Below are 288358 nucleotides of genomic sequence, written 5' to 3' on the forward strand. Positions count from 1 at the left end.
TTCTTACCAGGCTGAGGCAGGGAAGCTATTTCAGCTGAACCTAAAGGATGGGTGAGGAGGTGCAGGGGTGGGGGGAAGAGAGCTCCAGGTAGAGGGGAACCACGGAAAAGGTCTGAGGCTGCAAAGAGGAACACGACACCCTTGGACATTTTTTACAAGTTGAATATGGCTTGAGCTGAGAGAGGAGAGGAGTCCTGGTAGATGAGGCTGGAGAGGCTGGGGGCGGAGGGGGAGGTATTGAAGCCAGGGGCCTGTGGGGAGCCCACCTGTCAGGTTAAAGACCACTCTCGCTACAGGGGAATGGGTGGGGGCAGGGGGCAGGAGGGGTGCAGGGCAGCCATTTAGGACGTCATTGTGATGCCAGCAGAAAGATGACAGAGCCCTGACAGAGGCTGTAGTGGGGAATGGAGGGGAGCGGGTGGATGCCAGGGCCGTGGAGACAGAATCTGCAGGACTCAGCGGGGAGGGAGAGGGAGCCAGAGAAGCTGGGGAGGATTACGGTGTTCCTGGCTTGGAGATGACCACAGCAGAACTCTTTCCCCTGAATTCAGTCCCTCCTGAACACCAAATCGCGTGTTCCATGCTTTGCCCTTTAACTGGATCATAAGCTCCTTGAAGCCAAATACCAGGTCTTGCTCTGCCCCGGACAACACCTGCCTGGGACATTCCAGGTAAGAGATATTCAGTAAATAGCTGGTAAATGAGTAATAACCATTGAGGAAACACTTGACTTAATCCTGTCCGTGACCCGCTATGGCTAGACCTGGCCTTCCCTCCCCTCTCAGCCCTTGCTCCCCGCCCCCGCCCCCGCCTTATCCATTCCCCACTAGTGGCAGGCACAACCCAGGGGCAAGGGGCAGAAGTGGCTTGTGAGCCCGGTGCCACCTAGAATACGTAAAACATGAATCGTGTGTCAAGTGGCCCCTCTCACAGCTAATCGATGGCAGCACATCCTGATCGTTTTCATTATTATTATTTTCTTATGCATGTGTGATCGGGAGATTTATTGTTGAGGCTACAGAGGCAAAATCAATTATTCATGTTATAAATTAGAAAATGATTTATGCCTACAGGAGACGGGGCCTCAGCGAGCTGAGCCCATTACAGATAAGCTTTGCTGAAAGAACCAAGATTTATCTGTAAACTTCACAAATTGCAGCTCCAGTCCTGTTCCCAACCCCTCCCCCAGGGCACCCATCCCTCTTCCTGAGTCATCCTGTCTTTCTCTGTTGTCCACCATCCCCTTGACTCCTATTTCCTCTCCCTGCTTCTCACTGACTTTTTGTTCTCTCCTGGCTTTTTTGGGGGGGTTTTTTTGTTTTGTTTTGTTTTTTTGCGGTACGTGGGCCTCTCACTGTTGTGGCCTCTCCCGTTGTGGAGCACAGGCTCCAGATGCACAGGCTCAGCGGCCATGGCTCACGGGCCCAGCCGCTCTGCAGCATGTGGGATCTCCCTGGACCGGGGCACGAACCCGTGCCCCCTGCATCGGCAAGCAGACTCTCAACCACCGCGCCACCAGGGAAACCCTTCTCTCCTGTTTTTTACCTTTGACAAATGCCCCATTGCTTGCTCATATCTCTTTTGGGGGCAGACGCTCTTGAAGCTTCTAAATAAACTTTCTGGTCTCTGGGTACAGCCTGACCTGTACAGGAAGAGATAGGTAACAGCTGGGGGAAAATCCTCCTCGTTCAGTTTATCTGTAAACCTGTAGAGAGGATGAAGGACCGAATCACATCTCTTGGAGTAGCTGACTCCTGCCTCCAGTTAAAGACAACTGGTACCCAACATCTGCATTCCGTCTTCTCAAGGGTTCTTCCCAGAGAACATGGTAATGAGAAGCAAAGTGAGGATGTGGAAAGCCCATGGGCTTTGGAGTCCAATGCACAGGGAGTTGAATCCCCACTGTGCAAGTCACTTACCCTCTCTGGTCCTCAATTTTCTTCTCTGCAAAATGATTTTGCAGCATTGGCCCTACTTCACGGGATTGTTGAAGGAGTAACAAAGACGGAAGGCAGGAAGGAGTACAAGCACGGCAGCCCCAGCACTGTGCCTGGCACACCGGGAGTGCCAAGATGTTAGTCTCATTTGGGTGGACAAAAAAAGTTTCATTTGGGTGGACAGTCTCTCTTCTGTCAAACAACAACTGCCCTGGATTCAAAGATGAGTTGAACTGGGAGCCGGAGGACAGGGAAAGGTGTGTCCCGATGACGACCACCTCCAGTGAAGGCATCGTGGACATAGGGAAGAGGGGTCTAGCCCCAGGAGTAAGAAAACCAAGGTTCCAGACTTGCTCTCTCTTACGAACCTATGACCAGGACAAGTCACATCACTCTCTGAGTCTCGTTTTTCCCTGCTGTCAAGTGGGGATGAAACACTTGCCCTTCTGACCTCACAGGTCTTTGTATCAAATGAAAGGAAGGCTCTAGAGTTGCTTGGAAAACTCTGAACTTCTCAACAATCTTGATAATAATCACAGCAGCACCTTGGAGCATTCTTATTGGATGATGTTATAGGAGAAAATTGGCAAAAAAGAGATTTTGGTCAGCTGGAGGGCAACCGTGAAAGAAACGTGCTTAGGAAGAATAGTCTCTTGAGTGACTGAGTGACTGCACCTAGAACGCTCTGAAATGGCCCCAAAGCCCCCTGAGGGATCGGCACACTTCACGAGGGGCTGTGCTGGTCCTGCTGGCCCACTGATGCCTGAGCCCCTGGACCCACCAGGCCCCCAGGTCCAAGGCTAATATGATGGCACAGCACAGTCTCATGGCTGACTTGGTGCAACGTCAGGAATCGCTGACCACAGAGAGTTAACCCTTCTGAGTGCCCACGTGTGCCAGGCACCAGGGATAGTAGTGAGCACACCAGGCACAGCGGCTGCCCCCAGGAAGCATGCAGTCTAGCGGAGGAGACAGACATGAGACAAAACCACACACACACACGTAAACCTGTAAATCGCACGCTGCAAAAAGGTGCTATGATAAGGACATACAGGGAGCTATGAGATCCAGGCAGGGGGCCTAGCCCCAGTCTGGGGAGTCAGGCAAGTCCCCCATGAAGAAGTGGGTCTAGGCCAAGACCCAAAGGATCAAAGGACAAGTAGGAGTAGTGAGGGGAAAGGGATAGGCTGGGGAGACTGCGTGAATCCCCTGGAGGGAGGGGCACAGGGAGTTAGAGGAAGGAAAGCAGCCAGTGTGGCTGGAGCATAGGACCCAGCAGGCAGTGACCGGAGGTGGGGTGGGGAGGCCAGCATGGGAAACTTTGAGAAAGAATCCCAAACTGTCTCCAGCTCCCCAGCCAAGAACCTGCCTGCATTTGGGGGATGGTCTGACTGAAGCCCAGGAGCCGAATCCCAGGCACATAGTCCTGACCTGGGAAACTCAGCCACATCCTCTCCCAAGGGCCTAGAACCCTGGGATCTGTTGGGTCTCCTCCTTCAAGGGATCCCATGTCGAAAGACAGCCCTTCCCCCTGTTCCTTGGAAGATCATGGGAGACCAGGCCCCGGGTTGCCAGGGGAAGTTTCACAGAGTCCACTCAGTACTGCCCCCAGAGTCCCGGACCCTTTCCCCAGATCCATGGGCACCTGCTCCCATGGAACCTGATGCCTGAAAGTAATTTTTCTCACCCCTATGGCTCTTTCTTGAAGTCCTGACACCTGGTCTTTCAGCTGACGGGAACCCAGTGAACCCATCCTCTCCCAGTGCCCCATGAGACAGCCCCTCAGACCCCTGCCCTGGCCCAGGGAAGGACCACATCCCTGTTGACCAAGAAGCCTCAGACTGACCCCAGCTCCAATGATATTCTCACTGGATAAAACCACTAGATCCAACTTTAATTCTTTCATCTGATTCTCCAAGGACTAGTGCCAGCGTTTTCCTTGGAGTGTCAGATAATTCCCTCAGAGATTCCACCTACCTTAAAGCCCAGATTAGATGATCCTACGTCCTACCTCCAAAATCCAGTGGCTCCCCATTGGCCCTATCTGTAATGAGGGTCAAAATCATTAACATGGTAGGAAAGACCCTCGAAGTGGGCCCCCATGTCCCTACCACATCCCTAGCCCTGTCTGTCCTCCAGCTGTGTTTGCCATGCACTGTCCCACATTCATGGCTTTCACACACACAACCTCACCATCAAAATCCTGCTTGTGTACCATGGCCCAGTTCAAACATTGTCCCCCCACTACGGCCGCCACCCCCGGGGCAGGGGGACAGCCTACAGGCATGGAGAGAGCACAGTGTAGTAGAGAGTGCCCTGGGCTTGAATCCTGGCTTCTCTACTTAATAGCTGTGTACCCTCACTCAAGACACAGTCTCTTTGGGCGTCAGTCTCTCCATATCTTAAGTACAGGTAGTACCATTTCCCTCCCAGGTAACAGGGTCTTTTTGGGGGCAGGAGCTAGGGTTTGGGGTTCAAACCTGTCTAAGGAGACAGATGAAGACTTGAACCCAGGAAAAGAGCTGGGGAGAAGCATTTCAGATAGTCTAGGCCTTTCAGGGCCACAAAGCACTCCAGAAATAGGGCCTTATTACTAAGGTGGAAATGAGATGACGCCTATGAAAATGCACCGTAAGTGTTAGATTGCTGTACATATCCTAGTTATCATCATCTCTGGATTATCAAAGAAGGAAACCGAGGGCTTTGGAGGGAGAAGAGGTAGCAGACTCATGACAGGACCCAGCAGCTGCCCCTGGGACGCCAACCAGCTTATATCAGGATGGAAGCTTCAGCTCTCGCCGGAGAGGAAAGTGCAGGAGGTTGATGAACTAGCTTTGGCAACGCTTGGTTACCTTGTCCTGCCAATAAAGTCACCAGGATTGAAAAATGGAACCAACTCCCTCCCTTGCCCTTGTGCTCGGGTGTTCTATGTGTCTGAGCTCTGTCCTTTTTGCTGCCAAATTACCTTTGCTCCCCTCGCTCTGAAAAGCCGGCGGTGAAATGACCTCCCCATGTAGGTAATAAAGCTAAACTGGATGCATTAGGGTGTGGATGGTGCTGGAACTAAAGGTGTCTCGACTCACGGGGGAGCGGACATGGGTCTGAAGGAAAGGCGCCATCTGCTCTCTCATCACAGGTGAGACACAAAGCCTCTGAGGCTTTGTTTAAAGACTAGAGAGATCAGTCTAAAGTGGGATTTATCAGCACAGGTTCAGAATCAGGTAAACCTGGAATGGAATATGAGCTCTGCCACGTGGTAGCTATGTGATCTTGGACAAGTTAACTTAACCTCTCTGAGCCTCAGTGTGCTCATCTGGAAATGGGGGGAATAATATCTACCTTACCAACTTGTAAGGATTAAATACACTTACTTAACGTAATGCTTGCCGTTATTGTAACCGTTCAATAAGTGATAGCCGTTATTATTATTAATAACCTCCCCAGCTGAACCCCTCCAGCTTTCTCTCAGAACTATGTGAGAAGGCCAGGAAGTAAAGCACCTGGGAGAAAGAAGGTAAGATTGACATTAGGAAGATAATTATGGCTGAGAAGAAAATAAACTTGTGTAGGGAGAAGACTTTGCCCAAGAACTTGAGACCCCTACCTCAAATCCCCTTTGGCATGCCATCAGTTGGGGGAGTGGGCATAAGAATAAAGCAGCCGACAAGGTTTACCCTGCCCGGATACAGGGTGCAGGCAGGGTCTTGCAAAAACTCTGGACTGGGAGCCAGGCTAGTGTAACTATAACTGAGCCTGGGTGTTTCCTCTTTAAAAGGATCTCTCAGGCTCTATGCAGGAAAAAAAAAAAAAAGCCTAGTGCAAATGTAATAAATGCTTAATAAATTTTTGTTGAAAGGAAGGGAGGTGATAGGGAGGATGAGAAGGAGGAAGAAGGGAGGAGAGGAGGAAAGAGAAGGCAGGCTCTAAGGGAGGAAGCCAGGGGAGCTGTATGGGGGTTGGGCTCACACCTGTTCCCTGTCCACCATGTCTGCCAGGTAAGCAGCTTGCATCTGGTCAGCAGCACTGCCTCAGAAGCTCAGCTCTGTGCGGTATAGTCTGATCACTCCGCACGCTGCTCAGAGGCTTGGAGCTGGCCCACAGACCCTCTGTGTAGGTCCTGGTAAGCCTGCGTCCCCCTCACCTCCAGCCCCAGGCTCAGGCGAGGCAGCGTAGGTAGGAACTAAGATCTCCCAGGCTGCTTACTGCCGCCCTCCTCCTCTGACCCCACGGATCTTTTCAGCCGCCATCCCAGCTCCTTTCCTTGCTTCACTGACCAAGCAGCTCATCAGCGCCCTGTCCTTCTGGCTCTGGAGCCTTCCACGACTTTGCGGCATTGGCCTGCTGCTCCCTTCCGAAAGGGCAGCATTGTCTGAAACCTCCCACATCCTCCCGCAGGCTGCAACTGCCTCTTCCCTCACCTCCCCGCTCACTGACTCTTCCCACACCTCTCACCAAAGTAGCCTCTCCCATCCTCTGCATGGTGGCCCCACTTAGTTCTGAATTAAATCAGTATATCTGGTTATGGCCTGTATGGGCGCTTAGACATCCAAGGTCATGTTAGGAGATCCCCGCCCTCCCAAGCCACCGCCAAATTCAATCACATCCTTAGTCCAGAACATTCTCCACTCCCCAATCCACCCTCCACCCTTCTCCTCCTGCCAAAATCTGCAGATGATGCCTCCATAAGTCCCTACATTTAGCTTGCCTCTTCCGACGTGGATGGCACATAAGGCCCAGCTCAAATGCCACCTCCTCCATGAGGCCTTCCCAGAGCTGAGCCATCAGAATTCATCACCAGCACTTTGCTAACAACAGTGTTTTAAGCACAAATCACAGGCTGCCTGCATTAGGCTCAGTCATGTGGCTGCCTCCCCACTCGGCCTCTAAGTTCTTAAACAGGAAGCTTCACTCATTCATTTCTGCCTCCTCCGCACCTAGCTTGTTGCCTGGAACATGGAAGGCACTACAATAACGTTTATTGAGTTGACGAAATGGTAGACACTACGGTTTGGCTGGTTTACGGAGCACTCAGCTCCCTCAGACGATGAAAAAGTGTGCTGTTTAGAAGGATGTCGCTTCAGGCTCACAATCCCCCAAGGATGGAGCAATGACCTGGCAGTTTTGCTCTCCAGGCCTGTGGCCACCAGTGCCCATAGGGAAAGATCCCTTGATATCCGATTCCCATCTGTCATTGCACCACCACATTGCGATTGTTTTCTATAGCAGTTCTGATTTCTGGTTCGGAGTCAGCTTATTCTCTACTAGGATGTCTGGGTCTTTTTCATCCCTACGAATAGATAGACACTGGGTACTTCCCTCACCTCCCCCACACTCCTTTTCATTCATATAGTTTATTCCTCTCTCCTTGGAGAAAAACATAGTTTTGATCCGTTTGCCTGTATAAATAAAAATACAGAAAATAGTCTAATTTGGGCGAGCAATCATCTTCGTCCCTTTCCTAATTTCCATTTTCCTTGTGGATAACACCTTCAGGTTAAAAACCTCAGACATCTTTGCCTCTTCAGATTTACTCCTTCCCCATAGCTAAGGAGCTAATTCATTCTTAGGAATGTTTCTGGGTTCATCCCTCCCTTCCCATTTTTAGAGGTTTTAGTCCTCAACGCCTCATACCTGAGAGACAGCCCTTACGGAATGTTCAAGCAGGAAAGGACATTAAAAATCATGGTCCAGACCTCTCGTTTTAGAGATGGGGAAACTGAGGCTCTGGCGTGAACCAACGGTCCAGTGTCATGTTGAAAAAGAGTGGTTGCCCCATGAGGGCAGGGCCAGGTCTGCCATATTCACCTCTGTATTCTCAGCGCCTGGCAAAGTGGCACACAGCCTCATACTCGATACGAACAAGGCTTGACTGATGGAAGCAGATTCAGAACTGGGTCTTCTGACTCTTAGCCCAGGGCTCTGTTCACCCCGCCAATGCAGTGGCCACCTGACTCTCTCCCAGCTGCCAGCTCATCCCTTGCCATCTAAACTGTGCCTCAACATCCAATCATAGCTTCCTTTGACAGGCTATTTTCCTGCCTCAGGACTGAACACAGGTCCTTATTCATTGCCTTGTAATGAAACACACTTTCCCTCCTTTCTCAAACTATAGGGGCACTAATATTTTTCTTTCCAAAAAAAAAAAAAGATGGAAGTATATATTGTTGAGGGTGATAGAAAGGAGAGAATGGGCTTTAACATTCTAAATTAATGAAAGTCCAGACCTGATCTCGCAGCAATAGGATCCCAGGCCAGGAAATGAAGAACCTCTTGAACTGGCCTGATGGGGAAGGGGAGGGGGGGGACAGAAGTGGGTGCAGGGCCAGGCAGGAGAAGCCAGAGGGGCCGGAACTGAGGGAAACTTAGCCTTGTCTGAGGGAATCAGAGGTCAGCTCTGACCAGGGGCTCATCAAGTAGCATGGTCAGGACATGCGCAGTCTTCAGAAAGGAAACTAGGAGGTGGTCTCACACAGAATGGTATCTCCACTGAGTGCTTCCCTGTCTTGGGGTCTGGAGCTACCATATTGAAGGGAGGACTCTCTCCAAGCATCCTGATATCTTTAGTCAAACATCCAAGACTGGGTTTCTCCCTCTTTATTAGTTTCCCAGAGCTGCCCAAACAAAGTACCACAGACTGGGTGGCTTAAACAATGGAAATCTATTTTCTCACAGTCCTGAAGCCAGAAGTTTGAGATCAAGGTGTCAGCAGGGTTGGTTTTTTTCTGAGGCTTCTCTCCTTGGCTTATAGATGACTATCTTCTCCCTATGTCCTCACATGGCCTTTCCTCTATGCTAGTAAGTGTCTGTGTCCTAATCTCTTCTTACAAGGACCCAAGTCATATTGGATTAAGGCCCCCACTAATGACCTCCTTTTAATTTATCTACTTCTTTAAGCGTTCTCTCTCCAAATACAGTCAGATTGTGAGGTGCCAGGGGACTTCAACACATGAATTTGAGGGGACCAAAATTCAGCCCATAACATCCTCTCAGGGGACAGAGTCCAGGGTGGAATGGACATAGGATAAAGGCTGCAGAGGACCTACTTGGCTTCTTCTTGACGCATGTCCATGGGCAGGGAAGGCTTGGAAGTAATAGCAACTGATGAATGCCCACGGGTTTAGGGGTTTCCAGTTAAAGAGCTTTTACAGCTTTTAGAGACTGGCAGCAGCAGACAGGTTTTGGCATGCATTGTCTTCTTAACTGTCCTAGAAGAGACAAACTCAGCCTAGATTGGGCCATCCAAAATTCTACCTGCACAGAACAAACGTATAAGACTCAGTTTGTTGTCCCAAGCTGTCCCAAGCTCACTCAGCAGGACCAAAATGGTGAGAAGTAGAATAAGGCAACAGAACAAAGACCCTGAGAATGGAGCTAATAGCTCTAGTTAATGGCCTTGCTGAATTACACCCCCTAACCTGTAATTTTGTAGTCCTGCCCACTCTGACTCTGGACTTGGCCATGTAATTTGCTTTAGCCAACAAAATGCTAGCAAATATTTGCAAGCAGAAACTTGAAAATTGGCTGTGTGTTTCCATTCCTTGTGTGATCAGGCTTGCGGACATGTACCTCTGCCATGCCATGATACTATGTCTGGGCTTGACATATTCTGTGCGGACACTTGACAGAGAGCTGAGTCACTTCGTTCATTGCAGTCATCCAAGCAATCCAGTCATAGCCATCCTAGATCAGCCAACAGCAAGCCAACCACCCCACAAATGCGGAAGAATCCAGAATAAGAAAACCTTCCAGGGGCTTCCCTGGTAGCGCAGTGGTTTAGAGTCCGCCTGCCGATGCAGGGGACACGGGTTCATGTCCCGGTCCAGGAAGATCCCACATGCCGCGGAGCGGCTGGGCCCGTGAGCCATGGCCGCTAAGCCTGTGCATCTGGAGCCTGTGCTCCACAACGGGAGAGGCCACAACAGTGAGAGGCCCGCGTACCACAAAAAAAAAAAAAAGAAAACCTTCCGGCTAAGCCCAGTCACTGACCATAACAAGCTAAACAAGTGCTTATTGTTTTTAACACACTGAATATTGGAGTAGTTTGTTAGCATTACTGTGGCCACATAAAACTGATGCGAGAGACGAAGCAAGACGGCGAGCATCCAAGTAACAGACAACAGTCAGTGATCCAGAGACCCTCCAGAGGACCAGAGACCAGAGCAACAGCCAGACGTGAACCCTGATGTCAAGGCAGCTTCCTCCTTACCTTGTATCCCTGACCCTCCCCAAGTCCTGCTTTTCACCTTCCTTCAATCAAGGTTACACGTGCATTTGCCTAATTCTCATACTAGGTTTTATACGTCTTGGTTTATCCATCACTCTCCTTCCCCTTCTCTCCATCTCCCAAGGGTACGAGAAAATCCCACTGAACCAAGAGACAGAGTCTGACTCTTCTAATACCAACTGGGTAACCTTGGGCAGCTCACTCCCCGTCACTGGTCCTCAGTTTTATTGTTTGTAAAGTGAGAGATGGGGCGGGATGACATCTAGGACCCCTCCAGCTTTGATAGTCTAGGTTCCTTGTCATCCTGATCCCAGACCTTTAGTTCCATGCAGCCTCTATCCCTTCACCTTTTACTCTCCAATTGTGTTTTCTTGCTTTCTGGTCTGTATGCAGTTTGTTCCAGCTACCCAAGGAATAAAGCATTAAAAACCTATGCATTTCTGGTGTCATCTATTATCAGCTTTCCCTCATCATCTATTAGGAAGAAACATACCCCCTTATCTTCCTCTTGTTCCTGGTGTGTTTTAAAGAATGTTTTTCTATTTCCTTTTATGTGTTTTTAGGTTGCATCTCATTCCTTTCTTTGATTTTCCTCTTCTCACACCTATAAATTCTGGCTATTTCTTTGTTCTTTTCTTGGGGGATCGGGCCAAGCTTCCTGTTTTTGCCTTTCCAACTGGCAGATCTGTTCCCTCTGCAGCTTTTTGTCTGGCTGATGAGATTTCTCCTCATCACTTATCAATCTTGTTCATGCTGGAGGTTTTTGGGGTTGTTTTGTTTCTGGTTTTTTCCCAAAGGACTGTAATTAATCCTGTATGCTGGAAAGCTGGTTGACAGTCACGACTCTGCAACTTAACTAACTTGAGAGACCTTGGACAGATCATTTAGCATCTCAGAGCCTCAGTTTCCTCACCTGTAAAACAGGGAAGTGACACCTGCCAGAGTTGTTATGAGGCTCTGAGGAGATGGGAAGAGAGACTTTTGGAAACTGCAGAGAATTGGATAAAGATAGGGGTCATTGTTTTTGCGGATAGGCTTTATCTTCTGCCTCATAAAGGTGAGCTCTGCAGAATAAAAGCAGAAGCCAGAACTACATTTTATCCCAAAGAGCCCACTGAACAGGGCTGCTCGGCTTTCCTGAGCCCTGTTTCTCACAGCCTCCCCACTTCCCTCTCCAAAGATAAGACCCCTGGAGACTCCCTGACCTAACTGCCTGGGGCTGTGTGTTTCTATTTAACATTTTTACTGTCCAGTCTGATTCCCCATCATCTTTCTTCTGGTTCTTTGGGAAGGTCCTCCCTCGCTTCACCATCTGAGCCGTTATTCTCATGCCCTGTTTGCCCTTCTACTCCCCACAGGTGAAGCCAGGAGACTCAGGCTGATCAATAAGATGACCTAAGCAGGGCCAATCAGAATCTTACCTGCGATTGATACATGGATATTGGGAAAGAGAAAGTATTTTTCTGCTGGTGTTGCAAATCAGAGATGGTGTGATTCTGGGACTCCTGAGAGCCATCTTGTCATCAAATGAGAGCCTGTCTTCAGAATAAAGCAAAGCGGAGAATGAGGGCTAGAGGAAGGGACAGAGTCATGATGACATCATGCGATAAACATCCTCTCCTCCTTCCCTCCCCCCCTCCATTGAGTCAGCATCTCTGAACCTGGATCTATACCTATACCTAAACTTCCTAGTCCTGTGAGCTAATTACCTACCTTCCTGATTAGGCTTATTTGAGTTGAGAAACTATTATGCTACTGAAAGATCTAATACACCTCACGCATCTCAAATAATTCTGGGGACCCTCTGCTCCCTCTCACCACCAGTTGGTAATGTTCCAGGGCCAAGATGGCAAGGAGACACATAGAGGAGGAAAGGGAGCAGAGGAGCTGGTCTTTCCATCATAAGCTTGAGTAAGCTGTGTGCAGACTGGAATGTTCCTTCCTCTGTAGTGGCCTCATAGGGGGAGTCATGAGAATTTAGAAAGACCCCAGGCTTTAGAGGGAAACAGGTATGGGTCTTGATCCTGCTCCTACTTTTAAGCCATGTGATTTGAGACCCATACCCTCTCTGGGCTCCCATCTTACAGAACTATTTAGAAAGAATGAACATACAGACCCTGGTTTATAGTAGGCACTCAATAAATGGTATCTGTTATGGGAAGTTTCCTAATCATTCTGAATGCAACTTTCTAAACTGAAATTGTCTTTCTTTTGTGTTTTCTCTCCTGTTTTTCTTGGAAACCTATGTTGTAACAGTTTTTGGTGGTTTCCCCTAAGGTTATCTCCAACTTTAAAATACTCAAAGTCTTCTTCTTCCCTACTGTACCTAGATTCTGCCTGCACGTAATAGACCTTTAATGAATGTTTATGGGGTAAATGAGTCAGTGAACACTGAATTAGAAAGTGCATTCACTTCATTATAGCTCTACCTTCAGCACCATGGAGCTGTCCGCAGTACTCTGGAAGTGGGGAGTAGAGTCAGAATTTAGAAGTTGAATGTGAGTTGTCTAGCAGAGTTCTTTAACTATTTCAGGTGTATTACCTGGTCTCTCCAACCTGGAAGTAGGTTCCTTGGCAAGAGGGAACTTTTCATATGTTTTATTTTTCACCTCATTCATTCATTCCTTCATTCATCCAATAAAACTTTATGCAAATTCCTAGAAAGATACCTATATTTCTCAAAGAGCCTATAGACTCCCCAAAGTAAACCTAAAAAAGACCTTTCCTCTACACATTTCTAGGCACATGGCATAGGCTCCATGGGGATGAAAACAGAATCTCATGATATTAAAAGTGGAAAAACCATTAGAAATCATTATATTCCACTCTCAGCACCACAACCCACCTTCCCCACCACAACTTATTTATTTATAAATGTAGACTGATGCCCCATGACTTTCCCAAGGCCACACTTCTGGTTTGCTGTTTGTTTTTCAACAAATTCCATGGGCCTCTATTCAAGTATTAAAAGATTTCCGTCTTTGGGCTTCTGGAGGGCAGCCCAAAGTTCTTCATAATTTTCCCTCTGAACGACAGCCTTCTGGCACTCCTCATCATAGGTCTACATTGCTCTTTCCCCCTCCTTCTTCCCCATGAGATTGCCTGTGCTTTGTGTTCAAAGCCGCCTCACTGCTCTATCCCTTGCTCTCAGATTAATCTGGCTGCAGAGCTGGCCCAGAATTTCAATCATCTACATCACATCATGGTCACCAACACCAGGAACACCTCTGGGGAGGATGTGTTTTGCAGATTGCCTCTGGTAAGCCAGGATGCCTCTGTCAGAGTATTTTGTCCTCCTTCCCATCACCTTTGGGTATAGAATGTATTCACCATTCTCCCCTCCCTTGTATAGAGCAGAAAAACTCTTCCATCTTCCTATAGTTCATGTCATTCAGAGAGGGATGTTATTCAGACATGAGACATTTATCTGATCCCTCAAAAATGGAGATAGGAAGCACCCGGTAGGGTCAGAAATATGGGAACCCAGGTAAGATTTTTAAGACCCTTTCAGACTGCCCCCTTAGACTCTACCACCATGAGGCTGGTATGCTTAGAGTCCTTTTATGCAGATATATTACCCCCGCCCCTTTCTGGAAAGAGGTTTCCTGGGGGAGAGCTGTGCATGGAGGAGAGGAAGGCAGAGGAGAAAAGAAGTATGCATATGGTTGTTAGTTGCTGGCTATCGCCCCCACCAAACTATAAGCTCCATGAGAACAGAAACCAAGTCCATTTTGTTCACATTGTTTACCTAGGACCTGGCAGCAAGTATTCAATAAATACCTGTTAGATGAAGAAATTAAAAAAAAAAACAAAGAAGAGAAACTGAAGAGTCAAGCAGAGGAGAGGCACTTCCCTGTGCACATGTCTCCGTCTTATAGCTAATGGAATGGGATGGATGAGAGGGCAGCCCGCCCTCAGAGGCTTGTCTGAAGGGCCCTTGTACTCCCTCCCCTCACCCAAGGGCCAGGGTTGCTTCCCATGATTTCTGACCCAGGACTGACATTAGTCTTCAGGGGAAGACACAACGGGCAGCTGACTCTCTCTCCTTATCCTTGTCCAATCATCTGTAACTGTGACAGATGGCAGCCAGGGAGGGCTGCGTGTGAAAAAGGGAAGAGGCAGTGAAAAGACCAGGACTGAGAGAAAGGAGCTACCTCAGGGTTTCAGATTCAGGTCACTTCTGAGTTCTGAATAAGCAAGATGGACAAGCCTTTCTTTGGCCTTCTAACACAGACTGAGCTCTCTCTCCAGCCCACCATGCAGGCTCTGGGGACATGGGTGTTCTGGCCAGTCTGTGGCAGTCTCTGTGCAAGGCTTGGCAGACAAGTCTGTTAAGGTGGGGGTGGGGGGTGGCAGGACACCAGAAGTTAGCTCAGCTTCTTTAGAAATGCCCAGAAGTGCTGTGGGCTCTGCATGTCTTGGCTTGACAATCTAAGCCTCCATTATTTGGCCTTCAAGCTATTTTACCAACCTCATGGTCCATTACACTCCCTCTATGTCTCATGGCATTCCATTCATGCCCCCTATGATTTCTCAGGGAATTTGATTAGCAAGTTCTAGAATTCATACAGAGAAGTCATTGTGCAAGAATAGCCATAACTGTTTTGAAAAAGAAAAAAGAGAGTTTGTCCTACCAGATGTCAAGACATATTACAAAGGTATATGAATTTAAATAATGTGCTACTGGCTCAAGTACAGAGAAAGAGGACAATGAAATGGAACAGAATCCAGAATGAGACCCAATAATTTAAGGGAATTTGTTATAAAAATAAGATGTTATTTTTAATTATTGGGGAAAGAATTGGAGATTAATTAAATTGTGTTAGGGCAATTAACCATCCATATAGAGAAAAATAAAGTCAGATCCCTACCTCACACCACATAAATATATTCCAGGTAGGTTACAACTTTTAAACGCCCTTAATTCTACTGCTTACATTTCTTTAAACATAGATTTTTTTAAAATGCACTTCTACATCTCTCTGCCTTTGCTTACACTGTTCCCTTTGTATAGAATATTACAAGTCCAAACTCTGCTCCTTCTTTTCTCCAAACTCCCAGGCTATATGCACCTCCACATAGACGCTTTCCCTGATTGCCCCTTTGGATTGGAAGCTCCTCAAGGACAGCACCTATATCATACCTCTATATATCTATCCCCAGGATCTAGAAAAGTTTCTTGCAAGAAAAATGAGCTCTGTAAGTATATACCAATGATAATGTTTATGGTGATATTAATGGTAGCGATGATGATGATGAAACTTAGCTGAATGCCCAGGGAAATAGGACTGATACTCATGGTTTGCAAACAAAATAATCTTCATCAAGCTCTCTAATTACATCAAGAGTCAGGACTCCAATTCAGTTCATTTTCTGACATCTGTCTATTAATTCCTGATTTGGAATCCAAAACTTACAATGATACTTGTCAATCAAGGCCATGCAAGATCTTCAATGGCTTATACTCAAAGAAGTTAAAATGCAACTATTTGGAAATAAGTAGTTAAATCATAGGAATCAAAAAGACTTTTTAAAATCCTCACCCCTAATCAATTAATTAAAAAGCACTTATTGGGCTTCCCTGGTGGCACAGTGGTTGAGAGTCCGCCTGCCGATGCAGGGGACACGGGTTCGTGTCCCGGTCCAGGAGGATCCCGCATGCCCTGGAGCGGCTGGGCCTGTGAGCCATGGCTGCTGAGCCTGTGCGTCCAGAGCCTGTGCTCCGCAATGGGAGAGGCCGCAGTGGTGAGAGGCCCACGTACCGCAAAAAAACAAACAAACAAACAAAAAAAAGGAAAAGCACTTATTGAGGCAGAGTCAAGATGGCGGTGTAGGAAGATGTGGAGTTAGTGACTTCCCACAACTAGGGCGCCTGCTAGCCACTGGTGGGGGACTCTGATGCACAAGGAGACAGGAGGAACCCCAAAGTGAACCACTTGTGGGATCTTTGTTCTCAAGCCTGGGTCGGGCTGAAGCTCCTGCAGTGGGAGCTCCGAGTCCGAACCACTGGACTAACAAAGAACCTCAGGCCCCAGGGAATATTCACTGGAGTCAGGTCTCATGGAGTTCCTCATCTCAGCAACAAGACCCAGCTCTACCCAATAGCTTACAAACTCTAGTGTTGAAAGCCTCAGGCCAAACAACCAGTAAGACAGGAACACAATCCTACTAATAAAAAAAAAAAAAAAAAATGAGATGGCAAAAAAATATGTCACAGATGAAGGAGCAAGGTAAAAACCTACAAGACCAAATAAATGAAGAGGAAATGGGCAATTTACCTGAAAAAGAATTCAGAGTAATGATAGTAAAGATGCTTCAGAATCTCAGAAATAGAATGGAAGCACAGATTGAGAAAATACAAGAAATGTTTAACAAAGATCTAGAAGAACTAAAGAACAAACAGAGATGAACAACACAATAACTGAAATGAAAAATACACTAGAAGGAAACAATAACAGAATAACTGAGGCAGAAGGATGAATAAGTGAGCTGGAAGACAAAATGGTGGAAATAACAACCAAGGAGCAGAATAAAGATAAAAGAATGAAATGAATTGAAGGCAATCTCAGAGACCTCTGGGACAACACTAAACGCACCAACATTCGAATTTTAGGGGTCCCAGAAGAAGAAGAGAAACACAAAGGGTCTGAGAAAATATTTGAAGAGATTACAGTTGAAAACTTCCCTAACATGGGAAAGGAAATAGTCACCCAAATCCAGGAAGCACAGAGAGTCCCATACAGGATAAACCCTAGGAAAAACACACCAAGACACATATTAATCAAATTAACAAAATTTAACTTCAAAGAAAAAATATTAAAAGCAGCAAGGGAAAAACAAAAAATAACATACAAAGGAATCCCCATAAAGTTATCAGCTGATTTTTCAGCAGAGACTCTGCAGGCCGGAAGAGAGTGGCAAGACATTTAAAGTGATGGAAGAGAAAAACCTACAACCAAAATTACTCTACCCAGCAAGGATCACATTCAGATTTGATGGAGAAGTCAAAAGCTTTTCAGACAAACAAAAGCTAAGAGAATTCAGCACCAAACAAACCAGCTTTACAACAAATGCTAAAGAAACTTCTCTAAGCGGGAAACACAAGAGAAGAAAAAGACACACAAAAACACACCCAAAACAATTAAGAAAATGGTAATAGGAACATACATATCGATAATAACCTTGAAAGTAAATGGATTAAATGCCCCAACCAAAAGACACAGACTGGCTGAATGGATACAAAAACAAGACCCATACATATGCTGTCTACAAGAGACCCACTTCAGACCTAGGGACACATACAAACTGAAAGTGAAGGGATGGAAAAAGATATTCCATGCAAATGAAAATCAAAAGAAAGCTGGAGTAGCAATACTCATATCAAATAAAATAGACTTTAAAATAAAGAGATACAGGAGGGACACTCCATAATGATCAAAGGATCAATCCAAGAAGAAGATATCACAATTATAAATATATATGCACCCAACATAGGAGCACCTCAATACATAAGGCAAATGCTAACAACCATGAAAGGAGAAAACAACAGTAACACATTCATAGTAGGGGACTTTAACACCCCACTTTCACCAATGGACAGATCATCCAAACAGAAAATAGATAAGGAAACACAAGCTGTAAATGACATAATAGAACAGATAGATCTAAATGATATTTATAGAACATCCCACCTAAATGTGGCAGAATACACTTTCTTCTCAAATGCACAAGGAACATTCTCCAGGATAGACCACATCTTGGGTCACAAATCAAGCCTCAGAAAATTTAAGAAAATTGAAATCGTATAAAGCATCTTTTCTGACCACAACGCTATGAGATTGGAAATCAATTACAGGAAAAAAAAAAAACTGTAAAAAACACAAATACGTGGAGGCTAAACAGCATGCTACTAAATAAAAAGAGGATCACTGAAGAAATCAAAGAAGAAATTTTAAAAATACATAGAAACAAATGACAAGGAAAACACAATGACCCAAAACCTATGGGATGCAGCAAAAGCAGTTCTAAGAGGGAAGTTTATAGCAATTCAATCTCACCTCAAGAAACAAGAAAAATCTCAAATAAACAATCTAACCCTACACTTAAAACAACTAGAGAAAGAAGAACAAACAAAACCCAAAGTCAGTAGAAGGAAAGAAATCATAATGATCAGAGCAGAAATAAATGAAATAGAAACAAAGAAAACAATAGCAAAGATCAATAAAACTAAAAGCTGGTTCTTTGAGAAGATAAACAAAATTGATAAACCCTTAGCCAGACTCATCAAGAAAAAAAAGGAGTGGACACAAATCAATAAAATTAGAAATGAAAAAGGAGAAATCACAACTGTCACTGCAGAAATACAAAGGATTATAAGAGACTACTACAAACAACTATATGCCAATATAATGGACAACCACGAAGAAATGGACAAATTCTTCAAAAGGTACAATTTTCCAAGACTGAACCAGGAAGAATTAGAAAATATAAACAGACCTATCACAAGTAATGAAACTGTGATTAAAAATCTTCCAACAACAAAACTCCAGGACTAGATGGCTTCACAGGCGAATTATATCAAACATTTAGAGAAGAGCTAACACCGAAACTTCTCAAACTCTTCCAAAAAATTGCAGAGGGAGAAACACTCCCAAATTCATTCTACAAAGCCACCATCACCCTGATACCAAAACCAAAAAAAGATATCACAAAAAAAAGAAAATTATAGACCAATATCACTGATGAACATAGAAGCAAAAATCCTGAACAAAATACGAGCAAACAGAATCCAACAGCACATTAAAAGGATCATATATCACGATCAAGTGGGATTTATCCCAGGGATGCAAGGATTCTTCAATATATGCAAATCAATCAATGTGATACACCACATTAACAAATTAAGGAATAAAAACCATATGATCATCTCAATAGATGCAGAAAAAGCTTTTGACAAAATTCAGTACCGATTTATGATTAAAAACTCTCCAGAAAATGGGCATAGGGAGAACTTACCTCAACATAATCTAGGCCATATATGACAAACTCAGAGCAAGCATCATACTCAATGGTGAAAAACTGAAAGCATTTCCACTAAGATCAGGAACAAGACAAGGATGTCCACTCTCAGCACTCTTATTCAACATAGTTTTGGAAGTCCTAGCCATGGCAATCAGAGAAGAAAAAGAAATAAAAGGAATCAAACTGGAAAAGAAGAAGTAAAACTCACTGTTTGCCAATGACATAATACTATATATAGAAAATCCTAAAGATGCCACCGGAAAACTGCTAGAACTAATCAATGAATTTGGTAAGGTTGCAGGATACAAAATTGATGCACAGAAATCTCTGGCATTCCTATACAGCAACAATGAAAAATCAGAAAGAGAAATTAAGGAAACACTGCCATTTACCATTACAACAAAAAGAATAAAATACCTAGGAATAAACCTGCCTAAGGAGGTGAAAAACTTGTACTCAGAAAACTATAAAACACTGATGAAAGAAATCAAAGATGACACAAACAGATGGAGAGATATACCATGTTCCTGGACTGGAAGAATCCATATTGTGAAAATAACTATGCTACCCAAAGCAATCTACAGATTCAATGCAATCCATATCAAACTACCAATGGCATTTTTCACAGAACTAGAACAAAAAATTTCACAATTTGTATGGAAACACAAAAGACCCCAAATAGCCAAAGCAATCTTGAGAAAGAAAAGTGGAGTTGGAAGAGTCAGGCTCCCCAACTTCAAACTATACTACAAAGCTACAGTAATCAAGACAGTATGGTACTGGCACAAAAACAGAAATATAGATCAATGGTACAGGATAGAATGCCCAGAGATAAACCCACACACATATGGGCACCTAATTTATGACAAAGGAGGCAAGAACCTACAATTGAGAAAAGACAGCCTCTTCAACAAGTGGTGCTGGGGAAACTGGACAGCTACATGTAAAAGAATGAAATTAGAACACTCCCTAACACCATACGCAAAAATAAACTCCAAATGGATCAAAGACTTAAATGTAAGACCAGACACTATAAAACTCTTAGAGGAAAACATAGGAAAAACACACTTTGACATAAACCACAGCAAGATCTTTTTCTGACCTACCTCCTAGAGTAACAGAAATAAAAACAAAAATAAACAAATGGCACTTAATTAAACTTAAAAGCTTGTGCACAGCAAAGGAAACCATAAACAAGACAAATAGACAACCCCCAGAATGGCAGAAAATATTTGCAAATGAAACAACAAAGAATTTATCTCCAAATTATACAAACAGCTCATGGAACTCAATATCAAAAAAACAAACAATCGGGCTTTCCTGGTGGCGCAGTGGTTGAGAGTCCGCCTGCCGATGCAGGGGACACGGGTTCGTGCCCCAGTCTGGGAAGATCCCACATGCTGCAGAGCGGCTGGGCCCGTGAGCCATGGCCGCTGAGCCTGCGCATCCGGAGCCTGTGCTCCGCGACGGGAGAGGCCGCAGTAGTGAGAGGCCCGCATACCGCAAAAAAAAAACAAACAAACCAAACAATCCAGTTAAAAAATAGGTGGAAGACCTAAATAGACATTTCACCAAGGAAGACATATAGATGGCCAAGAGGCACATGAAAGGATGCTCAATATCACTAATTATTAGATAAATGCAAATCAAAACTACAATGAGGTATCACCTCATGCCAGTCAGAATGGCCATTATAAAAAAAATCTAGAAAAAATAAATGCTGGAAAGGGTGTGGTGAAAAGGGAACCCTCCTGCACTGTTGGTAGGAATGTAAATTGATACAACCACTATGGAAAACAGTATGGAGGTTCCTTAAAAAAGTAAAAATAGAACTACCATATGACCCAGCAATCCCACTACTGAGCATTTACCCTGAGAAAACCGTAATTCAAAAAGAGATGTATACCACAATGTTCACTGCACTATTTACAATAGCCAGGACATGAAACCAACCTAAGTGTCCATCAACAGATGAATGGATAAAGAAGATGTGACACATATATACAACGGAATATTACTCATCCATAAAAATAAACAAAATTGAATTATTTGTAGTGAGGTGGATGGACATAGAGTCCCTCATACAGAGTGAAGTAAGTCAGAAAGAGAAAAACAAATACCGTATGCTAACGCATATACATGGAATCTAAAAAAAAAAAAAAATGGCATTGATTAACCTAGTTGCAGGGCAGGAATAGAAAGGTAAACATAGAGAATGGACTTGAGGACATGGGGTGGGAGGGCGAAGCTGGGGCAAAGTGAGAGTAGCATCGACATATATACACTACCGAATGTAAAATAGTTGGCTGGTGGGAAGCAGCAGCATAGCACAGGGAGATCAGCTCGGTGCTTTGCGATGATCTAGAGGGGTGGGATAGGGAGGGTGGGAGCGAGGCTCAAGAGGGAGGGGATATGGGGACATGTGTACGCATATGGCTGATTCGCTTCTTGTGCAACAGAAACTAACACAGTATTGTGAAGCAATTATACTCCAATAAAGATCTATTAAAAAAATAAATAAATAAATAAAATAAAAAGCATTTATTGAGCTTTTTCTATGTGCCAGGATTTACAGAAAACACAACGAGCGAAATTCAAAGCAGCCAGTTATAAAGGATATACACAGCGTATGCCACATTCTAGTTCTGTGATTGAGCACATGCATTTGAAATTAGAAATACGTGGGTCTAAGTCCTAACTCTGCCACTCACTATCTGTGGGCCTGAGTGAATTATTTTACCCCTCTAAGCTTATGTTTCCTCATCTATAAAACGGAGACTATAAGTATCTATTTTATAAGGTTGTCATGAGAATGAAATAGAATGTACATAAAGCACTCAGCACTTAGCATAGTGACAGACATGTAGGAGATGCTCAGTATACGATATCAACACATTTTTTGTTGTTGTTCTAGAATAGCCATGTCCAATCTGCAGGCAATAGACCTTAGTAGGGCCCCAGAATTATTATAAGGGAACCCCAAGTCCTGCATGACAACTAAGTAAAAGCCATAGAATGAATAAATACTATGCTTCTCACATATGTCTTACTATTTTTTAAATGCTGCTGTAGTGGGGAAATAAATTGATCTAAGATAAGAAGGGAATATCATTGTTCACTTTATCACTTGGTATTTTGCCAACTTCTAAGCTACCCTCCCCCCAACATTAATCCAAAGACAGTAAGAAGGTTTTGCTTCTTTTCCTTGGGAAAAAGGAAACTCAGAAGCATGTGCATGAGTGGTAAGCAAAGGATTCTAAAAGCCCACTCTCTGTATAAGAATTTTGAGAGAAAATCCCAAAGTTTGGATTTGAGCTGGAGGTTCTACATTCCTCTCACTACCTTTCCTCCCATCTGTAACTGCTCACAGATGGGAAATGAATGACCAGGATCCTTCCTGATGTCAATGCTTCCTGCAGGGTTGTTGTACCATCGCTAATCCTCCAGTTTTCCCATAATTGTCATTACAGAAAAGAAGACAAACCCCAAGCAGAAGTGGATTGGGTCCACTTGGGGAGCCTCTGCTCCACGACGGGAGAGGCCGCAGTAGTGAGAGGCCCGTGCTGGTGAAGAGAGACCCAAGGAAAGGTGAAAGGGCCACTTCTTAATAGAGTGTGAGGGACTTGGAATTGTGAAAGGCAACATTAAGATTGATTTCCCAGCAAAGTGCCTTTTTCGTAAATGCTATCATTGGGTGTTTAACTGGATAATCTTTATTTTCAGGAACTTTTCTGAGGGAATTAGACTTGAATCTTTTAAATGCTGAAGTTTCATTTATTGAAACTCCTGTTGGTCTCTAGTGGCCCAATATTTAGGTCTCCTCTAAAGTTATTGCCAACTTTGGATTTCCCAACTAAAAACTCCAAGAATCTGCAGGAAGGTGTGGCTGAGAGGGCACGTATACGGGGCAGGGGTCGGGCCAAAGAGATGTAAGCAGCTCACAAGGCAAGACCCAGACCCAGAGACCAAGTACTCAACTTCCTCAGCAGAAAGAGAGAGACACACAGAGAGACAGAGATTCATTTTATCAGTTTCCAGAATTACAGAATCAACAAGCCACTGAAGCTCAGAGAAAGAAGACTCTTTCCCAAGGCCAAGGACCGAAGGTCTGAAAATTCTGTAATTAGACTTCTGGTCTCCTGGTTCACCAATGACTCCCTCTGAATCTGCCACATAGCCCATTCCCATGGTGGCATCATGGAGAGGGGGACAAAGAAGCCAGGAACCCCAAGAGCTGAAGGTAGGAAAAGAAGACTATGTTGACGTACCTTGTGCCACACAGCTTCTGATTGGTGCCAGAGTACAGATTTGGGAGAATCACAGGACAGAGAAGAAAGGAGACTGAAAAACCTTTCCTGTGGAATGCAGTTAGGAATTCTAAACAGGACAACCATGGAGTGCTGGTCTCTGTTCCGTCACCACCAGCAACACTGAAGGCTCAGGCTTACTCAGTGTTCAGCTTACCTCAGCCATGGAGACATTTTCCCGGTCTCTGTGCAGGAGCACTGCATCCAAAGATGGAGACCTGAGAACAGATTCAAGGAGTCTGATGGGGCTTCCCTGGTGGCGCAGTGGTTGAGAGTCCGCCTGCCGATGCAGGGGACGCGGGTTTGTGCCCCGGTCCGGGAAGATCCCACATGCCGCGGAGCGGCTGGGCCCGTGAGCCATGGCCGCTGAGCCTGCGCGTCCGGAGCCTGTGCTCCGCAAGGGGAGAGGCCGCAACAGTGAGAGGCCCGCGTATGGCAAAAAACTAAAAAAAAATTAAAAAAAAAAAAAAGGAGTCTGATGATGAAAGAGAAAGTTGGCTCCTGGCTCAGCAGTGTTTCGGTATCAGGTGTCCTGAGCTCGTTTGGAAGGTAACATGATCTCTCCTGGTTGGTGGATGAGAAAGACAGCCAGTTGGACTTACTTTGGAAGAGGGGGCACCTGAGCAAGGGCTGCTCTCTGGGGCCTTGTGTAATTATGGAATAATCAAGGATATGCTGAAGTGCTTCTAAAGCCCATAAATTGCCTCTCCCACCCTAACTAATTCACCTCCATAAAAGGCAGAGTTGGAAGAGAGGCACCAACAACTCTGCCACCAAATATTTCAGAAGAAAGGTGGAAATAGGAAATGTTGTCTCTGTTACCTCTTCTGGGTCCAGCCTCCCAGGAAGGCACCCAGTGTTCTCGTAATAGGGGTGAGGCAGGCACGCAACCATTAGCGCCCGAGGTTAAGAGTCCCTCTCTGCCAACAGTCAGCCTGGCAGTGGTCTTCGGGGCAGAGAGAGTGGTGAGAGGTGGATCATGGCCTTCTCCCCAGAGCCCTCCAGGCCCTGTGGCCTCAGGCCAGCGGGTGAGCCGGCGGGGGGGGGGGCGCTGGGGGACAGGCTGAGGGCTGTGTCCCGCAGAGCTCCAGAGCCCTCGCCACAGCTGCCCACTGGCCGGACCCAGGCCTTGAAACAGCAGCGAACCTCTCCCCCATCCCCACCTACGCGACCTGATGGCGGTGGCAGTCTCCATGGGTCGCAGTTCCCGGGACCTGGCCCCCATTTGGGCGGCCTGAGGAGCCTGAGGGCTGGCTGGGTCCTGGACGCCTGGTTCCCTCAGTGATGACAGCTGGGCAGAGTCTGGGGACCCGGCCCTGAGGGCACCGCCAGCTGATATCTACCTCCTCAGAGCAACCTAGGCACTGGTGGGGGGACCCAGACTGGGCGCTGGACAAACGCTCCCAGGCAAGGTAACCAGCCCGTGCAGGGACCCCTTCCTTCAGGGCCTGGACTCAGAGGGTGAAAGTTGAATCTCGGGACCTTGCCCTTGTCAGAACAGAGAATTACATTTATTTTGGTAGAGATTTACAGGAACATCGTGACCTTACCGTGACCTGACCTCAAGAACGAAGAATCTGACATCAAGAAGTTTGCAACAACTAACCATGCCCCTCCCTCACCTTTCCTACAAAAGGACTTCGCTGAAAGCTTTCGGGGAGTTCAGGGTTTTTTTAAGGCATGAGCCACCCGTCTCCTTGCATGGCCCTGCAATAAACCTTTCTCTGCTCCAAACTCCCATGTTTTGGTATTGTTTGGCCTCACTGTCCGTTGGGCACACAGACATGAGTTTGGTAACATTTTCATCCCTACCCATCCCCCCTTGCCCCCTTTGAATGGAGCTGACCCCTATACCAAGTGCCAAACTGTGGGTATTGACTCCTGTCTCCAAAATCCATCTAGTCACTCCCCCGTCATTCACCAGTTTTGACTTCTCTATATGAATTCTTGCTTCTTCTGACTTTCCAACCCCCATTCGGTTCCTCGCTCCTCTCTGCGTGGTAGCATCGGCACCCACCCACTCCTTGCTGATGATCATCGCAGATCTTTCTTGGATCAACTTCCATTCTCTTCTTCATATGTCATTCTTATGTTTTCCGCCAAGCCCCTTGCACGATGACACGTGTCTTTGCAGAAAAGAGACACGTGTGTTCAGCCTGCCTTGCAGAATAGACCATCTTCTTGTTCAGGACCAGCTCAGCACCTTCTCCTTTTGGCTGCTGCTTTACAGTTCAGCACTGAAGTTCTACTCTGCTAGATACTGAGGATGCAAAGATGAATAAGACAACAGTCCCTGCCTTGGGGAAGCTCAGAGTCTGGTGAGACAGAAAGAGCAGCTAACAAGCAAAATGAATCAGTCAAGGTTCAGTTTGGGGGTGACCAGCTTAGGCAAAAAAGCGAGGGCGGGGGGGGCGGGTAAGGAGAGATGAATTTAATAGTTTGTTGGATCATATAACTTAAAAGTTGGAGGGTAAACTGGATCCAGGCACAGTGTCAACCAGGACCTCAAATGATGTCCTGAGGAATGTGTCACTCTCTTTCTCTCCATTCTGCTTTCCTCCGCCTTTATTCTCAGACAGCCTCTCTCTCTATTATGTCCTCCATCCCCCACCCAGATGCTCCAGCCCTACACCCTTGGGGGTAGTTTAGCAACCCCCAAGAATATAACTCTGTCTCAATAGCAAGTCTAGGACACGCCTCCTATTGGCTTGATTCAAGTCACATGCTTATTCTTGAAACAATTACAGTGGCCAAGAGAATGCAGTGCTCTGATTGGCTAAGCCTAGGTCACGTGCCCAGTGAAATTCCATGGATGAAGATGAAAGGTGAGATGGTTCCCCAAATAAAAATCGGGATCCCATGTCCAGAAAAAAAGGCATTGGGCAGGCACACCCAAATCATACCTTCTTCTCACCTGTATTCTCCCAGCTTTTCCAGGTCATCACCTGGCTGGCTTGACACCTAAAACGACTGAAGTGTTATTGCACACCAGTGCACTAATGTCACCACTTTCTCATCACATATTTATACACTTGGTCTTTAATGGAAGGCCCAATGCCACACCCTCTACAGTGACCAATGGTGAGAAATCACCAACCCAAAGTAGGAGAGGGTACAGGAACTCTGAGAAAGAATGGCCTTTGAGGTGCCTCTCAGACACCATACCCCATCAGCAGCTCCTCCCCGATTCTCAAAGAGCTGACCCTAGCTTATGCCACACGCTACTTATATGTAACACCATTTTAATTGCATCATTTACCGGCAAACACAGCTGTTTGTACAATAAAGTTTTTCATCACAGGGTATTTGTGTATTTGTGTGCGTGCCTGAGTCTCATTTCAAGCACACACAGCCCAGCTTGAATCGTTAAAAGACTTCATCATTTGCAAATATGTAAACATACCCCCCTCTGTCTTCCAACTACCTCCACCCACCCTTGAGACTTTGAAAGCATTCTGCCGGATTAAAGAGCTGCCGCCACCCTTTCTAGACTGTCTAGAACAGGGTTAAACGCTGCACCGTGTTGAAAGAAAACCTATAGGTTAGCTAACTAAGCTATTTGGCCCCCATCAGCAGTCCCAGCTGCCACAACACTGGCAATGTCCTGCCAAGGAATGACTCAACATTGTCAAGAATTCAGAAGGAGCTAAAAACACTGAAGAGAGGTCTACTATCTGCCAGCCAAGGATGATTCATTCAACCTGGAAAAAAACGTGCTGGCAATAAAAGTCAGTGGGCTAAAGGCACGATATTTGCGAGGCCATACTGTCCCCCAACACTGAACTGGAATTCCCTGAGACTTCCTATAACCGGGGGGCTGGATGAGTCTGGAGACCACCATGAGTCTGTGCCTGCATCCTGGGCTCTTCCTCTGGGGATTATATAAAAGAACCATCTTCTTCAGGCAACACCATAGAGTTGAAAACTCAGGTTTGGAGATCAGACAGATCTGGATTTAAGTCTTGGCTCTACCATCTACTTGTTCCACGGCTGTAGGCAAGCCTCAGTCTCCATATTTGTAAAATAGGGATGATAATACCAACCTTCCAGTTGGCTATCATTTAACAAATATTTACTGAGGACCTACTCAGTGCCAGACCCTGGGGGGTATAGCAGGGAACAGATATGTGGTCCCTGTCATCAAAGAGCTCTAATTATTTAAGTCATGGAACAGTGTATGCAAAGTAATTGCCCCATAGGAAATGGTAGTTATTAGTATAATGGAGACCCAGGGATTCCAAAACTTCACCTCTATTTTGGGGGTGGGGGGGTGTGACAGAGGGAGAGAGCATGGGAAACAGCCCCAAAGGACTTGGAGAAGTGGGCTGAGCTGAAGTCCTCCCTTAACTAAAGAAACAGTTTGTTAACAAACTATTAGTGAGTGCTGACTTTTAAGTAGAAAAATCATTTTCAAGCCTTACTTCGATGTTATCAGAACATTCGCAACCTTAAAACCATCCTAACAGTGGTAGGTCACTGTCCTCATTTCACCCGTGAGGGAGCTATGGCTCAGAGAGGTTAAGTGCCTTGCTCAAGGTCACACAGCTAGTGGTGATGGAGCTGGGACCAGTACCTGAATCTGTCCAATGCTAACCCCCATGCTAGTAATCCCTTAACCGTATCGCCTATCTTTCCAGCCTGGAAAGGGATGTGAAGACCTCAGGCTCCAAAGAAGGCAACCCTTTTCCCATGGTCCACACAGCTACTAGAGATACTGAGCCCAAAGTTTACTCTGAACAATAGTCATTCTTGTATTCATTCAACAAATATTTATTAAGTGCCAGGCATTGTTTTGGCTTTAGGGATACAACACAGAAGAAGATAGGCAAAAATCCCTGCCCTCATGAAACCTAACCTCATAGAGGTGAGAGACAATAAACACAACCAATGAGAAAAATGTATGGTAGGTTCAATAGTGATAAGAGCTAGGGAGAAAAATGAAGCAGGGAAAGAGGCAAGGGGGTGCTGGACAGAAAGTTGCAGTTCTAGCTGGAATAGCCAGGGAAGGCCTTGTAGAGAAAACCTGTAGATGAAGTAAGCCATGTGGATATCCAGAGGAAGCCTAGAGAAAGAGTGTCCGTTGAAGTGTAGAATCAGGCTGTGACTTGGCTTCAGGCATGCCAAACTAGACAGGGTCACGGTGCCCATGAAAATGTGCCCGACAGACCTCTAGCTGCAGGACTGACCAAGTCTCCCGGTATCTGGCTCTGAAACCCACTGCCCAGTTCACACCGAGGCCCTGCTTCCCACAAGCTGCTCCCAGCCAATGACAGAGCACAGCAGGGATGCCATGGCAGGCCCATTCTGGAGACATCAGACTCCTCCAACGGCCAGCCCAGGCTTGAGGATGCCCCGACAGCCTTGCTGAACCTTCCCTAGGTTGCAGGGCAGTCGAACACACTTCTGCCCAACCTTCTCCCCCTGCACTCGAGGTCAGACTTGCATTGCTTCTTCCAGCCTTTTTTCAGCTCCCTCCCTATTTTCTCTCCCACAGGTGCTTCTCCCAGTAGAACTGATGCCCCTTTAATCCCATCTTGACATCTGCTTCTTGGAAGACCCAGACTAACGCAGGGTGGAGACAAAAAAGAAAGGAAGGAAGGAAGGAGGGAGGGAGGGAAGAAAAAGAAGAAATGGGAAGGGAAGGGAAAAGAGGAGAGGAGAGGACAGGAGAAGAGAGGAGACAAATGGAAAGAAAGGAAAGGGAAAAAAGGAAAAGAAAAGGAAAGAAGAAAAAGAGGCCCACATTTTAAGTAGGCTGTGCTCACTGAGCTGGTCTTGAGTGATCTTGAGTTGAAGAGTCCCTGCTCTGCAAACTCATCCATTTCTAGGCCTTTGTACTTTCCTTCCCTGATTTGTTTTAGTAATTTACTAGTGGAGTTCCTTTTAAGTAAACGACAAGGACAACAATAAAAGCTCCCGTGCTATCTCAGCTAACCTAAGGCGAGAAGGCACTCGTCCACATCCCGACACACATGCAGCAGAAGCCTTGATGACAGTGGCAAGAGGGGATCAGAGGCCAGATGTGGTGGCAGCAGCCAGCCCGGTGGGAGGCTGAGGAAGACATTAACACTGGAGGCCCTCTGAGGATACGAGTGGGGAGGACCGAGCAGGGGCAACAGCGGGTACTGAACCCATCTCCCAGGCCCCGGGCTTCTGTGTTGTTCAGGTGCTTGGGTTGATGTGTGGGTATTTCTGGGAGGGAGGGGAGAAGGGCAGGGTTCAGCAAAGTCTGTCCTAGACTCACTGACTTCAGTTTCCCAATTGTTTTTGAAGGCAAGTAAGTCATTTCCGGCTGTTCTGCAAACATCAGCTCCAATCGATAGCATCAGAATTGTTGCTTTGCCCCACTTGTTTTCAACAGCCTGCCACTGGCGGTCCCCCACGCTGACTTTCTCCAGCGGCAGCTGTGCTCTCTGTGCTCTCAAGGCTCCCTGTTGGTGAATGGCAGAGGTTCCCCGCCAAGCAGCAATCACAAGTTCAGGCCTTTAATCTCCTGCTCAGAGGGATAAGGCCCAGTTCTCCTCGCTGAGCAGATTATAGGCACTTACTGTGCAAGCAACAGACAGCCTTCCTTTCCCTTGTTCTGTCTTTGCTCTTGCGAAGAGCATCTCTAGGTAGGCAGGACCTTCCCTCACTCACAGACACTCCCCAGGACTTTGTAAAGCTCAACAGTTTCAGGGAAGGCTAACAACTAGGTTTCTAGGAGGAAGAGATTCAGCAAGAAGAAGAGGGCTCATGCTCCATCCCCCCACGTGAAGGATTAGGTCTGGTCCAGCCCTGCCACTGCCAGACACCCCGCACCAAAGCAGATACCTAGAGTACCTGGTCCCACCCTCACCCATTTACCCATCTATCCACATTTCTTCAGCAAATCTTTCTGAGCCCCTACTGTATGCCCAGCACTGTGTTACCCTGGAGCACACCAAGCCTGCTCCCACAACAGAAGACAGGGCTGTGTGGACAGCTCATTTAGCTGAACCGAAATGGTCTTCAAGTCCTGGAAGTCCACATGGTGGGCCTTGGGACCTGGGGAGGAGGTGTTATTTGCTTTGCCACTTATTCTGTTTTCCTTTATATGTTGATTTATAACCAAGTCTGACTATACCAGGTAAGAGATTTCAGTCACGGAGGGGACTGTTCTATATGGCAGACCACTGATTCACAAAAACATATCAGCCAAGGAAGAAAAGTGGTAAAAATAGAAACTAAATATATTAAGTGAGCCCGGTGGGTGGAGGTGGGCAATCAACCCCTCTATAAATAAGTTCTATATGAGCAGGAAATTTAAACTACTTTTTTCACTGCTGGCACAGTGACTGGCACATAATAGATGCTCAATAAATGCTTATTGAATGAATGAGTATTGAATAAACTGACAAAGAGAGAGCTGTGATTTTAAAATCAAGAATAATGTATTATTCATTAAAAACAAAATAATGATGAGTATATTTCTTTTAATGGCTAAGTAAGAGTGGTCATAGGAGGAGACGCAGGAAGGAACATCATCAAGGTGGTAGCCAGAGAGAAGCAGCAAAAGGGGAAGAGGAAAGTGCCACCAGTGAATGGGAAGGCCCACGTTTCCCTGTTACTCCTCTGACCCGTCTGCGTTCTTTGTTGCATCTGCTACCCAAATACTCACCAAAATTCAACCTCAAAATGACTCAGATTATTAATATTTCAAGCCTCTGGATCCCTCAAATGGAAAGGCTGCCCAGCCCGGAAGATCAGTGTGTGCAGTGGAAGGGACAAGGGTGGTGTGCCAACTGGATTATCTCATTTAGGCCTCAGAACAACCCTGCAAGGTCAACATTACCATCCCCACTTTACTGATAGGAAAACTGAGGCTCAGAGGGTAAAGTGAGGTGCCCAAGGTCACACAATTAATAAGCATCAGAACTGGGAGTTACTTCCAGGTCTGACTTGAAACCCAGCTGTAGTTTTAGCTCTGCCACTACTCAGGCAACCCTGTCAGGCCATTTCATCTATTTGGGCCTCACTTTCCCCAACTGTAAAACAAGGAGCTCATGGGACACCCACCCAATACAGTCCCATTTCCCACCCCCACCAGTCTTCCTTTGTACCGCCTGGACACCCCACGTCTCTCTGCAGCTTGGACCCCATCCAGCAAACAGTGGGCCAGGCAATCCCACCACTCACCTTCCCTCCCCTGACTCCTAGAGCTACTGCCGGCCATCAGCTTCCTCCCTCTTCCACACCAGCTCCTTTGCTAAAACTACTTCCTCTCTCCATCCTTTAAACCTCAACCAACCAAGAACCGCTTCTCCCTCTAGAAGCCTACCAGCTCAGAGTGAAAGAAAGGGGATAGGGTGGGCCTTCTTCCTTCATTTGCCATTAGAATTGTTGGCCAAGCAGGCAGATGCTCAACTGAATCGATTGCTGTAAATAGTGGGAAATGGGCAAGAAGGGACAATAGAAACATGACATGACATAGACCACCCATTCTTCTTTCTTCTCCACACCTTTTCCCTGTACCCCATGTCCTGGGACCTGGAGTTTGGTCTTCTCAGAAGTGGAACACAACACCTATTTATGACCCACAATGTTATGTGGCAGGATGGGGTAGAGGGCAAATGAGAACAAAGAGGGTAAAGCTGCAGCAAGTGGGCTGGTAGAGGTTGGCGATGGTTCATTGCCAGCGTTGGGAGCTGGCCAGGGCACCTGGGCAAAAGCACTGGCAAAACAAGTCAGTGTCTTGGCAATCTTCTCCTGGGATTTGGGTCGAGTTCTGAGCTAGAAGACAAAATGCCTTCTCTGATTTCCTCTGAGGGAAAACGGGGTTGTGGGGGGAGGAGGCGGGGCCTTAGAGGAGCAGGTGGAGAAGTCTCTAGTCACCAGCTCCAGCAGAATCATAGGCTGCACATCACCCCAGGCAGCCGGGATGCTTAGAGCCACTCAACCAATAATGCTAATGGCGATGCCTTTAATTGGGCAATGCTCGGTGTTTGTAAAGCCTCTGGACCCGGGATCATTTGACGCACACTATAATTCTGTAAAAGAGTAGGGCATGGACAGTCCCCACTTTACAAGTGAGGAAACGGAGGCCAGATACGACACTCAAACCAGGGATTCATAAATTCCGCCTTGGCCCAGGCACGCCTGCTCCCAGCAATGACCCCAGCATGGATAGATGCACAAGTGAGACAGGGCCAGGGGAATGGTGCTCTCCTCTTGAAGAATATGCTCACGTAGTTAAGTGCATGGATTATGGAGCCAGACTTACTAGATTTGAATCCTGGCACCAAGACTTACTAGCTGTGTGACCTCAGGCAGATCATTTGCTTTCCCTCCTCATGTCTCAATTTCCTTGTCTCTGAGAAAGGGATTATAATAGGGTTTATTTGCTAGGTTGCTGGGAGAATTAATTGCATTTAATAATTGGCACCACACTACATACGTGTTAGCTGTTATTGCCATGATTCGGTGGGGCTTGGAACTCATATCACAGTAGGTTGGACTGTGCAGGGACACTCTTTCCTTGTACCAAAGGAGACCATTTATTCCCTTCAACATTCAAACTCAGGACTGAGAACATGAAGCCCCTATTGGATACAAGCCAAACGATGGGTGAGAGGGGGGCTTGTCCCAATGCCCAGAATGAAGCTGGCCTAAGCGTCCTCCCCAGGGCTCCTCAGGTCTGGGGAGCAACCCCAAGTGTGATGGCCTCCAGGAGAAATGAAAAGGAGAAGAGATAATGGCACCTTCTCACAAGACTTGTTGATATTGGACCATAACCCAACTTCAGCATCCTCAGGGGTGGGCCAGGACCAGCTATATCATCTGACAAGGGGTTTAACCTCCACGGCCCTGTGTTTCTTCACCAAGCCTCTGTAGCAGCCAAACAGGGCCCTTGAATTGGCCTGTTCCATCAGCTACATAGAGGCAGAACCTGGGGTATAACTCAAATCCTCTGACTCTTGTCCTGACTGCCCACAGTGCTAATTTCACTCTGCACATCAACTCTGCTGGCCACTGTCCTGAGCATCTATGAACCGTTTTCACCAGTGAAAAGATGGGGGTCATGCTTCTAAATGAGCTCACAGGCTTGTCTGGAATTACTCTGGGAACGGCATGAGAGGCCTTTGCAAATGGGCAGGACTATTTAGATGGAATGAATAGCTAGCTCAGACTCATGTGCAGTGCTTATCAAAACAAGCAGGGTCTGGCAGGGTAGGACCTTGGATTCCTGGGTGCTGGAGAAAGGTACAAGGGAAATGGACCCATATCTAGAATTGTCCCAGATGTCCACAGCGTTGACTCTATCCTCTCTCCACACTGTAAGGAACTCCACACCTCCAGAGTTAACAGCAATATTGGGAAACTATAGTTTTCCTAGAGTTTCATGACCCCAGGGCAGCATTTCTTAACCTTCGGGGGACTATGGACCTCTTTGGAAATATAACTAAAGCTATGGGCTCTCTCTCCAGAAGAATATGTTGTCTGATTTGTTCACATTTTGCAAACAGTTTTGAAGGCATCACAGTCCCCTCTGAAGACTGTCCCTGTATCCCTGACTCATGGCGCATCCTTGGGTTTGGTGGGTTTAAAGAAGAAAGAGATTTTCCTAAGCTATCTAAGCAACCTGTAAGAAATAAGAATTTTTGCATTTATCGAGTACGTCCCACTTTTTAAAATATTTTCTATTCCACACCCTCACACTTCTTACAACTATTATGTTCATGATGAAAATGAGGCTCAGAGGAGTTAAGTGACTTTTGCCCAATGTCACACAGTTAGTACTGATAGCTAGAGTTTACTACAAGTACCTGCTAGGCATTTTAGATATGTTAAATCTAATTTCCCAACAGTGCCATAAGGTAGACATTATTATTATTCCCAGTTTGCAGATGTGGAAACTGAGGCTTAGAAAAGCTGAATGGCTTACTCCAGATCACAGGTGGCAGAGCTGGGATGTGAACCCAGGACTGCCTGATTGCAAAGCCCATTCTGGCCATATAAGGGATCCTTAGAATATGAAGCAAGCATTTTTGTAATAACAGGTTTTTTGGTTAACAAAGGAAGCTTAAAATGAGCATTTGGATAGTGTATATATACTCGTGTTTCTCCAATATGGAACAGGAAAAAATGTGTATGTCGATACACTTAACTGTCATAATAGCCTACCCAGATCTGGGTCTTTCAGCCAGGCCAAACCACCCCAGCTGGCCCCAGTCACAGCAAGCTCTGGGCTTACCAGGCCCATTTGCCAAAAGCCCCGGACCCTCTCAGAGCATGCCCACTTTTGCTCCTTGATTTTTCTAGCTCTTACTTGGTACCTGCCCTCTTGGCTTATCTCACATGCCAAGCCCTATGCCTGCCCCTTAAACCTGATGACCAACTGAGCTTTACTTCTCATGGAGCCTTGGCCTCTCTCACAGATGCTGTTTGAGCTCATCCTCTGTCCTTGCCCCTGCCCTCTCTGGGGTCCCCTGTCCCACCCACTATTTGGTCAACATTCTCCAGCCATGCATGTACCTCTTCCCTCCAGGTGGGGTCAGACAGTAGTTCTCAGAGTAAATATATATGCTGCTTTCTGTTTAACAATCAGTCTCTTGTCAAGTTGGTTTGGTGGATATGAATCAGACATGCACTGGTTAGTCTGTCACTATGTCAGTCTGAATGCCAGGGAGATATGAGACAGCCATTCAGGCAGGTATGCATCCATTCACACATCTATTGAGCACTTACTGAGCGTAAGGCCCTGAGCTATGTGCTGTGGGCACACAAAGGGAACTCATATGTTTTGGGCACCTACATTGGGCGGAGCTCTGGACTGGGTGCTTTTCATACATTCTTATTCAATGATTAAGGCACAGAACCTGACTTAAAGTATGTACTTTTAAAAAAATATTTATTTGTTTAATTTATTTATTTGGTTGCACTGAGTCTTAGTTGCAGCAGGCGGGATCCTTAGTTGTGGCTCGTGGGATCCTGAGTTGCAGTTCACGGGCTCCTTAGTTGCAGCTCACCGCCTCCTTAGCTGTGACATGGGAACTCAGTTGCAGCGTGCATGTGGGATCTAGTTGCCTGACCAGGGATCGAACCTGGTCCCCCTGCATTGGGAGCATGGGGACTTAACCACTGAGCCCCCAGGGAAGTTCTAAGGTATGTACTTTTTTTTTTAAACTATTTTATTTATTTATTTATTTATTTATTTTTTTGGCTGCATTGGGTCTTCGTTGCTGCGCACGGACTTTCTCTAGTTGCGGCTACTCTTCTTTGCAGTGCATGGGCTTCTCACTGCGGTAGCTTCCCTTGTTGTGGAGCATGGGCTCTAGTTGTGGCATATGGGCTCAGTAGTTGTGGCTCGCAGGCTCCAGAGGGCAGTCTCAGTAGTAGTGGCACACAGGCTTAGTTGCTCCAAGGCATGTGGGATCTTCCTGGACCAGGGCTCGAACCCGTGTCCCCTACATTGGCAGGCAGATTCTTAACCACTGTGCCACCAGGGAAGCCCCCAAAATATGTACTTTTGAACACATTTGCTAACAAGAAATATAAAAATGACTTGAGCAAAAGAAAAAAAGCAGAAAAAATTCAGAGGTTCATGGGGGAGATAAAAATCCATGCGATAATGACCATATAGGATAGACCATTATAACAAAACAATATGAACACTTGCAGGAGCAAGGTGATACTTGCTAGTGGGAGAGGTTAATGTACTAATCCACATTCTCCACAATGAATCCTTATATTCTCAGTCATTTATACACTTGTTTTTCTTTTCCACCCCCCAGACAGGTAAATATCTCGTCCATCACATGTCAGCAGTAATTCGACTTGTTCTCAGAGCAGATCAAGGAAGTGATATGAACCCAATGCATCTTGATTTCAGCGTGGCATTTGACAAATGCTTTACCTGGTGCCCTTGAGGATGTGATGGGGAAATGAGAATTGGGTCAGAGGACAGGAAGTGGAGTCATAGCTGGATGAGCAACCTCAGTCAAGAATGTTGATTAGTTTTTCTGTGTCATCCCCACAGAGGTCTCTAGTGGCATGCCACAGAGCTCTGTCCTTGGCGCTGACCTCATTGGCACTGTTACCAGTGACTCAAAAGACAGTGTACAAGGTGTTCTAATCAAGTTTGCAGCAGACGCAAAGCTGGGAAGCATAGTTACCACTACAGATGGCAGAATGGAAATAAGAAATGACCTCAACTAGTTACCACTACAGATGTCAGAGTGGAAGTAAGAAATGACCTCAACAGGAAGGAACACAGGGCTGAAACCAACATGATGGAATGAGAAGAGAGAAATGCAAAGTCCTGCATTTAGGTTAAAAATTAATTGCACGAGTACCGGATGGGGTAGACCTGGTTTGGCAGCAATCCATGAGAAAATGCCCTAATTGTTTGTTATTCTGTAAATTGGCCACTAGCTCAGCCTGGTCCAACTGTGTTATGCGGTTGATACATGATCCACAAAGTGAACACAATCTTGGGTGCATCAAGGGAAGCAGAGTGTCTCTGGTCTGAGTCATAACATGACCTTAATGTGCTGAGAACTGGTCAGTCCTGTCTGGAGCACAACGCTCAGCCCTGGGCATTATAGGGTAAGAGGGACACTGAGAAATTGGGGCACTTCCTGAGAACGGCAGCCAGATGCTGCAGGAGCTGAAAGTCATGTCCACCAAGAAGGCTTGAGGGAACTGGGAAACGCTGGTCCAGGAGAAGGGGCAAGCCAAGGGGCATGTGAGTGCTGCTTCCAACATGGACAGGTTGTCACGTGGAAGCTACGGACTTCCTCAGTGGGCACCTCTAGACCAGCCATTCCCAACAGTGTCTATCTGCTGGGACCCACGGGACAGATAAGGTTCACATACCCAACACATTCCCATGGCAGATCCTCATTTTTAGACACCGCACTCTCCCCCAATTCTTGCAGGAAAGTAAAGAACTGACAATAACTTGTCATTGTCACAACAATCGAAATCCGTTAGTTGTGGTGACTTGTCGGCCTCCAGCAGGAGTCTAGTGGTCAAGAAAATGTCTCAGCTTCTATTCCTGCTTCCTCAATTCCCAGGAAAGAGTGTGTTCAGCAGACCATCAGGTCTGAGGGTGTGCTGACTGGGGCATCCTGCTAGGGGTAGAGCCTGAGCAGGGTGGGGAATAAATAAATTCACGGTGCGCAAAGATGCTCGTGGTCTCTCGGGCTCTTGTCTACTTCTAGCCAGCAAGTATAGCCTTTCTTTGAGCTGAAATGTTAAAAGCCAAGAATTGGGTAGCATTTTGGCATGCAAGTCAGCAGAGTGGGCCTTTCGGCTGGCTTTGGTTCTAGAGTGTCCTCATTGAGGGAAACGAGTTCTCTCCAAGCTCCAGCATGGTTCACTGGCACCTGCAATGGGGATCCGGGACAGAGTCCCAACAGGAATAACCTGTTCCTTCGCTTTGCCTTTTTCCCTGTCTTCTACGATTCTGGAAGTGGCAGGATCCCCCTATTTGGGCTCCTGGACAAGGATTCTACAGGTCTTTCCAGCTGCCTCCAATAATCATGGGACAGTTAGAGATTACCGAGATAGACAGACCTACCTACCTGTTCAAGATCTTGTTCTGGTTTGTTTGTTTGTCAGCTAGGTGACCTCAAGCACATGACCTAACCTCTCCTCTCAGTTTCCTCACTTGTAAAATGAAGCTAATAATGGTTCCTCACTCTCCTAGGATTCGTGTGAGCGGCCATTAACACCACATCCTTCTCCTCTAATCAAGAAAACATCCAGAAAGCAAGTAAAGGCGACACTATTATAGGAGTAATCTTGAATCTGCACAATTCAATTTAAGAAGTCAATAATTTGCAAATTTTGCCACTTTATTTTTAGGAAAAATTACTAGCAGCATATGTCACAACAGATCACACTGTTGGACACTGTGACACCAAGCTGAGACCCTGCTTGTGGGCCTGGTTCTTACAGCACTGTGTGTGTGTGTGTGTGTGTGTGTGTGTGTGTGTGTGTGTATAAGAGGGAGAGGGAGAGAAACATAGAGGGAGAAGAGAGAGGGAGCAGAAGATGGGGTAGAAAGAGAGGGAGAGAGAGAAAAAGGGGAATGGGGAAAGAAACAGAGAGAGATGCAAATTCCTAAGTCCTACCCCTTGGAGATTTTGATTCTGTGTATCTTGGGGGACACTGAGCTCCATGCCACGTTTTCTGGAATATTGAGAAGCGCAGTTCCAGAAAATAGAACCAGGATTTATTTATGGAATTTAAGCATCATGTAAAGGGAGGATCAATAAAAAGAATTTTCTATAAAACAAGAGTTTCCACTGGTGGGCAGACAGGGGCCCTGGGCTCCCTGTCATCGGAGGTATGCACACAAGGACCCACCAGAGCACCCACAGGCAGAGCAGGTCAGCAGTGACCCCAGGCAGAGCAGCACTGACCGAGCCTGCGTCCCTCCCTCTCCCCACGCTGGGGTCTCTAAGCAGCTGGTTGGGATGTCATGGAACTAGATGTGAGTCCCCACCACACCCTGGGAGAACTGAGAAGAAAACCTGGTCCTGGACAAGCTCTCTTTCCTTTCACTGCTCCCTCCGGTTTGGGTGGCAGGGAGGTGGGTAAAAACTCAAGGTCAAAGACTCGGTCTCTGCTCGGCCACCCCTGGACGGCCCTGGGGAAGGCTTGGAACATCCCTTCTCTCCGAGGTGACCACACCTTACTAAGGGGACTCCTGATATTGGCAAAACCCTATGAACCTTCACTGAGGAGTGAGTGGTGACTTTTCTATCATGTCAGAACCTAGCATTTCAGTATTTCACATACTCACTGGAGACACATAGTGGGTGGTTATGAGCAGGGTTCCTAGGCCACACAGTTCAGGAGAAAAATAATGTGAGCCGCTGTGGCATTTAAAATTTTCTAGAAGAGATATTCAAGATGGTGGAAGAGTAAGACGTGGAGATCACCTTCCTCCCCACAAATACATCAGAAATACATCTACATGTGGAACAGCTCCTACAGAACACCTACTGAATGCTGGCAAAAGACCTCAGACTTCCCAAAAGGCAAGAAACTCCCCAGGTACCTGGGTAGGGAAAAAGAAAAAGAAAAACAGAGACAAAAGAATAGGGACGGGACCTGCACTTCTGGGAGGGAGCTGTGAAGGAGGAAAGGTTTCCACACACTAGGAAGCCCCTTCACTGGTCAGGGGCTGGGTGGGGAGAAGGGGGGAGGGAAGCTTCAGAGCCACGGAGGAGAGCGCAGCAACAGGGGTGCAGAGGGCAAGTGGAGAGATTCCCGCACGGAGGATCGGTGCCGACCAACACTAACCAGCCCGAGAGGCTTGACCGCTCAGCCGCCGGGACGGGCAGGGGCTGGGAGCTGAGGCTCGGGCTTCGGAGATCAGACCCCAGGGAGAGGACTGGGGTTGGCTGCGTGAACACAGCGTGAAGGGGGCTAGTGCGCCACAGCTATCCAGGAGGGAGTCTAGGGAAAAGTCTGGAGCCGCCAAAGAGGCAAGAGACCATTGTTTCAGGGTGCGTGAGGAGAGGGGATTCAGAGCACCGCCTAAATGAGTTCCAGAGATGGGCGCGAGCCGCGGCTATCAGCACAGACCCGAGACAGGCATGAAACGCTAAGGCTGCTGCTGGAGCCACCAAGAAGCCTGTGTGCAAGCACAGGTCACTATCCACACCTCCCTTCCGGGGAGCCTGTGCAGCCCGCCACTGCCAGGGTCCCGTGATCCAGGGACAACTTCCCCGGGAGAACACACGGCGCCTCAGGCTGTTGCAACGTCACGCTGGCCTCTATCGTTGCAGGTTTGCCCCGCATTCTGTACCCCACCCTCCCACCGGCCTGAGTGAGCCAGAGTCCCCTAATCAGCTGCTCCTTTAACCCCAACCTGTCTGGGTGGGAAGAGATGCCCTCAGGTGACCTATATGCAGAGGCGGGGCCAAAGCCAAAGCTGAACCCCAGGAACTGCAAACAAAGAAGAGAAAGGGAAATCTCTCCCAGCAGCCTCAGGAGCAGCAGATTAAACCTCCACAATCAACTTGATGTACCCTGAATCTCTGGAATACCTGAATAGACAACGAATCATCCCAAAATTGAGGCGGTGGACTTTGGGAGCAAATGTAGACTTAGGGTTTGCTTTCTGCATCTAATTTGTTTCTGGTTTTATGTTTATCTTAGTTTAGTATTTAGAGTTTATTATCATTGGTAGATTTGTCTATTGATTTGGTTGCTCTCTTCCTCCTTTTATATATATAGATAGATAGATAAACATTTTTTTCCTTCTCTTTTTGTGAGTGTCTATGTGTATGTTTCTTTGTGTGATTTTGTCTGTATAGCTTTGCTTTTACCATTTGTCCTAGGGTTCTGTCTGTCCGTTTTTTGTTTGTTTTTAGTATAGCTTTTAGAGCTTGTTATCATCGGTGGATTCGTTTTTTGGTTTGGTTGCTCTCTTCTGTCTTTCTTTTTTTAATTACTTTTAATTCTTTTATTTTTAATAATTATTTTTTACTTTAATTACTTTTTTATTTTATTTTATCATTTTTTTTCTTTCTTTCCTTTTTTCTCCCTTTTCTCCTGAGCAGTGTGGCTGACAGGGTCTTGGTGCTCCAGCCGGTGTCAGGCCTGTGCCTCTGAGGTGGGAGAGCCAAGTTCAGGATATTGGTCCATCAGAGACCTTCCAGCTCCATGTAATATCAAATGGCAAAAGCTCTTCCAGAGATCTCCATCTCAATGTTAAGACCCAGCTCCACCCAACGACCAGTAAGCTACAGTGCTAGACACCCTATGCCAAACAACTGGCAAGACAGGAACACAACCCCACCCATTAGCAGAGAAGCTGCCTAAAATCATAATAAGGTCACAGACACCACAAAACACACCACCAGACACGGTCCTGCCCACCACAAAGACAAGATCCAGCCTCATCCACCAGAACACAGGCACCACTCCCCTCCACCAGGAAGCCTACACAACCCACTGAACCAAACTTAGCCACTGGGGGCAGACACCAAAAACAGCTGGAACTACGAACCTGCAGCCTGCGAAGAGGAGACCCCAAACACAATAAGTTAAGCAAAATGAGAAGACAGAGAAACACACAGCAGATGAAGGAGCAAGGTAAAAACCCACCAGACCAAACAAATGAAGAGGAAATAGGCAGTCTACCTGAAAAAGAATTCAGAGTAATGAGAGTAAAGATGATCAAAAATCTTGGAAATAGAAGAGAAAATACAAGAAACATTTAACAAGGACCTAGAAGAACTAAAGAGCAAACAATGATGAGCAGAACAATAAATGAAATTAAAAATTGTCTAGAAGGAATCAATAGCAGAATAACTAAGGCAGAAGAACAGATAAGTGACCTGGAAGATAAAATAGTGGAAATAACTACTGCAGAGCAGAATAAAGAAAAAAGAATGAAAAGAAATGAGGACGGTCTCAGAGACCTCTGGGACAACATTAAATGCACCAACATTCAAAATATAGGGGTCCCAGAAGAAGAACAGAAAAAGAAAGGGACTGAGAAAATATTTGAAGAGATTATAATTGAAAACTTCCCTAATATGGGGAAGAAAATAGTCAATCAAGTCCAGGAAGCACAGAGAGTCTCATACAGGATAAATCCAAGGAGAAAAACGCCAAGACACATATGGGAAATTCCATCTAAAAACAACAGACTACACATTTTTCTCAAGTGCTCATGGAACATTCTCCAGGATAGATCATATCTTGGGTCACAAATCAAGCCTTGGTAAATTTAAGAAAATTGAAATTGTATCAAGGATCTTTTCCCACCACAACACTATGAGACTAGATATCAGTTGCAGTAAAAAAATCTGTAAAAAATACAAACACATGGAAGCTAAACAATACACTACTTAATAACCAAAAGATCACTGAAGAAATCAAAGAGGAAATCAAAAAATACCTAGAAACAAATGACAATGAAAACACGATACACCAAAACCTATGTGATGCAGCAAAAGCAGTTCTAAGAGGGAAGTTTATAGCAAAACAATCCTACCTCTAGAAACAAGAAACGTCTCAAATAAACAACCTAACCTTACACCTAAAGCAATTAGAGAAAGAAGAACAAAAATCCCCGATGTTACCAGAAGGAAAAAAATCATAAAGATCAGATCAGAAAGAAATGACAGAAACAATAGCAAAGATCAATAAAACTAAAAGCTGGTTCTCTGAGAAGATAAATAAAATTGATAAACCATTAGCCTGACTCATCAAGAAAAAAAGGGAGAAAACTCAAATCAAGAGAATTAGACATGAAAAAGGAGAAGTAACAACTGACACTGCAGAAATACAAAGGATCATGAGAGATTACTACAAGCAACTATATGCCAATAAAATGAACAACCTGGAAGAAATGGACAAATGCTTAGAAAAGCACAACCTTCTGAGACTGAAGCAGGAAGTAGAAAATATAAACAGACCATTCACTAGCACTGAAATTGAGACTCTGATTACAAACCTTCCAAAAAACAAAAGCCCAGGACCAGATGGCTTCACAGGTGAATTCTATCAAACATTTAGAGAAGAGCTAACACCTATCCTTCTCAAACACTTCCAAAATGTAGCAGAGGGAGGAACACTCCCAAACTCATTCTATGAGGCCACAATCACCCTGAAACCAAAACCCAACAAAGATGTCACATAGAAAGAAAACTACAGGCCAATATCACTGATGAACATAGATGCAAAAATCCTCAACAAAATACTAGCAAACAGAATCCAACAATACATTAAAAGGATCATACACAGTGATCAAGTGAGGTTTATCCCAGGAATGCAAGGATTCTTCAATATCACAAATCAATCAATGTGATAAACCATATTAACAAATTGAAGCAGAAAAAACATATGATCATCTCAATAGATGCAGAAAAAGCTTTTGACAAAATTCAACACCCATTTATGATAAAAATCCTCCAGAAAGTAGGCATCGAAGGAACTTACCTCAACTTAATAAAGGCCATATATGACAAACCCACGGCCAACATCATTCTCAGTGGTGAAAAACTGAAACCATTTCCTCTAAGATCAGGAACAAGACAAGGAAGTCCACTCTCACCACTATTAATCAATATAGTTTTGGAAATTTAGCCACAGCAATCAGAGAAGAAAAAGAAATAAAAGGAATCCAAATCAGAAAAGAAGTAAAGCTGTCACTGTTTGCACATGACATGATACTATACAGAAAATCCTAAAGATGCTACTGGAAAACTACTAGAGCTAATCAATGAATTTGGTAAAGTAGCAGGATACAAAATTAATGCACAGAAATCTCTTGCATTCCTATATACTAATGATGAAAAATCTGAAAGAGAAATTAAGGAAACACTTCCATTTACCATTGCAACAAAAAGAATAAAATACCTAGGAATAAACCTACCTAAGGAGATAAAAGACCTGTATGCAGAAAACTATAAGACACTGATGAAAGAAATTAAAGATGATACAAACAGATGGAGAGATATACCATGTTCTTGGATTGGAAGAATCAACATTGTGAAAATGACTATACTACCCTAAGCAATCTACAGATTCAATGCAATCCCTATCAAACCACCAATGGCATTTTTCACAGAACTAGAATTAAAAAATTCACAATTTGTATGGAAACAAAAAAGACCCCAAATAGCCAAAGCAATCTTGAGAAGGAAAAACAGAGCTGGAGGAATCAGGCTCCCAGACTTCAGACTACACTACAAAGCTACAGTAATCTAAACAGTATGGTATTGGCACAAAAACAGAACAATAGATCAATGGAACAGGATAGAAAGCCCAGAGGTAAACCCACGCACATATGGTCACCTTATTTTTGATAAAGGAGGCAAGAATATACAATGGAGAAAAGACAGCCTCTTCAATAAGTGGTGCTGGGAAAACTGGACAGCTACGTGTAAAAAAATGAAATTGGAACACCCACTAACACCTTACACTAAATAAACTCAAAATGGATTAAAGACCTAAATGTAAGGCCAGACACTATAAAACTCTTAGAGGAAAACATAGGCAGAACACTCTTTGACATAAATCACAGCAAGATCCTTTTTGACCCACCTCCTAGAGAAATAGAAATAAAACAAAAATAAATAAATGAGACTTAATTAAACCTAAAAGCTTTCGCATAGCAAAGGAAACCATAAACAAGACAAAAAGACAACCTTCAGAATGGGAGAAAATATTTGCAAATGAAGCAACTGACAAAGGAATAATCTCCAAAATTTACAAGAAGTTCATGCAGCTCAATATCAAAAAAACAAACAACCCAATCTAAAAATGGGTAGAAGACCTAAATGACATTTCTCCAAAGATATACAGATTGCCAACAACACATGAAAGGATGCTCAACCTCACTAATCATTAGAGAAATACAAATCAAAACTACAATGAGGTATCACCTCACACCAGTTAGAATGGCCATCATCAAAAAATCTACAAACAATAAATGCTGGAGAGGGTGTGGAGAAAAGGGAACCCTCTTGCACTGTTGGTGGGAATGTAAATTGATACAGCCACTATGGAGAACAGTATGGTGGTTCCTTAAAAAAACTGAAAATAGAGCTACCATATGACCCAGCAATCCCACTACTGGTCATATACCCAGAGAAAACCATAATTCAAAAAGAGTCATGTACCACAATGTTCTTTGCAGCTCTATTTACAATAGCCAGGACATGGAAGCAACCTAAGTGTCCATCAACAGATGAATGGATAAAGAAGATATGTCACAAATATTCAATGGAATATTACTCAGCCATAAAAAGAAACGAAATTGAGTAATTTTTAGTGAGGTGGATGGACCTAGAATCTGTCAAACAGAATGAAGTAAGTCAGAAAGAGAAAAACAAATACTGCATGCTAACACATATATTTGGTATCTAAAAAAAAAAAAAAAATATATATATATATATATATATATATATATATATATATATATATATGGTTCTGGAGAACCTAGGGGCAGGACAGGAATAAAGACGCAGACGCAGAGAATGGATTTGAGGACATGCGGAGGGGGAAGGGTAAGCTGGGACGAAATAATAGAGTGGCATGACTTATATATACTACCAAATGTAAAATAGATTGTTAGTGGGAAGCAGCCGTATAGCACAGCAAGATCCGCTTGGTGCTTTGTGACCACCTAGAGGGGTGGAATAGGGAGGGTGAGAGGGAGATGCAAGAGGGAGGAGATATGGGGATATATATATATGTATAGCTGATTCACTTTGTTATAAAGCAGAAACTAACACACCATTGTAAAGCAATTATACTCCAATAAAGACGTTAAAAAAATAATTTTCTAGTAGCCACATTAAAAATAGGAGGGCTTCCCTGGTGGCGCAGTGGTTGAGAGTCCGCCTGCCGATGCAGGGGACACAGGTTCGTGCCCCGGTCCGGGAAGATCTCACATGCCGCGGAGCGGCTGGGCCCGTGAGCCGTGACCACTGAGCCTGCGCGTCCGGAGCCTGTGCTCCGCAACGGGAGTGGCCACAACGGTGAGAGGCCCGCGTACCGCAAAAAAATAAATAAATAAAATAGGAAAAAGAATTGTGCAAAATTCATTTTAATAACACATTTTATTTAACTCAATATATATCCAAAATTCTACCATTTTAACATATAATCAATATAAAAAATTAGTAATGAACTCTTTTACATTGTCTCTCTTTCTTACTGTCTTTGAAATTGGGGTTATAATTTACAATTAAAGTACATCTCATTTCAGACTGGCCATATAGCAAGAGCTCAATAACCGTATCTGGCAAATGGCAACATTATTGGACAACAGAATTCTAGACCCTAAATGATCCTAAAAACTTCTTAGCTTTTCTAATTACTAGCACATGATCTCAGGTAAGTTATTTAGCTTTTCTTTATCTGAATTACCTCCTTCATAACTAAGGAGAATAATAATAGTGTCTCCATCACGGAGCTGTTGTGAGGAATAAATGAGTTAATATGTATAAAGCATACAGAATAGTGGCTGGCACAGAGCAAGTGCTCATAAATTCAGTCCTCCCAGCTCTGTCACATAGGAAGGGCAGGAGTTTTCATCTCTTTTTTATACATAAGACATGAACATTTATTAAGCCCCTCAGTCTGTCAGGCTCAGAGCTAGAGGTCATGATCTCATTAAGTTCCCCAATAACCCAGTGAGGGAGAGACCATTGCCATGTTTTAATGATGAGGTCAGAGAGGTCATCTAACTTGTCCAAGGCCACACAGCAAGTACACGGCAGAGCAGGGATTCTAACCCAAGTCTGCTGACTCCAAAACTCTATTCTTTTCACTGAATTTTGTGGCTTGAGATGAAAAGAGGTGACCCAAGCTTTCAGAGCAGGTGGTGACGACTCTGGGCCTTGAGCCGCCACCTGAGTCCCCCAGGGCTCTCCCCTCCACCCAGCTGCCTGCCCAAGGGTAGACGTGTGGCCCCATAACAGGGTGCAGGGGACATTTCTGGTGGAGTGATCCTTCCAGGGATTCCTTCAAATTATATCTCTTCAGGTGGCTCTCCCAGTGTGCCAAGAAAACTGGGCCTTAGCGCCTGAGCCGAAGGTATAGAGGGTGTGGAGGGAATGAAAGTTTCTTAGCTTCACTAAACATACGTCACAACATCAGAACCCAATTCTTTCCCGGGTTCTGTCTAGTTTCTATGTCCTTGAATCCTCAATGCTTTGAAAGAAGGAAGTGGGTGCTCTGGCCAGAATAATACAGCAAAAGGATGTATCCAGGGGGCTCTCCCGGGGTGCCCCCTGCCCCAGACACTCTAATTCCACAGCCTGCAGGTGAGAGGCTCTCAGAGGAAAAGGATTTAAAAAAACAACAGGAACCTGGGTTACAGAGAGAAAGGGGAGGAAAGAGAGCTAGTGAGAGTGTTGGAGAACAGCAATGCAGCAAAAAGAGCTTTTAGCGATAATTAATAATTAACATTTCTAATGATGTCCTGGCGACAGGAAGAGGCCAGCACAGGGCTCTGGGGCAAGACTGGGGGCGATGGTGACCTCCAGGAGAGGACCGGCAGCCTGAGCCTCATTAACTTTCATGAGGGCCCCATGCAGCCCTTCATGCAGCCGGTGGGCTGCCTGCTGCTCAGATGGTCATTGTCATGACAATCTCGAGAAGGGGGAGCCTGGGGAGTGATTTAAGGGGAATAGGCTGCCAGTAGGAGAGGGTTCTAGGGAATTCCTTTTCTGGACTTACAGATCCAGCTCCTATGAAAGCCAGGTTTCCTTTGGCCAAGGCAAGCAGTGGAGGAAAATCATGTTCAAAGACAGAACATTCCTCGGGAGCAGCAAAGGAAGTGGGTAAAGACAGGGGAATGCCTGGAGTGGGGAGCTGTCGCAAGAGGGGGCAGGTACAGACAAAGCCAAGAATGGAAGGGACTGGTCACATGGTTATGGCTGTGACGGTAATGGTCAGACTGGATGGTGGATGGTCTCCCCCAAAACACCTGTGTTGAAGCCCTAACCCCATTGTGACTGCTTTTAGGGCCTTTACAGAAGAAATTAAGGTTAAATGAGGTCATAAGAGTGGGACCCCCCAGCCTGATAGGATTGGCGTCCTTATAAGAGGACACACCTGAGAGTCCCCTCCACCCCATGCACACACAGAAGGAAGGCCAGGTGAGGACACAGCTACAAGGTGGCCATCTGCAAGCCAGGAAGAGAGCTCTCACGAGAAACCGAGTCAGTCAGAGCCTTGATCTTGGACTTCCCAGCCTCCAGAACTATAGAAAATAAATGTCTGTTGTTTAAGCCACCCAGTCTATGGAATTTCCTTAGTGTGGCTTGAGCAGACTAATACAGCGATGGTTAAAGGGATTGTGGCAATCAGAAAACTAGTAATAGGCTCTCAGGTGACCAGCCATCTCAGTTTGCCCAAAACTGAGGGGTTTCCTGGGATACACGGCTTTCAGTGCTAACACTGGGACAGTCTCAGGCAAACCAGGATGGTTGGTCATCCTAGCTAGTAGCAGTAGCGGCAGTGATAGTAGTAGTAATGGTAATATTTGTAGTAGTAGTAATAGTAGTAGCATCACAGGTAGTCTAATAATTAGCTGATGCTTTATATTATATATATATCATATTTATGTTTATTCACTTTTCAGCTGCCTCATTCCTAAAGGATGGAGATGCTTTGAGCCCTCATACATATACAGTGCCTTATAGATACAAGCATTTTCACAAACACATCAGCTCTGCCAACTTGAGCCAACTCTTTGCCCCCCCAGATTCAAACTTGGCCCATTTTATCCCAAAGACCAATGTGACCTCAGCCAGCTGGAGGGGCTCTCTCCTGCCAAAGGCCCCATGGCTCTGAGGAGCCCTGGCTCCCTCACTAGGTGCCAGGCAGATGCCCAAGGTCTCCCCTTGGAGCTTCTGACCCCTTCCACCCATGTGAGGCCTGGGACTTTGCAGGCTTAGTGAACCCTCCAGGGGGTTCTGAGAAAGGGCAGCGCTCTAAGGACCCAACAGTAGCTCTGTCTACTGCTACGTATGTTTAATTTATTTGTTGTCACTTTTAAATTTGATATAATGTTGAATTTACAGAACAATCTCAAGAACTGTATAAACAAACTGTCATATCCCCTTTACTCAGATTCACCAATTATTCATATTTTGTCCGTTTCCGTAATAATTTCTCTCATTTTTAAAATCTAAAAGTAAAACAGAAAATAAGCTTTTCTAGTGTGGATGATACAGATTGACAGCAGGACATATATAATATGTAAGTAAATGCACCCATATATTGGGAGACATAAATACATTTTGGCAGCTCAGCACCAGCTTACTGTTAGAAATGTGCCATCATAACTTTGGTGGCAAAGATCATAGTGATCTGGGGCTAGGAGAAAAGGGAGTTGACTAGGATGAGAGTTAAGGAAGCTTTGGGGGTGATTGAAACGTTCTATATCCTGATCATGGTGGTAGATGCACAACATAGAAATCCATCTAAATGTACACTTACAACAGGTATATATTATTGTAGACAGTTTGTACTTCAACAAGGTTGATTTTTAAAATGTAACTTTTTTTTAAGTTTAGTGGCCTCTGAAGGACCCAGCAGAGGAAAACTGATGCCTGAAGAAGTATGGATTTTATGCCATTAATTATCACACATTTATATGGCCCTTCTTACATGTGAGGCTCTGTTCTAAGCACTTTACAAAAACTAACTCGTCTGATTGTCACAACAATCCTGCGGTGTAAGAGCAATCGTGGTCCCCATTTTACAGATCAGGAAGAGAAGTTACTGGTGGACAAGACGGCACAGCTAAAAGCAGCCACACATGACTCTGCACCAGGCAGGCTGGCACCGGAGCCCTGCTCTTCGACACTATGCTTAGCTGCTTCTTTACGTGATAGTGAGAAACCAGGTCCCTTCTAAACATGGACTGTCTGCCCCAAAGAGCCCCCCGCCCTTCCCCGAGCAGCTGGGACCAGCGGGCAGGCAGAGCAAAGCTGACTGTCCCAGGGGCTTCCACTGCTGCCTACCTACAACACCAGATTTTCCTCCACTCTCCTCCATCCTCGACACTCCCCAGGGCTGTCAGTCTCATCTCTAGGGCTTTCTATTTGCCAAATTTTAGGAAGCATCCACTGATGCATTTTAGCCTATTGCTGGAGACAGAGTTGGCCATTTAAGCCACTCTGTCTGTCCCCAACAGATACTAACAGAAAATAAATATATGCATGTGTGTGATTTCCTGAGGTTCTGTGTTTCAGAGGCTGGAATTTCCTTGTTACCTGTGTGCTTCCTGTAAGTCAGGGCTCTGTGGTGAGAGACAGCGGGACAAGGTTTCAGGAGACCTGGTTCAAGCATGAACTTTGCTACTGAATTGCCGTGTGACGTAGGACAAGTTACTTTCCTTCTCTGGGTCTCAGTTTTCATACCTAAAATAGCAGGAGATTAGATCAGATCAGAGGTTCTTGGCCTACGGATCCCTAGGAAGTCCATGGATGGGCTTCAAATGTTCTAGGAATTCCCCAAAATTTATATGCAGAGTGTTTTGTGCATGTGGTTAAAGAAACCCATAAAGTCTTCTGATTTTCAAAGGGATCTGCTATCACTTGAAAATTTCAGCATCACTCAGCTGCCAAAATCCTTTCTAGTTCTAAAATTCTAAGATTCTGTGTGTTAATCTAAGACGTTGTATTCCACTCCAGCCCGGAAACTTAATTTACAGAGAATGATAAAGAAGACCCAAGACATTCGTGGCAAAGTGAGGACTACCACATGGGTCTCCTGATTGAATCCAGTCTTTCTCACTCATTCATTCATTCAACATGTATCTATTACAATAATTATGTGTTACTCAAATGATACCTTTTGACATATGCCCAGAGTCTCTATAATGTTCCAGGGCATTAACTTTAACATTAACACAGACCAAGCACATAGCAAATATTTGGTGAATGAAACAGTGACCAGGAAAGATGACTAGGTGCCAGGAATGGGAATATGGAATGAAAAGGAGGAACCTCAAATCAGGAGACCTGAGTTTTAGCCCCAGCTTGGCTCCACACAAAGCCTCTTCCCCTCTGGCCTCCCTTTTTGCATCTGTAAAAGGAGGGAACTAGACAGCTAAGCTTTGAGGTCCCTTCTGGATTTAAGATTCCAGGATGTCAAAACTACCTCTGGCTATCCAGAAGGGTTCTGGGAAAGAGCAGTGCCTTAGAGCTCCCATCCCAGGGAAGTCTCTATCTATTGTTGAGTAACAAATTAGCCTAAACTTTAGCAACAAATATTTATTATCTCACACAGTTTCTAAGGGTCAGGAATCTGGGCAGTTGGTTCAGGCTCTCGCGTAAGGTTGCAATCAAGCTGTGGGCCAGAGTGGCAGTCCTCTGAAGGCTTGACTGCAGGTGGAGGTTCTGCTCCCAGGCTCACTCACATGGCTGTTGGCTGGAGGCCTCAGTTCCTTGCCCTATGGACTTCTACCTAGTGATGCTCATGCCATGGCAGTTGGCTTCCCCCAGAGCAAGCAATTTGAGAGAGAAAGAGGGTCACCAAGATGAAAGCTGCAATGCCTTTTTGTAACCTAACCAGGAAGTGACATGCTATGAATTGTGTTGTATTCTAGTGGTTATGCAGATCAATCCTGGCGTGATATAGGAGGGAGGTACACAGGTTGGAATATCGGGAGGTGGGGATCATTGAGGGCCATCTGGGAGGCTGGCTAACACACCCAGGCCAGAGCCAAATTCCACAAGGCCCCATTTAGACAAGGCCACCACTCATATTTTCTAGGAGTGCCCAGGCGGGAGAGTTCGGGCATGAGCCAGCCAGTATCATCAATGGAATGTCCTGCCTGCTCCTTTCCAAAGCAAGCTCAGGAATTCTGCAGGGCTCCTCGCTGAAACCCTGCTGCCCAGCATAGCCCTGCAAGGGTGAGAGCAGAGCTGTGTAGGGGGATCAGCAGGGACCACCCTAAATAACCTAGCAAAACCTCAACTAACCAGAGCAAAGTGAGCCAGGACACTCACCTAATTGGATTTTTTCTGTGTTCAACTACCCCACTCTGATAAATATGTCTAAATACTATGATTGATGATAAAGAGACAAACGACAGGAAAGTATATTGCTACTAAACATCTTTTAAAAACCTCCAAGCATCCATACCTATAAGCTTGTATACTCTCTACTTCTAAAGTATTGTCAAATCCTGCAAGTTCCAGAATTATCAGTGAATGATCTGCTACCTTTACTTTACTTTCAAAGGCAGAAAAGTGAAACAAAAATTTTAGGAAATTTTTAAAGATCAACATTTCTAACAATGGAGCCTTTCTACTGAACTTCCATCTGATTAGGAAATTAACCAGACCATTTCACTTCCTCAGTAAATGGGATTGAATTTCTTGTGGCTGGAACCCAGACTCGGTTCTCCCTTTCCCTGACATGGTCGGCACTTCCCACCCCGCCTTTCATTTCTCCCTCAGCCTGGAATTCTTGGTGAGCCTGGAGTGGGAGTGAGAAGATGTGGGTTCCAGTCTCTGTTCTGCCTCTTACATCTGGGGCATGTGGCCTCTCCAAGCTCCTTTTTCCTTGCTTATAGAAGGAGGAGATGAAAGTACATGATCCTTTGGGTGTCTTTCATGCCTAACTTCTAGGACTCCATACACTGACCTTCTCTCTCTGTCACTTTCTGAAATCCCACTGCTTTTTCAGAATGCAAGCAAAATGCTATCACCACCGTGAAGCCTCCTTTATCTCTGTGGACATAGTAATTTCTCCCTTCTCCATGACCCTGCAATTAACAGATGTTAACACATTGTTTTATGTATTAGGTATAATATATATGCACGCTTTGTCTCTCTGACCGGACTCTAAGCTCTTTGAGAACAGGGGCCTGGTCCTTCTCATCTTCATACCCCTTAGCGCTGCATCTAGCACACAGTAGGTGCACATACTGTAGTTTGAAGGAAGTCTGAAGAATGTTGTGACTTTGCAGCACACCCGTGTACTGGCTGCCCTCAGCCAGCAGGGGGAGCACGTTTGCTCCTTAAAAGAAGTGGCCAATTCTGAACCTTTTCTCTGTGGAGAGCTGATGGGTGGATTTACCTCTGAGGATGAGAGAGGCCCACTGCCTTGGATGAAGGCAGTGATGAGGGAGAGCCTGTTATTTCTGACTAAGAAGACACCATTTATTTTGCAACTTGGTAAACAGAATAACATCTCAAGAACAGAGAGCAACCTTCGTGATAAATTCAGAGCACGTCCAATCTCTAAGGCCTACATGGAGTTATAATGGGGATACATTCTTGATTAAACACTGTGTAACCTGGGGCATTAAGTCTATGATAAATTAGAGATAGGTACCTGCAACCTCATTTCTTTTAAGGATACTTAATTATAAAATTCTGTAACGAAATTACAGCCATATTAAAATGGTTTCTCACTGAAGAAAGGGTCTCAAAAGGTGAGACAATGTCGATAAGATAGGTACTGTGCTTTTAGGGTTTTCACTGCACGCTGCCGGAGATCAGAGAGAGGAGATAAAGCATCTGTCTCCCTTCAGGAAATAGCCACTTGGGGAAGGTGATCTCTCTCTTCACAAGCCTGCCGCCACAGAGCCTGGAGTGTCACGCAGCTAGGACCCTGTCCTGGAGAAGCTGTCTAGCTTCTCTTTAAGAGGAGGTCACCTGCCAGTAATGGGCAGCTCGGTAGTCACTCATAACTAAGTATAAATTACACCAGTCTTCTTATTCCAGTTCCCCTCCTGCAAAAATGGGGAAATATTCAGCCTGAGAATGTTGGTTGTATGTCAGAAGACGTCATAATTTTGGAGCACAAGATACTATGGGACAGGGAGGCCAGGGTGAGGAGCCGGTGAGGGAAGGCGTTGGGCAGCCGGAGGGTGGTATGGGGGACATGGAACAGAGGGGACACTGAGAGGTAGATGACTGTGTTGATAGCAACTGCCCCCGGATTTTTCAAAGAGCCTGCTCCGTCACCAGTCATTACATCGGACCATGTGCCCTGATTTGTCACTCAGAAAATACAGCTTCTCAGCTTTCCTGGTGCGTTAACACCTTCCCCACTATCTAGAAGCCAAAACATAGCAATCCTGATAGCCCGAGCTTGGGGTACTTGTTTCATTGCTCAGGCATTGAGAGCCCATCTCCTCGACCAGTAAAAAAGGAGTCGTCTTACTCCGCTCCTAGCAAACGTCCTGCTGAGTACATTGCCCTGCCTGGTGCACCGTGAGCCCTCAGCTGCTGCTGCCGCTGTAGCTATTGTTATTGCCATTGCTGCTGTTTTTATCGTTTTTGTTGCTGTTGTCGTCGGACCTGACACATAAGAGACCCTCAGTCAACACTGGCCGGTATAATTACGGAATCATTCTGTGTCCTGTATCCAGGGTCAGCCTGTGACACAAGGTCTCCTGCTCATTACTTACATCCACGTTAGCTTTTCACCCCTGAGCTGCCTAATTAGGAGCCCGAGAATGGTGTTGAAATAAACCAAGAAATCTGACACCAGCTGTGCTCCGCCTTCCCCCCCACCCCGCAACGCAGTCGCTGTGCAGACCAGAGCAGAGCTCCTTAGCAGGTGAGCGCTACTTCTAGGAATTAGATATTCTGGAGCATTGGGTGGAGACGGTTTGTAAGTGCCAGATGCCTTGTGGCAAAGCCCTGTCACATTCCAGCTATGTGACTTGGGGTAAGTCACTTAACCTCCTTTTTCTTTCTTCTCACCTGCAAAATAATTACCTTGCTCTTGAGGCTGCTATGAGGACCTGGTGTCACCGTGCCAAGATCAGTGCCGGATGCAGAGTGGGAATTCAATCAACATTAGCCTCCTTTCCTCCAGTCCCTTCTTCTGCCCCCCACACCCACCCTGAACCCCGGTAAAGTCCTAGAACATCAGAGCTGCATGGAATCTGAAAGCCCAGCCAGCTCAGTCTTATTTTTCCAGATTATGAAAAGATATACAGCGAGACAGAGGCAAGGCCAGAGGAGGGTCAGGTTGCCCTCTCCCAGTTCGTGCCCACCTTCGGTATCACCCTGTCACCAACTCACCGCAGCAGAACTGTCAACTCAGAGCTAAATCCTCCTGCTTTCATTTAATTGGGATTGTGGCTTTCCTCGTTCTCTGAAATTACATCAAGGAAGCTCTAATGACCATTAGCCACCATGGTTTTTCCTTTCTGAGGTCGCTCATGCCTTTGGCTATAAGCTCATCTGTACAAGCATTTGTACTCCCCTCATGTTTTCTGCAGACCTTAAGAATTGTGCCTGGGTCTGGGGCTCCCCTTACAAGTGCAGGACTCTAAATTCAAATTCACAAACCGGAGTCTGTTTTCTGGAGCACATCCAGTGTGGGTGAGTGAGAACCCTGAGATGCTCATCCACATTTCCAGGTTGTGAACGTGGTGGAAGCGGTAATAAAGTTGGAGAACAGAAGAGGTTCCAGGCCTGAATGACCAGTAAAGCCTCTTTTCAAATGACCAAGAGCAATATCTATAAGGTACAAGCTAATTACAAGAATTAACAACAACCACTACCAAGAAACACAGACCTTTCAACTATATCAAATGCTGAGGACCAGAAATGCAAGCCAGCTTATTTTTACTGCATCTAATATTTTACTATCTGTCAAATTAAACCAAGTCCTAGTACTGGCCTCAGTTCACTTCTGGTCCTGGACGTATAAGGGAGGCGTTTAAAAAAGAAGGGGGCAAGGAGGACAGGAAACCACAGGAGGGATAAGAGAACCTCTGACTGAAATGCATAAAATAGGAGTCAAAGGGCCTTTTCCCCCCTGCCTCCTTCTAATCATTCATCCAGTAAATATTTATGGAGCAATTACTTCCCAAGCACCGTACTAGGCACTGGGGATGCAGTGGTTCCTGCCACTGCAGAGCTGACATTCTTGGTGGCAAATATAGAGGACAAACAAGCCCTTAAACAGAGAAATAAGATAATCTCAGAGAGCGCGAAGCCGTGAGAAGGCAACGCGGTAAGTTAATGAGACAGCGAGGAACTGGGCTTGAGTAGGGGCCCCTCAGGTGGATGGTTGGAATAGCATCTTTGAGGATGTAACCTCTATAAGCCTAGACTTGTATGATGAGTAGCCCGTGATGAGTAAAGCTGAGAGAGCATTTCAGGCAGAAGGCAAAGCAAACGCAAAGGCCCTGAGTGAGGATGAGCTCGAAAAACAGAGAAGGTCAGAGTAGCTGCAGCCCGGGGAGCCAGGGCTGTGGGTTGAGATAGGACAGGTGGCAGTGGCCCGATGGCATAAGGCGTGGGGAGGAAGTAGATGTGGCCCGTGGGGTCAGACAAACCTGGCTTCGAATCCCAGCATTAAGATTTACCAGCAGCGTGACCTCGAGCAGATTGCTTAAGCTCTGAGCCCCAGCTTCCTCGTCTTTGAAATGGCGATGATGATAATAGGACCCACCTCAGGTGGTTAATGTGAGGAATAAATGAGAGGCACCATTGAAAGGGCTTAGCAGGGCACCTGGTATCCAGTTAGTGGTCAATAAGTTCCAACTTCTTCTTTCACGGACTTCTTATCACAGACTTCCAAGGTCATGGCTCACAGGCCCTAGGCCCAGTTTCAGCCGCCACCACTGAGAAAGCCACTAGGTGGCGGTCTTTCAAGCTTTTCTAGTTTCACCAGTTTCCGGTCATGACTTTTGTCCTTGTTTTCACCCAATAGGAAAGTGCAAAGGCCCAATCCTCCGAAGACTGATTGGGTACACGGTTATCGGAAATGTATAGAGAATATTTTCTGATTTCAGCAACAAAATGTAATGAAAAGAACACCAGGCTAAGAGCCAGGCTGAGTCAGATCTGGATTCTAGTCTCTACTTTACCTACAGGCCAATCAAGCTTAGCAATGCATTGATCCTTCTGGGCCTCAGTTTCCCCATCTACTTATATCACAGTATCACCGTGAGGCCCAAAGGAGGTACTGGGTGTGAATGGCTAGAGGCTGTACAAAGTGTGCTTGAATGGCAGTCCCAGGTGGTCACTTACTGGCTGTTTACTTAACCCCAGGTTTTTCATCTACAAAATGGGCATAATAATAGAATCGTAGGTTTGTTGGGACGATTAAAGCAGTCATAGCACACAAACAGCACCCAGCATGTGTCAGCGCAGCCTCGGTGTGAGCTGGCATCCTTTGTAAAGCACCGTTTAGGCAGATCAGCTTGTGAACACGGGCTGTGGTGGCTTTGGTTGCGCTGACTGCTGGGGACTGCAGAGAGAGAAGAACATTTGACAGAGGATGAGCTCTCAGAGGACCACGAAGAAGCAGAGAGACGGGAGAACTCCACATGGAGATGGGGAGGGAAGGTGCCCAGTCACCCAATCAGGGAACCATCTCCTGCCCCATAGTTCCCAAGCAGACCTTGCAGGATGCAGGAGGGGCATGTCTCCCCGGACCATTCCTGTTCCCTGTCTCTTTTGGCACCAGCTGGGCAGCAGTTCCCTGTGTATTGTAAGCTCCTTGAAGGCAGAGAAGGTCTTATTCATCGTTGTTCCTCCCCTGGCCTAACCCAGAGCCCACACCTAACAAGCTCTGGATAAATGCTTGCTGGTGACCCATCCATCCTGGGCCATGTGGGGAACCAATCACATCCCAGACAGCCCTGGGCTATGCACTGAGCCTGAACTCCTCCAGCCCGCCCTGGAAATTGGGTGCTCTGCCTATGAGATGGGGACGTTGATGACTCTGTGCTAATGTCCTCATCTGTAAATGTATGCGGAACATGTCAGAATCCCCAGCAGAAAGAGAAAAGGCACAGGCACCAGCTGGATTTCCTGGGCTCCCCACGTGCCCTGCACCTGCCCCTCCTGCCTGAAAGGCTCTTACGAGGGGGCACATGGCAGTGAGTGCCGTGCAATTGCTTAATGGCAGGGCATAGGTGTGAGGAGGAATCAGAGAATCACGGGGAAGGCGCGGGCACGTGGGACAGGCACGGCTGCCCCAAAGGAGCACCCACATTGCCAGCTCTGCTTTGCCACAGGAGAATTGTTGTTGGATGAGAAGGAGCGATCATTCCATCTTTCTGGTCTGTTTCCTCAAGTCCACTACAAAGAAAATATAAATACCCACTTCTTTGTCATAAAGGGCATAGTGCCGGGCCCACGGAAAGGGCTTAAATGCTTGTGGAATATCTTGATGAGACAGTGCCTCAGACACTGTAAATACTAAAGCAGCCCTGCTCAAACTTTTCTACCAAAGAATTCTAAAAGCAGAAGAAAGGATTATCACACACCCCACCCCAGGGCTCTGGGGGTCTCACCCAGCAGGAAGCCTGAAAGGTCTTTTGTCTAAAATATGCATGCCGTTTTGCATTGGAGTCCGTGATATATCCAAATGGATCGAAATGAAAAGTGTATTTTAAAAGTCTTACCAGCGAAATTACCTACCTCTCTTCCTCTCTCCCCCACCCCAGCACATCTTCTAGCAAAAAGGATAGTCCAGGAAGATGAGGCACTTTTATCTGGAGTAATTTGTGGTTCTGGAACACTCCCCAAACACCCCTGTTTCAGAAGCACAGTAAAAGAGCACAGGTTTAATTATTTGTATTTAATATTTTGGTGGGCCATCCTGTGCACCCTGCTTTACTTACTGATAGATAGAACACATGGTCTTTGTTTGTTTGGGTCCAATGGCCCCCTCAGGGTCCACAAGGAGCCCCTTCCCTGCAGGCTGCCCCACTCTCGGCCCCAGGCAGCAGGCAGTAATTGGACAGATCAGAAAACAAACAGCCTGCGGGCTCTCGCTCAGAACTCTACCCCAGTCTTCACGTCACCGTCACCGTCACCGCGGTTCCTGCTGCCTGACCTTCTGACCCCACCTCTGCAGGGCCTGCGCTCCCCTCCCTGGCCCAGCCCCTGGGCCTGCCTTTGAGCTCTTGCCTGCCTCCTGAGAGATGTCCTGGAAAGAAAATTGTGTTCCAGCTCTTAAAGACCTCCAGAGGAACAGTTCTGCAGGAATCTCGTTCTAACACACAACTCTCACGGAGAAGAAGCCTTCTTTTCATGAAATCGCAATTCCTTCGTCTTGCAATGAGCCTGGAGTTGCTTTTATTCTCTACTGGTCTGAGCTACACTTAACCCTAATTCGTCCTGATTTTCTCCTTGCTAGCCAGAGTGTGGAACGTCGGCTTTGCTCTGGTCATCCCTCATCCTCCGCGTGCACAGCCCTGGGTCAGACCTGGGCTCCCAGCTCCAAGGTGTGAGCAGAGCAGCACGGGAGCAGAGTGTGCCCTCCTACCACCAAGGCAGGGCTGGGTCAAGGATGGCCGTGTGCTGCTTTGGGGGCCTGGACGAGGGGAATCAGCTGACTCTGGTTGAGAACCTCTTGTAGGCCAGAACATAGAGATGTTTGTGAGAAATATAAAGCTGGGTCTTTATTCTCAAGAATAGCACCATTAAAGAAGCAATGACTTACTCAACTCTGTGGACAGTGGGCCGTGCCCAAGAGACTTAAATTCACATCCCAGCTCTGCCTTTCATTAGCTGTGCCACGTTGGGCAACCACTTCACCTCTCTGAGCCTTTGCTTATGTGCTTACGTCAGAGGTAAGTGTTAGTGAGGATGTTTTAATTCTGTAAAGTGCTACACAAATGAAAGGTTTACTATAGCTTGGGTGAGGAGAATACAAAGGCGGGGAGACCTACAGATCTACTTTGTAGGAATACAGTTGCGAGGTGCTAAAGGCCTGGGAGTGAAGAGAGAGAAATGAAAGTGAGTGGCATTTCAAAGGAAGGACAGGCAGGTGGAAGTGACAGGTTGGGCACAGAGATTGGAGGAGAGAAGAGAAGAATGACAGTAGTCATTGTTTATGGAACACTCATTACATACCAGGCGCTCTGCTAAGTGCTTTGCATACATTATCTCATGTGTTCCTTAGAAAAGCCCTATAATGAGTTTTATTATCCTTATTTTACCCTTGCATCTGGCAGGTCGTAACAGTAGTTCTGGACTCTGCAGCTGAACCTGTGAGAAATCCATTCTATCTCTAATGAAATTTGGTGTCAAGATGAGGGTGGAGTTTTAGGACAAACTGCGGAAGAACCAAGAGGTGCTGAGATAGGTGGTGGGGAGGGGAGCTCTCAGCAAACCCTGGTTAATGAAATCAGGGTGAAGTAATCAGAAATAATGTCCCTTGCAAATTCCAAACATGGATTCTTTTTCCCAGATGCCATCAACTCTTGTCCACCTGTTCTTATCGGTCTTCCACTTCTGTCCTACCTACTTCCTGGGATAGCCCATCACCTCAGCTCTAACACACACACTCTCTCTCTCTCACCTTCTCTCTCTCTTCCCCATACACACATACACACACACACACACACACACACACACACACACACACACACACGCCCTGGCTCAACTACCCTTTCCATCATCTTTTATGTCAATGCTGACTGTTGATGACAAGATCTTCATGCTCAGTTTAGACATTCAATACTGACTAGAAACATCCCCCCCGCCACCCTTCGCTTCCTCTCCTAACCTCCCTTCCCTTTCTCTCTCCTCTTGTTTCTTTCCCTCCTTTTATTTCCTCCTTCCTGCTCACCTTTCTCTCATGTTCACTTTCCAACCAGCCCTCTCTCCTCTTAGAATGAAACTGGCCAGGGCACCACTAGCCCGGGAGCTCCCTGGTGTTTGCTGCCATCACTTCCCAACTGCTAAAGGCTTTTCTCTTCTTCTTTAAGCGATGACCATGAGCTCATGTCTATCAGAGATCCTGCTGGGTTGGCAGCTGGATATGACAGACCAGGATGGGCTGGAAGGTGAATCAAGACCTACCCACCAAGGCAGGGCCAGGACCTAGGGAGGTCCTGGCAGCTGGTGGGGGGAAGACGTGAGGCCAGGCTGGGGGCATGTCAACGGAAGCTGGCACGAGGCAGTTGGCAGAGCCTTGAGAAGGCAGTTGATGTCAGGAATGTGAGGCAGCAGGTGGTAAAAACTCAACCACAGGGAGGGAAGTAGAGTATCTGGACCCTGGAATCCTAGTCCCTGAGCATCTGGGTCATAGGATAGGGTACCAGGTTGGGAGAATGAAGGAGACACCCATTATTCTATCTGGGGGTACCAGACAGAGTTCTGTCAGAAGAAAAAAGAGCAGATACTAGGACCTGGGGACAAAGGCAAAGCAGGACGAAGGTCAGCAACGTGGCTAGCCTTAAGATTCAAGATGAAGCTTCCCTGCTGTTGACCTTGGGCTCCGGCAAGCCCCTGACCTTGAAGGGTATGACTGGCTGAGCATCTCAAGCCGGCATAGAGAGCTGTGCAGTCCCGGGTCCACCATGGCCTTCCCTTTTACTGTCCTCCTCTCTGCATTATGCTCTCAGCCAACCACTCAGACTGCAAAGCCACTGCACTACAGTGGAGCAAAACCTCAAAGCACCCAGGCCGCCTGGGTACATATTAACACGATGATGAGTCATCTACCTTCATCATCACCCCCAGGCCCCCCCCCCAGCCCTAAGGGGCTCTGACTTTTCTCACCAGACTTCTCTAGGATTTCATAATGTCCCCCTTTATCTAGTCTCCCTTTCCCAGGTCTACCCTCTGCACCTGGAGAAGCTTGCCTGTACCCTGTGCTCCCGTTTTAAGCTGTTCGGAACTAACTCTCTGGCCACCTGGAAGTCCACCATGGTTTGTGGCTTCTCTTCAAGAGCTTCCGTCATCTTCACCCCTACTTGCCTCCCCTCAAAAGTGCATTCTGTACTTCTGCCACTTATATGCCACTGTTAACACAAGTCCATCTGAAAATTCACCAGCCGCTGATAAATATGTACTCCTTAGAAAAAAGGAACTACAACCCAGTACAGCTTGGTTTGAGAAGGGGTTATTTCCTCACACTCTCTTAAACCCCTCACTTCTTTCCCAGTTCCTCTTTTGTGACGAGTGCTGCTTTTCCACACCCTCACAAAACATTCATTTCTTTGGGGACAACCGAGCCTAAAATATCAGTCCATAATCCCCTACCTGCAATTCCAAATTTCCAAATCTCTGAAAATCAAGGCATGGATTTTGGGGGTTTTTTGGTTTTTTACAAGTTTGATGCCAGAACTCATCTGGTGACAAAACCAGACAAACTGAAGTGAAGCCATTTTATCCTCACACCCATTTAGTGTGAACATTCACACTAAATGTTTTATGTTTTACTGCAGAAATAATGTGGCTGATTAAGAGATGCTGCCCACGATCTCACAGGGCATGTTCAGTGCGTTTGGTACCTTTCTGAATTCTAAAGCACCTCTGGCTTCAAGGGCCTCAGGTAAGATTTGTTGAAACAGAAGCATCTCTGAGAGCTGAGATTCCCTAGCCTTTCCTCTCTATCTGGAGAGTGCGAAGACAGCCAGGTGGATCAGTGAGGGTCACAAGGAAACCAAGGATAGCAAATCTTCTGATTTGGAGAAAGAAGGGTTGAGTTTGTGTGACTCTGAGTAGCTTGTGTAACCCTCTGATCCTGAACCAGAGGAGAGAGTTGGTTCCCAACAGCCTCTGCTCCAATGGGCTTTCGAGATGACTGAAATGACACACCCAAAGGTCTTGAGCTTTTAGAAAATGAAGTGCTATGAAACTTTTCTAGTAATTTTTTTGGAAACATAAATACGTTTAATTGGAATAAATTAATCAGCAAACCCTGTGTTCATTCTGTGCCCAGTTTCACGCTGGGTTCTATGAGGTAGTCAAGTACAAGGTACAAACTCTGGATTTAAAGGGGCTTCTATTCTGAGAGGAAGGCCAAGTTTTTCTGCATAAGAAACAATTAGAGAGAACGCAGGACAATATGTATAATAGAGTGCTAAGATGTTGCAGACCTGCAGGAGGGCTGAAAAGGCAAAGCTCCAATGCAGGCCAGAGCAGTTTTGGAAGATGCTGTGAGAAGTGAGACTTAGTTGGGTGCCAAAAGATGAGAAAACATTTTAGGCAAGTGTCCCAGGTAAGAATGGACAAGGTTTGTGGGGGGACAGTACGGAGAGAGTCAGCGTGTTGGGAGGAGACTGAACAAGCTGGATGGGGGTAAGGAGCGTGTTGAAAACATATGTGTGTTAGTCTGCTCGGGCTGCCATAAAAAAATACCATAGATCAGGTGGCTTAAACAAATGAATTTTATTTTCTCACAGTAGGAGGCTGGAAGTCCCAGATCGAGGTGCCGGCAGGTTTTTGTTTCTTTGGAGGCCTCTCTCCTTAGCTTGCAAACGGCCACCTTTGTCTGTGTCCTAAAATGACCTTTCTTCTGTGTGTGCCCAGAGAGAGAGGAAGATCTCCAGTGTCCCTTTCTTTTCTTATAATGTCACCAATTCTAAGGATTAGGGTCCCACACTTTTGACCTCATTTAACCGTAACTATCTCTTTAGAGGCCCTATCTCCAAACATAGTCACATTGGAAGTTAAGTCTTCAACATATGCATTTGGAGGGGACACAATTCAGTCCATAAATGTGCATGTGCCCCGAGAAAGCAAGATATGTCTGGGAAATTTGTGAGGGCAAGATGTCTACAATGATACAGGCAGGGCACAGACATGAACTGAGTGAATGGACATGGAGGACATTAGAGGAATTAGAAATTACAGGACCAGAAAGGCCTGGCCCACCGACTGAACCCTTACAAGTTCAAGTGCAGAAACCAAATTGCATTCCCTAAAGAACTTCCTGGAGAGACTGTCTCCATCATTTCCTGCATTTCTCTGTCCTTCCCCAGCACCTCTGGTCTGATGCACCCTTACTTGGCTAGCTGCCGGAAAGTGTAAGATCATTATAGAGCTGTTTTGTACAGAAGGCCTATTCACATCTGGATGGCTAATGCTGATAATTACCGCGCTGGTTACTAAATCTGTCGGGCTTAGGTGAGGTGAGGCTCCACAGCTGGGGCTCCTGCTAACAGCTTCACCGGCAAAGAGAGAGGTGAGAACAAAAACCAAGAAAGGTGTGCTCAGAAGCTTGGGATTGAGTGAACCTGGTTAATTACCAGTCACTTGCTGTCTCCCAGAGTTGGAGTTTCTGGCTAAGGAATGCTCATAGATCAGACAGAACATGACAACCTGCAACTTATTTCTACACTAAGAGGGTGGCGGGGACCGAGATGCAGAGACAAGTGTGGAGATGGTCTCTCAGGTGCCAGGGCCATCACCACATGACTCAGATGCCCTCAGAATACGGTAGTGGTATGAGGCAGCGTGGTGCAGAACTCACCGGACTCCTTGTGGAGAGAGCTGGGGATCAGGTGTACCCATGGGGCAAAGTCTATTTGCTCTTTGCTGAAGCTTCTGAATCTGGTTTTGAGGATCCACGAACTCCCTAAAATTGCATGTCAACACGTATGTATGTGATTGAGCAGTTTCCTGAGACACAGACTCATACCATTAATCAGATTCTTGAAAGGCTCAAAAGAGTTCTGTGATTCCCCAAAAGGAGGATAATTATAAACCACTGTCCTAGACCCCTAGAGAAACAGGAGCTTGACATTGGGCAGAGCCCCAAGAGAGACTCAGGGTCCCTAATGATCCTGAAATTATACTCAAGGTGTGTGTGTATGCCTGTAAATGTGTATGTGTATATTTTTCTAGAGAAAGGATTCAATGGTTTTCATCAGATTGAAAACAGTCAAAAGGTTTCATCACCCTCAAAAGGTTAAGAACCTGAGCTAGATCCAGGACCCCCAAAGCGAGAAAGATTGCCTGTCCTTAGCTATGTCTTTCCAGAGGACGATCACAGCCACCTGAAATCAGGGCCCTGAGTAGGCTCTGGTAGTTCTGCTCAAAATCTGGGGATAACCGGGTCTGGGGTCAGGGGCTGGCTGTCGGCGTCTTCCACGAAAGAGCACATTTGGAGTCAAGTGCCCAGATGGCAAGGTGGTGGTCATAAAGGCATCAATAGATGAGAAAACGGTCCCAGCTCCCTCCCTCTCTGATGGCTTATTCCCAGGTCTTTCTCTTCCCAAGCCCAGTACCCCAGCTCTCAGAAAGCCCAAGTCCTTATTCAGTTCAAGGTTCATTCAGTAAATCCTTACTGAGCGCCTACTACGTGCCAGGCCCTATTCTAGGCGCAAAATAAGGGACCTGACTTGAGAGTGTTATCGACCTAGGCCAGTTTCCTGCCCCGCACACGGACACTTTGGGCACTGCTGACCAAGGGCTTTCTTCCCAAGCTTAGCCCCCCCGCTGCACCCTGCCCTGAGAGGCTGAGACCGTCCCGCCCACGGCAGGGGGCTGGGGTTCGAGGAGGTGGGTAAGCAGTACCTGTGAGCAAAGCGGTGAGGGAGGCTGGATGGACGCACCGGACCAGAGTGGGTGGGCTGGGCTCAGCCTCGGCCCTGTCTGGGCAGGGGCTAGGAGGGGTAGGGTGGGGTGGGGGCACCGCCCGCAAGGCCGGCGGGCGGGCGGGGGACCGGGCGGGAGGGAGAGACGCTGCCCGCGACCGCCGTCGCCGCGCCTCATCTCCGAGCTGTGCTCGCCCGCTCCCCGCCCTCTGGGGCCGTAGCGAAGCTCCGCTCTCCATACTGAGCAGTCCCCGGAAGGCACTCGGACACGTCCCCTGACCGGATAAAGATCGGCTCAGCGCTCGCTCCGCAGCGCGAAATCTCGCCATCACCGCGGCTCGCGCGGCCGCTCCGGCCCGGCCCAGCCCGGCGACGCCAGATCGCTATCTGGGGAAACGGGAAGGCACGCCGCTGTCCCAGCCGCCACTCTCGGCCCTGCGCGCAGGGGTGACCGCGGGGCCCTGGGGCTCGCCGCCCCTCCTCCCCCCCACCCCGCCTTCCTTCCCGGCGCTTCCTCCCGGGGGACCCCTGCTTCCCGCCAGCCCCCGGCCCCCAGCGCCCAGCCAGACGCCCTCGCCCCCCTCGCCAGGTCCCGCTGCCTCCTGAAGGTTACGCGACGCAGCGGTGGGGCGCAGGGGGGCACCCGCCCTCGCCGCCGCCCACCCCAGCGCCCGACGCGTCGCGCCCGGCCGGCCGGGCTGCCGGCGGCGGCCACCGCAATCCCGGCTCTAAATCAGCGAGGGGAGGCGCCCCTCCCCCCACCCGGCTCCCCGGGCTCCCCGGGCCGCGATTGGCCACGCGGGCGCCCCCCATCCCCGGGCCCTCAGCTCCAGCTGCGGCGCCATTGGCTGCGGGTCTCCGCCAGCCTTTACATAAGCCCGGGCGCGCTCGAGTGGAGTTGTATAAAGCGAGCGAGCGAGCGGCGTCGGGGCGGGAGGCTCCAGGCCAGCCCGGGACCGGGGCTGGGAGCTGGAAGGCAGCGGCGGCGGCGGCAGAGGCGGCAGCGAGCTCCCGCTCTCCGACGCCCCCAGGCGGTGGGGCTGAGAGAGCCCGAGGATGGCTCCGAGCGCACACGCCGGCGTGAGTACCCGCTCCGGTGCCCCTCACCCACTCAGGCAGAGAAAGTTTCTCCCGCCCTTTACGCCCCACCCTGATCCGCCCGCCGGGCTGGCGGGGGTGCCGCCCGGGAATCGGGGAAGACGGAGACCGCTAAGGCGGCGGCGGCTTGGCTTCCAACTTGCCAAGAGGCGCAGGACTCGACTGGCGCGCAGAGCCTCCCGCGGACTGGGGTAGAGGCGGGTGCGGGGCCGGAGGTGGAGGAGAGGTGGGAGCGGAGGTGCGGGGGCGATAGCCCTCATAGCTGCAGAGAAGGTGTCGGGGGCGTCCTGGAGGTCAGCTGTTTGGGGAGAGGGCACCGGGGCTGGGAGGGGGCGGAGCAGGTGAGGAGGGATGTGCCTGGGGTAGTGGGGAGTCACCCAGCGAACCAGGCTCAGCTCCGGGCCTGGGAAGCTACTGGCCTCGGCCGGGTGCCTAGGCTTCCAAGATGGGGAGGAGCCCTAGGGGAAGCTAGCTCTTCTTGCCCGGGAAAGCCGAGCTCCCGGGCACAGCGCTGGGTGGCAGAGAGCTCGGGGAGCCAGCCCAGCGCGCGGCGTAGCTGCCGGCTGCCTTTGCTGGACCGAGGTGTGGTCCGCTTGCTTTCAGCCTATCTCAGGCAAGCCAGCTTCAGGCATTCCAGGGGGACCAGGGATCCTCCTCAGCCCAGTGGGGACACATGGCGGCTTTGATGGGGCAGCAGGCCGAGCTCGGGGGCATACCCAGCAATGCAGCGCGCTTCTTCGCACTACAGTAGTTGGGAGTCCTGGTTAGTCCTGTTTCTGCAGAAACCAACTCAAGAAACCAGAGTCATCCCAGCCTGGATAGGAGCCTCCCAGAGTGGCCGGGAAGTGTTTCTGGGGTTGGGGAGGGGGGTCACTTTCCTTCCTCGGGGAATGACTAATGAATATTACCGCTGCTGGTGGTAAGGTGTGCACCTAGTGTGGCTTCTGTGTGTCCCAGGAGGTGCTTCAGCTCTCCAGGCAAGACATATTCTTGAGTCACACTTGAGGTGTCTTCTGGGATGGGTGCAGGACTTCCCAAGTGAAGCCAGGTGGAAAAGAAGGCAAGAAGGTTCCAGGGATAGGGTTCAACTCTGTAGTGCTGCTTGAATCAGGGGAGAACTCTTGTGGGAAGAGAAACGCTGTTGGTGGGAGATTTTTTGACCCTGATGACTTGGGGCTGCAGCTACCCAAGACTGAATTAGAGCGAATTCAGAGTCACCCTGTACCTCATTCTCAGCCATGAGGAAGGGGAGATGGAGAATGGAAAGTGGGAATATGGCGGTTCTTCCAATATGGCCCTTGAGAAAGCTTTTTCTCTCAGTCTGACTTGATTAAGAACATGTTTCTGGCAGCAGGTCCTAAAGTCCATTTAAGGGGCAATGAAGGGAGTTTAAGGTCTTGATGCTGGCTCAGTGGACCACAGTTAGAATATCCTGGTTTACAGTTGGTACTAATGGTCTCTGGAGAAGGTCAAAATGGGCTGCTTAGTTGGGGCTGTATCCTGTACCTCATCCCTGAACATGAATGAGTGTTTTGAACTCCTAGGGCAGCTGCATCAGCCTGTAGATCTTTTAGTGGGGCTCTCAATTCATACCCCCAAACCCAGCTCCATCCTCTACCTGCAGTCAACATTTTTCTGCTGCATTTCCCAAGACCTTCTCTCCACTGGGGATTTGTACAGCGAAATACCTGCTTGTTGCTTTCTTCTCTCCTCTCCATCTGGGTTGCACCTGGTGTTCTGAACCCCGAGGTTTATTACTCTGCACCTTGATGTTTGGTTAAGACATCCTATAGCAGCACCGTAGTGCCCTCTGAATGTGTGGACCAATGGTCTGTGTAATTCTGGAGAGTGAAACATACTCTCATAGAGAGCGGACTACAGACCGGGAAGGTAGTCCTATTAAACAGCTGTGACAGTCCTGTTCTCAGTCTTGCTTGCTGCCTGCTGAGGCAATGGAAGCTGCCCAGCAGGCTCTTTGGTGCCCAGTAGGGGGCGCCAAAGGCACCCAGCTCAGGACCACTGACTTTTCACTTCTTGCCCTTCATTGGTCATAGTAACTTCATGCTTTAAGCAGGTTCAGGCTATAGCCTTTAACCATCACCTTCATGATTGGAACCCTTCTACCACGTACTTCCTGGACTTCAGGTGGTCTGTGGTCTCAGGTGCAATGAGACAGATACAAGTACAGCATTCCAAGGAAATAGAGCTGGTACCTAGCCCCACCTGCTCTCTGAGATCATCCTTTGTGTTTGGTGCTGGTGTGTTCTTTGAACTTGTTTATGACTCATAGAGCCCAAGAATATTAGAGCTAGAAGAAAGGAACCTTGAAGAGCACCTACTCCAACGCCGTCCCACATGCACACTTAATTTACAGATGAGAAAACTGAAACCCAGTTAAGGCAAGTATCTTGCCCAAGGTCACATGGCTATTTGGTGGAAGCATAGGACTGGGTCCTAGGATTTCCAGTCCTCTACTTAGAGCTCTTTCTGCTCCCATGACCTGCTTCCTCTCTACTATGGAGATGGACGTGTGTTCTCTGCACAGTAAGTGTTCATAATTGCTGACTGATCAGACATCTGTAAATTAATAAATCTACTAAACTGGGGGAAATTTCCTTTGAATCTGTTATTCAGACTGAGGAGGTAAGGAGCAGATAAAGTTCTCATAATGTACATATACAGGTAACAGAAATTCCTAATTATTCTTTCCCCTTCCTCCATTATCTTGTCTTGTTATTTCAAGAGGTCTTGTAGGCAAAAGCAATGCGACTCCTGGTTTCTGTCCACGCACGTAGGAATCAGAAATGCCCAGCCCCTTGTGGTGGTCTTGGAACCCAAGCCTGGAGCTCTTCCTTCCTTCTGTTCAGGCATGCTAGAGTGAGGTCTCTCTGACCTGTAGTCACACCACTGCCTACGGGGCCTCCAGTACTCAGATCCTGGGTGAAGTGGAGAGTTTCCAATCAGTATTTGCCCATTTCCCCATCCTTCCTGCTCCCAGCTCAAGGTCAGAGTTCTAGGATGTTCTATTTTTGCAAAATCCTCATATTAGGGCTTCTTGGGTGACCTGGAAGATACTACCATTTCCATTGCCCGTTTTCTTTTCTGTGAGGCTGGCTGTTGACATCTGAGCCAGGCCCTGGGAAGGAGGTTTGCTGAGTGGCCTGTGGGCTGCCCCCTCTGTGTCCTCTCCCCACCCTGCTCCTTTGCACTCTGCATAGAGCATCCCCCCCCCCCCCCCCCCCGCCAACCGAGCCTCTGCAGACTTGCCAGCAACCCTCAGGAGGGACCAGTGCTGCAGAGCCAAAATTCCAAGAGGCGGATCCTCTTCTGTCCCTGAGGCTCACCTGAGGGATGCTTGTTGCCAGGGAAGGTGCTTGAGTTTCCTCATCTCCTTCAGGCTCACAGACAAGTTGGGTCTTTTTCTTCAGGTAGAGGAGGGAGGTGGTAGGGTAATGTGGAACACCGGAGAGCCACAGCCCCCTCCTTGAAAGCAGGGTTTCTGAGAGGCTGTGCTTGGGATCTGCGCCTGATTCCAGCTCTAGCCGAAGAGTTGTGCCAGCATTCCCAAGGCATGGTTTGGTTCTGGATAAGCCCAGAGGAATATACTTACATAAAATACAGCTAGAGCACAGTACCTCTGTATTTTTGTTTGAATGGGGGAGTGACATTAGACACTGAGGAAACAAGAAGTCGCCTCTTTCATGAACCCCACCAGATGGTTGACCCTTAATCTTACTCTCGCTGGGAAGGCAGCTCAGTAGTGCAAATGATTCAGGCTTAGAATCCGGCTCCTCACTTCCTGCTCAGGCGCCTTGGACAAACCGCTTAACCTCTGCATGCCTCAGTTTCCTCCTCTGCAAAATGATGAGGCTGGCAACCTGTGATGAGTGTAGGATAGTGAAAATCAAGGAAGATAGTCTTTAACATGCCTCTCCCCTTGGTGAGATGTAAAGAGGTATTCAGCTGGGAGAGGATATTATTGCAGGCCCCCTGGGAACCACACTTTTCCCGGCGAATGAGACCGAGTGTCCAGGTTCGCACATCAGCCTCTGCTCACAGCAACATCTGGGCTGCGGACAAGGCCTCCCTGGCAGGACTCCCTCCTTGCCCTCTCCCTCCCCCGTGTTGGGGTTTTCATTTCGGGGTTCTGCCATGCTTGGGGAAAAGAAATTTTACAGGTCCCAGGACAATTCCGAGTGTGATAGAAGGCCTTGAGCTATTGATTCCTAAGGAAGGATCTTTGTGCTGGGAGAAGGCTTCCTCAGAGCCCAGTGATTTAAGAGTGCTGACAAATCCATGCTCACCGAGCCTCCTGCGGGCTGCACATACAGGCTTCCAGGCCATCCAGGGTTCTGCGAGGGATTTCTGGGGAGCCTGGCTGGTTGCTTAGGGGACATAAACCTGTGAACTCTCTTTAAGAGAAAGTATGAAATCAATTGGTTCATCATCACACCAAACACATGCTGGACCACGGAGGGCATTTAAGAAATGAGAAGTAGCAAAGAACTGGGAGGTTGTGTTTGAAAAGTGTGTGGAAAAGTGCGCAGGGGTTGGGGAAGAGGCGGGGGCAGGAAGACCTTTCTCCACTGAACCACATGGTCTTGACCTTATTGAAGTCCTTGGGCAGTGAACGGAGGGATTACTTTGCCCGCTTGACAATGTGTGTAGACATTTTTGATTGTGACAACTGGGACAGGGAGTGCTTTTGGCATCTAGTTGGTAGAGGCCAGGGATGACATTAACCATCCTACAATGCACAGGACAGCCCCCCAACAAAGAACTGTCTGGCCCAAGAAGTCACTAGTGCCAAGGTGGAGAAACCCTGGACCAGAGCATCACATCATGGAATCACAGCATGTTAGAGGTGGGAGGGATCTTAGAAGTATTTTCATCCAATGCTCCCACTTCATAGCTGAGAACCCTGAGATCCAGAGAGGTGAAGAGACCAGCCAGGGTCACACAGCAAACAAGTGGCAAAGCTGGTCTGGACCTCAGATCTGCTGTCTCCTGAGAATGACTTACCCAGACTCTCCACAAAGTTGTTGTAAAGATTCAATGTGAGCTGTGAAAACACTCAGAAAATTATAAAGAGACTATTATTAATATTGCTATGATTAGGAATTTGGGAGTTTGGAAAGTTCTATTTCTGGCTATGCCACTGACTCATGGTACAAGTTTGGGCACGTCATTCCCCTACCCCCAGGCCTCTCTGTGAGTGCGTGTGGGGTCAGGGGTGGTCTTAGCGAATGATAATTATATCATAATCATTGTCTTTAGAGAAAAGTCCAAAGATTTGCCCTTCAAAAACCCTAGACACTTACAAAAAAGAAAGGATAAAAATTTTCCTTGAAAGAAATCATGTTGACTTCGTAAGAAGCAAAGCGTTTGCTTCTTGGAAAAATTCCAGTACCCGGGCCCCGTGAGTTGGTTCCAGCCCAGGAAATCTGATCAACATCCGGCGGAGAAACCGATAGCTCCCCAACTGACAAGCGGCTGGATTTGTCCCCGCTCCCTCCACGACTTCACCACCCTTTCCTGCTCAGCCCTCTCGGCCCAGGGAAGTTCTGCAAGGAACTTGAAGGAGGGGTGGGCAGGCGTGTCATTAATTAGGAAAACCTTGTTTACTTCAAAGACATATTCTTAAAGATCTCTTCCAAGGGACATTTTGACATATTACTTGAATTAGCCACAAAGGAATCGTGTTGCCGAGAGTGTAAAATGACCCTTCCTGTGGTTTCCAGTTACTCTTATCTTTGTTTGCACCCAACAAGTACAGTGACAAGGTCATGGGAATCACTGTGGAGCTAAGGGGTCCTGTTGACTGAGGAAGGGACCGTGGGGACTTCTTCCCTCCCTAACAGCCGCTCCACCTACCTTGAGAGCCACCCCCTCCTCCGGATTTCCTTTGTCCCTGCCCTCCTTCGGGACCTGCAGGTTGCTGGGGAACCCCTGTCCCCCACCTGGACAGGGAGAGGAGCCTTGCGGGGGTCATGGGAGCAGCGTCTTGGCTGGAGTTTCTCACAGGAGGCCCCGCCCTGCCCTTGCCCTCAGGATTGGAGGTGGGAAGTTCCTAGAGGCTGTCCTTAGAGGACCAAGGCTCCACCCCTCCCCGCCCAAATTGGGAGGGCAAGCTCACTCATAAATCTCACCCAGTTCCTGTCATGAAGGTAGTGAGCATCTTGCGTGTCCAGGGCAGCCCAGCCTCTGGAGGTCAGTCCCTGTAGTCAGAGTTGGTGAGCACACGGGCCCTTTCTGTCGCCTTGCCTTAGTGATGTCACGTTCCCTTTCGCCCTAGTCTAAGAACAGACTCTTTCTTGGAATCGCAATCATGCACCAGTCATCCGAGAAGCTATGTATATCCAAAGAGCCTTTTGCAGGTGGGGAAAGAAGAGTTCCCAAGAAGGAGAAATGCTGCCTTGCAAGCAGCGGGGGTGGAGACATGTGTCTTTTGTTCTCAGCTGTAAACCCAGTGCCTTGCACAGTGCTTGGCATATGGAGGGGCTCCACAGGTGCTCGGTGGGTGAACAAATGAATGTGTGAATGTAGGCAGCCAGTCTGGGGCAGATGTGGCCCTTGGTATTAAAGTGGATCTCCAGACAGGCCTGGGTCCATAAGGCCAGCTTTCCTTCGGGCTCCTTCTTCCCAGAGCTGGCGCTTGGCCCCAGGGCTCTGTAAACCTCCAAAGGTCCCACAGATCAAGCAGGGTCTGAGGAGCCCACACAGGGCCCACTTGTGAGATGGTACCAGCTCTAAGCCTGGCGCAGGGCTGAGTTTCTCCTCCCCTTCACTTCTTGTGGGTGCCCACTGCCCCCATCCTCCACCAGGCTGCTACAAGGAAGCTCCGTGCAGGTCTATCTTGGTAGCTGTAAGCTGATAGAAGAGATGATCATTTGGATTTCCACCAAAGACAGACTGGAGAGTGAATCATTGCTTCACGGAAAGATTCCCAGGAGAACGCTTTTAAATAGCAAGGTCCGCTAATGCATTTTAAATGATTTAGGAAAAAAACCTGACCCATAGACACTTAGGCTCGGAAGAGAACTTTGGAGGTCATCCAGTACCACACCGTCAACTACCCCCAGCTCCAGGACGTCCAAGTCCCCTTGGTGATACTCTCACTCACTTTTTGGAAACCAGCCAGTCTAGCCGGTCTGCACACTGTTGCCCCAAATCTAATCGGATCTCTACCCGACTTCAAACCTCCCTCACCGGGTGACTCCAGGCTCCTTCCCAGATGCGCCAGGCGGGCTCTACAGGCCCCAGCTGCTGCCTCCATGCAAGACTGTCTCCGCCTTCTCCTGCACCCTCCACTCCGCACCCCAGACACTGCATTCCAAAGGCATTGCCACCTGCACCGAGCTGAGTCAAATCCACCTGGAATGTAGCTCCCATTGGAATCCAGATTCCCTGTCTCCAGGGGGCCTTTCCTGCCTGCCCTTCCCACCCCCTACACACCTCGATACTTAATCCCTCCCTCCTACGGGCTACGTCTGCACTTTGTACCTGTTGCTACTCTGAATGCCTACCCCTGTATCATGTCTCCCACCCACCCCCCCCCCCCCGCCCCCCAGAGGACTGTCAGCTCCTTGAGGTCAGAAGCCATGCCTCAGACATCATTTCTAACCTGGCCCTTAGCATCTGCAAAATGCTTGAAAATGGATGTGTATATGACTATAAACTGAGGGGTTTTGCATTTGGAAAGCAGTGTTTAAAATGTCAAAGAACTCCACCAGGGTCCCTAGACGAATTAGTCACAGAGCCAGCCTATGCCTCAGTGTCTGACAGTCCCGCGAGTTCCATTCGACATTTGGCAGCTACTCCCCGACAGGGAGCACCTGGTGGGCCTGGACTCCATCTCCTGAGATGTATTCGTTCATTCGAAAAACATTTATGCGGTAGTAATAGCATCACTGTCGTCGCCATTACCTACCACGTATGGACTTTGCCAGGCACTGGGCATGCGTTATCTCATTTCATTTCCCATTTTACAGACCCGGAAGTCCGAGCAGTTGATAATACTCATTAAGGACCTGCGCTGCCTTGTGCGTGAGGCTGGGAGACTCCATTTGTCCTCTCACTTTCAGAAACACCATTTCACTAGCCTGCGGGTCTCTGTGGCATCTCCCAGCCTGGGTCCCCTGCGTTTTCGTTTGCCTTGTTCTGGAGCAGGACCAAGCCTCTTTTCTATAAGTGCAGCCGCAGGCAGCATCTGGAGTTCTCTCCAGGTAGCGGGAAGGAAGAGGGAGGCTTATACTTTCACGGTGCTGGGGAAGATGCATAGGACATGGTGGCCCCGGGGGTCTGGGGAGGTACAGAAGGTCTGGTGTTTGTCTTCCAGGCTGGCAATGCAGAAGACGGGGACGGGGGACGGGGTGGAGAAACGCCGATGACTGAGGCATTAGAATATACGCTCCACGGGAGCAAAGACTTCATTTTGTTCTCAGCTGTTTTCCCGATGCCCAGACAGTGCCTGACAGAGGTGCATAAGACTAGCGAATGAATGACCGAGTGAATGACTGAATGGTAGCTTTCTCTCTATTTGGGCCGCAGTATTTGCTTCCTAGCTGGCCTCTCTGTTTCCAGGCCCGCGCTCCCACGGCCTCCTCCACACCCCGCTGCTGCAGTGTTCTCTCCAACACGTCCCTCCAGCCAAGTCATCCCTCACCCTCCTGGCTTGTGTTGTGCACCAGGCCTCCGCAGCCTCTTCTAACCTCCTAGCCACGCCCCGTCCCACCATCCATCCTGTCCCAGCCACTCCGAGCCTCCTGGGGCTGCATGACCCTGCTCAGCCACCATGCAAGTGCTGGCTCCTCAGCCTGGAATGCTTTCTCCACCTTGTCCCTCTGGCCAGTTCATCACTGCCTCTTAGGCCTTCCCCAGCACCCCCAGGCAGAGATGCTTGCTCCTTCCCTTGTGCTCCCATCTTACTTCCTTTAAGACAAGTCTGGTGTAGTGAAAGACACTGTTTAGTGTAGTGTCCAAGGGCACCATTTCTGGAGCCAAATGGCTTAGACACGAACCCTGGCTCTACCACGTACTAGTTGTGTGACCTTGAGCAAGTTACTTAACCTCTCTGTGCCTTCATTTCCTCATCTGTAAAATGGGGACAAAAGTGGTACCTACCTCACAAGGTTACTATGAGGATTAAATGAGATCATCCATGTAAAGGGTTAGAGTAGTACCTGGCACATAGTCGGTGATAGGTAAGTGTTGTTATTAATACCCATTCCTCATATAGTACTTGTTATATGAAATTGCAATTAAAAACAAATCTCGGGCTTCCCTGGTGGCGCAGTGGTTGGGAGTCCGCCTGCCGATGCAGGGGACACAGGTTCGTGCCCTAGTCCGGGAGGATCCCACATGCTGCGAAGCGGCTGGGCCCGTGAGCCATGGCCGCTGAGCCTGCGCGTCCGGAGCCTGTGCTCTGCAACGGGAGAGGCCACAGCAGTAAGAGGCCCATGTACCGCAAAAAAAAAAAAAAAAAAAAAAAAACAAATCTCCGTTTGCCTTGTGTACAGGGTCCCATGAATTAGGTTGAAGAGTCATGCGATCAGCTCTGAGACTTAGAAAGGGAGCTCTGATGTGGAAGTAGGGAGAGATGAGAAGAAAGGGGGAGCAGTGAACAAATATTACTGCTGTTCAGTTGAAGGATAGAGGGGGCAAATCTCCAGCAGTGGGGATAGAAAGAGTGGGCAGCTTCGAGAGAGATTCATGAAGTGGATTGACTCGGTGATCCAGCAGTTGTGAGGAATAAGGAAGAAGCAAGGACCAAATATGACTCCAGATCTCCAGTCTGAGTGTTGGGGTTTGAAAGGGTCCAATGAACAGCGTCCCACTTCCCTGTTCAGATTCAGGACCAATGAAGGGAAAGAAAGGTGGGGAGGGACAGGGGAGGGGAAGAGAGAGGCAGGGCTCAGACAGACGGAGATTAAAACGCTACCATCATTACCGATACAGCTGTTTGGAAGGCCAGGCTTCAAAGTGGGACTCACGGAGCTTGCTGATGTACCTGCATCCCCGCTGCAGCCCTCCCTGTGGGTGGGGGCAGGCCTGAGCCTGCCTGGCCAAGCTCAGCGCATGGCAGAGAGCGGCCTCTGCAGGGAGGCAGGTCCAGAAAAGGCTCTCCGTGCCCAGTTTTTCCAAACTGACCCATCTGGTGAGTCCCTGCTCCGGCCCTTGGGAGGAGGGAGTAGGAAAAGGAGGGGAGTCAGGAATGATACACTAGTCCAGGGGTTCTCAGTCTCAGCACTACTGACATTTTGGGCTGGATAATTCTTTGTTGTAGAGGGCTGTCCCCTGCATTGTAGAATGTCTTGGCAGCATCCCTGGCCTCTACCCACTAGATGCCAGTAGCACCCCCTTCCCTGGTGGGACAACCCAAAATGCCTCCAGACATTGCCAGCTGTCAAGGGCAAGGGATGCAAATCACCCCTGGTTGAGAACCAGCACTCTCATCCAATGGAAGGTCCTCCAGATGGAAACCTGGGGAGGGAGAAATAAGTGCTCCCTCTAACTCATGACCCAGTGTGGGACCTTTAAATAGGCAGTGCTAGGAGGGCAGGTTGGGATGGCATCTGGTTCGCCAGACCTCTGAGGAGTCTGCTGTCTTCCTTCTCCTCTCCTCCTCACTCTCCTTATCCAGCTAACTTCTTAGCATCCTTTACTGCTCAGCTACACCATCCTACCTCCACAGAACATTCTTCTTTTCCTTTTCCCCCTCCACCTGGCTAGTTTAGATACCTTTGTGCCCCTCCTCCACAGCGCCCCTCACCTTGTACTGCAAATGTTGACTAGCTTTCTCCCTGTAACCCCAGCACCGAGCACAGCCCCAGGCTCATTGGAGGTCCACAGGAAGTGTCACTGTGGGTCAGTAAGCTCCCCTAGCTCTCCTCCAACGATGCCTTAGTCCCAGGTGCTCCTCTGTGTAGATCCGGTGGCCCAGCCTATGCAGGGCGGAAAGCTTCTGTGGCTGCCTCTCTTCCTCAAGCCTCTGCCCTCCTACAGCTTCTGGAAAGGGTCTGTGCTCCCTGCTGGTTCCCAACATCTGAAGCATTCAGGGCTCTTGCTTTTGTGAGAGCTCAGGGCGGTGTCCTTGGCTCTTGCGATAATTGCTAAAGAACTGCTTGCCCTAAAAATTGCCCTGGAAGCCACAGCTGCCTGACCCTACATCAGAGATCTAGGTTGCTTGGTTACCAGTTTTCAGACCCAATTCAGGAAAGTCCCGAGGCCGCAGAAAACTGAGTTTGGCTGCATGTGACCCACAGCCAGTGTCTAAAGACTGTCTAGCCTTACAGCTATCTGTGTGAAAGGAACGGAAATAAGCACCGAGCCTGGCCCCCGAGAGCCGTTCACTAGCTCACTTAACCCTGGAAACCTCGGCATGTCATAGGATTCCCAGGTTACCGATGAGGACACTGGAGATCGGAAAGATTAAGAACCTGCTAGTTTCTGGTGGAGTTGAGGTCCAAATCCAGGTCCCCGACTCTGGGCTTTGGTTTGTTTATTTATTTATCTTTCTCTCCATCCCACTGAGGATTGTTAGCTTGTAGAATACTTTTAAGAAATTATTACAAAGCAATTCTTCCCACCGCCTGAAACACAAGCCCGACCACCTCTCGCCCTTGTTAAGAGCCCTCTTTGCCCCCTCCTCTCCCTTCCCCTGCAGGAGCAGCCCAGCTGTTCCAGTCCTGCACCCTCTGGCCAAGCTCTGCCACTGATATTTATCCTTACCTCCCCCGGGCTGCACTGCCCCAGATGTCTTCCCATTGCACTTAACACTACTTACTTACTACTTAACGCCACTGCTACCTGTAGATAGCTAGTAGGTGTTTGTTACACAGCATTCAAGAAAACAAAAAAGTTCAGTTCAACATACTTTTTAAAATTCGATTTTTAGCTTTTCTCCACATTCTCCCCAAAGATTGATATGTTCACAGTGGTGTGACACGTTTCCGAGCCAACGGTGTAAAACGTGAGGTCACTCCAGCACCTGCTGTCCTTCTGCTTCAGGCAGTACCATCCTGCTCTGCTTTCTCCCCCAAACTCCGTATCCTGCCTCTTCCTATGATACTCTCTGGCTAAACAGATTTTCTTGGTAGACCTCAACAAGCTGGTGATGAATTCTGGTAGCAGAAACATTTTTCACTTCAAATCAGATTGTAGCTTACTGGGGACTGTGAGTCTGGGACAGTGGTTCTCAGCCCAGGCTGCCCATTAACATCATCAGAGGAGCTTCTAAAAATACACCCGACCCCCACCCCAGACCAGTTAAATCAGAAACTGGGGTGAAGGATCTGGGCAGTAGCATAGCTCTAAAAACTCCCCAGGTGATTCGATTGGACAGCTAGGGTTTAGAATCACTGGTCTAGAGCCTTGCTACTACAAGTGAAGTCTGCGGACCAGCAGCCTCGGCATCCCCTGAAAGCTTGTTAGAATGCAGAATCTCAGGCCCTACCCCAGACCTACCAAATCAGAATCTGCATTTTACCGAGACCCTCAGGTGATTGGTAAGCACGTTACAGTTTAAGAAGCATTTCTTTCGGGAAAGAACAGTTTTTTGGTTTTGTTTTTGTTTTGCAGTACGCAGGCCTGTCACTGTTGTGGCCTCTCCCGCTGCAGAGCACAGGCAGGTTCAGCGGCCACGGGTCACGGGCCTAGCTGCTCCGTGGCATGTGGGATCTTCCCGGACCGGGGCACGAACCCGTGTCCCCTGCATCGGCAGGCAGACTCTCAACCACTGCGCCACCAGGGAAGCCCGAAAGAACAGTTTTAAGATAACTGTATGACAAGTTGCAAGCAATTTCTGCTGATTCACATTATCATTTGGACTTATTCCTTCATGCATTTAACAAATGTTAATTGAGTGCCTCCTAGTACTGGGCACACGATGGTTTGGGGGAACACATTGGCATGCATCTCTATCTTGGCTTGCAAATTCCTGCCCATACCCTATCTTCTCTAGGCTCTGGGCATTAATGGTAGCTATCTTTTGTCTACTAGACCTGACCCCCACTCCAGTTCCAGCCCTTTCCTTCTTCTCAATTCTTTGCAAAAATTAGAGTCAGAATCCCTCTTTGTCAGTCCCTATCAATTGTGGTAATTTGACTGAGCTGAAGATAGCTAGTACTTTGAGTATCTAATGATCAACCTAGCCTGCAGCCCTGAGGATTGTATGGCCCTAGGATTGGTTTCAGACCCTTAGATCTAGAGGCAGAGGAGAAGTTTCTTGAACGAATCACTGTAGCATATAGTATGGTTTCTTAACCCTGGCTATTCAACATGTAGTTTATGGACCAGGATGGTCAGAATCACATGGGAGCTTGTTCAAAATATATAATCTTGGGCTCTCCTGCAGATCAGCTGAATCAAAATCTGCATTTTTAACAAGACAACCCGGTGATTCATGTACATATTAAAGTTTGAGAAGCACTGGAGCACTGGCATAAATTGTCAGATTTTGCAACATATTAGAATCATGTAGGGAGCTTTTAAAATTCTGATGCCCCTGCTGCGTCCTATGCCAAGTGAGTGAGAATATCTTGGGATGAGACCAGGCATGAGTATTTTTTTATTCTGGTAAAATATACATAACATAAAACTTCCATTTTGACCATTTATAAGTGTATAGTTCAGTGATATTAAATGCACTCACATTGTCGTGCAAACATCACCGCCATCCATCTCCAGAACTTTTCATCTTCCCGAACTGAAACTCCATAACCATGAAACACTAACTCCCCATTCCCCTGTCCCCCCAGCCCCTGGTAACCACCACTCTTCTTTCTGCCTCTATGAATTTGACTCTTCCAGGTACCTCGTATAAGTGGGATCATACAGTGTTTGTCCTTTTATGACTGGCTTATTTCACTTAGCATAATGTCTTCTAGGTTCATCCATGTTGTAGCATGTGTCAGAATTTCCTTCCTTTTTAAGGCATATCATATTCCATTGTATGTACATGCCACACTTTGGACATATGGATTGATGGACACTTGGGTTGCTTGTGGCCACTGTGAATAACGCAATTACGAACTTGGGTATACAGCTATCTGTTCCAGTCCCCTCTTTCAATTCTTTTGGGTATATACCCAGAAATGGAATTGCTGCATCACATGGTAATTGTTTTTTGGATTTTTTGAGGAACTGCTGCACAGCAGTTTTCCACAGCAGCTGCACCATTTTATAGTCCCATCAGCAACGCGTAAGGGTCCCAATTTCTCCACATCCTCACTAACAATAGTTATTTCCTGTTTTTTTGATTATAGCCATTCTAATGGGTGTGAAGTATTATCTCACTGTGGGTTTGATTTGCATTTCCCTAACGATTAGTGATGTTGAGCCTCTTTTCATATACTTATTGACCAATTGTATATCTTCTTTGGAGAAATGTTTATTCAAGTCCTTTACCCATTTTGAATTGGATTGTTGTTGTTTTTGAGTTGTAGGACTTCTTTATATATTCTGGATATTAATCCCTTATCAGATATATGATTTGCAAATATTTTCTCCCATTACATGGGTTGCCTTTTCACTCTATTGATAGTGTCCTGTGATCCCCAAAAGTTTTAAATTTTGATGCAGTCCATGTAATCTATTTTTTCTTCTGTCGCCTTTTCTTTTGGTGTCATATCCAAGAAATCATTTTCAGACAACGGTATTTTTTAAAGTTCCCCAAGTGATTCCAACGTACAGCTAAGGTCGAGCAATGTTTCTCAAATTTTAACGTGCATTCAGATCACCTGAAATCGTGTTAAAATGCACATTCTGATTTATTAGGTCTGGGCTAGGGCCCAAGATTCTGCATTTCTAACAAACTCCTCACTAATGCTGATGCTGTTGGTCTGGGGACCACTGAGTAGCCAGAGTGTAGAGGGGCATTTCAGTGATTTCCTTCATCTGAGCCCTGAGCTAGAGGGTGGATATTTACCAGGCCTTTTCCTAAGTTTCCCACCACAACTGTTTCCCAGCAGGCCCTCGGCTGACCCTCTAACTTTCAGCTGGTGCTGAGCAGCCCCGGGAGCCTTTGGCATGTCAGAAGAATGAAATATAAAGGAATTGTTCTCCCTGCTCTACTCTCAGCACACCCCCCTGGGGGAGGCCGTCCACTGGTCTGCTCATGCCTGGTGCATTCGGTTCCACACTAATGATGGCACGTTCCTGTCTGGCCTTGGCCCCTGCAAGGGAACTGCTACAGAGCTCTGCTGAATAGCTGTTTTGCTCAAAATATGTTTAATATGCTCAGAAAGGAAAACCACACAGGTTGGTCTGAAGTTGATAGAAGAAGCTGGGAAGAAAAACTGCCGAAGGTCTGCTTCTAAAAGGAATCCTTTAATTCATCATAGAATTTTAGAGCCGGAAAGGACCTTTAGAGATCTACTCCCAGACCCTCATTTTGGAGAATAAAGCTGGGACCCAGCAAGGCTGTGACTTGTTCAAGGTCACCAAGCAAAACAGAGGTCATCCCACAGGTGTATTATTTCTGTTTAATCTTGCTTTAGGTTACTTATCTGGAAATGGATAACACAGAGTAGCATTTCTTTCAGATGTCTCCTTTAATTAAAAGTTCTACTTTTCAAACAAAGGTAAAAATCAAGAGGCTGGATCACGGTTCTTGCCCCTCGTGGCCTTCGTTAGAAAATTTCTACCAGATGCTTCTATTACCCTAATAGGACCTGCCTCCCTGGTGGCAGTGACCCAAACTGCAAGTGTAGTAGTGCCTGGGAGGAACTTCATAGCTTCTAGAATGCATGCCCAATACCAGTTTTTCCTTCATGCCCATTGATTGCAAATGTCGTAAGCTGATCACAGTACTCTTTCAAGCCACTGCCAGTCAGTTTTTTCTGTCACGTTGAAACTCATTTGCCATCCCTACAACAGAATTCATACCTTGAAAAGTCCTGTGACCTTCAGATCACGCTACATTTCGGCACTGCTAACCTGGTTGTTAAATACTCTTTAGCTTCTCATTCCCCCACCCCACCCCAGCTGCTCATTAATCCAATTATGAGTTTCCTTTATCCAACCAAACTTCTTGCCAAGTTGCAGAACTCTCGGAGTGATGTGTTTGCCTTTAGTGATTAGACAGCCCAGTAGATGTTGCTGTAATTAGGACTGGCCTCATTCTGATAGTGCAACACCCAGCCTGTGCCCTCTAACACGCTACATAGTGCAACACCCAGCCTGTGCCCTCTAAACACGCTACATAGTGCAACACCCAGCCTGTGCCCTCTAACACGCTACATAGTGCAACACCCAGCCTGTGCCCTCTAACACGCTACATAGTGCAACACCCAGCCTGTGCCCTCTAACACGCTACATAGTGAAACACCCAGCATGTGCCCTCTAACACGCTACATAGTGCAACACCCAGCCTGTGCCCTCTAAACACGCTACATAGTGCAACACCCAGCCTGTGCCCTCTAACACGCTACATAGTGCAACACCCAGCCTGTGCCCTCTAACACACTACATAGTGCAACACCCAGCCTGTGCCCTCTAACACACTACATAGTGCAACACCCAGCCTGTGCCCTCTAACACGCTACATAGTGCAACACCCAGCCTGTGCCCTCTAAACACGCTACATAGTGCAACACCCAGCATGTGCCCTCTAAACACGCTACATAGTGCAACACCCAGCCTGTGCCCTCTAACACGCTACATAGTGCAACACCCAGCCTGTGCCCTCTAAACACGCTACATAGTGCAACACCCAGCCTGTGCCCTCTAACACGCTACATAGTGCAACACCTAGCCTGTGCCCTCTAACACGCTACATAGTGCAACACCCAGCATGTGCCCTCTAACACGCTACATAGTGCAACACCCAGCCTGTGCCCTCTAAACACGCTACATAGTGCAACACCCAGCCTGTGCCCTCTAACACGCTACATAGTGCAACACCCAGCATGTGCCCTCTAACACGCTACATAGTGCAACACCCAGCCTGTGCCCTCTAACACGCTACATAGTGCAACACCCAGCCTGTGCCCTCTAACACGCTACATAGTGCAACACCCAGCCTGTGCCCTCTAAACACGCTACATAGTACAACACCCAGCCTGTGCCCTCTAACACGCTACATAGTGCAACACCCAGCATGTGCCCTCTAACACGCTACATAGTGCAACACCCAGCATGTGCCCTCTAACACGCTACATAGTGCAACACCCAGCCTGTGCCCTCTAAACACGCTACATAGTGCAACACCCAGCCTGTGCCCTCTAACACGCTACATAGTGCAACACCCAGCCTGTGCCCTCTAACACGCTACATAGTGCAACACCCAGCCTGTGCCCTCTAACACGCTACATAGTGCAACACCCAGCCTGTGCCCTCTAACACGCTACATAGTGCAACACCCAGCCTGTGCCCTCTAACACGCTACATAGTGCAACACCCAGCCTGTGCCCTCTAACACGCTACATAGTGCAACACCCAGCCTGTGCCCTCTAACACGCTACATAGTGCAACACCCAGCCTGTGCCCTCTAACACGCTACATAGTGCAACACCCAGCCTGTGCCCTCTAACACGCTACATAGTGCAACACCCAGCCTGTGCCCTCTAACACGCTACATAGTGCAACACCCAGCCTGTGCCCTCTAACACGCTACATAGTGCAACACCCAGCATGTGACCTCTAACACGCTGCATAGTGCAACCCCCAGTTGTGCCCTCTAAACACGCTACATAGTGCAACACCCAGCATGTGCCCTCTAACACGCTACATAGTGCAACACCCAGCCTGTGCCCTCTAACACGCTACATAGTGCAACACCCAGCCTGTGCCCTCTAAACACGCTGCATAGTGCAACACCCAGCCTGTGCCCTCTAACACACTACATAGTGCAACACCCAGCCTGTGCCCTCTAACAGGCTACATAGTGCAACACCCAGCATGTGCCCTCTAACATGCTACATAGTGCAACACCCAGCCTGTGCCCTCTAACACGCTACATAGTGCAACACCCAGCCTGTGCCCTCTAACACACTGCATAGTGCAACACCCAGCCTGTGCCCTCTAACACGCTACATAGTGCAACACCCAGCCTGTGCCCTCTAACACACTGCATAGTGCAACACCCAGCCTGTGCCCTCTAAACACACTACATAGTGCAACACCCAGCCTGTGCCCTCTAACACGCTACATAGTGCAACACCCAGCCTGTGCCCTCTAACACGCTACATAGTGCAACACCCAGCATGTGACCTCTAACACGCTGCATAGTGCAACACCCAGCATGTGCCCTCTAACACGCTACATAGTGCAACACCCAGCCTGTGCCCTCTAACACGCTACATAGTGCAACACCCAGCCTGTGCCCTCTAACACGCTACATAGTGCAACACCCAGCCTGTGCCCTCTAACACGCTACATAGTGCAACACCCAGCCTGTGCCCTCTAACACGCTACATAGTGCAACACCCAGCCTGTGCCCTCTAACACGCTGCATAGTGCAACACCCAGCCTGTGCCCTCTAACACGCTACATAGTGCAACACCCAGCCTGTGCCCTCTAACACGCTACATAGTGCAACACCCAGCCTGTGCCCTCTAACACGCTACAAGAAATTTCTTCCCAGGAAGGCTCGCTGAGGTTAGTTTCTGCCCTGCAGTTAGAGCCCTGCCCCGTGTCTCTCTGCAGCCTCCCCAGCGAGGCATTAGGAAGGCTTCTGAATTATGTTTGGCTCCGTAGACAGTGCCTGAGCCCTTCATTGTGGTCTCTGGGTCCTGAACTGGAGCAAGCTCCTTTGCTGGCAGGATTGTCTGTCTCCATCTGGGGAGTCAGTCTTCAGGTCTTCTCTTCATTAAGACATCAGCTTCACTCAGCCTTGGCTCTTGGCTGCCAGCCACACTGACAAGCCAGCAGGAAAAGTTCCATCAGGAAGAGGTGTGCCGCCCTCTGTAGGCAGGAAGGCACCGCCTTGCCTGCGGGACTGCCTGTGCAGGCCTTGTGGGACTCGTCCCAGGGGAGCCTTTGGAACACTCTCAGAGTTCTGATTCTAAGCCTGCAGGCAGCAACTCGGGGTGGTGCCATCTGTAGCATTCTCAGTGTCTCCCTGGCTCACGTCAAGAAAGGATGGAGTTCTTCCACCTCCTTGGCCACTCTCATCTGTCTCCTGCGTGCCTGCCACCAGCTCTCGCAGCTCCAGGCTGTTTGGCAACACCCTGAGTTATGTTAGAGATATAATAATGAATTATACAATGGATTATACATAATTAATTTATAATAAAACACACAGTGATTTAATTTCTCCAAGTGAATGATGTGCCGCTCGCCAGATCCTGCTGGAATACATTCCATAACTGACTGCTTCCTGGTCTGGAGGTGACGGCCAGCTGCCCTAGGGAGGGACCTTGGCAGGGGAACCTTGCAAGTCACAGATTCCCTCCAGGCTGCCTCTGGGGTAGGTCCCACAGAAGGATAATCCTTTACTGCCTCTACTATTGTTCTAGACATGGACCCTCATGGGGCTGTCACCCACCCCTGGACTGTCTGAGATCTGTTGTTTTCTTCATTCTCCCAGCCTTTCTCCCAGAGGATGGGAGACGCCCATGTGTTTATACTCTACCATTTCTTCCTTCCCTCCCTCCCTCCCTCCCTCCCTTTCCTTCCTTCCTTCCTTCCCTCCTTCCTTCCTTCCTTCCTTCCCTCCTTCCTTCCTTCCTTCCTTCCCTCCTTCCTTCCTTCCTTCCTTCCTTCCTCCCTCCCTCCCTCCCTTTCCTTCCTTCCTTCCTTCCTCCCTCCCTCCCTTCCTTCCTTCCTTTCCTTCCTTCCTTCCTTCCTTCCCTCCTTCCTTCCTTCCTTCCCTCCTTCCTTCCTTCCTTCCTTCCTTCCTTCCTCCCTCCCTCCCTTTCCTTCCTTCCTTCCTTCCTTCCCTCCTTGCTTCCTTCCTTCCTCCCTCCCTCCCTCCCTTTCCTTCCTTCCTTCCTTCCTTCCTCCCTCCCTCCCTTCCTTCCTTCCTTTCCTTCCTTCCTTCCTTCCTTCCTGAATATGTACTGAGTGCCTCTTTTGTGCCAGACACTGTCCTTGGCTTTGAATGCATACATGAACAAAACAGAGAGCCTTGCCCTTGTGGAGCTTATGTTCTGGCTGAGGGAGACAGACACTAAATAACAAAACATGATGAATGAGGAAGTCATCCAGCATATTATAAAGTGATAGGTGCTGTAGAAAAAGAAAAGGCAGAGCCGGATAAGGGTGACCTGACATGATGGGGACAGGTTGCAGTTTTAAAGAGCATAGTCGGGACAGGTCTCGTGGAAAAGTGGCAGCCTAGGAGTTGCCAAGCCCTCCAGGAACAGGGAAGAAAGGTACTGCTGCACCTAACATTTGTAACTTTTGGTTTCAGATGTTCCAGATGTTTCTGTTCCTGCTGCTGCTGTGGTTTCCGCCCCTGACTGAGGGGTCCCTGCGCGCTGAACCCATGTTCACGGCAGTCACCAACTCAGTCCTGCCCCCTGACTATGACAGCAACCCCACCCAGCTCAACTATGGAGTGGCGGTGACTGATGTGGACCACGACGGGGACTTTGAGATTGTCGTGGCAGGGTAAGTACCTCCCGCCCTGGGTTTGACAGATACATTAGTCAGCTTTTGCTGTAATAGGGCCAGATAACAAATAGCTCCAAAAGCCCAGGGGCTTGCAACAACACACATTCTCATGCACTTGGGTCTTGGCCGGACTCAGCTGGGTTCTGGTAGGCTGTGTCCTTGCCTTTTTGCTGTAGCGGTGAGTTGGGATGGAGGGTAGATTGGAAGAAAAGTGCTTGATCCACAGGCTTTCCAGGGAGAAGATTTGAATGCCCTGCTTCAAGGCACTCTGTTCATATTTTGGCCTCCTTAGTTATGCAGGTGTTACTTCCTTACCAGTGAGACACTAGAATCTCTATATACGAGGGATTTAAGGGTGACAATTATGGTAGAAGGGGATGCTCAAAGCTGCGTTTGCACAGCATTTTACACAAGACTAAGAAAACATTAATTGCCTGTTTCAGAGAAGGGGGGAAGTTGGCGATGAAGAAGGATAGTTAAACTTCCTCTAAACCATGCCTTGGCGCCCCTGGTCCCTTCTCTCCTGAGACGCAACAGTGTGTATCAAGAAAAGATTTGGAGTCCAAGTAGCTTGAGTTCATGCCTTAGAGCTACAGCTTTCCAGTTGCATGACCTTGAGTCAGCCCCTTATGCACTGAGATTCAGATGTATCATCTTCAAAAATGGAGATAGCAAGATGCCCCCCTATTGTGAAGCTTCAGTCGCTGTTGCACGTGAGGGCATTGTAAAGTCTGCCGATCACCGTTGATAATCCTTGTTTATGGCACTAATATGTACCAGGCACTGTGCTAAGCCCTTCCACGCACTGTCTTATTTAATCCTCCTGACAGCACTGTGCAGTAAATATACAAGAAAAGGAAATTAGGATTCAGAGATGGTGAGTGACTTGCCCTCTATCAAGTAAATAGTAAGTGGATGAGTCAGGATTTGAACCCCACGGCTCCCTAACTATGGAGCTGCTAAACTACATTGTACAAAGTTTAGTTATCACTTCAAAAACCAGCCAATCAATAAATACACTACAGGGGCCTGTCAACCTCATTCTAGAAGGCTGGAGCTTTTATGGCAGCACTGAACAAAGTAAATGGAGGTAACATTACTTGTAGCAGTTGCATGTAACAGTAGAAACCACTGACTTTGGCACTGGAAAACCTGGTTTTAATTCTGTGTCATCCAATAGTTGTGAGCCTTGTGCAAGTTACTTAACTACACAGCCCCCACTTTCCTCATCTGTAAAATGGGCATGTTGAAATCTACCCCTGCCTACCATACAGGGCAGTGGTAAGGATTAGTGCTGATGATGTATAGAAAAGATACTTTGTAAGTGCATTTCTTCTTTCATTTATTCTTTTCTTGTAGACCATGAAGAGTAGAAGTTCCTAGATTCTAGATCTCATGGAAGTCTAGATTCGTGTGCTGACAAATAGAACTTTCTACGATGATGTAGAAGTTCTGTCTTGGTTCTGTCCAATATGGCGTCCACTAGCCACGTGTGGCTGTTGAGCACTTGAGATGTGGCTACCGTGACCAAGGAACTGAATTTTAATTTTATTTCATTTTAATATTATACAGCCACATTTAAATTAGACAGCACTGTTCTGGGACTTCGGAAGGAAAACTGAAGAGCAGAGTGTGATAGAAAAGGGGGAAATAGGAATGGTTGTAATGACCCTTATTGCCGGGGGTGACCTGTGCAGGGCCGGAGCCAAGCAGCTTGTCTGTGTTCAGTTCTGTGACTGTCCAGTCACTCTCTGAGTCCAAGAGAAGCCTTCCTGGCCAAATCCTGCTTCCCGGAGCCTGCGCCACTCTGCCAGGGTCTCTGGGTAAGGGGCGGTGATGCACTTCTGAGATGTTCTAGTTGGCCCTGCCTCCTACCAGATGACACCAGCCTCCCTCCGGTAGGCACTGGGAGCTGACAGGGGACAGAGAAGAGTGAGGCAACTTCCCTCCTTCCTATCTTTCCCTCCTCCTGGGCCCCCACAATGATGACCAGGTTCTCCTTTCATCTTGGACGATGGGTGGCAAGCTCAGATTTCCATCCCACCCATCCTTTGAGGGGCAGGGGATTGTTACTGCATCTCCTGAGCATCCAGCTTCTTGGTTTCCCAGTGCTGGGCGTTCATTTCACCTTCCTTTTCAGTGAAGCCTTTTTCTCTTTCTCTTCCAAGGAACTCAAGAAATTTGCTTTTGCGTCTTCTACGGCAGAGAAGCTAGACCATAATTCGTAGGCAGCTTAGAGTAGATGTCTAAACCTTGTCTGGCTTCCTGCTTCCTGTGGGGCCTGCAGCACTTTGGAGTTATCCTCTAGAAGCAAGAACCAGACCATCCTGGGTCTTTATTCTGAATCAGCCAGAGACCGGGGAAAGGCCCTCGTCTCTTCTCCCAGCGAAGGGCTGAGCCAGGCAGCCCCTGTCTGAGAAAACTTGGGCTGCCAGGTGTTCTTCTAAAAGATGACATTGCTCACCACCAGCAAAGAGGAAGATTTACATAGAGGACAGGATGGCGAAATTGGGCAGCCTCCCAGCTCCAGGTCAGGCCTCCTTTGTGGCTGTTATGGACGCATTGTGAATTCTCAGAGCATCAGAAAGACACGTTCTAATTTAAGTACCAAAATACATTCCAAAGGCAAATATAACTCTTTATTATCTTCAGCTTAGGATGATTTGTCACTGTCTTCTTCTTTGGGCTGGATAACCAGGGGCTGACTATACAGACATATTTAAATCAGGACCTTGGCAGGTCATTCGGTCCACCCCTTGCCTTCCAATGAGGTCACACCTATTGTTTTTGGAGGCTCCCTTTATTTAGAGCCTTCCAAGGGAATGTGTGCAATCTTTTCATAATCCAGCTCAGTTACTTATGTCAAGAATCTACGTGACTAATCTGAATCCCTCATATTCGAGCTTAGTAAGCCATTTCTTTTAACTTTTGTTTTGCTATTACCTTTGAAGATTTAAACCAAGTGGTCACTACCCTTTCAAATAATGACAGCTAGGATCACTGCCCTGCCTTTCATGCCCTGTGGACTCCTTGGCAACATGTCTGACTTTGACTTTCATTCAGTTTTATCCACCCTACACCCATATTTAACTCTGTTTGATGGTAGACTCTCTTTAGGAATCACACAGCAGGAATTGAAATTCTTAAAAATTGAATGTGAATGCCTTTACCTGGGGCACCTGCAGTCCAGCTCCTGACAGGCCCACCCTCTATTATCTTATAGACCTTTCCATTAGCTGGCACCTGAAGGCATTTGCGTTTCTGACCCCTGGGATATTGGGCAGCTCTTCAGTTTATAAAATGCCCGCACTTGAACTTGTCTTGGATTTGTTGACCTTGTAGTGTGTCTGACTCCAGCCCTGTTGCTTTCAGTATTTACTCTTTGAATAGATTTGTTTTGTTTTACCTTTTTGGTATCCTCCTTCTGGGTATTGATGGCATTGATTTTGAGCATGTTGTGGGTGAGTTTGTGTTGTTTCAGAGTCTTAAGTTAATTGTGATGGAAGGTGTGTGCACACTTCTGACTCTGGGAGGAGCAGAAAATGACCGCCCTTTGCTCCGCAGGGGTGGGGGAGGGAGAGGGCCGGCTCTGATCCTCTGACACAGCTGGGCGAGTGCCTCTGCATGTGGAGGGCTGATCTGTTAACCGGCAGGTGCATGATCGCGGATCTGGGTACAGTCTCCTGTTTGCGGGGTGAGGGGGAGGATTTGATCACCCCCAGGAGACGTCGGCGCAGGCACAGACCATTGAATATCTTTGAGACGGGTTCCCTGGGTAAATAAAAAGCCTGGTGGCTTCTCCTTTTCTCAGTGGCACTAAACACCCAATCTACAGTCTCACGCAGTCTGGAAAGGAATCCCTGTTGGTGTCAATCTTGCACAATTCCTTTAGAGGAGATTTTGTTTCCTGGGATATCCCCAGAGGTCTGAAATAACCCCTCTACCCTGTCAGTTTCCAAGAAGTTTTGCCCAAATGGAAAGATTGTAGTGGTTCTAAAGTTTAAATCATGATTTAGATCAGTTTTTCGACACAAGGAGCATTCACTTGATAAAACCTTAACGCATTCTTCACACTTGGAAGGGTTTCATTTAAAGGGATGCTACGTATTGTAAACCAGAGTTTCATTTTTTCTTAATTTTGCAACTCAGGGTTTCATTTTTTCTTAATTTTGCAACTATGTCAGAAAACTTTCTTAATTTACTAAAATTAATTGAATTATTTTAAAGGCAAACTGTATTCAGTTACCAGATTAATCATAATCATATAGGAGATATTTTTGCCATTATAAGTAATAAGAACAATGATGAAGAATGAGATATTTATCTATGATTAAACCAAAGCAGCATTTATGCATTTTATTACCAGCATATATAGATATATGCAGTATATATAGATGTATATAGTGTGTATAGATAGATATAGTAGATAGATGTAGTATCCATGTACAAATATTTAGGTGTATGTAGTAAATATAAATATATACAGTACATATACATACACACACATACTTTCAACAAAATAGGAAAAGTACTTTTGAACTTTCAGTCTTAGCTGTTTTGTAAAATATCAATATGACGTTCTAATAGATTTGATCCATCAGTTTTGACAACTTAAAAAGTTAGATTATTTCAGTTTCTCTTTTTTTACTTTAAAATACCTTTTACATTTTGATAACACAAATGTTTTATTGCAAAAAAATCCACACACGGGGCTTCCCTGGTGGCGCAGTGGTTGAGAGTCCGCCTGCCGATGCAGGGGACACGGGTTCGCGCCCCGGTCCGGGACGATCCCACATGCCGCGGAGCGGCTGGGCCCGTGAGCCATGGCCGCTGAGCCTGCGCGTCTGGAGCCTGTGCTCCGCAACGGGAGAGGCCACAACAGTGAGAGGCCCGCATACCGCAAAAAAAAAAAAACAAATCCACACAATATAGATGAAAGTAAAAATCCATCTTTACCAACTTCCCATCCCTACTCTAAGCTCATCCCAGTCCCCTTCCAGAATAACAATTGTTTCCAGTTTAGTGCTTATACTTCTGAAAATTTCTATGTTACATATATATTTTTTAAAAATATGTAATTTCAAGAGGAATCAAACTGATACACATTGTTCCAGAGCTTGCTTTTCTCAGTGTAACATATTCATTGTTCGAACACATGGATCTAACCTAATTTTTTTAAGTTACTTAGTGCGGATGTGCCACATTTGTTTTGCCACTCCTCAAGTGACATTTAAGCTGTCGCTAATCTGTGACCATTGCAGACAATGCATACTGCACATCCTTACACACATATGCAGATGTTTATCTGGGATGATACCAAGCAGTGGAAATGCTGGGAATGATATGTACATTTTATACCTTAATAGATATTGCCAATGTTACCAATCTCAATCTTTTTCTATGTATTCATAGCCTAGAAATAAAGAGTAATTTGGGGGATTATTGATATCAACAGCTATTCAAACACCTACTGTGTGTACTGCCACATAGGCTCCAGGGTCTGAACTTTATCAATTTAGATGTAATAAAGAAGTGGGGGGGGGGGGCGGTGTCCTATTCTACATCTGTAAAAGAAGCTGCTGCTGTTAAAAACTGAATTGAGGAACTTCAATACTCTGATTCAAACTGCTAAAAAGACTTCCTCTAAAGCTTCCTCTGCAAAAATATATTTCTTAAATGGGTCACCCTTAACCCTAAGATTCATTGTCCTCGGTATCATGGAAGAATGATTGCAGGGTGCCAGCTCTTCTGCTATGGTTAAGCATGGACTGCCCCTGATTTTTTTTTTTTTTTTTTTGCGGTACGTGGGCCTCTCACTGTTGTGGCCTCTCCCGTTGTGGAGCACAGGCTCCGGACCTGCAGGCTCAGTGGCCATGGCTCACGGGCCCAGCCGCTCCGCGGCATGTGGGATCGTCCCAGACCGGGGCACGAACCCATGTTCCCTGCATCGGCAGGCGGACTCTCAACCACTGTGCCACCAGGGAAGCCCCCTAGAGCTTCTTGAAGGGAATGCAGCTCTGCCAACACCTTGATTTCAGCACAGACCAACGTTGGACTTGTGACATACAGAAGTGTCAGATAATCCGTTTGTATTGTTTTATGCCACTAGGTTTGAGGTGATTTGTTACAGCAGCAATATGAAACTAATACATTAGGTAAAGGTCAGGTTCTTGGTGACATTTCTCAGAGAGGTGATGGCCATTACCTCCGAAGATTTTAATAGTATTATTTTACTAATTTCACAGCAATAAAAGAAATACACCACCCACAAACATTATTTAGAAGAATAAAAGAATATATTTAAAAGAAATACATCACCAACAGAAGTATTATTTTTATTCAGTGACATTCCCCTAAGAACAGGTTCGGTTTTGGAAAGAAGCCCTTAAATCACACTTCATTCCTAGGTGGCCATCCACATTAATTCACCCTGCAGCTCGCTGTGTGACACCTGGTACCATGGGTGGTTGGAGGTGGGGAGAGGGGTTCAGAACTTTTAAAGATCTCACTGTCCTTGCTGAGGCAAACACACTTGGTTGAGGTCATAAGTGACTTGTGCCCCCGGGGGAGATGCAAACATTCCGTGAGGTTAGAACAGGTGGAGAGCACTTCTGGATGAGAATCACAAAGGCCTTGGAGGGGCATTTGGGTGGTCACAAGAAGGATAGGTTAGGTCTATTTAACAAGGGGGCAAAGGCCTCTCCATGTTGAAGAGAACTTTAGGCTTATTTGGATTTTGTTGTTTGTTTGTTTTTAAATTAATTTTTTTTAAAGCATTTTAACAAAAGACTGATTTTCACAGAGTATTGAAGAGTATTTAAAAAAAGCTGCTCCAAAATAGTAATATAATTAAGACACTAAAATTGCCTTTGCTGAAAACGGCAAAGCTACTTTTAGTCTGAATTTTTCATCCATGCAGAAAGTAGATGTATGCCCTGTCTCCAGTCACTTTGCTTTAAACTCTCTTCTCCCATTTTTTTAAGCGGTGGGCTGGATGGAAGGTCTTCCTTGTCCACTGCGTCCCACACCAGGCTCCCCAGGGTTCAGGCCCACAGCAGGCAGGAGCCCAGAACAGCCCTCCACCCCACCCTCACAGGCCTCAGGCCTTCTTCCTCTCCCCCCTCCCTCCCCCTCCCCTTCCTTCTCCCAAGCTTACCTCACACTTCCCTCTGGAACAGGTGCCATTTCCACTCCTGGAATCACTTCTGCTGGGGGGGGGGGGGGTCAAATCTGACCCCTGCCTCCCTCTCTTGTGTTTTTCCTCATACACCCCTTCTCCCCAGTGCTACTGACCTGGTGAGTCACTTTCTTTCAAGAATGCTATGGTTTTGACTTAATTTTCCCTCTGAGGAATCAGTTACTTTTGAGGCGCAGGTATCTAAGAAAGCATTCAAGGATATGAAGAAGCTAAAAGCAAACATTTCCCACTTCAGATTTTTACATGCTCTCCCCTCATTTACCTTCACCTGTTTGCAGACTAAATTTGTGAAGGGGTGGAGGGCAGAAGCAATGTCTTGTATTTTACTTATATCATCTCACTTTAAACCATCACAGCAGTCCATATGATGTGTAGTATTTAATTGAGTCTAAGTCACACATTTTTTCACACTTTTTTATTGACGTATAGTTGATTTACAATGTTATATTAGTTTTGGGTGTACAACACAGTGATTTAAAATTTTTATAGATTATACTCCATTTATAGTTATTATATATTGGCTACATTTCCTGTGCTGTACAACATATCCTTGTAGCTTATTTTATATATAGTAGTTTGTACCTCTTAATCCCCTACCCCTAGTGATTTTAACATCTCTAAAATTGGGATGTGACCTACAATTGGCAGCTTGCATTTAATTGGCAGGGTTTTTTTCTCTAAAGATACATTAAAAAATGGTGTCTGATCCCTATGATATTTTAGATTTGATGAAAGCACTGTAGATAGGGTTATCCCTATTTTGCAGATGAGGAAATCAAGGCCCAGAGATCTGCTGAGAGTCATAGAGATGGTGAGAGGCGGAATTGTTATTCTATATGTGCCCATTAAATTAGGTTTGTTAATTGTGTTGTTCAAATCGTAATGGTAGTCCATTTCTTTCTGTGGTTCTGTGTTGTTGTGTGTATGTTGAGACTGCTTTATTAGATGCAATTTTAGAATTCTTTTTTTTAAATGGAGATATAATTGACAAATAACATTATATTAGTTTCAGGTATACAACATAATGATTTGCTATTTGTATATATTGCAGTGTCTTAAGAATTCTTATATTTTCCTGGTGAATGAAAGCCATTATCATTATGAAGTGACCCCAGCCATCGCTAATTATGCTTTTGGTCTGATGTTATTATAGCCACTCCATCTTTCCTTTTGTTAATATTTGACAGGAATATCTTTTTTCCATACTTTTGCTTTGAACTCTCCAAAGCCCCTATGTTTTATGTATGTTTCTTGTATGCAGCATAAGTGTGGCTTATGTTTTTTTCAACTGTTTAACCATGTCCATCCTGCTGTCCTGTTACTAATGAGGTTAGTCCATTCCATTTAATGGGAACATTGATATGTTTAAACTTGTTTCTATTATCTTATTTTTTTTAATTTCCAAGCTTTCAATGCTTCTTTTGTTTTTCTTTCTTGCTTTTTAAAAATTGATTGATTTAGGGGCTTCTCTTTTTTTTTTTTTTTTGGTTGTGAGGTAAAGATTCTTGTTTTTGAAATTTCATTTTTGCCTCTACTGATTTGAGATTTATACCCTCTACTTCTGTACCTTTAGTGGTTCCCTTTGAAATTTTATGGTACATTTTTAACCTAACAAACTCTAAAATTATCAACCCCTTTCTATAACAATACAGGGATTTTAGTACACTTTAACTCTGAACACCGTTTCCTGGTATACATATAGTACTTCAGTCTTGCCCTTTGCAAACCCTATAACTTATAATTATTGTTATTGTTTTTATCTAAAAGCAGTGTTTTTATTACTATCCATTTTTACCATCTTATTTGCTCATTTTTCTTCTTACATCTCAGAAAGGCCTTCCTATCATTTTTCTTCTTCCCAGCATACCTCTTTTAGCTGTTCTTACTGAATGCCAGTTGCTGGTAAAATCTCTCAGTTGTTGTTTAATCTAAAAATATATTTATTGTATCTCCATTCTTGAAAGATAATTCTTCTGCATTCAAAAATTTTAGGCTGACAGTTTTTATTCCTCTGTCACTTGTTGCTAAGATGCCAGTCATTAGTAATGTCATTCCTTTGTAGGTGGTCTGTGTCTTGCCTCTCTTTTTTGTCTTTTGGATTTTGCAGTTTCACTACTATATGTATTGGTATGGGTCTTTTTTTTAACCCAGCATGTGCTTCCTGAGTCTGAGGATTCATGTCTCTCATCAGCTCTTAATGGTTCTCAGCCATCATCATTTTAAAACTCTGTCCCTTCTCTCTACTCACTCCTTTTAGGTCTTCACTCAGACATGTCAAGTTTTCTCATGCTAGCCTCCAAATCTCTTAACCTTTTTCATTTTATTCATCTCCTGTCTCTCTGTGATGCTGCATTCTGGGTAACTTTCCGGGTATATCTTCCAGTTCACTAATTCTTCCTTCAGTTGCATCCAAACTGTTGAGTTTTAATTTCAAAAACTGTTTCTCATTTCTAGGAGTTTCATATCCTTTTGCAAATCTCCCCAGTCATTTCTGATAGTGTCTTGTTGCTTACTCATTTATTTCATTCCTTGTTCCGTTAAACATTTCTTACATAGATATATTCTGTATTTGACAGTTCTGATATCTACAGTCCTTGGGGGTTTAATGTGTTCTTAGCTTTCTGGTTTTTTCTTATGCTTATTTGGAGTGGCTTCCCTTCTTAGTATATTTGCTTGATCTTAAAATGTGGGAGATCTGTGGCCCTAAAATGGAAATGCTTTTTACCAGAGAGGATTTGTAGTTATCTCTGCTGAGGGCCTGGGGGTCCTACTAACCTGGGAACACTATAGGTCTCTCCAAGGGTTAATTTAGGATTTAATGTAGGATTCTAGGGTTCAGCATCTCCACCATGCTCCCAGTTCAACCTGTTTGTTTACCACTCATTGCTGCCAGATCTAGTTTCGGCTCACTTTTCTGTGGGATGGGGTAATTTGTGGAGATTTCCCTTAAGTTTGTACCCAGTAATATATTAAAGATATGTTTTATCTGGGACCTACTTGTTTTGTAGTGATAAGGTCCTTCAGCAATCTATCATATGGATGGAAACATAAGTCTGGGGTTGTCAGGAGGTTTAGGATCTCCAAAACTTATTTTTCTATTACCAAGAAGACTTGGGAGGGTATGTGAAGTTGAAAGAAGTAGTATTTAAGAGATTCTCTTCCTTATCTCTTCAGAGATGCTTTAATTTACTTTTTGCAAAATAGAAACACTTCTATAGCATGGGACACTTGGGTGTGAAATGGAGAAGTATAGGGATGTGTGTTTATGGGGAGAGAAGCTTGTGCAATAAGCCACATGCATGCAAGGAGCCAGGCCAGACCCTTGGACTGTGCCTCAATGGAGGAACATGGGAAAGTCAAGATTGAAGTCCGTTTCCAGTGTAGATGATACCATATAAGGTCACTGGTGTTTGGTTATGTCAACCAAGGAAATGTGTGACTGTGCACATCAAAAAGGACCCCTTCCCCCTCAGCAGCCATCTTTCCCTGTTGTTCATAGGATTACAGCCATATGAAGTCATGGGCAACTACCCAGTATCCTTTGACATGCCCTAGTGTTTTGGTCACCTTGTTTGCTGGCCACGAGTGGGCAGTGGTAGGATGAGAGGCTAGTGAGTCTACCTGGTTGGGAGCTACTCTGGACGGCAGCATTGCATTGGTGGAATCATCAGAATAGGGTAGCAGAATCTTCTCTTTGAACCTCCACGCTGTCTTCATTCCTTCTTTTGGGAAGAACATTCCTTCTCCTTTGGCAAACTGTTCTAATCACAGGATCCTTTGGGGCTGCCAAAGTATCCTTTTGGCCACTAGGGATTAGTCTGGGGTTCTCTGTGACCTAAGACTGTCCAATCAGCTTCTTGATCTGAGATTTTTCATCCTGAATCTAAGGAAAGCTCTACCTTTGCTCTTGGATCATGAGTTGTAAGACTGTATTACAGTACTACCGCAGACATGTCCCCATCCCCCATCCCGTGGAGGAGCCTGAGAGAACAAAGGTTACACCCAGAAAGGAGAAGAGAGAATTCTAGGGGCATCAAGGCCATGGTTCCTGTACCTTTGAGGTCCCTAAACCTATGGGTCTCCTGCACCTCTCCTTCAGTTCTGGGAGCACCTTGCATACCTTCAATAAATCCTCCTCTCCCCGTTGTTTTCTAGACCTAGTTTTCTCATCTAATGCCAAAACTAATGATATGTAAATTTGGACAAGGCAGCCCCTTTACATGCTAGAGCAAGCACCCTATCTGGTGCTGTGTTGCAGACGAGAGCATAACCGTCCTAGCCCCAAAGGAGATCCTGTGGCTACCTAGTCAGAGGAAAGATTCTTAAGGATATATAAGAGCGGTTGACGATCTGTGATTAGTGTTAACCTATGTTTCTGAAGGAGTTTTTGCTAGCTGGATCAGATTGAAAAGGAAACTCAAACCAAAGAAATACCATAATGGTATTCAATTAAACAGTAAACATTCTGTATATATACTTTGATCAAGAATTCTTCTTAAAATTTGCCCTCTCACTTTAGATTGCGGACTCCTAAAGGCAGGAACTTTCTCTTTTTCATCTGTGCACCTACAGTGCCTAGCACACAGAGTTCAATAAATGAATGAAGTGAGATAGGCAGGGGTCTCAAGGATGGACAGAGGGTCTTAGGTAAGGGGGTTAATGAAAATAATAAGCATTAGCTATACTCAGAAGCAATTGATCCAAGGACTTTAGTCTTGAGAGCAACCTCAGTCAAATCAATAAACAAATCCTACATATGCCTACCTGCCACGTGCATAGCTGTGTGCTCTGTGCTTTGGCAGATACAAGAACACAGACCCTTCCTTCAAGCCATCTTAGTCGTAATGGAGATAAGGCACATGTGGAAATAACAGGGCAGTGTGTCATGTGAGCTGTAGAGGAGAAACTCAGTCCACGTCCAGCACACTTATCAGGCTCGTCTCCCCAGGGAATATTTCAGTTTTCTAGTTTCTTAAAACACTGAATTTGATCTGAGTTTGCAGTCATAAGGCTTTTTCCCCGTCTGGAACCTCTCTATGATGTCACACGTTAGATCTTCTCTTATTACAGCCAAGGTCCCTGCGTTCATTTCCCTTTCATTAAACCACAATAATTGTTTGTTGACTGAGTAGTCCCAAGGAACTGACAACATTATTGAGCCTCCAGTCCTGGTTTTTCCCGGTTCCTGTCTAACACCTCCGAGAGGCAGCAAAATGCACCACTAGCTCCAAGTGCCAGCAGCCTTGTTTTGTTTCTTTGTGTTTTTCTTAACATAAACTTTTCCATCAGTCATCTGTTGTCCATATTCTCCCCTCCAAGCCAAAGCAAATTATGGAAGAAGAAGGAGGGAGAAGTAAGCTAGCCATTTCCCCCAATTCCCTCCAAATAAGATGGGCCATAATTCTAGTTCCTTTAGTATCTTTTGAAGTTGTTTCCCTATTCTGGGAAGCTGTGGATGCACCAGGCTATAGCCAAGGCTGCATTCCTCCAGCCCCCCATCACTCATTGTTCCATCTGGCTGGCCTGGGAAGGCCTTGGTTAAGCCATTTCAGCCCCTGATTCCTGGACAGCACCAGAGCCTTGGAACAGACCCAGAGGCTGAACGCCGTCCTTCCCCCACTGCATCCCCACCCACACACAAACCATTTTGCCTCCACAAATTAGGAAAACTTTGAAACATATGGCAAGTCTCATTATAAAAGTTTCCTTTCCATACAATTCATGAATGTCAAAAGGCAAGAGCTAGTGAAATAACATATCTCAAAGTATCTAAAATCCAAGTCAATCTTTGGAACATATCTAACATTTCATGGGGAAATAAATCTTTAATTTAAAACTAGGAATTAAAAAGAGGACAACTTCATTCTTGGTTCAAAAAGCTAGAGAGCTAAAGAAAATTTCAAGGGACACTGGTAACTTTATGATGACTTTCAGACAATAATACTTCCGAGGCTGTGGTGAAGACAAATGAGATAAGACATATGAAGTGCTTATAACAGCATCTGGCACATTCTAAATGCTCAATTTTTAGTGTGTTGAGGGTGATTATGTTTATTTAATGCCTAATATAACAGAACCAACCCTCATCTTAGAAACCTAAGTGTTTCTCTCTATCCCTTTTTCCATCAATGGAAAAAGATAGCACTGTGGAACATTTTCTGTTTTTAAATTAGAACTATATATCTTCTGTTGTTAATTTTTAACACAGTCATTTACACATTTTTATACTGTGCCGTCTGAAGACATGCTGTCCTAAAATAAGTTGTCTTGTATTTTACTTAGTTTCCTATAAATCAATGTCCCACCTAGAAAAAAGTTTGTTTACCCCTGTTATATGACTCAGCTTTTATTCATTCATTCTGTGATTTTTTTTTTTATTAAGTTGCCATGTGGCAGGCATCTTGCTGAGCCCTGGGGATTAGCAGTGAACTAGAGCAACTCCCGCCTTCACAAAGCTCAAAGAGAATCCATGTGCCTGATGAATTACAGAAATTTGTACTTTGGGAAAGAATTTCAACTTCCCTTAACCAAATCCTGTATCAGAATTCATAATTTGTAACCAGAGAGGCTTCTCGCGTCCACTGTCCATTTTTGCTAAAATATGCTAATAAGAAATAGAATGATAAAACAAATAGTGTTAGGAAAGAGAAGGCATGACTTGGGCAGTCCGTGAATTAATCAGCTCCTGAATAATCAAGAGGTGATATATAAAATGTAAGTATCATAGTTCATGCCTTCTTAAATAATTAAACCTATTAAAGAAGGGACCAAAAGACCACATTTCAGAAGAAATTAGTAGCCTGAAGGCAGAGGGTTAGCAAAAAGGAGCTCTATAGTAGCATGTATAAGTCTTTTCTATATTGTAATAAACCAAGCAGGTAGCAGTAAGAGGGATGGTTATATGGATTCTCCCATATATTTTAAAGTAGCGGGTGCCAACGTAGGGGTTGCAGAATAATCACAAGGCATCTGAGAATCTACCTGTGCGTGGGCATTTTATCAATAGACACTAAAGCACAGCGACTCTTATACAGAGATTTTTTTTAACATTAAAAAGGTATCTTCATACTTGAAAAGAGTTGAAAGCCATGGTCTTAAAATATGTGCTCATGTACTGTCAAAGGAATGGGGCTAAAAGGAGCCAGAGAAGGGTCACTGAAAGGAGAAGAAAGAGTGAAGACATCAGACAAGAGATGGAGAGAGGATGAGAGACTGGAGCAGTAGGAGGAGAAAAAGAAGCAAAAGAGGAAATGTGCACGAGATATGGAAGGGAAATATGGAGTCCTGCAAACCTGCATTAAAAGTCCAGCTCTTATGGGGTTTCCCTGGTGGCGCAGTGGTTGAGAGTCCGCCTGCCGATGCAGGGGACACGGGTTCGTGCCCCGGTCCGGGAGGATCCCACATGCCATGGAGCGGCTGGGCCCGTGAGCCATGGCCACTGAGCCTGCGCATCCAGAGCCTGTGCTCCGCAGCGGGAGAGGCCACAACAGTGAGAGGCCCGCGTACCGCCAAAAAAAAAAAAAAAATCTTGTGGTTGCCAAGGTCGGGGGAGAGGTGGGGGAGGGATGGAGTGGGAGCTTGGGGTTAGCAAATGCAAACTATTATATATAGAATGGATAAACAAGGTCCTACTGTAGAGCATAGGGAACTATATTCAATGTCCTGTGATAAACCATAATGGAAAAGAATGTTTTAAAAAAGAATGTGTATATATATATATATATATATATATATATATATATATATATATGTATAAGTGGATCGCTTTGCTGTACAGCAGAAATTAACACAACATCCAGCTCTTTCTCTTTCAAGCTGTGGGACCTTGGAAGAAGTTACCTAGCCTCTCAGAGATTTGGTTTCCTCATCTATAAAGTAGAGACAGGAATAACTGATAGCCTACTTCATAGCACTTGTGGTTACAGTTAAACAAAATAGTGGACACAAAATGCTTGGTCTTGTGTCTGACGCGTGGAAAGTACTCAAAGGTTAGCTACCACCACCACCAGCATCAGCATTTCTTACTGTCCCACATTTCATCTGTCCATGAGATCTTTCAGAGTCTTACCTGTCAGCAAACACCTGACTGTACCTTCTGGTCAATTTTTACCTTTAATGAACTGGATTAGTCAGAACTCTTTTGATTGCAATAAAAAGTAACCCTTGCTAACTTATCCTCCCCCTCACCAAAACAAAAGAGGATATAGTGGAGGCATATGGGGGTAACTCAAAGAAAATCTGACCAACTGAGCCTCAAGAAAGTGGGCACAGGGGAAGCGGGGGGACGTCAGGATTGACAGGAGCCAGAATCCAGAGATGGCTGGGATCACTCTCCCTGACTTTCTGACTCTCATTCCTGCCTCTGCCTCCTGGCCTGTCAGCCTGATTACTTCAGAGCACCTTTCTCCCTCAGTCTGGAACCAAAACAGCCAGCAGCTCCTGGCTATATGTCTTCCCAGCCTGGGCACCAGAGAAAAAGTTCCAATTACAAGAAAGGGGTTCTGAGTAGCCGTGTGCCCATCCCTGTGGCTCAGGGAAACTATCTGGTTAGGAAAGGGGAAAGGGTTGATCCTCCAAATATAAGGGGTTCTGTTCCCAGATCTAAGAGGGCAGAGTGCTGAGCAGGCAGACAACCGTGATACAGCCACTTACTGAGCAAACGTTCATTAAACACCCACTATGTGCCCACACCTGTATTCAACACTACAGACACAGAGGTGGCCAAGACATCCATGGCCCTGCTCTCATGGAGCTAACATGCTAATGGCAGAGATAACAAGAAACAGGAAATCTGAATTTCTGTAGAGAGAGAAGATGCACAAATGTGCACACACGCACACACGCACACACACGCCTCTTGGGAAAATCCCACACAGCCAAGTGCTGACACACCTTCATGATCACCCCCAGAGGCCTTGGGCACAGACCCATTCCCCTTTCCAGGCTGCCCTAGAATCCCTCAGTTAAACCATCCACATCAGCACCCATTTATCTTCCCTTCTAACCCTCAATTTTAGTCCTTTTGAAACCTATTGAGATCCAATGATGCAAAAAAGACACCAGCTAAATTTCCAAGAAAATTTGCATGTTCAGAATTATGAACTAAAGGTAGGGATGTCTGGAGAAATGTTCCACATGAACTCCAGTCAGGAAAAAAAACAAAAGAGAAGAGAATAAAATCGGTGTCTTCTCAGAGTGTGTCATCCGTGAGAACCATGGCTTAGGAAGGAATTAAGCAGGGCCTGTCACAGGGGGCCAAGGGGCTGCAGCATTCCAACCTCATTCTCACGCATGTTAGATGCATGTATTTTTATTGGATGCGTTGGATGTATATTCGTGTGGATGTGTTCCAAATATTTTTTTCTAATTTGAATATTTTTAAAATTATGTGAATGATTTTGGCAACCCTGTCTTAGCGTTCCTTCATTTTTAAAATATATTAAGAGTCTCAAAAACTGGAAATGACCCAGTCCTCTTAAATTTTGGGAGGGTCTGGTATTAGCGTTTAATGAGCACCTACTGTGTACCAAACTCTCTGCTTTGCCCCTCACATGCATTCTCATTTAAGGAGGTGCTATTGTTTCCTATTTGTAAAGGAGGAAAGTGAGACCCAGAGGGTCCTGCTAAAGGTCATGCAGTTGTTAAGGAGTGGAGCTGGGAGAAGACTGTGTCCCATTTGGCTCCAAGGCCCAGACTCTTGCCTTCCTGCCACAGGTTCCTGAGCTGGGAGGGTCTGGGAGGAAGTTGTTTTCACTTTGTAGCAAAATTAACTAAATAAGGATGATGTAATTTTTTCATAAAGCCAAAAATATTTCATCTAAAGGACTGATTTTTTTAATTCTAAGATCCTGTCCTTTCTGATTTTTCTGGTATTAAAACTATTTTTATGGTTATCACATCATAGATGGTAGTTGTTGTTTTTGTCATTGCCCTTAGCTGGCAAAATAAAACATTGGCAATCCCGTGTGAGTGCTGCAAAGTCTGTGTTCTGAAATTTTACTGTGCCATGATATCTCCAAGTGTGGAAAGGACTGCTCTATATAATGCTGGCATCTCAGAAAAGCAGAGCTGCCCTTCATTGAGGGCCTGCCACGTGCGGGCACCGGGCTGGGTAGTTTTCATCCATTGTCTCAGATCAAAACACTAAAGGGAGGCCTTGCCCTGGTTGTACAGATTAGGAAACTGAGGCTTAGAGAGGTGAGGGTCCTTGCCGAAGCTCTCGGGCTCCAGCCCCACACGTTCACTCTCCCAGGGAAGGATGCAGGCTGCTTGTCTCCCCGCCCGCTGTGTGTTTCGCCCCCAAGCAGCCCCCTCCCACTTCCAGGGAGACACTAGTGTTCCCGGCTGAGGTTACAGCCTCTTCTTCACTTCACACTGCCTCTCACAGAGCCCACCCCTTCCCGCACGCTGGCGCTTTGATAGGTTGCACAGCCTCCATAAACAGCATGTTAAGAGTGCTGAGGCCAGCTTTGGCGACCCTCTTCTGGTTCTCTGGTTGAAATAACTTCCTGGAGAAACTCAGCAGTGAGGTGGTGAGCTCGGGGTGTCTGTCGCTCGTCAGCCAGGGCCACTGAGGTCAAATGAGTTCCCCGGAGCCCTTGGCAGTTCGCAAGGAGGTCTCTTCTTGCAGTGCAGGCCAGGTCGGGGCGGTGGGGGGCAGCGGCTGCCCGGAGGGCCTCGGGCCCGCCTTGCACGTTCACAGTGGTCCGGGTGCGTGCACACAGCCTTCCCTCTGTGAGCAGGGTGTGGAGTGTGGTTTCCCCTGTGCAGGCTGGGGCTGGCAGTCTTGGGAGCAGGCACATGTGGTCTACACCGGGGGACCTCGGCATTTTGCAGCGGCAAATGCACCTTTGGGTTGGGTCTCGCTCGTGCCCCAGCTGATCCACAGTCCCAGCCTCAAGGTGTGGCCTCACGTGACTGCCAGCTGCGATGGTGGCAGCCATTCATGCAGACAGGAAGAGGGCCTGCTTTCTTCATTGGGAGAGGAGAAAACTGAGCTTGTTCCCTGGACTCTTGAGTCTCTGGGGGAAAGAGACAGGGTCTGGCTCTGCCTGGAGAGGATGGACCAGACTGTAGACCTATGTATTTTTTAGGCGATAATAGATAAAGGGAAAAACTTCCATCAGCTTTTGGAACTGGAGATGGCCAACGGGGCCGATGTAATTTACAAAGTGAGAAATATGTTGACGACTAGAGCAGAGCTGAATATCACACATGACATTATGCAGGAGCAGTAATGATCATAGCAGGACTGAGCTGGGGTTCACGTTTGGGTGCTTAGTCTTTAGTCCCTCTTCCTAAAAACACCCTCCCTTCCTTCCTTGTGGGAAATTGCTTCTCCCCTTTTGAAGATTCTTCCGTCAGATGCCAGGGGTGGAGCCAAGAGGGGGGCACGAGCCCTAAGCACGTCTAATTGGATTCTCCCCGACACTGTCATTTTGCGGCAGAGAAATGTAAGGATGGAAGAAACATTTGGAATTTAGCCATGTTTGCTGTAGCATCTGAGCTGGGCTGTCAGAGGGTTCTGGCTCCTTCTGGAGCTGTCTGTCTGTCCTGAGCCTGGTCCTTCGGCCTTCCCTTTGAACCCACAAGCTCCCCAGTAGCCTGACAATCAGTTCCATTTCACAGAAGTTAGACAGAGTCAGTTTCTGTTATCTATAACCAAAGAGCCCCACCCAGCCTCCCCTGCCCAAACCAGTGCCATCCCCTTCTCGGTGGCCCACTGGAAGGTCATACACCTGGCTCAGCGGTGCGGCCCTTGCTCAGTCGGTGCTGGGCCTCCTCCTCTGAAATGGCTTTAGGGGGCTGTTTCCATGTCACACAAGAACAAGTGACCTTAAAACTATGCCTCAGTTTGGACCCCAAACAACATTACCAGCTCAATCGGCTGGTTATTCGCCAGACTTGGCTACAAATGCCAAAAAAGCCTTTTGACTGTTTCCAAAAATAAAATCCAGCCTCACAGGGTGAGGATCTGCCACTGGTGTGCTTATTCCAAATAACATGGCATCGATCTTGAAGACAATTCTCCAGGGAGTCCCCAAAGTATCTGGAACAATGGCAGCAGCCTTGGGATAAATAACTGGCATCTCTGGGTGACTGCTCAGCAGGGGGAGGGATACCAGTTTGGACGGATGTATTCCAATATATTTATTAAATAGCTCATCTCATTATCTCAAAGTCATACTCCATGGTGGAGACATGTTTCTAAGCCTAAAAATTAGACTCCGTTTTAAAAACCCTTTGGAAAATCCCCTACGTACAGCCTGAGAAAACTGCCCCACCCCCCCACCAAACCCACACTCCAGACCTGGCCAGGTAAGGATTTTCCCCTTCACACTGGAAGCAGTGGCTATAATCCGTTGTTCTTAAGCAGGATGTGTGTCCTCTGCTCAGGGATGGGCAGCAAACCTAAAAACAAGGGAATACATGACATCCATTAGCAGATCCTGCTTTTAGAGCCTCTTATGTAGGCATCATGCTTCCTTGTTTTTTACGTTTCTCTTAGATTGGGAAAAGTCTTGCCCTTAAGTCTCCCCAAATAAGAATGTGAGTGTGAGTGTGTGTGTGTGTGTGTGTGTGTGTATGTGTTGTGTGTACATATGTTTAGATGACACTGTGGGCACCAAATCCAAACAGTAGAGTGGACAGAACACACCCTCCCCACCCTCCCCCCCATCTTGATGTGATCGCCTGGCTGTGTACACATCCAGTCAAACAAGAAGAACAATAAATCTGCCCTCATCCACTCCCTTGTCATTGCCAGGCTCAGGGTCCTGGACCACCCTGACAACTGAAGAATCCCACTTTCAGGCAGCAGGCAAGAGAAATGTGGTCATTCTTGATATTTCTTTTGATAGGGAAAGAAAAAGAAAGGAAGAGTGAAGCTTCAGAATTGACTTCTGTCTTCTGGTGTCTTACAATTTCCATCTCTTTGTGATCAAAAGATCACAGCCCAACAAGGGGAGGGAAAGAAGGATCTCTACTTTTGGCAGGCTCCAAGACAGTCTTGGATTCTTTATTTGTTCGTAACTCATTTCTGTCAAACATTCTTTTTCTATCTCTTGTCATAAAAAGTTGAAATGCTAGTTTCTCAGTGGATGTCTTGTCTTTAACTATCTGTCTGACCTTGGACAAATTCTTTAACCTCTCCGAACCTGTTTTCTTGAGTGTTAGCACAGCATCTGACACGACACAGATGCTCAGTAAGTATGTGTGAGTGAATGAGATGATTTCTCAGGTCCTTTCAGCTGTAATGCCCTGTGGCTTTCCTGGTAATTGAAGGGAATATAACAGTGGGTTCCCTCCCTGTGGTGGACATCTCTGTTGCCCCTGGGCCTGTTTCATATTCACTTGGGGGCATTTATTCTCAAAAGCATGGTTATGCCATCCTCCTCGGCATGTTCAGTACCACGCTAGGCATATAAGGTTCATCCTGGGAGTCTAGAATTCAGGGTCCACATGGTTTACCCAGAATTGACATTGACCGCCATTGCTCAATGCACCTGACTTTTGCTTGTCAAAAGTTGTTTGCTCATTTACTCTGTGTTTTTTAAAAACTTTTTGTAGACAAGACCTCCCCTGTTTCCTTCAACTTTTATTAGTTGTTTATGTCATGTCACCCGTAACAGATAGGCGAGACCATAAACTTCGTTCAAATGTTGAGTCACTCTTTGCATTCCTATTTCTCAGTTGACTAATTCCTGGATTTGCACAGTTGAGGCGCTTCTGGGGTTAATATTGCTCTTTTGTGAAGTTGACTTACAAAGTGTGTCCCCTAGAGGCTCGCTCCTAATCTGAATTGTCAACTGGGGACCCGCCAGAGATTGATGACGGGGGATTATGATTGTCTACGTGTTGCGCTCTCATCCAGTTTTCTGATGTGTTTTGGTAACGATGTTGACAGTTGTGTGAAGATCTGTTAACTGAAATTAAAGCAGCAGCAGCAGCGTTTTTGAGCTTGATGGTTAGATTTGATTAGATCAGAGTGGGTTTTACTTCTCCCTCAGAGTCAGCAGAGATTTACTGTCCACCGACTGATTTAACTCTGTGATGGAAGATGGTTAGTGACATAACTTACCATCAGAAAAAGAAGTGTCAAGGAGCATTGAAATGAACACCTAACCTTGTTTGAATTCTGTGATGACCTTGAAGGGGCTGGAAATGTACACATTATCAAAGATTTCTACCCGTAGAGCATCATAGAGAAAATAAATGTTGACACGTTTTGGTGGACATTTGTATTGATGAGCATCTTCAAACAGTAGCTATCATTTGAGTGAGTCAGAGGCTTTCATGAAATCAGATATGGTAAAAAAAAAAAAAAAAGAATAGGATTATGGTTTCTGGATTTTTCTTGCCACTGGCGAGAAGTGAAAGTAACCATTTATGAGTCCGAGTCTATATGACTTAAAGCCACAGTGAGATGCTAGGAGAAAGCTCACGAGCCATCAAATGCAGGAATTTCCTATAAGGTAATGTGTGAAATTTCACTCTGTATACGAATTCTTAAAATAATCATAACCAATAATTTACAAAAGAAGAGATGCAAATGGATAATAGACAGGAAAATAATATACAACTTCACTAAGAGTTTTCAAGATGCAGTGTAAAATCCGACAATAGTTTTCAGTAACAAAACTGGCAGAAACACAGACAGATTATACTACTCTGTGTTGGCAAAGATGCAGCGAGGTGGGTATTTTCATGAACTACTGGTAGGAGCTCAAAAATCTGGAAAGAAATGTGTCGAAAGATACTAAGAGTCTTAAAAATATACAGACCCATTGACTGTAATTCTGCCTCTATAACTCTGTCCTAGGGAAATGATCAGAAATATACGGTCAAAAATTTACGTGCAAAGCTATTTATTGCACCGTTTTTATAACAGCAAAAAACAGAAGCAACTTTATTATCCATTAGTAACAAAATGGTTAAGTAAATTATGGAACACCAACATGGTGAAATTTTATGCGATCATCAAAAATTCTCTTCAAAGAATATTTAAAGGCGTGAGGGAAATATTCATGATGTCGTAACTAAGGGAAAGAAGCAGAATGTAAAACTTGAAACGGTACGGTCCTCACCTTGTAAAACATTTAAATATGCACAGAAAAAGACTAGAAGGAAATACACAATTATATTAAAAGTTATTCTAGGTGGCTGATTTAAAGGTGATTTAAGTTTCCTTCTTTATGACTTTATGTATTTTTCCAATTTTTGAAAAATCAGCACGAAGTATTTTTTTATAATCAGGAAAAACTTTTAATGATCATAATCACAGCATCCATAGGGTCACCCAAGAATTTTTTTTCAGCATTTCAGATCCTCAGGACAAGAACAGGGAGAGCAATTACGTGTTTCTCTTCACTAATTTGGAAAGTTTTAGCAGAAATTCCTTGGGCTCCAGATGCCTTGTTTTTTCAGCCACTTGACGATTTTCTGCACCTTGTCAAGAATCAGAGGGATTCTGCAGATTCTTTTGTCTGATATCGCAGGATAGAGCTAAAAACGTGTTCCTCAATAATTGTCTTAACCGGTAAAGCCTCTGAAATGCTCTTTCCAGAGCTCAGAGACAGCTTCATTCTTATTTAACAACTCTCCATCCAGGAATAACAAGAGGGCTGGGGGCTACTCTATGTTTGTGTGTGTGTGTGTGTGTGTGTGCGCGTGTGTGTGTCTGTGGCACTTAAATCTACACATGTTATAAAATGTTGGAGGAATGCTAGATGGTTTCATGGGGTCATTTTTCCATCTCTTGTTTGTGCCAAATTTCTTTGAGCGTCTGCCCTGTTTTATAGATGCCTGTTTCTCTCCCTCTGAGTGGGCGTCAGTACCTGGAAATTAAAAGCCTCTACCTCCCAGCCATGGTTTGAGGAGGTTGGACTACATGATCTAAGGTGTGGTTTAAAGTCGGTCACTCCCTCTATCCCCTCACTTTTCTTTTCTTTTTTATTTTATTTTTTTTGCCTCACCGCACGTCATGTGGGCCCTAAGTTCCCTGGCCAGGGATCGAACGCACGCCCCCTACATTGGAAGGGCAAAGTCTTAACCACTGGACTGCCAGGGAAGTCCCCCCTCACTTTTCTTAAGAACCCAATTGTGATGTTTTGTGGGAGTGACTCCCAGGACTTCCACAGACACTACTGATGGTGGATTAAAACCCACCCTTCAGTTGACAAGAATGGAACTCTTGGAGTGTAGAATATAGTATTGGCAGTTCAAGAGGCTTAGAAGCAGATGACAGACATGGTCTCTGATTCAAAGGGGAGGCAGGACCCAAACATTTTCCCATAACTTAAATGGATTGCATTGAAATGAAGTGCATTGCTAGATACAGCTTCCCAAAACCCACCTTATTGGGGGAGGGAGAACAAGTCACATTCATTGAGCACCTACTGTGTGCCTGGCGTTGTGCAGACACTTTACATGAATCTTCTCATGTACTCCTCAGCAGTCCTCTACGATATACTATTATCCCCACCCCAGCCCCATTTTAAAGATGAGGAAACAACAGAGGTTTAAGAAACTTTCCTGAGGTTGATTTAAGTTGCAAAGCTAGAATTCAGCCCCAGAGCTCACACAGGCCATGTGACCAGTGTGTCCCAAGCTTGCTCAGAAGAATCACCCAGAGTGTCTGTTAAAGAGACAGCTTCCAGGCCCTTGGAGCCTCTCTGACAGGGTGGTCTAGAGAGGGACCCAGGAAGTGGTAGTTTTAACAAGTTCCCCTGGTGATTCTTACCATCAGGAAGGCTTGGGAGAACCCACGTTGACAATACTGTGATGCTTTTCAGTCCTGGCTGCGAGTTAGAATCATCCGGGGAGCCTTTTTTAAAAATCTTGGTGCCCGGCTCCACTCCAAGACATTTTGATTTAATCGGACTCGGGTGGGACCCAGGCATCAATATCTTAAAGCACTCCAGGTGATTCTCAAGTGCAGTCAGGGCTGAGAACCACGGCTCTGCTGTCTCAGCTGATTAAAATGAAATCAGCCTGACTCACTCTAGAAAAACACTGGTAAAAGAAGAATTGCTCAGTGCCGACCGACTGTCTCTCACTTCCAGCCCCGCAAGCAGAGGCAGTCACGTAAAGGCTGAAGGAAGAAAAGCAAAATACCCAGCAGGGTGTGACATCGCTCCCTTTTGTCCATTTGCTCCCCAGCTCCTGATTGAACACCAAGGTCTGAAACCCTGGAGGTACTTCATAGGCCAGAGCTTGGACGAAGAGGGGGATCCTCTTGCTCTTTTACTGCAGTGGTCCTCAAACTTCGGCAGGCATCAGAATCACAGGTGGCAGGGAACTTGTTAAAACAGGTGGCAGGACCCTGGGTCCCTAGTTTCTGAGGCGGTTGGTTGGAGGTGGGGCTGACGCGGTCGGGAGACCACCCTTTTCGGACCACTGCTCTAGCACCTTGGCTGTCACTGAACTCACGTGCCACATTAGCGCAAGGGTGGCCCAGCCCCGTTTCCTGGCCAGTGAAAAACGGTGCTTTGGAGGGAGAATTTCTCTGAGGGAGCCTTCAGTTGGGTCTTAGACCCTTTGACCATGACTTTTGCAGGAATCACCACTGAGGCATCTAAACAGATAAGTCAAGGACCAGTCCCATTCCCTCCGCACCCCACCCCTGCCCTCAGTCACAGGTTATCGCACACATACCTCCAGACACAAACGTTCATTCATCAGACCATTCAACAAAATGTATGCAATGCCTCCTGAATGCCAGGCAGTGTTCTAAGAGCTGGAAAAAAGGTAGACTAGTCAGACCAGAGTCTTACCTTCATGGAGCTCTCGTAGGGAACCAGCAAACATATCAAAAACAAAAAAAACCCAAGATAATTTCAGCAAGTGGCAAGTGATAGGAAGCAAGCAAATCCAAAGGGAGGACGTTTGAGCTGAGCCTTGAGTGACAAGAAGAGCTAGTCTTTCAAGGACCTGATTGAAGGGTCCCTCTATCAAGAATATCACAACTGGCTTCTTAAGAATAATGAGGGCACAGAGGAAGCCACCACCTCCAAGGGTCACAGGCAGAGGGAACAGCTTGTGCAAAACTTCCTGAGGCGGGGGGGGGCGTTGGTGCAGGTGAGGAACAGAAAGCAAGAAAGCAAGCCAAGGTTGACAGGTGAGCACCTGCCACTGGAGTTTCCTAGCACTGTAAGGTTCTTCACATGCATTCTTATGGGAGCCTCATAACAGCCCTGTGATGTAAGAGGAAAGAGAGTATATGGCCCCAATTTTTTGTATGAAAACACTGGAGGGAGGTAAAGGGTCTCTCCCAGGGTGACAAGGTAATAAGAAATGGAGCTGAAGGCAGAGCTTCTCAACTTTCATGGGCACACAGGTCACTGGGGACCTTGTTAAACTGCAGGTTCTCACTCGGTAGGTCTGGGGTGGGGCCTGAGATTCTGCATTTCGGACAAGTCCCCAGGTGATGTCAGCCTGACGTCATTATTTCGTATTTTGGCTCTTGGATCAGGCAGGCCACGTCCTTGGAATTGACCTCCTCCCGACCTAGCCAGGGGTCCGGTATCAGATGTTGCAGTCCCTCCAGACACTGACGTTACACCCAGGAAGAGGCCTTGGGGCCCACTCCGCCCCCTCGGAGGCACCAAAAAGGCCGGCAGAGTTCGGCTGGTGTGAAATCCTTCCCTTGTCTGAGGCGCAGCCTCTGGGTCAGGCGGTCCATGTTGATCAGTGTATTGGCTCCCTGCCACTCTGATTTACACTCGTGAAGTGCTCGTCAATTCCTATAGGCAACCTCTTGACTTATTTTAGGTTTTCAGTTTTGATAGCAAAAACCAACTCTACAAAGCCAACATTTCTCTTCTCGGTTATGTTTCCAAGGATGGCATAGCTGTCTTCTAGCTCTCTGGTTGCCTTGCTAACCAGGTCTTGCTTCTCTTGGAGCCTCAGAGCTGGTGTCCATCCCCAAGCCTCTCCAGTCTCAAATTTGGATTGGGACCCTGGAGAGATGCCATTAAGGCTACCCCAGGAAAAAAACGAGCATAGACTGTAAATAGCTGGCTTTCCTTTTCACAGCAGGAACGTCATTGCAGCAGCCAGTGTTACAGAGAGGGAAAAAACTGACAAGACGTGATCTGGGGGACCTTTCACAGCACCCTGCTCCCAGAAACCGCGGAGGTGAAATTATAGCTCCCGAGCCTTGCTCCCATCTCGCTCATGTGCCAGACAGTGTTCCCGGAACTCTGCTTTCCTCCCTGACCATAGTATTCCAGACATCACAGTTCACTTGGCAGCTTGCCAAAGGACTCCTAGAACCTGCCACAAAAGATGCCCGTGTGGAAGCCCCTTTATCCATTACCTGGGCCTGCCTAGCTGTCAGAGGCCCACCTGGCCCAGCTGTTCAGAACTTACCCGTAGATTCTAGGCAAACCCAATACTAATTTGTCAGTAAACTGCCCAGGAATACCAACTGCATAGAAATGCTTGGCAAGGACTCCCACCTTGATGTGACATCCTGAAGGTCCAGCAAAGGTTCTCGACCTGCTGAGGGAATTATCTACTTCTCACCTTTCACCCAAATGATCCATAGACCTAAATTAGCAAAAATGACTGAGCTGACCTGTATTTGTCTACATTTTATTCAATTCAACAAATGCTTCTCGAGCTGTGTGAAGGAACCTTCACTGACTCAACCTTCACTTGAGAGGTGACTCTCAAGCCACCTTCAATGACTTGAGAAGGAACAAAGATGTAAAAGGTGCAGTCTTTATTGTCAAGAAGATTGTAATCTGTTAGCGTTGGGCCCGTGGATACATCCACAAATATCTGGCACGCAAAATAGGATGTGACAAATCTGGGTTTCAAGGCAGGAACAGAGTGTGACTGGGAGCTGGTAGGAGAGGGATTAATTCTAACTGGGGAAGTCTGTAAAGATGTCGTGGAAAGGGTGGCAATGGATCTGGTTTGCCCGTGGGATAGATAGAATTTCAACCCAGGGATGAGCATTTTTAGTGAAACGAACAATATTTACCGTGTATTAAGCTCTTACCATGTACCAGATGCTGTTCGAAGTGCTTTACATTTTAGCTCATTTGATCATCTCATTAACCCTGTGAGGTGGGTGCCTATATTATCATCCCCATATTACAGGTGAGACAGGTGACGCCCAGCCAGGTCAGGTAACTTCCCGGGCTAACTACTGGTCAAGGGGAACTGGGATTTGAACGCAGGCAGGCTGGAGCCAGTGGCTAAGCTGGTAACTCTGAAACTCTATCGCCTCCACGTACAAGACATTTGGTTTCCTTTTTTATTACTTTCATTTAAAAAAAACACTAATCAACTCTGTTGAGCTTTGTTAGAAGCAAAGTAAGCACTGAGGACCTACTGAAGATGTTTGTTTACTCCTTCACTGCGGGCTTTTGAGCTTCCTAATCAGCGAGGCCCCTGAGGACAGCGGGCTGCTGCAGCCTGCCTTTCTGAGCTCTAGAAAGCCAAGAATGCGCTCTCCAGGCTGGCCGATCCCCTACCCTGGAGACCCTTTCCAGTCCTCAGAGGCCGGCTCAGCCCGTCTCATGTCCACCGGGGCTTTGAGCTCAGTGTACATGGTCCCTTTAGGGTACTAAGATGTAAGATGTGGTTGGGGGATAAGGAGAACACCCCGAGGCAGGAGAAGATTCCTCTGCCTTCCATGGCTTCATGGCTTGGGGCTGTTCATGGCCCCCAAGAGACAGCAGCTGGTTCCTCACTGGACAAGCCCAGGAGCAAGCTCTGGCAGGGCCTCTGCCCGCGAGCTGAGGGCTCAGAAATCCCCCCCAGCCCTGCCCCCAGTGGAGGGCTGTACCAGCCTGGAGGAAGGGGCACCTTTCTGCCATCCAAGCAAAGGGTCCATTAGCACTGTGCGAAGATGCGGCTGACAGGTTGAACAGAATGATGCCACCTGACAACAACGCAGTGTCCTTAAGAAGGCTCCGTCTTGACCTGGGCCAAAGTACTGACAGGGTTAATCCTCTTTCTCCTCTTTGATGCCAAGTGATGCTGAATCTTTCAGCTACTTCTCCTCTGAAGAAAAGGAAGAAAAGAGAGGTTGGCAAGCCCCCCACCCGCATCCCTCCATCCTGCCCCCTCCCCCAGCAAAGCCCACATCTCCGTACTCAGGAGCTGGGAGGTCTGAAGTCTTCTGAACCTTCCAGCCAGGAGGGAGGTCAGGGACAGGAGCTGCCTGCCTCTCACACCCCACAGTCTCTGAGAGGAGAGTGAGAGCCAGCCACATCAGCGAGCCAGGCCCCAGGTCCCTCTCCGCCCTGGGATTGGTCTGGTAGCATTTTGTGTTAAAAGCCGACATATAAATTTGTAGACGTTCCTTGTGAGCAGATTGGATTCCTTCATAGGGCTCTTAAGTGCTGCCATTTAGCCAGATTTAAAGGAGGCTCAGGCCACCGCCACTCCCCACCGCCACCCCTCCCTGCGCTGACCCCTCCAGAGTCACCCAGGAATCGATTCCAGGCCAGTCCCACCGGAGACAGCCAGGGGCTTGTGCACACTCCAGCCCATCTCGGCGCTGCCCGTGCATCCTCTTGGCTTTCCTCCCTGCCGCTCTCAGCTCTCCCTCCGTCCTCTCCCCAGCGTCCCGCTCCCTTTCCCTGAACCGCTCCCTCCTTCCCGCCTTCCCCTCTTTCCTCCAGTCTCTCCCTCCTCCTGTCTGCGCTGCCTGCCGTGGCAGCTGCTTCCAGTGCAGTGAGATGCACCAATTCATTCAGCCTCACAGACTCTTTAAGGTCGTTACTAAATATATCAAGCAGAAGAAAAGGGTCTTTTTTTCCTATCTCTGAGCAGGGAGAATAAATGCTGGCCTTAGGATCCAAGCTGGTCCTCCCTGATCCTGAACGGCAGGTAGTCCAGAGCCAGCCTGGTTACCGGAGTTCACCCCTCCCAGGCACAAGCAGGGGGGTGACCCCAAGAGGAGGGGCAGAGGTGAAGTGGGGTGGGGTGCAGGGGATGCCAGGGAGACACCCGGCATTAGGGATGCAATCCATTTTATATCTTCAAGAGTTAAACAGCCCTGGAGACAGTTTCCACCAAAGCTATTTCTCCCCATCTAGATTAATTTTTTTTCCTTTATTTTTAAGGCAGTTGTGCAGTGTTGAAGGAGGCTGACTTGCCAGTCCTGGAGAAAGTTTTCTATTTGAATGCCCTAAGCAATGTTGTCTGATATTTTTCTAAGTTGGAAGCTGATGACCTTGCTGCTTGAGCAGTAACGGGTGGGTGAAGCGCCAGACTTCAGTGTTATGATTAGATGAAATGTACAACAAAGTTAGCCTGCATGTTACAGCCAGGGTGAATGCCTGGCCGCCTCCCTCGTCTGGGGTCATGGCTTCATGGCAGCTCCTCACTCTATCCAGTCCTCCTCCCTACTACACACAGACACAAGGCCTTCCTGGGAGTCTCTGAGACTCCATCCCCTCCTCCTCGTGTGTGTGGGCAGAGCAGGCTGAGCTGTGAGTTCAGAGAAACGCCTCTTCCCCATGCAAAAATATCTCCCGCACACAGCACGCAGCACCCATCGTTCAGAAGTTCTTGGAGGGGAGATAAAAATATAAGTGATATTTTATCTTCAAATCAAAAGTAGATAAGGTCAGTGGAGAACGTGTAGGGCAATCATTTGTAACCTTTTGTTCTTTTATGAGACAAAGAATGCTGTGGCTGTGTCCCCAGGTGAGGTATGCATGCTGTCACAATCACAGAATTCTGCATACCCTTGTTGACAATGCATGAACCTCTGGGCCTGTCCTTAGACTTGCTGAACCTCCAAGTAGGAGCCATGGGGTCCAGGGAAGGGAGGCTGGGGACACAGGCATTTCAGTGACCGTCCAAAAAGAAGGTGCAGTGACAATGGTCAGGGAAGAGAAGTTCAGTGCAGGAGATGTCACTGACGCCCCAGGCTGTAATGGGTTCAGGCTGGAGGAAGTGGTGCCCACGAAGTGTCTCAGGGAGCTCGGAGAACAGGACTGAGATGTTTTCATTCGAATTAGAACTCGGCAGGTTGTTGTTGGTTACCTGGGAGAAGAGTTCCAGTGGGAAAAGGGGAAGGAGTCAGATTTTCCAGGTGTGGCCCAGGGGCAGGATGGGGGGATGGTTAGTGTAGACTCCGTCCTCAAAATCTTGGACCAGAGCAGGGAGAGGCAGCAAGTGCTTGGGAAACGCAGAAGAGGGAGCTGTTTTTTTCTGGGTGGGGAGTCAACAGGAGGACTTCAGAGGACAGGAGTTTTGAGATGGATCATTGAAAAATAAGTAGGAATTCACCAGGCAGAAGAGGGAGGCCACGGAGGGCATTTCAGGCGGGGAGAAGAGCATTTTCATGGAGACGGAGGCATGAAAGACCACACGCTGTATTTGGAGATCCAGGAATAATGTGTTGGCGCTTGGAGTCTGTGAGGAGAAGAGTGGGAGGGAGGTGTCACTGAAAGGCAGGCAGAAGCCAGAGGGCACAGGGGCTGAGGAGTTTGTGCTTCATCCTGTCAGGCAACGAGCAGTCGTGGAAGAGAGATTTTTAAACATACTTTTTTTTTTCCCCCTTCTGATTCTAAAAGCCATACAAGCTCATTATAAAATTTCTTTAAAATGTGGAAAAATTATAAAGAAACATACACATAATTACTGTTAACATTTTGGCATATTACTTTTAGTCTTCTTCTCGTACACTGTGTTTCATTTAATCTAAGACACCATCACTGGGGAGCACATCATTACTTTATGTGAAGTTACACTTACACAATGCTTCTTTTCAGAGAGAGAGGCACCCCTTTTCAGATGGGTTAAAACGTTGGGGGTGGGGGTTGGAGATCTGTGCCTTGGAATCGATGAAATAAGGCGCTTTTTTTTTTTCAAACTTAAGTTCTTCTTGTGTTTCAAATTTGGCATCCTGCTTCTTGACTCAGAATTATAGCACAAGAATTCTTTCAGGTTATAAAAGTATTTGTAAAAATGATTTTTAACAACTGTGTAATATTCCATGGCATGGATATTCCACAATTTATACAACTGTCTTCCTATCAATAGGTATTATGTTGATTTCTACTACTGTACATAGTTTTTTTATTTTGTTTTCTGTTTTTAATATTTTTCTCAGGGACTTCCCTGGAGGTCCAGTGGTTAAGACTCCGTGCTCCCAATGCAAGGGGCGCAGGTTCAATCCCTGGTTGGGGAACTAAGATCCCATATGCCATGCAGTGCAGCCAAAAAATATATTTTTTTTCTCAAAGATAAATGTATACACCACAAGCTAAACATTGATATTGTATAATAAGACTTATCTTTGACAAACATATGTTACACTTTCTATCTCTCCAAGGGATATAAATAAACTGTTAGTGAACTTAGCTGCAGCTCTCTGTTCAGTCCCTTTTTTCTAATTCAGTAATTAGAAAACTTCAGTAGCTTTTGTTTCCTAACTGTGGTAAAATGCACATAACATAAAGCTTACCATCTTAATCATTTTTAAGTGTACCGTTCATTGACATTAGGACATTCACACTGTTGTACTACTGTCACCCCCAACCAACCACAGAACTTTTTTCATCTTGTCAAACTAAAACTCTGGACCTATTAGACAATAACTCCTCACTCCCCTCCCCCCACCTCCTAGAAAGCACCATTCCACTTTCTGTGTTTTTGAATTTGACTGCTCCGGGTACTTCATATAAGGGGAATCATGCAATATTTGTCCTTTTATGACTGGCTTATTTCACTCAGCTTAATGTCTTCAAGGTTCATCCTGTTGTAGCATGTGTCAGAATCTCCTTCCTTTTTAAGACAGAATAATATTCCTTAAAATACACCTTTTTAAGGTGTGTGTCTGTACCACACTTTGTTTATCCATTCATCCATCTGTGTGCATAAGCGTGTATCTGAATTTTGGACTCTCTCTCTAGAATAGATTCTTAGTCATCGATCAAGAGATATTAAAAAAATTTTTTAACTCTTGACATGTATACAAAATTGCTTTCCAAAAACTTTATACAAATCTGTACTCTATCAGTGTATAAGTATGCACGTCAGGACTTCCCCTGGTGGTCCAGTGGTTAAGAATCCGCCTGCCAATGCAAGGGACATGGGTTCGATCCCTGGTCCGGGAAATCCCCACATGCCGCGGGGCAACTAAGCCCGTGTGCCAGAACTACTGAGCCCACACTCTGGAGCCCACGTGCTGCAACTACTGAAGCCCGCACGCCCAGAGCCCGTGCTCTGCAACAAGAGAAGTTACTGCAATGAGAAGACCAAGCACTGCAACGAAGAGTAGCCCCTGCTCGCCACAACTAGAGAAAGCCTGCTCGCAGGAGCGAAGACCCAGTGCAGCCAAAAAAAAAAAAAAAAAAAAAGTATGCATGTCAGCATTAGATATTATTTTTTGGTTTTTTTTTATTACTTTGATACTAGAAAAATAACGTCATCTTTTTAACATGCATTTCTTTGAGCATTCTTAATGAAGGTGAACTTTTTCTTTTATCTTCATTAGCTGGATGTATTCCTTCTTTGTAAATTATTTTTGTGTCCTCTAATCATTTTTCTATTAAAGATGTAGTGTTTTACTTATTACTTTATATGTGCTGCCTACAGATTAACGATTCCTTCAAACAGTCACCAGTGTTCTCAGAGCCCCTCCCATCTGTGTCAGGCGCTGTCTAGGCATTGGAGATACTGCTGTGATCCATCAGACAAAATCCCTACCCTCATGGAATTTACGTCCTAGTGAGGGAGACATTAAACAAGATAATAAGCACACCATGTAATATGTTAGATGGTGTAAGTGCTAAGGAGAAAGGATCAGTTGGGAAAGAGAGGTAAAGTGTTGGGGCTGGGTGTCAGGGGAGCCTCATGGAGTCTGAGACCAGCCCTGTGGGAGGTAAGGGAGGGAGCCCCACGGTCATCAGTCAAAGGGTCCAGCCCATGCAAAGGCCCTGAGGCAGGAACACTGGTGCCGTGAAGGTAGGAAGGGGAGGGCGGTGAGAAATCACGTCTGGGTGTGGCCAGAGCAGCAGACCATGTCAGTCCTGAGGGCTGCTTGCTCAGCCTTTAGCTTCTTCCTCTGAGTGAGGAGGCCATTGGGAGATGGATTTTGAGCAGAGGGGTGATGTGCTGTGAATTCCACTTTAAAGGATAGCTCTATTTCCACACTGAGAATAGACTGAAGGAAGGAAAGGAGGGAAGCCGAGACAAGTGTTGGGGAGATCTTAGAGCAATTCAGCTGAAAGGTAGTGGGGCTTAGACCAGAGGTCAGCAGAAGTGTGAGAAATCAACCAGACACTGGTTATATTTAAGGCGGAGGCAACAGGATTTGCTAATGAATTGGGTGTAGGGAGTGAGAGGAGTCACATAAGACTTGGAGCTGTGAGCCCGAGCACGTGGAAATCAGCAGTTGAGAAAGGAAAGAGAGCAGGAGTGGCTCTAGGGGGCCGATGAGGAGCTCCGTTTTTGACAAGTTACATTTGAAACGTCTATTAAACATTCAAGAGCAATGTGGAGTAGGCAGCCGGATATATGAGTCTGGAGTTCAGGGAAGAGGTCCAGGGTGGAGATACAAATTTGGAAGTTGTCAGCATGTAGACGGTATTTAAAGCCCTGATACTGTATGAGGTCACCAAGGAGGAGGAAGTGGATGGGAGAGAGGGAGAAGCCCCAGAGCTGAGGCTGCTGCCTCCAACATTAGGAGAGATTTGCACCCTGCAGCATGGTGTTGGCACCCTGGGGGTTAGCAGGCTGGGAGCGGGGAGGGGTGGGGGCAAAGACGTGATCGGATCTGTGTTTCAGATCAGTGGCTCTGCGGGGTCACCCGTGGTTTATCCCATCTCCCCTGAGCATGGAGGGAATATGAGAGCTTCCCATTAGAGGTCCCCAGCAGGCAATGGTGAATGTCTCAGATTTCCATTTACTTTTGACCAAAGATCAGCTAACTCTTTAATCTCGAGAGCCGTCATCAACAGGGCGAAGCACACTGGCAGCCCTTCGATATTGACATGGGGAAATGCAGGCTTTGGAGAAAGGAAGGAGGAGAAAGTGAGGAAGAGCAAGGGGTCCAAAGGGAGGCTTAGGGCTTAGGGCAGCACTGTCTTCCCACCCACTCCTTTTTTAAAGCAGTGATTCTTAAGGGGCTGGGGAAAGGGAGGAGCATCAAAACACCTACGGAGCTTTATCAGCCTACTTTTTCCTGGCCCCCATACTCCTGACCCCAGGAGATTCTAGAACCCTTCCCTGCCCCAACATGAACCTCTCCCCATCCCCGATAGAGAGCCCTCACTTTCAAGGGCAAATATACTCTCAGATTGTAGCTGGGATGGAATAGCTTGGCCAAAAGGATGCCTTGCAGATTCATGAGTCTCTCCTATTTGGCTCAGGAACATGTCAGTGTTAAGAAGCATGACTATATCATTTGTCACTCAAACCAGGGCACTTTTGACATAATACCCAAATACCTAATAATTTCCCAGAACAAGAAACAAACTGGGATTGTCCTGGGGTTAAGACCACCAGCGTAGCTCCAAATGTGCTTGAGAAATTCCAGTATCAGTATCACCTAAAAGAGATTACTTTAAAGATAAATCTCTGAGGGCTTCCCTGGTGGCGCAGTGGTTGAGAGTCCGCCTGCCGATGCAGGGGACACGGGTTCATGCCCTGATCCGGGAAGATCCCACATGCCGCGGAGCGGCTGGTCCCGTGAGCCACGGCCACTGAGCCTGCGCATCCGGAGCCTGTGCTCCGCAATGGGAGAGGCCGCAACAGTGAGAGGCCCGCGTACCGCAAAAAAATAAAAATAAAAAATAAGACAAATCTCTGAGCCCATCTCCGGATGTACTGGCTCAAAGTATTTGGGGATGGGACTCACCCTTGGGGGAGGAAGTCTCTCTTTATCCCTTCATCTCTCTTTTCTTTCCTCCGGAGGTGTTTTACAGTCTTTTTGGACAGGACTTTAGCAAGAAGGAAGAACTGCTGGTTGAGGAGGGCTCCTTTTTCCTGCAGTGGGTTGCCGTTCTGTTTCTAACTCATCCTAAAACTGTGGTAGCATCGCCTTCCTGAGAAACGCAGCCCTCACCATGTGCTCAGGACGGTCAATTCCTTGCCTCCTTCTCTTGGACACTGTGCTGCTACATTTTCCCTGACTAGACCTTGGGCTGTGATGGTAAGACAAAGAATTATCCCTCTGACTATGCGCACTCAGGACTCTTAAAAGGACAGCAGGATTAACTCCTTAGATGTCAATCCCCTGGCATGTGTCCTGCCCACAAGCCAGCCACTCCCCTTTCATAACCCATTCTGACTCTGTCATCTGTGAATTTAAAACCTTTTGAGTTTCATTTATATTTTAAGCTTGTTTTCTTTTCTTTGGATTACAAATGCCATAAATTTTCTACCTGTTGAATAGCGCTTCCTTTATTTGTCCTAGATATCAGCTCTTTCTCCTTGTCCAGCTCTTAGACTCCTGTAAGGTAGAAGACGATGAATCCTTTTTTTTTTTTTTTTAATGAAGCACTAATAGCTACTTTTTAAAAAAATATTTATTTATTTGGTTGTGCCCAATCTCAGTTGCTGCAGGCGGGCTTCTTAGTTGCGGCATGTGGACTCTTAGTTGCGGCATGCATGTGGGATATAGTTCCCTGACCAGGGATCAGACCTGGGCCCCCTGCATTGGGAGCGCGGAGTCTTAACCACTATGCCACCAGGGAAGTCCCAAAAGGCGATGAATCTTTAGGGGAAGCCATATAGACCCTTTTCTTATATGGCACAACTATTTCAACAATCACAGGGCTGGGAGGGATCTTGAACATGGGCAAGTTGAACTAACTTTTCCAATTACACCCGCCAGATCTCCCCCTTCCTTGTAGTTGCCCCGTCTGCTGGAGTATACTCAGTGACAGAGCACTCGCTACTTCCATAAGCACCAGCTCCAACTTTGCAGAATGTCTTTTTAATGGTGTCCCCACCAGCTTCATTGAGATATAATTGACATACAGCATTGTATAATTTTTGTATACAGCTAGATGATGTGATACACACATATATATTGAAATGATTACCACAATAGGGTTAGTTAACACAGCCATCACCTCACAAAATGTTTTTTGTTGTTGCTGCTTAAAAATCAGCCTCCCCTAAGATAGAATGATTCATGTGGCAATGGATTAGAGTTGGAGACATCATTGTGACCTCATGTCTAGCTTAATATAGATACAGACGGTTACATATAAAAATATTTATAGATACGTATATATACATGGGTTAGTATACTTCCTTGCTGTGTCATCTGAGGGCCTAGAAGCAGTGGACAATTCAGTAGCAATGAGCACACCGAGTCCCTATATCTTTGTTTCTAAAAACATTCTTCAATAAAAGGAACCAGGGCTTCCTGGAGAAATGGCTGATTCTAGGACTAGGGCAGGAAATATACAAGACGAACCTGGAGCATCTGGTAGTGCTAGAATGTAAGGACGTGATCAAAAATCCACAATGATGGGTATGTTAAATAGGCCAGGAGCCAATGGGAAGAGCTCCCAGTGGCCAAAGCTGGAGCAGTTTGAACAACAACAGAAAGAAGTATTGAATTATAACCCAAAGTATAAAACAAATAAATGAGCAAATATATAAGTGAGGGAGAATAGACGAATCTCCCATGTAGAAGAATTCCAAATAACTTATATAGATACTCCATCCTCAAGGAGGTGAAGCATAGCTCCCTACTCCTTAAGTGTGGGACCTCCCTCCAAAGGGTGCAGTATGTCAAGGAAGGGGAAGACTAACTCTGTAGCGGGCAAATCTGACAAACACTCCCGCAGCCAGGTGATCAAGGTCAACATCAATAGGAATAAGTCCTGTTGATAGTATGTACCCTTGATATGAGGTGATGAAAATGGGTCTTTACCTCTGTGGTTTTTCTTCCCAAAACCCATAACCCGGGTCTAACCATGAGAAAAACATCAGGAAAATCCCAACTAAGTGACATTCAACAAAATACCTGATCAGTACCCCTGAAACTGTCCAGGCCATCAAAACTAAGGAAAGTGAAAAGGTGTCACAGCCAAGAAGAGCCTAAGGAGACATGACAACTAAATGTAATGTGGTGTCGTGGATGGGATCTGGGATAGAAAAGGGACCTTAAGTCAAAACTAAGGAAATCCGAAGAAAGTATGGACTTTAGTTGATGACTCGAGACAAATGTAACGTGCTAATGTAGGATGTTAATGATAGAAGAAATTGAGTATGGGATATACGGGAACTCTGTGCTATATATGCTGTTTCTCTGTAAATCTAAAACTATCCCAAACTTAAACGTTTCTTTTTTAGAAAGTCAGCCTTTCCTGCCTACCACTCACCTTGGCTCTGTCCTTGGCCTGAGTCCACTCTCCAGCACAGCCATCAGACCCACCTCTCCCCCTTCTCATCTCCAAGTCAGTTATCTCCATCTCCTTTATCAGATCCTCTGAGTCCTGGTTTCAGTTTCTCTCACTGACCAGATCACCATTCTCCAGGCAGCTCAGTTTGACAACTGCCCCCCAAGTTCATTGACTTGCCCAGAACTGAACACAGCACTCTGAGTGTGGCTGCTCAGCCCAGGGAAGAGCAGGGCTCTGTCACCTCCTTCAGTTGGTACACTATATCTCTATTAGTATAAGCCACAGTGACTTCAATGACTTGTACTTTGGGGGGCTGCCACCTCATATTAATATCTCAACTCAACACCCCATTTTTTTCAAACAGACTCACTACAATCAACATAAGGAATAACTCTCTGCAAAGTTGAAGCTTACCCAAAAAATGAGGAATTGCCTCTGGAGGTAGTGAGTGTTCCGTCAATGGGAGTATTCAAGTACACTTGGCAATACAAAGAAAGGGGAGATTTGGCAGTTGGAACTGAAGAAGGAAGTTCAATCCAATAACATTTAAAATCCCCTGGACAAGTTACCTAACTGCTCCTGCCTCACTTTCCTCATCTTTAAAACAAGAATAACAATAGAACCTACCTTGCATGGTGTTGAGGATTAACTACATTAATATGTATAAAGACACTTAGAACAGTTTTTAGCACACAGTACTCTATAAGCATTTGCTATTATTTTAAGTTACTATTTAATATTTGTTTCAAAGATGGAGATGGTCCAAGTATAAGACCTGCCAGCAGCCCCTATAAATCACTCCTGACCCAGGTCCCTTTTGGATCCTGGCTCCCTCCCAGCTTTATGTCATTTGCCCATTTGATCAGGAGGCCCATCAGTGTCCCGTTCCGGTTCATCTGTGTGCATGTTGAATGGAATGGGGGATGGAGGGAAGAGCCCAGTGGTAAGTGTGATGGGGTGATAAGGCTGGGTCTCCCACCAGCTGGGCTGGGGTGACGCTGGGAAAACGAAATACCCTTCATCTCTCGGCACCAGATTGGTCTCCGCACAAATTATGACAAGCGCCTTACACATGCTAATGACCAGCTTCCTTTGGTTTTAAAGACCAGTCATTTCAGGAACATCAGGGTAAATAAATGATGGGCTCAGTAGCTACTGAGAAAGAAATTAGAGGTGCTGGCATCTGAACTTAATTAGACTCCTGTGCTCTTTATAAGACCTGATAAGGTCAGGCAAATACATTCAGCATTAATAACATTATCAGCACCGTGTGATTGCCAAGCCTTGCCAGAGTCAATGTGTCAAGTTTTTGTGACTTGAAACATGTGGCTTCTATTCACACTCGGGCTTGTTTCTTATGTGCCAGCAGCTGGTGCCACATCTGGAAAGCCTGTCTCTGCTGAGACTTCTTTTCTCCTATGAGTGTTTTATGGGACACCCCACCCCAATCCTTTTAAGAGAAAAGAGCTCATTCGTTCATTCTCTGACGGCCTGTCAAGGGTCAAGAGGCAGCCCTGTGCATTTGCTGCAGGGGGACCCAAGTGGACAAGATGAGCTCATGGTCCAGGGCAGTGAGCCTTGAACATCAATGAGCAGAATAACTCTGGGGGAGGGGGTGCTTAGGAAAGAGGCATCTCCAGACCCTACTCCAAGCCCACTGGGTTAGAATTGCAGGGCGGGGAGGGGGCGGGGTCATGGCCTGGGGCTCTGCATTTCTCACATGCTCCCCAGCTGACTCTGATGACCACACTTTAGGAAATACTCATCGAAGGGTTGTCAGTCGCCCATAAGCCACCCACCATAATGCCTCGGATCATCGGTGTCATTAGCAAGCATTTCATTCTGTCTTGAAACAGGATCAAGTGAGACTTCACAGAGGCTTACAGCACAAGCTGAAGCCTGAGAGCTCACGTAGGTGGAAAGATAGTAAAATGGTCACTGAGATCTGATTTTGAACGGAAATACGGTTAAGGCATGAGCCCTGGAGACAGACAAACTGGAATGAACTCCAGCTCATCACCTGGTGTCTGTATGTTCTTAGGCAAGTTATATCAGCTCTCTGAGCCTCAATTTCTTCATCCATAAAGGGCACCTACCTGCCTCTAGACAGGTTTAAAAAGGGAATAAAGAATAAATACCATAGTGCAGGGTATTTACCAAGTTGTCAGTAGATTGCTCCACAAGTGATAGCTACTAATAAAAATAGTACTAACAAGAAGTAACAGTCAAATACGAGTCTACCTTACTGAGGGGTTTCTAGGTTATCTTGTACAGGCCATGAGTTGCCATCAAGGTTTTAAAAGCAGAGTTTGTATTTCATTTAGTCAGCCAATAAAGATTTATTGTGCACCTACTATGTGCCAGGCTGCAACGAGCACCGGAGCTGATTAGTCTGTGTTTAAGAAGACGGCTCTGGTGGCCGGATTGAGGGATGGATTGGAAGCAAGAGATCATTACAGACCGTTGCGACGGTCCAGGCCAGTGGTCCTCAAACTTGAATGGGCATCAGAATCACCTGGAGGCCTACTTAAAAACACATTTTTCTGGGTTTCATCCTCAGAGTTTCTGATGTGAGGAGTCTGGGTTTGGGGTCTGAGAAATTTGCATTTTTAACTAGCTCCAGGGATGCTGATACTGCTGGTCAAGAGACCACTCTTTGAGAACCGCTGGTCCAGGCAAAAGAGGAGAACGTGAAAACATAAAGAAGATGTAGGCACTAACTAGGGATGGTGCGGAGCTGGTTCTAAAACGGACAGGAAATGGTGATGACATGGCCCCAGGGACACTGTGGCTGGGCAGCCTCTGCGTCCGGCTTCCAGGTTTGCTTGTCCTTGGATTTTCTGTGCACCTTGGGGTCCTGCCAGCCCACCAGCTTCAGGGGTAAGGAGGAGGTGCTGGCCATTGTGGGCTGGCCGTACCTTTGGAATCTTTAGTCCTGTTGTCCCAGCAGGGTTTCCCAGTGTGGTCTCTCTATCTCTGTGTATGTTCAGAGGAGAGCCTTTTTTTTTTTTTTTTTAATGTCTTTCTATTCCTCCCGGATGTTGATGCCGCCAAGATGCGCGGGTACCGTTCCGCAAGAGTGCCCGAGGTGTGTATTGAATTTCGGTCCTGGATCATTTAATGCGTGGCGACAGAGAGAGCAGCTGTTGTTGGGATTCATGTGGAATTCTCCACCTTTTCTATTTTCTGTACGGAAAGACCGCAGAGGCTTGCTCAGCAGCCGGCCCCGAGTTCCCTTCCTGTTAGATCCTCATGGCACCAGGAACCCCTGGTCCCCACGGCATTGCCAAAGCTCCTGTGAAAGCCAGTGGAAAATTGGAACATTTGTGCAGGTCTTCAGAACATCCGTTTCATTTAAAGCTCTCCGCAACTGGAGCCGTTACTGAATCAAACAGCGAAACAAACATCAATAGCCTAATAATATTATGTTCTGAAATGTGTTCTTTAATAATGACTGTGAAGCTCTTTGAGGCTGGAATGAGTCTGTGTGTGCACTAAACGGTGATCTGCATTAATTCCTTTCCAGCTGCTAGTTTTGAAAAATGGTTCTGAGTATTTCTTACTGATGCAGGGTGTCGTGTTTTCTGTGGATCAGAAAACTTCTCCTGGGTCGCTGGCTGTGGCCTCCCCCTCCTGGTCTTGTTTGGGAAGGCTGCTTCGGATCCTCTCAGCCTCTCCTTTCTTTTACCTAGAGTGTTGCCCAAGAAACTGGCCAGGGAGACCCAGCCCTGTGACCTGAGACCCAGTTACAGACGGGCACCGAGTGAAGGGCACAGCCACAGGTATGGAGGCTGCACGCCCAAGAATAGGGATCTGTTTGGTTCCTGAGCACAGTGAGGTTCCAGGGCTTTCTGAAGAGAGTTAAAGACACGGAAACTGTCTTCTGGGATCTTGTGTTCTAAAACAGACACCACCAAAAAGGGTAGACACCAGCAGTAAGTCCATATGGAAATTAACCAGTTACCATTCAAATTAGATGCAAGCCTGGGGTAGGTGCTTATTGTAGACAAAGGCATGAGATCAATGCCTGTGAGCATTGGGGTGTTTATGTTTAAGTGGAGTCAGAATTCTCTTCCTTAGCTACCACCACCCTAAGGGGAGGAAGAACGAGAAGAGAGTGTATATTGGCTTTTGGTTTAGGATTGGGAGGCCTTAGAGAAGTTAATAATTTCCCCAAGATCCTACATCGACTTGGTCTACTCCATGAACACATTCCCCCCCTCTCCTTTCCCTCTGACCCAAGATCCAGACTGATATGTTTTCTAATATCATTGAAATTATTTTCATTGGTTTTAGAAAATAATTATATTGAAGAATTTAAAACATATACAAAAGTAGACAGAGTAGTATAATGAATCCCCTGTAATTGGGGTGGGTGTTTTCCCAATCATTGATGTCCTGGAGTGAAGTATGGGTATCTCTTGTTTGCAGTAACAAAAGATGAGAAAAAGGACAGGTTGTTGGAGTAGGTAGGGGGTGGGGTGGAATACAGTGTTACAAGTGATAGAAAGCAGAATTTACCACTTCTGTTGACTTCCATTCCCTGAGGGGTCTTCAAACTTGGACTGGTAGAACCAATAATCTACTAAGGGAATACAGCCTAGGCAGGTGAGGTGCACAACTGAAATTAAATCACAAGACAAGTCACGTCCCAGGGACTGGGAACCGGCAGCTGTGCTCTTAAGGATACATGGTGATGCTGGAAGAATGGCGCAATTGGAGAAGAGAAGAGGCAAATTGTTTCAAACGGGGAAAAAAGAGTGCCTGTCAACTAACCAACAGTAAGTTGGAACAAATAGCTTATATACTTTTAGGACACCGTGTGATCACCAGGACCTAGCACTGGCTACCTACGAATAATCCATACACAACTAACCTTGCTTCCTCGCAAGGAGGCATTTGGCTGGTGGATTGGCAGGATGCTATCTATGGACACAGCTTAGTTTCATTTTAGGGAATCAGTTAACGGTCTCCCCACGTGTTACTGTGACTAATATGTTGACCCGTGAGTCAGATGATCATCCTCTTAGCAGAATCACGGTCCTGAAAGTTGATGTCGAAAGGGAGGCTTTAGGTAGACTGCCTGGGGCTCTGTCCCGGTTCCTGCCTTGATGAACCTCTTTCGTATCAATGACTCAGCTGAAGAAATGGAAATCGTACTAATCAGAACTGTAAATGGCAACTAAGCCCAGAGATGAAAGAATTATGATTCGCCATTTGAAGAGGAAAAGGTTTATTATGCAAGCAGTTACTTTATCTTAGAAACACACTTGCACGTATAGATGTGTGTGTGTGTGTGCGCGCTTGTGTGCACAAGTGTTTTTCATTTTCCACGTGGGTACCTGGTTTGACTTGGAGGACACTAGTGATGGTATGATGAGCTCTCCTTCCCGTAGAGAAAGGTAGAAAAAACATGACACTGCTGGTAATGATAGCTGCAATGTATGGAACGTCCACTATGTGCCAAACGACAAAGCAGGCTGTGCAGAAAAGAGTTAACATAGTGGGCCTAAGCCTGTTATCCTTAGAAAACCCCATTTGCAAGGTTGGCCTTTGGCTGGCATATGGGAACTTGGACCTGGGGAGAGTTACCACTACCCCCAGGAATTACCACGCCTAGACTGTGGTTTATGCCGAATACCTGCTTTCCTTCTGGGAGTATGGATTTTTGGTATGTCTGAGCAAAGGGTGCCTATTTGAACAGCTCTCAGTACAAACCCTGGGTGCTGAGTCTCTAAGGAGCTTCCCTAGCAGACAACACTTCACACGGGTTGTCACAACCTGTTGCTGGGGACATTAAGCACATTCTGTGTGAATCTACTGGGAGGGGACTCTTGGAAGCTTGTTCTTCCAGACTTCACCCGTGTATCTTTTCCCTCTGCTTGTTTTGCTTTTTACCCCTTCTCTCTAATAAATTGTAGCCATGAATACTATATGCTGAGTTCTGAGATCCTCCTGCAGAATGATTGAACGTGGGGTAGACTTGGGGAACCCTGATCCACAGGCTTGATTCTCATTACATCATAGAATTTTTATAGCAGTTCTATATTTATAGCTGGTAACTCACAGATCCAGAGCTTGAACCAGGTCTAACTCCAAAGATTCGCTTGTCTTTGGAATCACAGAGTAGCGTGATGCCCTTTTACACTCCCTCGGACACAGGCCCTGAGACTTTCACGGAGAGTCCTGCTGTCCCTGGATTTCCAGACAGTCTCCCAGGCTCATCTCAGTGTCTTCTGGGGGTGAGAATGAATCACTGAACAGCTCACCTTGAAGCAACAGGGGTGAGGGGTGATTCCTACTTTTTCAGGCCCGTGGCATTATTCCTGTTAGTTTCATCCCTGTGGACTCTCTCCACGCCTCTTTCTTGTTATCTGCCCCAGGAAGACCAGTTGATTGTATTTTCTGGTGAAGAAGGTGTCGGTGTGAGAGTGACCAAGGGTTAGGGGCTGACGTTGGCTGCAGCCTCACCCCACCACATGGCCACGAGCCTGTCATCCCTCCCTGTTCCTATCAGATAAGAAAAGGGACATGCTCCGAACCCACAGAATGTACAACCAAGACATAAACTTTGGGTGACAGCGATGTGTCAGTGTGGGTTCCTTGCTTGTAACAAATGCGCCACCACAGTGAGGGATGTTGATTGTGGAGGAGGTTGTATGTGTGTGGGATCGGGGGCACATGGGAACTCTCTATGCCTTCCGCTCAGTTTTGCTGTGAGTCTACAACTGCTCTAAAAAATAAAGTTTATTCATTAAAAAAAAAACAAAAAAGGACATGCTCTAGCTCTCCAAGTGTGGTTTGGGGTATGGATTAGGGCAGCAAGAGATCACCACTTTCTTAAGAGGGTAAGTAATTTCTAACGTCCCCTGCTACTATCTTTATTAAATGCACTGAAATGTCTTTGAAAGAGAAGAAATTATCCCTTTTCTTTTGCCAACTGGGATATGATATGTCCGTCCTTTCCTCCAGCCTGAGAAGGCATGGAATGCCCAGTTCTCTGACTTTAAACTGCATCCTTCACCTAAGGTGCCCTGGGCTGAGAGAGCCAGAGGTTTAGCGTGGAATTACCTTTTGCATGAGTATTCTGTTTCCAGTGGCCCCCACCCCTTGTCTGCTGTGGCTGCAACAGGACCCTCTCAGGAGTTAGAGGAGGCAAAGAAGGAAGGGACTTCCCGCATGCAGCCCTGGAGGTGGTACAGGGATGGGAAGGAGGAGGGCTCATAGGACCTGCCCCAGTTCACCCAAATTCAAACCCACTTCTGCTGCTTGGCACGGGCAGTGATGAGAGGTTATAGTACCTGTGAACAAATGTCATTGCCACTTCTGGTTTCTAAGCCCCTCCCCCATCCTCCCCATCACCCCACTAATGTGTCTTTAACTCTTCACACACGGTAAACCCAACTGTTCAAGCGTGTGAACAGTTCATCGCACTCTAATGCAATAGTACAACCAATGCAGGGAGACAGCCCCACTGCTTCAAAAAGGTACCACCTTCTGAGTGCAGGGGACCAGCCAGCTGAAAGGCAAGCAGAAGGCTATGTAAGAACGTGAGCTCTAGGATCCCACAGGCCTGGGTTTGAATCGGCTTCTGCCACTTTCCAGCTGTGCAATTTCGGGCAAGTTGTTTAACCTTGCTGAGCCTTAGTTCCCTCATCCGTAAAATAGGGGTAATAATAGCTCCTACCTTACAGGGTTGTTGTGAGGATTAAATGAGATCATTTGGCAAAAGTGCACATTACTGACTGTAAGCATTCCATGAGTATCTGCGGCTGCTTCTGCTGTTGACTGACGTTGCTGATGCTGTTAGGAGCGAGCCCGCCTTCCCAGGGCCCAGGGAAAACATACTCTTTTGGTCATCACTCACTCCCTCTCTCCCTACCCCTCAATTCTGTTACCTCTCGCCGCGTTTTAAAAAAATCTACCATTGGCCCCTGTAGAGAGCCCACCAATGCCAGACACACCCTTGCCCCCACGTCTTTTTGGAGCATTTCCTACTCCGCCCCAGAGCCGTGCCTCTTCTCTCTCTTTTTTTTTTTTGCGGTACGCAGGCCTCTCACTGTTGTGGCCTCTACCGCCGCGGAGCACAGGCTCCGGACGCGCGGGCTCAGTGGCTCACGGGCCCAGCCGCTCCGCGGCATGTGGGATCTTCCCGGACCGGGGCACGAACCCGTGTCCCCTGCATCAGCAGGCGGACTCTCAATCACTGCGCCACCAAGGAAGCCCCGCCTCTTCTCGTAAAATGAGTGTTCTGCTTCTCACAGTGCACTTTCCAGAAAGTTCTCCCTGCCCTGTCACCTCCATCTGGGGGCATGTCTGTCACCCTGACACACCACTGTGCCTTAAGAGGAACAGTCAAGATCTGTGTTAGTGCTCATTCCTTTTGTGAACCAATAGCTGTAGATTTCTGTGATTTAAAGGAAAATCTGACCCAAAGCAAAGTTTTTCTTAGTTTGAGTTTTGTTGATGGAGGCAGTGGTTTTTTTTTTTTGTTTTGCTTAACTACCGCTATTACTGAATATAACATTTAATGATTAGGGGAAGATTCTGTCCAAAATGAAGATGTAAAAGAACAGGCAGTGTGAATCCTTTCTCTAGAGTGCTGGTCCTAGAGGGCGGTCACGGGCGGGATTGAGAGCACAGCCTCCAGAGGCTCATGCAGACCAAGTCCGCACCGGGCACCACCACTTCACAACTAAATGACCTTTGGGGAGTCACATGACCTCCTTGTCCTCATCTGTAAAAAGGGATAATCGGTTCGCTGGGAGGGAACATGAGAACGTTCAGATAACGTCCTTAGCCCAGTGCCTGGCGGGCTGTAAGCAGTCAATAAATGCTAAGTTCTCATTATAACACTTTCTAAAATTCCATCGGAACCTGTGCTTAAAGCAGCTGTTTGGGGGACTTCCCTGATGGTGCAGTGGTTAAGAATCCGCCTGCCAATGCAGGGGACACGGGCCCTGGTCCGGGAAGATCCCACATGCCACGGAGCAACTAAGCCCGTGCGCCACAACTACTGAGCCTGTGCTCTAGAGCCCGTGAGCCACAACTGCTGAAGCCCACGTGCCTAGAGCCCGTGCTCCACAACAAGAGAAGCCACCGCAATGAGAAGCCTGCGCACCGCAACGAGGAGCAGCCCTGGCTCGCTGCAACTAGAGAAAGCCTGCGCACAGCAACGAAGACCCAACACAGCCAAAAATAAATTAATTTTTTTTTAAAAAGCAGCTGTTTTGGAATATATTGAAGAGGTTGGTGTCATCCTGCTTCCTGAAACTCACGTGTCTCGTTCAAATGGAAGCAAATGTAATTGTAAGCCCTTAGCAGAGTCAGGTAAGCTTCCCTTTGCCACTTATATCACACCTTACAAGGGGTTGTACTTGGTCATTGAGGCAGCAGCGGCTTACTACAAGGTCACCTAGAACCCCACAGATATCGGCAAATAAACTTTCGTGATTACCAAAGATGTCAAAAAAAGTCCCACCCCTCCCTCCGGGGCCCAGCTTTTGCAAGTTTCATCATTAGAGCCTCTTCAGGGACTCCTGTCTGAGGCAATGGCTGCACCTTGAATTCACCACGACTGGAACTCAGACCCTTTAGACATAAGTATGGATGACAGCTCCTAATACGTGAGCCAGGAAGAGTGACATCGCATGTCATTGTCCTGGGCTGACACCACCCCTCTCCTCTAGAAGCTCTAGTGAGGGGAAACCCACCTATTCTGGAGAAACATTTTCACTTTCAAGAGGTCCCAGATTGAATATCAAGGGAACTGATCAGTAGAGAAATGCACAAGCCAATGAAGATAACAGTGAAGATAATAGCTCTTCTTTCTTGAGCATTTTTAAGCATTATAGGTGCGCTATGAGCTTGCTCTCACGCCAGCTCTTTGAGGTAGACAGCGTTACTGTTTCCTCTGCACAGATGAGAAACATCATGTTCAGAGATGTTAGGTAACTTGCCCAAAGACACAGAACCCAGGTGTGTCTGCCTCCAAAGGTGGGGCTCCTCAACCTGGGCCGATGCCCAAACAGTGCCAGGCAGTGAACTGCAGAGCTGTGGCTTGCAAACTTTATTTTCTCAGCCTAACCCTTTGGAGCAAAGAGAAATCTTCTGCAGTCTCCGAACGTCTAAATCAGACCAAAGTGCGGCTGCTGTGGTGGAAGAGGGTTCGGGACCCAGAGCCCTTCTCATCATCCTCTCTTCTTTTCCCCCGGATCCTTGAGGACCTTCAGGTCCCACAGGACACAAACCAAAAGGCTCTGGTGAAGCTGAAGGAGTGTGGGCTTCAGAGCTTCTTGTTCTTCTCTGCGTTGGAGAATACAAGTATTGACCTTCCAGAGCTGTGGGGAAGAGTCTGTGGCTAGTGCGTATGAAGCATCTAGTAGGCCCCCGCCCTCCGGCTACTATTAGTATTATCCTAACTGGTACGTCTTATGGGAAAATAAGAGTTAATTCAGAGGGGACTGTAGTGGGTTGATTGGTGAGCCCCCAAAAATGCACCCATGGCCTAATGCCTGGGTCTTGTGAACATTACCTTATATGGGAAAATATGGGATTAAGTTAAAGATTTTGAGAAGAGCGTGTCCTGGACCATCCAGGTGGGCCCTAAATGCAATCACACGTCTCCTTAAAAGAAAGAGGCACAGGTGGGGCTTAAAAGAGGAGGCGGTAATGTGACCACTGAGGCAGCAGTTAGAGGGAGGCGGCCCGAAGCCAAGCAATACCTACTGCTGCAAGAAGCTGTAAGAGGCAAGGAAGAGATTCTCTCCTGGAACTTGAAGAGATGCAGTCCTGCCCATACCTTGATTTGGGGTACCTGGACTCCAGAACTGTGAGACAATCCATTTCTGTTTTAAGCCACCCAGGCTGTGGTAACGTTTGTTACAGCAGCCATAGGAAACTAATACAGGGGCTCATTGCCCCCGCTCGGCCCCAGCGCACACTCCATACACGGGGATTGTCTCACACAGGCAGGCGCGGAGGGCACGTGCTGGAATCCTTGGAATAAGACGTCAAAGGCGCACACGCACCTCACTCCTGGACGTGGGCAAGCAGGCGGGAGTCCTCTCATCTCCAGCAAGACCTTTCCAAGGGTGGAGTCTCCTGGTCACTGTACATTCCTGCTCAGATATCCACTCTCCCCCTGTACCTCATCCCCGACAATCACAACATTCGGTCGGGTATTCGTAATGCCCAGATTGTCATTTCTGACAACACGTCTGCGTCTCTCTGTTGAGGCCAGTGACCGTGCGGACGGGAGCCTTATTTGTGCTGCCACCCTTGAGCTTCCTCACTGTCCACATCCGGGCCCGGAGGGGGCTCTCAAGACGAGCAGTCATGCCTCCTCGATGCAGCTCTCACTACAGCACCTCTGCCCTCATTTCACTCGACTGTCAGTCTTGAGCATTGCATGTGGAGCTGAGCCAGGTCAGGTCTGTGCTGCTGTGCGGGGCTTGTGCGGTCTGGGGTCCGGCCGGGTCGTGCCGTGTTCCTCAGCTGCAGAGACATTCTTCCCCTGGTGGTTCCTCGGCAGCCAGGCCGTGGAGACTTCTCCGTGAGAACCATCTGGCACTGATTTTTCACCTCCACCTTTGAGAATTCACCAGAGCCACAAAGGAAAGAAGCAGTAACTCTTCTTTGGCCACCACACCTGCTGAGGGACTATATCACATGCTAGTTCTGCACTCACTGGTATAATTTGGAGAGAGCTTAGCCGAAAGGAATCCCTGGTCTAGTCAAAATAATATGTTAGTTCATGAATAGAAGAAAAATAAGGCCTTATGGTGGGGTAAAAAGAAACTAGAATTTGGAATCAAAGGAAGCAAATTCAAGACCCAGCCCTGACACTTTCCAGCGGTGTGATGGGCACATGACTAACCCCTGACCTTAGTTTTGCATTTAAAGGGGAGAGGGGATAAATAATAACCCCCATGGGATCGCTGAGAGGATTAAGCCATATGTGTAGGTAAACCAGAAAGCACTAGGCAGCCGCGTACGCATCCCACGAGACCATGAGGTTCTGTGTTTTGAGTCCTGGGATCTGGGCCAGGTTAGCCCAAGCCAGGTACTGTTCCACTAAAGGACTGCCGTTGAGGGCCAGGCTCCTTGCCATTTATTGAAGCTCTGAGTCAAGAGAGATCCCCAGCCAGGCTCCCATCACACGTTGCCCCATCTCCACTTGTACATTGAATTTCAAAAGATGCTGGCTGGTTTTCTCTTATCTCTAAAACAGAGTGTTATGGTCGTGTCTCTTTCTTTCTGAAGGAACCAAATGCAGACATCAAAAGGAGAAGAAGAAAGCTCACGCCATCCCCAAGGGCTGAGTGCTGGCAGGTTCCTAGGCTTGATCTGACCCTTTCCTGACCTGTGTGTGGGGAACAATGTGGGCAGAGCTGCTGAGGTCTGCACCCTGCTGGTCCTGGGAAGGGGTGGTGGGCATGAGGGGGAGAGGGGGGGCGTTTATAGGAAAAGGCTAATGAAATGAATCACCAGTTTCCTATCTGCTCTGAGTGGGACGCTCAAGTAGCTGAGCCCTGGGCTGGGCTCTGCTTGGTAGCTCAAAAGAATGAATGGTCCCTTGGAGTGGGAGTCGACTCAGTTCCAGCAGAAGAGCTAGGAAGGGTGACGACAACCTGTCTGTCGTTCTTCACCCTCAGGGAGGATGTACATCCACCAGTGTGGTTGGGAGACTCAAATGGATTGTGAATTAGTCAATAATATAAATGCTTCTAGGTATTCACACCATAGCTTGTTCTCTGCCTGTTCACCTGGAGCAATGTTGTTATAAACCCCTGGATGGCAGCGATCACGTCCATCCGGATCCTTTCGTACTAGACTCACAACACCGCGTGTCAACTGGTCCTTCCTGGATCTTGAGGAGATTGAAAGGACTAGGGCTGGGTCTCACAGTTTGGTGAACATAAAAACTACCCAGGAGTTTGTTTGAAATGCTGATCCCTGGGCTCAGGAATTTGCATTTTTAACAAGTTCACCAGGTATCTCCGAGGTAAATGGTCTACAGGCTACTCTCTGAGAAATACTGATCCAGACTCACCCTTCTCAGGCTTTAATGTTCACGTGAATCACTGTGGCATCTTATAAAAATGCAGATTCTGACGCAGAGATCTGAGGCCTAAGCTTTTGCGTTTTTAACACGCTCCCAAACGTTGCTGGTGCCATCCAACCCCACCCCCACTTAGAGTAGCAAGGGTCTCTCTACCTGCTGGTCCTCTGCAATCCCGAGATACCAGTTCCTGCAAGGTCTTTAATCTAGATGGACGGTTCAAACGTAAAATGTCTGCGTTACCTAAGACCTTAGATTATAGTCATGTACCTTTCATTTGTAATTAAAATAACTGTTTATCTTGAGTTGCCAGTCAGGTAGGTGATTTCTATACTACAAGCACTTTAAAGAATAAATATCTGGGTACATTGGATACTTTCTCACTAATACTTAACACACAGCATTTTCTGTCCCTAGAGCTTTAATGCACACTCTCTCCAACAGCCAGATTCTGATTAGCGTTAATGCATGGCTAGGGGAATTCAAGCCGTCGTGGCAACAAAGACCCCTCTGAATGAACGCCTTTCATAATTGACAGCTTTATATGTTTTTAAAGCGAGAGTCTCTTCTAGGACTATTTCCTCCAAATCAGAATGAAGAGTTTAATTCATCAGTTAACACTCCATAGCAACTGGAAGGCTTTTGCTGCTTCCTCCAACCATTATTTCTCAAGACACAGCCAGGCATGCCTCCATTAGCTGCAGCATGAGGGAAAACTGGAAGGAACTTGATTTTACCGCAGGGAGGGGACAGCCAGGTGCGTAGGGAATGGAGGCCAGCAAGCAGGACGACACCATCCGCAGGGTCCGGAGAGAGCAAGCGGAGATCCCAGCAGGCAAAGTGGGGACAACGTGTGTGGCCCCTGTACCCTGTGGGGCATGGGTGCAGGGCTCCAGCGGTGACTTGTATTAGCAATTCCAAGCAGACAGTTGTCACGGGGGAAGCTCGTCATCACGAAAAGGGCCTGCACCCGGCTAGAGTCTGGACCAGGACTCTGGGCGGACAGAGCCCTGGGCTGGAAGGACAGGCCTTTTCTAAGTTGAAGCTGGCCGTCTCCATCCGCCCATGAGCTGTGAGCCACAGGAGCCCCCTGGTCCTTGTCTTCACATGACAGCCCTGCCTTTCACCAGCCAAGACCTGTCTGTCCTCTGCCTTCACCAGGGCCGTACATTTGTGAGCGTGTGTGTGCGTGTTTGTGCATGTGTGTGTATGCGTACATGCAAAACCTGCAGCTGTGTCATAGTTTACACATTTTCTTTCATCTGACCTTGAGGTAGAGCAAATATTATTAGCCCCACTTTATAGATGAGGAAACTGAATCCTCGGGAATGTATGTACGCAGGTTCCTTTATCAAACACTGTGATGGAGACTAGAAGTATAAAATACAGTCTAGAACTCCTTGGAGCTCACAGTCTTCTATGCTCAAAGCTACAGAGGTAATAATCATAATAATTCATTCTTTCAAAAATATTTATCGAGTTCCCATTATGTGTCAGGCACTAAGTGTAGATGGGAGAAGACAGACATTTGCTCCACACTCAGCACTGTGTTGACTGCTTTACAGGCTTTATCTTCATCCTTGGCACAACCCATGGCAGAGGAGCTGGTATCAGGAAGCTGAGGCCTGGACCAGCTGGATGACTGGTTCAAGGATGCCCACACAGCTGGAGAGTTGCAAGCAGGGACGTGCCGTCGGGCAGTCTGGCTTGTGGTCCAAGCTTCTCACTACGGAGCTATACTGCCTCTCAGCCTTTCTGTTCTAACTTCAGGTCCAGTGTGCTTTCTGCTGTCCCGTGTTGCCCACACAGAAGCCACCTCACTCCCAAGAGAAGATGCTCCCACTGCCTTTTCCCAGCCATTCCAAAGGGCTGGAGGCAGGCAGTCCCCATTCCGGATTCAAAACTCCAAATGCCTGCCCTCACCTGCCCCCACCCTGAGCCAGCCCAACCTGTACTCCACCTCTGCCTGTGCCTCTCCCCAGGCCAGCTCCTGGCACCCTGTCCCAGCCTCCCTGCTGTGATTGCTCCACTGCTGAGATGCTGCTCTCGTGAGCATTGGTCCTAGTCAAAGGCTGTCAGCCGTAGGCTCCAGCTCCTGGCTCTCAGGATGGACATGTGACCAAAACTGGGCTAATCAGGGCCCTTTCCTGGGGTTTTTCACATCGGAACTGAGGAAAGCAAGCCTCTCCACTCCGTGCTGAGGCTGAGGTGTGAGGCTGAGAGTGTACACAGGGTGGTGTGAGACGATGAGGCCAACAGAGAAGAGGAGAGAAGCCAGGGGAGAGGAAGTCCTGACGACCTCCTGGTCAGAACCCTGGCTCCAGGCACCCCAAGGCCTCTCTGTTCCCTTGCTCTTCTGGCAGGTTGGACACCTGAACCAGTACTTTCTTCAATTAGTTTCAGGTGGAGTGTTTGCCACTTGCAACCAAAGAGTCCTGATTAACCCAGCCTCCATCTGTCACCTGAATCCCTCCTTTGATAGTTTATGCAATTCCTGCCTCCCTGTCTTCCTCTTTTCTTGAGATAAACATGCCTTGAGGGATGGAGTCATGGTCTTCGCCATCATCATCAACCATCAACATGAACACCATGACTGAGGACCCTTCTTTTCCTGGCATCGTCCTAGGTATGGAGGGGCTAGAGCTGCAAACACTAGTCTCTGCCTTCTGGTTGCCTCCATGTTCATCAAAATATAAGAAATTCCAAGAGCACAGAGCACGTGCTGAGCACAGATCTTTTTTAGAACAGGGCATAAATCAATCAGTCTGCGTGGAATTTTCACAGAACAGAGACACTCATCACTGCAGATCATTCTGACCTTTCGGTGCCAAACATCCCTCTCTTGAAAAACCATCCATCCCTTAGGACAAAAGGTTTTTATCCTTCGTCTTAAAGTTACCTTCTTATTCTTTGCACTGCATTTGTGGGGCCTTTTCCACCCTGGTTAGCTCCTAGTTCAGGATCAAATGTTTTTGTTTGTTTGTTTGTTTTCCGGGATGCCCTTTCCAGACTTATCCAATTCACTCCCCTGTAAAATCCCCAGCCCCAGGTTTCTCATCATGGCTAGAAACCTCCCATTAACAGTCTCCTTTCCTTTAAACTAACGCCTGGCCTCTGGATATGTCCCCTTCTAGGATACAATCTGTGAGTCTCCTGTTGGAATGCCTTCCCATATGTTTTCTTGTCCTATTTAACTTCAATGGCTTTCAAAGAATTAAATGCGTAAAAAGGAAAAAAGAGCATTACACACAGCTCCAAAGAAATGATCCATGTTCAAGGTTATGCTTTCAAAATGGGAAACAGATGTGGCTAGAAAGGAAAGAAGAATTCAAAGGAGGAGTAGAAAAATAGGGGTTTCTGGAATCCTTGTATTTCTCATTACCCTTCCACCCTTATGCTCTGCACAGACCCTCAAGATATTCTGAGATCCATGTGTCAACCCAACAGATCCAGGCCTCCTTTGTGTAGACCTACCTACTGTGAATCAAAAGGCTATCTTAGGGCTTCCCTGGTGGCGCAGTGGTTGAGAGTCCGCCTGCCGATGCAGGGGACGCGGGTTCGTGCCCCAGTCCGGGAAGATCCCACATGCCGCGGAGTGGCTGGACCCGTGAGCCATGGCCGCTGAGCCTGTGCGTCCGGAGCCTGTGCTCCGCGGCGGGAGAGGCCACAACAGTGAGAGGCCTGCGTACCGCGCAAAAAAAAAAAAAAAAAAAAAGGCTATCTTAGAGAATTCTACTGATTACTGAGTAATGTTTTTTCCTATTTTCCAGAGATAAATTCTTCTTCCCCTTAGGTCTGAAATGATAGGTCATCGTTGTCTACTTTCTTGTCCAAAAATGTAGCTAGTTAAAAACAAGTTATCCTTTCTCACAGTTCTGTGAGTCAGGAATTTGGGCAGCGTCCTCTGGCAGGGGTGGAGGGGTGCTCTGCTCCATGTGACATCAGCTGGTGTCACTCACTCAGCTGTACTCTGTCGTCAGCTTGGCTGGGCTGGAAGGCCCACGAAGTCTTTGCTCATTGATCTGATGCCTCGGTGCTCTTCCACATGGCCTCTCGCTGGGGCTAGATTGGGCTTCCTCAGAGCATGGTGGTCTCAAGGTGGCCGAACTTCTTACATGGTGACTGGCTTCCCCCAGAGACAATGTGGGAGCTGGTAGGCCTCTTTAAGGCTAGGCCCAGGACCGGCCCACGTTCTGCCAACCGAGGCAAGTCACAAAGCCAGCCCTGAGTCAAGGGAGGCAAAATGGATTCCACCTCTTCCTGGGTGGAGTAACACGTCCATACAAAGAGGAAAGAAAGGGATGGCAGCCATCTCTGGGTATCGGCCACCGTATCCCTATAGCCACTTCGCTCAGAGAGCACGTGCTCGTCTCTTAACCTTAGATAAACCCCATGTATAGAGCACTGTTTTCATCTTACTTAACTCTTCTCAGTCTCTTTTTTTCCCTGCAGATTAGTTTACCTCACAATCTCTATTCTAAGACCTAACACCTTTCTTCCATTCAACTTATACTCTCTAGATACTTGTTTCAGAAAACTGTGTGTTCCCAAGTACTGAGCTCAAATTACTTTTTACTAAAGCTTATTTTAATTTTGTGCTCTGTTATGATAACGATGACTTAGAACCTGTAATATACCCATAATATAAGGCTGACAAGCCTTTAAAATCGTTTTCTATGAAGAACCAAATGGTAAATATTCTCAGCTTTTGGGCCATACAGTCTGTGTTGCAATTACTTAGCTCTGTTGTACAGGAAAAACAGCCACAGAAAACATGTAAATGAATGAGCAGGTCTGTGTTCCAATAAAACTTTATTTACAAATATAAGCAGCAGGCCAGACTTGGCCCCAAGATCTTGATTTTGCTGATCCCTGCTTTAGACTAAGGGATCAGTTTGTCTTTCAATATATATTTTGTCTAATGATTAGCTGTTTGACTTTCAGAAAGTCACTCTTCTCTGAAATTCACTTCTTCATCTATAAAATAAGGGTATTGAAATAACCGAGAATAAAATAGCCCCTTACGCCTGTAGTCCTGAAACTGCCACACATCTTTAAAAACCTTTGAAGGAAATGCCCAGAAAGGCCATAAGATGAGTTGTTTCTCTATGATAATATCTCAGAGCTCTGTTGATATTTCCACGACTTTGTATCTTTCCAGGGATCTCTCTATTTTTCTCTCTGGGTCTGTGTATCCTCCCTTCTGTGTGTCCCAGTGTCTTTACAGGCCAATCTCTTTATCTGTGTTTACAGTGTTTTTCTCTCTATGCTCAGGGCTTCATTGCCCCTCAGTTTCCATTTTTCTGTATTCTTGTGTGTCTCTCTCTTGCATTCGGATTTATACGTGCATCTGTCTCGTCTCCCTGCATCTCTCCCCTGATTATAATGTTGAATAGCTATATATTTTTCATTATTTTCCTTTTTAATGAAAAAAGTTCCCTATTCTTAGTTTTCAAAGTAGTATATTTTTCAAATTTCAGAAAAGTTTCTATTTATGTACAGTGAGATATCATGTATAAACTACACAGTAGCACAGAATCTAATATATAGTAGGTACCCAATAATCATTACATCCCTTCATCTGGCTTCCCCTTTATGTAACTGCCTAAATGATTTTTTTTCATGTAGGTCAACAATTCTCAACAGAGAGAAAGGTTGGTCCTCTGTGTTTATCTATAATACCTTGTTACTCTCTCTCACCCTTACTCAGGACACCAGCTCCTGGCCTCCTCCTGGTGTCATTACCATGTTTGTACATAACTTGGGGACTAATGTAAGCAGAGGATCAAAGACCAAGCAAGAGACTGGTGGCTCAGTTGACTTTGCTCGGCCACCCAGTGATGATCTGGTACCTCCCAGAGGCTCCTTCTATTTCGTTCGCTCTACAAGTATTTATTGAGTGCTTGTTACACCCTAGGTGATGGGGAGACAGAAGTGAACACAGCAGACACAGTCCCTGCCCTCCTGAAGCTTATAGTTTCCTGGGAGAAATGGGCAATACATAGGTAACCAAACCAGAGTAGGACAGAGGATGCCGTGACTGGAATACGGAGGAGGAGAAGGTCTCTCCGAGATGCCTTTCAAGGTGAGACCTAAAGGATGAGATGAAGCCGGCCCAGGAGAGAGGTGGAGGGAGGATGCTCTGGTCAGAGGGCTGGGACCTGCCTGCTGGACCTTTAGGAGCTGAAAGGGAGGTGGTGTGGCGTTACGTGGTCAGCAAGGCAGGCAGCAAACCAAATATGCTCCCAGGCCAGGCGTGATAAAAGGTCTGGGTTTCATTCCAACATAATGGGAAACCACCACAGGGTTTTAGGCAGGAGAATGGCTGATCTGATTTATGTGTTAAAAAGATGACTCTGGCTATGGTGTGGGGGATTTCAACTGGTGGGGGAAGTGGGGAAGCAGAGAAAGGAGGCTCTCCAGAGATGGTGGCAGTGGAGGGGGAAAGAAGAAAAAGGATTTGAAATATTTTAAGAGGTAGAAATGATGGGATTGACTGATGAATTAGATGTGAAGTCAAGGAAGTGGGAGAACCAAGGCTGACACCAGCTTTCTGGCTTTGGTATTTGGATGCCCATTGCAGGGAGGAGCGATCAATAGTTCCATTTTGGTCACATTCCATCGGAGATGACTGTGGCGCATGCAGGGGGAGATGGCAGGTAGGCAGTCGGATTTATGAGTCTGAGGTTGGACTGGGGATTTGGGTTGGAGGTATAAATTTGGGAGCTGTCAGTCATGGGGTTGGATATTATCCCCTAGTGAAAGGGGATGGAGAGAGGAGAAGGGGCTCCTGGACCAGGCTTGGGGATTCCAACATTAAGAGGCAGAGAGAGGAGGAAGTGCCTACAAAGAGGAAAAGGAGGGGGAACCAGAGAGAAAGAAGGAAAACCAGAGGAGGATGGCATCCTCAGAGCCAAGAGAGCAGAGTGTTATAAGAGGCAAGTGGCCGAGAGCCCAGGCCACTGTGCCAGATACAGCTGAGGGTCCCCAGGAGATGGGACAGAAAGGGCATCCCTATTTGTGGCCTCATGAAAGCCACCAATGGCCATAACAAGGGCAGCTTTGCTGGAGTTGGGGGTGGAATGTGGATAGCGGGTGGGGTAAATTGTCGGTAAGAAAATGGAGAGCACTTGTGAAGACATCTCTTTGAGTTTAGTGACAAAGGGGAATGAAGAAATATTCCAGCAGAAGATGAGAGGTCACAGGTGGGATGTTTGGGGATGAGAAATGTTAGTGTGTGTTTGGAAACTCGAAGTGATTACTATAGAGAGTGAGAGATTGTTCCTCGGCTTTTTTTTTAAGTAATGATGAGAACTTATAATTGTGTGCCTCTTCACAGTGTACCAAGTGTTATCATAACACACACCATCTCTTATCCTCGCAGAGTTATAGTTGAGGAAGCTGAAGCTTAGAGGAATTGAGTGACAGGCTCAAGGTCAGAGCCAGGAAGTGGCAGGCCCAGGACCCCACGCCCTGGCTGATCTTCTTGGCCTGACCCCAAGGCCCCCTCCCTGTCGACAGTGGACCAGCGTGAAAACTGGGCAGCACTCACACGAGGATGGGTTGTGCCCCGCTGGTGTCTCGCAAGCAGATTTTTAAATTTCCACTGAGCCAATCACTTGTGCCTGCTGGCCCAGTCTTTGATATTATGAAGTCGCAGCTGCTTTTCAAGAACACAGGACCCTGTCCCACTTCCTAAGCCTGTTTTGTTTTGTTTTGTTTTGTTTTTGCAGTACACGGGCCTCTCACTGTTGTGGCCTCTCCCGTGGCGGAGCACAGGCTCCGGACGCGCAGGCTCAGCGGCCATGGCTCACGGGCCCAGCCGCTCCGCGGCGCGTGGGATCCTCCCGTACCGGGGCACGAACCCACGTCCCCTGCATCGGCAGGCAGACTCTCAACCACTGCGCCACCAGGGAAGCCCCCTAAGCCTGTTTAATTGAGCTTCAAAGCCTCCTGAATTTCTAGAAGTGCCCAACAATCTCGGGCGGTGTCAGAGAGAGGAAACATGAAATCCCACGTCCCTCACATCCATCTCCCCCGAGTGGTGGGAACTGCAACCCCAGAAGGACCGTGGTGGGACTGTGGCTAACCTCTGGACATCAGTCTCCACGTCTGTAAAATCCTAGGGTTGTCATGAGGCTGAAATGAAGTAGTGGGTGTAAAGTACTTAGAAGGGTGCTTGGCACGTGGCGGCCGCTCTGTGAACGCCACCCATGACCGTTTCCTTTATTTCTCACTCACTTTTATGACAGACACTTGCTGGGCATCTTCTCTCTGCCAACTACGGCTCTAGGCACAGCAAACACAGAGATGTATCCACATGCTTCCTCGGCTCAAGAAGCATATGTTTTAATGAGGGGAAGTGATGTTGGAACACAAACAACTCTGCCTCGTGGTAATAAGCAAGGTGCAAAACGCTGTGGGTGTCCAGGGAAGAGAAGATCACATGTAGCCCAGGCAGCTGGGGCAGGCTTCGTGTGAGGAGTGTAGGACAGGATGGTATGGAACCAACTGGAGCGTCAGCCCCATGCAGAAGAGGGGGAGGGGATAAGGCTGGCTGTCCTGGGGGGAGATTGTGAGAGGCTTGGATATCAGCGCAGCAGACCCAGCCGAAGGCAGCCTGGGTGGGGGGAAGGGGTGGCAACTCCGTGCCCCACCTCCCAGCCTTGCACCCCGTGTTGCTGGGACCCCCTACCTAGGAGCCCTTGGTCTGGCTTTGTGTCTGTAGTCCCTGGGGGGGGGGGGGGCGGGTGGTGGGACACGAGGGGACAGTGTCAGGATTCATCCCAGGCTGCCACGTAGGCTTGGGAGGACTCTGCAGCACGTGCTCATCCTGTAACAGATGGAAGATTTGAGCCGGCCTAGTACCCCTACCCCTCTACACCTTAGGGAGTACCCTGGAACTAGCACCCCCAAGTCCTTCAAACAAGAGATGGTCCAGGGCCATCCAATCCCCCAAGGCCACCACCATGGGAGCAGGGACCTTGTGTGCACGCCCATCACCCCCCATTCAGGGTGAAAGGACTGGCCTCCAATAGGTGCAGAGGCCGTGGCCTCTCCCCCCACTGGGGCTGGTAAAGACATTCTCCTTGGGGGAGGCCCAAGGGACAGGGGGTGCGAGGAGGGTTGTCAGTGCTGGACTTCATGTGGAGGCTCCTCAGCCATAGCCTGGAGGGGGGCCACACCCGCTCTATGCATCTCCTGAGGTGGGTTAGACTCAAGGCACCATTATTTCAAGAGCATTAGACTAAGAAGTGCTCTCACACGGCTTCTAGTCCAGTGCCTTTCAAACACTGGCTCTGGAATCCCTCGTTTAAACAACATTTTATGGAATGTGATGCATAAAATAAAATGCATCAACATAGAAATGCTCTGGATAAAACTGAGAGGAGAGGGCCCAGAAGCCCGTCCCCAAGACCGCATTTGTCCACACATTTTGTGACCCTATGATTTAGTCCAACTCTCGTTTTGCAGAAGAGAAACTCAGAACCTAGATTGGGGAACTGACCAGCCTAAGGTCACAAAACTAACCTCTGGAAGAGTCAAGACCTGCAGAGAAGCAAATGAAATCAAGGCTGAGAAAGTGTTTTATAAACTGTAAAGTGCGATAGAAATGTAGGGTTATTATCTCCACTTCACGTGAAGTTCTTGGGCATTTCCCATGTCGCTGCTTTGGGAGAGGCCACCAGAAAAAAAAAAAAATGCAGAGGACAAAGAGTGTTGGCATCATAGGCAGTGTGGAAAGAGCACAGGGTTGGACCTGAAGACAGTTAGAAGCCTAGTGAGGCCATGTACGAGCTGTGTAACCTCACTTTGCCTCTCTGACCCTCTGTTTCCTTTTCTAGAAAAATGCCTTCTCTACCTTCTTTCTGGGATTACTAGGGCTCAGGTGAGGCAATGCATGGGAAAGTGCTTTAGCAAGGCCTAGCGCCACAGAACTGTACTGTCTTGTGAGGAGCAGTAATGGTAGTAAACAGAAGACCTGGAGGCTTTGAGGCTTAGTATTTAGCACCCACAAGGCACTTCCTGTCCCTGGGGGCTGGAGCCAGCTGCTGACGGTGCTGGAACCCAAGTGTTCCATCTCTGCTGCCTAGACACGTCCCATAGGTCATGCCGCGCCCTCGATGCACAGCCCTCAGACACTCTTTGTCAAGGTGTCTGAGGCGCAACCTCCCATTACCGAGTGCTGACTCAGCCCCCAGTAAGCTCCGTCTCCCCTTTCGCACACTGTGGCTGCCAGAAGCCGCGTGGCCAGTCACTCAGCATCCCCCAGACTTCACTGGCTCTGCATCTTGGTGACAAAGGGCTAAATTGGTTCTGTTTCAGGAAAGCAAGAAGTGATTTCTCTCAAAGACCTTGGAGAGTTCTTTCCTCCCTCCCCACAGTGTTTTCGGCTGGGGACCGTCCAGAGGCTGGCAGCTGAACTTCACTCGGGGTGTACACGCTCAGGTTCAAACAATGGCAGTAGCCCGGGGACTAATGGATGGGGGGTGGCCAGGTTCCTTTGGAGAGCCTGACAGGTGTTCCAGGAGGAGGGAGGAGTCCAGACATTCCTGGCCGTGCTGCCTGGGGTGACCTTGGACACACCACTTTCTCCACATGGAAAGGCAATGGGAAGAAATCGACCACGGGACACCTAAGCCCTTATGACTCAGACATGGGCTCTGAGGATCCACTCATTCAATCAGTCAGCAAGCATTTACTGAGCACCTATTGTGTTCCAGGCATTGTGCTAGGTCCCGGGGGACAAAACAGACAAAAAGTTCTGCCCTTGTGGAGCTGACATTCTAGCAGGACCAGACAGAGAAGGAAGAGCTAAATAGGAAGCTAGAGACCTGTCAACCGGTGGTAAAAAGCCGTGGGAAAGAGAGCAGGGGTGAGGGGCAAGGGCACGGGGTGACGGTGGTTGCAGGTTTCAGGAATGTGGGCAGGAAGGCCTCTCAGAGAAGGGAAGATTGCGTGAGGGCCTGAAGGACGTGAAGGAGGGAGACAGCCATGTGGGTACCTGGAGGAAAAGTATCCTGGGCAGAGGGAACAGCAAGTGCGAATCCCTGAGGCGAGAGCAAGCATCAGGGAGGTCGCGTGGTTGCACGAGAGTCAGACGAGAGAGAGATGAGGACTGAGGAGCTCTGTAATCTTTTCCTTCCAGTGTCTCGGACAAAGCGATCCAGCAGGTCCACCTGATGACTTTAGATGCATTTGTAATCTCCTGTCTGGGATGCCAGTTTCATCCTACTGTTTAAAGGCTGGGACTTTCTGTCGAGAGAGAGTCATTCCAGACCTCAATGACAAAGCCTTCTGTGCTTCCAGAATTCACTCCAGGTCCCTTGGGTTAGCAGAGAGGGCCTGGGTTTGAGTTCCAGCACCTGACGCTTACTAGCTGCGTTACCTTGAGAAGGGCACTCAACCTCTCTGAGCCTCACTTTCCCTGATGAAGTTCATCAGTTGCCTCACCTGCGAAATGGGTTAATAATGCAGACTCCCATGCCTACCTCACTTGATTGTTGTTAAATTTAAATTAGTGAGATCATAAATATGAAAGTGCCTTTTACATTGAAATGAGCAAGATAAATGTCAGGGAGTTTATTTCAGCAAAGCCTATGGTAAGGGGCTTATCACTGACTGCCCACTCCCCTCCACCACCCTGCTCCTTGTTTGCATCCCACGTGGGACCTGCTGACTCTCACTTTGCTTCGGTCCACATCTGATTCAGGGACACTCGTCAAATACCCGGGGACCCCAAGGCAAGGCTGCCAAGGGTTCCCCAGGAATACAGCAGTTCCCCAGGAACGTTCCGGGGCTGATTTGTCCCCACATAGACCTGTCCGGGAAGACTCTGAGCCCACTGCTCTGGTCGGATAGAGCCAGGTGGGCCCAGCTGCTCCCCCCAACGTCCCCTCCCCCTTCCTCCTCCAGGTACAATGGCCCCAACCTGGTTCTGAAGTACGACCGGGCCCAGAAGCGGCTGGTGAACATTGCGGTGGACGAGCGCAGCTCCCCCTACTACGCGCTGCGGGACCGGCAGGGCAACGCCATCGGGGTCACAGCCTGCGACATCGACGGGGATGGCCGTGAGGAGATCTACTTCCTCAACACCAATAATGCCTTCTCCGGTAAGGGCGGGGGGCCTTGGGCCTCCCCTGGCCCCCACCTTCTTCCTCCCGGCACTAGGTTACTGTCACCGGCTTCCCCAGGACCTCACTCCATCCCAACAGAGACAGCCCCAGGAGGCTCCGTTCTTCTCTTACGCATGAGGCTGTTTCTCACCTCCCAGCCCCTGGAGAGGGAGACCTTGAGCAGAAGACCCGTCCCCTCCCTCGGACTTTACGTCCTCCCACCTCCCAGTCCGAGCGGCAGCCCGGTCCTCCTAACTGACCCCTCCTCCCTTCTCCCCGACTCTTGGTGGCTCAACCACTCAGCACTTGTCACTCCCATAGCTCGCAGACGACTCCCCGGCATAGCCCTCCGTGCTGCGTCTAGGGAACTTTCTAAAATGCTTTGAAATCCTTCAAAGGCCCCCATAGCTTTCAGCTGAGCTCATTTTTCACCCCACATTCCTGCAGAGCACCTACAGCACGCCAGACCAGAGGCGGTAGGTGCTGGGGATACAACTTGGTGGAAGACAGATCTGGGGCCTGTCCTAGCCCAGAGTGCCATCCCAGTCACTTCGGCTCTTGTGTAAATGCGGATCCTGACTCAGCAGGCCTGGCTAGGCCCTGAAACCCTGCATTGCTAACACGCTCTCAGGCTATGATGCTGCTGCTTGTCTAGGGACCACACTTTGAGTAGTGAGGTCCTACACACCAAGGAATGGCTGAGAGAAACTGATGCCCAGAAGGCTATATAGTAGCAAGAGTAGTGATAACAACTAATACTTAAGTAGCACCTACTATGTGCTGGGCCAGGATCTAAGCACTTTGTATTCATCATCTCATTTAAGTCTCACAATAGCTCAGTTAGGTGGGTACTGGTGTGGCCCACTTTATAGTTGAGGAAACTGAGTCACAGTGAGGTCATATGACTTGCCCAAGGCCACACAACTTGTAAGTCCCAGGATTCAAACCCAAGTGTTTGACTCCAGATCCATCCTTTTAATCAACACACTCTGTGGCCTTACTCAATCCGATGCCCTCGGGGCCTAGTGGAGAGCCAGGCTCATGGTTGGTGTTCAGTGTTTCATGAGTTGGGGGACTGTGTTCTTGGGGCTGCAGGTGGAAGTCTGCTCCCTTGGGGCCATAACATCTGCAGGGAAGTCCCAGGCCATGGCTTCCTCCTGAAGGGTGCAGGGCCCAGTGCCCCTTTGGGGCCAGGTTGGACATGCACTGCACTCTTCCAGATGGCAGCAGCCTCTCGGGTTGGTCTGAACAACACCCTGTGGTTCAGACCTGTGAATTCACCATTCAGGACCCTCCCAACCTCCTGGAGGCAGGTGATCGCCTGGCTATGGGGACCACCTTCCCTGCTCCCATAGGCGTACACAGACACACACACACACACACACACACACACACACACACACACACTGGCTTTACCCTGGGCCCGTAATGCTGCCCCTGCTGGTTGCTGAGCCCCAAGTGGTGTTTTATGGGTTTTCATCTCATCTTGCCACCAAGTGAGGCCTGAGAGATGGTAATTATCCCTACACAAATATCAGGACATGATTACCCAGCTGGATTTACTGCCCTCTCTCCAGCCAAGCCAAGATTGGATTAGGACACAATTAATTGATGGGCTGATCAACCTTTAATGTGGGGCAAGGTCAGGAGGGGAACAGCAGCAAGGGACGGCTGTGGAAGGAGTGAGTGCCCAGGAAGATGCTGGAGGGACGCAGAAATGGGGAGAACTGTGGAAGGAGGTGTTTAACGTGGGCTCCGTGGGCACCATGCCAGAGGAAGGGGACAGACTCTTCTACTCACTGAACACGGAGCGCTGGGGCTAGGATCCGACCGTCAGGTGCCTCGAAGCAGCAGCCCTCCCACGCTCTTAGAGCGTTTCATCGTGAATCCTCGAGCAGCGGTGCTTAGCTCAGGCTGCACGCTAGGATCTCCTGAGGAGCTTTAACGCGCCCAGTTCCCAAGGAGCATCCCAGTCCAGTCCAATCTGGACCTCTGAGGGTGGGACCCAGTTATCAGATTGGAACGCTTTCCAGGTGATTCCCTCGTGCAGTCGAGGTTGACAGCGATACCCCAGAGTCATGTTGGTTCCGTGCTCAGCCTCACCGTCACCCCATTTACTCACTGATGTATTCACTCATTGAGTAAGTATCTACTGAACACCCACCGTATGCCAGGCACTATTCTAGGCACTGATGATGCCCCAGTGAATGTAACAGACAAAACGCCTGCCCTGTCTCTCCAGTGCAGTCTTATATTTCTCTAGGAATCTGACTCCACTCTCCTAGCCACTAAGTTCCTCAAGGGCAAAGTCCATGTATTGGTTATTTTGTGCCTCCCTCTGGCCCAGCCAGAACTTGAACATCCTAAGAATACAATTAAAACTTGATAAATAAGTCCAGGAAGAACAGACAAGGCACAGGCATTTGGCCTGAGAGAAGGTTTAACAACAGAGGGAAGACAAGAAGAGGCAGGCAAATGGAGCCCCCAGGAAGGTTCCTCTGGGAGAGGCTGGAGCTCAGCCCCCAGAGCTGGGGTAAGGGTGACACTGCCCCCCGGCCTCAGCCCCAGGCGTGCACCTCCCAGTGACCGTCTGTGGGTTTGAGTTAATTTTTCAGTTGAGTGATTCGATTGATTCATCGACAGAGGGTGGGGTGTGGAGCCATTTGTGTCAGGTCAGCACTTCCCTGGGTCCAGCTGGCATGACGCTCAGCCATTGCCACCCTGCCCACAATGAGGAACTGGCAATCCTCTCCAGGAGCCCCAGCCAGCCCACACCTGCCCGTGGCTTATGACTGGGGGCTCCTTTGGCCTGTGCCCAAGCATTGGAGAGACCTCTGGAAGGACGGACCCACCCTGTCCCTCAGCCAGCTTTTAGGATGTCAGCACTGGGGTCCTGCATCCTGGCAGTGTCCCGTGGGAGTCAGTCTGTACAAACCTGGGACGTGCCCCTCACATACTGGGTGACCTTGGGCAAGATGCTTGACCTCTCTCGGTCTCAACCCCTTCACCTGTAGTACAGGAAAATCATATCAACTGCATAAGTTCAACTCCCTCCAGTAGCCCCACAGACTGTATCCAAAGTCTTTACCGTCACCCGCCACACCCTTCCAGCTGTGAGCCAATCGCCCTTCTGGCTCCGTTTCCTCCACTCTTCCTCTTGCTCGCCGCTTTCCTACCCGAGGCCTTTGTACTTGCTGTTCCCTCCGCCTAAAATGCTTTTCCCACCGTTGTTCTCAAGGCTCACTCCTTCCCTTCATTCAGGCCCTTTCTCAGATGAGGTCTTCCCTGAAAGCCTTAAGACTGTACCCTATCACTCCCTATGCCCTTAACTTGCTTTATTTCTCTTCAGAGCACTTACTGCTGTCTGAAAATATGTTATATATTTCTTTGTTGTTCATCTCTTCTACTCTTCTGCTAAACACCATGGGGACAGAAACTTTGTCTTGTTTTCTGTTGTATCTCTAGGACCAATGAAATACTTATGTCACTTAGTAAACATTTTTTTTAATTTTTATTTATTTATTTATTTTGGCTGTGTTGGGTCTTCGTTGCTGCGCGCGGGCTTTCTCTAGTTGCAGCGAGCGGAGGCTTCGTTGCGGTGCACGGGCTTCTCGTTGCGGTGGCTTCTCTTATTGCGGAGCATAGGCTCTAGGCGCGCGGACTTCAGTAGTTGTGGCACACGGGCTCAGTAGTTGTGGCTCGCGGGCTCAGTAGTTGTGGCTCACAGGCTTAGTTGCTACGCGACATGTGGGATCTTCCCCGACCAGGGCTCGAACCCGTGTCCCCTGCATTGGCAGGCGGAGTCTTAACCACTGCACCACCAGGGAAGCCCATAAATATTTAATATATATATTTGAATGAACAGCTGAGATAATGAATGAAAAGTACTTATTATGGTGTCTAGGACCTAATCCATGCTCTCTAAGCAACGGCTGTCATAATTCTGTGGCTTGAAGAAAGGCAGAGACTTTAGAAATGTCCTGGATGGAGGGGCCACAGGCCTCCCTCCTGGCCGCTTGAAGAGAGAGACTCTTGGAGCAGAAAGAGAAGAGGACCATCATGTAAATAAGACACCACACAGATGAGGGTATCAGGTAGGCACAGCTCAAGGGTTAAGAACTGGAAAGTAGTAAGAGGGAGGGAACAGAGGAAGACTGACCACAGTCCCAAGAGGCCTGGGCCAGGAAAGCAGCGTACAGCTTAACTGACCTGGAAGAGTGCTAGCCAGTGTGTTTCAGGCAACACTACTCTGTAAAAGACCAGGTAGGAGTGTGTGCAGGACAAAGGCGGACGAGAGGCCCACTCCAACACCCGCTCCACATCCAGGAACCCAGGACCTCCTACAGCTCCTGCCCAGAGCCCATCCCTCAGAGTTCCTGTGCCGGCTACTCCAGCTGCTGCTCGGCTTGGCCCTGAGCTCTCCTGCCCGCGTGACCTGGCCTGGGGTAGCAGGAGTGTGGTGCTGAATGGGTCACTGTGGGCTGTGAGCCCCACACCCTACCTTATTTATTAACTCATTCAGTTCAGCAGAATGGTCACTGACCCTCCGCCATCTTCAATCTACATATACCCCCCTCCCTTTCTACACAGATAGTAGCACGCTCTGTTCACAGTGCTGCCCCTTGCTTTTTTATTTGACAATCAGCTTTGGACGGTATTTCACAGCAGCACACAGAGAGCGTTCTCATTCTTTTTCATGGCTGTATAGTACTCCGCTGTACAGACTTGCCATTTACTGGATTGGCCCTCTGTTGACGAATAGTTAGATTGCTTGCAAACGGTGCCACCGAATGAATAAGCTTGTACAACACGCCATCCTCCACAATTCCAGGTGTATCTGTAAGGTAAGTTCATAGAAATGGAATTGCTGCATCAAAGGAATATACAGGGGTAGTTTCGATAGGCATGGCATGTCCTTCAAAGGGACAGTCCTAATTACACCCCTATCAGCCCTGATACCAGTGAGCCTTTCCCACCCCAATAGTCTCACCAATACATGTCATCATTGTTTAAAATATTTGCTAATCTGATAGGAAAAAAATGGGGATCTAAGTGTAGTTTTAATTTTTCTTAAAATGAGCGAGGCTGAACATAATTTTTTATATTTGAGTCTCTTTCTTCTATTGATTATCAGCCTCCTTCGTACTGATTTGTAACACCTCTTTATAAATTAGGGAAACCAGCCCTCTGTCTGTCATATAAGTTGCATGTAGTTTCCTCTTGTTTGTCATTTTTCTTTTGTCTTTGCTCATGGTGGGTTTTGCAGGGCAGAACATTTTTCCTTTTATGAACTTGGATTTATGACTCTTTTCTCGGATGGCTCCATATCATACTTAGGCCTTCAGCAGGGCTTTGGTAACCTCTCAGAGAGGAGGCTTCAGTCACTGCGCCAGAGAGAAGAACGGAAATCGGGGGCGCCTTGCACTTCCAGGCTGTTCTGCCCCCCACAGCAAATGAGTCTGCCTTGAGAGGGCACCCACTGTCCACAGCTCTTCACTCAGGCCCAGTCCTGCTGCACCCAGATGCTCTACACCTCGCTTCTCAAAGCAGCTTTTGCAGCCCAGCACTGGCAACAGCTGGAAGCTCATAAATTTGCAGAATCTCAGGCCCCACCCCAGACTGACTAGACCAGAATCTGCATTTTACCAGGATGGCCAGGACTTCCTGTGCCTGGTAAAGCCTGACATACACTAACCCTGAGGCTCCACCCTCTTTTCCTAGGATCCTCTAAGCCCTAAAATGGATCCTAGGGTCTCCTGATCTCCAGCCATGTTTCCCTTGGACACAAGGCCCAGATTTTCGGCTCCCCCAGCACGATCCCATTTGGGGAGATGAGCACATGAACTGCTCAGGCTCCCCGCCCCCATCCCCACTGTGCCCCATTCCCACGTGGCCCCAGAAGAAGCAAGGATGGGATGAGGCTGTCAAAGCAGCATCATAAAGAGCGTGGAGCCCTGAAATCCATTTCCTCGGTCCTAACAAAAAATGCGGTTCCTCAGGAGCCAGGACTGCCCTCCACCAGCCCCCGCCCGGCGATTTGTTTACTTATTTTTAGTGTCTGCTGTGTAGCAAAGTGAATCAGTTATACATATACATTTATCCCCTTTTTTTTAGACTGCCTTCCCATTTAGGTCACCACAGAGCATTGAGTAGAGTTCCCTCTGCTATATAGTGTGTTCTCATTAGTTATCTATTTTATATATAGTAGTGTATATATGTCAATCCCAATCTCCCAATTCATCCCACACACCCCCTTCCCCCTTTGGTAACCATAAGTTTGTTTTCTACATCTGTGTCTCTATTTCTGCTTTGCAAATAAGTTCATCTGTGCCATTTTTCCAGATTCCACATATAAGCGATATTATATGATATTTGTCTCTTTCTGACTTACTTCACTCTGTATGACAATCTCTAGGTCCATCCATGTCTCTGCAAATGGCATTATTTCATTCCTTTTTATGGCTGGGTAATATTCCATTGTGTATATGTACTACATCTTCTTTATCCATTCCTCTGTCTATGGACATTTAGGTTGCTTCCACGTCCTGGCTTTTGTAAATAGAGCTGCAGTGAACAGAGTGCATGCATCCTTTCGAATTATGGTTTTGTCTGGATATATGCCCAGGGGTGGGATTGCTAGGTCATATGGTAGCTCTATTTTTAGTTTTTTAAGGAATCTCCATACTGTTCTCCATAATCTGCCCAGCTCTTTAATATGTGGTGGGGGGCTTTGCAGTCAGACCCTAGTTTGAGGCTCGGCATTGCCACTTAACAACAGCTGTGCGTTAGGTAAACGGTTTAATCCTCTGAGCCCGATTTCTGTCTGTAAAACAAAGAATCTATCTTCCTGATGCGACTATGGAGAGGACCAACTGAGCTAATGTGGGCGATGCACTCGGCAGAGGTTCATCGGATTTCTCTCTTCTCCCTGGGAGGGAAGAAGAAAGAGTGAGAAGGAAGAAAGACTGGTCTTTCCCTTCCGCCCCAGCTCCAGCCTCACTGCTCTGCAACCTGCCATCCCTCATGGCCAGCGAGCCCTTGGGCATGCCTTCTCGGCCACCTTATGATCCCCTCAAAGGCCAAGCTCCTGCTTCCACCCTTGGCTGGCCCGATGTCCCTGCTTCCATCACTAACCCCGCACTGTGGACTGGCTCTGATCCGCCACACCGAGCCACACTCTCCCGCCCCTCGTTCTCCAGCCTCCTGCACCCAGAGCTTCTTCCCCACCTTCCCGGTAGCGTCACCCGGGATCGCGCCTGAGCTACTCCAGAAGCGGCCTCCCCACTTCATTTTCCCCACTGTTAGCCCACACCTCACTCCACTGCCAGGTGAATCTTCCAGAAACACCGTCTTCCCCAGATCAGAAACCACCCATGGCCCCTTCACCCTCAGTGCTGGATTAGTGGCTATCTCCTGGCCTGCCGTGATGTCCTCCTGCACCTGCACAAACCCTCCCCTCTAGGCAAACTCAGCGTCCCCTCTGTGCCTTTGCCGATGCTTCCCCGCCTGGCCTTAGCACCGCCCCTCCTCTCTGCCTAACGGGCAGTGGAGTGAGTGCTCAGAAGCACAGGCTTTGGAGTCAGAAAGACCTGGGTTTGACTCTGTCTCCACCACCCACTGGCTCTTGGGCAACTGACTTAACCTCTCTGCCCCTCAATTTCTCCATCTGTAAAATGGGGCTACACCACCTTTCAAGGTGCCTGAGGGGTTTAGGCAAGATGATGATTGTAAAAAAACAAGAAGAAGTGCTTCATGCAGAGCCTGGTTATACTAAGTGCTCTGCACGCTGGAGCCGTGCTATTGTTACTCTGATGCTTTGGTTCAGGTGCCTCCTCTGTCATGAAGCCCTCCCTGATCACTGTGGCCTGATTTCACAGCATCTCCGTGATGTACTGTCCTGTTGTCTCTGCGGGGCTCTGCTAGTTGGGGGATCATAGGCAAGTCCCCTTGCCTCTTGTGCCTCAGGTCCTTCATCTGTAAATTGGTCCTGAAAATAGTACCTACCTTGTGGGCTTGTGGCGAGGGTTAGTGAGTGAATGTATGTGAAGCGCCTGGCACATAGAAAGCTCTGTAGGAATGTTAAGTAGTATTAGTTTTACCGCAGTCCCATGGCATCTCCTCTGCCTATCCCTCCTGTCATCAAATGAACTGTTAGTGCCCTGAGTGAGGGACTGAGACTCCTACTTCCATGAGGCCTCCCCCAGCACCCAGCAGGGAGTGGTGGGCCCTCGGGCCTCCTCCGCTTGGCCTTCTCAACTGGCCATCTGGCAACAACTGCTGGTTCCACTGAGCTCTGAGACCTTCAATGCTCCCTCAATGCCAACATGCCAAAGTCTGGGTGGGAATGGAAGTCCTCAGATGTGCCTCTCAGAGGGGCCATGACCTCCAGAGCCCCCTACCCTGCCCTTCAATGCCCTGTTTCTCCCAGGCCTCCGGTCTGTAGGAGTCACCCCCAGGGACTCGGGAGAGCCCCTCTCTCCTACAACTAACAGCCTCTCTTCTTCCCGAGCTGCTGCCCCCGACTCAGTGAGGGGCCCCAGGGCAGAGTGCAGTTACAAGGAGCCAGAAGGTGGGATTACACGCTGACATGGGCCAGGGGCCAGTGCTGGGTGTTTATTGCCAGTGCCATCGACCCACACAGCTCACTGTTTATCTGTCTTCCTGACACACCTAATTACCCAGGTTGCAGCTGCCAGAGCGTTTGCTCTTCCTAAATCACAGGCTCCCATCCCTCCTGTTGCCCAGGCCTCCAGGCCTCTGCCGGCAGAAGGGCTGCCATTGATTTTGCCGTTCCCGTTTATGATCTACAAGGCTGTGCATCACTGTTGCACATTCTACCTTAGTTTATTCTTCTGGGCGTCCCTGGTCAGCTCAGAAGTCAGGAGGCTGGAAGGGGGGAAGAGGCTAACAGTACGTGGCGCCCTAACCCCTCTGGCCACAAAGCCCAGAACGTGTCCCGAAGTCAACACCGCCGCACAGCAGTTTGCTAAGAACAAGGCTAGTTCTGCCAGATGCTGACAGGTGAGCTGCAAAAAGGGGTTCCATGGCCGAGTATGTTTGGGAAAGGCTGGCTTAAGTCAAATTAAGCCCGTGATTTATTGCAGGACTTTTCAAAGTTTCGATAGACTGATGTCCACTGAGAATCTCCAAGGGTGGATGGAAGGTGTAGTCTTTCCTGAACACAGACGATCACGAAATCTTTTCTCCAGGCAGCTGGCAGAGACCAGGGTTCCACAAAGCACACTTTAGGAAATGTTGGGAAATGTGAGCAGGGGGAATTGGGGGTGATGAGGCAAGAGAGGGGGATAGAGTCACCCTGGGCTCGTTTTTTCCTCTTGTCTAGCTGAGGCAGGAACTCGGCGGCTTGAGAAATTTCTCCCGCCGAATGCAGAGGTGCCCATCAGAGCTCTGCAGAGCCCCAGCTGCCGGCAGCTGCTTTCTCACCTAGGCTGAGCTTTGGTAGAGTTTAACCTCGGGATTTCAGGTGGGACTAGACGAGCTGGAGGTACAGTCTAAAAAGGCCCTGGTTTGACAGAGAAGGGCAAGGGTCGCTCGCTGTTGTGAAAGCTGGGCACCCGGAAGCCTGCAGTGCCGTCCTTGGAGGCCCCCAGGCATCAGAAGGCGATGACAAGGCTGCCACTGCCTCGGGAACAGCCATGAGGATGGCAGTCTCAGTCCACAGTCCCTTTTCCGCAGTCCTGAAATCCAGAACGCTCTGAAAGCCTCAAGTGCTTTTTTTAAGTTCGTGGGAAAGTGAATTGATAGCAAAACCTGCCCTGAGCTGACGTGAGCTATTTATGGGCTATATTTATCCCACCTGGTGTGACTATTCGTATATTTCATTGCAGAAATATTAATGTGTTTAATTACATGGTGCTGCCCCGGTCCCTGATGGGGGTGTTATGTAATAAACGGTGTATGCACTGTGTTACCTTTCTGACACGTGAAAGGAAAAAAAAATCTCAATCTGTAGACACATCTGGTCCCCGGGGATTGCGACAAGGGCCCAGGAGCCCGGGGTGGCGCAGAGCGGCCAAAGGACAGTCCCCGCGTGCCGACCCGGGGCCCCAGAGTTTTCCCCTGCGGTTCCCACAGCGATGCTGGGAGGGAGGAGGCACAGCCGTTACCCCCAGCTCTCAGATGAGGAAACCGAGGCTGCAGAGAGGATAAGGAACCGGCCAAAGCCCCGAGCAAACAGGAGTCAGAGCTGGACACAGGCTCAGGCCCTCTTGAGTCGGCACCTGCGCTTCTGTCCAGATCAGCCTCCTCGGTGGCCCCCGTGGGCCGCCCTCCCAAGCCAAGCAGCTCTGTGCAGACCCCGGCTGCGGCTCCTCAGCCCAAGCCCCACCCCATAGACGCCGGCAGGACCCCTGGATCTGCCTTCCGCTCTGCTGGGAAAGGGCCTTCCCCTCCTCCTCTGCGCCACTGGGAGGGTCAGGCCGAGTGGCACAGCTCTGCCTCCGTGCCAGCTCCCTGGAGTCTGGCGAGCGTCCCGAAGGCCAGCTCCAGGCCCCACAGACGATGCGCCAGCCCCTGTGGGTCCCCGGGGTCTTAGGAGGTGCCTGTGTGAGGCCACTCAGCGAGCACACCCTTTGTCCTCTCCCAGGTAGAGCCACCTGAGGAGCCTCCTGTGCACAGCCCTCACCCACACACACTCACACTCATCCACTCACTCTCACACTCATTCTTACACTCGATCTCACACTTACACTCATTTTTACTCACATTCTCCCTCTCACCCACCCACTCACTCCTGTGCATTCCTACACACTGACTTTCGCACACTTATCCTCACACTCACTCTTACACTCACTCTCCCCACACTCACCCTCACCGCACCCCAGCAGTGCAGAGCTGAGGTCCCGGAAGCACCTCAGAGGGTCCCCCTGTCTATGAACGGGAATAATCGACCTCCAGCCCCTTTGGGGGATGGGCGGCGCCGTGCTAAATCTTTCAGGTGCGTCATCTCATTTACCCCTTGAATTAAGCTGGAATGCAGTTGTTATTGTCGTCCCCATTTCCAGATAAGGACGCTGAGGCTCAGACTTGCCCAGAGTCAACAACTAGAGCCTAGAAGTAGAATCTCGGTAGAACCGAGCCTGAGACTCAGTCCCGTTTACTCTAAACCCCGAGTTCCTGACCACCGCGTCACCTGCTCCCCTCAGGCTGCGCCCATGGCCTCTCCACAAACCCTCACCCCATCGGAGTGCCGACCCCACTGCCGTCCAGTTTTCCTGGAGTGTTGGTGACACACCTGTCAGAGCTCAACTTCCAGCCTCTTCCTCGATTTGGACTTAGAGACCCACCCGACAGCCCGGACCATTTCTTCTGAGACCCAGATCAGGTCCCGTGGTTCAGCAGAGAACGTAGGCGGCAGCTCCTGGAGAGAGAGACGTCCTTGGTTGAGTTTGGGCGTGAAATACTGGCAATCCCAGGCTTGTGCTCGCGGTGCGGCAAGAGCGCAGTGCAGACCGCGAGATCCCGGGTCAGCTCCAGGCCCCAAGACCCCGTGTTGAGGGTCAGCTCAGCACCCAGGAGTGGGCACACGGCCTCCCAAGTTCCTGAGGGCTGGGCCGGCCATTTTCATAAGCCTCAGAGTCTCTTCTCTCAACTGAGAATCCCTCCGTGTCCCCAGGAGAGGGGTCGCAGCTGCCTAAGCGCTCACCGTGCCGCAGGCGACCCGTTCACCTGTGGCCCCAACCCCTGCGGTAGGTGCCACACCGGCCACCAGCCCTCCCTTCCCTCCTCTCTCCAGGGGTGGCCACGTACACGGACAAGTTGTTCAAGTTCCGCAATAACCGCTGGGAAGACATCCTGAGTGACGAGGTCAACGTGGCCCGCGGCGTGGCCAGCCTCTTTGCCGGGCGCTCTGTGGCCTGCGTGGACAGGAGGGTGAGTCCAGGGGTACATGGGGGCCTGGGGAGAAGGGGGGCACACAGCGATGTGTCGGCCAGGAGGGGAGCCCCAGGCAGACGTCCCCGGACAGAGCATGGCTCCCGAGGGCAGAGCCCAAGACCGCTCCCACAGGGCCTTGCACATAGTAGGTGCTACATACTTTCACACCCTTTCTCCGTCTGAGGCCTTTCCAGCAACCAGGGGCTGTCATCATTGTGTCCACTGGACAGAGGAGGGCACTGAGCCCCAGCTTGGACCAGGGACCTGTCTGAGGACCCAAAACAGATTGGTGGTGTGGCTCAGACATGAATCAGAATCTCCCAGCTCTGAACCTTGTGTTCATTCATTCATTCATTCAACTCTTATTTATGAAGTGCCTACTATGTGCCAGGCATTGCACCATCAGGCCTCCTCCCCCATAAGTATTTATGGAACAAATGAAGGCACAAGCAAAGTGGCTCGTGGGTGGGTGAGTGGAGGGTTGCCTGAATTACAAGTACTTTAGTTAACCCACAGCTCCATCAATCCTTTCCCGCCCGGCTAGTCCACCCGGCACACAGGTGCTCAACTCGGAGTGCGGGGGAGAAAGGCCAAGTGGCGAGGGCAGGAGCAGCTGCAGCCATCTGCCCTGTGGGGCGCCCACCCCCCACCCCCGGGCGTGCGTCCCGGCCAACCCAGCCAGAGCCAGAGCGTGGAGTGGAGGTGATTTATCCCTCCTGTCACCTGCTTCCCTGCCGCCCCCTCCCTGGCTTTACGAAACAGTCCTCACTAAATCAGGGACCCAGCTGCTGCCCAGCTTCCATGGGAGCATCTCTGGCCCCCATTCTGGGGACAGGCACAAGGGGGCCAGCTCATTTCGGGACAGAGATGGGGACTGATATGGCACCGAGGGGACTGGGCATTCAGCGTGATCTTCACAGCTGGGGCCTCGAGGCCTTGGGAGAAGGCAGGTGCCAGATATAAATACTTATTTCTTATCAAGTTGGTGCCGGGAAGAGCACCAGGCCGGGCTGTGAAGCCACACTTGGCCCTGACCTGACCCGCCTGGTGGGAGGAAACCGGGAGGCGGCTCAGCGAGCGGCCCCGGGGACTGGGGGTTCTGGGGGGCGCCAGGCCTGGCCGTGCTGCTGCCAGGCCTCTTCCCGTGTCTCCTCCTGGCTTCCTGTCTCACCCCTTCAGGACCAGGGCTGCCACACTCAGCTAAGGCAGGAATCTTCTCAGCACTGGTGGGAGGGCCTGAAGGTTAATCACAAAGAGACTCGCTCTGTCCTAACAAGGTCATCTGAACACCAGCGCGCTTAACCACAGGAGGGAGGCGCCATGTGAAGTGCAAAAAGAGAAAGGAAAAAAGAGGCACTTCGGCACGAAGCACAGGAGGCGGGCACCTGTGGCTCGCTCACTCCCTACTCAGGCCCAGCCTCAGGGAACTAGAAAACGCCCACACGGCTGGTCTGCCGCCAGGAGAGGGGCTACTTTCTGCATCCAGCCACCACCTTGGCCACCCCTGAGGCCTGAGAACTGTGGAGAGGTCAATGCCAGTGTGGAAGTTGAGAGACGGGGATGCAGTGTGGCATGGGAAAATACAAGAGCAATCATAACGTTAAGAAGATAATATTAACATAACAAAAACAATAATAATATTATAATAGCTAACGCTTGTTAAACTGGCCACGTGCCAAGCTCTGTGCTAAGTGGTTTCCACGTACCATCTCATTGAATCCTCAGGGCAAGCCTATGAGGTACGTGTTATCATTATCCCCATTTTACAGGTGGGGAAACTAAGGCTTCTAGCAGTAAGCTACTTGACCTTGGTCACAACAGTATGCGGCAGGCAAAGGCAGGAATTGAGCCCTGCCTGGCTGAAAATAATCAGATGCCTTTCACCTCCCTGCCGCCCTGCCTCCGTATCAGATACACATTTCTAACCCCAGGTTCTATTACAACCTTTGACCTACTCCTTCCTCAGCCCCACAACCCCTACCCCCCTGTTAGCATACCTGCTTCAGACTAGCATCAGCAGCATTGTTAGAAATGCGAATTCTCAGGTCCTACCCCACTCCGCCCTCCAGACCTACCAATCAGAGCCCCTGGGGGTGGGACCCCGCAGCCTTGGTTTCAACTGGGCCCAAAGGTGACTCTGAATTATGCTAGAGCTTGACAGCATCGCACCAGGTAATAGCCTCAACCCCTACGGTGTGCCGTTCTCTCCCGCTCCCCTCGCAGCCCTCATCCGTTCTCTGTCCCAAACCTGGAACACCTCTGCCCTTCATCTTCAGGTGCCTCATCACTCATCCACCTTTCTGGATCCAGCTCAAAGCCGATCTCTTACAAGAAGCGTTCCCTGATCGATAATGATTATGCCTCATGTTTATATAGCATTTTTATCTTTTCAAAGACCTTTCACATGCGTTGTCTCATTTCATCTTCTCAAGCAGCCCTGCCAGGAAGCAGGGGGGTTATGATTCCCACTTAACACGTGAGGAGATACAGCCAAAGTGGGTGAGGGACCTGCCCAAGGGCACAGAGCCAGTTAGAGGCAGAGCTGTGACTAGGATCCAGACTGACAGCCCCAGACCAGTGGTTCTCAAAGTGTGGTTCCTGAAACAGCAGCACCAGCTTCACCTGGGAACTTGTTAGAAATGCAGATTCTTGGGGCTTCCTGAATCAGAAACTCTGGGGATAGGACCCAGCATCCACGTTTTCATAAGCCCCCCAGGTGATTCTGAGGTTGGCTACAGGGTGAGACCCACTGCCCTTGACCCAAAGCTGCAGAAACACCTTCCTTCCCCTGGAACTAGCTCCCCCTCCCAGAATTACTGTGGTCAAGTTCACATGTGAATTTCTTCAGTCTTCTATAACTGTAACACATCTATGTTTTTCTGTCAACCCAATACACTGAAGTAAGGAACTAGGTATAAATGAATTTTATAAATATCCTAATTTCTAGCAGAGTGCATTTCAGTTCATCTGGGCTTAATTGCCCATTTGTCGATGAGATTGCTAACAGCTGGTAGGGTCAGGAAGCGTCACAGTGGTGGTGCACTTTCCCCTTTGGCCCCATTCATTCTCTCTTCATCCAGCCATTCCACACACATATACCAAGCTCCTGTGATGGGCAAGAACCTTTCAAAGTTCTCCCCTAATCACAAAACCATGTTGTAACGCAGTGCAACTCAAAGTTCATTTTTGTGTAGGGATCACTGGGGATCTTGTGGCAATGCAGGTTCTGATTCAGCAGGTCTGGGCTGGGGCCTGAGAGTCTGTATTTCTAACACGCTCCCAGGTGACACGGATGCTGCTGGTCCAGGGACCACTTTGAGTAATAAGACTTGTAAAGCATCGATTCCCAGGTAGCAGGCTAGAGACTCAGGGAACCAAAAATGAAGGGGCCGAGAAGTCTTTACAGAACAGGTTGGCCACCTTCTCCAGCGTCCTCCCCCGACAGGCCCCCCGCCCTTGCTTTGTACATTCTGACAGCACTGAACGAACTGTTTGTGGCTTCCCGACATTCATCGCTCTCTGTCTCATCTCTGCCTGGAAGGTTCTTTCCCCTTCACTTCACCCAGCCAAGACTTCTCTTAGAAAGCCTTTCCTGAACTCCCCATGGCTAGGTGCCCTTCCTCTGGGTTAAGAGCCCCTCTTCTGTGCACCCAGGAAACCCTGTACACACTCAATCAGACATATAATTGTTGATGCATCTGCTTCCGCCAGGAGACCCTGAACTCCTTCCTTGGCTTCACCCACCTGTTAGACCCAAGTGGCTCCTAATCAGTTTCCCCAAAGAAAATGGTCCCAAAGAAGGGATAAAGTGACCAGTTAGGTGAGAGGGGCTCTCATGGGACCATTGGACGGGAAATAGAAGAAAGCAAAGAGGGCTGAAAAGAGGTGGTGACAGAGCACACTTTGCTCTCTTAAATTCAGCTGTTTTTCCTGGGTTGTTTTGTGTTTATAGCTTCTTTCGTTGTTTTTTTTTATTTTTTATTTAAGTAGAGTCGGTTTACAATGTCGTGCTAGTTTCAGGTGTACAGCAAAGTGATTCCATTATACATACATATATATCTATGTTTTTTAGATTCTTTTCTCTTATAGGTTATTACAAAATACTGAGTATAGTTCCCTGTGCTATACAGCAGGTCCTTGTCAGCTTCCTTTAAACTAGACTATAAGCAACCTAAGGACAAAGACATGGTCTTAAGTACATTTATACCCCAGCACCTTGCACATCATTAGAGCTCAAGAAATATGTACTGTCTGATTAATTGGAGGGAAATGCTGCAAGGGATAAGAGGAAAGCTAGAAAACGGGTTGAGAAATTGTGTGGATCTCTTGGGGGAAAGAAGGTATCCATTGAAGAAATAACACCATTATAATAACAGGCAGGAAAGAATCTTCATCAGCTGTGTCTTGGACTAGAGAAGAGAATGCCTACAGCAAGGAGGAGCTGGTGCCCAGGGCTTCTCCTGGATGCAAAGGGGAAAATATACATCCATATTTGAGACAATGTTATAAAGGCAGGAGCAATATACTATTTCTTTCTGGTAACGTGGGAAAAACAAGGGGGTGGAAGTGGGAAGGAGGAGCCTGGCATAGCTGAGCCTATCGAGCTACCCAAGTGGAGGAGTGAAGAAGTACAGGGTGGAGGTGGGGCAGGGAGATGGCTCACGAATTTGCTTGTCATCTTGGCTGGAGCGAGCTAGAATGGGAGAGCGAGACTGAGAATAATGGGAATTGGTAGATCAATCAATCAGCAAATATTTATTGAGCAGCTACCCCGGCTGGCAGCTGGAGAGAGCTCAGCTGGAGGAGAAGGCACATTAGAAAACTGTCTATAAAAAGGTGGTTGTGGAGGAGAGGGAGGGATGTTCTTCTGGAACAGGATGGAAGGAAAAGCGGGGCCGCTTTGCTGTAGGACTCTGGGGGTGTCGTGCGCTTCGTAGCCTCTATGAAAAGCACCTCTGGAGTTGTGTCGTGCAAGGTCACGCACGCCAGACCCCGGGAGCAGAGGCCGAACCTGTGAAAGAGCTATGGTCCTGCGAGAGGAGCGGGGGAGCTGCTCTCTGGGCCCCCCGCCCCCCCCTCAACCCCGCACCGTGGTCCTGCTCAACTACCCTCCGTCCCTTCCTCCTCAGGGCTCCGGACGCTACTCCATCTACATCGCCAATTACGCCTACGGTAATGTGGGCCCTGACGCCCTCATTGAGATGGATCCAGAGGCCAGTGACCTCTCCCGGGGCATTCTGGCGCTCAGAGACGTCGCTGCTGAGGCTGGGGTCAGCAAATACACAGGTAGGCGGAGTGACATGGGGAGGTTGTGAGCTGGAGGGGCTGGGGGCTGGAACCCTGCAAGGCTGAGTCTAATACATCAGAGACCACCGGAGAGGGTGGGTTTGTGTCTCTGGGGAGGGAGGATGAAGGCTTTATTCCATACCACCACCCATAGATGGCTTCTTCCCACGCGACCTCTCCAGATGATGAGACATCTGGCAGGGGTGGGCTTTTGGGGGGGGCCCAGTGGGTGACGTCAGACAGCCAAGAACGTCACCACATCATCCTCTCCTTGGACCCTCTTGCCCCATTCCCTGCTGTAACCCAAATGACGGGTGAACAGGTTCTGTAGGAGAAAACCGACAAATCACAGAGGCCAAGATTTAAAGCATTCTCTATTGCCAAACAGCAGATGAAATTATTTACCTACACATAAGCGGCCAGGAATTGAGTGCTAAATCCCTAACCTTCAGCTGGATCCTGTCTCAGATAACTGAGCTCAAAGAATTGTGTTCTTGTTCCAAAACCTCTCCAGCACTTTCTTTGAAGTCACGCTCCCCGCACATCTTTCTGGATGGGGGACCTATTGTCAGAGTCTCTGACAGGGAGATTGTTCTAGGGAAGGCTGTTTTTCTAATTCCAGCACGGCTGCTGACTAAACTCTGATAATCTGCCAATAGACTGCTGATGGCAGAGCAATCCAGTTCCTGTTTGGGGTGCCAAAAATCAGGAAGCCAGAGGTGTACACAGCTTCTCACGTGAACTCTGGCCTCGCTCACACCCAACCTGCACTCTGGGTGTAGAAATTCCCTCAGTGGTTGACCTTCCCGATAGATCCATCCCAATTTGCACTGCAGAATTCCAAGTGGCAGCTGGCCTGGATCCAAATTTGGGGGCTGGAAGGATCCGTGAAGGGTCATTTGGGCCATTCCCCCTGCCTCCAGACACCTGGGTGGTGGCAGCATCTCAAAGTCCTGCCCAGAAAGGGTTGTCACAGCCGCTCCCGAGTTTACCATGCCTTTCTCCAGCCAGCTCTCCACCTCAGTGAGAGGGAAAGATTGATGTTGACTGACAAAGTTTGTGGGAACAAACGGCTAGACAATAAAACAGTTTGCACAGCTCAGCTCCATCAGAATGCGCGAGAGCTCTGCCTGGGAACATGCAGCAGAGAGGCTGAATGTCAGTAATCAACCGTGTTTTCCTGGGAAAAGGAGTAAACATGCAGGAGCCTCAGCCTCGACTTGTGCAGACAATTTTTCGGAACAGTTCTCAGTTCATGCACTGGGCTGGTTTGGCAATTAAGTGCCTTGATCTGCAGGAGAAGGAGGGTAGACTGGGGAGATGAAGCACTTGAAAATGATGAGCCGGAAGGGAGGCAAGGTCTGGGAGCGAGGGTTATACACAGAATCAAAGAATTCAGAAGGCTGGGTGTGAGCATATAGGGGACACTGTTCACGCTGGTGGGGCTGGCAGAGGGCTGGCAGGAACCAGGGACGGGGAAGGAGGGGACCAAGAGGAGAGCGCTGAGGAGCACAGGGTGGGGATAGGGGTACCGGCCAACTGTGCCAGGCTGTGCTGGAAGGACGGGGCAGCTCAAGGAAGGGACAGCAGCTTCCGTGGAGCATGCAGGCAGGCCAGGGCAGCTGGCATGCCCAGAGGACATGTTAGAGCAGCTCTGCAGACTTCCAAAAGCCATTTGGCTGACAAGAACCTATTTGGCCCACCAAGTTACTATTCTGTCTGCCCGCCTTCCCAGCCCACCCTTTCCCTGCCCTCCAAGCCCCACAACGCTACTGTGCAGCCCCCGTCGTCACTCTGTTCACAACACATGGACATCTGGCTGGAAAACGAGCCCAGAGCAACCTCCTGAGCCCCAGGAACGGACCCCAATGTAAGGGCCTGATTGCCGAGGCTCTGCCACGTGGCCAGTGCTCAGCTCCAGGCTGGTGCCCCGGGGCCTGGGGAGTGGGGAGAGACTCAGGCAGTGAGGGAAGCAAGCCATGGCCAGATGTGCAGTCAGGTCCCCGGAGCCAAGGCACACAACACCCATCTGCCAGACAGACCCTGGAGAACCTCCTGTTTGCAAAAGAACAAATCCAGGTCCACAGAGGAGAAGAGACTTGCCCAAGGTCACACAGGAGGTTTGCAGAGAAACTAGCACTTAGAGCCCCGGCCCCTGATGCCTAAGCTGCCACAACCAGCTGACCTTTCTGATGACCTCCAGCTTGAGAATCCTGCTCCAGCCTGCAAGACAGAAGGGGTTGGTGAAAGAGGAAGGGGCCCGACCGCTGAAAACTCAGCCCCCGGGACTGGCCCTCTGGACTTTAATTGCGGCTCCCGGTTTTTTGTTGTTTTTGTTTTTTTGTCTGAAACAGCTGCCTGGCCTGGGCTGCTCAGGGTAGCAGTGGGTTGGCCAGGGCATACCGGTTTGCAGGCCGGGCAATGGCGAAGCCCGCACCGGGCTGTCCGGCTCCGCGGGAGGAGGAGGGGAGGCATGTCGTCCGGACTCGGGATTCTGCCTGCGGCCGCCGCTCTACTGGGTCTACAGTGCCATCTAGCGGCCAGCGCGCCCGCTCTCGGGGGACTCGAGGGCCCCTGGAGGGCGGTGCAGCCAGAGCTGCTGGTGCAGAGTTGAGCAGAGGGAAGGCCACTCCCCCATGGTTCCTGGTTCTCCAAGACCCCCGCTGCCTGCAGCCTCTTGGAGCCTGAACTGCCCTGCATGGGAATCCTGAGAACTAGTTCTCCCCATGAGAGAGCCAGGCAGGAACTCAAGGTGGGGGAAGGTGGGGACCAAAAAGTTTGCACTGCCTCTCTGGCCCCGAATGATCTCAGGAACGTCCCATAGCCTCTCTGAGGACCTTGAACTAGCCGTGGAGCAGAGCTGCTAAGTGGACAGGATCTGGAGCCAGAGTACTGGGTGCCGATCCTGCCTCCACCATGTCCTCCTTCCCAGGCAGCAGTGGGCAACTTATTAGCCTCTCTGGGCATCAGTTTTCTCACCTGAAAAATGGGGGGTATTAAAGGAGATAAACATAGAGCATGCCTGGCACAGGGCCTAGCACACAGGCAGTACCAACCGAGTGTAGCAGACATCAACACCCTCCTCTGAGGTTCTGAAGGAAGGATGCCAGGACCCTCTGCTGGGCATCTCCTGGGTGTAGGGAGCCCAGGGGAAAGCACAAAGCAAGCAGGGCTAACCCCTGCCCTGGAGGTATTCTGCATGTGTCTCCTGGCATGTCCTCCAGTCCTGGGCACAGGCGTGGGCATCTTCAGCCCTGTTCCCACTGGAATCCATCTCTCTTCCCTTCCTTACTCTGGACCCTGTCTCGCCCTGGCCTCTACTCCCTCCCCAGGAGCTCTGCAATTTGGCCTCACCCTTTTAGGGAGCATCTGTCCAGGCTGCAAGGTGGTGATTAAAGAAGACTTAGAAGAAATTTGGAAAGAAAATGAAGGTGGATTTATGATATTGGGTGGGGAGTTTTGCTGTTGGCTGGGAGCAGCGTAGAACAAAACAGAGGGCAGATCTGATTTACAGGAAGTAAATGGAGGAGACAGAGATGCCTACAGCCCAGCTGAGGCCTTCTGGAGGACCCCTACCAGCCGCTCCAGAGAGGTGACCCGGGGCGGCAGAGTGGGGGCCTCAGAGTCTCCCGGGTTCCCAGGCAGTGCTGGCCTTTCAGTGGGCGTGCAGCCAGACCTGTCAGCTGGGGACAGGCAGGGCTAGAGTGACAGGCTCCTCAGCCAGGGCCCGGGACCCCCAGGGAGTACAGCCACAGGCCCGCCAAAGCCCCAGGAAACACGGAGTGTCAGAAGCATAAGATGATTGACAGGAAGGGACATCATTTTTTATTCAAAGCAAACACAGAAGTTATAGAATACAAATGCAATCTTGGTACATATTTTCTTCAGCTAAAACAAGAGGCTTTTTTTTTTTTAATGTCAAGCCTATGGCTGGCCATTCTGGGCCTTACCAGGAGTACAGATTCCTCTTCTGCTGAGAGGGAACTTGAGTAGAAATGTTTGAGAGCATGCTGTGGGGACAGAGTGGCTCTGGGGTCACTCAGACATGGGTTTCAACTGTGATCCATTGCCTGCTGGCTGCAGTTATGCCTCCCTGAGCCTCGGTTTCCTCACCTAGAAAATGATGAGGTGAGGTGAATCGTGCATGATACCTAGTACACAGGACTGAACTGGAGCTATTCCTGCCCCTCCTTTTCCTGCCCTCCCTCGTGAAACAGCTACTTCCAGCCCCCTCCCTGCCTCGGGGGGTGGGCATACAGAGAGGAACGACTTCCCTCCTGTACCCACCAGGTGCCCAAGGTTTGAAAATTCCCACCAGTGGACAAATGATGGAGCCTGTCCTCCTGCCACCCCATCTCCCTCAATGTCCTGCAGGGACAGACCAGAGGGATTAGGGATGAGTGGGAATGTCCTTGTCTAATACCCTCCACATCAGTACACTCGGAACCCTGCCCAGCATCTGGACCACTCTCAGAGGACCCCGGGGGTAGCAACACCAGCCCTAACACAGTATGATTCTGTGTTAGAATTTCAGGAAGTTTAGGCTGTTATCATCCTGCCCTTCTCACACCTCCTTCTCCAACACACACACACACACACACACACACACACACACACACACACTGTCCATTCCTCCACCCCTGCATGTTCCAGTGCTTTGCTATTCTTTTACAATATCTTGGATGTTCTCGGCAACCTGCAGGCCTTAGCATCCACTAGAATCATTAATCAGCAGAATAGTCCCACAGGTCCAGGTTCCTTGTCTGACAGCCTCGCCGCGGATCCCCCATGGTGCAGACTGTAGAGGGGCCCAGGAGGATGCACTGAAAAGTAGAGCTGGAAGGAGCCTTGCAGACCTTCTCATTCCCGCCTCCACTTCACGGAGGGAGACCAAGGCCTGGAGGGCACACTTCCCAAGTTCCTGCCTCCAGAGAAGGTGCAGAGGCCGGGCAGCCCCTGGAGGCTTTTCCTTAGCACCGCGGATCCCCTGCCTTTTCATCCCGGGCCCTCTGCTGTACAGTTGCCGCAGCATGGAAGCGCCCCGCTCCCTGCAGCCTCTCTTTCCCTTCCCCACCTCCAAGCCCGAGGGCTGCCCTGATGCAGTCTAAGAGAGGGATTGGCTGCACCCAGATTGGACTTGGGTCTACATCTCCCAAGTGTAGGGGTGCAGTTCTTAAGGGTAAGCGGGGCTGCCCCGTGGGCTCAGGCCCACTGAGCGGATCAGAGGGGGTGTCAGAATGTGGCAGGAGGAAGAGGGGGCCGTAGGGAAGCATTTTCCCTTGTCACAACCTCTTCCACCCCGCCTGGTGGACAGAGTGAGAAGCCTTCAGGAAGGGATGGGCAGGGAGCAGCATTCACACCCAACAGCAGAACAAGGAGGCCTTTGAAGCTTGAAAGTGCTGGAAAAATAAAGGGACATTATTCACCCAGCAGGTGGGAAATAGTCCCACTAATGACTCTGTGGCACCTGATGTTTTCCAAGGTACCTTCCAAAAACCAGCTCACTTAATATTTATGACAACCTGGGAAGGGGCTATTATTATTATCAGTCTCGCGTTATAGGTGAGAAACCAGATGGCCGGAAAGGTTCAGTGACATGCCCAAGGTCACACAGCTCGAATTTCCTGATCCCCAGTCTTTCCTACCAACCGGTGTGCCTCTCCAGCCCCAACTGGGGAACTGCTTGCCCCCAAGAGGATGTTCTTGCCTCAAGTATAAAAGAATTAATTGATGTAAAGTGGAGTTCAACTCCCTATTTGGGACATCATCTTCCAGGGCTAAATAAAGATGTTCCTAACTGCCCCGGCAGCCCCATAAGGTGTGTGCTAAACCTTAGGAGGCCAGGAGACAGGGTGGATGTAACAGAGAAGACAGGGAGACTTAGGGGGAAGAGCTAGGGGAGGAGGGGAAGGTCCAGGTAGAAGATACTTGCGGAATGAGGGGCCTCTGTCATTGACCGGGCAGGGAGTGGGAGAGTCAGGCTACCCTTAAGATGGATGGATTTTATTAGTTTGAAGAGAGCTAACATGATGGACCTGGAAGTAGAGTTTCCCCTGCGGCCTCAGCGAGGGGTGCAGGCACCTGGCTGTCCCTGCCTCAGACCCCCATTTGGCTCTCCATCCTGACAGGCTGCTGGGGCTCGTGCCCAAGAGGCCGGCTCCCCGGCTGCCGACTCACCTGCTCCCCAACTGTGCAGAAAACTTGCCAAGAAAGAGGTGTGGGTGACATCTCTGTTATGGTCCAGTTGCCATGGCGATAAATTGTCACTAATTAGTAGTGTGGTTACCATGGCAATTTTCTAGTAATTACAGGTTACAAATGGTGCAAGGCTTCAACCCAAGCCAATTAGTTAATTAGAAAGATTTAGAAATTTGTCCAAGAGGGAAATAACCTGCCTTGTAGAAAATGAAGGGAATGTGTCACAGCTTGGGAGCCGGAGGCAGAGAGGAAATTGGAGGATGCTGGAGCGGTGGAAGAAGGATGGAGTTGCATGGCAGCAAGTCCCGGAGCCCCACCTGGAATTGCTGGGGACCCAGACAAGACCGAGGGTTTCTCACCAAAGCCTGATCCTGGGCTGGAGTTTGGCAGAACCAGGGCAGGGACAGCTGCCAGCAGCCACTCAGCAGCACTCTTTGAATGGGCAGAAGAGGTGCCCAGGTTGTAGCCCAGCACCCTCCCTGCTGGCTTAGGAAAAGAAAGGCGTCTGAAAGCCTCCCAGCCTGCCCCACGCCTGGGCTCTCCTAATGAAGGCTCTCCCGGCAGTATTGTGGATTCAGTGGCTCCATTTTCACAAGGCTTGAGCTCTCCTTGAGAGCTAATTAGACTACCTGGGAGAAATCCGGGGGCACAGGGCCCAGGATGTGTTAACGAGGAGCCCCACCAGGAGAACAATGCCTGCGGCGATGCCATTTGCCCCACTCTGGCCCCAAAGCCGGCCCCTGGTGGGCAAGCTCCACCTGCACAGGTGAGAAAGGCCCCATGATTTCCTCCAGGGACAAATCTCAGAGGATGGGAGGAGCCTGGGGACCAAAAGAACCTCCATCCCAAACTAGCACAGTGGAAACCTCTGCCCTGTCCAGAAGCGGGCTGGTGAGGGCACCTGGCTTAGCATCACTCAGGTCTGCCTGAGTGCTCATTAACTTTTTAAAAAAAAATCACATTCTGGTGCTCTAATAACTGCTCTCGTTGTACTGAACAGCCCTTCAGAGCAGCACTTTCCAAACTTTACTGCGCACATAAACCCCCCAGGGGTCCTGTTTGGGTGGGTGGGGACCTGAGATTCTGCATTTCTAACAAGCGCACAGATGATACACCTTAGTAGCAAGGTTGTAGGAGTCACAAAGACCTTTACCATCATTTGATCCTCTTATTTTTCTCACCTCATTTGATCCTCTCAAAAACCCTGAAATAGGAAAGGCAGGTCACAGTATCTGCATTTTTCAGATGAGAAAAACCGAGGCTAAACGGGTAACGTAAATTGCCCAAGATCACGCAACTTGTAAAAAAGCCAAGGTGGGACGAGAATGCATGTCCTGCTTCTGGTCAGGCTGTTTTCTGCACCATACCTGGGGTAGGAGTGAGGCTGAGGGGAGGCTTTCAGGGCTCTATTTGAAACTCACTGGTTGGGGGTGGTTTGTTCAAGACACCTTAAGATTAGACTTGCTGACATGTCCACATTGATCTTGGGCATTTCAAACCCTAACGTAGAGCTGGCTTGCTTGCTTTCTTTCTTAAAAAAAATATACACCTTATTGGATTTTTTTCCTTTCAAACTACAGAAGCACTTCTTGTTACAATAAGCCAAACGATACAGACGTTCCCAAAAAAGGCCAACATACTGTCTCTCCTTCCCTCCCTAAATCCTACCCCATCAGGGCAGCCAATGCGAACAGCTCGGAGTGTGGCCTTCCCCACTCTTCCCCACTCTTCCCCAAACTCAAAAACAAGTTTGCACAAACACGTATATTCAGAAGTATCATTTGTTTTCCTTTTTCTGAAAAATAAAAATAAGATCACACAATACCATTACCTGGGGAATTGCTTTTTCATTTAACAATATGTCATGGGCGTTCCTCCAAGTCAATACATGTGGATCTACACAGTCTCTTTAGTAGCTGCAGAACAGCCCGTCATGTGGATGCACCATAATCCATTCTGCATCACTGTTGATGGACAGGCAGGTGCTCGCATTTGTTTCCTACATCAAGCAAAACAAAGTAAGCATCCCTGTACCTGTGGCTGGAACCTGTTTCTATACGTCCTTAGAACAGGAACACACCCAGTATCTTGACCAGCATATTTGTGATCAGGGTAAGGCTGGGGGCTGTCAGGGAATCCGTGACTTGATCAAAATGTTGCAGGTAGAGATGGGTTTAGGATTAGTGCAATTCAGCTACCAAAGGGAAGAGAAGGCTCTGTGTGGTGGCCCCTGTGTCCCTCAGCTCATGGAATCGTTCCTTCGGCACAAAGTAACCCCATCTTGCTCCTCACTGGCCTCATCATCAGTGCAGTCACCCTCCACGTTGGTTTATGGAACCGTGAGCCCAGATCTGGGCTCCAGGAAGCATCTGGAATGTCAGAATCCGCCCCTCCCCACCCCCCACCCCTGCCTCTTCCGGGGCATCACCATAGCAGCGCATCACGGGCCTCCGAGGCTGCCCCCATCCTCCACGCGGGCCTGGGGCTTTGCTTCTGCCGCTCGGTGAGAGTCGCTGTGCTCTCCCAGGCGGCCGGGGCGTAAGCGTGGGCCCCATCCTCAGCAGCAGTGCCTCAGATATCTTCTGCGACAACGAGAACGGGCCCAACTTCCTCTTCCACAACCGGGGGGACGGCACTTTCGTGGATGCTGCGGCCACTGCTGGTGAGTAAAACAGCCTCTGTCCTGTGACCCCCACCACCCTACAGGGGACTCTGGTCTGCCCTGCTCCCTCCAGGTCCCACAGGCCCCAGGGAGAGCGGGACAAGTCGTTGTCTGCACCGCACAGGGAAATGTTGCTTGTCACCTTTAATTCCACATCCCTGTGGTTCAGGACGCAGGGGATGTTTGTGGCCGGGGAGACAGCGTCTGGAACGCCTGACTGTTATCCATTCTCCAGCGACTGGGATTGGCCCGTGTCCCTCTGAGTCCTGCCTGTGTCTCTCAGCACTGGTTTCCACCCTAAGCTGCCTCTCTCCATTTCTTCTCCCCGCATCCATCTTAAACATGCAACTCAATCCAATAGCCATTTATTGAACCCGTGCTAAGTGCCAGGCTGGTGCTCAGAGCTGGGGACGCTGACCTGAATAAGGCTAAGATCACCCTACCCCACTCCCCCCACCCGCCCATACAAGGCACTGACATTTTAGAGGAGGAAACAGACAAATGAACGAATAGCTATAATATGAAGCAGGATAAAATCTACACAAAAATAGTACTCCAGGCTCCCAGCTCTGCTCCCCTTCCTCCCTTTGTGTTCATCCATCATCTGCCTCAGGACCTTTGCACCTGCCAATCCTCTCCGCCTGAAGTACCCTCTCCCCCTTCTCTATCTGCAAAACTTCTATTTATCCTTCAACACTCAGTTTAGGTGTTATCTGTGAAGCCTTTCCTGCCTCTTTCTGTGCCGCCTGGCAGAGATTGGCACTGCCTCCTCTGTATTCCCACTGCCTTTGCGTGTGCTACTCACTCAGGCTCCTACATCGCTATAATAATCTGTCTGTGTCTGCAAAGACTGGGACACATAATAAAAGTATGTGGATGTAATCAGCCTGCCCTTCAACCACTTCTCCCCACCCACTTCCTCCCCACCTTGCCAAGGAATGGGAGGTTTGATTTCTCCTTCTTGGTGGCGTAGGGACGAGCTCCGGCCTCCGGAAGAAGAGGTGAGCGGGGATGTAGACACATAGATCCAAGGTCCCACAAGCGCCAGCTGGTGCTGACAGCTAGCATCCAGCTCCTGAGCGGGTACTCATCCATTCTCTGTGACTTACAAGTACCTGCCCTTCCAGCACTCTGCACTCTGCCCGGGACTTCCCATTTTGAACACCCCACAAATGCACCCTTGCAGCCAGTCAGCTCCCCGGGCAAAGCTAAAGATGGAGGCAGCTCCCCCGTCCTCCCATGCAGCTCACCTGTTAAACGCTCCAGCAGCAAATTTTCTCATTGCTGAAAAATCGTAAAATGAAGAGGAGGTGGTGGTGGAGAAAACCTAGAGGATTTGATAAGGTGTTAAAGAGACGGAAGCAGAGGGGAGCGAGCAAGTTGGAGTAGGAGAAGGTATCAGGCGGGAGGAGAGAGGAAAGGTGCTATGCCCGTAATTGAAAGTCAGAGTGATCGCAGGGGTTTAACAAGACATGTCAAGAGGGCATTCATCACCCAAACAGATGCTGCTGTGAAGTGCAGCCTCGCACCGATTATTCTCGTGAAAGGAAACCAGCTCCTTGTCAAGGTGCCTCATAGATAGGAGAGAAATGGGCCAACACAGAAGGCCACCGACATTCGGGCTGGGGAGTTTTGCAGAGAATTAATGGGGTATTTCATCCTAGAGGTTGGAGGCTGCCCCCACGCCTTTGCAAACCCTCTTTCTCCAGCCTGGGTCTCCCTGCCTCTTCTCCCCCACCCCCACCCATCCTCGCCTCCCCCAAGGGGATGCCCAGCCCCCAAGGTTCTCGGGGGGCCCCACCTTGCTTTCTGCTGGCCCCTATCCTCAGGATCTCCGTATCTGCAGCTGGCAAGAGCTCGCTGTGTCCTGTGTCTGTGATCCCCGTCCCCCATCATATTGTCCTATCACCTGCCATCTCTGAGGGCCTGATGACCAACGGCAGTTTGTCCTCCAGAAGACTCAGCATGGGTATTTAGAGCCGGCCTCCACTGCCTGTCAGCTCTGCACTCGACCTGAAGGATCATGTCTGCCTTGGGCAACCAGGAGGTCAGGCCATCCCTCTGGGCAAAGCCACCCTCCATCCTCCCCCAGGATCAGCTCAGTCCCACTGACCACTGGTAGATGCAGGGACAGCACAAACAGGTGACACTGGAGCCACAAGCTTTCTTCCCAGATCTCACAAGGCACACTGTGCGTTCCTGTCATGGTGCTGTATTTTCTCTGCTGTCACCGAAGTCCCTCGTCGCCTTCTGTCAAATTATTTATGTCTCTTCATTCATTCAGCAAGTATTTACAGAAAAATACCCGGTCACCACAAGCACTGAGATAGACTCTGTGGGGACACAGGGGAACAAGAAGACAGACCCTCGCCTCATGGAGTGTAAGGTCTAGTAGGAAAACTGGACCCCACAAAGGAACATAACTGCACGTGTGATCAGCTCAATGGAGGAGAATGGGAGGCTGTCAGGATGAATAGCAGCGTGGGTAGGAGGGGCTTATTTTCATGGGAGTGGTCAGGGAAGGCTTCCTTGAGGAGGTGACATTACAGCTGGGAGCAGAAGAAAAACAAGGAACCACATAACCAAGAGCCTTGGCAAGAGTGTTCCAGAAGGAGAGACCAGCTTGAGCAAAAGCCCAGAAGCTGGAAAGAGCTTGGGTCATTTGAGAAATGAAAGGAACCCCGGGTGGCCGGTGCATATGCAGAAGGGGGAAGAGTGGTACCAGTTAAAGACCAGATAAGGTAGGCAGGGGCCTTGTGCTCCCCGGGCAGGAATTTGAGTACCCAAGAGTACTGGGGAAGCACTGAAATTTGAGCAAAAGAGTGATGATCAACTTAATGTATCCCAGTGTCAGCGGTGGCTGGGGAGGGCTTTAGTCCTCCAGAATCTCCACAAGTCTCCTTCCCCCAGCCCATGCTGCCCCAAAAACGAGTAAAAATAGTACTTTCTGGGCAAGTGCAGCTTGAAGGCAAGTCTCTGGTTCTCTCTGCAACCAGGTGGCTGCCCACCTTCTGCCCCTGTGGAGAGATCGGGACAGGATGAGGCTTACCCTCCCTTGCTGCTCTTCACGGGGCCCTGGCAAGGTGAGTGTTTGTGGAGCCTGCAGGGGGCGCTGCCCTGAGGGCGCCTGCCTTTCCTCCCCAGGTGTGGATGACCCCCACCAGCACGGGCGAGGTGTCGCCCTGGCCGACTTCAACCGTGATGGCAAAGTGGACATCGTCTATGGCAACTGGAATGGCCCCCACCGCCTCTATCTGCAGATGAGCGCCCGTGGGAAGGTGCACTTTCGGGTAAGAAGGAGCCTCTGCCTCGCTCCCCTGCTTTGTCATCTTGGGGTTGCAGCCCCGCCTGTGCCTCCCACCAGGCTGAGTAGGGGGTTGTGGCTCTGCAGAGCCTGGGGGCGGGATGGCCACAAGGAAGGTAACATCTGGGGGACGATGGGCTCCTGCCTGGGCTGCTGTGATGTCTGTAGTGCCCAGCGCACGGTCATTGGCAGAGGAGAGAGAGCAGCCTCGCGAGGTGCGCGGCGGCAGGGCAAAGGCCCAGTGAGGTGGGCTTCACTCTCTGGATCGGGAGCATTTTTCCCATAGCCTGGGCCTGAGCTTTTCAAATTGAGGCTCAGGCCAAGGGCACAGCGGGGCTGGCGGGACAGGGGAGGTTGAGGCCACAGAGCTCCCAACAGTTGCCCCTTCTGGACAAATGGCAGGTGGGGGGGCAAGGTAACCTTGAACCCCTCTCTGTGCCCCCTCCCTGAGCTATCGACAGTCAGTGACACCAAGAATTCTTCAGAAAGACTGTTTGGTGACAGTAAGGGATGTACCGCCAGCCTGGTGAGCTTGAGTCTGGGCCTTTCTCAGGAGGGTGATGGAGAGCATGGGGTGGTGGGAGTCAGGATGCTTCTGGAGGTACCTGGTCTTGCCAGAAGCCCCCGAGGAAGCAAGAAAGTGGCGGCATTTGCCAGAAGCTTGATGGTCCCAGGGGAGCCACCAGGGCCCTTATGTCTGGGGCACTGCCACAGGCCCCTCCCCTGTAGGCAGCCACCTTGGGGTGCTCAGGGCCAGCCACTCATTCCCTGCAGAGGCTTGAGACCCAGGCTCTCTGGGTGAAAAAGAGGTACGTCCTGACCACAGAGCAGCTGCTCCTGGGATCCTGGATGATTTCCATCTTTATTCAGCTTTTTCTTCTAACCCAGGTTCTCGACCAGGGGTGATTTTGTCCCTACCCCAGGACATTTGACAGTATCTGGGGACATTCTTGGTTGTCACAAATGGGGTAGAAGGTGCTACTGGCATCTAGCGTGCAGAGGACAGACGTGCTGCTAAAGGTCCTACAATGCACCGGCTGGAATAATCCAGCCCCAAATGTCAACTAACTCTTCTGATGGCCCAGCCCCAGAGCGCACAGCAGCAATAATGAGAATAATAATGGAGACCCCATTTATCAAGTGCCTTCTGTGTGCCAGGAACTGTGCCAAGCATCTTACATACATTATCTTGGAAGCCCAGGCATCCAGTGGGGCAACCCCAAGGGGCCTATGTAGGTTTCCGTTAGAATAATAACAACTTCGAGATCCTGAAGTCTCTTTGTTACCAGCTCTCAAGGCCCTCTTCAGCCCACCCTGGACAGCGGGCCAGGCTCCCAATCAGCTTCATCACTGCGTTGTTGGGGACAGCCTATTCCCCTGGGCAACCCAGAGTGGGCAGCTCATTCCTGTGGCCAGGGGAGAGGGCCTGAAGTAGGAGGCCCAGGGGCAGGGCCAGGGCAGAGGACCACTCCCAGAAACCCCAACTGTGCCCTTCCCAGTTCTCCCCACGTGGACCCTGGGACTTAGACAGGCTCCTGCGTCTTTAAGGGACAAACCCACCCGGAATGGATACTCTGCTGAGAAAGAAAAGGTCGCCCTCCACAGCTCTTCTATTTCAAAGGCAAGTTCCATAGGTGGGACACTTTGCCGGGTCCACCGAGGCCCTCTCAGCACTTTGAAGTCCCTGCTGGGCTGTCCTGGGTCTGGGGTCTCCTCGTGAGCCCTGCGCAGAGGTATCTGATACTGCAACCCCCCAAGGCAAATATCTCAAAAAAAAAAAAATCAAAAGACTCCCAAGAGACAAAGTAAGGTAATAAAGGCAGGAAAAACACAGCTAAAGGCCGCCTCTGCCACCTTTCATGAGGCTGATATGGGCAGGGCCAGGACAGACTGCCAGGGATCACCTGGTGCCCACCCTGTGCCAAGCGCTTTACATGCGGTGCTCACAACCTGGACAGCTATTACTCAGCCCCGTGTTACCAATGAGGAAGGCAAGATCGGAGCGGTTAAGTAACCTGCCTGAGGCCACACAGCTAGTCTGCAGAGAAGCCTGGATTTAAATGCACAGCACTGCCCAGTGCCCTCCCAGCCTCCGCCTCTCACTGCGGAGGACGAAGGGCACGTACTAGGAAGGGCATAACGTCTGGAATCAGAGCCCTGGTGACGGCCCCCACTCATTAGCTATGACAGTGGGCAATTCCCCTTCCTCTCCAGGACTCAGTTACCTCACCTGTAAAATGGGAGTGCTCACATCAGCCCTGCCTCGAGTGACTGATGGGAGGGCCCCATGTGGTCCGGACCAGGGAACAGCAAGGTGCTTCACCAGTGTGAATTAGGACTGTTCCTCTCACCTCCTTGTTCTCCTACAAGCAGCCTGAAGTTTATGTGATCCTAAACACAGCATACCTAGGGCCCTTACAGGGAAGGTGATAGAGGACATGCTAGGTCGGGCTTTTATCTTTGCGCGCACGCGCACACACGGGGGTGGGGAGAGTTGGCCTCTAGGCCACCCCCATTGCCCCACGCATCTGTCCGCTGACCTGCAGCCCTCTCTCCTCCCAGGACATCGCCTCACCCAAGTTCTCCATGCCCTCGCCTGTCCGCACAGTCATCGCTGCCGACTTTGACAACGACCAGGAGCTGGAGATCTTCTTCAACAACTTTGCCCACCGCAGCTCCTCAGCCAACCGCCTCTTCCGGTAGATGCTTCAGCCTGGCTCGTGGCTACTCAGCCTTCGTGGGTGGGGGTCAGGGAGGAAGGCTTAGGACTCAAAAGAGGAGCTCCAAGGGGAGGAAGGAGGAAGGTCCCCTGATGAAGGAGCATTAGAAGCTGGAAGGACAGGGATTGAGCAAGAGGCTGAGAGAATGGGGGGTGGAAAGGTGAGGCGGGGAATCCTGGGCCTCCTGCTGTTGCGGAGGAAGTGGTCAGGGGGACGTGCACAAAGTGTGCCTAGAAGCCAGGCTCCACTCTACCACCCAAAGGGGTTCCAGAGCCAAATCTGTTTGGGTGCATCTGGATGAAGCAAAGACAGGCAGGTGTATTGACTACAGGACTTCTCAGAGCCTTTAGCATGACCATGAGTATTTTTACTTTCCAAGAGGTGAATGGAGTATTCCAAATATATTTCAGTACAAGATACTTCTTTCAGAGATTTTTCTCCTGGGGTTGGTGCTCTGCTAAACATCCTTTGGGAAATGCTGAATGAGACAATTAATGGTAGATGAGGGAATGGTAGACAAGAATGGAGGCAACTGAGCACTGCATGCAGGGAGGAAAGGTTCGATTTTTCTCTAATTGGGGTCCAGAGACCACTGGCGTCAGAACCACCCAGAGTGTTTATTTAAAGTACAGAATCCCTGGGCCCGCCCTGGATCTCCTGAATCAGAATCTCAGGGGCTGAGGCCCAGGAATCTGTCTTTTTAACACGTGCACTAGGCATCAGGTGATTCTTATCACACCAACGTTTGAGAACTGCTGTTGGGGAACAAACCTCAGGACACATGCGGCCCTGGTTCCTGGCCTAAAACATGCTAATGGGCCTCAGCACCAGGGGGCAAGAGGAGGGTGGGCCAGGGACCTTGGATGCAGGAAATGGGCCAGATCACCTGCTCAGTTCCCGAAGGCCCCCATCCCCTCCCCCAGAAGGGCCCTCAACTATTAATAAAAGGCGAGAGCCGTGACTAAGCGTGTTTTAAAATATAATTATTAACAAAGCATCAATCCCGACCAGCTGTAATCACCCCCTGAAGGCACCAGATTTGCTAATTAGGTGCCTTGCAAAAAGCTTTTTCACAACTTCCAGATTAATTGCGGAAGATCCATTGCTCCTTAACAGAGACACTGCTTTCCTTCTCTGGCTGATAAAGTGTCACTCGCCAGGGCCCGGAGCACCAAGGCGTCTCTGTGGCCCGAGCACCCAGGCACTTCCTCTGCCTGTCTGGCCTCTGTCAAACCTCCCAGCTTCCCTCCCGCCACCCCAAGGGCAGGCTGGCCCCGGGCTGTCTGCGGACAGGGTCACCACATGGTCACCCTATGGGTTAGTGTGTTTGTTTCCGCACAGCTCAGTGGAAGCCACTTCCCAGTTCCGTGGCTGTGCCCCGAGTCCCTGTGGCAGATGCTGGGTCTGGAGCTCGCAGCAGAGACTGGGGCCACCACTCAGCTGGCAACTCTAGAAGTTGAGCCCCTACGTGCCCCATACCAAGTGGGCTTGTCACGTGTCACCGAAGGAAACATGGTGGGCTCCTTGTAGGAGTCACCAGGGATGCAAAGCCTCGGTGTGTGTGAGTCTGCCGGCCCTTCAGTGATGCCCGGGAAACCAGGGAACTCATCACCCACTCCAGGTGCTTAAGAAGAGTGCAGAGGCCCTGTTAACAATGGCGGGATGACAGGCGTGAGTAGGGACTGTCCCAGGCCAGGCAGGATGCGTGTTGATCTGGTCCCATGGCTCCACCCTGCGCACTCCCTCTTCTCTAGCTGCCGCCCTGTGTCCAGTCCTGCAGAGCAAGCTGTTGAAAATGCGAATCTGACCACACCCCTCTTCCACTTAAACCCCTTAGAAGCTCCCCACTACCTTCTCTTTGATACATCCCACAGGCTGGCTTTGTCCCCAGCCTTGTCACTCTCCACTCCCCAGTTTACACCTAAGCACCAGACACCTCAGGTCCACCAGGCCTGGACCCGTCAGGCTGCCCACACCATCTGCCTCTCTCTCGCTTCCGAGTGACACAGACTCACTCATCATTCTGGTTTCAGCTTTGTTGACCCTTCCTCCGAGAAGCCTGCCCTGGTTGCCCAAATCTGGGTGAGTTTGCCCAGCTCTGCCCTGGAACTTCTGGGCTTTAGCCTTAGAAACCCCTAACTCCATTGTCACCTGAACCCAGGGATGGCTCTGCCCAGCTGTGACAGAGGTTGCAGGACACGAATGGTTGAAGGGACTGTGGATGCTAGCAGGCTGAGGCAGACACACACCTCCGGCAGGTGTGCACACACACAAAAGCACTGCCGGGCATGCTGCTCACTGCCCAGACTGCACACGCGGATGTGCTCATCACAGACGCCCCGTGCGGACAGAGGACACCTCCCAGGACATGTGCTCAACCCTGCAGACACCTTGCAGTTCTGCCAGCACCCTCTGCCATCCAGCCACCAGAAGCTCCAGCTCAGGGGACCCTGGCTCCCTCCTGAAAGAAAGCATTGGCCACAGCACAGCCCTCTGGTGACTGTGATTTAAGTGACAGCCCCACCTGCAACATAAGGGGAGAGCGATACAGATCCTTCCTGGTCCTTTCTCCCCACCCCAGCCCCAAGATTGCTCCACACAGCCAGGACAGAGCGCCCAACGCTGCGAGAATCTACCCAGTGAGAAAAATTAGAGAGGAAAGCTCAAAGCCATCATCAGCGTTCAGCTCAATGTGCAGAAAGAACAGGACTTTCACAGTGGACTTTTCTACAGCAAATATTATCATGATTCAGAGTTCAAAACAGACAAAACCCTAGCAACCCAAAGGGACCCTTTCTTCCCTTTTGTCTCTGGATTCCTCCACGCACCCCACGGACATGTCTGGAGCTTCCTGAGAGCCAGGCACTGTGTTAGATGCTGCGGGAGATGCAAAGAAGAGTAATAATACATGGTCCCAGGCTGCAAAGAGTTCACAGTCTAACTGAGGAGATAAGATGCATTCATATAGAGCTTCAACACAAGGCAGAAAGCAATAAAGGCCAGGAAAGTGACAGAGGCAGAGCAGGAAGGCATTGCTTCTAGTAGGACGATCAGGGAGGGCTTAGAGGAGGTGGCACCGGAGTAGGGGTGGAACCCTGCGTAGCATTCAGAACTCAGAAACCCAGGACCGCTAGAAGGAAAGTGAAGGTCAGTTGAAGGTAGTTGCATCCCTGCCCCTTCTCCATCCATCAGCTGCCCTTCCCCAGGCTGTCTATAATTCATCCATTAGAGAAGGAAAAATCAATATTTACCAACGTGAATTAAAACCCAAGAAAGGCGCAGGCAGGGTCTGTGAGCAGAGTGGCTCTGTCGGCATGCAGGAGGCAGCCCACGTGCAGCAGCGTCTCAGGGTGCTCAGGGGCTGGAGAATGGGGCTCGTGGGCCTCGAGGTCCAGGGAGCCCACTGGGGCTTTGCCAGCACAGTGTCGTCCATGAACAGCCTGTCTCCTGTCCCGCAGCATCATCCACAGGGAACACGGCGACCCCCTCATCGAGGAGCTCAATCCTGGCGACGCCTTGGAGCCCGAGGGCCGGGGCACAGGTGAGGGCCCCCGAGGGCTCTAGCCTGCTCTCCCCTGTCTCAGTGCTGCCCTTCGCCTGGGGGGAGGGCGGGAGGGGTGGTGCAGCCAGTCCCACAGCAGGGCTCATCCTATCCCTGCCACTCTGAGGGCTGAGATCCTGGGGCAGGGGTGAGAGTCGGGGAGGAGGCCCTGGGAGTGTCAGGTGGGAAGCAGAGGAGGGGACGGTCCGTTCTCCCAGTCCCAGGGCCGCGGGGTCAGAGGCGTGGGATTCCACGGGCAGTAGCATCTCTGGCAATGCTCTGCCAGGAGGAGAGGCAAAGGTGAGGCTGGGCGTCCTGTCGTCTCACCCCTCCTGGCACTCAGCCTGGTGTCAGCGAGCGAGCACTGGATCAGGAGTCCCAAGACTCGGCCCTGCCATTGCCTCACCTGTGGCCTTGGAAAAGGCGCTTCATCTTCTGGATCTTGTTCGCCACACCCATAAGATGGGGATAATTGCATCCGCCCTCCTCACGTCTCTGGGTTGTAGTGAGGACCAAAATGAGACCAGGTATACGCAAACCCCCGACAGACTGGCAAAAGCAGTGCAAATATAAAGGGCGTGTATAAAAGACCAGAAAGCAGCCCTCATAGTCTGAATTATTTGCACCCATGCTTTCCTTCAAAAGTCCAGGGGGAGGAAATGGACCCCCTCTTCCATGAATGAGTGGCCACCAGAAAGGAGAGGAGCTTCAAGCTCCAGTCTTCAATGCCCAGGGCTGTGCTCTTTCCTCCCACACTCAGGGCGTGGACCTGGCCCTGGTCAGGAGCCCCCCTCCCCTGTGGGTCTCCTGGCCGACAGAGTGAAATCTGTGCTGTTGCAGGCGGTGTAGTGACAGACTTCGATGGAGACGGGATGCTGGACCTCATCTTGTCCCACGGAGAGTCCATGGCTCAGCCGCTGTCCGTCTTCCGGGGGAATCAGGTGTGCCTGGACCTGGGGACCCACAGAGCCCAGCCCAACGTGCTGAGCCTGGGCTGGATGAGGGCCAAGGAGCCCGGGACGCTTGCTTGACCAGAGTGGCAGGAAATGGACACCCGGGCCCTGGAGAAAGCAAATTCCCAGCAGCACAGTGAACCCCAAGAACAGCTGCCTCCCAGAAGCCCTTTGCCCCTCAGCCTTCTGCTGGCACTCCTCCAAACACTGTTTTCCCCGAGTCTATTGGCTTTCCCTCCTCTCTTCCAGGGCTGCTCTTTGCAAACTTCAGCCAGTCTGTCTCCCTGCCCGGCTCCCTCCTCCTCTCTTTCCTCTGCCCCTTTTCTTGTCCCCTTCTTTCTCCTTCTGTCCCTCTCTTACCCTCCCTCCCTGTTCCTTCTGCCCAGCCCGCTGATGCCCGGGCCTACCTTCCTCCCTCCCTGCAGGGCTTCAGCAACAGCTGGCTGCGGGTGGTGCCACGAACCCAGTTTGGGGCCTTCGCCAGGGGCGCTAAGGTTGTGCTCTACACCAAGAAGAGTGGGGCCCACCTGAGGATCATCGATGGGGGCTCAGGCTACCTGTGCGAGATGGAGCCCGTGGCACACTTTGGCTTGGGTGAGTCAGAGCTCGGGGCGGGGGGCGGTGGTGGGAGTGCGCAAGTGAGCTATTGGCAGGGCAGTGGGTGCTGAAACTGCATCCCGAATCCCGGCGAGATGCAGGGCTCACAGCCTGAGCATCTTCTAGATACCACGTTACTGTGACACCAGCTACTGGAGGCAACCCTGCTTTGAAGTGAACCTGAGCTCAGGAGGGAGGTTTTCATGCCCCACTCCTTGCTGGGGTCCATCCTGGTGCCTCTGTCGAATTAGTTCACCTTGGGGTCAGAGTATTTAATCCTCCATTTGTCTGAGGCCATGGCCTTGTCCTTCAAACAATGGCCTGCAGCAAACCTACCCAAACCAGCTGCTTCCCTGGCCGCGTGGGTGTCGGTTCAGTGATTAAAATGTCTCACCAAACCCCTGACGCCTTCTCTTGGCTAGAAGGCTTGGGGAAAGCATGCATGATCAGTGGGAGTGATGTCACCCCCGAGAGGGTGAAAATTGGTTCTTGGCTGGGGGTGGTATTAAAAAAAATGCTAGTCTTTTATGTGTGTGTGTGTGTGTGTATACACACGTAAAAGACTAGCATTTGATATATATATACACACATACGTATGTATATATATCTATATGCACATATATATGTATGTATGTTACATATATGTGCGTGCATACATATATATAACATAACCAGATATACAGTATACCTGTGGTGTTAATAAAATATCGCTATACACCTATTAGAACAGCTAAAGTAAAAAAGAGTGACGAAACCAAGTGCTGGCAAGGACGTGGAAAAGCCGGGTCTCTCGTTCGTTCCTGGAACAGCTGCTCCAGAAGGTGGTTTGGCAGTTCCTTTTAAGACAAAAACTAAACTACACAACCGTTATAGGGCCCAGCAATCACACTCCTGGGCATTTATCCCAGATGAATGGAAACTCATGTCCACACAAAAAGCTACACGTGATTGTTCATAGTAGCGTTATCTGTAACGGCCCAAACTGGAAACGACCCTGATGTCCTTCAGTAGGTTAACGGTTCAACAAGCTGTGGTCCAGCCACACCATGGAATATTACTCAGCAATCAAAAGGAATAAACTGTCGATACACACAGCAACTTGGATGGCTCTCATGGGCATTATGATGAGTGAAAAAAAAGAGGCCAACCTCAGAAAGGTACATGCTGTTGATTCCATTTATATAATATTCTCAAAATGACAAAAGTATAGAGATGGAAAGTAGATCAGTAGTTGCTGGGGGCTAGAAATGGTGAAAAGGAGAGGGGTGGGTGCGACTTTAAAGGGATAGCCCCAAGGAGGTCTTTGTGGTGACGGAGCAGTTCTGTGTTTTGATTGTGGTGGCAGTTGCACGAATCTACAGGTGCTCTGCATAAGATACCTTATTCCATTCTCACCACAACAAGATGAATTAAGAACCATAACCCCCATTTTACAGGTCAGGAAACTGAGGCTGAGGTTAAGTAACCTGCTCTAAATCACACCTCCAGAAAGTAGGGAGATCTGGATTTGGACCCCACCTCCTTGGACGCCACAGTCTGAGGTCTTAACCACTGTGACTTGACTGCCAGACCTCCCATAGCTGCTCTGTGCACAGCCAGCCAATGTCCTTCTGCTGTGCCCCTTTCTTACTGGACATCCATGACCCCTCAGTTACTAGATGACCCAAGTGAGGCCATCCACGCCAAGGTGACTGCCATGGTCTCATAGGTAGGATGTTTGTCCAGTTATCTGGCTTGGATATCAACCCACACCCCACTGTACAGATAAGGAAATTGAGGCTCACAAAGAAAGTCAATGGTGAGGCCAGGACTGGGGCTGGTTTCTCCTTCCACACATCCCATGAGCTGCCTCTGCTATTTTGAGACGTGTATTATAGGTCTTATTGGGTCTCTTCTCTGGCCAGTATCTGTCCCCGCCAAGAGAACAGATCTGCTTCTTCAGCTGGGCAGCCTCAGCTGGGTCATCTGGTGGGATCACAGGGGCCCAAGAGCCTCCGTGCCTCTTCACAACAGTCTGCCTCCCCTGCTTAGGGATACGGATCCTGCTCCCGCTTGGGAGTCCCTGACTGCCCTGACTGCCAATCCTTGCTGTTTTGCAAGGCTGTGGGATTTGTTCTGGGTCTGAGCTCTGGTTCAAACTGCCCCACGGGTCCCATGCAGCCTCCCCTGTTGCCGGATCCACTCCCAGAGAGGCGCAGAAGGAAGGCTGCTCTTGGAGACCGGCCCCAGTGGGTCAGCCTTGGGCCTGACAGTGAGATTCCCTGAGGCCACTCAGCAGGCAGCAGGGCCAGCAGCCAGGGACACAGCGAGGGGCAGGTGGCTCCATCCCTGCAGCTCCAAGGCCCCCACGTCCGGAAGGAACTTCATGGATCTAGCACAGCACAGGCCTTCCTGATTGATGGAGGGCCAGCAGTGGGGCAGGAAGAGAGGGAGCTGATGGGAAGGCCGGATGGAAGGAAGGATTGAGGAAAGAGAGAGAACAGCAGGGAGACAGACAGAGACGGGGAGCAGGGGAGACCAAGAGACGCAGAGAGACACGGCAAAGAGACAGATGAAACAAAGAAATGCTCCCTGCCCTCCAGGCTCACGGTTGTGAAAGAGGCAGAGGGACACAGGAGCTCTCGTTGCAAGCAGATTTGGATGCCCCGTCATACTGACCCAGTGGCTGTGAGGACAGAGATGGGAGAAATTCTCTCTGCTCTGGGCAGTTTTCCCAAGGAAGTGGGCCTTGAACTAGGTCTAGAAGGATGGTGGGAATTTGGAAGGTGTGGATGGGAGCTGAGGAGAGCATCCAGGGGCTGGGCTGGTTTGAAAAAAGGCCAGAGGTGGGAGTGTTCACTGTGTCCACAGAGTAGGAAAGGTCTGGTAGGAGCGGAGTCTGGAAAGGGAGGTCAGGGCCAAACTGTCAGGAGCATGCAGAGCCAGGTGGAGAGGGCGGGCGAAACAGAGGGAGCTGCGGAGCCAGGAAAGCCAAAGCCAGGCTTTGCTGTGGGAGGGCAGGGCCGCGAAGGAGCCCAGGAGCCGCTCGCAGGGCGTAGTTATCTATAAATGTGCTCCTGTGTATTTTGCATGTAATAAAGTCAAATTAGAAGGCTTTAATTTTTTTCTGACTGCAGGAATAATGCATATCGGTTATAGGAAAATTAGAAAATATAACATCATTAAAAACGGAAAGTAAAAATAACCCATAATCTCGCCACTGTGTTTGGAATATTAAGCAAAAAAGGAAACATTCCCTCTTCACCCTCCGCCAGTGTCATTTGATTCATTTAGTCTCTACTCACTTACTGAGCACCTACTCTGTGCCAAAAACTAACTAGACGAAGAGCCTTACCATGGCTAACCCTACATTCTAGTGGAAGGAGGAGTAGCATATGACACCTAATAAACGTAACAACTAGGTAAATATATAAAACGTTAGATGTTAAGTGCTATGAAGAAAGAAAATGCAGAACAGGGTGAGGGGATTAGGAATGCAGAGGGGAAGGGGCAGGGAGCAGATTCAAATATAGGGTTCCAGGGTGGCCTTTTCCCAGTTCCACACTTTTGATATGATTTTATTGCATGCAAAATACACAGGAGCACATTTATAGATAAACGTGCCTTGGAATCTTTTTTAACAGAAATTATTATACTCTCCCTATTATTCCCAGACTTGCTTTTTTGCCTCTCTCTCTTAACTGTGTATCCTGGACGTCACCCCAAGTCCGTGCGTATCTCCTTGGTTTTCCTTCAGCGCTGCACGGCATTTTCTTGTGTGGCCACGTTCACAATTTGTTTAGCAAGTCCCCTACTGATGGACAGTTTGCTGGTTTCCAATCCTGAACAGTTTGTTTTGTGGTATTTGGGCTGAGAAGGGGCAGGTCCAGAACCGGAATGCAGAAAGGGCTGCCTTGACGTCTGCATGACTAAGAAGGAGATGCGGGCCTGAGGCTGTGAGGGAAGGGCCGAGGGCTGCGGGAAGCCCCCCCTTCCAGCACCCGTGACCCCCGTGCTCACCCCCTCTGACCCTGCTCCTTCCTCCCTCCAAAACCACCCCCTGCCTCCTGACTTGGCAGCAAGGTGCGGTGAGCGGCTTGTCCGTGGACTTGTGTGTGGGTGCACACGTATGCCTCTCAGCAGCCGCCTCCTGGGCCCTTCTCTTCCCCACGTGCCTGGCCAGCTCATCTCTCGGTGGCTGGAGAAGGAACGCCTCCCAGCTCTGCAGGCCTTTGCTTGGTCAGCACTGAACTGTGGTTAGAGGACTCAGCTTCTCAGACCCTCACTGTGCACCCCGAGGATCCAGACTGCATCGCATCACACAATGAAAACTCGGGGACCTTGCTGTGTTGCATTCTTCCGGGGGGTTTCCAGCAGGCCCACTCCATTGTGCAGAGGGCTCTCAGCTTCATCCCATAGAACCATTCCACGCGCCCCCGCTCGGGGGAGCCCCTGGCCTCGTTCGCTGCGCCCTCCACCCTGCCCTGGTCTCCCCCTGCTCCCCACGGTGCAGATGGCCCGCCAGGCTCATAAATCAGCGTTTCTGCTCACAGCCCTTGTTGAGTGCCCCACTGGACCCCGGTTGCTCTGAACCGACATCCCAGCCCTGCACACCCACCGCCTGTATCCCACACCCAGGCTCACTGGCTCCGAGCGAGCACAGAGCTGAGGCAGCTCTACCAAACCCAGTAAGTGAAAACAAGCGCCAGTAATCTCCTTGCCCCACCAGCCCCCCGTCGGGGGCTCACCCCCTAAGCCAGCCCACCCCAGGCTTTGATGGCACCCCCAGCCCCTGCACATACACCCCTCCTTCCTTTCAGCTGATGGTTTGCAAGTGACTCAGAGCTGCCTCCAAGCCGGTTGGTGCTCATTTAAGGAAGGAAAATTCAGTGGCCCACACAAAAATCGCTTTATTAAAGTGCAAAAATCTTCCCCCAGCTGTATTCCCACCATCTGTTTTGCTTGTAAGGCTTCTGAAAAGCGCGATTCTCTGTGCCTCCTTGGCCTTTGTCCTTTAAAAGCTGCCAGAGGCGACTCCCTGCTGCTCTTAATGGGCCCTCCTCTGCTCACCAGCTCCCTGACACACTGGCCCTGCAGTCTGGCCAGCTTAAAGGCCCCCTTGCCTGTGCAGCTGCGTGAAGACTTGAGATTTCTGGGGCAGCGGGAACAGCGGAACCTGGGGGCAGGAGCCTGGGTTTCAGTCCTAGCTCAGACACCTGCAGGTCACTGCATCTTGCCAAGCCTCAGTGTCTACATCCGGGAAGTGGGGATAAACGCTCCCTCTCGGAGTAATTGGGAGGATTCAAGCCAGCCACACCTGTGAGAGCTCCAAAGTCCCTCCCCACATCACCCCCCCCACCACCGTCTCCTCTCCCACCCACCCCACCTAACACACATGCTCACACCCTGCTTCTTCCACTTTGAGCTTCTCCCTGATCTTCAACACACATGCCCTTTTCATACCTCTATACCTTTGCCAGTGCTGTGCCCTCTGCCTGGAATGCCCCTTCCTTCCCTTCTCTGCCTCACAAGCTCTTGTTCCTCCTGAATCCTCCAACGAAATGACTTTTAACACCCACCTCTCTCACCAAGTGGTACCAATACTATGGGTGCACTTTCCCAGTTTCTTATAACATAATCACTGTGTTCATTGCCCTCATGGGGCTCGGCTCCTCCAGGATGGGGCCTGGGTCTGTGTCCTTCCTGCTAAATCCCAGATCCCTGCGTGATGCTTGGCCCATGGTGGGCTGGTCATTGGGGTGGGGTGGGCAGTAGAACAAGGGTTTAGCAGGTACGGGCTTTGGGATCAGATACTCCCTCTCTGGGTAACTGTGAGCAATTCCCTTCTCCTCTCCAAGTTTCATCCCCCTTGACTCTAAAATAGAAATGATAAAACTAGTACCTTGTCATGGGACTGCCGTGAGGATCCAGTGCCCTAACACTGAGAATCACCTGGTACAGTTTGGGGTGCATACTCTCTAGCAGTATTGCCAACAAGCAAAAGCCCTTTGGGAACTGCAGGGCGTGCCCCCATGTCTAAGAGATGATGAGGACGGGGTTGCTGAGGGTCCAAATTGGCCGGGGCAGGGCTGACATCCAAGCAAGAGCTGTCCTTCCTGGATGGGGTAGAGGTCCCTTCTCACAGATGAGGAAACCGAGGACCCAAGTCGGCAAAGTAATCAGTGACAAAGGAGGGAGTCCTACTGAGATGTGCTCTCCCCGCGGCTGACTTATCTCCTAGTCCTGCCCCTCCCTGGGTCTGGAGGAAGGGAGGAAGCAAGATTCAGAGGCAGGATGTAAATTCGTGATTGCCTATGAATATTCGGCACCTCTTTTGAGTTATTTGTGGCACTTCTGTCAGGCTGGAAAATGTATTCATGTAGCTGTTCTGTTGGCTTAGGTGAGAAACATTTGCTCTTCTTTGTCTCCTTTTTTTTTTAGTAGAAAAGTGTTTATTTATTTATTTTTTGCGGTACACGGGCCTCTCACTGTTGTGGCCTCTCCCGTTGCGGAGCAGACGCACAGGCTCAGTGGCCATGGCTCACGGGCCCAGCCACTCCAGGGCATGTGGGATCTTCCCGGACCGGGACATGAACCCGTGTCCCCTGCATCGGCAGGCGGACTCTCAACCACTGCGCCACCAGGGAAGCCCAAGTGTTTACTTTTTACATCTGCCATTTAATTTGGGTGCTGAACACCCTAAAAATGCCACGTCTCTTGAACCTCAAGAGACTGCTTCAAAACAGTAAAAGAGGGGCTTCCCTGGTGGCGCAGTGGTTGGGAGTCCACCTGCTGATACAGGGGACACAGGTTCGTGCCCCGGTCCAGGAAGATCCCACATGCTGCAGAGCGGCTGGGCCCATGAGCCATGGCCACTAAGCCTGCGCATCCGGAGCCTGTGCTCCGCAACGGGAGAGGCCACAATAGTGAGAGGCCCATGTACCGCAAAAAAAAAAAAACAGTAGAAGAGGGGGCAGTTGATACCTCCCCAATCCTATTTTCACCCCCTTCCCCCAAAATGAATTATTGTGGAAGGAGGGAGCGGGGCAGTAGGAGTTTATGAGAAATGTTTTCTGGCTTAATAAAGCCAACCCCAGAACCAGCAAGACCAGGCCTGGAAGGGGAGAGTCTCCGCAGGAAGAGAAGCTGCACCGCGTCTTCAGGTCTCTGCACTGTGTGCGAGTCTCTGCTCCAGTGGCCTCTCTCTGGTGCTGCTGCCCCATCGCGGGCACAGGGGCAGGGGCTACTCACCTTTGACACTTCCGGACGGTAGCAGCTGGTCCCTGCCCTCGATAATTCACGGCAGCCCGAGAATGGAACGCTACAAAGAGACTTCTCTGGAGGTCTTGGGTTGGAGGCAGTAAAAGAGAACCAAACACAGGGAGGCTCAGGAAGTGGATGATGTGGCTGTCAAGGTGCACTTTCTTCTGGAAGCCCCGGACTGACGCACCGGGACTTGGGGAGAAAGATGCAGCTGAGTCCTTCCACGCCGTCCTGTCTTAGCTCCCACCCCAGAGCAGACCTCTGCACAGAGGCGTCTGTACATAGATTCCCCACAAAGTCTAGACGTAGCTTCAACCCTTTTCTAAAATATGGGAGCCCCTTTCATACGTGAAAATGTTTCACAGACCACCCTCGACCCCCATAGCAGCGATCATTGTAAAATCCACTGGTTGACAGCAGTGACCAAAAGCTGCTATAAATTTGACAGCACTCTTCAGTTTCACTTGTTTTCTAACAGTGTCTGTATGCATTAAGGGGAAAGTAGCACACACATGTGGGTGACATCATTTTTTCAGCCTACGAATGATGCTTGGGGGAGTGTATGGATTGGTGGACCCCCGAGCACCAAGCCCACGTCTGGTCAGCCCTGGTAGGTGACTACCGACGAGGGGGCTGCAGCCTCCCTCCTACATGTGCAGAGCACGGCCCTCTTCCCCAGGTGACTGATTGGAGAAAGGCCCCTCCCAGCAGGTGAGGCCCACCCCCCACTCCTCTCCACCCCAGTCCATCACCATTAGCCTGACCTTGCCTTGGTGACGGGCCTGTTGCCTTAAGCAGGGAGCTGGGGCCGGCTTTGACAATGCCTAAACACCTGACAAATCTTTCCAACCTGCTTCCTGCCAGTGATGTAACACGTCGCTTTAAGGATGTGTGCAGATGGATTCACCATGAATGTTCTCTGAGCTCCACCACCGTTCGTTTTTGTAAACAGCTCAGCTTTGTAGGACGGTCTTTCTCGGCCTTTTGGTTCTTTGTCACCTCAGCTTTTATTTAGAGCTCGGCTCAAATGCTTTCTCCCCAAGAGCCTATCCCTCACCACCCTGACTAGAAAAGCCCCCAGCCTACTCTTACTTCCTTTTTATCCCATCACCCTATTTTTGTTTTCCTCACAGAGCTTGTCAATATCCGGCATTATTTGTTCATCTGTGTGCCTGTCTATCCCGACTAGAGTGGAAGCTCCCTAAAAGGAGGGTTATTCCCAGTGACGGCCCCTAGCAGACTATAAACATCCAATATAAATACAAATACGAATAAATGCGACACGCCTGAGATTACACAGCAAGTCAAATGTAAAGCTGAGATTTGTCCCCAGGTCTCCCAGATGCCCACCCCCCCACCATGTCCTTCCCAGCATGCTCGGTAAGTGGTACAGCCAAGATCTGAACCCAGGACTCCAAAGTCAACATGTTTACCACCAGGCTTTACTCTCTTCTCTCCAAAATCAACTAGAATATAAGTTCTAGAAATGTGCTGTCCAATATGGTAGCCACTAGCCATGTGTGGCCATTTCAAGTCAGTCAGTTAAAATTAAATTGAATTTAAAATTCAGTTCCTTATCACGCCACTTCAAGTGCTTCGCAGCCATGGCTAGCAGCTACCGTAGCTGACAGAGCAGATAGAGGACATCGCCATCACTGCTGAAGTTGTCCTGGACAGCATTGTTCTAAAAGAGCAGGACCTCATCTGCCTTGTTCACTATTTCCCCAGCACTTAGAACAGTGTTCAATTCATATTTTTTATTAGGTGAGTGAATAAATGAATGATGATACTTTTGTGGAGAATCCCTCCCCGCCCCCTGCTCTGCAGCTGATCCTTTCATCCCATAGGGAAGGATGAGGCCAGCAGCGTGGAGGTGACATGGCCCGATGGCAAGATGGCCAGCCGGAATGTGGCCAGCACGGAGATGAACTCAGTGCTGGAGATTCCCTACCCGCGGGATGAGGACAGACTTCGGGACCAGGCCCCCCTGGAGGTGAGCAAAGGCATCTGGGCCTCAGAGCCAGAAAAGCAAGCCCCACCCATGGGCTGAAGCTGGATTCCCAGGAATCTGCAGACTTTGTTTCTAGAATGATGGAAATCATCTTAGCAAAGGGCAGGCTTCATAGTGACCCCTCCATGCGTAGTTTGCACACCAGTGTCACACCCACATCTCTTCTGCTCCTCGCAGAAATCCTGGCGTATTGGAAGGGCAAGCATTTTTCACCCATTTTATAGAGAAGGAAAACCAAGACCAAGAAAGAGAACCCACCAAAACCGCACAGCCATTTGTGAGCAGAGTTAAGAGTTGGCCCCAGGTCTCCTGCTTCACTTCTGGTTCTTTCCAAAGCTTCTGACAAAGCTGTTGCTTCTGAGGGTGGGGCAGAGCCTCTGGGGGCTCCTCAGGGAAGAGCTCTGGACCACTCTCTGGAGAGGATCACGCCATTGTAGATAACAGGGGCCCACTTAAACTCACACAGAAGAGGGGGCTTACAGGAAGGGTTCTAGAGGAGCTCACAAAATGCAAGGGATGCTCAGGGTGAGAGCCATGGCAGCTCAGTGGCCCCAGGAGCTCAAAGACCTTTGCCATTAGTGCACTGGCTCTGGGGGGAGAATTATCCTTCCCCAGGAAGCCGCACCAGCACCCCATCATTTGTCTTTTCCAACAGTCAACATTTCTGTCTTGTGTAAAGTATTCTGTTTCGAGTCCCCAGCCACCCCACCTCCAGCCACCAGCCTGCTGTCTCTGAGACCTCCACATAGACACAGCAAAGCCTCCACAGCCCGGCGTGACCAGGCGCCAAAATCTGTCTCAGCCTCACTTAGTTCAGCTTTTAGCCGCGAAGCCTTTGAGTCCCTCCTCCTGCTGGGATGTCTACCTCTTGTCCAGCCAGCCCTACCCAGAGGTGGGGGACAGCCTGGCTTGCAGGCACCCACCCCTTGTGAGTGGGCAAGGTTCTCAGAGAAGGCAGTGCGGGGAGTGAGCAGACACCTCTAAAAGCTTCTCCACCCCTCTCTACACTTTGCCTTCCTGAGACCCAGCCTGTCTCAGGGTGATGCCACAGGAGGCACAGACTCTGTTAGGTGTCCCGGCGCAGGCGTGTGGACCCCATGCAAGGGGAGTGAGCAGGAGTTTGCACGGGTCTGTTCGTGGCCTCCCCGCCCAGTCTCCTATTCTCAGTGCAAGGGAAGGGGCCTGGCAGGAAGGGGATCTCCCAGGCGCAGAGCTAAGAGCAGCCCTCATGGTGGGGTCAGGGTGACAGCTGCTCTGCGGCTGTAACTAGGAGGGGACCTGAGATGGGATCTTCTCAACTCACTCGTGTCTCTGCTTCTGCCTACCTTGCAGTGCGGCCAAGGATTCTCCCAGCAGGAAAATGGCCATTGCATGGGTGAGTTGCCTGCCGGTACCAGGGGACAAGGCAGAGGCCAGACTCTCACTGGGGAATGTCAGCCTGGGCCCTGGCAAGGCTCAGGTTGCAGACAAGGGGCGGAAGGGTGAGGAGGCGAATGTGTTGTTTGTCCCTGAGGCTTCAGATGCCAAGACAACCGCCAGGTGACTCGGCAAGGTGGGAGCGGTGGTAGTGACCAGCAGGCTGAATCACTGCAGCTCTGGGAATTGGCAGTGCTTCCCTGCCATGCATACAGAGAGCATGAGCGGGGGACAGACGCACAGCCATCCGGACAGAGCTCACAGGGAGGCCTGGCTCCCAGGGGGCCGTGGGGGCTAGGGCGGGCGTGCGTCCCCCCTCCAGCAGAACAGCAAGCAAGGGGGCCGGTGAGCAAGGGTGGGCATGGCTGGGGGGCACTGGAGCAAACCAGAATGCAGCATGTGCTCACAGTACAGAAGGGAAATTACAGCCTTGTGCAGTGCTGGCGGGCACGTAACTACAGCATGGCCAGGCTCCGTGAGGCAGCTCTGTGAGGGTCCAGGGACCTTCTAAAAGTCCCCCGAGGGTCTGGAACGGGCAAGGGGCAGCCTAGAGGCTCAGCACCCAGAAGGTCTTCAACCCAATGTCTTCCATCCCAGGGACCAGCAACGAGGGGTCAGGCCAAGGATTCCACCTGCCCTTTAGATGCCCAGGCAGCTTTCTTCCCAAGTCCCCTCTGCAGATACTCATCAGCCCCAGGTGAATGCGTTTGCTACTGAGATGCAAGAGTAAACAAAAGGACGCAGTCCCTGCCCTCTTGGAGCTTAGAGCCAGTGGGAGGGGCACACAAGTAAACAGCGATGACCACACAGCCTGAGCGGGGCTGGGGTGGGGGGAGGGGAGGGGACTGTGGGAGCACAAAGGTGGGATCTTAAACCAGTCTAGGGAGGGTCCAAGAAGGTGTCCCAGAGAAAGTAAGGTGTGAGTTGAGACCTGAAGGGTGATGAGGGGTTCGCCCAGCAGAGGGGAGAAAGTGTTCCAGTGGAGGGCGCTGCATGGGCAAAGGACCACAAGTGAGAAGTGGAGGAGGATGGCTCGAAGGGGGGCTTGAGGAGGAAATTAGTCCCCTCTGCTCTTCATGTCCCCACAGACAGTGCATGTACACAGAAATTCCAGCTCCTTCCCCATGTGCTGGGCAGACCCCATGACACCCCCAGTGCAGCCGCCGCTTCCTTTCACCATCCAGCAGACATCTGTGTGCGTACTACATAGCACCCCGCTCGGGGAGCTGGGGGTGCAGGCCAAGCACCTGCCCTGGAGGGGCGTCCGCTCTAGTCTGGGAGACAGGCCACAAACATGTTACCTGAACACCGGAAGAGATGAGTTAAGAAACCTTCAAGCAAGGTGCTCTCTGAAGACTCTTCTAGATGGCGTGGACAGGGAGAGGACCTTTGAGCTGAGACCTGAAGGATGAGAAGGGTCCAGGCACAGAAAGACTGGAGGGAGGAGCTTTCCTGGCAGAGGGAAAGGTGGGAGCAAAGACCAGGATACAGGTAAAAGGCTTGGCGTGTCAAAGGGACAGGAAGAAGGCCAGTGTGCCAGGAGAGGATGGACGAGCCAAATGCCAAGTTAAGGAGGCTCTTGAGGCCCTAGAAAGGTGTCTGGACTTTGCTCTCAGGGCCCTTTGCAGTTAAGCAGGAGAGTATAGGCCAAACCAGCAGACATGGGGCACATAATCAACTGAGCAAGGAACCGTCTGGGAGCCATCTTTGTTAAGGGCAACATAAGCCGCTCATGACACTGGAGGATACAGAAAAGACAGGACTCTCTTGATTCTTCCGAAGGAGTGAGGGAGGCTGGATGGGGTAAAAAGCATGTGGTTCACATTTTCAAATGATCACCTGGTTGCTGAATTGCAGATAGAATTGGAGGGAGGGAGGAAGCCAAGAGGCCGGGAGGGAGGCAGCTGCAGAAATCCAGGCAAGAGCTGCTGGTGGTTGGGGACAGGCTGGTGGCAGAGGAGTGAGAAGGAGGTGGCCAAATGGGAGAGGTGCTGTGGGGGCAGAACTGACAGGATCTGTTGTTAAATCGCCGGCAGAGGTCAGGCAACCAGAGGAATCGGGGATCACGCTGATGTCTGCTTGAGCAGCCAAGTGACTGACAGTGGCGTTGATTGAGTTGGGGAAGATGGGAACGGGGGCAGAAGACGCTTGAGGGCCAGGGGGGATCTAGAGTTCCATTTGGACCCAGTAAGTTTGAGATGCATGGTAGACAGATTTACAAGTCTGGAGCCCCAGGGAGAGGTCGTGGCTGGAGCTGGAAGTTCTGGAATCATCCATATATGAAGGGACCACCTAGAGAAAGTGTGGTAGATAGAAGAGAAGACCCCGGACCAAGCCTGAATGCCCCCCACGTGTAGAGGTAAGTACAGGAGGAGCCAGCCTAGGGGACTGAAGCGAGGAACTTGAGGCCCAGAGAGAAGAAAGGACATGCCCAAGGTCACGGTGGGGGAGGGGTGGGTAGCAGAGCCTGAGCAAGGATCCACTGCCCACAGCCCCCAGTGAGTGGCTCCCCTTGCCTTTCAGACACCAACGAATGCATCCAGTTCCCATTCGTGTGCCCTCGAGACAAGCCCGTGTGTGTTAACACGTACGGAAGCTACAGGTGCCGGACCAACAAGAGATGCAGTCGGGGCTACGAGCCCAACGAGGACGGCACAGCCTGTGTGGGTGAGTGGAGCCCCTGCCATAGTCCAGTAGCAAAGGGAACTTGCCTTCCACTGGGGAGCTCTGGGAGGCCCCAGATCCAGGTCCCCAGCCCCTGCCTTCCCCTGGCTGGAGGGAGTCTCCCTAGACCCTCGTGGGGTCTCCAAGGAAGACCATAACAGAGGCTTGGAGAAGCCCTACCACTACTGCCATCATCTGAAGGGCCCCTGGGGCGCTGTGTCCTGGCCAGAGGCTATTGCTCTTCTTGTTTCTCCCCTTCTCACATTTCCTAAAACTAATGCTCCTACCTTAAGCTCAGCCCACCTTTTCCTACCTGGGATATAGACTAACCCCTACTACTCACCTTTGTCTGAATTTCTGAACTGCTGTTTGTCTTCTTCCTCCCAAACGCTTCCCCGCACCCACACCCCACCCCCACCCCCTTTCTCCTTTTCCCATTTTCTATCTCTCTGCCCCATGCTTTTTGCAGCTCAAGTGGCCTTTTTAGGTGGGTATCCTTCTGCCGCCTTTAGAATCTCTGAGCCTCTCTCTCGGGCCTCATCTCTTTCTCTAGGCCTTGGACTTTGCCTTCAGTTATATGCACTTTAAATTCCATCAATAAAGGAAAAAACAAAAACAAAACTAACAACCTTTGTGGTAAACTAAATCTCTCCCACTGCCTGTCTCTCTCTCCATGCCCAGTAGATTCCGCTGCGTGCTCCCTCTGAATGGACCGCGGGGGTGGCCATCTGTGAAAAGGGAAGTTTGGGAGATATTTGTGTCACCTTAGTTGTTTGTGAAGCTTTCTTTGCATGCTTTCTGAGAACATGTTTTTTACCCCATCCAGCCTCCCTCACTCCTTCAGAAGAATCAAGATAGTCCTGTCTTTTCTGTATCCTCCAGTGTCATGAGCGGCTTATTTTGCCCTTAACAAAGATGGCTCCCAGACGGTTCCTTGCTCAGTTGATTATGTGCCGCATGTCTGCTGGTTTGGCCTATGCTGCTTCTGCTCTGTGGGCCCTGACTGCCCGTGGTAGAGAAAGCCATATTGGGGTTGGTGGTCATAATGGGAGAGGGAAAGGGTGGCCCTTTGGGACTCTTGATAAAAATGTTAAAATTTGAACTTGCGAAGTCTTCCAGCCTCTTTCTGGAGAAATCATGCCAATAAAGTCTCTGCTGGGTGTTAGTGTCTAGCTAGTGAAAAAAAAAATGTGTCTGAGGCAAGTAGAGCTGGTTGGAATGCTGAATTAGCAGCAGCCCTTCCATCACATGGCCCTTGGAAAGCAACTCATGAGATAGAGAGAGCGTCTGCCCCAGGCATAAGCAGTGGTTGGGTTTGTGCATCAGTGTTCACGTGTCAGGGACTGGGGTTTGGACCAGGTAAGGGATGTGGGATGAGCAAGGGACAGACATGGAGTGCTCTGAAGAAGTCACTTCTCCACTCTGGGCCTCAGTTTCCCTCATCTAAATGACAAGAGAGTTGAGCCTAAGGGCCCTTTCCTTTCTAAGACCCCCTTAATATGTGGCTGGACATAGGCGTGGCTAGTGTCAGGTTACCCTGCTTTCTAGAAAGAACCTTGCAATTTGGTCTCCCCTGAAATATTCTTGGAAACGTGGAAGCTCCTGGAAGCTTCACCTGTGGGAATGATGTAACACCTTAGAATACTTTCATGACAAGCTTCAGTAGTGAAGGTGTGTTATAAATCACAGATCTACTCTTTATGGGGAGAAAAGGCACCCCAAGATATAATAAAATCACACTTAAGAATGCACCAAGCCTTTAAAAAATATATTTAACAAAAAAACTACCGTTTTCTGATATAATAATAATATGCCCATAAATCACAAACTATTAATTCCTCATAGCTAGTGCTGTTTTTACACTCGGAATAGGAGCTTAAATGAAAAGTTTTAAAATAACAACAGCTACAGTTTCACAGAAAACTTTTCTTTTTTCCACTTAAAAATCGCTCCACTTCTGGGAAGCCCACTCCTGTGTGTTGACATGGAATTAAAGATCTGAAAGGGCCCCAGAGATGAGGCTCCAGAGAGATGAAGTGATCTGCCCAAGGTCACGAGCCAGCTGGTCCCCGAGCCGAAGCTGGAGCCCTCTGCCACCACCGCATCTTGTCAGGGGGGTAACAGACAGCGCTGTCCCCATTCACACTATTCCCTCGTCATTCTGGAAGATGCTGCCTTTTTAGAAAAGAACAAGTGGATCTAAGATAGTGAGATAAGTAAAACCCAAAGCCCACAGAGGTGGTGGTTCCAAATGCAATGGCAAATAACAAGATAACAGTGTCCACTGATTGCTGCACACACAACACGAGAATTAAGGGCTAAGACAGCTAGTGTGACAGCCTGACAAGGACATCAGGAGATCCGAGGTGACAGCAAACTTCAGAAGATGCCTTATAAGCAATAACCGTGAATTCCTGCACACTGAGTTTCTTATAACTGGGTATATTTGTGTGGTTTTACCCTTCTTGGTGGGTGGGGCCAGATGAGTTAAAAGAGGAGTTCAGAATCCCTCCAGCTGCTAAGAGCACAACTGCAGTATCCTGACTCCAGGGTAAGAAGGCTTTCCGTTAGATTCATTCTTTCATTCATTCAGTCTTTCAACAAATATTGGTTGAGCACCTATTATGTGCCAGGTACTGAGCTAGGCTCTGGGCATGCAATGGTAAGTGAAGGTGACATGGTTGCTGTCCCCATATTGCCGTCCTCCAGCCAGATGGAAGAGCCCAGGGCACGGGATGGGAATGGGACTCAGAGAGGCTTTCTAAAAAGTCGAGCTAAATTCTTGGATTGCTGTACCAGAAAGCTAGCTCTCTGCATTCGTTCATATATTTATTCAACAAGCATTTATTGAGAACCGCCCTCCCGTGTGACAAGCACTGGGTCCCTCCCATGAGGACTGTGACAATGAGGGCGTCAAGTTCCCTGACCCAAAGATGCTTGTGTTGGAAGAAATACGAGGCTGAAGATACAGAGGACAGGCAGGTACTGAACCAACTCAGCATCACCTGCCCCCAAATAACAGACCTCCCCAGTGGGCCAGGAGCCCAGGCTTTCCAAGCCCAATGCCTCAGTCCAGTGTGTTTACTGGTCTGTGCTGAACCAGCCACGGATGGGTGGGCACAGAGCCGCACCCAAGCTAGCCAGGCTCAACGTCACTTTTTCTTCTAATTTGTCTTGCCCCGAGGCCCCTGGGCGCCCAAAGCCTTGCCTTTCCCTTCTGAGCACAGACAATTCAGTCTTTTCTTTGTCTGCTAGCCCCACTCAGGCTCCTGAAATCTTTGTTGGCTTCTGCTGGACCTGAGTTTGTAACAGAAATAGCAAATGCCTTCAGGGGCTGACAAGTAATAGAATGGGCTAGAAGGGATTATGCAAATGGAGAGCTGGAGCCGCTGAAGGGGGAGCCTTTACTCCAGCAGAGCAGAAAGATGGGCCACCATGGCCAGAACTTCCCATTTTTCAAGAAAAGCCACGTAATAATAATACCATTTTTACTCTGCCCAAGAATGCTCCTCTTCCCAGGAATGTACCCCTTAAAATGACGATAATAGCTTCCATTCAGTGAGCTCAGCATGTCTGGGTCAGCTCTAAACTAGATAGGAATCAACTTGTTGAATCCTCACAACAATCCCCGGAGGAAAGTGCTGTAATCATCCCAGTTTTACCGAGACGCATGCTGCTGGAAGGGGACGGAGGAAGGACTCTGTCAGGGCAGTCTGTCCCCAGCCTGTGCTCTCCCTTCTCCATTCGGGCTGGCTGGCTGGTTACACAAAAGCACCGTCTCTCACGCTGCCCAGGGTCAAGGGGTGGGTTGGGTAGAAGAAATGGGGTCCCTGGAGGCCCAGGATCTGAGACAGTCTCCCCACAGTGACATTCAAGCTGCGAGAAGAAATGGCAGTACAGAATTGAGAATCACCCACGTGACCTCTTCAGGCGTCTACTCAGCTGCCAGCCCTGTTCTGGGGAGGTGCCATTCTGAGGGCCAGGAGTTTGATTTTGTGTCACTCTGGCTGCTATGGCCCCCTCCCAGGGTCTGGGCATCGCACCCTGACCGGCGCCTGCCACTGGACTGCAGCTCAAGCAGGGGTTCCGCTCCCGCCTCTGAACAGGACCCTTGGTCATCATTCCACAGTCACATGGAGACAGGAGGACGAACGCTTCTTTTTCTCAGGGAGCCAGCTGGGTTTTTCCAGCAGATTCCAGAATGATACCCCTCGTCAGACTCTCAGCCCAGGAGGCAAGCCTAGTCCCTCCCCTTCTCTCCCTCCCCGGGGTCAGCCATCATCTCTCTCCTCTGGTGTGGACCAGACCCCAGCCACATCCTGTCAGGGGCTGATGTTGCATCTCCTTAACAACAGGCACATCCTAGGAGGAGGAGGAAGGAGGGCGAGAGAACACAGGCTGGTTAACTCCACAGATAATGCCAACCCTCTCCTTCAGCGCTTGTTGTCTGAAGTGGCCGAAGGGTAGGCCATCAGAGAACAGTGAGAAGCAAGAAGAAAAAACCCTCCTGGGGGAAGGGAGCTAACATTTACAGAATGCCTGCCGTGTGCCAAAACCGTACATCTCCATTAATCCCCAAACCCATCCTATGGGATAAATGCTATTATTCTACTTTATGACCAGAGAAACTGAGGCTTAGAAACAATAAGTTACCCAAGGTCACACGGCTAGTTAAGTAACTGACACCTGGGCAGATTACTTAACCAGGTATCACTCGGCATACGCTGGACACCAACTATGTGCCAGGCATGGTTCTAGTGGCTTGGAATGTACATCTGTGAACATCACCGGCAAAGATTCCTGAAAGCCCTGGTGACATACGGCAGGCATTAAACAACATAATAAGTAAAGTATATAGTATGTTACAAGTTAGGTGGGAAGGAGGAAGCAGCCTTAAGGCAAATCAGGAGCGCTGAGATAGGCAGAATGCCATCCTAAATAGGGTGGCTCAGGGTAGGCCTTGCTGAGAAAGAGGTATTTGAGGTAGGTGAGCTGTTTTGAGCCTCAGTTTTCTTATCTGTAAAATGGGGATAATACCTACCACATAAAGTTTTTACATTAAACAAGATGATATAAAATACTTGACATAGGGCCGGCCTGGCACCTAGTAAGCCCTCAATAAATCAGAAATGTTATCAATATTACTAAGTAGCAAAGTTCAGGATGGAGCCTAGATCTATTCAGTACCAAATCTCATGTGGCTCCCAGCACAGCCTGCCATGGCCCAGGTCAGCGGGGGCCCGCAGTGTGGGAGGTTTGGAGGACGTTGGCCGCCCACAGGGAGCTGAAGCAATCTCGGGACCGAAAATGGCCATGAGGGAGCAGACCAAACCTTCCCGGGGCCTGGGCTGTGCTGAAGCGTTCAACTTCGTTCTCACACGGTGCCATTTCCCAAGAAAATACTCATAAAACGCGGTAAACCCAGCAGGGAGGGCATGGCACTGACTGAGCTACACGGAGCCGGAGTCACCAGGAGCTAGTGAACCGGCCCAGGGATTCGACCCCGACCAGCACAGAATCCCAGATCATTAAACACAGAGGCACCTGAGACGTCATCTAGTTCTGCGCCATCCTTCTCAGATGTAGAAACGGAGGCCCAGAAATGAGCAGCGACTTTCCTGAGGGCCACAGCCTAATTGGGAATCTGACTCCTGCCTGGGACTCCTTGCCTCACTCTGCCTCCTTCTCCAGAAAACTCAAAGTATTTCAGAAGCACAGCTGCATCAAGCATTTTAGAAATATGAGGGCCGGTGCTTGTCCTTTCTATCCTGCTGACACAGAATCAAAGTCAGGGGAAGTGCCCACCAAGTGAATCCAGGCACCGTGCTTGGACCGTGGAACACAGCCAGGACGAGAGAGCCAGGGGGAGGTACCAGGTGCCGAGAGGGTCCCGATCAGCTGAGAGAGGGGAGGCTGCAGACGGGGTCAGGAGCACAGGGGATGAGGCTGGGGACAGAAGGAGAATCTGTGTCACCCCTTCCCAGGAAGTCCTGCCCGGAATCTCATGACCTCAGCATGCCTGCCCACCTGCCTTCCAGAAGGGGCCCAGAATAATTCCCGTAAAGGTAACTCATTGTCCTTCTTCAAGGCCAGACCCAGAGAAGTCACGAAGGATTTATCCCCCAGAATCATTTAACACCCCCTGCAAAAAGATCTAAGGGCTGACTCTCCTCGCCCAGCCCAGCCCTGCGTGTGGAGCTCCGGGGGAGGGACAAAAGCACAGTCACGTTCCCAGACTGCTGGTGGGGACAAGCAGAGGGACACGCTTAGGCCGAAGGGAGGAAAGCAAATCCCACATATACCTTCTCTGCACTTTCCAGTCCCCAAGCTCAAGATGTATAGGCCTTGAAGGCAGACACAGAGAGGACAGAGGGAGAAGGAAGCCGGGAGCTCGCAAAGCTTCACCCAGGGCAGAAGGTGTCTCGTGTGTCAAAGACCACATTCTTTCTTACAGAGCTGATCCCCAAACCCTGCAGCCCTCCCTCCCTCCTTCTTTCCTTCCATCTCTCCTTAAAATTCTCTCTTCACCCTGAGACTATGGGATCAGATGGACTCAGGCTTGAATCCCAGGCACCCCACCAACGCACTCCGCAGTGGCCTTAAACAAGCGGCTTCACCTCTCCGAGACTCGTTTCTTCATCCACTGCAAATGGAGGCATAACCTCATAGAGCTTTTGTGAGGCTTCATCGAGATAGAGCGTATAAGGTGCTCAGTACACTGCCCAGATCGTTAAAATGCAGATATTATTATGAAATCTGTTCCAGGCCCTTTAACCTCCTGCTTTCGCTTCTAGCAGTGCCTGATTTTACAACAATCCATAAGTCATTAACTGGGGCGATGTTAGACCTATAAGAATCTTTCCCAACGAGACACAGCCATCACTCACAGTTATAAATGTGGAGTTCATTTGGGGACCGGCCTACACAGCATCTTCCCTTTGAAGAGCTCCAGTCCTGTATTTAGACCTGCACTGGGGAGCACAGGGCCAACCAGTATCCCTCCATTCACCTGCTTCTCCACGGTCTGCGAACATCCGTCTCAAGCCAGGCAGCCCTCTCCCTCACCTCTGATCCATCAGTCATCTCCCTATACACATCTTCTCTGTATCCATCCACTTATCCGTCCGTCCATCCACCTATCCATCCACCCATGGTACTTCACCCTCTAGGACCCCAGGGCCAGACTTTCTGGGCCAAGCACTCAGCCCCACAAGGATTTACCACCTCAAAGTAATGGTGCCCAGGCAGGGGCTGAGTAGGGTCAGGATGTACACTTCCTCCCCTTCCCTCCCCTCCCAGGTGGAGATCATGAGCAGGGCCACAAGATCACGGCCGGGGCAACATTATCAAAGCTGCCTAGTGCAGGGGATGGCCTGGGGTCACCATTTAATTCAGTTACTCGGTGACCACTTACCTGTCTGTGTCTGCGTCTGCCTAAGCTGCTTCTCAGTGGCACGTTGCCCCAGGGGCCTGAGGACCTCATGTCTGTATGTTCTTGTCTCTTCCTGCCAGCCTGTGATGGGCTGCACTTCTCGTTCACCTGCCAAGGGTGAGGCACTGCACCAGGCACTTGGGGTGGGGGAGGGAGGTGGTAGAAATAAGTAAGACAAGATCCCCGCCGCCCCCCGCCAAGAGTTCAAGGGGAACTGGGACAGGAGGAAGGCCATCCCCACCACAAGGCCTTGTAAGCGGTGTATAACATTTCCCCTTCCAGGGCCTTGCTCAGCACAGCTCTCAGGTGGTAGCTGGTCCGCAATCACTTTTCCATTACAGAAATCGATAACTTGAATTACTCCAAAATAACCAGCCCCTTCGTGCCCCTGCAAATCTAATTTTTCTGTGTCTGCATTTGCCCACATGCTTCTCTCTGAGCCTGAAATCTGTCTTCATGAGTCAATCCAGGCAGAACGGAACCTTTTGTCTAACTGTGACACACAGGAACAGAATAAGAGATGGATTTGGGATCGGAGACTTAGGTTCAAGCTTTCGCTCCGACACTAACTAGCTGTGGGCGCTCGTGAAGCCACTTAACCGTCTAATTTCCTCATCTATAAAGTGAGAATTCAAATATAACCACCCACAAGAGCGTTAAAGAGCAAAATGGGATAATACTGTACAGGAGCTCCTCGCATATATTAGGGGATCAGTGAACCCTTGGATTTTGCTTGTTCTATGCAAGAATCTGGAGCCTGGCTATAAATCTACATCGTGAGGCCACAGTATAATGAGATCCTAGTGTAACTCCAGCAATAACAATACCTTACATTGGAGAAACAGATTATCATTTACAAAGATGCCTTCTCACAACGCTCCCATTCTGCAAATGACAAGCTAGACTCAGTGTGGTTAAGCGGTTGACCAGGGGTCTGCGGACCGGTGCAGCTTTCTGACCCCCTCCATACCCTTCCACCTCCTCCATCATCCCTGTCAAAACCACGAGTCCCTGTGCAGCTCTGGGACGCGAAGTTCTGCGGTCCAGCAGATGCTGAAGTGACAGGCCCTTTAAATAGCCTCTTAGAGGAAGAACTGTGCGTACAGCACAATCTGCTCTCAGTGCCGCCGGGAGAATAAATCCTCCCAAAGTCGCCTGAGCAGGGTTCTGTGGAAACCTCGGAAGGCTGGACTTTGAAAGGAGGGAAAGAACACCTATTTCATGCCAGGCACATTCGTGGCCAGCTTCTCACCGGCTCCTCAAAACCAGTTGTTCTTAACCTTTTGGGGGGGTCACATACCCCTTTGAGAATCTGCTGAAAGCTGTGGATTCTCTTCCCCAGTTGAAGGTACATCGTTCTGCATACAAGGGCAAGGGGTCAAGATTAAGAGCTCCTGGCATAAACCTGGGCTGTTCTAAGATTTCCTTAGGTACCAGGGACCTTCTTTTTTAAGTGCCCCACCCCTCATCATATCAAACATTTCCATACACATCCACAACTCGCACTAAATCACACACACACACACACACACACACACACACACACACACCTCGAGTTAAATTGCAGTTGACTGTTTGACAATGTTACATTTTGTAGATATGTAATAAAACATTAATTTCAGTTTTGTGCTTTTCCTATTTTGAAGCCAATGAACTTTCTTGGTAAATTTCATTGAAATGTATCATACTTGTAGAAAATATGCAAATCTTAAGTGTACAGCTCCATGAATGCTCTGAACGTGAGCACACCTATGTAACTGCTGGAGAAACAGCTCATCAGGAGTCCCCAGAAGCCCCCAGGCCCCCTTCCACTCGCTGCCCCCCACCCCAGGGCAGCCGCTATCCTGACTGCTAACACCATAGATTAGTTTTGCCTGTATTAGAACGTGTTATACGTGCAATCATAGAGTTCATACTCATTTTGTGTCTGGCTGAATTCATGGAACCGATCGACTTTTCCATTCAGGTCTCAGATATCTTCAGAGGCCTGTGAAAAGCTCATAGGCTCTAGGTACCGTCGAAACCAGGGGTTCTCAACCTTGCCTTCGCTCTAGAATCTCTAGGGGAAATTTTAAAACTCCTGATGCCCAGGCTGCACCCCAGAACAATGAAATCAGAATCCCTGGGGACAGGACCAGGCATCAGTGGTTTTTCTTGCTCCCCAGGTAACTTTGATTACGACCAAGGATGAGAAGCACTTGTCTAGGCAATTCTGTAAAGTACTAGTATCCCAATTTTACAGCTGGGGAAACTAAAGCTCCAGGTCTTTCCACCATATGCAACTGTCATGAAGCCGGAGCTCCAATTTAGGTCTGACTTGGGGCGCTCTTTGCATTGCCTTCACCCATGGTAAAGCCAAAACCAGGTGTGGGTGCCTCCTGCCAGACACCTCGTCACTGTAAGTCCTTCCAGAGCTATGGAGAAGGGAGGTCATGTTTCCCAGGCTGCAAGACCCCCAGGAGAAAGGCAGCACCCCGGTGGCTGGCCATAGGGAGAAAGAGTCACCACAGACTGGACTCCATCTTTGCCCCACGCCACTCTGGAAGTCCCAGAAAAGTCCTTGCAGGTGGGAGCAGCTGCTTGTTTGGGGGTCGCGGAGAAGTTTCCCAGCCGCTGAGATGCTCTGGCCCGATCTGCTTTGATTTGGGGGTGCAGTGCAAGATGCCACCACTCGGTGGCACCATGAGCTTCTGTAAACCCTTTGGTTTTCACACACACCCCTGCCTTTGGCCAAAGGAAGCCAGAAAGCGGAGTCAGGGGACAGTGATGGTGGAGCAGCAGCCCAGAGCTGCCTGAGGGTTCCTCTGCTCCTGGGGCCTGATGGGGCCTGTCTCTGGCTGGCAAGGAGGTTGCTGGGATATGGCTGCCACTTCCCCCATAGCTGAGCCAGCAGAGGAAAGCCAGGCAGAGAAGCCACGCCTCAGCCGGCTTCTCCCCTCACTGCCTTTCACCAAGCTGCCCCTGTGGGCCCCGCACGCCCATGAGGAGCCCAACCACCCACACTCCCGTGATGCCCTGGGCTTGAAGGTACCAGACCTCCCTTGGAGCCGAGGCACACCTCCAAGTCCTTCCGTGGGTTATCTGCCAAATCCTCACCCTAGGATGGCTGAGAGGGTCTCTGAAGCTGGTATAGTCTTCCCCACAGCTTGGAGTCAGACTGTCTGGATTCAAAGCCAAGCTCTGCCACTTTCTAGTTGTATAGTTTTGGGCAAGTTACTTAACTTCTGTGAGCCTCAGTCTTTTCATCTGTAAAGTGGGAATAATAGTCCACACCACAGAGGGTCGTTGTGAGGATTGAATGATGAATTATGTAGAGTCTTAGCCTAGTGCCTGGCACATAGTCAGTGCTAAATAAATGTTAGCTACTATTGTTTGTTTATTATTACTACTAATAATAATGTTGCAAACAGGACAGACAAAATGAACCTACCTGCATGTTAAAGAACAGCCTCCATTGTGACAACCCACCCACACCCCAGATTTCAGCAGAGTCAGCAAGTCCAGCTGCCCCTTAGAAGCAGAAAGTACAAACAGGGAAGAAACGCAGGGTCCTGTTCAGAGAGGGGCCACCCCCCAGACCCCCACCCAGAGGTGGAGCCATTGTTCCCATGGTCTGGTAGGATCCTCTCTTGTCCCACAGACCTGAGTGTGTTACCCCGGCCATCCTACAGCCTCGGGCAACCTCCATTAGGGTGTCATCCCCAAAGTGTCAGAGTGAGCACTGGGTCAGGAGACAACCTTGGTTCTAAACCTGGCACTATCATCAACCAGCTGTGTGACCTAGGTCAAGTAACTCAACCTCTCTGGGCCTCCATTCTGCCTCACTTAGATGATCTTTAAATGTCCTCCCACATCTGTGCCACATGGTTTTAGCAAAGTATCTGGCACACAGTAGGTGCTCATTAAATGTTATTTATTTTTATAAAAGCCAAGACACAGGGCTTCCCTGGTGGCGCAGTGGTTGAGAGTCCGCCTGCCGATGCAGGGACACAGGTTCGTGCCCCGGTCCGGGAGGATCCCACGTGCCGCGGAGAGGCTGGGCCCGTGAGCCGTGGCCGCTGAGCCTGCACGTCCGGAGCCTGGGCTAAGACACAACTCTACTAGGTTCCAACACCCACATACTTTTCTTTAGAACCGAGTGACCTGTGTGATCCAACCCCGAACAGATATGAGCTCAAGAAATGGGTATTTATCTAATTAATCCATGACTTGATTTTTTTTTTTTTTGGCGGTACACGGGCCTCTCACCATCGTGGCCTCTCCCATTGCGGAGCACAGGCTCCGGACGCGCAGGCTCAGCGGCCATGGTTCACGGGCCCAGCCGCTCCGCGGCATGTGGGATCCTCCCTGACCAGGGCACGAACCCGTGTCCCCTGCATGGGCAGGCGGACTCTCAACCACTGCACCACCAGGGAAGCCCCGTGACTTGATTTTGACCTGGCTTTCAGTCTAACCTGTTCCCCCCACGTAAGGATCCCAGGGCCTCATAAAGCCTCCAGATTAGGGATGCAGAGTGTCTGCCTCCCACTAGACTGCAAGCTCCAAGAAGACAGGGACCGTCCTGCCCGTGTCAGGGCACCGCCTCTTCAGGAGCACACTCAGCCCTGCCTCCTCGCCATGGTCCTGGGGCACAGATCTGGCCTCCCACCACCGTGGGGGAGAGAAGCAGCACAGAGCCTCAAGCTAGGCAAGGCCTTTTATTGGAAAAAGAAATAATAAAGCAAAAGGCCACCACATCGCCTACGCCCAGCCCTCCCACAGGAGACGCACAGGTCAGCCCCAGCCATACGGTGGGCCAGGGTGGGTATAGGGGTAGGGGCTGTGCTGGAGCCCAGTGGGCTGCAAGCTCACCCGGGGCATCCTTGGACCGGCACCCACTTAGGTTCAGGGGCTGGGCTGCCCTCTCCAGCTCTCTGGAACTTTCCTACACGCTGCTCCTGCATCCAAAAGAAAACCAGACCCCTCTTTAGTTCCAGAGAGCTACCTGGCTAGCTGGTCTTTCATATCCACTCTAGCACCTCCTGCCAGCTGAGGCAGGCAGTCTCCTTCTGTCCATCTTCAGGCACCAGGATGGGGCTGCTGGGTGTCGGCAGCCAGGGCCTCATTGGCTGGACACCCCTCTTTCCTTTCAAGAAAGGAATTTGCCTTTTCCCCTGCGGGTTAGCAGCTCCTTTGACCTTCCAAAGAAGCCTCACTTACACAGCCTTAGGGAGCCCCAGAGCCTGGGCGGGCTGAATATGCAGTGTCCATGGCCCCGTTGCCTTGTCATGAGGGACTGAGAGGGGGGCACGGAAGGCCCTGGAAGGTTGGCTCTGTTCTTCTAGAACCCCAACTTCTTTTTTGTCAGAATGTACACAGTACAGTCAGAAGGTGGGGAGAACCTTGCAGGTAGGGGAGAGGCCAGGAAGAAGAGCCACCTGGCAGCCCAGGCAAGGGGCAAGGGACATTAGGACATTTATTTACAGGGGGACAGGCTGGACCCACACAGAGAAGCAGCCAGACCGTGGTGCACGAAGATAAGACAGGATGCAGAGGGGGTCATTGGCCCAGCAGCCAAGGGGAACGTACAAGTGCACTCACATACATGCACACACGCATGTGTACACACACTCACACAAGTGCACTCACCATGCACTCATGCACACACCTGCCCTCACACACAGTGCACACAGGTGCATCATGCATAGTGCACTCACATATGTGCACTTACACATGTGCCTGCGTGCACACACACTCATTCTCACACACGTGCAGGTTCTAATCTCAGGAAGTTGGCTCCAGTTCTGGCGGTTAAACCCCCCAAGGCTACATCTCTCCATGAGGCATTTCTCTAGACCCCCATATAACCTCCCAGAGCCCCAGGCCATGTGCCCCACCACCTGCACCTGGTGGCCTGCGAAGTCGCAGGACTTGGACGCTTCTTGGCAAGGCTAAGATGACCTCCAGGCTCTGGGTGGAGGACAGGGACACCATGAGTCTAGAAGAGGTCAGGAGGGGGCTGAAGAGCTCCCCACTGCAGCGCCCATAGGCTGACCACTCCTGTCTCCCCAGACCTTGAATTCGGTGGAGGCAGGGTCACAGACAGGCAGAGGCCCCGTGGTGGCATCAGAAAGAGCGGACACTGGGAGACGGCCGTGGGGAGCAGGGCCCTGATGGAGGGAGTCCTGGTGGATGCGGGATTTGGGGTGAGGAATCGTGCAGGATGGGAATTCTCTACGCGACAGACCTGGATCCTCTTCTGGGGTGTTGGGAGGGGAGCTGCAGAAGAGAGGGGCTGTCCAAATTGTGTTGTCCTCACCCCAGCCTCCCCCTGGAAAACCTGCCTCTGTGTGACCCAGACCAGCCCCGTAGGGTAAGAGCCAGGTCAGGAAGTGGACCGTCCTGCCAGGGGGCGAGGGGCAGGGGGCGCCGTTGATGGCCCGCAGGCAACACTGGGCGGGTCACCCTCCCTCCTGCCCTGGGCAGCAGGGTGGGCCCAGAGAACGACTCAGAAGCGGGTGCTCTGGTAGCGTAGCCGCCGCAGGTCTGCAGGGCCCTCAGTCCAGTCGTACACCTCCCTGCAGGGACTCTCGGCCAGTCACCGGCCACCCGCCCCGCCGCTGCTGCTGCCGCTGCCACTGCTACTGCCACTGCTGGAGCTGCCACTGCTGCACCGGTCCTCGTAGATGGAGATCTCGATCTGGGGCGGCGTTAAGGAGGGATGCAAGCGGACAGGAACTGGCTGATAGAGGCCAGCAGGGAAGCGGGAGGCAGAGCTGGTGCTGGTTCCCAGACAGGAAGGACTCAGAGGCCCGGGGAGCCAGACCCGAGCCCCTCCTCGCACCTGCGCTCACTCAGCTCAGATGCTCCTGCCCACAGCCAAGACCAGGAGCTTGCATTCTAGTGCGTCTAATCGCCGTGTCCCAGGCTGGGGATGTGCCCAAGAGGGGGTGGTACTGCACAGGAAGTGTGAGGACTTGGGTGTCCTGAGTTCAGATCTCAGCTCACCCATCTCATCTGTAAAATGGGGATAATAATAGAATCTTGGGGTTACTGCAAGGATTAAATGAAATAAAACATGTAATGCACAATGCCTGGCACATAGTAAAGTCGCAAAGACGAGAAGAGGCTGTCCCTGGGCTTTGTAAGCATGAGATTCTGGGATTTGCATTTTCTTTACTCTTTTCCTGTCAGTTTTCCAGTAAAAGTTATTTTTAAACAATTCTACCCTCTGCTGCTGACTGGGGGGCAGGATGTATGTACACCTTGACCAGGTGGAGTGAGCAGACCTATAACCCTCTGGAACGCCAGCCTCCCACCGAGACCTCACTTTTCTCATCTGTGAAAGGGCAACAACAGGACCTGCTCATTGAACGGGCTTCAATGAGGGTTACATGCGAGAGCATTGACGAGTGGGCCTGAGCTCAGATCCTGGCTCTGGTGGCCACCAGCTGGGCGGCCCTGAGCCAGGGTCAGCTACAAAGGCAATAAGAAGAGTTAGCCACTTTATAGGGGTCTTATGAGAAGTACATGGACTCATATTTTCACAGCACTTACTATGATATCTGGCATATATTAAGCACTGATTAAATGCAGCTCAATAAAAGCGAAGCCTAAAATGCATAAACAGCACTAACTTGGGGTGGAGGCAGGGGCCAATGACCAGGGGTGTGGGGAACCCTGGGAACTCCCTGAACAGAGGCCCCGAAGGTGGTCCCATCTCCCAGCAGCCTCACCAGGGGCCCACTGGCCGGCAGCTCTGTGCCCTCGCACGGAACAGCCGGAAAGGATACAACCCTCATCCCACGCTCCACGGGGTCTGTGAGCAGGAGACCTCGGGGGGCAAAGACCTTCTCGTTTTGCTCCTGGATGTATCGGGAGATCTTCTTGAGGACCTGCAAGGACAGGGACCGGTTGAGGATGAGGGTGGAGCACAGGAGCCCTGGGGGAAGGGATGCGGGGCTGTGGGGGAAGGAACCACCTTCTCATAGTGGGTCTCCATGCAGAGGAAGATGAAGTAGGCCGTGGCACAGGCCAGGCAGCCCTCGAGGTAAGAGCTGCCCCCAATCTTCTCCGCCTCTGCGTAGAAGCTGTTGAGGGTCTTCACAGTCTCCTCAAAGAGCTGCCGCTCGATCTGGAGGGAGAGAGGGACAGGGAGCCAGGCCCAGGTCAGCCTCCCTGGAGGTGGCAGTGGTGGGCCCGCACCAGCGTTGGGGTTGGCGGCACACAGGGAAGACCGGCGAGGCTGCAGGAGCACATGGAGCGCCACACAGGGAGTCAGGAGACCTGGGGTCCAGTCCAGACTTGGCCATCAGCTAGCTGTGTGACCTTGGACTGATGACTTAACCACTCTCACCTCAGTTTCCACATCTGTAAAATGGGAGTAAGAATGACTACTTGACCTCCCTTGGAAACAGAAAATTCCCATGAAATCCAAGATGTGAACATTTTCTGCAGTGGATCAGGCAGGAATTCCAGTGACTTTGCCACACACACACACACACACACACACACACACACACACACACACCATTGTGGTGGCTGTGAGAGGGCTCAGGACCTGATTAGTAGGGGCTCTCCACATTTGGAGAACATGAGACTGATTGGGTAAGACCTCAGGAGTGTCTTTCCAGGAGGAGGCACTTCCTCCCAGTTAAGAGGTCACCCAGGGGACTTCCCTCTTGGCGCAGTGGTTGAGAATCCGCCTGCCAATGCAGGGGACACGGGTTCGAGCCCCGGTCCGGGAAGATCCCACATGCCACAGAGCAACTGAGCCCATGCGCCACAACTACTGAGCCTGCGCTCTAGAACCCGCGAGCCACAACTACTGGGCCCACGTGCCAGAACTACTGAAGCCCTCGCGCCTAGAGCCCGTGCTCCGCAACAAGAGAAGCCACCGCAACGAGAAGACCGGGCACCACAACGAAGAGTAGCCCCCGCTCGCTGCAACTAGAGAAAGCCCACACGCATCAACAAAGACCCAACGCAGCCAAAAATTAATTACTTAAAAAAGAAAACAGGTCACCCAGAACAGGACAGCCCCATGCATCTGGACAACTGAGAAGCTATCCTGCCTGCATCCAAAACCATAATAGCTAATATTCACTAGGCACGCTCTCTGTGCCGGGCACTTTTTATGTATTCTTTCATTTAACCCTCATAACAGTCCTATCAGAGAAGTACGACTCCCACCCCCGTTTTACAGGGGAAGCCTGATGGAAGCTCTGCTCTGTGGTCCAGACCACCATCATCTCTGACCTCTTTAAGTGGTCTCCCTGCCCCCAGCCCTGTCAAGGGAGACTGTTAAAGTCAGATCATGTCATAACTCTGATCAAGAGCTTCCCAAGTCTCCCCATCTCTCTCCAAGTAAAATGCAAGGAGTCCTTACATGCCTGTGAGGCCCTCCAGGGCCCGGCCCTGCAACTCCTCTGATCCCATCTCTTGTTCTCTTGACTCCAGCCACACCGACTGCCCACTGCTTCCTGAAAATGCCACAGGTCCTTTGGGCCTGTGTCCTCAGCTGCAGTACTTTTCCCCAGACACCCCCTGCCCTGGCTCTTCCCTTACTTCCGCTTAGGTCTCGCCTTATCTGACAGCACCCCGCGTCCTCTGCCCAGCTCCCCATTTGTACTTGACCTCCTCTCTTATATTTCCAGTATTTGCTACCACCTACATATTTTCTTGTTGCTTTTTAAATTTTTTTGTATCCTCTAATAGAAAATAAGGTCCATGTGTTCACTCCTACATCTCCAGTGCCCAATACATTGCAGGCGCCTAATAAATACTTGCTGAAAGCTGCATGAACTTGGCCAAGTTTACACAGCTCTGACCCGAGTCTGTGCCCTTCACCATGCAGCCCTCCACTGGAGCCTGGAGTGGAAGGTCATGCTCCAAACTCAGTAGGTATCAGAGTGTCTCTCATCCCATTTTTTACATTCTTTAAGCACCCCCCTCCCCCTCTCACCCCTACAGGACCAGAACTGCCCATCACATAAAATTAGGGACCTCCCATTCCTGTCTAGAACAAAAGCTCTCCCCCCAAATAGTCAGAAGCTTTGGGGTTCCCAGCCACTACTTCTATAAAGATCTGGAGTGAACATATAGAGATAATTATGTCCATCCTGTCTGGGACCCAAGCCCTGCTGCTGTATCTCAGGGATCACCCCCGCGCCAAAGGACAGGCATGCTAAGATGAGGAGATCTACATGGCTCCCCAAAAGCTGTTTAGGGGTCAGATCAGCAAAGGCCACCCCTGCCCCACCCTCCCAAACTCATTCAAATCTGCCTGGGCTGCTGAATGAAAGGTCATGGTCCTTCTTCTGCCCTCCCCCAACCCCAGGCCAGTTCTAAGGGGGTCTGGGGTGAGGGCTACATACACCCAGGACCAGGAGCAAAACTCAGCAGAAGAAGCTGATGCCTTGCAAGGGGCCAGTGGTCCATGAAACAACCAAGTAGCTGAGTTGGAGCGGGAGGCTGTGGGCAGAGCCCTCGGTTGACGGCCTCTGATGCCACCGGCAGACCCTGTGATGGAGCATCAGGCTCTCGCCTCCGTCCGAGGTGGGGAGAAGGAAGGAAAAGCACCCTCCAGCCCTTCCTCCAGGGCTCTAAGCTCTCCCTGCGAAGACTCTGATCACCCAGGCACCCAGTTTTATCTATATCTGTACCCACCAAGGAAACAGGAGTCCTGTGAAAAAGCAGAGAGTCGGACACCAAGGCCCTTTCGGCCCTCAGTCAGTTTGGCACGTCACTTCCTCTTCCTGGCCCTGAGTTTCCTCTCTTAAATGAGAGGATGAACTAACGCAATGCTTCCCAAACATTTATGCACATATGAATAACTTCAGGATCTGGTTAAAATGCAAATTCTGAGTCAGTAGATCCAGGGTGGAGCCTGAGATTCTGTGTTTCCAGGGGACGTTGACGTTGCCTGTTTTGGTTCAAGGGCTTAGTTGTTCTCAGTTGTGGTACACACTAAAATCACCTGAGCAGCTTTTGAAACATAGGCATACTCAGGTCTCACCTCCAGGAGATTCTGATTCAAATGGTCTGAGAAGCGAGAGGGTGGTCCCAAGCAGCAAAGACTACCACTGTCCTATTCTACCCAAGCTGACGCCCTGCAAGGTTTCCTCAAAAGCTCCCAGGTGATTCTAACGGGCAGCCCAGCATGAGGATCATTGTACCAGGAGACCAGAGATTCTCAAAGTGGGATCTGTGAACCACCCAGTTCCACATCACCTGGGGATTCCTCATTAAAAATTAAGATCCTCTGCCCCGGACGCACAGTGGAACCACCCAGGGAAATTTAAAGCAATGCTGATGCCTGGGCCCCAGTCCCAGACACTCTGGTTTAATTGATCTTGGGTGTGGGCTGGGCATTGGGATTTTTTTAAGCTCCCCAGGAAATTCTAATGTGCAGCTGGGGTTGAGAAGTGTTTCTAAAAAGAGATTCCTGAACCCAGTCCTGCAACTGAGTCAGCATCTCTGATGACACCTAGTATCATCCAATAAGCAAATTCCAGTAAGACCCAGGAATTTGCATTTGTTTGACAAGCTCTCTAGGTGATTCTCTGAAATTTGAGAGCCACTGAACTAGAAAATCTCTGAGGTGTTTCAGCTCTAACTTCCTAGAAGGTGACAGCAAGACAGTGTTAAGGACATTATTTAGTTCTTCCACCTGAAGCGGCTGAGCAAGTTGTTTCCTATACTATTTTTTTCTCGGAAAAATATACGTATTCTAATAAGCCCCTCAGTTCCATCATAGTCTATGATCCAACTTTAGGAAAAGACATCCTTACCCGGCTGTCCAGCTCTGGGGGGAATTTGGTCTGGAACTGACAGATGGTCCCATCGCTGTAGTCTCTCTGGATAAAGACCTTGGTGGCCAGCGAGGCACTTCGCCGGAGCTCCTGCAGATTGTGGACCTGGGGAGACGTTCAGGAGACACGCACTCAAGGTGATCATCCTTCTACGTTTGTCCAAGACTGAAGGGTTTATTGGCGTGTGGGCTTTTCATTGCTAAAGTCAGGAAAGTTCCCAGCAAACCAGGACAACTTGTCCACCCCACAAATGTTCAAGGAAGGTTGCGGGAAGCAGGCTTGTTGAGTTTACTCCAGAAGATGCCTCTAGCTATCCCAGAAAGATCTAGAAAAATCCTAAAGCAGAGCCAAAGCTGAGCCAAAGTGAGAGTTTCTGGAACCACCAACAGAGCCAGGAACAAATTTTAACGAGAGGAAAACACTTCCTGGTGGCTAGCCCAGATCCTCTCTCTCTTTCTCTCTCTCTCTCTCTCTCTCTCTCTCTCTCTCTCTCGCTCGCTCTCTCTCTCTCGCTCTCTCTCTCTCACACACACACACACACACACACACACACACACACACACACACACACATGCATGGTGGGGTCTTTCACTCTTTCATTCATTCAGCAAGTATCAAATGTTCACAGCTTGTCAGGCTATGGCTTGGGGACCCCAGCACTGGACAAGACTGATGCCTCGGACCCATCCCACCTAGTAGAGCTGACAGGGTTGCTTGTGGGGCAGAGGAAGATGCGATGCACCCATGAACTCAGAGGGAGACGGGTTCAGGCCAGGTTATGGCTTAAGTCAGAGACACCACAGATTGTTTCCACGTCCAGCACATCTCATCACAGGAAAGAAGGGGCCCATAGACATCCAAATTTCCCAGAGAAAATTGTGGATAAAGTGGGCTGAGGCCAGAAAATGAAGAAATCTCCTGCCCTTGTAGGAAGGAGTGGGGTGACTTCTGTTCCTTGTCCACACCTGCAAACTTGACATTGACACAGACTCTAGCATTTCAGAGAAGTGGGCTCAATTCCACGGAAGAACTGGGCCTCTTTCTTCCACTTCCAGCCTCCATCACCCACATTTGAGACAAGCTTCCCACTGGGTGAAATATTCCAGACATTGGAACCACGTGGAGCCCAAGCCCCAAAGGCAGAGTGAACACAGCCAGTTCATCCTGTGTAATTAAGGTGAATCCATTCAGTCACTCAGCTTTCATTTATTGAGTCCCTACTATTGCCAGGCTCTGGGGATGCTGAGCAAAAGACAGTCTGTGAGCTCCAGGGAGGAAGACAAGTAAATATACAATGAATCAGACTGATAAATGCTGCGGAGAAGTAGCATCTCCCCCAGAAACGCTTACTCAGAAAAGGCTCCCTGAAGTCTGTGTGGAGTCATAAAGGAGCTACCAGCGGTGGCGGGGGGGGGGGGGGGGGGGGGTGGTGAGGGAGGGAAGAAAAGGCAACCCAGAGGGAGGAGCTTGTGCAAAGTTAACGGAGACAGCAGAGAACAAGGTCTACTCCAATGACTGGAGGCAGATTTCAGCAAGACTGAGGTTGGTTTGCAGAGCAGATAAGAGCAGTAGACGATGAGAGTGTAGAGAAGGCAAGGGTTAGATCACAAAGAGCTTGACAAGTTCCTACTGGAGCGGAGGGTTTAAGATGGAAGATACTTAAATTGCTTAAGAGCTGGGGGAAGAATAAGTAAAGAGAGAAAGGTTTTCAGTGTGGTAGTAGGATCAGATGACAGGTAGATCAAGGTCCTGGGATGGTGCTAACAAGACTTTCTTAAATCCCAGTGAATTTTGCTCTATGTAAGAGTGTGATCCTATATTGTAATTGGATGAAATACTGGATAAGGGCTCCTATAGTCCTTGATTCCCCCAATCAAGGTTTTAATTGAAGGAGTCCCCTTGACATTTAGTAGGATCCTATGATAGCTTTGAAAAATAAAAAATGCTTTGGTAATATAAAAATGTTATTCATCAGTGTGTCTGCTCTGTCTGGTTAAGGTTTCATACAGTTGTATTTTCAAAGGAAAAGGAAGGGGCTGTGACCTTCCTCCGACCTTCTAAACCAACCTACATGAGCCTGTCAATCTTGAGGATGGACTGCCCTAGCCCCAGAAGGATCATTCTGGTAGCTTCGTGAGTGGTGCATGGGAAGTGGGCATGACTGGGGTAGGGAGCCAGGTGGAGGGATGACTATCTTTGTAGTAGTCCAGGGGAACATTAAAGTGGGTCTAACTTAAGAAAAATAATGGTGAGAATGGAAAGAAAAGGAAAGAACAGTGCTTCAGCCATTCTGAAATGGGCTCAGCTTCTTCCCCTCCAATATCCTCCTTTGTCTGTGACTGATGCACACATACTGTGTGCTACCATGAAGGTATACGTCTCTAGTGACTGCCTAGCTGTTGACTACAGCCACTTCTTCCTCTTGGTCACACAGCTAGATTAATTCCCAGCCTCCCTTTCAATTAGGTGTGGCCATATGACTGAACGGAATGCAAATGGAAGTGATGAATGTCACGTATAGGCTTGGCTCATAAAGACCACCACTCCTCTGTGATTTTTCTCCCCTCCCACAGAAACCAAGAGAGCCATGTGTTGAAGACAGTGGAACCACAAGCTGAAGAGAGCCTGGGTCCCTGGATCACTGCCTAGAGGAGAGCCACCTACTGATAAGGAACGCCGGGCTGGGACTTTACTGAGCAGGAAATAAACCTCTATTTTATTACACCATTAAGATTTTAGGGGGCTACCTTACAGAGTACAGTCCCATTTCCTTTTGGCTTTTATCAATGTGTTCTCAAGTAGCCAGAGTGGGAGGGGTCAACATGCTTTCCAAACCCAACAATATCCTGAGCCTTAGAACACTGTCCTGGCTCTAGATGACTAGGGATCTTCTTCCCTCCCTGGAGAGTGTCTGTGGGGTCTCGAGGAGGTGCTAGAGGATGGTATCAGACACATTTTGTATACCAGAGCCCTAGTTTCCCAGATCTACTTAGAGCACACAGACTCTAAGACTCTAACGCATCTGTAGTTAGTAGGATCTAAGGCAAGGCAGGGTCTCCTGCCTCTTACTTCTCACCTTCCTCAACCCTCCCCTCTCTCCCATCACCATCCGCCAGCTGCTGGCAGCTGAGTCAGGACAGGACCAAGAGGCCCTGCATGAGGAAGAAAGAGAAAATCAGTGGTGAGATCTGCTGACACCAATTTTTGAACTGCATGGCAGGGAAAAGGAGGCTGCCAGGAGAGTGGGCATCCCAGGTCTCACATTTAGGGTCTGTACACTTGACAGAGTCAACTTGGCAGAGGCGGGAAGCAGCGAGCACTGGAGGGCAGATGAGCACCCCCAGGCAGGTCGCACCAAGACAAACAGGAGGCCCCATCTGGCCCACATCTCCATGCTCGTTAAAAACCAACGAATTCCAGAGGACGTTTTTGAGACTCAACTCAAGAATCAGAAGGTTCCGCTGATGAGCCGACACCATCCTCCCTGGCTGGGGAGTGAGGATCCTGAGTCACAGGCAGCCGAGCCGGGCTCAGGATGGAAACCCAGGCGCAGGGCCTCCTCCTCAGGCTGCACCAGAGCCCCAGCCCAGCGCATTGTCAGCTGCTTGTTAATTTCATGCCTCAGAGATCAAACCTCCAATGCCTTTCTTGGCTAACGCTACTTGGGTGCATTTAAAAATCTCTGAGGGGCCAAACTCCACCACTTGGACAAGCCCCTCCCAGCCAAGCATTTCCCAGTTGTCCTTGGCCATCTGGACTGGTTTCCAGGGCAGACCCTGCTCCCATGACACACATTCGCAGAGGTTTGTCACACAGGAAATGGGCTCATTATAGTTTTCCAAATGAGGTCAGTGTATGGCTCAGGAGGCTTCATCCCTCCTCTGAGGTCCTCACACACACCCCTCCCCTAATGCTAACTCCTAAACAGAAATTAAGGAGTAGAAAATATCCAGTTTCCATGCCTTCCATCCAGGGATATCCAATCTTTCTCAATTCTCTCCCTCTGTCTCTTCTTCCCTCCCTCTCTCCCCTCTCCTCCTCTCAAAACACTTTCTGCTGGAGCTGAGGACCTCCCATTCAAAATCCTAAGAGAATGGCCACAGGAGCTTGGCATGAGGTTTTCCTTCTCCCAACAGGTTTTTCCTGGTAATCTTAACACAGTCCTAACAGTAAAAACAGCTTGGGGAAAATGACTCGCTCTGCAGCCCAGATAACGTGAACGTCCTGTGCCTTGGCAGAGCTAAGGCTTCCTCCCTCTGTGCTGCCATCAGAGTCCACCCAAGGCCAAATTGGGAAATGGGCAATATTTGTCCTCAGCCCCTCAACCCTGTGGGCACTCCTCCATCCCTCTGCCCTCAAGCTGAACCAGCCAGGCCAGTCAGGGTAGCTGCATCCCCATACTCCAGCCCTTCCAGAACTCCTTTGCATCCTTCCCCCATCAAAGTCTTATATCAGGACTCCTAGTCCTCTACTCTCTACTGGGCAACACAGTTGGCTAATTGGATACACCTGGATGCAGCAAACAAAGCACTGGCCAGGGAGGCAGAAGACTCAAGTTCTAGTCCTGGCCCTGTCACTTTTTAGCCATATTTTCTTGGATAAGTCTCAGCACTCCGGTTGCATCATCTGTAAAATGGGATAATGATGCCTTCCTTGGCTCCTTCGCAGGGATTAGGCAAGCTTCTGAGCCTCGGTTGTCTCATCTGTTAATTGGGGATAATGACACTATCCTCGCCTACTTCACAGGGTTGCTCTAAGGCTCAAAGGAGATCACTCATGTGATAGTGCTTTGTATACAGGAAAATGCTATATTCACAGAACATTATGAGCAGAGCTAACAGCAGGCTAACAGCAGCCTCCCGGAAACACTGCCTCGACCTAGAGATGTAAGCCTGCTGGTTAGAATCTGTGAACCCTAGCAGACCTGAGAGGGAGATTTGCCGGGACAAATGGGCCTCATCACAGATGTGGCCACCTTTCCTGCCCACACTGCTGGCCCAACTGTCCCCACGTGGCTGAAGTCTCCCCTTCCTGTCCAACACCAGCAGCCTCTCCGCTGCAGTCTGCCAGCCCTGTCTGGAACATGACCAGCTCCTTGGCCATTTCTCCTTTGTTCTTCCTCCTCTTCTCAGTATCTCTGGCACTTTCTGAGCACTCTGCCTTCCTCCACCCTAGAAACCAAGCTCCATGGGTCTGCACAGGGCTTGTCCCCTCACAGGGTCCTGAGGGACGAGCTCTCCTAGCTAACCCTGTGCCTTGTCAGAAAGCCGAGTGATGCCAAGCAACTGCACCTCGTTCTGGGGTGGCGACGACAGCAGAATAACAACAGTAACACTTGGTACTGATGTCACGCTGCTCCGCACGATGCCCAGAGGCACTGCACAGGATCATTCAAAAGCCTTTGCTGTCCCCCTGGCTTGTGTTCCAGCTGGGTTGGCAATGGGGAGACACCACCAAAAAAGTCAACATTAGAACTGGGGAAATCTGGTGTCCTGGGTTCCACTCCAAAATTCAAAGAAGAAACTTTCAGCTCTGCTGCTGACACGCTGTGTGAGTGTTAAATAGGTCCTCCCCTTCATGTATTAGCTTTACCACTTATGAAGTGGGAATATTAAGAGCTCCATTTCCCTTGTGAAATGAGGGGGTAGAGGAGGTAATTCCTGATCTCTTAAGCAATGCACATAGATCCTGCCCTCAGTCAATAGGTCCCTGGTTCAACTTTCGAGTCCCTTGAAGGTGACACAGGTATAGGCACACCCTGAAGAAGGCAGCTCCTCCCATCAGACACAAGGGAAATGCAGTCTTCTGGTACAGGAAACTCAAAAGGGGTGAAGAAGCAAGAAAGGGTAATATGCAAAATTGAACTGGTGCAGGCAGCTCACTAAAACCAACCATTTGGGGTTTTGACCTGAGGATTCTTTGTCCCCTCCTGTCCCCCTGCCGCCGGGGAGGAAATGCAGATGTGAAGGCAGGTCTGTCATCTCTTAGCCAGGCTTTTGGGCTCAGAAGCTGGATGGCTGCACCACGTAGCAACAGCAGCCAGCCGCCTTCTCTCCCCTAAAACTGGTTCAGGCTCGTCTCCAAGCCTCTAGGGAAGTGGTTTCAGGACTTTCAGTCCATGGGAAGGGGAAACCCCAGCTGAGGTCCCGGGAGCAACCCTGGCACTAGTGCCAACAAGTGGTGCGGACAGCTTCGGGACTCCGATGGGGAAGATTGACACGCCAGGGGTGAAATGAGCTCCAGTGAGGAGCCCCTCTCTTCCCCCCGGCCACTTCGCCCCTCCCCCACGCCTTCCCTGCGGACCCGATCCGGGAAACCACCCCATCCCATCCTACCCCACCCTCCGTCTTCCTTCCCCGCCCCTAGCTGGGATCTCTTCCCACAGCAGCCGGGCACTGCCTGCGGGCCGGTGCTCGCTCCCTACCTCAGTGGCCATGTTCCGGGGGCGCTGACAGCTCCGAACAGCTGCGGGGCCCGTCGAGGGGGGTTGTCCGCCGTGCTGACTCCGGGAGCAGGTGGGCTGGCGGCAAAGAGATGGGGCCCGGGGCGCTGTCCACGGTGCTGATGCGGACGCCGCAGACCCGTGCGCCCGTGGGCTGCTGGGCGGGCGGGCGCCTAGGTCCTGGAGACGGTCACTGTGCTCTCCGCGGTGCTGATAAGGGCGCCGTGCCGGAGAGGCGAAGCCTCAGCCGAGGCTCTTCCGGGCCCGATCGCTGGTTGCCGCTGCTCCTGCAGGCAGCGTCCCGGTTTATCTTTAACAGGGGCGGCGGGCGTGGGGGCGGCGGGGGGTGGGGGGTGGCGGGGAGGAGGGGCCAGGCGCCTCGGCAGATCGGGTGGGAGAAGCGGCGGCCCCGGACTCCGGCGCCCGCCCGCCGGAGAGGAGCCCCGCCCGCAGCCAGAAGCTCCGCTCCTGCCCGGCCCGGAGGCCCCGCCTCTCCTGCCTGCGCCTCCCCCTAGTAAGAGAGCCAGGACCTCGGCGCTCGCTACCGAGGCCTCCAGGGACTTGCAGACTCGGAGGAGAGAGAGGCAGGACCGTTCTGGGGCAAGACACTCTAGCCTGCCATGGCTGAGGGTCCTCGACTCGTTCGCAGGCCCCCAGGTGCGGGCTCTTTACCTTTCCAACGCCCTTCTTCCCAACCCCTCCCCCATCGTGGCCCAGGCTGCCTCGTCTGCGTTTTTTTCCTCTTCTTTCTCTTCTGTTTCTTTGTGGCCCCCTCTCGAGGCTTGCATGGACGCTCCCTCCTCTCCCCTCTCTCCTTTTCACTGCCTTGAACCCTATTAGCTAGAGGAGGCTGCTGCAGACCGCAGAGAATCATCTCCTTTCTTTAAATATGTACCCTTGTTTCATCCCCAGAGATACCCTGGGGTCCCTTCTTTCAGGGAGCTCCAGAACTGAAGCCAGCCTCTCCTTGCTGCTTTTCCTGGCCCTGCCCCCAACCCTTACTCTTCCCTCTCTCCTCTGAAATCCCAGAGTTGACATACACACCACCATCACCAATTAAAAACCACAAGCAGATGGTGTCAAATGGGGATGCCCACTCTCTAAGGATGGCAGGTCTGGCTCTGGTGCCTCTTTCACATTTTCGACATCACACCTTTCTACCAGATGACCTGTCTGTATGCTTAATAAACAAAAAGGAAATACCAACACAGGTGCCCTTTCACACACCCGTACACCCCTTGGTCTCTGAGGGGAAGATGGGTATGTTCCTCTGCAGCTCACAGCTGCCTAAGGGTCAACAGCGGCAACCCACACACAGGGAGCCATGGGCAGCCAGCAGACCTGGGTCCTGCCTCAGGCAGCGTGACCTTAGGTAAATACTTCACACCTGACCTTCTTTCTGTAAAATGAGTGTTGGACTTCACTAGACTATTTCTAGGGTTCTTTCTTTTCCTCGACCTTTTATTGTGAAAATTTCAAACATACAGAAACATTGAAAGAATAGTACAATAAACCATACTATCCACCTAGCTTCAACAGTTGTTAACATTTTGTCACATTTGCTTGATAGATAGATACAGAAACATAGAGATATATTTGGCTAGATTATTAGAAAGTAAGTGACAGACATTGTGAGGGTTTATTCTTAAATACTTCACCACGTATCTCCTAAGAATAAGGGCATTCTTCTACCTAATCACAATACTATTATCACATTTTTTTCATTATTGCAAACACAAGATTTACTGGAAATTATCAGTGTTACCGAAGATAGCCACAGAGATGATACTCATACTAGCCACAGCATGTTGAAAGACTTTTCTTTAGTGTTGCACATCTTCTCATATGTATGGTCCACAGAAGCAGAAAAGTCCATATTTTATCTATAAACCTATAGATATGTATTTTCAAATTTTATCTATAGCTTTAAAAGGAGAGAAGTTTCTATTTTGATGCCACCATTTTGTTTCACATGATCAAAACTGTTGACAGGAAAGCTCCCACTCTCATGCTTAATATCCTGGTCCTGGCTTACCTACAGTCTTCCAAGTTTTCTCACTCAGAGACATCAACTTGCTGGCCTTATGGAAATATTGTTTTCCAGCACAAAATACAGCCACCCTGGTCTCTGATAGGCTTGATATGCTCATTATTTCTCCAACCTGCTCTTGGGGGAATCTCCACAGAGCTGGCTTTTATAAGATTCTTCAGATTTCTTATAAGCAGTATTTACATTCATGTATAGTGGTATTCCTCAGGTTTTCCTTCCACGTGACTTTTGCTCAATGCTCTTCATTTTCTTGCTATAGATATATTTGGTCATACCAGATTTTTCACAGCTTCCCTTAAGTGTCTTTTTCACTATCGTCATCATTGGGCTACCAAATCCAGCATTCACTTTGCAACCTTCAAATATTTTTCCTCAGGGTGGAAATTTCTCATGCTTGATCACAACCCAAAGATAGTTTGGTCCATCTTTTAGGGTTTCATAGCCAGAGCTACACACAATGCAGAGTAGAGAGCCAGGAATGTATGTTCCCTTTTCCTCCAAGCCAATGACCCACATACATCTTAGCAAAACCTATTATCACACTTTTAAAGATTCCATATCATCTGATATTCTAGGATAGCTTATTGCCCTTAAAACACATTAATAGCAATGACCCCTCAGAACTTCCCCCAGAACATCTCATTTTTAATAGCTAACATTTATTGAGCACCTGTGTGCCAGACCATATCCTACATGCTCTACATGTATTATCTTATATAAGACTCACAATTACTCTTTGAACTAAAGGCTATTATTATCCTTTTATTATTCCCACTTTACCAATGAGGAAACTGAGTGAGTTAACTAAGGTCGTGCGGCCTGTGAGGAACAGAGGCAGGACTCAGGCACCGGCAGTCAAGCTCCAGAGCGTGTGTGGTTCATCCTCCCAGCTGAACCGCCTCCCTCCAGCACACTGTAGACTATAAATTGGCAGAATAGACCCACATCTCCAGCTGCCCATTTCACAGATAAACACACTGAGTCCCCAAGGATAATGACATGCCAAAGAAGTTAAAGGCAGATTTTCTTTTCACCTTATAGTTCGGCAAATGATTTGGCACCAAGGAGCAACCTGAAAATATCTGTGGATCCCATGGTGGTCTCTGGTAATAAATAAATGCACATCTGATGATCTCCATGTACACCGCTCCCAGTTCCTCACACGTGGTTTTGATCATATTAATTAGACAACCATCTGGAAACCACTCTTCACTTGAAGCCAAGACATCTGGATGAGTGCATTCAACCAATCCGTTCATTCTATGTATATTTGTTAAACACCTACTATGTATCAGGCACTTTTCTAGGAGCTTGGGATACAGCAACGACTAAATGCACAAAGACTTTGTTCTTATTGAACGTATATTAGTGGGGTAATAATCAATAACGGATTAGCAAATAGTATAAAATATGTCAAGTTGTAATCATCACTAAGAAGTAAAGTAAAGCGTGGTAATGAGAGAGAGAGACGGGGGGAGGGGGTATTTCAGAAAAAAATAGTCAGGGCAAGTTTTTTTGTTAAGGTGAAATTTGGGCAGAGGCCTGAAGGAAGTGGGAGAATTTAACATGCAGGTATCTGAGGGAAGAGTGACGAAGCTTAGAGGACAGACTACAAGGGCTCCGAGAAAGGAGCGGGCTTGGCGTGTTCAAAGAATAGCAGGGAGACCAGTTTAGCTAGACTGGAGTGGGCCAGGGGAAGAGAGATGGGAGCTGAAATCAGAAAGGTAGCAGGAGCCAGGTTTTATATGACGTGTAGGCCCTCATAAGGCTTTTGGATTCCACTAAGAAAGTGAGATGGCAAGCCTTACAAGATTTAGAGTAGAAGCGTGGTATTATCTAATTGCAGTTTTTAGAAGATTACTCTGGATGCGAGGGTTGGCAGGGGGGCAAGGATAGAAGCAGTGAAGCCAGTTAGGAGGCTGTTAGAGTTGTCCAGGCAAGATACGGTGGTGGCTTAGATTAGGGTAGGAGCAGTGGGGTGAGAAGTGGCCAGACTCTAGATACAACTTGGAGGTAACGCTGAAAGGACCTGTAGATAGATTGAGGTTGCAGCATGAAAGAGAGTTAAAGATGATTCCGAGTTTTGAAGTCTCAGCCACTGGAAGAAAGGAGTTGCTATTTACTGAGGGAGGAAGACTAAGGGCTGAGTAGGAATGGGGAATACAGAGTTTGCATGTGCTTAGCTGATTTAAGTTGGAAGTTTGATATGCACGTTATACACCTTAGTAGAGTAGGAAGTTGGGGTTCAGGGGAGAGGTAGAGGGCTGGAAATATAACTTCAGGAGTCATCAGTATGTGAATGGTATTTAAAACCATGGGTCTAGATGAAATTATCTAAGAAGTGACTATAGCTAGAAAAAAATGTTTAAGAACTGATCCTGATGTAAATTGATACAGCCACTATGGAGAACAGTATGGAAGTTCCTTAAAAAACTAAAAATAGTGTTACCATATGACCCAGCAATCCCACTACTGGGCATATATATATACCCTGAGAAAACCATAATTCAAAAAGAGACATGTACCACAATGTTCATTGCAGCTCTATTTACAATAGCCGGGACATGGAAGCAACTTAAATGTCCATCAACAGATGAATGGATAAAGAAGATGTGGCACATATATACAATGCAATATTACTCAGCCATAAAAAGGAACGAAACTGAGTTATTTGTAATGAGGTGGATGGACCTAGAGTCTGTCATACAGAGTGAAGTAAGTCAGAAAGAGAAAAACAAATACTGTATGCTAACGCATATATATGGAATCTTAAAAAAAAATGGTTCTCATGAACTAGGGGCAGGACAGGAATAAAGATGCAGACGTAGAGAATGGACCTGAGGACACGGAGAGGGGGAAGGGTAAGCTGGGACGAAGTGAGAGAGTAGCATTGACATATATACACTAACAAATGTAAAATAAATAGCTAGTGGGAAGCAGCTGCATAGCACAGGGAGATCAGCTCAGTGCTTTGTGACCACCTAGAGGGACATGTCCCTCTAGGGACAAATTTTTAGAAAGGTATAACCTTCCAAGAATGAACCAGGAAGAAACAGAAAATATGAACAGACCAATCACAAGTAATGAAATTAAAACTGTGATTAAAAATCTTCCAACAAACAAAAGCCCAGGACCAGATGGCTTCACAGGTGAATTCTATCAAACATTTAGAGAAGAGCTAACCCCCATCCTTCTCAAACTCTTCCAAAAATTGCAGAGGAAGGAACACTCTCAAACTCATTCTATGAGGCCACCATCACCCTGACACCAAAACCAGACAAAGATACTACACAAAAAGAAAATTACAGACCAATATCACTGATGAATATAGATGCAAAACACCTCCACAAAATACTAGCAAACAGAATCCAACAACACATTAAAAGGATCAAACACCATGATCAAGTAGGATTTATCCCAGGGATGCAAGGATTCTTCAATATACATAAATCAATCAATGTGATAAACCATATTAACAAACTGAAGAATAAAAACCATATGATCATGTCAACAGATGCAGAAAAAGCTTTTGACAAAATTCAACACCCATTTACGATAAAAAAAACTCTCCAGAAAATGGGCATAGAGGGAACCTACCTCAACATAATAAAGGCCATATACGACAAACCCACAGCAAACATCATTCTCAATGGTGAAAAACTGAAAGCATTTCCTCTAAGATCAGGAACAAGACAAGGATGTCCACTCTCACCACTATTATTCAACATAGTTTTGGAAGTCCAAGCCACGGCAATCAGAGAAGAAAAAGAAAGAAAAGGAATACAAATTGGAAAAGAAGAAGTAAAACTGTCACTGTTTGCAGATGACATGATACTATACATAGAGAATTCTAAAGATGCCACCAGAAAACTACTAGAGCTAATTAATGAATTTGGTAAAGTTGCAGGATACAAAATTAATGCACAGAAATCTCTTGCATTCTTATACACTAATGATGAAAAGTCTGAAAGAGGAATTAAGGAAACATCCCCATTTACCATTGCAACAAAAAGAATAAAATACCTAGGAATAAACCTACCTAAGGAGGTAAAAGACCTGTACTCAGAAAACTATAAGACACTGATGAAAGAATTAAAGATGATACCAACAGATGGAGAGATATACCATGTTCTTGGATTGGAAGAATCAATATTGTGAAATGACTATACTACAAAAAGCAATCTACAGATTCAATGCTATCCCTATCAAATTACCAATGGCATTTTTTACAGAACTGGAACAAAAAATCTTAAAATTTATATGGAGACACAAAAGACCCTGAATAGCCAAAGCAGTCGTGAGGGGAAAAACAGAGCTGGAGGAATCAGACTCCCTGTCTTCAGACCATACTACAAAGCTACAGTAATCGAGACAATATGGTACTGGCACAAAAACAGAAACACAGATCAATGGAACAAGATAGAAAGCCCAGAGACAAACCCACGCACCTATGGTCAACTAATCTATGACAAAGGAGGCAAGGATATACAATGGAGAAAAGAGAGTCTCTTCAATAAGTGGTGCTGGGAAAACTGGACAGCTACATGTAAAAGAATGAAATTAGAACACTCCCTCACACCATACACAAAAATAAACTCAAAATGGATTAAAGACCTAAATGTAAGACCGGACACTATAAAATCTTAAAGGAAAACATAGGAAGAACACTCTTTGACATAAATCACAGCAAGATCTTTTTTGATCCACCTCCTAGAGTAATGCAAATAAAAACAAAATTAAACAAATGGGACCTACTGAAACTTAAAAGCTTTTGCACAGCAAAGGAGACTACAAACAAGACGAAAAGACAACCCTCAGAATGGGAGAAAATATTTACAAACGAAATAACGGGCAAAGGATTAATCTCCAAAATATATAAACAGCTCATGCAGCTCAATATTAAAAAAATAAACAACCCAATCCAAAAGTGGGCAGAAGACCTAAATAGACATTTCTCCAAAGGAGACATAAAGACTGCCAACAAACACATGAAAGAATGCTCAACATCACTAATTATTAGAGAAGTGCAAATCAAAACTACAATGAGGTATCACCTCACACCAGTTAGAATGGGCATCATCAGAAAATCTACAAACAACAAATGCTGGAGAGCGTGTGGAGGAAAGGGAACCCTCTTGCTCTGTTGGTGGGAATGTAAATTGATACAGCCACTATGGAGAACAGTATGGAGGTTCCTTAAAAAACTAAAAATTGAATTACCATATGACCCAGCAATCCCACTACTGGACATATACCCTGAGAAAACCATAATTCAAGAAGACACATGCACCCCAAAGTTCATTGCAGCACTATTTATAATAGCCAGGTCATGGAAGCAGCCTAAATGCTCATCGACAGACAAATGGATAAATAAGATGTGGTACATATATACAATGGAATATTACTCAGCCATAGAAAGGAATGAAATTGGGTCATTTGTAGAGATGTGGATGCATCTAGAGACTGTCATACAGAGTGAAGTAAGTCAGAAAGAGAAAAACAAATATTGTATATTAATGCATATATGTGGAAACTAGAAAAATGGTACAGATGGACCAGTTTGCAGGGCAGAAATAGAGACACTGATGTAGAGAACAAACATATGGACACCAAGGGGGGAAAGTGGTGGCGGTGGTGGTGGTGTGATGAATTGGGAGATTGGGATTGACATGTATACACTAATATGTATAAAATAGATAACTAATAAGAACCTGCTGTATAGCACAGGGAACTCCACTGTACAGTGGAAACTAACACAACATTGTAAAGCAACTCTACCCCAATTTAAAAATATATATATCTACAGTGTCGTTCCATGTATATAAAGTTCCAAAACATGCAAAAACTAAAACAACATTACTTAGGTCTATAAACATAAGCAGCAAACCATTAAGAAAAGAAAAAAAAAAGATATACACAAAATTCCAGAAGGTGGTTTAGCTCCAGGGCAGGGAAGGGAGACTGCATATGGGAAGGCAGCGTTCTTATCCTTAAATTGAGGGGTGAGTACACAGGTGTTCGCTGTACTCTTATTCTTTATACTTTACACATATTCCAGAAATATTCTTGTTGTGCCTGCTGACTAATTAATTAAAACAATTTAAAGATCGGAAAGAACAGAGAATCAAGGGGAGATGAAGGGATGTGAGCCAGCCCACAATGAGGGCAGAAGCCCCTCCCCTCCCATCAGCATTTAGAACATGCAGAGCTCAGACAAGTGGGCTTGTTAAGGCTGAAGTCTGATCAGTTCTGTCTGAGTGTCTGCTGGAATGGGGAGAGTCCCACAGTTGAGAGGAGAAGGGATTGAGGACAGAGGTAGGATGGGAAAAGAGCCAAGGGGTTGAGATGTTTTTCCTTGAGGAACTAGGGGTGAAAATAAGAATAAGAATTGCTCCCCATATGGAGAACCAGTGCCAGTACCAGGCACTGCTGTTTTCCATGGATTTCATCAAAGCCTCCTAGAAGTTTGTACAGGGAGAGTTACTAGTTCCATCCCACCAAAGAGAAGGCATAGGCTTAACTACGTTAAGCTACATGCTCAGGTCACACAGTGAGTCCGTGGGAAAGGCAGGTACTTGCAATAATGCGTAAAGCCCTCCAGGTCTCGGTTGCCTCACCCCTCCAACCTCAGCTCATGCCACGCTGGCCATCCATCCATCTCTCCCCTTCGCTGGGTCTTTCCTGCGTGGAACTTTGCACATCCTGTCCTTTCTTCCAGAAACCCACCTTCCCACATCTTTCCTTTGCAGGGTCCTTCCCACCTTCAGGTCTCAGCTTCAGTGCTCCCGCTCAGAGGCCCTCCTGGACCATCCACTCCAGGTGGCCCCTCTTACTCTCCTTCCCTGGACTCTGCACTTGGCCTCCTTGCACTTCACCTGTTCACATCTATCTGTCGCTTTGCTTATTTATTGTCACTCCAATGCACTAGAACATAAGCTTCTTGAGGGTAGGGATGACGTGCCTCTTGTTTACCATAGTATCCCCAGTGCCTAGCCCTAGGCCTGGCATGTAGCAGGTGCTTAATAAATGTCTGATGAATGACTAAAAAGCTGGACCAGGGTGGTGAGAGGAGGCTGAGAGAGGAGACATGGAGACGGACTCAAACCTATGTCCCTGCTCAGAGAGGGCTCCATCCATCCTCTGTGCCCAGGAGGGCATTTGGGAAGCCCCCTCTGCCTTCAGACTGGTATCTGGGCAGCCCTGGGTGTCCAGGAAGGGAGGAGGGAAGACCTTCCAGATGGTCCTGTTACTGGCAGCCTGGGTCCAACTCTTGCCCAGTGGGGACGCCCCTGCCTCTGTCTGTTTCTAATGAGATCTTTCCCGATTGTGGAATTAGGTTCTTGGCATTGGGTTCTTGGCATCCACTGTTCCAGAAAGATACTCTGAAACTGGAGGATATTCAGAGATGAAATATCTGAAACAATGCAGGAACAGGGGAAATGGATTAATTATAACAGATGAAAAGACCCACATTCTGGACTTTGCCAAGCTAAGTGGAATAGGTTCATTACATGCAAGACCTTAAGGGGGTGAAGGCCTACAAGGGAGGCACTGCCGGTGACATGAGAGAGTGTGATTATGTGAAACGGAATCAAAGGAATCCCTGGGGATTTTAGGCTCAGTGGCAGGAACCCCTTCCTCCCAGTGAAAGCTCTGCAGTTGGCAGCATTTTTCTAATGAAAGGAGTGGGGTGCCACCCTAACAGCATAAGCCCATCTTAAGCCAAGCCCAGGAGCCTCTACAAGCATGATGGCCTCATTATAGAAGGCTGGGGTCAGGTGTTAGAGGGGAAGAGGCCATCTGATGGCAGTGTGGAGTGATGGCTGCTTGCACAGGCTCTGTGGTCAGAGACTAGATTCCAGTCCCAGTGTCCTGGCTGGTGGAAAGAGCACTGGATGAGGAGTCAGGAAGCCCAGCTTTGAGTCCCAGCTCAGTGTCCTCCAGCTGTGTGACATTTGACAGCTCACAGTCCTTCTAGGGACCTCGGGCTCTTCGTCATTTAAAAAAGGAGGGAGGGCCTCATGACCCTAAGGGCTCTCCTAGGCCTGACACCTGAGATATGTAAATTCTCCTGTCTTACAGCTACTCATATATGTCTAGATTTCTCTCCCTCATCAGAGTCATTTTACACACAAAGCCAAGGGAAATTGGAATCTGGAAGAGGTTTCTGTGAAACTGAAGTCACTGTCAGAAGAATACCCCCAACACAATGAGCAGGGATTCCCTCGGGGGTACCTCATCAGGGGCCCTGTGGTCGGGCAGAAAGAGAAAGCTGGAAGGACCAGGGGAGGTGGCCCCCTCTGGCCCTGTGACCCCAGTTCTGCACTGAGATCCACAGCCAGACAGAAGCCTGGCCCAGTGGAGTGACCAAGTGACCATGGTACCTTCCTCCCAGGCTTGGACTCAGCCCAGTAATATAGAAGGAGTGGGGATGCACAAAGGGCAGGAGGTTTTGCAAACTCCTCAGAATGGGGTTCCAGCTGGATGTGAGGACTGCAGCTGGAGCCCTGCTCCCAGGATCTAAATCAGGCCATGCAGGCTCCTGGGCTCCCAGGCACTGGGCTGCTTGCGGAACCAGGGAAATTCCTCTGAAATGAGCCATCCACCCGCCCCCATGCTCACTGAGTTTCCTGGAAGAGAGGAAGCCCCAGAGCAAATGGAGGGGGCTGTGTTTTGAAATAAGTGGGGAAGCCTGCAGAGAGGGATGAGGCTGTCAGCTAGAAGCCTACAGCTTCTGGGCTCCTGCTGAAGAGACAGAAAGGACGGGAGGAAATGTCTTTCCAAAGAAGCAAGGCAAGCTCGGAGGCCCCAGTCATGGGCTGGCCATACCCAGCAGGGGAAGGTTACCCCAACCCACCCTCCATGCTCCAGAGATGATAATATAAAAATGACATGTATTAACGGGCACCAGTTGTGAGCTAGATGCTGGGATACCGCAGGGCACAAAACAGACAAAAAGCCCTGCCCTCATGAGGCGTATATTCTAATGGGTGACAAACAATAAACAATAAAAATACATAGTATGTTAGAAGGTGATAAATACAGAGAAGGGATATAAAGGAGGGAAGGGAGATGAGGAGTGCTGGCGTGGGTGAGGGGAGACAGACAGTCTGTGACTTCAGACAGCTTAGCCAAAGACCTCACTGAGGAGGTGACACTTGAGTAAAGACATAAAGGAGGCTAGGGAGTGAGCCCTGTGGAAACCTGAGGAGAAGCATTCCAGTAAAAAGAAGCAGCAAGTGCAAAGGCCCTGGGGCAGGAGTAACTTGATACATTCAAGGCATAGCAAAGAGGCCAGTTTGGCTCAAGCAGAGTGACGGACATGTGTGGAGACAGGTTAGGGGAAGGTCAGGTCATATAGGGGCTGGAAGACTAGTACAAGGGCTGTGGCTTTGGGGGAGTCCCTGAGTCTTGTGAGTAGAGGAGGGACATGATCTGCCAAGTTTTAACAGCATTACTCTTGCTGCTGTGTTAAGAATAGACCAAAGGCGAACTAGGAAGCCCAGTTATTATTATTACCATCATCGTCATCAACAACAACCACCACAAGAGTAACACCAGTTACTGAACCTGTGTCAGGCCCAGTACCACCCATTTTATTTTCATTATCTAGTTAAAATCTCACAACAACCCTGTACCAAGAGAAGGCCTTAATTTTCCCATTTTACATCTGAGGAGACAGGCTCAGCCAAAGTCAGAAAGTCACACAGACACATGCCCTCCCCAGTCTGGCCCCGCTCACCTGTCCAGCCCTGTCTCTCAAAGCCCCACTTCTTACCTACCCCCGTCTCCAGCCCCATAGAGCTGCTCCCAGTTTCCCCAACTCCACACACCCTTCCAGGCCTCTGAGCCTCTTGCCTGTGCTCTTCCAGCTGCCTGGAACTCTCTCTCTTTTTTTTTTATAAATGTATTTATTTTTGGCTGCGTTGGGTCTTCGTTGCTGAGCACAGGCTTTCTCTAGTTGCGGCGAGCAGGGGCTATTCTTTGTTGTGGTGCGCGGGCTTCTCTTGCTGCAGAGCATGGGCTCTAGGAGCATGGGCTTCAGTAGTTGTGGCATGCGGGCTCAGTAGTTGTGGCTCTCAGGCTCTAGAGTGCAGGCTCAGTAGTTGTGGCGCACAGGCTTAGTTGCTCCACAGCATGTATATGGGATCTTCCCGGACCAGGGCTCGAACCCATATCCCCTGCATTGGCAGGCAGATTCTTAACCACTGCGCCACCAGAACTCTCTTTTCCCACTCCTAACAGCCATGCAAATTCCACATCATGCTCTGAGAGACAGCTGCAGCCCCACCTCCCTGATTGCCTCCAGCACAGAGGTCATGCCCTCCTCCCCAGAAATACCAGGTGTTGCAAAAATCCTGCAGCTGGCCTCCCAGGCACCGTGTGAGCTCAAGGCCAGGGACCAGCGTGCCTTCGCCTCCATTTCCCCAGCAATCAGTCCTGCAACGAAGCAGACCTCAGTTTCAAAACCTGCAGACATTGTATTGGGTTATCCTAGGATATTTCGAATTTATCTAGGGAAGTTTTATTCTAAATCACATTTCCTTCATGCATGTTAACTTACATGCTCGTACCCTGACCTTGGGTAGATACTGGCAGAATCTTGGGCTGATGGGTGCATCACGCTTTAGGAGAATGACGCTCCCTCAGAAGAGGAGGCGCACGATGTGTGCTTTAGAATCAGCGGGACCCGAGTTCAAATCCTTCTCTGCCTCTCACCAGCTGTGTATCCGTGAGCACATCATTTAATCTGGGCCTTGCTATCGTCATCTGCAAACTGTGGCAAAGAGTATCTTCTTGTATGGGTTGTGTGAGAGCTGGAAACAGCGCAATGCAATGCCTGGCCCTAGGCGTGCCCTCTGGAGATGAATGAATGCCTCCTTGCCACCCCATCCCTAATCCAGGTCTGTCTTCAGAAGCGTCCTGCACATTAATACTTGGCCACTGTGCTCTTGGGAGGCCTCATACTCTTTGGGACTTTCACAGTAATTAACTGGGAATCCCTCTTCTGGACGTAGGTCGAGCTCTGAGGTGCAGCCTATGGCTTCCCCAGCCCTGGTCCCTCATCTCAGAGCCCCTACCAGGCATGGCCCCCAAGTCTGTCCCCACTGCCTGAGCACACCTACATATTCACCCCTTCCCTCCCCACCAACTGTCCTGACTCTTCCTGCAAGGCCTTCCTGCCTGATCGGCTGAGCCAGTCACACTTCCAGCAGACCCTGGGAAATTAAAAAGCGGGGGCAGGAATCCGTTGGGAAGTAAGAAGGAGGAGAGACTCCACAGCAACAAAACAGGTCAGAACAACGTTTGATGCCAGAAACTAGACAAATACCCAGCTCCTGGTCTTTTGAGGTATTACAACACATCAGATCAGGGAGGACTTGAAGGTCCACCCCCCTCACTTTACAAATGAGCGACCCAGAGAGGATAAGGGACAAGCTCAAAGTCACACAGCAAGTGACGGGGTGTAAGGAGTCTGATCAGGGCTGTGGACTTGCCTGTAGCCACGTTCTTCCTAATGCACCAGGCTCCCCCTTGTCAGGGGCTGGGTTTGCACTGGACTAGCCTAGCTGACAGAGCAAAGCGTCTTGTTGAAGGCCCTCTGTTCTGTTTCCCTCAATAGATCCCAAAACCTTTTTGGCACTTTAATCCCCAAAAGCATGATGCCTGACATTTGTTTCTTCAATGGCCTCCAAGGGGGCCGAGTCCATCGATTAAGACCACATTCACTGTCTCCTGAGGTTGCTGCTTGACCTTCCTCTACTGTCACTGTGTCAGTAGTTGCAAAGTGCTCAAAACCTACACGGCACGATACATTTAGGGTAAGGGGGCTGGGATATATTTAGCCCCAACCTGCTGAGGTCAGCACCATAGCATCACAGAACTGTAGGGCCCACATGGGGACGACAGAGCTCAGAGACTCCTAGCCGCCACCCCTGGGAGTCCCACTCAGTAGGGGTGACGGTGGGAGGGGGGACGGGGGATCTGTATTATTAACAAACTCCTTCAGGGATCCAGATTCCCTGCCACACTGGGAACTACTGAACTACAGCCCTTCACTCCGTGGGGAATCCGTCCCTCCACACCCTTACATTAGAGCATTCATTCAGGGACAGGGAGCTCACTACCTCACAAGTTAGAAAGGTTCTTGCAGTAAGAGCACAGGATACGCCGAGCTGACATTAGCCTTCCAGGTCCTAGCTGGCCTTCTGTGGTGACACAAGTCAAATGTCTCTTCTCCCTCAGGGACAATAATCAGGCTCTATCTGAGCACACCCTTCAGACCCTGCTTCCCCCCAACCCAGGTGGCTGTCCTTGGGTTGAAGGCTCCCAGTGTCCACCTGCCCTGACTAGCGAGAGATTCTCCTTGTCCAGCACACGGGGCTCCAGGTGTGGGTCACTGCCCCTCCTCTTGCCCCCCAGTCCCCCTCACACTCATCTTGTGATGCACGAATGTCTAGCCACTCATCCACACCTACAATGTGCCAGACACAGAATCAAAAACGGAACTGCTGGACAGGACCTTAGCACTCACCTAGCTCAACCCTCTCATTTTACCAGACTCAGAGAGGGGGAGTGACCTGTCCTGGGTCACCCAGCGAGTTTAGCCCATACTGGCTCAATTTGTCCATCCAGAAATTCCCCAGTGCACCTCACAGAAGGCAGGGGTGCTAACCACATCATAGCTGAGCAGAAGACTCCTTGGGGCCTCAGAATCGCTGCAGGGCCGATCTCCAGACGTTGACAATCCCCTCCCCCAGCATCCTTGGCCCTGGCTCCCGACCAGAGTGGGGCTGCTCTACCCTGACATCTAGGAAGCCCTGGGGCCCTCAGTGCCTGCCACCTGCTCACAGAGCGTTGGGGGCACAGGGGCGGACAGCCCACATCCCTCCTCCCCACCAGGTTATTTATAAAGTGTTCTGGGATGAGTCAGGCACACAGCTGCCCAGCACCGGCAGAGACCGTTCCCTCAGAAATGCTATAAACGAACCTGGGCTCTGGAATCCCACGCCGACCCTTAATAGCGCCTCACAGGAACGTTGAGGCAGGAAGCTGGGACCAGCAGGGGTCTGTGGGGCTGTCGTGATGCCCCCATTAGTGGTCTGAGCCTCGAGCAGGAACGTGAGCCCTGGCAGGCTAGTCTTGTGGGAACAGATGGAGGAACCGCAGGCAGGGGAAGAAGGGCCTTGACCAGACACCCTCCCTGCACAGATCACATGCCCCTTTCCAGCCAGTGAGCCCCCCTGCACCTTCCCAAACCAGACTGACAGACAGACAAGCCCAAGAAGACTGCTCCCACCCCCGTGCCCCCCAGGCACTGGCTCTCCCACCTCCATTCCTGTGTGTAAGGCTCTCCACCTCCGCCAACAGACCAGCTATTTTTAACTCTGGAAAGGGAGCCGGAGCCTCCAACACCCTCCTTGCTTCCTGCTCCTGGCGGCACTCTAATTACTTCCTCAGCGGGGTGCTGCCTGCCATGGGCACCCTGGCCGGGGCACCATAAATAATTGCCCCTGCCTTACACCCAGCTCCCCACGAGGCCGACCCAGGTGCCCACGCAGGGAGCGTGACCAGCCAGGGCCTGACCCCCGAGCAGATGCACGTCCTTTTATGAGCCTGAGCTGAGGGCACAGGGGGTCTTTGGAACCCACCCTCTTCTCTGCAGCCTCAGCCACAGCCCTGGAGGGGCCACTTGTGTGTCTGGCACACTCCGAGCGAGTAGGGATGGCAACAGATGAATAAGCGCTGTCCACCCTCGAGGGAGGCAAACACTTAAACAACTTATTATGCAAGAGAGAGGAATGAAATAAGTGCTAAATTAAGATACAAGCTGTGCCCAGGGCCTTCAGGCCCTCAATCCTTCTTCCCTACTTTATTTTTCTATTATAAAGCAATTCACATTCCTTTTTTAAAAAAAAAAAAAATTGTCAATGCAGATAACAAAAGGAAATTTATAATACATTCATTATCCTGCCACCCAAGGACACAGCCTTGTGCACACCTGAGGGCCAGACTTTTTTTAAACAGGGCAAGGTCAGACCTCAGATCTGAGGGTCCCAGGGACCCTCAGCCTGGCTCCAAGACAGTCACTGGAACAATCAAAATTTACAAGAAATGAACAGAAAGATTTCAAAGCAAGATAATACAGAGAGTAGTACATGTTTATGTAAAAAAGAAAATTCAAAAACTACATAAATGTCTTGAAAACTTTTGGAAGGATACAAACCAAAGGGTTAACACTGGTCAGCCACAGGGACAGGAGTAGGACAGGGGGTGGGGAACAGATTAAAAAACTTTTTTCTTCTAGAAATTTCTTTATTTGAATTGTTATAATAATCACATATTTTGATTAAAAATTTTTTTATAATTTTAACTCCTTGAAAACTTTTTAAAAATTGCTCAATAAATAATTTCCAAATGTTCTATAGTGTTGTATCATCTCTGCACTTAGAATAACATGATCTTAACACCAAAGGGAGGTACAACTGCTGTGGAAAACAGTCTGGCAGTTTCTCAAAAGTTAAACATAGAGTTTCCATGTGACCCAGCAACTCCACTCCTAGGCATGTGCTCAAAATAATTTAGAACAGGTATTCAAGCAGATATTCGTTCACGAATGTGCATAACAGTACAATCCCCAACAGCCAGAATGTGGAAACAACCCAAACGTCATTAACGGACAAACTGGCCTACCAGTACAATGGAATATTACTCAGCCATCAAAGGGATTAAGTACTGATTCACTCGACGACTTTATGTTGTAATGTTAAAACATTATGTTAAGTGAAAGGAGCCAGACATAAAAAGGTCACGTATTGTATGATTCTTTTTGTATGAGATAACTAGGACAGGCAAATCCACAGAGGGGGAGAGCAGATTTGTGGTTGCCAGGGGATGTGGAGAGGAAGGGGAAGGGAAGTGATAACTGAAGGTACAGGGGTGCTTCCAGGGTGATGAAAACGTTGTGAAACAGAAAAGTGGCGGCTGCAAACACTAAGCGCGCTAAGTGCCCTGAACCGTGTGCTTTGAATCGGTTCGTCGTGTTATGAATTTCTCCTCGATAAAAAAAAAAAAAAAAGACCGGCTTCCCTGGTGGCGCAGTGGCTGAGAGTACGCCTGCCGTTGCAGAGCACAGGCTCCGGACGCGCAGGCTCAGCAGCCATGGCTCACGGGCCCAGCCTTTCCGCGGCACGTGGGATCTTCCCGGACCGGAGCACGATCCCGTGTCCCCTGCATCGGCAGGCGGACTCTCAACCCCTGCGCCACCAGGGAAGCCCCTTACTTTTCTTTTTAACCAAGCATCTGCTGGGGTTACCAAAGCTTCTGGGGTCCGTGGAACTAAGACTCAGTCCGGGTCTGTCTCTCCTGCAGCTGAGGAAAGCCCCTTGTTACCATAGATTCCAGTAGCTACCGTAGATTCAGGTCTAAGAAGTGCTGGTCCAGGCACCTTTTTTAAAAAATATTTATTTATTTATTTATTTATTTATTTATTTATTTTTGGCTGCGTTGGGTCTTCATCGCTGAGCACGGGCTTTCTCTAGTTGCGGCGAGCGGGAGCCACTCTTCATAGCGGTGCGCGGGCTTCTCATTGCGGTGGCTTCTCTTGTTGCGGAGCACGGGCTCTAGGCATGCGGGGTCAGTAGTTGTGGCTCGCGGGCTCTAGAGCGCAGGCTCAGTAGTTGTGGCGCACGGGCTTAGTTGCTCCGCAGCATGTGAGATCTTCCCGGACCAGAGCTCGAACCTGTGTCCCCTGCATTGGCAGGTGGATTCTTAACCACTGCGCCACCAGGGAAGCCCTCCAGGCACCACTGCACTGATGTTTCTGGGCCCCAGCTACTCCTGCCTGCCCTGCACTGCCCACCTCGGAGCTGCTGTGTGGTATTTCCTTTTTTCCCTTGAGAACCAAATAGTTCCAACACAGCTGCTGGGCTCTATATAAGGATTCAGGTAGTCCAATTTCTAATAATTAAGGTCCAGTGACACCCGTATCATGTTTTACAGCGTACAAGGCATTTTCCCAGCTATTACCCCACTTGGTTCTTACCAAAATCCAATGAGGCAAGGATCACCGTTTCCTATATTATAGACGTAGATTAGGTATAGATATACAAATACAGATCACCCAGGTAATATTCTTTGCTCTGAAGTCTACTTTGTCTGATATTAACATAGCCATTCCAGCTTTCTTTTCACTAGTGTCAGCATGGTATATCTTTCCCCATCCTTTTCTATTGCACATATTTATGTCTTTATATTTAAAGTGTGTTTCTTGGAAACAATCAGCAAAGTGAAAATGCAACCCATGGAGAAAATATTTGTAAACCATATATCTGAATATCCAAAATATATGATAATCTCTACATTTAATGTGATTACGGATATGGTTAGGCTTGAGTCTCTCATCTTGCTTTGTTTTCTATTTTTTAGTCCCTTTTCCCACCTTCTTTTGGATTGGATATTTTTGATGATTCTGTTTTCTCTCCTTCACTAGCTGACTAACCCTAACCTTCTACTATCTGAGTGGTTGCCTTATCGTTTATAAGATACATCTTGACCTTATCACAGTCTAACTTCAAGTGATATCATACCACTGCACATGGCGTATAAGAAACTTACAACAGTATATTTCCATCTCTGCCCTCCTGGCCTCCTTCCCCTCCCCTGTGCCATGACATAGCAACTCTCACAAGGAAGTAAACAGAGAATCACTGAGCTCTCTGGGGTCACTGAACTTTGTGGCCTGATGTCGAGCGTCTTGAAAACCATTGTTTCATGTATTTGGTCTGTTTGCTTTTTTGTTTCAGGTGGAAGGGAAAATCCAATCCCTGTTACTCCATCTTAGATGGAAGCAAACTCCTCAGTATATCTATGAGGACACCAGGACTCAGGGCTAAGCCCCTTGCCCAAGGCGAGGTAGCCACTAAGTGGTCAGGTGGGACTCCAGCCAGATCTCTAGACACCAGGCCTGGTGTTCTCCTCCCTGCTTCATTGCTTCTGCAGGAACCACCCTGAGAAAGCAGAAAGAGTTTGCGGCAGAAGACAGCAGACTTTGCCACCACTGCAAAAAAGCTGCTCACAGCATTGTCATCAGCTTTAGAAGCCAGTGTGATGATTATTTTGCAGAAAGTTACCCATTAAATAGCAACTTTCAGCATCTTTCAAGCCTCACCTTAAATGCTCGCTCTGCATCTTCAGAAGCCTCTGTGGCACAGTTTTTGTGTGTTTACTGTCTGTCTGCCAAGGATGCTGGGAGAAGTTCCCCACAATATGATGTGTCTGATTGAGCTGTCTCCCCCACTACCCTTCCGTAAGTATTTTCTGGTTGAATCCAATAACCTAACTGGTAGAATTACAGCAACTCTGGTATGTGCCTGCGTGCATGTGTGAATCCATGCATGTGTGTGTGTGTGTGTGTGTGTGTGTGTGTGTGTGTGTGTGTGTGTGTATGTGTTGACTTTGAGGCAAGAAGCGGGGTGTTCCCTCTTTTTATCACACTACTTGACTTGCTTTAGGTCCAGGGACCTATTTAGCTTAAAGGTGAGGGACTGAGAGAGAAGAAACTTTCCTTAAAATCACTTGGGGCACCTAGCTTAGACAAGACTCTGCCCAGACTCTGATGGGAGAGAAGAAGCCAGAAGAGCCTTCACTCCTCCCCACCCTCTGTCCTGCGGCAGAGAGGAGCTGGGGGCTCAGTTCTTTGCCAAGCCTCCTCCCCATGCCCCCAGCCAACCCCAGAAATGCTTTGTTTAAGAAATGAGTCTGGGGGCTTCCCTGGTGGCACAGTGGTTGAGAGTCCGCCTGCCGATGCAGGGGACACAGGTTCGTGCCCTGGTCTGGGAAGATCCCACATGCTGCAGAGTGGCTGGGCCCGTGAGCCATGGCCGCTGATCCTGCGCGTCCAGAGCCTGTGCTCCGCAACGGGAGAGGCCACAGCAGTGAGAGGCCCGCGTATCGCAAAAAAAAAAAAAAAAAGAAATGAGTCTGAAAGCAGCAGCACGGACTTCCATTCCCACCGGCTACCTGTCACATATCCATTTCATTCGAGGCACTGCCATCCCACAGCGGTGGGACCCGGACGAGTGGTTAACATGGCCAAGACTTAGGTTCCTCACCTGTAAACTGAGCCTGAGAATATCCACCTCCCAGGGCTGGTTGTTAAATAAAAACACGATGTGGGCTTCCCTGGTGGCGCAGTGGTCGGGAGTCCGCCTGCCGATGCAGGGGACACGGGTTCGTGCCCCAGTCCGGGAAGATCCCACATGCCACGGAGCGGCTGGGCCCGTGAGCCTTGGCTGCTGAGGCTGCGCGTCCGGAGCCTGTGCTCCGCAACGGGAGAGGCCACAACAGTGAGAGGCCCGCGTACCGCAAAAAAAAAAAAAAAAAACACGATGTGTCTGGCACAGACTGGGAACTAGGCTTTCTTTCCACTCTCCTCATATCCCATCTGCTTTGTTCTAAGTGTTCTTGTACTACCCTTAGAAGTCTGTGTTGAGACTGGTGGTCTGTTGCTCACAATGAAAACCCATGAAAGGAAAACCAGTAAACAGCACCCACCCTGCACGGTCTAGATCAGAGGTTCTCACGCTTCAGTGCACACTAGAATCCCCTGGGGAGCTTTTAAAAACCCCAAGAGCAGGCTGCACCCCAAATCAATTAAATCAGAATCTCTGAGGATGGGGACCAGACATCAGGATGTTGTAAAGCTCGCAGGGGTTTCCAACATACAGCCAAGGTTGAGAATGCATGGTCTTGTCCGAGAGACAAGAATGTTCTCGATGTCCTGCTCTCCCATCCTTTGCCTGCGATCCGAGCAAACCTCAGGGGCTCCCTGAGGTGCAGTGACCAGAAGTGCAGGACAGGGACTAGGGGAAGGTGAGTGAGACAACATTTAAGGAGGCTCTCACTCTTAGGTCCCTGCAAGAGTGGGGTGACCACCTCTCGCATTTCGTCCCCTAGGCACCACACCCTTAGGGAGGCACCACCCTCCACTTGCAAGATCCAGAGAACGAGGCCTCCTTACTCACTTCCTGCAGCCTAGCCCCACCCTGGCCACCCCAGCCTACACCTCCCCACCCCCCAGTTGAAGGCTCCAAAGGAAAAGTAATCCAAGGGCCCCGTCCTGCCTCCCCAACTCAGGAAAGCGTATCTCTTTGAACAAATCGCCAAATCCCCCTCCTTCCCTGCCCAGGGCCATGGTTCCAGCCCCCTGGCCAGAGCCCAGCAACTGTCAGGCCACCTGGCCGAGAAGGTGAAGGGGAGACAAGGTGGCCCTTACCTGCCAGCCAGCCACTGTCCCTCTCCCTAGAGTAGGGCCCCTGCCCAGCTGACAGTTCAAAGATTCAGGGAAATGACGAGGCTTGGCAAAAGCAAGCATGACCTTTCTTCCAGGTGCAGGGGCAGGGGCAGGAAGGCTGGGGAAGATATTTCTCATGCCCTTAGCCTGGTGAGGGCCTCAGCTGTGCCGAGAAGGGGTAGAGTTGTTCAGACTAAAACTCCATCAGGTGGCTGGAAGGTGGAGTGGGGTCCCCAGCTGTGCCCTGGAAAACATGATTTGTCTGGTCCCACTGCCCTATAAGCCCCAGCCTCCTCTTCCTTTTGGTTCTCAAATTTGAGCGACCTCAACAATTACCTGGAAACTTCCCTCCAGCTTCTGCTGCAGTAGGTCCACGTTTTGAACCTGCACCCTTAGGTGATTCTGATCCAGGTGTCCAAACTTTAAGCACCACCTCCATGGGTCTTGGTGCCGTCAGCTCAGCATCTGATCTCCCACTCGTCTCCCTGCCCCCCAGCACACACTGTAAGTCCTCTCCCAGGAAAGGATCTGATGAAATCACTCACCCTGAGGAGTAGGATACAGAGAAGACTTGGAGGGGGACACGCGCTCCCAGGAGATCAAGACGCATTGCCCTCCTCTGTGAAGCCTGCACTAACTCCTCCTGTGGAAATTAGATGTCTACAGGAGCCAGGCAGGGAAGTGGTGAGAGAAGAGGACAAAAAGGCACAGTACCGTAGGGAGTGATGGGGCCTTCAGCACACTGGCGCGAGCATACCCATCTGGGAGGGCGCAGAGGGGAGCAGCCACTTCTCAGCCCACCAGCTGTAGGTATGCAAACCATGGTTGCCTGATCTTCTGATCTGTTGAAAGAAGCCAGAAATCAGATTTTTATGGACGGTTTTCCAATTTTTAAACTATGGGGGCCGAAGCAAGCACGTCTGAGGGTCAAATCTGGATGGAAGTGGGCCAGCCGTTTGCAGCCTGGTCTAGACAGTGAGCCCTTGGGTTGAGAGACCTTGTGTTCACCCCTGTGCCCTCGGTGCTAGCTCACTGCCCAGCATACCTAGGGGGTTCCCAGCAAATGCTGTTACAGGAGCAAATAAGTGAAGGCAAGATGGGACAGGCAGGTCAAAAGGGACTTCCTGCCCCATCACACCTAAGGTCAGCCGTGCTGGCCAGCAGGGGTGGGGCCTGTCTGAGAGCCCCTTCCCGGCTCCCTGGCAGAGGAAGCCCGGGCTGATGTCTAACTCACTCACACCTGGTAATTCACTCACATCCAGCATCCCTGGATGTTCCGTGAGCATCCCCTGTGGTGCAGACCTCTCTTGGGTCTCCAGTTTTATCCACTCCCCCGCTAAAGCCCCCCAGCCTCCCATGCCTCCTGCAAGGACCTGGACCCAGCTTGTCTTCACTTCAGGCCACTCCTCAGAAATCTTTGCCCAGGGGGTCCATCCCCCAGCCCAGGCCCAGCTCCTCTGAGAGCAATGGCAAGAGCGGACAAAGCCTCACAGCTGCCCCTGGGAGAAGCAAGAGGGAGAAAAAGCCCAGCCTGCGGGTCCCTGGAAGTATCCACATGTCCTGGACACCCCCTGACAGGGGAGGCATGTCTGAGGGCTCTGCCCATCTCAGCAGATGAAATCAGAATGTCAGGAGTGACGTGCCAGAAGGGAGGAGCTCTGCCCATCAGGAAGAGGGGCTGACAGGCTGCTTAAAACTGATCAGAAAAAGGAAAATAGAAGAGAAGGTATTGCAAGAACTATGTGAGATACAGGGTATACGATGCCACTTCATAGGAAGTTCAAGAAGAGTTACTAAGTGATGTGAGGACAAGCTGCGTTGATGAAGCAGCAGGTGGGGAGTAAGGCAGGGTGGGGTACTGATGGCGAGGGGACAAGGAAGCCTTCTGAAGTGATGGAAATGTTCTGTATCTTGCTCTGGATGGTACTTACACACGTGTATACATACAGAAAAACACATAACCTACATAGTACGTTTAAAGATTTGTGGACTTTGGACTTCCCTGGTGGCGCAGTTAAGAATTAATGGTTAAGAATCCGCCTACCAATGCAGGGGACACGGGTTCGAGCCCTGGTCTGGGAAGATCCCACATGCCGCGAAGCAACTAAGCCCGTGCACCACAACTACTGAGCCTGAGCTCTAGAGCCCATGCGCTGCAACTACTGAAGCCTGCGCGCCTGGAGCCCGTGCTCCGCAACAAGAGATGCCACCGCAAAATGAAAAGCTTGTGCACCGCAACGAAGACCCAACACAGCTAAAAACATTTAAAAAATATATAGGGCTTCCCTGGTGGCGCAGTGGTTGAGAGTCAGCCTGCCCAAACAGGGGATGCGGGTTCGTGCCCCTGTCCAGGAGGATCCCACATGCCGCGGCGTGGGCCGTGGCCGCTGGGCCTGCGCGTCTGGAGTCTGTGCTCTGCGTTGGGAGAGGCCACAGCAGCTGGAGGCCCGCCTATGGCAAAAAAAAAATATATATATATATATATATATATATATTTATATATATATATGTATATATAAAGGTTTGTGGACTTTACTGCATAGAAATTTTACCTCAACAATAAAAGAAAAAAGCAATGGAATAAAAGAGGGGAAAAGCCTCTCACAGATACCCACAAATCAAGAAGCTGGAGACTGGCACCAGCTCTTTGGGACAAGCTTAAAAAGAGGCAAGAAGGCCAACGAGGTGTAAGAACCTTGCTCCCAAATGAGCCATGGAACTGATTTCTAACAAAGTTAGTCAGCCAGCAGGTGGCCAATTTCAAGTGCAAATACATAATTGAAAATGTGCTCATGGTGAAGGCAAGAAGTGACTACAGCTTTAGAGTACCACAGCCTTCTCCCTTTCAAGTCCTTTGGCTTCAGTTGTCCCAGTTCATCCTCACCACAACCCTGGGAGTGGCTGTTAGGTCTCAGACTTAGAGTGGAACAAACAGAGGCCCAGGGAAGTTCAAGGACTTGCCCAAGGTCACATTGGCCATGCCAAGACTCAAATCTTGGCAGGAGTTACCAGGTCTGTGCCCTTGCTTCTGCACACGCCCCTCCTAGACCATGCTGCATTTGAAAGCAACGCAGACGTATGGATTCTCTGTCTATAACAATAGCCAATTAGAGATAGTCATTGTACCCAAACTTAATTTGGGGAATAATTGTGTGAGAGAGCTAATTAATGATCAGTCTTTTCTTAAGAAAAATCTCTGTTCTCAAGAGTCAGCAGTCTTGAGACGTGTCGAGGTGAGAGCTATCTCTGTCTTGCTCAGGCCTGGCAAAGAGTGCAATTCTATGAGATTTGTTGAAAGAGGACATCTCTTCCCTTTGACAGATTTAATAACAAACCCCAATGGAGGTGTTCCATTCTTTCTCCTCAGACAGGCAGGGGGTGGACCAGACAGTTTGAGTCAGTAGGTTGATGGTGACACGGGAAATTAGAAAGACTGTGGAGGATACTGTTAGTGTTACTCTAAAGCCATCTGCCCCTTCTCCTCACCACAGACCCTGGTTTTGTTCTAGCCCCAGGAGATGAATCATGATTAGGCTAAAGCCAACACAGTAATTTCATTTGCTTTTCCTAGATTCTCACTTTCCCGGTTTCCTCTGTAGTCAGGATACCATTCTAGCCAATGAGACATAAAGACAAATCTGCTGAAAGGCTTCTTGCTTCCTGATTAAAGAGTTAGGAACTACCCCTTAATGGAAGAAATTACCCCTTCCTCCTCCTTCCTGCCAGGAATGTGCTTGTGTGAGGACATGATGGCTGGAGCTGTGGCAGCCATCTTGCCATCAAAAGGTAATAAGCTTAAGAAAAGCAAGCCCAGTGAATATGGCTGAACAGAGAGATCAATAGCGCCTGGTCCTTGCTGACATTTTTGAGCTGCTCATCAACTCTGGATCAGACTTCATTTTTTTTTAAGGTTTCAACATTTTATTCAAGTTTTATTTTAAGTGATGTTAATTACAGCATTTGAAGGGGAGGAACTAATTCCACACAAAATGGAAGACGCTAAAATGTACCCATTAAACTGCTAAAAAATAAACTGAGTGGCGAGAATACAAGAGAAGTTCAATTTAGATTCTGAGTGTTGTCACCATGTGATTACAGTCACAGAGACTCTTCCCAGCTTGTTACCTGGAGCTCTTAGAAGCTACTTCATACTCTGGTGCAAGGGCAAAATAAACACAACATGAGAAAAAACACAGTTAAGTCCTGAATTATTGGCTTCATCACATCCACCTTCTCCACCCCAAAATGGCACAGAAGAAACAGCTACCACTCCCTGCAGACTACTTTTGGTGTAAAAGAGGTGATGGATTGGGGTGGAAAAAGTCCCTGCCTAAAAAAGTCCCTTTCAGATGAGTTTGTATACACCATCCAACAGCCTCTCCTCAATCAGGATAGGAAACCAAGGTTCAATTCTCAGGAAGTCACAATTTCATTCATTTACTCAATACGAATTTACAAAGTGCCTGCAAATTATCAGCTTCCACTTGCAGCCGTTTCTAGGTAAAAAAGGAACCTGACATCTCTAGAGGGGCAGCAAGCTCCCCCTCAAGTCTACAGCTGAAAGGACGTTTTTTGAAATTGGGTTTCTTCTGTACCTCTGAAAAGGTAACACCCTAAAGCAGAATCACCTTTAACCTGGAAGTCTAACATGATATTTAGCGATACTTGCATCCCAGACATACAACATTAAAAGGTACACTAAATTCTGAAGGTAGCTATGCTGAAAAATAGTTTAAAATTAAACGATTGTACAGTATTCATTTATGCTTGAAACTCCAGTCCTAGACCAAGCTTGTGGCCACCAGCGTTGACATTCTTGCCATCCAGCAGAGCTGACAGTGTCAGTTTGATACCTGGCTTTAGGGTCTGAGTATATCCTAACCCTATGAGGCTGGAGTTGTTCACTTTAGCCAAGAAGCAGGCGTCAGGGTCGATCTGGTAATTGGCTGCTATTCTGAAGCGAGTGTTACTGTTTCCCGCTGTCCAGGCTAGATTAACAGCAGTCTCCAACTTCTTGTTCACCTTCTGATAAATGGAGCCACCAAACTCTGTCCCATCATTTATATTAGTGTGAAGCTGGAACTCATCGGTCTTGTAGCCAACTGCAAAATTGCTCTGAGTCACTCGAGACTTTGGGTCTCAAAATTCATCTGGTAGCCAGCCAGCCAGCCCTCATAACCCAGCACCAGAGCACCCCGGATGGAAGGGCCGGCAATGTTGAAATCCACATCACAGCCCAGGTTGATATGTTCCCGCTTGTACCCTGTCTTGATTTTAGCATTTTTTTCCCCCAGTGTTTGGAGAGAAGGATGAATTGAAGGTCAGCTTCAGGCCACGTGCAAGCTGATCTTCCACAGTAATCTCCGTGCCTAGTGTGTTGTCAGTGTTCCATCTCTCCGTAAACGTCAGACCATATTCGGTCCATCTGTACTTGGTTTCCAGACCATCCGTCACTCTGGTGGTCTCGGTGTCGGCTGAACCTGAGCTTGTAAATTCCAGTCCATTCTCAGATTTTGTTTTCAAATCAAGTGTTATTAAGCCAAACCCATAGCCCTTGGTGAAGACATCCCCGGCAGATTTGCCAAGATCAGCATACGTGAGAGGCACAACCATCTTCTGCACCCCTCTTTGCAGGTTGCACACCTTGGCAAACGCTGTTTTCTGTCCTAAGGGCTGGACATCTAGGAATCATGCTCCATGAGTTGTGAATCCTCCAGGAAGAAATCCAGACTTCATATTGAGATAATTCAGTGTCATAATGATTTAGCCACAGTCTGTTTAGGTCTTTTGTTACACGTAACCTATCTGACACAAAGGGCAGAAGCAGACAGACACCAGTTGCAGAATTCAAGTCACATGGATGAGACCTGATAAGAAGCAGGGGCAGGCCAGACAAGGACCTGGAAGGCAGCAAGAAGCAAAGCTCAATGGCATCACCAGGCCAAGGAACAATTTCTTGGCATTTCCTGGGCTACGTGGCCTACCATCAACAGAAGCCTGAACCTGCTACACCGGCCCATGGCTTTGATGGTACTCCAGGTGTCTCTCATTGGTGATTACCCAAAGCTAGTGCACAAAGAACTGTTGCCTTTCACAACCACAGAGTTACAGGGGTCTGGGGTTTTGACATATTGTAACCTTGGACAGAGGAAAGAAGCTGACCTTCTCTTTTTTTAATTCAGTTCAATATTAAAAAATAGCTAGACTCATTGCAACTGTGGTCCATGCATTAATTAATAGGGCAGCTATGGAAGCTCTTTGTATTCTTTCCTAATGGTTAGTTATTGTAAACTTTTTCTACTATAATGACCTGTTAAAGTCAGGAAGTAAGCTGCAAAATCCACATGAATTGAAGATCAGACATGAGGCTTCAGATACATTTCTCACTGTGGCGGACTCAAACAGTGTTCGCGCTCCTCTGTTGTCAGGGGTACTCTGGGGGAGAAGTTGGAGGCTCACAGCAACCTGTGAGCCAGTTCATCAGCAGGGAGGCTTTATCCTCAGGGCAGCCAACTGGGGCAGGTCAGAAGGGATACCTCCAGATCTGCAAGACAGGGACTTCCCTGGTGGTCCAGTGGGTAAGAGTCCGTGCTCCCGATGCAGGGGGCCCGGGTTCAGTCCCTGGTCAGGGAACTAGATCCCACATGCATGCCACAACCAAGAACTGGTACAGCCCAAATAAATTAATTAATTAAAATTAAATTAAGAAAAAAAACTGATAGATCTGCAAGACAAAGGAGTCCAAATTCATGGCCAGAAAAAAGCCACAGGCCTGGAGACCAATTCAGGATCTGTGTGAAGGGGGAAATCTGGGCTCAGGGGAAGAGCCGAGCCCTGAAATCCAGACCATGGAGAACAAAGGCATAGCACAAGCAAAAAGAAATAGAAGCATCCCTGAAGAAAGAGCTGCTTTGCCGGCAAGTTTCTTCTTCACGCCCACATGTGGCGGGGGAGCCCAGACCTGCAGAGGGAGGAAAGCGCTTTGGCTGGTTAAGAACTGGTGGCAGGAGTGTGGCTGCAACCAGGGTTCTGACAGTGACTCATGCCTCAGGAATAGTCATCACAATGGTTTTCACTTGGGGGCCTGCCCTGGGCCACACACAGTGCTAAGTGTCTTTTCAAATCCTCACAAAACCCCATGATTTAGGCCCTATTATCATCCCCACTTAAGAGCTGAGAAACTGAGGCCGAGAGAGGTAAAGTCACTCTTGGTCTCTAAAGTCTCCCTGCTGGTGAGCGGTAGAGGCAGGTTTCAAAGCCCAAGTTCGGACTCACCTCTGTAATCTCAAGTCTACCCACTCGCCACCTTCCCGCCTCCTTCTCCATGAGCTCTTCCCAAACCTGGCAGTTCCCACCAATCCTGTCCTTCTTTCCCACATTGCAGTGCCTGTAACAGCCTGCTTGGTGCTGAGTTACTTATTGCTGCCATACGGTGACCAAATGTTCCCTGAGTGTGCTCCCTGCCCTGTCCCCCCAGTAGCCCTGTAAGCTCTTTAGGGACCATAACAACTAGGAATGCTGCTAGCTGCAAGTAACAGAATGCCCAACTAAAGTAGCTCCCATAATAAGGTCACTTATTATCTCATACAAGAGTTAGCCTGGAGGCAAGCGTCTTCCAGATCATGTTAATTTAGTGGCTGGACAAAAACAGGGCTTTGGGTCAGCTTCCCTGGTATTCTCTTTTTTTTTTTTTTTTTTTTTAAGATTTATTTATTTATTTATTTTGTTTTTGGCTGTGTTGGGTCTTCATTGCTGTGCATGCGCTTTCTGTAGTTGCGAGCAGGGGCCGCTCTTCATTGCTGTGTGCAGGCTTCTCATTGTGGTGGCTTCTCTTGTTGCAGAGCGTGGGCTCTAGGTGTGCAGGCTTCAGTAGTTGTGGCACGTGGGCTCAGTAGTTGTGGCTCGCGGGCTCTAGAGTGCAGGCTCCGTAGTTGTGGCGCACGGGCTTAGTTGCTCCGCGGCATGTGGGATCTTCCCAGAACAGGGCTCGAACCTGTGTCCCCTGCATTGGCAGGCAGATTCTTAACCACTGTGCCACCAGGGAAGCCCCTCTCTTTTTTTTAGCTGCGTTGGGTCTTCACTGCTGTGTGCGGGCTTTCTCTAGTTGCGGCGAGTGAGGGCTACTCTTTGTTGCCGTGCACAGGCTTCTCATTGCGGTGGCTTGTCTTGTTGTGGAGCATGGGCTCTAGACGCGCAGGCTTCAGTAGTTGCAGCAGTCGGGCTCAGTAGTTGTGGCTCGCGGCTTAGTTGCTCCACAGCATGTGGGATCTTCCCGGACCAGGGATCGAACCCGTGTCCCCTGAATTGGCAGGCAGACTCTTAACCACTGCACCCCCAGGGAAGTCCCCCTGGTATTCTCTTGACTTTATCCACATGGTCATAAGAGGCCTGCAACAGTGACAAGCAGTCCATGCTCACACCATATCATCCAAAGACAGGAAGCGACCCTTGTGTCCCTTGTCTGGAGAGCCATTAAAATGTTCCCTGGTGCTCCCCTGTGATATTGTGATTTACAGCAAAAAATATATATTTGGTCTTCATCCCTGTTCCTGGCACAGAGCTCATTATACCCTCGGAATTTCCTAAGTGATAAGAGCCATAAGGTGAAAAGAGAATCTTTTGTTATTCATAACAAGGTCCTTTCAACCACACCTGAATTTATGTTAAAAAGGTGATTTTTGGAAAACCCCTAGATCAGCAACCACAGGATGGGGGCTGGTTGCCAAGGGGAAGCAATCATGTGATTAGAGATGTGGAACTTTCAGTCCCCGAACTCAGCCTCCTGGGAGGGGAGAGGAGCTGGGGATTGAGTTCAATCGCCAGTGGCTGATGGTTTAATCAATCACGTCTATGTGATGAGGCCTCCATTTAAAAATGTCCTAACTGAAGGGGCTCAGAGAACTTCTAGGTGGTGAACATGTAGAGGTGCTGGGAGGGTGGCACACCCAGAGGGCGTCCCTTCCCCGACACCTCGCCCTATGCTTCTCTTCCACCTGGCTGTTCTTGAGTTGTATCCTTTTATATTAAACTGGTGATCTCATAAGTAAACTTTTCCTGAGTTCTGTGAGCCATTCTAGGCAATTAATTGAACTCAAGGAGAGAGTCATGGGAACCTGCAACTTATAGAGAGTGAGTTAGAAGCACAGGTAACAACCTGGACTTGCAGTTGGTGTCCGAAGTTGGGGTTGGGAAGAGAGGGACACTCTCATGGGACTGAGCCCTTAACCTGTGGAATCTGACGTTAACTCCAGGTATATAGTATCAGAACTGAACTGCATTGGACAACACCCAGCTGGTGTCACAGAATTGCTTGGTGTAGGAAAAGCCCTCACATATTGGGTGACCAGAAGCATCAGAAGTGAAGTATTAAGAGCAGAGAGTTTCTCCCTTTACATCCCCCCACACACGCTTCTCCTGATGTCTCATTGGCCAGCATTGTATCCCACACCCAGACCTAAGACAACCGCTAGCAAGAAGACTGGAATGATCATGACTGCTTTAGACCTGGCCCTGAGTGCACCTGGGGGGCCCACACACACACCTTGACAGTGTCTGACATAACTGTGGTCTGGAGCTCTCCTCACTTTTAAAACCTCTCTGGGTGATGCTAACATTCTGTCAGGGGTAAGAATGGCTGGTTGGGGCTTATTAACATTTGGCCTTTGGGGCTGGGGAAGGGGTCATGAAGCACATGGCCGCCCAGTACCTGAACCAAATCTGAGTCAGGCTGCAAGGAAGGGGTTTGACTGTGAGTAAACAGCCGTAGGTCTGACACAGGGGCCTCTCCTTCTAGGCACGTGATAGGTGCTCAGTAAGCACTGGGTGTATTGAACAGTATCGGTCACTCCCAGAGATGGTTTGAAATACCCTCCTCCACCCAACAGTAGCAATTTCAGTTATCTTATAGTTATTTCAAGTTTGGAAATGTATTTCCTTTGACATAATATATATTTGTCCATAAATATATAGATGTATATAAAATATATATAATACATAATGTTGTATAACGTGTGAGCAGTGTCAAGCTCTAAGAATAATTTCAATAGTTATATTAACCAGCGTTTCTCTGGGCGGCTTCCTAAGTGCCCATCACCCACTGTGTTAAGCAGTGGATGTTCTGATACAGGCATGATGACTGTGGGAAGGCAGGCTTGGGCATAATGATGAAGAATGCAGGCTCTCGGGTCATAGCGCAGCTCCACCACTTGCTGCTGTGTGGTTTAGGCAGATCCCTCCATTTCCCCATCTGTAAAATGGGGATCATAATAGAGCTCTGGTTTTTGGTGTTCTAGTTGCCCTGGGGTTCAAATCCTAGTTCTGGCACAAACTAGTCATGTAACCTTAGGAAAGTTTCTTGGCCTCTTTGGGCCTATATTTCCTCACCTGTGAAATGGGGATAATAAAGGCAAACTTATCAGGATGTGGGGAAGAGAAAATGAGAATACAGAGAAAGTTCAGAGCACAGAGTCATCATTCAAGAGAGCACGCAGGAGAGCAGCGTGTCTAGAGATCACAATAAAGACTGGTCCAAGGGACTTCCCTGGTGGCGCAGTGGATAAGACTCTGCGCTCCCAATGCAGGGGGCCCAGGTTTGATCCCTGGTCAGGGAACTAGATCCCACATGCCGCAACTAAGAGTTGGAATGCCGCAACTAAGGAGCTGGCGAGCCGCAACTAAGGAGACCGCCTGCAGCAACTAAGACCCTACACAACCAAATAAATAAATAAATCAATAAGAAAGACTGGTCCAAAACACCAAGGATCTTGACATGACAGCAGCCTTCAGATGTCTGAAGAGAGGCATCTGGGAGAAGCATTCAGCTTGCTTGGTGTGATCCAGAGGGTGGAAATCCCAGAGAGGGAGATGCAGCTTTAAGGAAGAAAGATTCACCCTCTCCACCGGGAACAGCAGCCTCGAGGGTAGTAACTCAGGAGACCCGGCAGTACCAGGCAGAGGCCAGCTGAGCCAAGGTCCCACTGTCTCTGGGTGCTAAATGCATGAAATCCAATCAAGGAAACCTAGCCCCAGCTCCCCAAAGTGTTAAGGAGCATTTCTCTTACATGCATAAGAACAACTTGGGGGGGCATGTCCAAAAAGCTGACCGAGACCCCACCCTGGAGATTCCAGTTCAGTAGATCTGAGGAGATTCTGCATTCCAGCAGGGTGATGCAGGCTCCAAGGACCAAACTTGAGGACACCTGGCCCAAACTTCCACCTGCTGCTGTCTCAGAGCCCCAAGGTGGGGCTAAGCCCACAGTTAAAATCACTGTATCCAAAGGAGAACTTTATGCTGAGAAAGATAGGCACAGAGAACCTGGCGCCTTGACAGTACTCAGAGAGAAAACAAAACAGGTGCTAATGCATTCTGGTCCTAAATCAGGAGGTGTGGCACACAGGCGCCTAGGGAGGAGAGAAGTTATTCGACGTGATCGCTAGAAATGTCGGGGATAAGATAGCATATCAGGGTGCACTCCAAAAGGCACCCACCCAGCCAGCCCTTGGCTGGAGACTTGGGGGAGACCATGACCACGGAAGAGTGGAAGGGAAGAGTGGCAGGACCCAACTGTAGGGGGCGCCACTCATCTTGGAGTCCCTGTGAAAGGCTCCCCTAGAGTTGCTCGCTGCTGGGGACCCTGAAAATGAGGCTACAAATGCAGAGTCTACACCCTCTGGCACAGCACTCAAAGTCCCTCAGTAGCCCCAGCCTAGCCTACAGGTACCTTTTCCTCTGAGTGGCTCCTCCTGGAGCTGATTTATTTGCAAAAAACGGGGAATTCTGTTCCCCAGTTCTGTTCCACTGTGTGCTCCGGGGAATCCCACTCAGCATTCAAGACCCCAGCCAATATCTCTTCTCATGTGAAGCCTTTCCCAGCGACCTGGACACACAGGCACACAGCAATCTTTCCTCCCACCTCTGGGCCCCCCATCACCATGCTGCACTCTAGAGCAGAACTGAATACATGCCCATATAGCCTCATGAGGGCAGGGAGCTTTGTCTGTTTTGCTCACTGGTGTGTCCCCAGCGCCTAGGACAGTAGCCAGCATGTAAGAGATGCAGTGTAAACATTTGTTGAATGAATGAATGAACTTTGCAAGACAGAAGCTGCCAGCCACTTCCACCAAGTGAACCAGCGAATCGCCCCTGGACCAATATTCTCAGTGGAGGGCAGAGTCCCAGGAGACCCTCTTGCTTATGCAACGCTGAGGCAAGTAGACATTCATTGCCCAGAACTTCCCACAACCGGCCAAAGACCACTGCTCCCAATCTCCCTTGGTATGCAGAAGTGAGTACTGAGGAACAGGGGGCTAAATTTGCAAAGGGCCACAAAAGTCTCCGGCACAAGCCCTGCACCCCCAAAGAGGGATGCTGTGGGAAGCTCTCTGGTGAAGAGGTTTGATGTTGGCTGAGAGCAACTTGCTAGAAAACACACCACGGTCTCCAAAGGGTGGGGGCCTGTGCATGGCCTGCGTCTACTCCTAATGCTGGGCTCTGACGTCAAAAAAGGGGCACAGCTTGGGGCTGAAGCTGACTCCTTCTTAGGACCCAGCCCCTCGGGCACTGAGTGAACATGAACTGAAAGAATTAAAACTTCGGGAGCTCGAGAATGAGCAGCCCCAAACTCCCCGAGAGCCAGGCCACAGCATCCCTGAGCGATCAGGTGAGGAAGTGCAGGACCGTCCGGGACTGGGGCCAACAGTTAAAACCCTGAAAGCTGGGGCCCATGAGTGGACAGGTCACCCTCTCCAGACGGCTTCCCATGTAGCACTTCAAGGCTCGACCGAACGCATTGGACTGAGTAAGCGCCATGGAATCTTGGATATTTTAGGAGGCCTCACTAGGGACACACCAGCAAATGGATTTTTTTCCATGATTAATTGGAAAAATAAGAGCCGTGATTGCATTTTGGAAAGCTGGTAATTTAGCACCCATTCAAACCATTGTTTTAAATTATTTACGTACACAACACGTATTTGGTGAAGATGAGGAGAAACTGATTCTCTCTTATAAAACTTGAATATCTTTCTTTAGGTTCAAAACAATGGATTTATTGCATGCATTTATTATAGGCAATCTTCTAAACCAGACAGCTTCCTGGGAAGCATAGACACCATTTAAAATTTGGATGCTAAAATAAATCACTTGTTCTTGATAAACAGCACTGCGCGGGCATTAATCAGCTTCAGGGTCACAACTGACTGCAGCTGGTAACTGCAGTGACCTGCAGAGGGCGGAACTCGGAGTGGTGGGATGATTTACTCTATGTACAATCAGCACATACATACTCTTGGGAAAGGAGAAAAACAAACTGCAGAAGTAGGTCAGCAGGCGTGAGGGGGAATTTGGTTTTGCTTTGCTTTTTTATTTCCACTGAGCACATCTCTTCAGTCTGAGCCAAACCAGTTAATTTAGGCCAGGGGTCGGCAAACTTCTTCTGTAAAGGGCCAGACAGTAAATATTTTAGGCTATGCAAGCCAAGAGGCAAAACTGAACAACTGTCAGCTAAAGGGCTACATGGTCTTTTTTCACATTTATATTTAAAACTGTGAAACCTATTCTTAGCTCTTATATAAGACCAGGTGGTGGGCTGGATTTGGTCTGTGGGCCATCGTTTGCCAAGTCCTGATTTAAGTTCCCAGGCCCTAGATGTCTGTCTTACAAAAGTGATGTTTTGGTTCCTTTACTGGCAATTTCATAGCTGATAACCCCTCAAAACAATTCTAAATAAAATAATGATACTACCCGATGTTTGCAGAGCACTCTACAACTTCTTCCCCATCTTTGTAAATGACACCATCACCAGGAGTCATTCTTAATTCTATCCCTGCCTTTCCTTCCTACTATCAGCAAGTTCTGATGGTCCGGCTCCAAAACATATCTCAAAACCAACCACTGGACTCCAACAGATACTTGCACACCCGTGTGTGTTGCAGCATTCTTCACAATAGACAAAAGGTGGAAATAACCCAGATACCCACCAACAGATGAATGAATGAACAAAATGCATAATATCCATAGGATGGAATATTATTTAACTGTAAAAAGGAATGAAGTTATAATACAAGCTACAATGTGGATGAGCCTTGAAGACATTATGCTAACTGAAATAAGCCAGATGCAAAACGACAACTAATATATGATTCTACTTATATGAATTATCCGAGAATAGTCAAATACATAGAAACAGAAAGTAAAATAGAGGTTACCAGAGACTGGGACAGGGGGAGGAATGGGGAGTTATTATCTAATGGGTACAGAGTCTCTGTTTGAAATGATGAGAATGTTCTGGAAGTGGATGGTGGTGATGGTTGCACAACATTGGGAATGTATATAATACCACTGAGTTGTACACTTAAAAATGGTTAAAATAATAAAATTTAAGTGTATTTTACCACAATTTTCTAAATTAAAAAATAATGTAAACACCCACCAGAGTCATATCCCCTGCCACCACCTTAACCCAAGTGACCATGATTTTTGGCTTTTTAACTAGCCTCCCAGTGTCCCCTCTTGTCCCCTACACGGCATTCTCCACAGAACCACAGAAATCGGGTAACCACTCTCTTACTTAAAACTCTCCAGTGGGGCTTCCCTGGTGGTGCTGTGGTTAAGAATCCACCTGCTAATGCAGGAGACACGCATTCGAGCCCCGGTCCGGGAAGATCCCACATGCCACGGAGCAACTAAGCCCGTGCGCCACAACTACTGAGCCCACATGTCACAGCTACTGAAGCCCACACGCCCTAGAGCCCGTGCTCCGCAACAAGAGAAGCCACCGCAATGAGAAGCCCGTGCACCGCAACAAAGAGTAGCTCCCCACTCGCCACAACTAGAGAAAGCCTGCGCGCAGCAATGAAGACCCAACACAGCCAAAAATAAATAAATAAATAAAAAGTTTTAAAGATCTCCAGTGGTGTCTACCCATGCTCCTGGAAGTGTGGGCGACAGACCAGCCACATCAGCATCTCTGGAGAGCTCGTTTGAGATGCAGAACCTCAGGCCCAGCCCAGACCATCCTATGCCCGTGTGTGACAGAGAAGCACCTGTGTAGCAGACCACGCCCCCACCTCAAGCCCCAGCTCTCCTTCCTGCCTCCAGTCTTGGGTCGGAGAAACTCATTCCTATACCTGATTCCTTTTCTAGTCTCCCTTGCAGCTAAGAACCATTCTGATTAGTCAGAAGTAAGCAAAACCATGGGACTTCCCTGGTGGTCCTGTGGTTAGGACTTAGCCTTCCAGTGTAAGGGGTGCGGGTTTCGACCCCTCATCAGGGAGCTAAGATCCCACATGCCCGGTAGCCAAAAAGCCAAAACATAAAAAAAAAAAACCAGAAGCAATATTGTAACAAATTCAATAAAGAATATTAAAAAAAAAAAAAAAAAAGGCCCACATTAAAAAAAAAAAGAAGTAGTAAGCAGAATCTGCCTTGTATGTAGATGTGATGCCTGGAGTGGCCGCAGCCGCTTACAACCAGTGGGGACAGGTTGAGAGTGGCAGAACGTCAGCCCAACATCATCAAGCCATTGAACTGTATCAACAGCCAGCCGGGTTCCCATTACCGTGAGAGTAAAATCCAAGCTCCCTGCCAGTGCCCACAGGGCTCCCACAGCCAGCCTCTGCCTGACCCCCAGCTCCCCTCACACTGCTCCCCCCTCCACTTACGGCGCTCCAGCCACCAGCCAGAACTTCCTCGCTACCCCTCATGGGTGACATTTGGTTTTTTTTGCACCCCATGTAGGGAGGTCGGAAAATGGGGTTCAACCAGTGCTGTTGCCACAGAAGGGTTGAACTAAACCACGTGCATAAATCATTTTGATAAAAGTTAATTTCTAAAATGTGAAAACAAATTCACTGCCCAGGAACATCATTTTACAGCATCTTCTCTTTTCATTCCATGATTGGCTTACATTTGTACTCTAGTAGGGTTGTTTTTTATTTTATTTTTTCTCTTTTCCAAAAAGCAGGCATGGAAATGGTACTTTTTAAATTTTTGTATTAATTATCCATTTTATACATATTAGTGTATACATGTCAATCTCAAGCTCCCAATTCATCCCACCACCACCATCACTTTCCCCCCTTGGTGTCCATACGTTTGTTCTCTACATCCGTGTCTCTATTTCTTCCTTGCAAACTGCTTCATCTGTACCATTTTTCTAGATTCCACATATACGTGTTAATATACGATATTTGTTTTTCTCTTTCTGACTTACTTCACTCTGTATGACAGTCTCTAGGTCCACCCACATCTCTGCAAATGACCCAATTTCGTTCCTTTTTATGGCTGAGTAATATTCCATTGTATATATGTACCACATCTTATTTATCCATTTGTCTGTCAATGGGCATTTAGGTTGCTTCCATGACCTAGCTATTGTAAATAGTGCTGCAATGAACATTGGGCTGCATGTGTCTTTTTGAATTATGGTTTTCTCAGGGTATATGCCCAGTAGTGGGATTGCTGTGTCACATGGTAATTCTATTTTTAGTTTTTTAAGGAAACTCCATACTGTTCTCCATAGTGGCTGTATCAATTTACATTCCCACCAACAGTGCAAGATGGTTCCCTTTTCTCCACACCCTCAGCTTTTGCTGTTTGTAGATTTTCTGATGATGCCCATTCTAACTGGTGTGAGGTAATACCTCATTGTAGTTTTGATTTGCACTTCTCTAATAATTACTGATGTTGAGCATCTTTTCCTGTGCTTCTTGGCCATCTGTATGTCTTCTTTGGAGAAGTGTCTATTAAGGTCTTCTGCCCACTTTTTGGATTGGGTTGTTTGTTTTTTTAATATTGAGCTGCATGAGCTGTTTATATATTTTGGAGATTAATCCTGAGTCCGTTTATTTGTTTGCAAATATTTTCTCCCATTCTGAGGTTTGTCTTTTCGTCTTGTTTGTAGTCTCCTTTGCTGTGCAAAAGCTTTTAAGTTTCAGTAGGTCCCATTTGTTTATTTTTGTTTTTATTTCCATTACTCTAGGAGGTGGATCAAAAAACATCTTGCTGTGATTTATGTCAAAGAGTGTTCTTCCTGTTTTCCTCTAAGAGTTTTATAGTGTCCAGTCTTACATTTAGGTCTCTAATCCATTTTGAGTTTATTTTTATGTATGGTGTGAGGGAGTGTTCTAATTTCATTCTTTTACATGTAGCTGTCCAGTTTTCCCAGCACCACTTATTGAAGAGACTGTCTTTTCTCCATTGTATATCCTTGCCTCCTTTGTCATAGATTAGTTGACCATAGGTGCATGGGTTTGCCTCTGGGTTTTCTATCTTGTTCCATTGATCTATGTTTCTGTTTTTGTGCCAGTACCATATTGTCTTGATTACTGTAGCTTTGTAGTATAGTTTGAAGTCAGGGAATCTGATTCCTCCAGCTCCTTTTTTTTCCCTCAAGACTGCTTTGGCTATTCACGGTCTTTTGTGTCTCCATGCAAATTTTAAGATTTTTTGTTCTAGTTCTGTAAAAAATGTCATTGGTAAATTGATAGGGATTGCATTGAATCTGTAGATTGCTTTGGGTAGTATAGTCATTTTCACAATATTGATTCTTCCAATCCAAGAACATGGTATATCTCTCCATCTGTTGGCATCATCTTTAATTTCTTTCATCAGTGTCTTATAGTTTTCTGAGTACAGGTCTTTTACCTCCTTAGGTAGGTTTATTCCTAGGTATTTTATTATTTTTGTTGCAGTGGTGAACAGGATTGTTCCCTTAATTTCTCTGTCTGATCTTTCGTTGTTAGTTATAGAAATGCAAGAGATTTCTGTGCATTAATTTTGTACCCTGCAACTTTACTAAATTCATTGATTAGCTCTAGCAGTTTTCTGGTGGGATCTTTAGGATTCTCTATGTATAATATCATGTCATCTGCAAACAGTGACAGTTTTACTTCTTTTCTAATTTGTATTCCTTTTATTTCTTTTTCTTCTCTGATTGCCGTGGCTAGGACTTCCAAAACTATGTTGAATAATAGTGGTGAGAGTGGACATCCTTGTCTTGTTCCTGATCTTAGAGGAAATGCTTTTAGTTTTTCACCATTGAGAATGATGTTTGCTGTGGGTTTGTCATATATGGCCTTTATTATGTTGAGGTAGCTTTCCTCTATGCCCATTTTCTGGAGAATTTTTATCATAAATGGGTGTTGAATTTTGTCAAAAACTTTTTCAGCATCTATTGTATATATTGAAGAATCCTTGCATCCCTGGGATAAATCCCACTTGATCATGGTGTATGATACATTTAATGTGTTCTTAGATTCCGTTTGCTAATATTTTGTTGAGGATTTTTGCATCTATATTCACCAGTGATGTTGGTCTGTAATTTTCTTTTTTTGTAGTGTCTTTGTCTGGTTTTGGTATCAGGGTGATGTGGACTCGTAGAATGAGTTTGGGAGTGTTCCTTTCTCTGCAATTTTTTGGAAGGGTTTGAGAGGGACAGGTGTTAGCTCTTTTCTAAATGTTTGATAGAACTCATCTGTGAAGCCATCTGGTCCTGGACTTTTGTTTGTTGGAAGATTTTTAATCACAGTTTCAATTTCATTACTTGTGGTTGGTCTGTTCATATTTTCTATTTCTTCCTGGTTCAGTCTTGGATGGTTATACCTTTCTAAAAATTTGTCCCTTTCTTCCAGGTTGTCCATTTTATTGGCATAGAGTTGCTGTAGTAGTCTCTTATGATATATTTCTGCGGTGTCCATTGTAACTTCTCCTTTTTCATTTCTAATTTTATTGATTTGAGTCCTCTCCCTCTTTCTCTTGATGAGTCTGGCTAAAGGTTTATCAATTTTGTTTATCTTCTCCAAGAACCAACTTTTAGTTTTATTGATCTTTGCTATTGTTTTCTTTGTTTCTATTTCATTTATTTCTGCTCTGTTCTTTATGATTTTTTTCCTTCTAACTTTGGGTTTTGTTTGTTCTTCTTTCTCTAGTTCCTTTAGGTGTAAGGGTAGATTGTTTATTTGAGATTTTTATTGTTTTTTGAGGTAGGCTTGTATAGCTATAAACTTCCCTCTTAGAACTGCTTTTGCTGCATCCCATAGGTTTTGGATCATCATGTTTTCATTGTCATTTGTCTCTAGGTATTTTTTGGTTTCCTCTTTGATTTCTTCAGTGATCTCTGGTTATTTAGTAATGTATTATTTAATAACATTCTTTACATAGTTGGTTATTTACATCAGCGGGCTCCAACTCCAAGTGTCACCTGTTCAGATGGCCCCTCTCTACCAACACATCTGAAGTAGAGTGAATCCCATCACCTGTCTTAAAATTCATGGCACCGAGTACTACGAGAAATCAGCATACTTGTTCATTCATTGACTGGTTTGTTATGTCTCCCTACCCCACCCCCATTTTAGAGTTTAGATCCCACAAGGGGAACCAAGGCAGGACCTCGCCTGTTCTGCTTACTGTTGTATCTCTGGTCCCTAGAAGGGTGCCCAGCACCAGATTGGGGCTCAATAAATCATCGCTGATTGAATAATGAGTGAACTTACGAATATTTGTCACATCCCTCATTCAATTAGTTCTAACCACTACCCTGTGACATAATCAGTATAAAAGTATCTAAAACCATTTTGCTGATGAGCAAAAGCAAATCCAGAGAGACAAAGTGTTTCCCAGCTAATAAGTGGCATCTTCGTCCAGTGTGTAACCCATCAAGTTGACACAACGGAAAGCAGTCCAAGCCTCTGCTTTACCTCCTACATGACCTTGAACTAGTCACTTAGGCCTTCACAGTGCAGTTTCCTCTTTGAAAACAAAACTGACAGTACTTTCTTCATAAGACTAGAGGATTAAAGGAGACAGTCAGAGATAGCACATGGCACGATGCCTGGCACATAGGAAGCACTAAAAACACTAAAGCACTAAAAATAGTTATTCTCCTTGCTAGTACATATTCATTATTCATGGACCTCTATAACAATAGTGCCGTAGTTATTATGTTAGCTCAGGGATACTGAATGCCACACCCAGGACCGCGCTCGCGTGGGTCCTGACCTCACACCCACACATCTGCCTCAAGCCCTGTGGCCCCCAGCACAGTCCTCACGCCCCTCTCCACACCTCAGGGCCGCTGAACAGAGGGCAGGCAGGATTGGGAGCTGTAGAGCAGGGGAGAGGTGCTCCGAGTGGTGGCTCTGTTGGCCTCCCGTGTGCTTTCAGGACCCAGCCCTGCCTGCCCCCCTCCAAGACCCACTCCATTCATACCCGCACCTTCCCTAGCAACAAGCAACTCGGGCCCAGAGCTGCTGGCTAACTCAAGGGAGCCCTTCGTGGGCCCCTCTACACCTCCCTGCCTGTGGCCTGGGCAGTTCCAACTCCCAGCACAGGTTCTGAGATGAGGCTGAAGGCAGTGCTCTAAGGCTGCATGCAAGCCTGCATCTGCATCTCTGTCTGCACGGAAGCAGGTGGCTCTCTGAGCTCCAGACCTGTGCTGGGCACAGCCGAGCGCAGCTGGGGGCTCAGTGGAGCCCAGCTTGGCTCTGCTTGCTGTGTGGCCTCAGCTGGTCCACTCCCCACTCCCTCTGGGGAGCATGTCTCTTCACCACGGGGTGATGGAGCACATGAAGTTTGGCTGACTCTGGAACCTCGGGCAAGTTGCTTAAAACCTGGAAGCCATATTGTGTGCATCAGAATCTCCTGGCCAGGAATTAAGAGAGAGGCGGGGCTCCACCCAGAAGAGCAAGGACTACCACTTACTGAGTACCTACCATATGCCAGGCACTCTTCTCCATGTTCTACCCATATTGTCTTATTTAAGCTTGATGGCAACCTTGTGAGGTATGAACTATTATTATTTCCATTTTGCAGATGAGGGAACAAACAAGAAAAAAAGCTTTCATCCAAAGTCACACAATTTTTTAAATTTATTTTTTATTTACTTATTTTTTGGTCGCACCACCCAGCATGCAGGATCTTAGTTCCCCGACCAGGGATCGAACCTGTGCCCCCTGCAGTGGAAGCACAGAGCCCTAACCACTGCAACGTCAGTGAAGTCCCCCAAAGTCACACAGTTAAATAAGTGTGGGAACCAGGTTTGAATCTAGGCAGCATGACTCTGGAGCCTCACACATCCTCCCCTGGCTCCATCAGATCTCACTGGTTTGAGCACCCCATGGTCCACCTAATTGCCACCCCTCACAGGGATCTCGGGCAGGAAAGGGCTGAGAGCCTGTGGTAGAGGAGGCAGCGCCCTTGGGCTTGGATCAGCCCTGCCAGATGTAGCATCTGCTGCCCCAAAGGTCAGACGGGTCCCCCCTTATGAGGTCCCGCCAATGGACATGGGAGCCACTAATGAGGCCATCATGACAGACGGAGGCCAGCATGCCAGCTTCCCCGGCAATGGCTCTCCCTCCAGGGGGCACGGCAATGGGCCTTGGGAGGGGCAATGGGCCCCTGGTGGGACCAGGTGTTCTGGGTTCCTGCCATTCCTTGGAAAGTTCTGTCCTGGCTCCTTCCTTCCTCTGTCCTTTCTCCTCCTCTGACCACCTGGAGGCCAGTGACCTTGGCTCTAGCTGCATAATGATTCCTTTCTCCTCCCAACGCTGGGGAGAACTAAAGAAGCAGACATTTGCATCTTCATCCTCTCCCCTCCACTTGCCCACGTGACACATGAAGTTACTATATCACTTCATAGAAGTGACATCGAATCACAGGCTCTCACAGAATGCCACTCTTAGGACTTTAGAATCGTCTTGTCCAAGGGTTTTCAACAGGGACTAGTATTATTCCCAAGGGGCAGTTAGAAAAGAGCAGGGTTGTTTTGGTGGTCACAATGCCTGGGGGTACTACTGGCACTTAGGCATGGCCCAGAGATGTTAAATGCCCTGTACTGCGTTAGAACAGTTCTGCACAGTGAAGAATCACACCACCCAAAATGCCAACAGTGCCCCAACCATCACCACCAATTTTTACAGAAGAGGACACTGAAGTTCAACAAGGAAAAGTGATTCATTCAAGGTCACTGTGGCAGAAACTGCCAATTACCTACCAATTTCCCTTTTCCTCGTATTCCTTAGAAAAAGAACCTTACAAACAGCTGAGTGCCACCCAGCTCAGAGATTCCGTGTCCCCACTTCCCCAGCAGCTCTGTGCAAGCTGTATGCAAGGTCCAGTCCAGGGAATTAAGCGGGTGTGTTGTACGGGACTGCCGAGAAGTCCCCTTGAATGTGTGCCCTTTCCTGCCCTGCCTCCTCCTGCCGCCTGAGATGCAGTTGAGCAGCATCCCTGTGCCACAAGGCAATGCACTAAGGATGGAGGAGCAGTAGGATGGGAGGTGTCCAAGGTCCGGACGAATGTGGAGTCCACCCCAGCCCTGAGCAACCTGCCTTCAGAGAGCTGATACATGAAAGAGAAACAAATTCTTTTTAAAGCTATTGTTCTTTGGGAGATTTTTCTAGTAGTTGCCCCTAAATCGATAATAGTCATGTAACTGGTTCAGATTAACATTCATCAAACATTTTTGGAGCATCTAAATGTGTCAAGCAGCAAGCTGGGCATCTTCACAGGCATTATCTTCAGAGGAGATCTGATTCTTAATCCCATGTTGCAGATAAACATTTTTCTTTTTTAAAAAAAGCAAAGACCTAAAAGAGGAAGGAACTTCCTTACCCATGGCAAAGAACGAGCAAGTGGCAAAGCCAGGCCTGAAGCCACAACCTGCTAACGCCTTGACTACTGCTACCTCTACTTGTGGCAAGAGGAAAACTGGGGCAAAGAGAGTAACTACGTGAGGACGGCATCACTCATCCTGCAAGACTAGGACAGACATGTCCTTGGCCAATGTGGGGCTCTTCGTGATGAAAATCAGCCCGGGAAGGCAGCAGAGCCTCCTGTAGTGACTAAGGCAGGGGTTGCTGTTTCTCAAGTAGGAAGGTCACAGTCACTCATTCTTCATGTGAACTCCTGGTCACAGTGGACAAGGTAATTCAGGCCAGTTCTCTACTGAGGACAGTGAAAGGGAGGTGGGCCAGAAAATTGGAAAAACATCTTGAAAACGACAAAGACGACAAACCACTGAGGAAGTGCTGGGCTAAGATCTGGGAGAAGACAAGAATCCAGAAAGAGAAACCCAGCCCACAAAGCTGCTCTTGTCCAGAGGACATTTGCTTGCCTGGGAGAAATAGGTACTGTAGCAGGAGCTGGCTCTGAGTGTCCCCTCAGGGCTGGAGGGAGAGAAGTGAAAACCCAGAGCCTGTCACAGGTGGGAGCTCTGAAACCCACAGCCTGCACAGTAGTGGAACTACACACCCCAGGTGGGGTATGGAGAAGACATAAACCAGCCCTCGCACAGACTTGCACCCTGGTTTCTTTTTTTTTTTTGTGGTACGCGGGCCTCTCACTGTTGTGGCCTCTCCCGTTGCGGAGCACAGGCTCCGGACGTGCAGGCTCAGCAGCCATGGCTCACGGGCCCAGCCGCTCCGTGGCATGTGGGATCCTCCCTGACCGGGGCACGAACCCGTGTCCCCTGCATCGGCAGGCGGACTCTCAACCACTGCGCCACCAGGGAAGCCCGCACCCTGGTTTCTTACCAAGAAATATCCAGCCTTGAAATTGAATTGTTGTGATTCCAGAATAGTAGCACACCCAAGCATTTATGCAAAGCAAATAAAAATACTTTCTGGATTTTGAATCCAAGTCTTCAAGATAGTATTCTAACATCCATGAGAAAAACCAAGGAAAAAACAGACAGTAGAAACAGACCCAAAAGTACATGAAGTATTGGTATTATCAGATGCAAGCTAAAAACTACGCTTACTGTGTTTAAAGAAATTAAAGGCCAAACTTTAAAAATCTGACAGTGAACTGGAAACTATAAAAAGTGATATTGCAGATTTGAAAAGAACCAAATAGAAATTCTGGCTCTGAAAAAAATAGCCCAGAGAGATTAAAGAGGGAAAATACAGAAGTGAAAGGAAGAGACAGAGAAGACAGAGCAAGAAGGCCTATCATACTTCTAATAGAAGTCCCAGAAGAAGGGAGTAAAAAGCATGTGGCAAGACATTCCTCATGTGAATCTATCCTGTGGGAGTTTTTTATGGTAATGAAGGGATTTTACCCTTCAGTAAGTAGAACACTGGTCACAGCCCTGGGAGAAAATGATCCAAACTTTTCCTCCTTTGTCAAAGCCCTCTCCTAACTTTCAACCAGCAAAATCCTGAGCAGAGGGAGATCCTGTTGACATCGGGCTGAAGACTGAGATGGCAGAGTTTTGCAAGACACAGGAAGAGGTGTGGGGTTGGGACTCTTTTATCTTGAGAGGTGGGGAAGAGTATCCATAAGAACTAGGGGGGGACACCAAGACAGGGAGGGTGTAGAGAGACCTGGGGGAGGAGCCTGGGGAAACCTGGGGAAACAGAGGTAAGACCTGAGAGAGGTTCCCAGGAACCCCTTTGAAGGTTTAAGCTGCATTTAACTACCTTTCTCCTCTAAGTGTCTGGTTTCCAGTGGCCCAATCATACTCATCCTCGACCATGGTCCCATCACCAGGGGTGGTCCTCTCAAGCCAAATCTAAAGCAGCTCCAGGCCACCTCTCCCTCACGCACGGCCCCAGACAGTCCACAGGAAACATGCTCACATCATTCGCCTTGCCATCTGTGGAAGTGGAGTTGGCTCCCAAAGCAGATGGGTTTTTTTTGCTCACCCTTTGCTCTGCCTTCTCAAGTTGAAAGCCACAGACTCACCTTTAGATTCCTTTTTTTTTTTTTTTGGCCACACCATGTGGTTTGTGGGATCTTTGTTCCCTGACCAGGGATCGAACCCAGGGGTCCCGGCAGTGAAAGCACCAAGTCCTAACCACTGGACCACCTGGGAATTCCCTAGACTCCTTAGATTTATGTCAGATATGACCTCCTGGGCCCCCCCAAACTCCAGGAGACATACATCAAGTATACACCAAGGGGTCTCCTTGAAGCTCACCTTAACAGGTTTGAGGTGAGGGGGACCCCCTCCCTTTTGGGGTTGGAACCCCAACTGTCCAAGGGGTTGGGACTCATAGCACAGCTTTCTACAAAAAAACTCTCTCAAAATCCCCCAGATCTCCAGTTCCTAATCCTCTTTTGCCCTCAGCCATCTCCCTGGTTCTCAACCACAGTGTCTGTCCTACAACTCCTTCTGCGGGGCATCTTGGTCTTCATGCCTCAGCCAAACCTGGAAAAGGAAGAGTCCTGATTTAATGTGTCATTATATGTGTCCCTATAACTAAATGGAAAGTTCTGGAAGGAGATACCATATAATACTAACAATATAATTATCAGAAGCTGGAGCTGTAATTTATGTTTTATTTTACCTTTATGCATATTTCAGATTTTCTAAAATGAATTGTTTCACAGACAGAAGACAATTTTCATTTATTCAAAAAAAAAAAAAAGGTGTGGTCCCTGGAGCAAACATTGCTGGTTACCCACCCAACCACCACTTCCCCACTCCATCCCCACTAAATAACCATTCAAGAATGTGGTTTTTTTTTTTGCGGTACGCGGGCCTCTCACTGTTGTGGCCTCTCCCGTTGCGGAGCACAGGCTCCAGACGCGCAGGCTCAGTGGCCATGGCTCACGGGCCCAGCAGCTCCGCGGCATGTGGGATCCTCCTGGACCGGGGCACGAACCCGCGTCCCCTGCATCGGCAGGCGGACTCTCAACCACTGCGCCACCAGGGAAGCCCTCAAGAATGTTTTTATATTAGGTGGCCTGAGCTTCAGAGGAGGCTGGACTCTGCTCCAAGTGATACCTGGCAGTCACATGTGATAATTCTTTTCCCCTTGCCAGCGACTGCCTTAGAAAGGAACACATGACACGAGAGTATAAATAAATTGTGGCGCATTAATGCAAAGGAATATTATTCAGTGAGAAAAAGAAATGAGCTATCAAAGCACAAAAAGACACGGCGGAAACTTAAATGCGCTATCACTAAGTGAAAGAAGCCAATCTGAAAAGACCGTATGATTCCAACTCTATGACATTCAGGAAAAGCAAAACTATGAAGACAATAAAAAGATCCGTGGTTACCAGGGGTTATGGAAGAGGGAAGAATAAACAGGCAGAGGATTTTAGGTCAAACTATTCTCCTGAATGGTGGATATATTTGTTGTTATACATTTGCTGTTATACATACAAATGTTGTTATACATTTGCCCAAACTCATAGAGCTACAACTCCAAGAGTGAACTCTAATGTAAACTACAGACTTTTGAATAACAATGATGTGTCAATGTAGGTTCATCGATTGTAACAAACAAAATGTACCCACTGTGCTGTGGGATGTCCACAGTGAGGGAGATAGTGCATGTGGGGGGCAGGGGTAGATGGGAGCTCTCTACTTTCTGCTCAAATTTGCTGTGAACCTAAAACTGCTCTAAAAAATAAAGTTTATTGAAAATTAAATGTTTTAAAAAGACATGAGAAAAAAAACAGTTCCTTTCCTGCCCGTTAACAAGACCTCACGAGATGTGATGCAGCATCCAATGACACGCTGTGCAGAGACGGAGAACACCAGCTTGTTGGCAGTGGTGGACCAAGGATGGGGCGGGCGTGGTCCACCCCAGTGCAGGCAAAACAGGGGTGCAACGGCAGAGAATCTTAAAACCAGTAAAACAATCCAAAAGTCAGTCTCCATTTTGTTATCATCAAGCAGCAGTTTTAAACTATATCAGTGATAAAATATCCTTCCCTCAAAAATCTCTTGTCAGTCTAATTTCTAAAATTAGACAATAAAAAATTAGACCAAAAAAAAAGTGTATTGGGACTTCCCTGGTGGTGCAGTGGATAAGACTCCATACTCCCAATGCAGGGGGCCTGGGTTCGATCCCTGGTCAGGGAACTAGATCCTGCAAGCATGCCACAACTAAGAGTTCACATGCCACAACTAAGAAGCCTGCCTGCCACAACTAAGGTGCCCATGTGCTGCAACTAAGGAGCCTGCCTGCCACAACTAAGACCCGGCGCAACCAAATAAATTAATTAATTTTTTTTAAAAAGTGTGTTAAAGCCCCATGGTTACCGCTGGGCTTTAATACACGTTAACTTCCAATTAGCACATTTTCATTACTTATCCTTTAATAAACATCATATTCCAGGTGACAGTTAATTCGGAAAGTTCCAATTATCTGGGCAGCATTTGATACATGCAGACTTATCTGCACATGTGGTATTTTTTTTAATTAATAGACTTTATTATTTAGAGCGGTTTGAGGCTTACAGAAAATTTGAGTGCACAGTTTCCCCCATTATTAACATCTTGCATTAGTGTGGTACATTTGTCACAACTGATGAACCAGTGTTGATAGGCTGTTATTAACTAAAATCCACAATTTACATTAGGGTTCACTCTTTGCATTGTACTTTCTATGGATTCGGACAAATATACAATGTATCCACCATTCCACACTATATAAAATACATTAGCTGTCCTAAAAATCCCCTGTGCTCTGCCTATGCATCCCTCCCCAAGGCCCTGGAAAATACTGATCTTTTTTCTGTCACCATAGTTTTTCCTTTTCCAGAACGTCATAAAGTTGGAATCATACAGTAGGTAGGCTTCTCCAATTGGCTCCTTTCCCTTAGCAACATGCATTTAAAGTTCCTCCATGTCTTTTCATGGCTTGATAGCTCATTTCTTCTTCTCGTTGAATAATATTCCGTTGTATGGATGTACCACAGTTTATCCATTCACTTGATGAAGGACATCTTGCTTACTTCCTGCCTGTGTGTTTCTGGGATAAGTTCCTAACTGTTCTGATTCATTCAAGCTCATTCAGGTGCAATTTGTGTCCATAAAACCTATGATATGACACATTCCTGCATTTAAACAGTAAATTCAAAATAGAAAATGATAGCCCACTGGGTTTAAAAACAAACAAACAAAACCCCCAGAACTTGAGTTCCTTCAATTCTGTCATTCTATGGGACCACTGGAGGCTTGTTTTGTGTTTAAAATCAAAAGCTGTGATACAGAGTGTGAAGTGAGAAGTAGAATGCTTTTGTTTGGTAAGCACTATTTTTGTTTATATGTGAAATATTTTACTGAATTTAAACAATATCTTTAAAATTGAAATTTCTTCTGTGTTTGCTTGTTTTGAAACTAGAGAACAATTTAAGAAAATAATCATTACTGATCATTACATGATTACTAGTCAAAATAATTTCATCATGTTAATAATTCTAAGATGGTCTCCAAGATTCCCACCACCCGGTGTACATGGCCCAAACAATCCCCTCCCCTTGAGTGTGGGTGGAAGCAGTGAATATAATGGAATATTACAGTCAGTTGACTTTGAGCTAATCAAAGGGGATATTATCCTGGGTGGGCCTGACCTAATCAGGTGAGTCCTTTTAAAGCTGGTGACACAGCAGAAAGGTCTTTCCTGCTGGCCTTGAAGATGCAGCCTCGATGAATTCCACAGCTACAAGGAAATTAGTTCTGCCAAAAGCCATGTGTGTTTGGAAAAGGACCCCAAGCCTCAGATGACACCACTCCCAGCTGACACCTTGACTGCAGCTTTGTGATACCCTGAGCAGAGGACCCAGCTAACCCATACCTGGACTCCTGACCCACAGAGACTGAGATAATAAATGTGTGTAGGTTGTTTTAAGCTGCTAACTTTGTGGCCATTTGTTACCGCAGCAATAGAAAACTAACGCACGAGCCTAAGGCCCCCGGGCTGGCCAGAGGCAGAGCTGGATGAATATATTCCAGTCTGCACGCTGTGAAGGAATCCCTGTTAATGCTTGGAGACGCCAAAGCAGAGAAGTTAGGTGTCTCAGCCAAGATCACACAGTTGGCAAGTGAAGAAGTCAGGCTAAGCCAGGCCTGTCCAACTGCAGGGCCTCCAAGGCATGTGCTCCATGGATGATCCTGCAGGTGGCTGGTAGTCAGACCCTATGGTGACGTGTGGTGATTTCTGGTGACAACGGGACCCCAAAGCTAGAAAGACCATGTAGAAGAAGTGGTTCCCACTCCAAGATTCCCAGACTGGCTTCACCTCAACCCCACCTGGTCACCTAGCTGAGCAGTGGAGCCAGGCCCCAAGACATTGCCTCTCCCAGCCCTCTGTTTATGTCCTTTATATCATGTTTTCAATTACTCCATTTGCACATCTGCCTGTCCCAGCCTCCCCACTTGAACGTCGGCCCTGTGAGGGTCCACATCTGACATGGGATCCCAGGGCCACCACGGTCCGGGGCACACAGTAGGCACTGAACGACATTCACTGAACGGATTATGGAGTGAGAAATGATTACTTCTGTTCCTCCTCTGATCCCTTTCTCTTCCTTTCCCATGGCCCCAACCTGGGCTCTAGGGCTCCAGAGGCGGCTCCCTTCATGGGCGATGAAGTCTTCACCCTTGCCAGTTCCACTCCAAGTCACCCCACTCCACCCCACTGAGGAGCTTCCAGGACCGGAGACCCCCTACGAGGGGGCCTGGAGCCTCCCAGGTTCCCAGACACAGCGACTGTTCCCTCTGCTGGCAGAAGTGGGCAAGTGCATGGAGGTCCCTCCACACTGGAGATGCTGGAAACACTGGGAAGGTAGGAGTATCCTGGCCTGAGTCCTGCCACAGTGAGGGGACTCCTGCCCTGAGGCCTGCAACCCTGGAGTACTCGCTGGCCTCAGCCCTACCCACAGGGCTGGCAAAGCAGCAAATGCCTCAGATGCTCTGTATTTGCCAAGCAAGGCCTGGATGGGGGACCCCAGACCAGGAGGGGGGACATTGCTTCCACCAGGAGAGCACATTACTCAGAGGGAAGACAGTCCTCTAGCAGCCCAGCCCTGAGAGCTACCCGGTCCCACCCCATGATAATAACAGCTAGCACAGTACACCTACTACACGCATACCTCACCTATCCTTGCAGGGTGGGTACTACTACTTCACTATATAGACCAGAGGAACAGAGAAGGTGGTGGAGTCAAAATCCAAACCCAGGTCAGTGTGGCTCTAAAAGCCCCTGCTTTTTACATGCCCTGTGTAGGTGTGCCTCATATATTATTTCTAATCCTACATCTAAGGAAGCCTTGTTACCCAAGATGGTCACATGTGGCTTCAAAGCCAAGGCTGGCTTGGGTGTGGCTGAAGCTGGGAGGTGTCTGGGATGGGAAATGGCCTCCCAAGACAAGACAGTGCCACGGGTACCTCCTGGCTGGGTGATCTTGGGCAAATCACTTAGCCTCTCTGAACCACTGTATTCTCATCCATAAAAGAAACATAATTCCTGTGGCTGTGGGGATTAGAGATCATGTGTGTCAAGTTCCCAGCACAGAGCACCCAGGCATAGAAAAGCTGGTATTGCACGTGTCTGTCTCTGATATTCCTCCCTTCCCTTGAGCATGGGCTGGCCTTAGTGACTTGCCTCTAACAAATGGGATAAAGGAGGGGTGATGGTGCAACTTCAGAGAGCAGGTGATGAAAAGCACTACGTTTCCTCCATGCTTGCTTCTCGATCACTCGATCCATAGAAGCCAGATGCCACAGCATGGAGACACTCAAGCTGGCCATGTGGCTTCCAGCCAGCAGCCCATAGAAGTGACCTTGGAAGCAAGTCCTCCAGCCCAAGTCAAGCCTTCAGATAACGGCAGCCCTGGACAACATGCTAACTGCAACCTCATGAGACATTCTGAGGCAGAACTACCCAGCGAAGCAGCTGAATTTCCAACCCACAGAAGCTGTGGAGATCATGTTTGCTGCTTTAAGTTTGTCATTTATTAGTTATAGAAATATAACTAATACACTTTATAATCAGCATCCTTGGACCAGCAATTGCTTTAGGGTTGAGCTGCCCCAATCTCCTCCCCATAGCTGTGGTCACAGAGAATCCACATTGAAGAGGGTCCAGGCCCTGTGGAGCTGGCCACAAAAGAAAGAATAATCACTAATATTTACTGAGCATCTGCCATCTGTCAGGCATTGAGCTAATAAGCACTTTACATTTATCTTCCTAACAAAAATCCCAGGCGGGAAATACCACCATCCTCTTTTTACAGATGGGAAAACTGAGGTGCCAAAAGGTTGAGTACCCATCCAAGATTACACAAGGCAGTAATCAAACTCCACAATTCCAGCCCCCAGAAGTAGTGAGTGGCCCCCTGAAGGGCACTGTGGCTCTAAGGCCCATTTCCCCTCTCCTGTCCCATCCCTAGCCCCCAGCATCACCACTACTGCCCACTTGCTCTCCTGTGAGGGTGACTAACATGGGGTCTGGGGCAAATCCCACCCAGCCTGTTGTCCCTTAGCCAAGGCAGTGCCTCTGCCCTCTTCCTGCTGTCAGGTGAGCCCACCCCTCACCTGTCCCAGCACAGGTCACTGAGCACATTCATGGTGAAAGTTCCCTCCAGGTCGTCTAACCCAGCCCCCTCCCATTCATTCAGATGCAGAGACAGGCCCAGAGAGGTGCGGTGGCTTGTCTAAAGACAGAGGCGGGATTAGGGGGGGTGGGGGAGGGGTGGGCACTGAGGCTGGAACCCAGGTCTCCTGGCTCCTCTCAACCCAGCCTGCACCCTGGGGCTGCCTTTCCCAGCGTTACCTGCCCCCATACCCAGTGTAGTCTCCACCCACATGCCCAGATACCAGGGATTGGAACTTGAGGCCAAACTTCTCAGCATCCTCCACTACTCCCGGCCCCTGAGGGTAGAAGGGGGCTTATCTCCACCTGTGAGGTGGTGCTGTCCTCACCCCACCCCCACTGTCCCTGCCAGGCAGCCTTGATTAATGGGCTGGTGCTATCTTATCTCCCAGCTGCAGCAAGTTAGGGATTAATGGGTGGTGGCCTGGACCCTGGGAGGACACATCCTGCCCCCAGATCAACCCAAGAGCTCTGCAGGAGGGCGGGGAGCAGGGAGAAAGGGGACTAAGGGGGTCTGTTCTCCAGCTGCCATCTTGCTCACCCACCTGAACTGGCTGAGTCACCACAAAGCACCCAAGACTGGGCCTGGCACTCAATGGGGGCTCAATAAATGGTAGCCACTGTTACATTCTGCTGTTGTTAGTTCCTGGAGTCCTTGGGCCCATGCCTGCCCTTCGGTTAAACTGCCAGTCTCCACCACCGCACAGCCCACAGACTAACTAGGAAGTCACCTTCCCCACTCCAGCCTCAGGTGCCCCATCTATAAAATGGGCACAGGTTTGGGGGTTGGAAACAGGGTTGTAGGTCCGACATTATTTTATTGAGTGAACTGGGAGTGGGTTGAGGGATTTATGGATCCAGCTGTGAGGCTTTAGATAATCGATTCATCCTCAGCCTCAATTTCCTCATCTGTAAAGGGGTATGATAATATCTGCATTGTCAGCATGAAACAACTTCTGGAAAGCCCTGCCAGGACTGTTCCGTGTCATACTGAGTGTGGGTTCCCAGATGGGGTCAGACACCAAACTCTGACCAAGGGGTTCATGCTGATACAAGTTGCTACTGACAGAACCAAGCCCAAATCCAGGCTCAGCTTTGGGAGAGAAAGGCTGTCTGAGCACAGGCCCTCCTGCTAGGACTGAGGAAGGGGGACCAGATGTTCTGCTGTGCCCAGGACAGTGCCAGGTCACTCCATTGCCCGGGTGCGACTGTTAGTACCACCCCCTTTCACTCTCCAAGTGTCCCCCCTTGGAGAATCAGTTATGTGGTCCCTAGGCTGAAGGAACAAGGTTCCATCCTCCCTCGGAGAAAGAGAGACTCCATCTAACCTTGAGCACATGGCCAGCGTGTGTGAAGTCAGGCAGCTAACTCCACCAGAGCCACACAGGGGTCCCGACTCAGAAGCCCATGACTCAAAGGACTCCCCGCAAACTCCTCCCTAGTTTTCTCAAGAAACACATGGTCACTATAAAAGGGTAAGAAAAGATATGAAGATTAGTGAGAGACGGAGGGCAGGAAGAAGGGACTTTCAGATGAACAGACAGAATAAGGGAAGAATGGATGAATTAAATGAGAAAGAGGAAAGAAAAACGGATACGGGGACAATGGATGAAGGGAAGAAAGGAAGGATGGAAGGATATTGAAAGCGAGGATGAAAAGACGGATGGCTGGGGGGTCGACAAGGGGATGGATGACAAGAGATGAACGTCAGAGTCTCACTGGCCAGCTCTCTGACAGAGCACAGCAAACAGGGAGGCCAGCAGAGGGCTTTCTTTCCAGAAGGACATACAGATTGACTCTTTGGGGCCCCAGGAAGCCAGTCTTCCCTCCCCCACTCCAAAGACATTCCTAGGACCACTCCTTCCCCTTCACTCTCTGCCTCTTCCCACTGCCCCTTCCCAAAGGGCAAAGGGCAGCACAGCCAGGAAAGCTATCTGCTATTTATCCCAGCCCTGTTTACTCTGGGTCTGTAATTAACAGAGTCTCCTTCCCAGATCAAGGAGGGCCCAAGAGGGCCCAAAGAGGACACGGAGAGCCCTGACAGGCCAGGTTACTCATTGATAAGCAATGGGGAATTGAGGGAGGCTACACCTTATCCTCTTCTGTCCCGTCAGCCACCCCTTCCTGACTCCCAAGGAGGCAGGGACCCAGGTCCCAAGCAGTTCTTAGCTCAGGAAGGCTGACATGGGATGGCCCTGCCTAGAAAGCCCTGCCTCAAGGTGTGCAGGTCTGTGCAGGTGCAGCTGGAGTCCTGGATCTGCCTTCACCTGGGCAGCTCCCAAGATCAGGGTCAAAAGACTGTGTAGCCTAGTGGTGAAGATCATGGGCCCTGGGAAGGGACCAGACCCAGGTTCATAGACCCATCTCTTCTCACTTACCAGCTGTGTGACCTTGGGCAAGTGACTTAATCCCTCTGAGCCTCAGTCTTCCCCTCTATAAAACAGGGATGATGGTAAGTCAGACCCATGTCAAAAGATGCTGCTAGGATGGAATGAGTTAACTTACATAACACACCAAGCACGCCAGACATCAGCCACAGTTTTGGGCTCCTTTGGGGAACCTGGGGCACCCTTCTCAGCCTTTTCATCTTCCAGGTTCCTTCCACTTTCCCCTAGGATCCCCTCAGCTACCAGCAGACACTTGGAGGTTCTGTTTCCTCAGTTACCCAGAAGGGCTCCAGAGGTTCCTGGTTGTCCAGTCCAGTAGCCACCAGCCACATGGGCCTATTTAAATTTCAATTAACTAAAATTAATATTATTTAGCCATGAAAAGGACTGCAGTACTGATTCATGGTACAACATGGATGAACTTCAAAAACATTCTGTTAAGAGGCCAGGCACGGAAAGTCATATACTGTACGACCGCATTCCTATGAAATGTCCAGAAGAGGCAAATCCACAGAGACAGAAAGAAGCTTCGTGGCTTCCAGGGGCTGCGGGCAAGGGGAACGGGGAGAAACTGCTTAATATGGACAGAGTTTCCTTTTGGGGTGATGAAAATTTTTAGAACTAGATAGAGGTGGTGGTTGCCTAACATCATGCCACAGAAATATTCACTTTAAAACGGTTAATTTCCTGTTATGTGAGTTTCATCTCACTACAAATAATAATAATAATTTAATTTAAAATTTGGTTCCTTAGTAGCACTAGCCACATTTTAAAAGCTCAGTAGCCACATGTGGCTAGTGGCTCCAGGATTAGAGGGCACAGGTACAGAACACGTCCATCACTGCAGAGAGTTTTTTTAACAAGGTTGACCTTCAGGTAATCAAATATAATAGTGATAAAACCTCTTTACATACATTATCTCATCTGACCCTCTCACCAGGATGGCATTTTTTTTTAAGACATGGGGAGATTGGGACCCAGAGAAGGGAGGTACAAGCCCAAGGCTGCACAGGGAGTGGCAGGCCAAAGACCCACACTGGGGTCTGTGGGCCTCTGGGGTCCTTTCTGCCCCCCTCAGAGACGGGCCCAGGAAGTAACAGCCAAACTCTCTGGCCGTCTGGCTGTCCTGCTCACATATCTGCTTTCTCCTGAAGGGGACTTGGCACCAGTTTAAAGCAGGCGAGGGTGTGAAAGTGTGCAGTCTGGAAGTTGAAGGGTGCTTGGTTCCTGTTTGCAAAAACTGTGGGGAAGAGAACTTAGTGCCAAGTGATTTGGAATTTTAACAAAAACTCCAGGAAGCCAAAGGCTGGGTAATGTGAGTGGAGGGGAAAGAATGCACCTTTCCCTGACCCCAAGTTGCCTGGCCACATAACTAGGTCAACAGGGCACAGACCTTTGTCTCTAGTGGACCCTGAGCTGTCTTCAGAGCCCTTCAAGGGGGGCTAAAAAGGCCTGAAAGTTTTCCTGGCCTTGGCATAATTCAGACTCGTGGGGCAGTGGAAAAGCATGGAAGGTTGGGAGAGTCAGAGCTTTGTTCAATTCCAGCTCCATCGCTTACTGCCTGGATGACCTTGAGTGAGACACTTAACCTCTCTGAGCCTCAATTTCTTCACCTGTAAAATGAGGACTGACTGTGTGTCTCCCTCAGTTGCTGTAAGGATGAAGCAAGATAACAGATGTGACTCCCGAACACCCTATAAAGATGACTTATCTTCACCAGGACCCAGGCAGCTCTCAACCACTGTCCTTAGGAAGATCTCACCTTAAACATGAACCTGGGGAAGTCTTAAGATTAAAATCCTCATCAATAATATTACTAATAATGGCAATGGTGCTGGCATGGGTCAGACTCACTGAAGGGTGATTATGAAATCGCAGATGGCTGCCCTGCCTGTACTCAAAATACGTACAGTAGAGTCAGGTCCATCTGGAAGATTCCCAGCTGTGTGACCTTGGACAAGTTCCTCAATCACCTCTGACTTCTCATCTGTAAACAGGGATGATAATAACATCTACCTCTCAGCATTGCTGAGAGATTTAAATGAGATGATAAGAACTTAGCACCATGCCTGGACATACAAATGTCTGCTAGCACTGTTCATTAATCAGAGCCCTGAGCCGGGTGCTGGGGAAGGTAAGAAGGACAGGAAGCCAACTAACCACATCCCCAGGCAGAGGAGGCAGGTCGTGTGGAGCTTCCAGAAGGGAAAGAGTCCTCATTTTAGCCTCAAGGAGGTCCATGAGCCTTGGAGAGTGGCTGCAACCATGAACAGGACGAGGGGTGGAAGTGGGGAGCGGGCACGGCCCCCTCCGAGGCCAGCATTTCTCATCTTGGTCCCCAGCCCACTGCATCAGAACCACCTGAGAGTGACATATGCTGAACTGGAATCTGCAGGTGGCCCAGCATTCTGAATGGGTATTTTAACCAGCTTCCAAGCTGATGGCCTCACACTGCAAATTTGGGAACGTCTCTCCCCTCCTGGCTCTGGGGTGTGTCCTGTGACAGCCCACGTCAGCCGGCTTAGTCGAGGTAGGTCCAGGAGGCCAGGGACAATTCACAGGCACAGGAAGTCAACCCCAAACCTCATCTGCCCATCATACTTCCAACCATTAGACAAAAACAAAACACCATGGGGCATATGCAGGGGTGAGGAGTAACAGGTGGCACAATGCAGACACTGACTGATTTCAGAAGATGACCAATGAGGGTAGCCACCAACCAATCAGAACAGAGGTCTGACCAATCAGAACAGCCAAATAGGGCCCAGTCGGCTGCATGCACCCCTGGAGAGAGTTCATACTGGACAGGGGCCACTGTTGGGGACGGGAATGCTTGGTGGGTAGGGCTCTGGCCCACCCTAGCCCTTACCACACTCGACCCCTCTCATCTGTCTTATCTGTTGAGTTCCCACAAGCCACATTATTTGAAAACAGGATCTCCTTACTTTAAAAACACCATTGGAGGGCTTCCCTGGTGGCGCAGTGTTTGAGAGTCCGCCTGCCGATGCAGGGGACACGGGTTCGTGCCCCGGTCCTGGAAGATCCCACATGCCGTGGAGTGGCTGGGCCCGTGAGTCATGGCCGCTGAGCCTGCGCGTCCGGAGCCTGTGCTCCGCAACAGTGAGAGGCCCGCGTACCGCCAAAAAAAAAAAAAAAAAAAAAAAAAAAAAAAAACACCATTGGTGAAAAGTGTTGATCCATGAGTGCTTCACAGGGGCTCTGCCGGCCTTTGGGGCAGGACAACCCTTGGTCGTGCAGGGCTGGGCTGGACGATACAGGAAGTTAGCATCCTTGGTCCCTGCCCAGTAAATGCCAGCGGCAGCCCCAACGGTCCTGATGATCAAACCCAGGCAGGGGCAGCCTATCCATCCAGCTGAGAAGCACTTCTAGCCCAACTCCCCCTGCTTTACAGCTGAAACAACTGAGAGCCAAGACATCGAGTGACCATCCAAGGCCACAGCACAGCGGATGAGTGGGGAACTGGAGAACCAAAAGAGGCGGGCTGAGCCCAGGTCTCAGACAAACCTAACTGGGGCCTCAGTTACCCAGAAGTGGGCAGGACAGAAGTAGGGGCCCCTTCCAGAGAGCCTCGTGTGGGCACTCATGCCCTGAACTGCCACCAGCTGGAAGAACAAGGACCAGGTAGCCCCACTAGAGCCGGAACCCTCAGCGTCCGAGCACAGAAGACCCATTCTGGGGCCAGGCAAAGAAGCTGTGACCACGTCGGCGGCCCTCGGGGCAAGCGCCCGGCAGTTCCCAGGCCAAGGCCCCAGCTCCCTCACAGCAGAGGACAATTGCTCCATTGGCTAGAGTGGGGGAGAGGAGATTCACTGGCCGGGGCCCTGCCCGGCTTCTCCCCACCCGTACCCTCTCCTTAATGAGGCCATTGTTTGCCCAGGGTTCCCCCAACAGCCGGCCCTCACCCCAGCCACTCCTGCCCTGGGTTTCCCCTCCACAGCCTGCCCTCCAGGACCTCCTGGGGGCTTCCTGACTTTCTCCCTTGCACTTGGAGCACAAAGGTCCCTGGGGCCTCTCTGACCTATAGTTCCCCTTACAGGGCCACTCACTTCCCTCTCCCAGCCTCTGGTTTTTAAATTAATCAAAGAGGCGTGGACTGCCAATTGACTTCTGTTCAGCATGAGAGGAGTTCCATCCTGAGAGCATGTAATTCCAGTCAAAAGCAAAGAAATCTGCTCTTTTATTTACGGGCAAATGCACCATTCTATGTTGATTTGGGGAAAGATGGTGAATAGCTTATGAAGCTTTAGTAGCTCCTTCCCAGACCCTGGGTGGTCAGGAACCAGCAGAATAGAGAATAGCTTTCAGCTGAAACATTTTATAAATCTGGGGTCCCAAGGGCCCCATGCAGCCACAGCCAGGGCTGAGAGTGGGAGCCGTGCACCACCTGCCTCCTGTGATTGCACAAAACTCTTTCAGCACTCACACTAGAGCAGTTTTACGCATCTTCAGGTACTTATTTAATCTTACCAACAAATCTACAAAAGGAAAGTCCCCATTTTGCAGATGGGGAAACTGAGGCACCAGGAGCTGTGTCTTACCCAAGTTCCCACATAAGCAGTAAAGGCAAAAGCCTAATCATAGGTTCCTTTGACTACATTCAGGGCTCATTATCTTCTCTACCGAGAGGCTTTGGGGCACCTCTCCACCCCCCCCCCCCAACTAGGAACGCACTCTAGTTGTGATTAGAAGATACTTGTGTGTTTGTTCATCGGCTGGCTGCCCCTCTAGACCTCATACTCCCTGAGGGCAGTGGCCCAGGCAACCAGGGCCAAACCTGCTGCAGCCTCATTACCTGAGTCCCACTGAAGTTTCTGCTCTGGCCCCAGGGCTCCCCTTCCCCTGCAAGGCAGTTTGGGTCAGTGCTAGACAGTGTAGAACTCCCTCCAGACATTCTCACATGTGGACAGGAATCCACAAGCCACAGGGGGAAATCCTGGGTTCAAGTCCTGGCTCTGCTTTTTGGCTGTGTGACTCTGGGCAAGTTACTAAACTTCTCTGAGTCTCAATTTTCTCATATTAAATGAGGATGATAATGCCTCCCTCATAGTGCTATTGGAATAATTAAATGAGGTAATATATGGGAAAGCACAGAGCATTATGCCAGGCACCTAGGATGCCCTAAACAAGTGTTCAAGAGACTAGGGGGAAGGAGGGAGCAAGGGAAGTCTACATGAGCTTAGGGGGCTTGTCCATCACCCCAAGTCCCTCAGCAAGCATCTCATGCTACCCCACTTACTCCGCTCAGTCCTCACCAGCTCTCCCCACAGTCACCCTATAGCCCTCCGGATCTTCCCTGGGCCTCCCAAGAATTCCAACAGAGACCAAGAAAGGTTAAAGGAAGCTGGCTCCCACCTGAGCCCATCTGGCTCCAAAGACTCCTTTCTCCTGCCGCTTCCTTCCACCAAGCATTCATCTGTCCAGTCAGTCACTCACTCACGCAACATGTATTGAGCATCTACTACGTGACTGGCAGTATTCTAGGAGCCAGAGGAACGGAGATGGACAAGACAGACCTTGCCTCTGTGGAACCCTCAGCCTACTGGGAAGCCAGAAATTGAAAAAAATCAACCTAGTGAGATGATGAACAGGAGATGAGGGCTGCACAGGGAGGTCTGGGGTTCTACGAGTGCACCCAGCCAGAAGGCCTGGCCTACCTGGAGCCTTGGGAGGAAATTTATGTTAAAAGCAATCAGAGCAACTGAGGGTCTCGAGCTGAAGGGTGAGGCTACCGTGTTTGCAGTTTGAAATGATTCACTCCTGCAGAGTGGAAAACAAGACCAGAAGGCAGCCCCAAGCAGTGAGGAAGGACAGCATTGAGGAGGAACAACAGTGAGAAAGGGACAGCACAGGTGTATTTACGAGAAATGTAGGAGCAAGGAGCCACAGAATCTGGTGACAGTCTCTAAAGACCATTGTCGTACCGATGTTCAATAGTTTTAACTAACAATTATACAGAAAGCTCTCCTCTGTGCACCATTCCAAGCACTTTTTAAATGAACTCTAATCCTCCCAATAATCCTGTAAGGCACTATTGTTATTATCCTCACTTTACAGATGAGGAAACTGAAGCACAGACAGGTTAAATAACTCGCCCAAGGTCAAGTAGCATTGAGGAAATTAGAATCCAGTCTTGCTCCAGAGTTCGTGGTCTTTTTTTCTTCTTCTTCTTCCTCCTTTTTTTTAAATATTTGAACATGCCAACAGCATCCGGGATCTTAGTTCCCCAACCAGGGATCGAACCTGTGTCCCCTGCAGTGGAAGCGCGGCGTCTTAACCACTGGACTGCCAGGGAAGTCCCCAGGGTTTGTGGTCTTAACCCAAACATTTGGCTGACTCTCTGATGTGCTTCTAGCTGGGCTGCCCACCAGCCACAGCTCAGGGCTCCCAGGTGTGCTGGGGACCCAGAGAGAAGAGGAGAGCATTTCTCAGCCTTCTCTCCATCCCAGCCCTGTCCAGAGACTACCAGCCGTGCCCACCCTCCACCCCACTTCCTTTTGTACTTCAGACAGTCATTCTTAGACTAGACCAAGGCGCAGGCCCAAGACAAGACTGGCCTCTGCTGTTTTTGCAGAGCTACATGAGATCCAGGACAAATGGAGAGCCTGCTGGTGCCCGGGCTCATAGAAGGAAGGACTACGTCACCTCCCTAGCCACTCGATTCAGTGACAGTGAGCCCAGCCCCTCCAGGACCAGGCCCCCACTGCCACCAGGGCACCCAGAGATCCTGAACAGGCCTTCTTGAACTGCTGCCCACAGCACAGGTTGTGCAGCAGGAAGGCTCGGCACAGCTGGGGGCCTATGGGACAGATGGTGACTTTGCAATCGACAAAACCAAAATGCTGGAAAGTAAAGCAGTGCTGTAGGTGTGGTAGGAAGAGCACTGGACTGGAAGTCAGGAAGGTCAAGTTCTAGTTTCCTCTTACAGAAAGTGGTGGGGGATGGGAGGATGCTGGGGGACAATAGAAGTGGTTCCCTGCTAGCACTAATAGTTCTCTTACCCTGCGCTCTTTGCTGAGTGCTCAGCAGCAGCTGCTATGAAAACACGTGTCCCAGCAGAGGAACACTGAGACTGTAAAAGGCAGATACTTCCAGGAGGCTCTGGAACAAGGACAAGACTCTTTCTCACCTCTTCGGGCATCCCAGCCCTCCAGGAGGCAGGCAAGCCTGTGCTGGCAGGACCTCCTCACAGCCAGGGATGGAAGAGGTCCCACCTCAAGCCAAGGCTCCTCACAGCCTCACCTCCATCATCATCCCAGCCCCCTTCCTCTTCACTATCCTCAAGACAGCCCCATGGAGAACGCAGGGCAGAGACTGCATTCCTCCTCATGTCCGCAGATGAGTAAACTGAGACTCAGGGTGTGGGAAGGACTTGCTATTAAGTTGAAAACATACAACTCAGATCTTCAGAATCCAAGCATGGTGCACTCCCCACTACTACACACTGCCTCTCCCAGAGGCTTTGTAGAGGCATGAATGGGGCAGATCTCTTGGCTCCTGGCTCTGTTATAGCTCTGATCACAGAGCTACTGTAAGCCAGGCACT

At 48.8% G+C, this 288358-nt stretch overlaps 2 protein-coding genes and 1 pseudogene across 3 annotated transcripts; 1 reads left to right on the plus strand and 2 right to left on the minus strand.

Annotated features, from left to right (window-relative positions):
* The first annotated feature begins 66132 nt into the window (after positions 1 to 66132).
* On the plus strand, positions 66133 to 201225 carry CRTAC1 (cartilage acidic protein 1). 2 transcript variants are annotated; one of them, XM_065893874.1, is made up of 15 exons: positions 66133 to 66288; positions 86660 to 86859; positions 149378 to 149574; positions 161333 to 161469; positions 166602 to 166758; positions 175484 to 175618; positions 178763 to 178908; positions 181485 to 181621; positions 185101 to 185183; positions 186024 to 186124; positions 186562 to 186730; positions 195823 to 195968; positions 197319 to 197361; positions 199926 to 200069; positions 200893 to 201225. In XM_065893874.1, the coding sequence occupies exons 1-15, from the start codon at positions 66265 to 66267 to the stop codon at positions 200922 to 200924; spliced, it is 1851 nt and encodes a 616-aa protein (XP_065749946.1). In that variant the 5' UTR covers positions 66133 to 66264; the 3' UTR covers positions 200925 to 201225. The 2 variants fall into 2 exon arrangements, with proteins under 2 accessions (XP_065749946.1, XP_065749945.1); XM_065893873.1 differs by lacking the exon at positions 200893 to 201225 and adding an exon at positions 200536 to 200676.
* Positions 201226 to 214075: 12850 nt separating this feature from the next.
* On the minus strand, positions 214076 to 225726 carry GOLGA7B (golgin A7 family member B). The gene is made up of 5 exons (XM_065893875.1): positions 225715 to 225726; positions 219270 to 219395; positions 215459 to 215611; positions 215271 to 215372; positions 214076 to 214177 (listed from the first exon to the last, which is right to left on the minus strand). Exons 1-5 carry the CDS (start codon positions 225724 to 225726, stop codon positions 214076 to 214078), a joined length of 495 nt encoding a protein of 164 aa, XP_065749947.1.
* Positions 225727 to 251837: 26111 nt separating this feature from the next.
* On the minus strand, positions 251838 to 252689 carry LOC136135901 (voltage-dependent anion-selective channel protein 1 pseudogene; annotated as a pseudogene).
* Positions 252690 to 288358: the final 35669 nt, after the last annotated feature.

The sequence above is a fragment of the Phocoena phocoena genome, chromosome 16, assembly GCF_963924675.1.
Source record: "Phocoena phocoena chromosome 16, mPhoPho1.1, whole genome shotgun sequence".
NCBI lineage: Eukaryota > Metazoa > Chordata > Mammalia > Artiodactyla > Phocoenidae > Phocoena > Phocoena phocoena.

Bases quoted from the DNA above. Each gene is read 5' to 3' on its own strand.
- CRTAC1 (XM_065893873.1), top strand. From the start codon at position 66,265: ATGGCTCCGAGCGCACACGCCGGC. The intron at 149,575-161,332 runs GTAAGGGCGGGG...TCCTCTCTCCAG, and splicing joins CACCAATAATGCCTTCTCCG to GGGTGGCCACGTACACGGAC. The intron at 181,622-185,100 runs GTAGATGCTTCA...CCTGTCCCGCAG, and splicing joins TCAGCCAACCGCCTCTTCCG to CATCATCCACAGGGAACACG.
- GOLGA7B (XM_065893875.1), bottom strand. The intron at 215,373-215,458 runs GTGGTTCCTTCC...CTGTCCTTGCAG, and splicing joins TGGAGACCCACTATGAGAAG to GTCCTCAAGAAGATCTCCCG. The intron at 214,178-215,270 runs GTATCCTTTCCG...ACGCCGCCCCAG, and splicing joins TGGAGCGTGGGATGAGGGTT to ATCGAGATCTCCATCTACGA.